General features: G+C 40.5%; 6 protein-coding genes, 1 long non-coding RNA gene and 1 other non-coding gene across 13 annotated transcripts in view; 2 read left to right on the forward strand and 6 right to left on the reverse strand.

Moving 5' to 3' along the window:
* KIF26B (kinesin family member 26B) overlaps positions 1 to 3,576 on the reverse strand; it is a 506,655-nt gene extending 503,079 nt beyond the window's left edge. The window contains exons 1-2 of the mRNA XM_019920589.3: positions 2,439 to 3,576; positions 1,217 to 1,618 (exon numbers count right to left, since the gene is read on the reverse strand). Coding sequence (XP_019776148.1) covers positions 1,217 to 1,618; positions 2,439 to 2,501 — 465 coding nt within the window. The 5' untranslated portion in view covers positions 2,502 to 3,576. The remainder of the gene's footprint in view (positions 1 to 1,216; positions 1,619 to 2,438) is intronic.
* A 29,372-nt stretch (positions 3,577 to 32,948) lies between these two features.
* On the reverse strand, positions 32,949 to 40,132 carry LOC141278049 (uncharacterized). The gene is made up of 2 exons (XR_012330243.1): positions 37,170 to 40,132; positions 32,949 to 33,375 (listed from the first exon to the last, which is right to left on the reverse strand). It is a non-coding gene; the product is annotated as an uncharacterized lncRNA (long non-coding RNA).
* A 10,471-nt stretch (positions 40,133 to 50,603) lies between these two features.
* DRC8 (dynein regulatory complex subunit 8) lies at positions 50,604 to 180,028 on the reverse strand. Of its 5 annotated transcripts, none has more exons than XM_019920560.3 (7): positions 179,211 to 180,028; positions 110,781 to 110,865; positions 75,079 to 75,151; positions 58,454 to 58,533; positions 57,582 to 57,624; positions 57,406 to 57,472; positions 50,604 to 52,906 (listed from the first exon to the last, which is right to left on the reverse strand). In XM_019920560.3, exons 1-7 carry the CDS (start codon positions 179,239 to 179,241, stop codon positions 52,791 to 52,793), a joined length of 495 nt encoding a protein of 164 aa, XP_019776119.1. In that variant the 5' UTR covers positions 179,242 to 180,028; the 3' UTR covers positions 50,604 to 52,790. The 5 variants fall into 5 exon arrangements, with proteins under 5 accessions (XP_019776119.1, XP_019776120.1, XP_073657425.1 ...); XM_019920561.3 differs by having other exon boundaries at positions 110,786 to 110,865; positions 179,211 to 179,350; XM_073801324.1 differs by lacking the exon at positions 75,079 to 75,151 and having other exon boundaries at positions 110,786 to 110,865.
* LOC117309759 (U6 spliceosomal RNA) lies at positions 84,846 to 84,951 on the reverse strand. Its single transcript, XR_004524060.1, has one exon. It is a non-coding gene; the product is annotated as a U6 spliceosomal RNA (small nuclear RNA).
* Positions 124,727 to 125,185, forward strand: LOC101335676 (small ribosomal subunit protein uS8-like). The gene has a single exon (XM_033851674.2). The coding sequence runs from the start codon at positions 124,757 to 124,759 to the stop codon at positions 125,138 to 125,140; it is 384 nt and encodes a 127-aa protein (XP_033707565.1). The 5' UTR covers positions 124,727 to 124,756; the 3' UTR covers positions 125,141 to 125,185.
* A 71,527-nt stretch (positions 180,029 to 251,555) lies between the features above and the next one.
* LOC109547504 (keratin-associated protein 3-3-like) lies at positions 251,556 to 256,967 on the reverse strand. Its single transcript, XM_019920398.3, is given in 1 exon segment — positions 251,556 to 256,967. A coding segment is annotated over 1 exon segment (336 nt). The 5' UTR covers positions 253,259 to 256,967; the 3' UTR covers positions 251,556 to 252,922.
* Positions 256,968 to 257,064: 97 nt separating this feature from the next.
* Positions 257,065 to 266,109, forward strand: HNRNPU (heterogeneous nuclear ribonucleoprotein U). 2 transcript variants are annotated; one of them, XM_019920394.3, is made up of 14 exons: positions 257,065 to 257,896; positions 258,731 to 258,842; positions 258,931 to 259,004; positions 260,945 to 261,084; positions 261,657 to 261,756; positions 262,101 to 262,213; positions 262,559 to 262,822; positions 263,002 to 263,121; positions 263,456 to 263,584; positions 263,672 to 263,840; positions 264,099 to 264,353; positions 264,662 to 264,846; positions 265,209 to 265,280; positions 265,740 to 266,109. In XM_019920394.3, the coding sequence occupies exons 1-14, from the start codon at positions 257,206 to 257,208 to the stop codon at positions 265,791 to 265,793; spliced, it is 2,478 nt and encodes an 825-aa protein (XP_019775953.1). In that variant the 5' UTR covers positions 257,065 to 257,205; the 3' UTR covers positions 265,794 to 266,109. The 2 variants fall into 2 exon arrangements, with proteins under 2 accessions (XP_019775953.1, XP_019775954.1); XM_019920395.3 differs by having other exon boundaries at positions 257,065 to 257,839.
* A 9,562-nt stretch (positions 266,110 to 275,671) lies between these two features.
* Positions 275,672 to 282,093, reverse strand: COX20 (cytochrome c oxidase assembly factor COX20). The gene is made up of 4 exons (XM_019920396.3): positions 281,726 to 282,093; positions 276,584 to 276,698; positions 276,410 to 276,473; positions 275,672 to 275,950 (listed from the first exon to the last, which is right to left on the reverse strand). Exons 1-4 carry the CDS (start codon positions 281,765 to 281,767, stop codon positions 275,809 to 275,811), a joined length of 363 nt encoding a protein of 120 aa, XP_019775955.1. The 5' UTR covers positions 281,768 to 282,093; the 3' UTR covers positions 275,672 to 275,808.
* Positions 282,094 to 288,358: the final 6,265 nt, after the last annotated feature.

The raw sequence follows: 288,358 nt of genomic DNA on the forward strand, positions 1-288,358 counted from the left end.
TTAGGGGTGTCCTGACAGATTTATTTTGAAACTACGAAAATGGCATACTGACAACAATCTACAAGTTAATTACTCTTGAGATAAATTCGGGATTCATAAAACCAATTCTCTTGGTGGCAACTTTCCACATTTAAAATTTTACAACTCCTGCGGGTATCTGTTTAATTCAACCCTTGCGTATGAAAAGATCAATGTGTGTATATTTGGATAAGCAGAAACGGCAAGCAGATGCAGCTATTCCTAGACTCCACTACTCAAAATCACATTTCACTTCAAAAGTCACAGAAGTACAAACCAGAAAGTCCCACTGAACAGGGTCAGAATTCTCTACAGCAATTCACGCTGTGTTCTTGATATTTCTCTCTAAGCACTGATAAAAAAACTCTTTGAAGTGAAAGAGTAAATATTATCATTTGATAGTACTTAGACCGAACAGTGCAAATACAACTGCATTGTGTTACACTCTGGGGACACACACAACGCTGGCAGGGGTGCCATGGAGGAATCAACGTGCTCAGCACTGGTGCAGGCAGGAGGGAGCCCCGCTCAAAGAACTACTCACCCCTTAATCTTCCTCTGATAGACACACAGAGGTTAGGGGGAAATGCTGACTTTCCAATATGTGTTTCTGTTTTGGTAGCCCTGGGAAGGAAGGCTCACGAATAGGCAATGGGAAATGCCAACTCCTCATTATCAGCCCGCTTTTACTACTCCCTCCGACATTTTTGTAAATGATCACGGATGGGGGTGGGGAGAAAAATCTAAGGAGTCGCCCCGGTAGGGGGGCGTGGAAAGGAAAGAATCCCAGTAGCTGGTGTCAGCGTGTCCCCGGCCTGCGACGCGGCAAAGGCCTGTGGACGCCCGGGAAGAGGGTCTCGGGCGAAGGCAGCGCCGCGCGGGACCAACGGGATGGATGGGCGAGTCCTGGGGGCACAGAAAGGGCACTCTGAGGAGTGGAGGGCAGCAGGAAGAATAACCTGGGCAGCCCCGGTGGGCGGCGAGGCCTGGAACCGCGTACGCACCATCCAAGCACTGCGCCCGGGGAAGTTCTGGCGGGGGAGACGCGCAGGGTCGCCCCCGAGGCCGGGAGCTGACCCGGCTCGGCCAACGCCTTCTCTGGAACCGAGCAGCGCACAGCGCTGCAGGTCCCCCGATCCACGGCCGCGGCGAGGCGCGCAGTTGTTGCCCGCCCAGCCCTGTCCCCGGCGGCGCTCACCTTGCCGGGAAAGGGCCCCGGGAGAAGCAGCTTCAGAGCCTGCCTCTTCAGCTCCACCAGGCGGGCGTTGCAATTCTCGCACCAGACGCCGCGGTCCGATCCGGGGGAGGAGCCGCCGCCGCTGCCCGAGCCCGGGGAGCCCGTGCCGAAACCTGGCGAGCCGCCCAGGGAGCCAGGCGAGCTGGTGCCAATGCCCGGGGAGGCGGGGCCCGGGGAGCCCGTGAAGGAGCTCGGGGACGAGGTGCCCGAGCCGGGGGACGGCGTCCCCGACGAGCCGAGCGCCGAGCCCGCGCCCTCGGGAGTGGGGCGGCTCCCGGCGCGCGACTCTTCGTATGCTTTCCGGTACCAGCTTTCCGGGGAGAAGGGCGCCGCGGGCTTGGTGGGCGAGCAGACTTCATTCACCTGCGGGGGAGACACACGGTGTCAGGGGCCGCAGGGCGGCTGGCTCCCGCGCCTCTGCCAAGGGCCGCCCTCCCGCCTGCCCGGGGACCTGCGCGCCACCAAGGACCCGGCCAAGCGCCCACGGGCGCACGTTAGGGGCCGCTCTGAGCCCTGCGGCCAAATCTGCCTCCCTATGTCTGGTTAATTGTGTTTAAGTGAATCCCCGTCGCCCGGGTGACCCCTGCACCGGTTCCCGGGAGGCGGCGGACTCCTCTGGTTTGGAGGAGAGGGGCTCACTCGCTCAGGGAATTTCGATGGTTTCTGCAAAGGGACCCACGGATTCAGCTCCCCGCGCTTTTGAATCCGGCACCCACCCCAGCAGGAGCTCACTTTTAAGATCCTGGACGACGGGGGGCGGAGGGGGGCTATGACTTTTGGATTTTTATTCATTCAGGGCAAGGCCCTCCGGATCCTGAAGGTAAATGAAAGGTTCTCCCGCCTCCCGGAAAACGGTCCCTTAAGAACAGCAGAGAAATCGTGGGAAACCCTCCCATTCGGCTTAACTCTGCTTGGAACTGCAGGAATGCTGCAAAAGTTAGGGATGCGGGGAAGAGAAGGAACGAGAGGGCTGCAAAAATTCCGAGGGCAAGGCGAGTGCGCTGGCGTCGTTGCTGGCGGACCCGCCTCCGCGCGCGCACGCCGGCTGGCCCAGCCGAGGCGCCTCAGCAGCGGGAGGAGAGCTCGGGGCCACCTTGCCCTGGCTGCACGTTACCCGGAAAGGGGAACCCTGGCCGGGAAGAGTCCGGTAACGCGTCTCCGCATTATACCCATCACAACTTACCCCGTATTTCTTGCCCCTGGTGGAGACTGCAAGCCTCTCTTTATTCCCAGCTACCGAATTCATGGTGGCTTTTCCAGAGGAGAGTGTCTAAATGTTCCACCAACGCTACATCCAAAAGGTCTTCCAACCCAGAAGGGTGTCCAGTTGTAGGGGGCTGTCTCTTGGCCCTCAAGTCAAGGTTTCTTAACTGAAGGGGGCGGGGGGATAAAAGCAGATGGACCTCAGAAGTAACAGCACTAATTTGCAGAAGGGTTGCAATGCCTGGTTTATTCTTCTCTTCAAATAATGCGTTTCCTCCTCTTCTGCCTTCTCCAACCACACGTTCTCTTTTCACGGTCACATCCAGATAATTGGCATTCTCCTCAGCCTAGCGAGTCCGTTTTCCTCCACGAGGGAAAAGACGAGTACAATCGGGGCACACGGCAGCTGCAGACAAGGTGGGCGGGCCCCCCGCCTCGCCTCCGCCGGCGAGCCGGCTCTGGGAACTTGTCTCCTTCGCGGAGCTTGGTAACTGAGTTCAAAGAAATTCTCCCAAAATATAAAGATCCAGATCGGGGAGGAGCCTCGGCGTGTTGGGGAGCCAATATCCGCCGGCCCGCTTTGCCTGACAGTTGCGCGAGGGCAGAGAGGGGCGGCGGCGTGGCCCGGCCGGCGGGGCGCCCCGGCCGGCGTCTGCGGTCAGGGCGCGCTTGTGCGCCGGGGCGCAGCGCGGAGCCTCGCGAACAGCGGCCCCTCCGGGGAGCCCGCCGCCTGGCTGCAGCCGCCGCGTCTGCCGGGATCCATTTTATGTTGCGGCGCTCCTGCCTGACATTGCGAGGCCGAGAGCCGGGGGAGGGGGTCGTAAATCTCGCCTGTTGCGGGGAAGTTGCTGGTGAGTGGCCCGGATCCAGGGCTCTAATGAAACAGCACTGCGCGAGCCTGGAGCTGGGGGCAGCGCCGAGCGAGCGCGACCGGACAGAAATGCGCCCGAGCCTCCCCGCCCCCAAGTTCTTTCTCTTCCTGGCAAGGCTTGCAGTTCTGCCTTTGAAACGCCGTGTAAGAGGGATTGAGTCACAAACAAGTCCACAAATATGCCGGGTCCTCCCCCCGGCCTTTGTTCTCCTAGACCTGCCCTGCAAACCTTTTCTGGAATTGCCCTACCAAGCCCGGCCGGCCTGGGGGCCACCCTCCCGAGCGCAGCGGGAGAACAGGTCCTTCGCCCCCGCCCGCCCGCGACCCAGTGTGTGCTGTGCCTAGCCGCCCAGGGCTGGGCCGCACGAGCCCGGGAAGCAAAGGGCCGCCGCCGGGCAGGGAAACTGAGGGACTTGCCGCGCGGCACACGCTCGGCGCAGACGGCGCGGGCCTGGAAGGGGGTGTGTGCAAGCTGGCCTTGGCCTCGCCTTGGCCGGGGGTCCCCTCGGCATCCCCCTTTCTGCTCTTCAGCGCGCAGGGCCCGCCGTGTCCCGGGAGAACCCAGTCATCGCCCTCTCCAGTCCCCCTCCGCCCCCGGCGCAGCGCCTGGAGCGCAGGAAGCCGGCATTTGCCGGGCTCCACACGTAGCTGCTCCGGGGTGTCATTTTTCATCTCCCGGGAGGACATTTCTTCTGGTGAGCCCGCAGGTCTGTTTTGTTGTGACCTTTAATTAACACCCCGCGAGACGCCTCTGGAAAGGACCAGCCCCGTGCGGTGATCACGTGAGGTGTAATGGCATCTCCGCGCCAGGGAGGGACCTGGCCTGGGGGCATGCGAGGGCGCAAAGGACGCCTGGGGCTTTCCAGCCTCTAGCTTCCCTCTGAGATATGGAGGGGGCAGGAAGACAATATCCTGGGGTGCTGGAGCCCTGTGGCAACGCCGCCCCACACCTGCTTTCCTCAGGGAAAATTCCTTCCGCGCATCCCTCGCACTGCCCTCCGCCCACCCCTTCCCGCCGCAGCCCTTGCGTGGGAATGTTTCACAGGCACTAAAGCGAGGTAAGAAGGTCAAAATGTAGATGTCGAAAACAGTGTGGAAGTTTCCATTACGTTCCTACTTCCCATTTAAAAGTGATCATATCAAGAGAAGACCTTAGGGGTCAGGTACACCTCCGGGCAACACCAGCCAGCTTCCATCCCCATCTGTATTCCGCGGAGATGCTGCGAAAATAGCATAGCCATTAGCTATGCACTGCTCATCTGCCGAAAAGCAGCGTGTGGCCAGGTGAAATGCAGAAGCCAGTGAGCCGAGGGTGGGGAAGGAGTGGTGTCGAGGAAGAGTATTGGGGAGCTGGGAAATTCACCTTGGAGACAGAGGAGACCCGAGGCGGTCTGATTTGCATCCCAAAGTAGATGGGGCTCCAAAGCGTGTTTGGTGAGCTCGGAGCGCCCTCTGTCGATCAAAGTTTACAACCAGAAGCCCCGCAGGAGAGTTTGATTTGATGCTTTAAAAAATTTATGTGAAATTTACATACTGTGAAACGCACAATTTTTTTAAGTGTACAATTCTCTGAATTTTGATAACTGTACACTCCCAGGTAAGCCACCACCACAATCAAGTTATATATTTCCATCGCTCCAGAAAGTTCGTACCTTCCTCTTCCCAGGTGATCCCCATCCCTGGTACACAATCACAGCTCTGATTTCTATCACCATAAATTAGTTTTACCTGACCTTGAACTTTTTATCGGTAAAGTCCATGCAGCGTGTATTCTTTCGTGTTTGGCTTTTGTTGCTTAACGTGAGGTTTTTGAGCTTCATGTTGTTGCTAATATCGATCTGTTTTCTGTGTGTACTCTGTTTTTCATTCCTGTCTCTTCTGCCTTCTTTTTGTTAATTGATTTTTTTTTTTAGTTATTCCGCTTTCATCCTTCTATTGGCCTTTTAGCTGTAAGGATTATAATATGCATCTTTAACTTGGGCTACTTAAGAGTTAACTTTGTGCCACTTCACCTAAAATGTAAGAAACTTGCAACAGTATAATTCCATTTTGCCTCCCTCCTTTGTGCTACTATTTGATGTATTTTATATCTACATACATTGTAAAACCCATAATACAGTCTTCTCAATTTTACTTTAAACAATTTGTTGTCTTTTAATGAAACTAGAACATTTTAAATATGTGGGTTTTTTTATATTTACCCAATTTTATCATTTGGGAAACTCCATTTTTTTCCTATAGAGCCAACTTTCCAGCTGGGTCATTTCCCTTCAGACTAAAGAACTTCCTTTAGCATTTCTTATACTGAGGGTCTCTGGGCAACAAATTCTCTCAGCTTCTGCTTATTTGAAGATGTCTTTGTTTCACTTCGGAGCTTGAAGAATAGTTTAACTGGATGCAGAGTTTTTGGTTGACAGTTATTTTTCTTTCCACCCTTTCAAGATATTCATTGCCCTCAGATTAGAAGCCTTCCTTGCTTCTGATCAGAGGCCAGCATTAATTCTGATGGGAATTCCCCTATGTGTAATGTGTCCTTTTTCTCTGGATGCTTTGAAGATTTTCTCTTTACCATTGGTTTTCAGCAGTTTGGCTACGATGCTCCTGGATGTGGGTCTCTCTGTATTTATCCTGCTTAGGGTTTGCTGAATTTCTAGGACCTATAACTTGACTTGTAAGTTTTTCACCAAGTTTGGGGAAATTTCAGCCATTATTTATGGAATTTTTTCTGTCTTTTCTCTCCTTCTGGGACTCCAATTACATGTATATTATGACACTATTTGAATTGTCCCACCAGTTACTGAGGCTCTGTTAATTATTTCAATCTTTACCCCTTTATTCTTTGGACTGGATACTTTCTATTGACCCTTTATTAAGTTCACTGACCCTTACTTCTGCTATCTCCAATCTCTGTCAAGCCTATCCAATGAATTCTTCATTTCAGATACTGTACTTTTCAATATGTACATACATAGTTTCCCTTTCTCTGCTTCTTTTTCCGTTAAATCTGTGAACATAGTTATAATGAGAGCTTTAAATTTCTTGCCTGCTAATTCCAACATCTGGCTCATTTGGGGGTCCCTTTCTATTAAGTGATTTTTCTCTTGACTCTGAATCACATCTTTCTGTTTCTTTTCATATCCACTAAATTTTAACTGTATGCTGAATATTGTGGATATGACATCATAGAGACGTTAGATTCTATTATCTTCCTTTGAAAAGTACTGATGTTGTTCTAGGAGACAGTTAAGTTAGTGGTGGGTCACCTTAAACTTGTAGAGGCTTGGCTTTATACTTTGTTAGAGCAATTAGTTCCGTTTAGTTTTCGCCCTTAGTCCTGGGACTTGTTCTTTACCCCTAAAGTATGGCCCTTCTAGGGTTTTTGTGGAAAGTCTAAAGTGCTTACCAGGCCCCTCTAACTAGGGACTTCAACTCCAAGCTCTGCTCCCCTGCAGTGATAGCAGCTGAAATCTCTGCTCCACTCTTTCAGCTTCTAGATGCTCTTTCCCCTGGACTTCTTGTAGCTCTTCCACGTAGGCAAAATTCAAAAATATGAGCCAAGGATTTGAGGGAAATGAAATGTGGATTTTAGAGCTGCCTCACTTTGACTCTCTCCTTTCTGGGATTTTTCTCCTTCCTTTCCAGCTACAGCCCTAAACTCCACCACGAAATGCCTCTAACCAATAAGACTGGCTTTCACCTTGAGTTATAGCCACTGTGCCCAGCAGACTGGAAAAACCCATGTAACCCTTCTTTCAAGGATTGAGTCCTTGAATCCCCTCCAGTGCCCGTTTTTGGCCACTCTCCAGTGCCTTTAAATAGGTTTTTGTTGTTGTTGTTATGCAGCTTGTAATTGTTTTCTTTTGGAAATTCAATTGTTCATAAAGCACTCCCTAATTTTAGCTTAATGGTGGCTTTTTCAAATTGACCTTAGGTTTTTAGAATTCTTGTAGTTTTTATTTTGTGAGTTAGCAGCCTAAAGAGTTAGTCTTTAAAGAAACTAGCTATAACTTTATTTTCTATCTAACTGAAGTTTTTTAATGATGCAACCCAAGCCCTCACTGTTAGATAGATAGAAATCTCTAGATCTATGCAGGCATGCGTCAGTTCAGTTCCAGACCACCGCAATAAAGCAAATATTGCAATAAAGTGAGTCACGCGAAGTTTTGGTTTCTTAGTACATATAAAAATTACCTTTACACTATACTGTAGTCTATTAAGTGTGCGATAGCATGTTTAAAAAACGTACATACCTTAATTTATAAAAATACTGCTAAAAATGTATCATCTGACAATGCAGGGTTACAAACCTTCAACTTGTAAAAAAACAAAAAAAACCCAAACAAAAACATTATTTGTGAAGCACAGTAAAATTAGGTGTGCTTGTATATTTGAGGGTATTAATGGAATTACTTCAAGATTTAGGTTAAAAAAAACAACACTCATTTTATGAATGAAAAAATTACATACTGGCTTCCAAAAACCCAGAGCTTCTATTAACACAAATTTATTTACTCCATTGATACCCCTGGGTGAAAAACAGTATCTCCCTGCTATATTCATAAGTACAAAGTGCAAAAAAAAAGTTAAGGTCCATTACCTGGCTAAGAATGAAATTCTTATTCCATATTCCTTGTTGCTTACTTATTAAACAGATGTAACTTCTTTGGGAGTGTTTCGTGGGACTTTTATATTTTCAGAAAATGCAATTTAGCTTTCTCATTATTTATACCTCAGGGGTGAGTAGCTAATAAATTTTATAGCTAAAATATATTATGTCACCATGTTTTTGAAAGCCTAAAAGTATAAATCAGAAATAAAAAACCAAAATCAGGCTGGCAACTTTTAATTGCTAAGCAGAGGGCAGACTATGATAGATTTCACTCCTCTTTAATATTTTTCTTTTGAATAATTTCCATGTTGGTTCAGGCACCAACATGCCAACGGAGCCAGTGGAGTGCATGTGCCAGAGGCGCCTGCATTTCTCCTTGAAAGAGAATCAAAGCAGCTTACACCGTCCATGTGGTATCTTGATGAATATGCAAACAATATTTGCATATGATCTACTGGTGTTCTGGGGAACCATATGACCATGTGTGGGCTGCCAAAGAGTCATCAGCAAGCTGATAACTTTAATTTGTGTACTTGGCCACTGCAAGAGAAGGGTTGTTATCCTGCAAGCTAAGGAAGGCTTTCCACTCTTAGATGATCATTTCAATCATTAATCGTTTTATGCTCATGAATTCCTTTCATGCTAAATTCCAAGTTTGATTCCTGTCCAAAGTTCAGACAGTTCAGAAAATAAAGGTATAGAAAGAGAAAGGGTGTGAACCAAATTTGTGTGGCTAGAGGTTTTTTTTGTTTGGTTTGTGGCGGCGGGGGCGGGGGGGAGAAAAGACTAATTATTAAAAACAGAGAGGAAGCTCAGACAGTGAGTGCTCGCCCACTGACACTGGGCACCAGGTGTGATGACTATGGACTGTGCTGCCACTTACCACAAGAAGCAGCCTGCTTTGGAAAGGGATCACAGCTTTCTATGCATCACTGTTTATAACAGTGAAGGAAGAGAAACAACTTACGTGTGTATCAGTAGGGGATAGGTTTAATAACTTACAGTAGTCAGATGGTGGAATACCATGCAGCCATTAAAAATGTTTTCATAAAAGAATAATTTTTTGGAAAAAATGGAAAGATGTTGATGATATCATAGTTTTAAGTATTTTAAAAAGTTAAGTATGTACATTAAAATGATAATTCAGTGAAACCAAAAGAAAATTATATATGCAACAGAAAAAAGACTAGAATCTAACATCAAAATATTGAGTATAGCAGCCCTTTCTGGGAGTTTCCAATTCTATGTTTTCTGAGAGAAGTTTAACATCATCATTATTATTATTATAAGAAAAGTTACTAAAATATAAAAAGGAAATTAAAGCAAGTTTCAATTTTTTTTTTTTGTTTTTTTTTTTTGCAGTACGCGGGCCTCTCACTGTTGTGGCCCCTCCTGTTAAGGAGCACAGGCTCCGGACGCGCAGGCCCAGCGGCCATGGTTCACGGGCCCAGCCGCTTCACGGCATTTGGGATCCTCCAGGACCGGGGCATGAACCCGTGTCCCCTGCATCGGCAGGTGGACTCCCAACCACTGCGCCATCAGGGAAGCCCAAGTTTCAATTTTTAGTAAAGGGCTCACAGGGAGCTAGAGGGTAAAAGAGGTGGGTGCCCCATGAACATCCATGGCCATAAGTGTTCACACACGCACACACACACACACACACACACACACGTACCTGCATCCCTAGAGAAAGCCAGGATACAAAAACAAACAACAAAAACAAAAAAACCACCATAGCTGGAGAGAGAGATGGGTAGAGAATATTGGTGATTAAAAATAAATATTTTGGGACTTCCCTGGTGGCACGGTGGTTAAGAATCTGCCTGCCAATGCAGGGGACACGGGTTCGAGCCCTGGTCCGGGAAGATCCCACATGCCGCGGAGCAACTAAGCCCGTGCGCCACAACTACTGAGCCTGTGCTCTAGAGCCCGTGAGCCACAACTACTGAGCTCACATGCCACAACTACTGAAGCCCACGTGCCTAGAGCCTGTGCTCCTCAACAAGACAAGCCACCACAATGAGAAGCTCACGCACCACAACAAAGAGTAGCCCCCGCTCGCCACAACTAGATAAAAGCCCGCACACAGCAACGAAGACCCAACGCAGCCAAAAAATAAATAAATAAATAAAATTTTACAAAATAAATATTTTACAACAAAATAAGACTTCAGAGCGCTTTACCAAAAAAAAAGAAAAAAATAATCATACATCATTTATGTTTTACAACTTACTAAATTTGGAGTTAGGAATATAAGAGGGGGACCCCAGAGCCCTTTAGAGGTGAGGTGACTTGCCCAAGACAGAGATCCAGCTGGGGGAGCACCAGGGAAGAAATGCAGGCCCTTCTTTGGTCCCCAACCAGGAGCCACACACAGTTGCAGGATCAGAGGTGCAGCACATGTTGGTGACAGGTGAGACTTTAAAAGGCTGTGAAGGGACTTCCCTGGTGGTGCAGTGGTTAAGAATCCACCTGCCAATGCAAGGGACACAGGTTTGATCCCTGGTCCAGGAAGATCTCACATGCCGTGGAGCTACTAAGCCTGTGCGCCACAACTACTGAGCCTGTGCTCTAAAGCCCATGAGCCACAGCTACTGAGCCCGTGTGCCACAACTACTGGAGCCCGTGTGCCACAACTACTGAAGCCCGTGCGCCTAGAGCCCACACTCCGCAACAAGAAAAGCCACCGCAATGAGAGGCTCGCGCACTGCAACAAAGAGTAGCCCCCACTCACTGCAACTAGAGAAAGCCCATGTGCAGCAATGAAGACCCAATGCAGCCAAAAATAAATGAATAAATAAATAAAAGGCTGTGAAGTCCAGGACATAAAGTAAAACAGAACCACTGCCTATCTATTTGATGACTGTTCTGATGAGCTTGTAACAGAGCTGGAGCAGAATATCATTATGTGTTGGGTGCTGGGAAACATTTTTATTTAAAAGTTCTGAAACAGCACTCAGTTTAGAGGCAGGCCAGGTCAGCAGGTCAGCAGGACAAAGGAAACAAGGAGTCAGGGTAGTCAGAGAAAGGTGGGAGAGTCCCCCAGGAGGAGTCAGTGAGGGGACCCTTGGGAAAGTGGCTTGACTGGGCCTTGCAGGGTGGGTCAGAGACTAGGGAGGGTGGGAAGGACATCAGACACGAGACAAACACCCAGAAGGAAAGGGCAGGGAGGTCACAAGTGAGCTATTTTTCAAGAACTCCAGTGCCTGTGGGAGTATGGAGAGAGGGAATCACATCGTGTAATAGTTTGAATGTCAAGTTTAGGAGTTTGAACTTCAGGCAGTGGAGAACACTGAGGGGTTTCGAGTAAGTGAGGAATGGTGCCTAGGCCACACATAACATTAATCTGGTAGCACTTTGTAAAAAAAAGTACATGGAAGCAGGCATACCAGTTAGGAGGTAAAAGGTGATGGGAGGTGTTAGAATTCGATGATTAGGAAACAAACAACCTAAAGACAAAAGATGTGGACAGTGTTTCATCAAAGCTATATAAATGGCTAATAAACCACATGAAACAATGCTTAACATCCTTAGTCATTATGGAAATGAAAATGAAAAACCACAATGAGACACCACTTCATACTCACTGGAATGAGTATAATCACAAAGGCAGACAATAGCAACTCTTGCTGACGATATGGAGGAATGGGAGCCCTCGTACAACTGCTGGGGGGATGTAAAGTGATGCGGCCACTAATAGCCAAAATGTAGAGACAACCTAAATGTCCATCAGTTGGTGAAGGGATAGACAAAATGTAATATATCCATACAGTGGAATATTATTTAGCAATAAAAGGGAAGGAAGTGTAGATACATGCTACAATGTGGACAGACCTCAAAAGCATTGGGCTAAGTGAAAGAAACCAGACATGAGAAATCATATATCTTATGATTCCATTCATGTGAAATTTTCAGAAAAGGCAAATCTATAGAGACAGAAAGCAGACTAGTGGTTGCCTGGGGCCGGGGTTAGGAACAGGGATTAACTGTGGGCATGAGGGATCTTATTGGAGTGATGAAAATGTTCTGAAACTGATTTATGGGGATAGCTGCGCTACTCAGTAAATTTATCAAAAAAAAGTGCACTTGTGTAAGGTGAATTTTATTATATGTAAAATATATCTCACTAAAGCTGTTTTTAAAAAGTGATGGGAGCGACTTCCTTGGTGGTCCAGTGGTTAAGAATCCGCCTTCCAATGCAGGGAACGCAGGTTTGATCCCCGGTCGGGGAACGAAGATCCCACATGCCACGGGGCTACCGTGTGCTCTAGAGCCCACAGCTAAGACCTGATGCAGCCAAATAAATAAATATTAAGCATTAACTGTTAAACAAAAAGTGATGGGAGAGGTAAAATGGGATGGAAATGAGGGATTCATTTCAGGGCTATCAGCACTCAATCAGCTAGGCTTAGAGACCAAATGAATGGAAGGAGGACACTTGAGGAGTCAAGGGTGATTTTCAGGCATGTGAGCTGAAATAGCATTTTCGACAACAAGGAAAATGGGAGGAATATGTTGTGTTTGATTTAGAAAAGATATAGCCACAATAATCCAATTGCATTTTCCCTCTGAAGCAAAATTCCCAGAGAGAGGGTTGACCTGTGTGCCCACTTCAGGAATTCCGGCAGCTCCAGCTGGAATCCCATAGGGTCTCTCTTCACATTGACCAGCACTGAGAAGAACGTCAAGAGACCCTGGCTGACCGCTGGTGGGAATAGAAGAGCCATGAAAAAAACTGAGAACAGGTGCTTAAGAAGAAGAGTTGTGATATTAGGATCTCTGTAAGGGACTGCCAGATGAGGGTCACTGTGGCCGGGAGGAGGGGGTGAGCGAGCGTCGGCAGGGGCAGCAGTGGCTGGAAGCAAGGCGCTGGGAATGAGCTCCACAGTCAACCACAAGAGGTGATGGGCAGAGAGGCACACGCAATCTAGGGGAGGGCTTCACAGCCCATGGTGGAGGACAGGTAGCCATATGAGGATCCTGCTTGAGGGAGAGAGGCACTTGCAGGAGATGTGGGATTCCACAAGTTCCTCCAGTGAGAGCTTAGAATCAAGACCAATTTTTCTAACCAGTCCTGTTGTTGCCCACACCCTAGATGGTCATCTCCCAGCTATGTGTTGCCTGAGCCCCCAGGCACCAGCCTGAGGAGCCCCTGGTCCTCTGAACTGCTGAAGCCTCCACTTTCACTGCAGCCATGCCCTCGGTTGCCGCCACCCCCCTTGATCTCACCAGCTCTACGAGATCTGCCATCACACATCTGCATCACCAAAGACACCCTCTCTGTTCTATACCTGCTAGAAGATCAATAGTTCTGATCTACTTGCATTTGCCCCATTCAACTCATGAGTTGGAAATGCAGTGTGATGGATGGATGGATGGATAGATGGATGAATGGATAGATGGATGGATGGAGACATGACCTTGAAAAAAAAGAGTGATCAGGTGAGAGTAACTGGACAACAGATGTTCCTTGGTGGGGAAGCAGTGGCAGCCCACACTGTTTCTTATAAAAAGGTAGTGAATGAGATCAAGCTGTGATCCTTCCTGCTACTTTTCTAATATAAAAAAACCACAGGATTTAAATGTAAAGCCTCTTTTAAAAGCAAAACACAGATAAGTGTCAGAGAATTCAGGAATTATGGTTTCCACAGCAACGTTCACGTGGCCATCCAACTACTATTAAATAAATGAAATTAAGCATTTCTATTGCCCTTGACATTCAGCCATATGCTAAGCAATCCCTTTACTGGTTTCTAATTCCTTGCAGCCACCTGTGCGAGAGGCAGCCTTCTCAGTCCCACATTAAGGATGAGGAAACCAAGTCCCATGAGAAGAATAATAACGTGCCCAGAGAATCCGTGGCCGTCTGGCTAACTGGCTAATCTGACTGTCCACAGAACAGCAGGCAGCAGGGTGAAATGTCAGTCCCAGGGCTGCCTGGAGTACACGAGGAAGACCAGTCATCAGTTAATGCCTCCTGCACGCTGGGTCCTGCTAGTGCGCTTTTTCAGGCCCCTGACAATGAGGACAGAGCCACAGGCAACTAAAGAAGCAATAAGAAAACCCAGAGGCCTCAGTGTTCCTAGTGGAGGGGATACGAAGAAATATCGTGTAGCCTCGGTTCAATGGGTCTCTCATATGACCAGCTTCACTCCCTGTCGAGAACTCTGAACGTATACTAAAGAAAGAAAAGTGTTCCTCCAGTGGTTCAGAAGAATGAGAGCCAATAAACACCTAGGTCTTACAGAACAGAAGCCAAGCCTAGCACACAGATTGCCTTTGGAGAGTTCCACTTGCTTGACAGATGAAGAGACCCCACAAGAGGTGACAGGTATTTACCTTGCAAAAGCTTTTACTGAAGCAAATCCTAGCAAATCTCATCTCTCAGACGCACCCTGGCGCATGGATTGAAAGTACAGCCCAGGTTTCTGAGCTGCAAAATGTGATGTGTGGCCCACAGCCCCAAGGCAGGGAGGCCTGAGGCCTTAGGTGTCATCTTAATGAGTGATCTTTAAGGAGGAGTAAACGAGGACTAGTGAAATACAGAGCTGTGCTAAATTGAGAGGTGTCGCCAACAGTCCTGAAAAAAGTGAAATAACGTGTGAAAATGCAGAGTCTCAAAAGTGTGAGAAAATAAAAAGCACAAAGGCAAGCCCAAAACAGCAAACTTCCTACATCAAGGAGATAGATTTTGAATCCAGATTCTGAATGGTAGACAATTAGAAAGAAGTTTTCCCTAAAAAACAAGCAAGAGATAATAGGCTCAGAATTAATATAAACTTTGGCTATATTAAAGCAGACCCACCTCCTGCAGGAAGCTTTTCCCAATTAGTCCAACTTACATTCTCCACAGCCTCTCTGGGACTGCAGTCTTATCCTCCCAATATCCCTAATTACTAAGCATTAAGCAGATAGCTGTATAACAATATAACTACGCATGAGCTGTCCATATATCTGTTTTCAGTTGCCATCCTTTCTCTATTAAATGGATTACTCCTAAAGAGTTCTAAAGCCACAGTGCAGTGCTAAGGTGCAACACGATTGTTAACTACAGAGCGACCACAGAGCTCCAACTCAAGGTGTGAGGCATCCATTTCATATTTCAAAATTGTGTGCACGACGCCTGTTAGATTATGAGCTTCTTAAGACCAGTGGACACATCCTTAATCTTTATGTCCCTAACACTCAGCACAGTGCTGGGTGTGGCTCTTAATACATGTGTATGGTGGAAATGAATGTGTACCACTATTCAAGTGCTGCGCTTTTCAAGGGAAAAAGGTCACTTGAAATTTACCTTGAACATTGCATTCTGTTCTGAACGTCTTATAGCCCAAAAGACAAATGTAGTGAGCAATCCCAAGTAATTATAAAAATAACTATGGTAAAACAAGACCGTTTTCAGTAAGTCCATATACAGGGGTGAGAACAAAGACAGGAATATACCTCGTTCTAGGAGGTTAAGATTTAGGAGTGATGGGTTCAGATTAGAGCTAAGAAAGTGCAGGCTTTCAAGGCCAAAATAATGACTGAAAAATCCAGCAGACTGTGTAATCATCTTCCTTAGCTACTGGAGGCAAGCCCTTCACTGTTGAATTTTCAGTGACACCTAGATGATCCTCTAGTCCAATATTCAGTTCTATGCCAGCACAGAACATTACTCTTTAGCAGCTGGGTTTTCAGAATAATTTATACCAAGTGATTAGTACCCCCCTCACCCCTTATTCTTCTATGAGGAACGCTGGCATAGTTATTTCACTTGCACTGGTGAGATGCCCCAAAACACAGGAAGGCTAAATGATATGCCCAACATCACAAAAGAAGTTAAAGTAGCAAAGAAGGGATTAGCCTTCCAAATCACAAACCATCCTTCTCTACTTACCCCCTCTTTGCTACAGTGAGCAAGTGATGTTGCTGTTCCAGGATTCCCTGACCCAGAGGACGTGCTTCCTGAGACCTGCTCCTAGCTCATGTTTCAAACTCCCAGGCATTACATTCAAATAGTCTTTATTTTTATGTTACTGACAAATCTAGCCAGACTTATAAAACTGTTCCCTCCTCGTGCACCTTCATACAGCTGAGAGCCTCAGAACTAGTGTTCACAATTCTTAGGGCGGGGCACGGGGTGGGCGGGGAGGAGTGATCGAAAGGTTAAAAACTCAGGCTCCAGGGCTTCCCTCGTGGCGCAGTGGTTGAGAATTCGCCTGCCGATGCAGGGGACACGGGTTCATGCCCCGGTCCGGGAAGATCCCACATGCCGCGGAGCGGCTGGGCCCGTGAGCCACGGCCGCTGAGCCTGCGCGTCTGGAGCCTGTGCTCCACAACGGGAGAGGACGCAACAGTGAGAGGCCCGCGTACCGCAACAAAACAAAAACAAACAAAATAATGCTTACCTCATGAGGGCTCAATTAAGTGATGTATATGAGAGGCTTAGTACAGTACCTGATGCAGATAGCTCCACAAATTTCTTTTTAATTTTTATTGACATAGAGTGGATTTACAAGCTACATAAATTTTAGATTATAATCATTACCTTTTGATAATTTGAGGCAGAACATTCCTATCACATGGGACAACAAAGTCTGATAGACCTCAGTCCTTGAAATCACTCAGTCTGCTTCAATGATCTCTTTCTTGGATAAATTCTTCCACTAAAAGAGTGTAACTGGGGGGGGGAAGCAAGAAGAGAAAAGAAGGTGGACATATTCTGCCTTTGATGGAATTTCAGCCGCATTCTCTACCCTTGTAGATTCCCCCTTAGCAGGGGCTAGAAACCTGGGGACTACCTTTTCCACCATAGCAACCAGGAGGATTCCAGGTTAGCTTGTGTGATATTTGGGAGAAGGAAGCAATCTCGTTGCTCTCCCGTCAGGAACAGGCAAACGTGGCCCACACACACGAGCTCTGCCTTCACACATTTCCCCAGTAAAGGCCCGCCTCCATGCTGCAGGCAAATGTGACACTGGCAACTGTTCCTGCAGGTTCTGAAATTCTCTGATTTTCCATAAGCTAGTGGTGGGCCTGAGCGCTCATGATGGTTTTCCCTCACCTTTATACCTCCACTCTTCCAGAGATTTTGCAAGCCCTCTATTCCTTGTATTAAGTCTCTTATTGCTTGAGATACCTAGAGTGGTTTCTGTTTTCCTGATCGGTTCATTGCCTAAGGAGTGAGAGTCTCAACATACTCCATTCATTCAACAGTTATTTACTGAGTACCTAAGACAGTCAAGGCACTATTCCGGGTGTTAGGAAAACTGCAGCAAACCAAACCAAAAAAGACCTGCCCTCCTGGAACTTACATTTTTGTGGGGCAACATACTGGAGATAACTGAGTAAACAAACAAATATGGCAGGGGTTGATAAGTTCAGGGCAAGGAGGACAGACAGTGTGGGATGGGGTAAGGGGCACTATTGTAGGGTAGCCCTGGAAGGCTCCTTGCTAAGGTGAAATTTGAGCTGAGACCTGAAGGAAATAGGGAACAGGGATGCAGCTGTCTGGGGCAGAGTACTTTAGGCAGAGGAGATGGCAGGAGCAAAGGCCCTGAGCTGCTTGGCCTAGTGAGGGAATAGCGGAGTCAAGCCTCACTGTGGCTGCAAAACTAGAGCAAAGGAGAACAGTAAGAAGTGACCGCAGAGGGGTGCAGGGAGCTAGCCCAGCCTCTCTAAGTAACGTGAGGAGCCATTCGGAGGTCTTTAAACAGAGGAGTGACACAATCTGATTGATGTTTCATTCAGATCGCTCTGACTACCACGTTGGGAATAGAGAGTTGGGGGCCAAGGCAGAAGCGGAGACCAGGTAGAACGTTGTTGCCCTAGCCCAGATGAGAGATCAAGGCAGCCTGGACCAGGCTGGTAGCCGTGGAGGTGGTCAGTGCTGACCATGTTTCCTATCTTCTTGGAATCTATGTGTAGGTGCACTTTCTTAAAAAAGTAAAATATACGTAACATAAAATGCGGTAAAATATACATAACATCAAATTTACCACCTTAACCGCTTTGAAGTGTGCGGTTCAGCGGCACTAAAGCGCATTCACAATGTTGAAAACCATCACCACCATCTTCCTCTAGAATTTTTTCGTCTTCCCAAACTGAAACTCTGTACCCACCTAACTCCCTATTCCCCCCAGCTCCTGGCAACCACCATTCTACCTTCTGTCTCTATGATCTGACTACTCTAGATGCCTCATCCACATGAAATCACACAGTCTTTGCCTTTCCGTGACTGTCTTTTTTCACTTAGCATAATGTCCTCAGGGTTCTCCTTGTTGGCTGCCATGTTTTGAAGGTAGGACTTGGCAGACTGAATGAGGAAGAGAGAACAAGAGGAGGCAAGAACGATTCCTAGGGCTTCCCTGGTGGCGCAGTGGTTGAGAATCCACCTGCCAATGCAGGGGACACGGATTCGAGCCCTGGTCTGGGAAGATCCCACATGCCACGGAGCAACTAGGCCCGTGAGCCACAACTACTGAGCCTGCGCGTCTGGAGCCTGTGCTCCGCAACAAGAGAGGCCGCTACAGTGAGAGGCCCGCGCACCGTGATGAAGAGTGGTCCCCGCTCGCCACAACTAGAGAAAGCCCACGCACAGAAACAAAGACCCAACACAGCCAAAAATAAATAAATAAATAAAAAATTTTTTAAAAGGCAACTGTCAGAAGTCAACAATTAAAAAAAAAAAAGAAAAATAAGAACGATTCCTAGATTTTTTGACCTGAGCTGGATGAAGGGAATACTTTGTGGGAAGCTGAGCTAATACATCAACCCACAGCAGTGTCTCCCTTCCAGCATGTTCTCCCATCCCATCCGCCCCTCCCACTCCTGCCCTCAGCACCTCGCAGGCCTCACTACAGCTGGCGTGTCAACAAGGGACTGGTGAAACATTTAAATCTTTCCATCATCCAGATGAAAGAAACAAGGAGGATTTGGACATTCATCCTGCCTTCCCCCAATGTCAGTGAAACAGAAAACAACTCAAGAGTTTAAGAACACCATCAGAGAACAAACGAGCATCTCAGTCACCCATCTACACACCCTCAGAGTCGGCAATTCACCAGCTAAAATGCTACAAGATAAGATGCTGAGAGAATCTTGTACACATTATCTCAACCTAAATAAAGAGTGAATGTCAGCAAGGAAAGCTTTCCCACCGAATCCGGCCCTGGAGCCTGACAGTTCAGTCCCTGTTCACAGAGAAGTTCTCAGAGCCAGTTGCTTTCCTCTTTTCTCTTCCCATGACCATTCCCCTTGGTCAGCACTCATTTCCTCATAACTAGGGTGTTGGTGGTGGTGTCCCCACAGGATTCTGCCTCTGGTCTTGCCCCACCCCAGTAAGTCTTACAAGGAGATGCAGACGGATCACCCCCTGCTCAGAGGTTTAACAGTCCCCTTTTGCTAGGGCATCAGTCCTTGGGTAGGAGGGATGGCTCAGTGGACATATGACACCCTTTGGAGGGGCTATTTCCAACTACCTCCACTCCTGGAGACTCTCAAACCACCCTCCTGGGGCTGTGTGTTCCCTCCTAATCTGGGAACGATGGATCTGCACAACAAACTCCTTTGCGTGACCTTCAAGGCCCTCCCTGAGCCGGCCCCAGCCTAACCTCTCCACACTTAATCTCCACTACTTTCTTCCACACACGCTAACGTCCAACCAAGCTGAGCCCCTCATTATTTCCCCCCACACACGCTGTGCAACCTCTCACCCATGCATCTGTTTTTGCCTTTGCCTAGAATGGCCTTCGTCCTATCACCACATATTCAGTCCTCCCGCCTACAATGTCCAGCTTCAATGCCACTTCCTCCAGGAAGCCCTTCTTTGATGCCTCCACCCGGATGCACTATCTTCTCCAAATCCCCATGACTGTCTGCTGTGGGCTCCTTTCCTGTGAGAAGGTCCTTCTCTCCTATCAGACCATGAACTCTTTAAGGGCACCGTTCAGTCACATTCTTATTGGTTCCTCTCACAGGGCCTGACATGTGTCTTTAGGGTTCGAAGTTTGTTAAATCAATGAACAGATAAGACAATCATTTATGTGAGTCAAATATATAACTAGAAAATCACTCAGCACAGGGACTCCTGGAAATGTCAGTAACATATTCGTTTCCTTGCTCTATGCCTGCTACATATCATTTGTATTATCACACACAAAATCCAATGAGATAACAGAAAAAACACGTCAACTTTTATCATAGGTTTGTATTAACTTTCAGGTTCTCAATTGCCCTGTTTTTTCTCAGTCCTATTCCATAGTTTTAATATCTTATTATTGATCCATTCATTTTACTTCTTTACCAAATAAAACAAAAACAAAAAAAGAACTTTAAAGTTTGCCCAATACTCCTGAGAAATCCTCCCTCCCACTTAAGTCAAAACAAGGGTAACTATAGTCGGTTGAATTTCGGCACCCGACGAGATACTTCCAAGACCTAACGCTCCCCCATCACCTGTGAATGTGACTTAATTTGGAAATAGAGCTTTTGCAAATGTAATTAAGTAAAGGATCTCAAGATGAGATCATCCTGGATGTGGAGTGAGCCCTAAATCCAGTGACTGGTGGGGGATCTGAGACACACAGACACAGAGGAGAAATTGGGGAGAGGGCCATGTGAAGGTGGCGGCAGAGATTGGAGTCATGCTGCCACAAGCCCAGGAACTCCTGGAGCCACCAGAAGCTGGAAGCAGCAAGGAAGGATCCCCACCGCCCAGAACCTTTGGAGGGAGCGTGACTCTGTTAACACCTTGATTTCGGACTAATGGCAGAACTGTGAGAGAATAGATTTCTGCTATTCTTTCTGCTGGAGCCATCGAGCTTGTAATTTATTATGGCAGCCACAGGAAACTAACACTCATTGTATCAGTCCCCAGATGACACCCAAACCCAGTTCTTCAGTCAGTCTCCTCTCTTCTTATTACGTCTTTTTTTTAAAAAAAATCATCTCCCTTTCCCCATCGTACTTGGCTTTCCTCTCTCCCACCTTCTACCTTTCAGTCCCTGTCTCAGTGTGGGCTGCCATAAAAAATGCTACAGACTGGGTGGCTTAAACAATAAACATTTATTTCTCACGTTCTGGAAACTGAAGTCCGAGATCAGGGTGCCGGCATGTCGGGTTCTCGTGATTTCTTCCAGGTTGCAGACTGCCGACTTCTCCTTGTGTCCTCACGTGGTGGAAACAGGGCAAGCTAGCTCTCTGGCCTCATATAAGGGCAGTAATCCGTTCCTGAGGGCTCCACCTTCATGACTAATCATCTCCCAAAGGCCCCACCTGCAAATACCATCACACAGGGGAGAGTGGGTTACATAAACATTCAGTCCATAACAGTCCCCTTTCTGCCTTTCTGTTTTCTTTCTGCTTCTTACTGTTTCTTTCTGGTTTGGGTCCCACTATTCCTAACCTCGCTTCATCATGCCAGTGGCACCTCTGGGCCTCCCCCCTGAAAGTCCCCCGTGATGAATGCCGGGTTTATAATGCACACTTCACCGTGTGGGAGCTGAAACCTCTCATTTGGAGCAAAAGCCACAGGAAATAAGCAAGAAACTACTCATCACGTCAGTAGAGAATCTTAGCCCTCTTCCTGTCCACTCGCCTCCCACATCTTCTTTCTCTTTCAGGTCATCATCTCTCCTGATAACCAGTAATTTCAGTTATTTTCTACATGCGCTTCTGTTGGTCTTCTGAGAATTCTCATTTTCCAGAATAGAAAGGCCTCATCGTCTTTGGTGAGCCTGGGTGGTGCAGGGGGTTGGTGTGCTGGGGGAGATTACAGTGTGACAGGGATGGGGGCAAGATGGCATCACCCCACTTTCTGCCGACCCTCAACAGAAGGGAGAAAACAGAGCAGACAGCACCTGGAAGAAAGGAGAGATTTCTAATTACTTCCTTCCCGGGTTCTTCCCCGGAGCCTGTGTTATTCCTACCCTTCCGGGGCTCTGCATGTCTCTCACTGAGCCAGAAAAGAGCTTAGTGAAGGCAGAGTAAAATGTCCTGGCTGCGTAGGATGGGTGTCGGAAGTCATCACACCAGGGCTGGAGGCCCCCAGCACAGCAGGGCTCACCTGGCGAAACACCACTCAGAAGTCACCTTTCGTGTGTGTGTGTGTGTGTGTGTGAGTGTGCACGCACACGTGCAAAAGTCCTCTTTTTGCGTCCTTTAAATTTTCTCTATCAAAGAAATGTATGTAAAATAGTTTAAAATCAAATATCCAAAGGTACTTTTACACTCCTCCATTCCCCACCTGTGACCCTCTCCCCTGGGGCACCAATTTTGAACTTCTTGAGGCAGTTATCTCCATTTTTTTTTTTTTTTTTGCGGTACGCGGGCCTCTCACTGTTGTGGCCTCTCCTGTTGCGGAGCACAGGCTCCAGACGCGCAGGCTCAGCGGCCATGGCTCACGGGCCCAGCCGCTCCGCGGCATGTGGGATCTTCCCGGACCGGGGCACGAGCGCGTGTCCCCTGCATCGGCAGGCGGACTCTCCACCTCTGCGCCACCAGGGAAGCCCTCCATTTTTTAAATGATGCTTATACTGTTATTCCCTCCACTTCTTGATTTATCCATTTTAGACACTGGCTCTTCACTCTGTGTCGTGATGCATGGAATTTTAGCCCTCTGCTCTCTGCTTCCTCCCACCTACGATGTTAATAAAAACCAGAACAGGCTCCTAATTCTGGGGCCCTTGCTGGGTGCCGGGCACTGTTCTGTTTTGGCACGGCTGGTCACCCTTTCCTCCCGGACACATGGTGGCTCCCAGGACCCCACACTCCCTCTGGCTCCTCCCCGCTTACCAACCACTCCCTTGGTCACTTCTGCCGGCTCCTTCCCTTCTCCCTGCCCTCTTCAGGATGGAGCACACAGGCCTCAACCCGGTCCTCTCTTCTTCACCATCTACTTTCCCCTGCTTGGTGGTCTCATCCAAGCTCATGGCTCTGAGTATCTCCATTTCTTGATGACTCCTGCCCTGACCCCTTCCCTGGCCCCGGACCCTTATGGCCGACTGTCTTCTTGACGTCTCCACTTAGACAGCTAGTAGACGTCCCACACGTAACACATCTCACACCCACTCTGGCTGATAATTCCAAAGGCTGCCCCCCCTGCCAACTTCATCATCTCTGTGATGGCAGATCTATCATCACAGTCGCACAGGTACAAAACCTGGGAGGAGGCTGTGGTACAAAGAGAAGACAGAGCCAGTGAGAAATTCCCCACAGCAGATGTGGTGAAGACATCTTTAAAACAAGCTACTATCACCAACGTTCATAGCAGCATTATTCATAGGAACCAAAAAGTGGGAAATACGTAAGTGTCCATCAACAGATGAATGGATAAACGAGATGCGATATATCCACACAATGGAATATTATTCTGCCATAAAAGGAATGAGGTTGATAAATACTCCAATATGGATGAATCTTGAAAACCTTATGCTAAGTGAAGGAAGCCAGACACAAAAGGCCACATGTTGTATGATTCCATTTGCATAAAATGTCCAGAAGAGGCAAATCCGTAGAGGCGGAAAGCAGACTATTGGTTGCCAGGCGATGGAGGGAGGGGGAAATGAAGGGGAACACTAGCGGGTACAGGGTTTCTTTCTGGGATGATGAAAACGATATGCAATTAGATAGTACTGATGGTTGAACAACGCCATGCATACACTAAAAACCACTGACTTGTACACTTTATAAGGGTGAATTTTATGGTGTATGAACTACATCTATAAAGCTATTTTATGAGCTAATATTCAAATTTAAATTGTTTGCTGTAGTGTGTTACTAAGTCATTCTCATTACTCCAACCTTCAGTTAAGGACTGCTACATACATTGTCTCTGTTAGAACACTCTAAAGCAAATTGAGGGAAAAGAGTGATGTTCTGTGTTTGGGTGAATGTGGAGAAAAGCAGACAGCCACACAAGGTGAGATGCAGAGAGGAGATCAAGAATTAAGGAAGCAAAAAATTAGATCAAGAAGTAACCAGGAGAAGCCTGAGAGCTGTGAGGCTCCTAGAGGTATCTGTGGCAGGGGTGCCAAAAGGCAGGACCTGCTGGTTTTCCTCCCGTTAGAGGCATGGGGACTGTAGAGATATTTGCTCATTTCTTCCCAGGCTCCCCTCCTTAGTTATGTTCAGATGCGTACCTCTCCCTGACCCAGCTCATACACTGCATGGAAAGTCTTCCGTTATAGGGGCAGGGTGTTGCCTCAGAACTAAGCTAATCAGTGATGGTCCCAAGAAGGACTTAGTGTGTCAAGTCAGAATAAAGTCCAAGACTATTGTTCCGTGACTGGGGCTGGAAACAGTGTTTCCTGGTGATACATCTCTGCGAGGGAAAGTCCAGGACCTGCCTTCAGCCATCTTGAGAATATGAGAGAAGAGGTGGTTTGAAAAATGGAACCAACCCAAGATACTAATTCTGACATGAGCCCTGGATCAAGCTGCATCTAAAGCTCTGTCTACTATTGGACTATTCAATTATATGAGCCAATTAATTCCTTTTTATGGGCTGAGCTTTCTGTTACTTGGAGCAGCAAAGATCACATCTATGGTCAGGTGATAATGTTTGAGAGTACACGGACTATGCAAAATACACCTTACTATCCCCCTACTAGGTTACTAGTTTCGTTATCAGAGGTTTATAAAAAGGGGCATAAAACCTCCTAAAAATTCTGCTTATGAAATATTTGTCTGGGTTTCATGATAATTAATACAAATCCATAAAGGTTTCAAAACTGAAGAAAAATGTAACTGACAAAATTAATTCTGATTTGTGTTTGCCTTAAATATTTTGAAAATAGAAGTCTAAGCTTGGCAAACCCAAGTCAGAGCTGGATTAACACCATTCCTGTCAACGTGTCCACCATTTGGTTTCTGTAGGAGGCCAGGTGCCATGTTGTTTTGGAGTTTAGTGGGCTGCAAGTCAAAGTTGGCCATGCCCAGCATCGCTCTTTACCTGTAATCCACCGAGATTGCGTTATTCTACACAGTTCGTGTATCAGCTTCTAGGGGCCTTCCCATCCCAGGAACTAGCCTGGAAGCTTTTCATGCGATGTTCTAAGTGACAGATGTCTCTGTATCTAAAATGGAAAATTATAGCAATTGCTGGAAATGTCACCATTATCGCTTGAGTATGCAAGAGATGCACCCAAAACAAAATGCTTAAGCAATGTTGAAAATAAAGTATGAGCAAAAAACTACCAGGCAAATGAAATAAGGAAATAAGCTGGGGTCCCACGATATTTATGAACTGAACGTAGAGGACCTCTTGCTCAGTGAAAAAAGTGTGATGTGTAAAGATGCATAAAGCACGCTACCTGCCTACACACTTACACAAACTCCCCCAAACTGGTGAACACAGGGGAAAGGGAACTGAGTGGTTGAGGGAAAAGCTTCTAAGAAAGAATTCATTTTTACCCTCTGAGGCTTCACACATTTTGAGTTTTGTACCAAGTGCATTTTTATTCATTCAAAAAATAAATTAGAGGGCTTCCCTGGTGGCGCAGTGTTGAGAGTCCGCCTGCCGTTGCAGGGGACACGGGTTTGTGCCCCGGTCCGGGAAGATCCCACATGCCGCGGAGCGGCTGGGCCCATGAGCCATGGCCGCTGAGCCTGCGCGTCCGGAGCCTGTGCTCCGCAGTGGGAGAGGCCACAACAGTGAGAGGCCCGCGTACCAAACAAAAAAAAAATAAAAAGAAAAATAAATAAAATAAATTAGATAATTTATTATTTTTACCTCCTCAGGTTATGATCATCCATATTTCTTTAATTAAATGGTGAACAGCCTCTCTAAGGCCCCTCTAAGGTCCCAGCATACACACTGGGATCAGTTCCTTACTCATAATGGTCACTTGCAGTACGAAAAAGAAATCAACTCTTCAATTTCCTGTATTTTTCTTTCTAATGGAGGAAATTTGGGTTAATAAGCCCTTAAATGTTACATTTAAGTTTGTGGCTGGTCATCATTATTAAAGTCATCGGAAGTGAGAAATAATTTTACCTGACAATCATGACTATACCTTGGTCAATAATCCACATTATTTATTTACTCATTCATTTATTCCTTCATTCGTTTTTCCTACTTGTTAATTAGAAGCACTTACTATAGCAGACTGTAAACCTACCCATAATTTCTCTTCTTGCTACCAGTAGGTCACTGGAGGGTTAATGGTTTTAGCAAACTCGAATATTCCCATCCCCACACACTAACCAGAGGCATGCATCGGGCTCGGCCAACACCTCATAGCCATCAGTAACCCGAGAGCACCCAGTTCTCTGCCACCTGGGCCCAACTCCTCACTGAGTGAGTGAATCATGCCCCTCTCCCAGCTGAGGAGCTGGTCAGCTGTCCCCGGGTAGACACAATCTTTTCTGTATATAATGTCTGCTACAATCAAAGCTTTCTAAAAAGCCCTGGCGGGGGGGTGGGGGGCTTCCCTGGTGGCGCAGTGGTTGAGAATTCGCCTGCCGATGCAGGGGACACGGGTTCGTGCCCCGGCCCGGGAAGATCCCACATGCCGCGGAGCGGCTGGGCCCGTGAGCCATGGCCGCTGAGCCTGCGCGTCCGGAGCCTGTGCTCCGCAACGGGAGAGGCCACAACAGTGAGAGGCCCGCGTAACGCAAAAAAAAAAAAAAAAAAAAAAAAAAAAAAAAAGCCCTGGGAGCTGGTAAGTAGAGTTTTCCCGGTTCTCCAGAGGAAGCTGGAGGGTGAACTTCAAGGCGAAGCAGGAAACCTCACAACCTTCCTCACCAGCTCTGCCAAGTTCACCTGCCCTCACGTTGTTCTTGGCCCCTTTCCTTCAAGATTTACTAATGGCTTCCTGGAAGAGACTGCTCTGCAATTTCAATCTCAAAAAATGCAGTATAGGTGTCATAGTTTGTTCTAATTCCCTTCTCATCTATGTCTCGTGGTAGATCTTGGATATTTTGGACTGTAGGATCTTTCATTTGCCAATATAATTAAATACGGAGCAGAGCAGCCCACCCCATAGCCTCAAAATTATTCAAATTTTGCTCATCCTCGTGTGCCGTAACTGTGGCATCTGCTTGAGCAACCATCCCCCTGCCTGGCAGTCATTATTTCCCACTTGAGGCATATTTAAAACTAAGTGGATGTGCTTTAGTCTCGCTGTTATCATTTGCCAATAGAAAGAAGCCAGATTCAGTGACAACAAGCTCTCTGCAAATTGCTTAACACTGGGTATCTTTGGGAGCTTCTCAAAACCGGTGAAAAGAATGAAGAAAAACAGCACTTTTCTTTACAGAGTTTAGAGGCTTTTCCATCGATATTTCTGAATGTCAGATAAGATCATTGCTGCCTTTGTAAGTATTAGCCACAAGAAGAGAGAAAAAAACAAAATAGTTTGTACCACACAGCACACAGCTAAAGAGCCAGGATATTATTATACAGTTCGTCCACATATTTAGTTGATAAAATATTTCTACAACACCAGCTTTCATGCTATTTTGACAACATTAATCTTTGTGTCTATAGATTAAGACAAAGAAAGGTTTTAGCCATATACGCAAGGAGTCTTAAAGCTTTCGAAAAATATAAAGATTTTGTACTTACAGTACAAAATAGAAACAAGAAACCTAGGCGCTTTCTTCTGCCCCTAGTAGATTTCTCGTTTTTGACACTTGCACCTGTTTGAGGAGGCCTAAGCTAGCTGGCTCCGGAAGTTTGTGCCCTTGCAAGTGCTATCTCTACCTGAAACAACCTCCCCTCTCCACCACTTGTCTGGAAACTTCCTACTCATCCTTTAAGACACAACTCAGATGTCACCTCCTAATTTTTAGACTCCCCAAGCCAGGGTTGCCGCTCTATCTTCTGTGCTCCAGCCACACTTTGACCATCACTCGACCAGGGTATTGGCCATGAGTGCTGTGATTCACCCATTCACACGTCTGTCTCCCTCACTACACAGCAAGCCCTGTGAGGGCAGGCTCTGTGGATTAATCTTTAAGGCCCACTACACAGTTTGGTGTGCCTCACTCAAGGAAGGAGCTTACTCATGAACGAATAAATGAATGAGTGAGTGAGTGACTGAAAGACGGAATGAGATACACATGTCAAAGGTGGCAAACAGCTGGCTGGGGAAAGATAAATCAGTTGTCACCAGCTGCCAGGTCCTGCCAGCTGCACTGCTCCACTTAAGAGCACACCTCTGGTTCACTTGTGAGAACTGCCTTCCCAGATGTAACAGCCCCTCTTGAGGATCCATGAAGTAACTCTCCTCCTTCCCATTGATAAAGAGTGGGCAATGATGTTTTAAAATAATAATTTAAATTACTTGATTGATAGCATCTCCCTTTAATACACTTTTAAGACATGAAAACTCCACCATATTTTACCATACAATCAGGCATGCTCTTCAGGCATCACTGAATATCCTCTTGAACAAGGATGGCAGAAATGGGCCTCTGGCCAACCACTGAGCTTTGCATGGTGATTTCCACAGGAAAGGTATACATGAAGGGATCTAGAGACAGCCTAGGAAGACAGTTTTAAAGAAAGAAACTTGGCATGGAGACTAATGAGGGACTTGGCAGGTGAGACCAAGGATTATATTATAAAAAACCTTATGTCATCTTTTTGGATGCTCTTTTAATAAATTGCTCCCTTTTCTTTTTCACTTCAATGAAAAATAAAATATAAAGTGCAAAATCAATTCTCTTTTCTTTCCAAACCAGACATCCCATATGATGAAATGGTGTACCAATGGTTGGCCTAACAACAGTGACAGACATAAGCTTGGTCCCTGGAGTCAGATCTGAGTTGGAATCCCCATTTCATCACTTCTTAGTACCATGCCCTTAAGCTCTTTGTGTGTCAGCCTTTTCCACTGTAAAATGGGGATAATAACACTAACCAATTGTGAAGTTTCATGAGTAAAGTGCCTAGTGTGGTATCTGACACGTGGTTAATGCTCAGACTGTTAACACTGCTATTATCGTTAGTTCGCTAATATTTCAGAATTCAGTTCTGTCTTCATATTGGAACATGTTAATGTTCACGTTGTATGTTCATAAGTGGCATATTAATTTTAGACTGGAAATCACCATGTTTTTGGTAGCCAGCTCTAAATGAATGTCCTCCTTCTATTGCATTTTTCCCCAAGTAACTGCATTATTGTACCAAGTGGTAATCACATTTTCGACTTTTATATTTCCCATGGTACCTGGTACACAGCAGAGCAAACAGTGGACCTTATAAAATGGTACTGAACCAAGTATAAGAAAGTGAAAAGAGGGACTTAACCACTGATCCAGTGGTTAAGACTCTGCGCTTCCATCGCAGGGGGCACAGGCTTGATCCCTGGTTGGGAAACTAAGATCCCACATGACATGTGGCCAAAAAAATAGTGAAAAGACAACAGAGTAATGCGAGGATATAGTCCATGCAGCAGACATGACCTGCGATCAACAACCTAGACACTAATTGAGTAAAGATCAATGAAAGTAACTCTAGGTACATTCTTAATAGCTTTCTCAGAAGCTTTATGGAGAAGTACCTGGAAACCTCATAAAACTAGCATTTCAACTGTGTCTCATCTGGCTGACTTGCTTCAACTAAGACACTGTGATGAGCTTTTCAAGGCCGCAGGGGGTGTGGGGAGAGACTTCACAGAAAAAATAATCTTGGAAACACAGCATAATGGGCAAACCTTATTTAAGGAACAAGGTGTTCTGTTTTTCAAAATATAAGCCTTTATTATAAAAATCACACTCAAAGTATAAAGCAGGGACAGGGATTTATTGTTTCATGGGTACAGAGCTTCAGTTTAGAATAATAAACTTCTGGAGATGGGCATGGTGATGGCTACACAACATTGTGAATGTACCTAGTGCCACTGAACTGTATGCATAAACTGGTTAAAGTGGTAAATTTTGTGTTACGTATATTTTACCACAGTAAAAAAAAGAGTATAAAGAAGTCTGAAAATCACATGCTTTCACATATCTCTCTAAACATATGAACACACATGTATAAAATTTGCACTGACCTTGTCTCACTCAGCTACAGATATCTCTTTTAAACTCCACTAATCTTAAGGATGACCTTAAATGAAATAATTAAAGTAATAAGGATCATTCATATAAAACAATCATATAGTCAAATCCTTCAACTCAGCTGGTGGACCAGAGGGCTTTCAGGAAGTCCCCAGGCTTCTTGTTACGTTCCCTTAAATGGGCTCAGGTACAAGAGGTAGCATGTGGTTTATACAGGAAATTTCAAAGTCAGAAGGGAGAAGCTGTCTTTCATGAAAGTGAAAAGAAGAGAGACAAAGAAAGTAGGCACTGGAAATACTTTCAAGAGGTAAGAAAGCCAAAATCCATAGAAATCATGAAACTAAAAGATTCATGTTCCCTTCATTAGTCTTACTTTTTGCAGCCCTAGAAAAGTCCAAGTGCACTGCAAAGAAATTGTTCATAGCTCCTTCTTTTTCTGCAAATGACTCGTGGGAGACCGAGGGGGTGAGAGAGCCATGCTTTTCTTTTACAATCACTCTGCCCTGCAGTCAGCAAGCGTGCAGGGGCTTGGGCACCGCTGGCCTCTGCAGGTCACCCTCAGTTCCTGGCACCAACCCACCCACACGCACTTGGCGCTCTCAGCACAGTGCGCACGCGTGCCAAACACCCACCCAGGAAAGGCTGAAGAAGGAGGGGGAAGGCTGTCTCCCCTCTGTCTTTCTTATGTCTTTTCCGCTCTTTCTCATTATCCCCTATTGCCAGAAAGTAAATTATAAAGTTAATTTTTAGCAGCAAAGTCTGTGTTTTTTGGTCTTTGTTTTCCTAGGATATATTTATTAGCAGGTTCAGTATATGATTGTGTAGTCGGGTTTTTACAAGTTTGCATATGCAGTTCTTTTCTGTTGTTTTTATTAAAGAGAAAAGTATCCTTTTCCTCAACACTCTGTAAGCTAGTCTATTACACTGGACCTGTAAGAAGTGTACTGTTTCTTCCCAGTAAGAAGCTTTCTCCCTCCCATTTTAGGGCGGATAAGTCCACACAAAAACCTTAAACCCCTTTGGCTGTGTCAGTTCAATAGCCTTTTAAGGAGCAAAGATGGCAGGGCTCTGGAGGGGGAGTCGTCCACTGGTGCCTTTCTGTGGCCACAAGCCACTGCCAGCGTGACTCAAACATGTCCTATCAACATGCCCAGGACAGGCGACAAAAGCAAAAACAGACAAGTACAGCTACATCAAATTTTAAAACTTTTGTGCATCAAAATTAACAGAGTGAAAGGCAACCTACAAAATGGGAGAAAATATTTGCAAATCTCATGTGATAAGGGGTTAATATCCAGACTATATAAAGAACTCCTACAACTCAACAACAAAAAAAATCAAATAATCCAATTTTAAAATGAGTAAAGGACTTGAATAGACATTTCTCCAAAAGACAATATACAAGTAGCCAACAAGGATACGGAAAGATGGTCAACACCACTAATCATCAGAGAAATGCAAATCAAAACACTCATTAGAATGGCTACTATCAAAAAACCAGAAAATAACGTGTTGACAAGGATGTGAAAAAAACTGGAAGCCTTGTGCACTATTGGTGGGATTGTAAAATGGTGCAACCACTATGGAAAACAGTATGGCAGTTCCTGAAAAAATTACAGATAGAACTACCATATCATCCAGAGATCCCATTTCTGGGTATATACCTAAAAGGACTGAAAACAGACTTTTTTTTTTCAGGAATTTAAAAGTTTCCTTTTTTTTTTCTTTCACAACTTACACACACACACTGTATTTTATTTTTACAAGAGATAAATAAACTGACACCAAGCATTGTGAATGGATGACCACAACAAAAGCAACAATGATTGCAATTACCAAACACGAAACACACTCATACCATGTCATAATATTGACATTCAGTCCAGGAATCCTCCACTGTAACAGCTCCTTTACTTTACAGTGAAAATTGATTTGTATATTTTTTGCCTCTGAGTCCTTGTGGGATTTTTTTTTTAATTCAAACAGAAAGTCACAAAAATTATAATCATCCTCAGTTCACTCAGTCCCATGTAATTAATTTTTTTTTCATCTTGATCTTTTGTTAGCACTTTTATCAATTCATCAGTTTTCCATTAGAGTTCAGAAAATGCTTATTCATTCAGTTCGGCAGTATAGTCAGTTACCAGAAACCTGTACTTGTCAGAGTCTTTTCCGTGAATTCCTTGAAGATGAAACCCTCTTATAGGAACATTTTTGCGAAAGCATCAGAGTACATCCAGAACTGTCTGAAAACAGACTCTTGAAGAAACATTTGCATGCAAGCATTGTTAGCAGCACGATAAACAAAATATATGTACATACAATGGAGTATTATTCAGCCTGAAAAAGGAAGGAAATTCTGACATATGCTACGAGGATAAAACTTGAGGACATTACGCTAAGTGAAATAATCCAGTCACAAAAAGACAAATACTGTATGATTCTACTCAAGTGAGTTATCTAGAGTAGCCAAATTTATAGACACAAAAGGAGAACGGTGGTTACCAGTGGCTGGAGCAGGGAGAAAGGGGAGTTGTTGTTTAAAGGGTGTATACCATTTCAGATTTGCAAGATTAAAAAGTTTTGGAGATCTGTTTCATAACCATGTGAATATAACAACTGTACACTTAAAAATGGTTAAGATGGTAAATTTTATGTTATGTGATTTTTACCACAATTTTTAAAAACGCGCTCCAAATCACAGAGACTTAAGAGCTTTAAGGAATTTTTTTGGTAACGTTTTGGTCTTCTGTGCATAAACTAAGAAGAAAACAGACTCTCCCTTGATTTGAGTAAGGGTCTTGCCTCTGTCCCTTGGGGGGAACACTGCTTAGATGGAAAGCCACCTAGTATTTCAGGAGACTTTCCAGAGGACGCAAACCATGCACCAGTAGAGTTATTGTACCTCTTTCTTTCCTGCCCAGCAAAGTATGTCTGGAAAAGTCAAAACAGGCCCCTATCTTTTTTAAGAAGATTCATTCCTCAGTGTTTGTGTGCATGATATGAAAACAAAAGTCGAATTTTAATATTAATTCAGCTTAATTTTAATTTTAAAAGTTAATGAAGGCCTTAGTCCAAGGTACACAACAGGCCAGGCATTCAAGATGAAACGTGAGGGACTTACAGTTTAAAAGGGAAGTCAGGTGAATGAATAAATAACTGTGCTACAAAATGACTCCTGCTTAAAAAAAAAAAAAAAACGCACACATATAAAAAGGTACAGCACAGTACGGGAAGACGAGGAGAGAATATCTAGTGGAGATAGAAAGAGTAAGGACAGGTCACCGCTGAGCTGAGTCCAGAAGCATGAGGCAGTTCATCTTCGTGGTTAACCCACAACACAGGCTTTGGAGCAGAGGGATCCTGGATGTCAAAACACGGCCCTGCCGCTGCTAGCTTTGTGCCAGAAGCATATTAGTTAACCTCTCTGAGCCTCAATTTCCTTACCTGTAGAATGGAGACAGTCATTTTTAAAAAGTCAATGTATAAATTTATTATAAGGGTTCCATTAAACTAACATAAATAAATGACCTGCTTGTAGCACATGCTCAATATATGTTAACAGTGTAATCAGTTAACCTAAAAGAGAAAGATGACACAGAGACAAGAACATGTGCAAAGGCATGAAGGTGGAGGCACGAGAGCTCTTGTGTTTGGGAAGAGCCTGAGAGCCCGTGTGCATGGAGGGGAAGGCTTGCAGGGAGGAAGCAGGAGAGGAGGCTGGAAAGGCAGTCTTTGGGCAGTGGGGACCTGTGGAGGGTTTAAGCAGGACGGTGATGAGGAGACATTATCTGTGCCCCTTACATAGTCCCTTGGGCCTTACCATTTTAATAGCTGGTCTGATTTCCCTGTCTGAGGGCTTCACAGGCTCCCTGCCTCCAAGCACTGCAGGAGGGCCACGAACTGCTGCAGAATTGGTACCTCTCCCCCACCTCAACCAATGCCTGATGAGAGCTGGAGTATAAATACCCCAGCTCTCTCACCCCTCAGGTGGGATAAGTCTGAGGCATATATTCCACAGTGACTCCACTGGTTACTCAGCTCCAGTTACTCACATTGGTATCTGGCTTGATAACACATCCCTTACTGGCTGGCTTCCCTTCTCCTATCTCACTTCCCTGCTCCCACAGTATCATTTCCTGGGATCACCTCCCAAATAAATCAAGGACCAGAATCCTTGTCTCAGGGCCACCTTTTTTTTAAATTAATTAATTTTATTTTTGGCTGCGTTGGGTCTTTGTTGCTGTCCGTGGGCTTTCTCTAGTTGCAGCAACCGGGGGCTACTCTTCGTTGTGGTGTGCAGGCTTCTCATTGCAGCAGCTTCTCTTGTTGCAGAGCACGGGCTCTAGAGTGCAGGCTCAGTAGTTGTGGTGCACGGGCTTAGTTACTCCGCGGCATGTGGGATCTTCCCGGACCAGGGCTCGAACCCGTGTCCCGTGCATTGGCAGGCGGATTCTTAACCACTGTGCCACCAGAGAAGCCCTCAGGGCCACTTTTGACGAAACCCATACTAAGACGTGTGCCATGACCTTACCTACTTAGAAAGATACTTCTTGCAGCAGATGAAGAATGGATTGGACTGGGTGGAGCTAGAGGCAGAATTAGGAGACCACTGCAATAATCTAGGAGGGAGATGATGAGGGCTTGAACCATATTGTATTACAGGAGTAGAGCGGAAGGGACACTCCAGAGACAGTGAGGCAGGTCCTGAGTGACTGATGCATGTGGTCTAGGTTGGGCAAACAAGATGGTTGAGGAAGAGCCTCCTCTTGTAGGTTTTGCTGCATATAAAGGACTTGCAGGACATTCACGGGTGAAAACCTCAGCAAAAGGTTGGATCTCGAGGTTTACATATGGAAGTTCTTGGCTTGTAAGTGGTAAATGGGATCATAGGGATGAATGAGGCCATGTGGAGAGAGGATTAAGGAAGAAAAGCTAAGACTCACATCCTGGGAACACTAAATATTTAAGGATAGTAATAAAAAGAGGCATCGGTCAGAGGTAAGAAGTAGTCATCAACAAGAAAGGAGAGAATCTGGAATGAGTATGTCTTTGAATCCCAAAAGCAGGAAATGCTGTAGTGAATTCAAATAGATTAAGGCCTAGAACAAGGTTACTGGCATCGGCAACTGCTATGTCGGGGTTGACCTCCACCGCAGCTTGAGTAGAGTGATGAAGGTTGGAAGGCAGACTGCGGAGCCGGAGAGACAGAGGGAGGTGCGGGTGTGAGCTCAGAGAGGACGGAACTCTCTTTCAAACTGCTGGGCGGTGACCGGAGGGAAACAGAGGGACCATGGCCATGGCAGGGGCGGGGGGAACACATCTAAGGGAAGGGAAGGTGTCTTTTAAAAGATGGCCATGGGGGGGCCATCTTAAAAGGTGTCTTTTAAAAGATGGCCATGGGGGGGCCATGGCAGGGGCGGGGGGAACACATCTAAGGGAAGGGAAGGTGTCTTTTAAAAGATGGCTTATTTCTCTCAGACCATAGTCTTATTGGTCTGAATAAGACTATGGTCTGAGAGAAATAAGCACGTGGATAAAGATAAAGCTAAAAGGACAAAGAGAATATTTGATAGAGGAAGGTCCACACTGATGCAACCGGGGAGCGGGGACAACTGCATAGGAGGAGGCTGGCTTTGAAGAGAGTGTGAGGGCTTCTGAGAATGAGGTTAGGAGGTAGGGATGAGTAAAAACAAAGGTAAATTTAGAGATTAAGAGGACTGCACGCTGCACGATTGCACATAGAGGGAATCTGGGCTGGCACGGGCTGGTAATGGAGAGTGTCAGGAATTAAAGGACTGCTTTGGGAGCTTGGGCAGTGGTGGAGTGGGGGGGCAGTGAGGACTCCGAAGGCCTGTGAACTAAGGGACCTGAGCACCAGGAGAGGGCAACGTGGAGGCAGGTGCTGGCGCCAAATCCGAGGAGCAGAGACACTCCCGGGACGATCCCTGCCTGGCATCTGCACCTTCCGGCCCCAGATCTTACAGGTGCCATTTGGTCTTAGATGAGCGAGACTGGAGAGCATGCAAGCCTAATGGTGTACATTCTCTGTGAAGTAAGAGGCCAGGTCCTGCGATCAGAAGGCCCAGGGGTGGGGGAGGAACTTGGAGAAGAGTTGCAAAGCTCAGGATCAGCCTTTGATTTCGTGTTGATTAAGGAGGTCAATGATGGCATGCAGTGTGCAGTCTCAGAGGGCCTGGGCCAGTGAACAGCGTGATGCCCACTTGGCTCTGTAAAGTCTGTTACCCGAATGCACACACATTTTCTTTCCACATCCTGACTCTTGGCGCCAACCTCCACTTTTTGCAACTTGCAAACACCTAAAGCCAATAAAACTGCCGGTGCCGACCTCCCCCGGCATGGCGCCCTGTAGGTCTCACGGTGTCCATATCCACTTGGTGGAATGACACCCCAATCACCTTCCTGCCAGCACGGTTTTCAACTGTTACTGATTGTGCCTCTTGTCTCCCTTTTAGGCCCATGGTTTCCACTTCTCTCTGTAGGCAGTGCTGACCCCTGCCCACTCACCCCCACCATTGCTTCACTGCTCTCAGGATGCCGAGGCCTGGATCTTAGCCATGTATTTGGATAATGTCCATCAAGGAATTAGAAATGCAATCTTTCTTTGGAGTTAGGTTATTACTGTTTGGAAATAGTTCTATTTCCCATATCATATGAATTCTTAATAGCTAGCTAAAGAGAATTTTAAAATTATCTGGTTAATCCTGATTATTGCAGAAATTAACCCAAATTTCTACCTGGCTTACAACTCCAAATTCAGTGGTAACCAATGTGTGTTGTTGAATGACCAAATTTAAAGTGGAAGAAACAGTAATAACAAGTTGCAAATGAGTTGTGTGAGTGATTTTCTTATTTTTCAGTATATATTATTTTGACATATAACTTAAATATATTAAATATCAAAATACACAAAAATATATGTGTGTGTTAGTTGATTATTTAATGTGTTTAAGTTGGGGAAGAATTATATTCAGAATGATTATGAATTCTTGCTGTGCTATTATTTATATCGTTATTTTAAATCATCTTTTCCCCTATAACTCTATGATCTTTGAAACCTGTTTTATCAAACTGCAGCAGCTTTATTAAAGCAAGTCAAACCCAAACACTTCACTTCCACCTACGTTAAAGAAAAAACAGATTCACCGTGACAGAAACAGCAGTGTAAATGGTAACGCAAACACTGTAAATGCCAGAAAATAATAAGGTAAGAATGTTACCCAATGTAGCCTTGGCTGGCATAGGTGCCAAATGGGGGCTTACACTTCTGGTAAGAACACAGGCAATTTCAAGCCCCACCTGTAACACATACAATTATAAAAATAAAGTGCATGTTTTTAAAAGAAATCAAGAAATATTTCTTTTGAAAAATTAAAACAATGAAGGGAACTGCTGTATCCTTGCTTGTACATACTGCATTTCAAAGAAACCAAATGGCCCTTGAAGGAAAATTATCCTAAATAGAGTAATTCCAGCATATAAATGCAAAAAGAATGATAGAATTTTTTAAAAAATCACCATTTCACAACTCCTACTAAATCATATTTATAGGCAAGCATTAGGGAAAGGTTAATGGGGAATGTTATACTGGCTGGATCACACTGACAGCAACTGAACCTGAGCAAGTGATGAAACATCAGACATTACATGCCACCTGTGGGAAGGCGATGAAAATATGCCACCTCCGATGAAGTTGATTTACAAAAAAGCAAAAACAAAAGCAAAACTGACCCTGAATTTGATCAAGCCTCTAGATATAACAATGGGTCTATAGAAAATACAGGGAAGAGAGGGACATGTCAAATACCACCACAGAAATGCAATCAGATAAACCCAAAATGTGGGAAATCGAACCAATACAGAATGAACAGCCAGGGTTTTCAACAAATAAAGAGCAAGAACAAAAGTGGACAGGAGTGTTAAAGACTAAAAGACACATCAACCAAACTCAATGTATGGATCTTGTTTGGATCCTGATTGGAATAAACCAGTAGTAAAAAGACATTTATGAGACAACTGTGAAAATCTGAACAATGATTGTGCATCAGATGATATTATAGAATCATCGTTAAATTTTTTGTTATGATAATGGTTTCACGGTTGTGTGGAAAAAAGAGGAGGAGATCATTATCTGCTAATGGTAATATCAAAGCCCTTACAGATGTGACGTCTGGAATTTGTTTTGAAATAATCCAGCAGGAGTTAGGGTGGAGGTGAGGGAAACTGTGGAGGGGGAGTAGATAAAGCAAGATTAATGGGTAATAGATACATGGGGGTCCATTTACCCCATTCTTTCTGTGTTGAAATTTCTTAACAGAAAGTCCATTTTTAATCACCTAAACTGCTGATGAGTCTGTTGCAAAGGTAGTTCTAAATCAACTTAAACTTGGTTGTGCTCCATCCATAGACTCTTCCCTCATGTCCCCCCCTTCTCCATCAAAGCAAGCACCCCATCTTATTTCCAATGTCCCATAAAGTCCCTTGAAACCAGTTGGTCATTGTCTCTGGCTCTGTATATTCAGTCTACTGCCCCCTGCCTCTTTTTACTCTGTCCTATCCCCGAACCCACCCTCCCTCCTTAGGTCTATTTTTATGGATTTTAGACGGTGAACGTGACTTCTTTTGCCATCACCCTCCGGCCAGCCTCTAACAGCCCACTCTACACATAGCCACTCTTCCTCTGTCCACATTTCGTTTTTTTTTTTTTTTTTTTTTGCGGTACCCAGGCCTCTCACTGCTGTGGCCTCTCCCGTTGCGGAGTACAGGCTCCGGACGCGCAGGCCCCGCAGCCATGGCTCATGGGCCCAGCCACTCCGCGGCATGTGGGATCCTCCCGGACCGGGGCATGAACCCGCGTCCCCTGCATCGGCAGGCGGACTCTCAACCACTGTGCCACCAGGGAAGCCCTGTCCACATTTCTTCAACGGGTCTTGCTCCTGGTACCAGGGAGTTCTGAGCCAAGTGGTGGTCCACAGACCTCCTCAGTCTGGTCTCACCCTCCTACCTGTGGAGAGGAACACCTGCAATCCTCCTCCTTGTTACAGAGGTCGAGTACTACAGTAACAACCCTGGCTGTCTGCAACTGCTAACGTGGTCCTTCCCTTATGAAGAGGACAAATCTGATTGGTCCCAGACAAGGGTATGTGTTGAGCTTTGCTTTTACTGCTTTTTACCACTTTTTTGAAAAGTCTGTACTGGGTCTGCCTCTCCTGTATTTTTTGTTCTATCAACAAACAGGAAATTAAGGCAACCAATAAATCCCTCTGCCACTGGGATGTAAAAGTCATTTATTACACGGATCATAACAATGGATTCAGAGGTTCTACATGCACTGCTTTCCCCATAGATGAATCCTATCTTGATTTGAGAAAGAGGCCCACACTTTGGCCTCAGGTTCCAGCTACATTTTCCAATCTACCTTCTAGAATCAGAAACTATTAGGCTTCTCATAAACTGTCCTGGAGATGTCTTTGATCCCCATTTACCTGGTGAGTTTTGTGCCTGTGTACTATTATGCAGAACTGTGATGGAAAAGCAGGTAAGGGGACCTGCAAATCTCTAACACAAACCAAACTCTTCTTCCTCTACTTATTGTCTAATAACACATCATTAGAAAAGGCCACTGTTGGCCTTGATTTCAGGTCACTAAAGATTGACAACATGTCATTAAAAACTAAATACTATACAAGATCAACTTAAAACATCATTATATCATACACCTAGGAAGCGCTCAGAAGCCAACCTGAGAGGCTTTCATTAACCAAAGACCATGAGCATCAGTAAGAAAAATAACTATAATGGATTGAAACATACCAATAGACATAAGTTTATAATGATACTAAAAACACTGATCACTGTTAGAGAATGCTAGGAGGCCAAATCATTATTTTGAAAATTGGTAAATAAAGGAAAATATTCAAACATTTATCCTGCCTTTCTTATAGGACTGTACCATAGGGTAACTGAATAGTAGATGAGAAATATCTTTCTTTAAAGAACAATTTCAACTGATAAGTGAAGAAAGAATGACAGAATTAGATTATCACCGTTTCACAGCCCCTGATATATTAATAAACCCAGCATTCATCACTAAGAGCACTGACATCATAGGCAGACAACCAGATACCACATACTTCCTGATGGAAGGACATAACACCTAAAAAGTCATCTTGCCCCGCCCCCGCCCCCCTCATCAAAGCTGAATTTGATCAAGCCTAGATCCAATGGCCAATTTACCAGTTGCAGAAGTCAGAGGAACACGTTCAACTACATGTATACCAGAGGGTGCAACCAGCAAAATCCAGGCTGTGGGAAACTCTACAGGACAGCTTGGTTCCTTCAATAATTAAGTGTCAAGAAAAAAGAAGTCTGGAGGTGAAAACTAAATGTCAAAGGAAACTTTAAAAACATACCAGCCAATCACAATGCAATCAATCTCATTTGACTTCTAATTCAAATAAACTGTTTTTCTAAAAGCCACTCATCACATTTGTGGGAAAACTGATCATTTGAACACTGGATAATTGATAATATTAAGCAATTATAATTCTTGAGGGGTGATAATAGTATTGTGGTTGTGTTTTGTTTTTTTTTTAAGAATCCTTATCTTTTAAATATACATGCTGAAAAATTATGGATGAAATGAAATGATGTCTCGCATTTGTTGCAGAATAATGAGGGGGAGGTTATACCAGCAGATGGAGACAGGATCAGCCCTGAGCCGATGGCTGCCGAGGAAGGAGATCCTACGTGGGGTTCATTGTACCTTTGCCTGCTGACTCTCCAGGATAAAACACCACAAAAACATGCGTATCAGAGTCTTTTTGAAAGTGGGAGGATCCTCTCTGTCTAGCAGGACAATTTACAGAGTTATTATTTTGTTGTTGTTGTTATTACTGCTGTTAAAAAAGAAAAAAAGAAAAAGAATTCGTCCTCTCCTCCACGCCGCCCACTCCCTCAAGGGGGCAAACTGTGCTTTGAGTCCCAGAGAACTGGGCTTCCTTTGCAAACGTGGCAGAATCAAAGCCTTTACACAAACAAACAAACAGCTGACCTGTCTGGAGAATGCAGGTGGTCTCCGGGCCTGGGAAGCGGGAAGCCAGGAGAGGTAGACCTATGGCCCCCGTCAGGTTCTATCGTCAGGAGGTAATGTGCTGCCGGGGCTCTGCGGTTGGCTGGTGGGCAGTTGGGAGGGAAATGAACTTCCCATTCTCCATGGTTTGGCTTTCATACAGCCTTCTCTGCTACAGTTTCACTATAGTCTTAACAACCCTCACGTCAACATATTCCCATGATGGATAAAGAAGATGTGGTACATACATACAGTGGGATAGGGCTCAGCCATAAAAAAGAATGAGCTAAGGCCATGTGCAGCAACACGGATGCAACTAGAGATTATCACACTAAGTGACATAAGTCAGACAGAGAAAGACAAATACCATATGATATCACTTACATGTGGAATCTAAAATATGACACAAATGAACCTATCTACGAAACAGAAACGGACTCACAGACATAGAGAACAGACTTGTGGTTGCCAAGGGGAAGGAGAGATAGGGGAGGGATCGAGTGGGAGGCTGGGATTAGCAGATGTAAGCTATTATATATAGAGTGGATAAACAACAAGGTCCTACTGTATAGCACAGGGAACTTTATTCAATATCCTGGGATAACCCGTGATGGAAAAGAATATAAAAAAAGAATGTGTGTGTGTGTATATATATGTAATTGAATCACTTTGCTGTAGAGAAGAAATTAACACAACATTGTGAATCAACTATACTTCAATAAAAATAAATAATAAATATTCCCTTTAAAAGTCTGTCGAAAAAGCCCTATTTTTTTTTTCCTTCTATTGGCTGTGCCATGCGGCATGCTGGATCTTAGTTCCCTGATCAGGGACCGAACCTGTGCCCACTGCAGTGGAAACTCGGAGTCTTAACCACTAGACCACCAGGGAAGTCTCAAGCCCTATTTTTAAAGAATGTGCTCAGGTGCCCATCAGTTTTTTTCACAAGGGTCATTCTAGTTTTCCTGAGAAAGTGACAGGACTTGTCAGGTGGTGATAGGTGGTGATGACAATGATTGAAGTCAGTTTTGATGTTCAATGATTGTCATGTTCTTGGCAAAAATTGTTAGATTTTAGAGGTACCATGTAAGTGCCCAGATTCTTGTGTGACACGAGGTCAACTGAGGGCTCTTCCTAACATGACTGGCCAGTAGGGGCTTGGGGCCGGATCTGATTTAGAAAAACGAAGTCCTGTTTCAGGCACAAGAGTGTGATGGTTGCCTGTCACACCTGAGAGTCACATATTATCCGTTCCTTCCTTCCTGAATAATTATAAAATGAAGAACCCCCAATCTCTTCCCACTTACCTTTAGACACAAAATTTTTGTTAATGGCTTACTTTTGGTACCACACTGGCTCATTGAGATCTAGCCCCTTTAATTTCTAATGCAGCCCCAAAACAATGCCAATCAGGCCCTGCCTCAACCCACTTCCACTCGGATAAGAATGGTGACTGGAACCGAAGATCAAGAGAGTTTAAAAGAAATTCAGGCAATCACGGGGATCAGGATAGCTCACTTAGAATGAGATAAAAGGAGATTTAACAGATTTCACAAGCAAGTAAAAACACTGGAGCTGTCACTGAGTTGGACATAAAATACTTGTAGTATTTTCTAATCCAGGTAAGTCCAGTTTGTCTCAGGGAATCTGAAGGACCACTGAATAGAAAGAACTGGGTGAGAGTCTAAACAGAGGCCCTCAGTGGCACTGGTGGGTAGGGACACAGTAGGATCTGGGATCGCCTGTCTCTTTTTTTTCTTTTTCTTTTTTTTTTTTTTGCGGTACGCGGCCCTCTCACTGCTGTGGCCTCTCCCGTTGCGGAGCACAGGCTCCAGACGCGCAGGCTCAGCGGCCATGGCTCACGGGCCCAGCCGCTCTGCGGCATGTGGGATCCTCCCGGACCGGGGCACGAACCCGTGTCCCCTGCATCAACAGGCGAACTCTCAACCACTGCGCCACCAGGGAAGCCCCGCCTGTGTCTCTTTTGCCGATCTTGCTTCTCTTCCCTGTCTCTAAACGTGGACTACCCCCAAGTTCAGTCCTCAGAGCCCTCCTCTTCCCTACCCACGCTCCCTCCTTAGGCGATCCCATCCAACCCATGGCTTTAAACATCATCTATCTACTGACTGCTCCAAGCCTAGCCTCTCCCCTGGGCTCCAGGCTTGGACAGTCAACCTGGATGTTTAATTGGCCTCTCAATGTTAACATGACCCCTGCCACACTCTCCATCTTCCCCCTAAACTTTAACTAATGGCATCCAGTCACTTGGGCCAAAACCTTGTAGTCTTCCTTGACACTTCTTTCTCCACTCACATCTAATCCGTCAGGAAATTCTTTTGATTCTGCTTTTCAAATGGATCCCAAATCCAACCACTTCTCACCACATCTACCATTATCACCCAGGTCTGAGACACAGTCTCCCACGTGACAGCCCACTAGCTCATTCCATAGTACTCAATGGCTTCTCTTCACGTTTAGCAAATATCCAGGCCTTTTCCCTGCCCACACAGGGCCTGGGCCCCGCCTACCTCTCCATCCCCAGCTCCTACCCGTCCTTTCACTCAGGCTATCGCAGCCTCGGGGGCCTCCTTGCTGTCCCTTCAGGCTGCCAAACGCTTGGCACTTGATGTCCTCTCTGCAGGGAATGCTCATCCCCAGTACTGCCTCCTGTCTTCCAGGTCTCTGTTCACACGTCACCTCTTTGGACAGCACGTCCACAGCACTCTAGCCAGAACAATACCCCATCACTCTCTTACCCCTTATCTTGCTTTGTTTTTCTCCACTACTGCTTATCCCCACATGACAGATATATCTATTGATTTATTGTTGATCTCCCCAAAGAGAATTTAAGTTCCATAAGGGCAGGGACTTCGTTTTGTTTACTAGAGCAGTTCCTAGCATGGAATATCACTAAATAAATGTTTATGAGATGAATGAAGTTAAAATGACATGAAATCCATGAAATCCATGCAAATCCTTTCCATGAAATCCCTGAGGTCACTAGATTAGGAAAACAGCTTTTCTTATTCCCAGAAATCCTGCAAGTATCTAGACCCAATCTCATTATATAATTTTTAAAGATTTAGAATATAGAGAAAATATTTATATTCATCATTCAACAGATATTTACTGAGTGCTGTAGATACCGTTATCAACTCCTGTGCAGGTAGCCCTTAATGCTCAGAATAACCCTATAAGGTAGATATGGTTACTGGCATTTCATAGCTGGGCAGCAGAGGTACAGACACATCAATGACTTTTCCCAGGTCACATATCCTGTACCTGGCGCAGCTGTGATCCAAAAGCAGGCCCATTTTGCACCCTAAGCCATGCTATAATTCTATTTCAGCAGGAGCCTCAAGCCATCCCATTCCGGAACATTCTCTCCCACCCTGGACTGGCAGCAATACTGCCAATACGAGCACAAAAGCCACTTGTGGTTCATCTTATCACTTCCTCTATGAAGTACCCTGTGAGTGCCACCAGCAGAGCTGGCTGCTCTCTGCGCTGATGCCAAAGCACTTCGCTAGCATTGCTGAACTATTCCTTGCTATAATTACTTGTCTCGCTGTCTCTCCCATAAGACTGGAATCTCTCAAGGACGAGGACTGTGTCTCCTATTCACCTTGGCACCTCTGGTGCCCAGAACAGTGTCTGGCATGTAGTGGGAATTCAATAAATGTTGACTGAATGAGCAAATGAACTACACTGGGAAACACATTCCCATCCCAAGAAGCGGGTAGTGGAGCAGATGGCCAGTCGGGGCCTCGTGTTCTTGCTTTGGTGATCATTCCTCACTTCTCATTTGCATGTTTATTTCCCCAGGTCCTATTTCTTTGCTTGAATATCTGTGACATCTCCTGCTAACTGTTCTGTGCAACAGTGGCTCTTTCTGACTAATCACCTCCTCCAAGTGAAAATCATTCAGAATGAAAGTGTACCTCTTGAATTCAGATTCTGCCTGTAGTGCTGTGCTTTGTGGGATCCACTTCACAGCGACCAAGGGGTTCTTCTTTCTGACACAAAACAATCTGTGAGGTTCAAATTTGCTGCCTCCTTGAGCTAATCCAATTCAATTCTTTAGTATACATGGTCGTGAGACTTTAGAAAGCTCAAGTCATCAACAGAATGCAAATTTCAAAAAATCAATGAGATTATTTTTTGCCTATCAAATTGGCAAAATTAAAAACAAAAAAAAATGCTGATGAGGATTTGGGATATGAGAACAATCTTCCTCTGGGATAGCCTGAAAACACATTAACAATAGGCTTTTAAAAAGGTTCCCAGCTCTTTACAGTTGACCCGACAGTTCCATTTCTAGGAACGTGTTCTAAGCAAATAATTAAATTAAGATTTAACTACCGTGATGTACGTAACAATTTATTATAACAGAGAAAATTTGAAAATTATTTAAATAACCAGGAATAAGGAATTAGTTAAATAAATTAAGGTACATCCCAACAATTAGATACTATTCAGTGATTAAGATTTATATTTTAGGTCAATATACATGAACAGAGAAAGATTGTTCATGAGGTATTAAAGTGTAGATTACATAACAGCATGTATAATATGAACCTATAACAGATATTCATGGTGTTTATTTATTTCTCCGATAGCAACCTGACTTCTTACTGGAGTGTTTTCTCCCCCTCACTGAGTGGAGCTGTGTGTTGGATGATTCTTAGGATGACCCCCGCCGCCTCAGCTCCCTGGGCTGTCTCTCCCAGGACCCTGACCTGAGTCAGTGCAGGGTCACCCCTGTAGCAGCGGCCCCTGACAGGCTGTGCCAGTCATGAGATGGTTGCTATGCATTGCTCCCCACTTCTTTGCCTCCGGAATCTTGCTTGGCTCCTGTCTGCCCTGAGCCTGGCTCCCCTGGCTCCTGTGGGCTCTGTGAACACCCCTTCCTCAGCCAAGGTACCAGCCTGTGAATCCCCTTTTGCTTCAGTTAAGCAGGCTTGTTTCTGTCCTTAGAGTCAAAGAACTCCAACTGATGGCTTCCACGGTGATACTCCGAAGAAGTTATATAGCAATACATATTCTTGGGTTTTCTCTTCTTTTTGCTTACTGGTATTTTCCAATTTGCTTTAAAAATACCATAATAATTTTTAGAGGATTTTACATTTTACATTGAAAGGGAGATAACTGATTAGGGTGCAGCAAGAAAATTAGAATTTCTATTTTAATTTATACACTATCTTCAAAATTAGAATGAGAGCTCACGAACATGTAATACGGATGGACATTAACATCATCACTGGATCTGTGTGTGAGGTAATCACATATCAGGAAGGCCGGCAGGTGTCCCAAGGGCAGCATGTGGGTGCCTTCACTCCCACACACACTTTCACCTTGCTTAGTGCAGTGGTCTTACTAATTTTATGGGTGTCAGGTAAACGGAGGATTCACAGGTGTTATCTAGTTTTAACAAAACTAGCTCTAATAGGGGCTTCCCTGGTGGCGCAGTGGTTGAGAGTCCGCCTGCCGATGCAGGGGACGCGTGTTCGTGCCCTGGTCCGGGAAGATCCCACATGCCGCGGAGCGGCTGGGCCCGTGAGCCATGGCCGCTGAGCCTGTGCGTCCGGAGCCTGTGCTCCGCAACGGGAGAGGCCACAACAGTGAGAGGCCTGTGTACAGCAAAAACAACAACAACAACAACAAAAGAAAACTAGCCCTAATAAACTGATAAGAGGCTAAAATAGTTTCCTACAAAGTAACCTTGAATTGAAAATAATATTAATACTCTAAACAGAAGTGAACTTCAAGAAAATGGCAGAGCTACAATTCTCCTCCAAGGTAAAAACTATGACAGTCTCATCCGATTTGATGAGAAGTAACTAAGAAATATTGTAAATTGTCAAGAAGAATGGTTGTAAAATAGATTTACCTTTACTATCACTAACAATGAACTCTGCCTAAGTAAATAAATATCATGCCTTGAGCAGGTAAACAGGTTCAGAATGGAGCCATCATAATTAGCAAGACATTTAGAAACTAAGCGTTCAGAACACAAAAATAAACCTCGACATTTTTAAAGCTATACTTAAAGTCAGGTGATACTCAATCCATACTTTAATAAATTCCATAATCAGCGATAAATGGTTAGAAGCCTCTTTCAGGATGTCTTACTGAGTAGCTGAAGACTTACTAGGGAAGTACCAAGAGATATTTGGCACTTTGTTCAGTCACTCATAAAACTATGTCCTGAATTTCAGAATGTGCCGCTTTATCTCATCTCTTTCTCCAAAGAACTAGAGTTGGCCCCAAGTTTTCAACTTTGTGAATATTTTTTTCAGAAAAATGAAACACCTTTCCTCAAATGAATAAGAGCATTTTCTCCAGGGGGTGAGATGAATAATTCATGTTGCTCTAAAAGCACTATGACTGATAGCAATTTTTTTTTGGTTTTTAAAGAAGAAAGATCCAGCAATCTCACTTACCGATATATATCCAAAAGAATTGAAAGTAGGGTCTCAAAAAGATACCTGCACACTCATATTCACAGCAGTATTATTCACAATAGGCAAGAGGTGAAAGCAACTCAAGTGTCCACCAACGGATGAATGCATAATCAAAATGTGGTAATAAGGGAATATTATTCAGCTTTTAAAAGGAAGGAGGGGCTTCCCTGGTGGCACAGTGGTTGAGAGTCCGCCTGCCGATGCAGGGGACACGGGTTCGTGCCCCGGTCTGGGAAGATCCCACATGCCGCGGAGTGGCTGGTCCCGTGAGCCATGGCCGCTGAGCCTGCACGTCTGGAGCCTGTGCTCCGCAACGGGAGAGGCCACAACAGTGAGAGGCCCGCGTACAGATAAAAAAAAAAAAAAAAAAAAAAAAGGAAGGAAACTCTGTCACATGCTACATTATGGTTGAACCCTGAGGACATTAAGCTAAGTGAAATAGGCCAGTCACAGAAGGACAAATACTGCATGATTCCACTTATATGAGATACCCAGAGTAGTCCAACTCATAGAAACAAAGTAGAATGGTGTTGCCAGGAGCTGGGGGCAGGGAGAAAGGGGAGCTGGTTGATGGGTATAGTATTTCAGATTGGTAAAGTGAGAAAGTTCTAGAGATCTATTTTACAACAATGTGAATATACTTATTAACGCTACTGAACTGTGCACTGAAGTATGGCTGAGATGGTAAATTTTACGCCAGCTGATTTTTACTACAATTAAAAAAAAAACGACAAACCATCTCCTAAAATCTCCTAATTGCACATTCTAGAAAGAAACGTGACCGCTTATAACTAATAACACCACGACAGCGAATCTCCTGGTATCTCCACCAGTACCTCAGGTGTCTCATCACCTTCACCCCACAGATCATATTATTATCTACCTACAGTTCCACACTCCTGACTCTCTATACCCAGGCAGCAGGTTGGCCTACTTGTCTGTCTCTCCCTTCCTTCCCACACCCTCTCTTTCTCCTTTTGCTCCTTCCCTTCCTCTCTCCCTCCCTTGCTGTTTTTCCTGTAAATAATCATTTCTGTCACACTTTAATCTTTAAAGAATTTTCACTTTCATTATCTCATTTACACACCAGCCCTGTAAGGTAGGTGTTCTTTCCACTTTACGAATAAGACGCAGAGACCCAGCAATATTAAACATGTGCACCAATCACCTATGCACCAAGTGGCAGAGCCCAGTTCCAAATCCCACACTTTCACAATATAACACTGCCCCAGACAGTGGTTCTTACACTGTAGCATGCGTAAGGCTCCCCTGGGAATATCTGTGAAAATGTGGGTTCCTGGGTCTCACCTCCAGAGAGTCTGTTCTAGGGGTCTGGAATGGGACCCAGGAGTCTGAATTTCTAACAAGCACCCCCTCCCAGGTGCATCTAAGCAGGTGATAAGTAACCTACACTTTCACTAGGTGCAGGCCTCGGAGACAGCCACGCCTGGCACAGGCAGGGCACGTTACCATGAGGATCTCTGCTTACTTAACCTGCCCAGAAGGGGCAATGTAGTGACATGGATCTTCTATAGGGAACTGGCTATATAAACAAGGTACTTTCTTAACTGGAAGCAGTTAGAAAAGGGAAAGAAAGGAAAGCAGGAAGGAAGGAGAAAAAGCCCTAAATGCACCTCATTCCACAGAAAATAATCCTGCCAGTGAAAATCCCAACCAGCCTGTCGTCTCAGACATTCTTCTTAATCTCTTACCGTTGGACACTCGGACATTTGGTACATGCAAAGGGGACTACACCTGCCCTGCTTTTGGAAGATGGAAGAAGAACTAGAGTTGGGCTCTTTATTTTCCAGACAGAGATGCACAGGAGGGAAGCACCTGATCCAGAGTGAGTCACAAGCAAAGCCTAGGTCAGGGTGCAAGGATCTCCAGACTGCCAGGCCTGCACCCCGGACCCTGAGTCATGCAGCTTCCCCAGCCCAGACGTGTGAGAACGGACCTGTCTTTCCACAGGGCCTGGTATGGCAGGCTTTGCAGAAGCCCAGAGTCATAAGGACAAGCAAACCATCTACACAGGAGACCAAGCACTCTTCTTGCCAGGAAAATGCCATTGTGATTTAAGTTGGATGTTGAGGGCTAAGATGAGTGAAAAGAGGTAAAATATGGATCAAAATTGTTAGAGTATAAAGAAAAGTGTTCCTTTTTGCGCAGGCCCAGCGGCCATGGCTCACAGGCCCAGCCGCTCTGCGGCATGTAGGATCTTGCCGGACCGGGGCACGAACCCGTGTCCTCGGCATCGGCAGGCGGACTCTCAACCACTGCACCACTAGGGAAGCCCTCAAGAAAAGTGTTCCTTTTGCAAATATGCTACATTTATTCTGCAGCTAGGAGATAAAGATGAGATTTCTGTGGGAAGCCTGTTGTACTTTTTCATGGCCTTATAAAAACAAATTCGTGCTAAAGTGAATCATATTCCATAAAGCTAACTCTTATGACTACTGAAAAGATAGTATTTCCTTGAGATGGGGTGTGAAGTTTGACATCAGTCAGAACTTTTGAAAGAATTCTAGAAGGTGAGACCTGGGGGCACCCAATCCTGAGGCATCCTTCCTGAGAAAAGAATATGATATCACCATTTATGAAGCGACTGGGGCTAATTCACCAGCCTGCATTTCTCTGGTATGACCAGGGTCATGCAGGGTAACGGGCTTAGAGAAGACAAGTCAGAGCTGCCTTGTGGGCTCCGAACAAGTCCGTGCCTGGGCTTATGCGTTGGGCACCAGCACATGCTTTCACGCTACATGTTGGTGCAGGCCGCTGCTGCTAAATGATATGCCCCTGGGTATACTTCCACCTTCAAGGGTGTTCATGTCTCTGGCACCCTCCTTTCCGGCTGCAGTGTGTCGCCTATCATAAGCCACCTGTCTGCTAAAGCTCTGGGGGTCACCACACCCCCTGCCTCATACTTCTCTGCCCTGGCCTAAGGGCATGTGGCTCGTGTTCATCTCTGGGTGGTGATTCTAAACAAGCACGGCGGAGTGAGTGGCACATCAGGCCTCCACTTGGCTCTCACCCCGGCATAATCTCGGGACACCAGTGCAGGAAGAAATGCCTCCCATTACCACACTTCTGTGGTTACTTTTCATAAAACCTTCTGTAAATGATGATTCCTCAGCATCATTTTTATTCACTATTTTTCAAATGGGATGACCACATATTAATCATTTAAACCAGGACACTTCCAAGAGGGAGATCTGTTAACAACTACACTGGGACAACAAACGTAGGCTGCGACCACCCTGGGTAACCCAAGACACACGGTCACCCTGCTTAGGAAGTAGATGAGCTGCACGAAGACGACACATGAAGCAGAGGCCCAGCCGACGCCAGGTGACACAAAACGTGAACAAAAAAGAACTCTTACTGTAGTAAGCCCTGAGCTCTTGAGTTGTTTGGTATCACAGCACAACCTAGCACAAACTGATGAATACAACCCCTTATAGCTGTGACCCATATCGCTGGGTGGCTGGGAGGATTAAATCAGCTAATATATAAAAAGCACTCAGATCAGTGCCCGGCACATAGTGAGCAGTCCCCAGATGTTAGCTATTATTATTAATTATAATAATAACACAGGAGAATGAAGGAACACTCTAAAAACACAGTGAAGTCAAATTTCAAGCAAAGCATGTAATTACTCAGGAATGGCAGGAAAGCCCATCATCTCTCGCTCCCCCTGCACAGCTGTTTGCCCCTTTGGAGGCCATGAGGCCCTGCCTCTGTCTCTCGGTCTGAGAGCCCACTCCTACCTGTATGTATCTCTACTACTCAGACTCAAGAGAGCATTGTTACAACTGCTTTCTTGTGAATTCCTCTACTCCCTTGACCTTTGGTTGCCTCCATCTCACTCAGATGACAAACCTTAACCCTGAATCAATACAACAATCCATCATTTTTGCTCGTGGGCCCAAGTTACTGAACAAAATCCCCCAGGATTTCTTGAAATTTTTACATGGGCTCTTTCTCAACTCTTTCTCCCATTTCCCACAAGAGATATTTCCAAATTTTACCATTCTCCTCAAGCTCTGTAACCTACCACCGTCCTCTTCACTCAGAAAGCAACTAGAGGCCCTGCATCTGCCCTGTCTGAAATGTGGTTGCTGATTGACTTGCAGGTCTCCCTCACTAAACTGTGATCTCGACTAGTTAGGGACTGATTCACCGTGCAACTCCAGCTCCTAGTACATTATCTAATAATTCTCAGTAAATGTTTCATGAATGAATGAATGGACAATGATAGAGTCTCTTAAGTAGCAGCCCCCTGCATGCCTAGGAGGAAGAATCACAAGCAGCATTAAATGTTTATATGTATATATAGACACATGTAGTGGTGAAGCATCTTTAAATAGAGATCACTGTGTGTGTGTGTGTGTGTGTGTGTGTGTGTGTGTGTGTGTATGAAAGAATGATACAGGTTATGGAAGATTATTCATTTTCCTTTATCTTAATTTCCCCTTTGCTTTTCCATTGTGATTCTTTGTGCTCAGATAACTTTATCCCGCTCTTTCAACAGCTGTACCTCCTGCACCCCATAACATTTCTCAATTTTCTTACTCAGTATTCAGGACAATATTCTCATGACAGGTATTCTGAATAGGTTAAGAATTCTAAAGACCACAAGAGAATTGCCACTTCCTTACATTACCAATTTCCAATCAGTCTTCTTTGCTCAAGGTTCAATTATCTCAACTCCTTTAGCTATTCCATAAATGGCAGGTAACATGCAAGATCAGCAAATTTAAATTTTTATGCTAAGTTACTATCATCTCAAATGAGATTTATAATTGGCACTCATAAGAAATTAATTATTAATATCTGCTTCAATGACTTTCCTTCCACATTCTGATTGCTGAAGTGTTCGCTGTTTTAAAAAGAAGCTGTCATCACATTACTACTCATTTTCAATTTACGGTCATTCTGCCCCAACCCAAGATCTTCACATGCAAAACTTTGGGTCATTCTAATCATTCTTCATTTTGTCAGCTTAATTAATTTGAAAGTAACCTGGATTTAATTGTAGAAAATTAGTAACAATCCATGGATTATGTTAAATATTTTAAGAATAGTTTTAAAATAATTAGCAGTTTGTCATTCCATAGGGCTAGACATACTAAATAAATTTGTGTTTTACACTGTTATGATCACCTTTAAAAAACAAAATATCTTGAAATAGTTGTCACAAGGCATTAATTAGCAATATGTAGGAATTATAAAATAAAATGTGAAATTAACAAGGACAAGCAATTCTTAAAATGATCTTTCAATTAGAAATGAAGTCTGTAGAGTGTTTAATTTTCATCTACCACCATCATTGTTATATAGTCCTTGTAATGAATTGAATTCGATTCTGGATCAATTGCAGCAGACAACATTTCTTCCATTTCCTCCTGAGAAAAACGCTCACCTGGGAAGAACAAGAAGGGAAACTCATCATTTACAATCCTCTGATTTTTTTTTTTTTCTCTTTCCACTAGCCCACTTAACTGCCGTGGAGCCCCACCATCCCCCATTGTGTCTCTAGTTACTCTCCCTGGGGCCATAAGGCCAGCACATCGTGACAGTCCAGAGGTTCAAAGAGCATGCTGTGGGACCCCTGGCAAATTCTGGAGTTATTTTACCTTGCAGGTATCGTATCTCAAGCAACCTATAGAATCAATCGTTTCAGCCAAAACAGCAGGAGGACATGAAAACATCATAAATAAGGTTGTTTATTTACTTAAATTAAAACCACTAAAATCGCCAAAGGATTAACCTGAAGTCATAGTTTTACAGGGAGTCTAATCATTATATTTAGTAAGGGTATGAAGAAAGGATTAACTGGTTGCTATGCAGAAATGCTGAAGAAGAGATAACAGAGGTTTAAGCTATGACAATGTCTATGAATATTCTCTAACCAGGGTAGGTCAATTTGGTGATCCAGCTGCACCCAGTGACAGATGCATTCATCAGCCAGTTCAAAACAGTCCTCTTTGCTATAGTTCGGCCCAGTGCTGCTGTCAAATGAAACCACAAGCTGGATAGAAAATCTGTGGGCTTTAGCTGGATTCGGGTAATAGCTGAAGGCCATCTTGGATATTGGTTTCACCAAGATGAAAAGCAAATTCAGGAAGAACACTGGAAACACTGTCATCTATTTAAGATAGAACTTTGTGCTGATATTAAACAAAAATACAGAAACATCCGAATCGCCAGCTCACCCCTAAAGAGTCTTAATCCAAGCAGGTAAATTTCTGAGTTTGTCACCTGCCACTACAAACAACACTTTCTAAGGTGGAATTCAGTTAATAATACAGAAATTATTCAAGTGGGGATTTTTATGACAATGATGATAGTATCACCAAACAATGGGAACGTGCTTGAGTTCTTCTGAAATCATGTTTACGTCCTAAGGAAAGAAAGAATGCCTAAAAAGACAATTTCTCTTTTTTTTAATTTTATTTATTCATTTATTTAATTTTTTAGCTGCATTGGGTCTTCGCTGCTGCACACGGGTTTCCTCTTGTTGCTGAGAGTGGGGGCTACTCTTTGTGGCGGCGCGTGGGCTTCTCATTGCGGTGGCTTCTCTTGTTGCAGAGCACGGGCTCTAGGCACCCAGGCTTCAGCAGTTGTGGCTCGTAGGCTCAGTAGTTGTGGCTCGCGGGCTCTAGATTGCAGGCTCAGTAGTTGTGGCACACAGGCTTAGTTGCTCTGCGGCATGTGGGATCTTCCTGGACCAGGGCTCAAACCCGTGTCCCCTGCATTGGCAGGCAGATTCTTAACCACCGCGCCACCAGGGAAGCCCCAAAAGACAATCTCTGAATCTTTCTTACAACCTGATTGTTAAATACTAAATCCACTGCCAACGAACTTTGCTGGGCATATAAGTCCTTATGAGAATACTGACAATAAACATTTATCGAGAACTACCGTGTGCCAGGCACTGATCTTAGTGTTTCACAGATATTAACTAAGTTAATCTCCCAACCACCTCATGAGAGGTAAGAACTATTATCCCCACTTACAGCTGAGGACACCAGCACACAAAGAAAACAGGCAGGCAGCCCCAGCCAGTGGGTGGTGGAACTGGATCTGCATGCCAGCAGTCCAACTCAAGGTCCAGGAACCACACTTGACTGCTTGGAACAAGGTTTTGCTCACAGTGAAATACGGAAGGTGGGCTTCCCTGGTGGCGCAGTGGTTGAAAGTCCGCCTGCTGATGCAGGGGACACGGGTTCGTGCCCCGGTCCGGGAAGATCCCACATGCTGCGGAGCGGCTGGGCCCATGAGCCATGGCTGCTGAGGCTGCGCATCCGGAGCCTGTGCTCCGCAACGGGAGAGGCCACAACAGTGAGAGGCCTGTGTACCGCAAAAAAAAAAAAAATACGGAAGGTGGTCACTGCTTCCGCAGGCAAGGAAAGAGATACGTAGTATTTGATTAAGGATGGGAGGAAAATAGCTTAAGGATTAAAAGCACAAGCTTGGGAGCCAGACTGCCTGGGTTCAAATGCTCTACTGTCTCATTAGCTTTAAGATCCCAGGCAAGTCACTTAACCTCTCTGTGTCTCAGTTTTCCTGTCTGTAAAACACAGATGATAATAATACTACCTATCTCATAGGCTTGTTATGAGAACTAGGTGTTATTATTTGAACAGCACTTAGAACATTGCCTGGCACATAGGCAGCAATATGTGTTTGTTCAAAAAGTTTTTTTCAAGATCTTCCCTGCTGCTAAACGCTGTCTGACACAATACACATACCTGGACACATGAGGACTTCTATCTTGCAGGAACTTGATTCTATGTGATTTATTATGTTCACCATACAATATCCTGGGCATTTAGAATGTATATTCTCAAAGTGATTAATATTCTGTGGACACTGTGAAAAGTTGCACTGTCTCTGTATCCACTGCAGTCTGTTTCTGATTGCTCTATTTCAGTCAGTAGCATTACCGTAATACCCGTCGTCCAGGCCAAAGCCTTGTTACTTTTGACTCAGCTCCCATCTTTGTCCCCGGCACTCTGTCACTCATCATGACCTGTGGAGCCTTCTGTAGACAGTCCTATTGTATCAATCCCTTCTTTCCATTCCCATTGCCACTGCCAGATACAGCCCTTCAAAATGCTGAACTAGCCTCCTAACTGGTCTCCCCAGTCTCTCCTCTTTCTCGCTCATCTCACAAACCTACCAATACCAGATTAACCTTCCCACAATCTCTCTTGCATTGTGTGATTCACCTGCTCAGAACCCTACAATGCTTCTCCATTGCCCGTAGGATGAATTCTCCTCTTCGGCCTCTGCAATCTAATCCCAGTCAATCGGCCTAGGTTCATTTCCTACCGTTTGCCAACAAGACCCTCTGGGCCCTGTCTTCTCACAGGCTCCCGAAATATCGTGCTCATTCCCACCTCCCAGTTTTTTGTTCATACTTTCTATCAATCTATGTCTCCCCATCATCAGCCCCTTCACCCATCCTACATTCATCTCCTCACTCATTCGTTAATTCAACCAATATTTGCTGAGACTTACTATGCGTGGGAGGTGCTACAATGCGGAAGATTTTACCCCTGCTCTCGATAACCCCCCCAGGTAATTCTACCATCTCAACAAACCTATTTTCTCTTTAAGTCTTCCCAGACCAAGCTTTCCAGGCTGGTCCAGCCCACATTGATCTTCTGATACTCACATTTTTCTACTGTCTTATAGTTTGAATTGTTTTATACGTTGGTTTTATTTCCTCCAATAAGACTATAATTTCCTTGAGAAAGGGAGCCGATTTTAGTATCATTACCTCTCGCTGTGCTTAGTATCCCTCACCTACACAGTGGGCATGTCATACTAATGACATTGAACTGTTTTGGCTGTTTTGACGAAATCCATATTGCCTAATATAACCTAGGATTTACTTCCCTTAAAGTAATTCCTAGGTTGGTGCTTTGAAACATAACACTTCCATCAAAGTTAGCCCCTAAGATAATTTTAACAAGGTCATGAGTTTTTGGATAGCAGTTACGACGATCATGCCACTCTTACTCTCACCCCCTGTATTCTCATCTAATGGTGGATCAGGTCAAAAATGGTCCAATCAGTGGCACGTGGAGATGCAGTCTTAATCTTCCCGACTCAAAATTCCCTGCACTTCTGATTGTCTCAAGTGATTAGCAACTCTGAATCATTCAGGACTCATCTATGAACTAGTGAACTGAACAGAGACGGAGCTCTAACTTTATATAGGAAGAGGGGAAGTGACCAATATGAGAATGGCTTCAAAAGAATGTCCATTAGGCTACTGACATTCAGGGAAAACAAATTTACACATCAGCTTAAGCAGAGAGAATTCCTAAAGGAAATATGTTGGCATATATAGGTGTGCATATATATGTATGTATATGTGTGTGTGCCTGCATGTGTGTACAGTTCAAGTGCAAAGCAAATATATATGGTACCATTAGCATAAAAAACTGAAAAATTTTATGTGAATTCTTATTTATTTGAGGCTGTATTATCCCTAACTTCACCAACTGAAAAGTTTTTATAAAAGGAATTTTTATAGACTCCAACTCAAATCTTCAATCTAGTAACAAGCATTGATTTATAGCGATTGATAGTTCATGTTTTCCTGGTGGCATCCCCTTTATTCTGGAAATACTCTAAGTGAATGGAATGACTTCAATTTATAGAAGTATCATTATACTTTACAAAATCCTATAAGGCAATAATCCATCTCCCCTTAACTTACTCTTTGTTCTCTTACCCCCTACAAAACGGAAACCACACCAAAACCAAAATAATAAGAGTAAATAACTCCTTTTAACTGGAATGACTGATTTTAAAGTATCCCCTAGAATTTTTGCCTAATTGTTTTTAAATTATTAATCACTTAAATAAGTTACTGTTATAAGGTAAGTAATAAATCACTCTCACCTACTTCAGTCATATACTTGATCAATTCTTCCTTAGAAAGAAACCCACGTTTAGCTGGATCTAACACCTAGGGGAAAAGAAAAGATAGATATTATATTTTTTGTTTGGTGAATAAATTCTGCATGATGAATTTTTCATGTAAATATAAATATATATAAAATCTGGAATTTACACACCTCAAAAGCTCGATGAAGGATATCTTCTGGAATTGGTCTATATCTAATTATGCAATAAAAGGAGTAAATGCCACAGTATTTAGCTCAGTCTCTACATAACAAATGATCACATTAAAAAAAAAAAGCTGCTAACATACTAGGATATTTAATAATACTTCCCTCACTGAAATATTTTTGGGTATCTAGATAATAAAGTTGAAAGTACTCCACAGCCAGAAGGAATACTTAGTTAAAAATCACTGGCATGTTTGATGTTATCTATTAGCTTTTTCATTATTGTGGAAAATAATCCGAACAAAACTTGTTCCCATTATTATCTCCTCCCAGGTAGATGAAATTACATGCACTAAGACCCTGTGGGATGCATTGGAGGCCAGGAGGCTGGAGCATAGGGAGAAAGGAGGAGAATGTTTTCAGATGATGCTGGAGAGAAAAACAGGGACCAGAACGTGCAGGGCATTACCATCCATGAAAGTGACTTTGGTTATTTTTGTTTATTTGGGAAGAAAATTTCTACAGTAAACCAACCATGGTAAGCTAATGCTACACTTTCTCTAGAAAAATAATTAGAGTTAATTCTTATTTATCATTGATAATTCAAAACAGAAGATAATAAGAATGTTGTTGATTTATGCTTTTTGCAGCTTATTTGCCCTTTAATTACACTTTGCTTATTAGATTAATACTGAAGTGGTTGATACTTCGGAGCACATACCAACCAGCAGTTCAGAAGTATAGAGAAAAATTAGAAGGAAGCTATCCTATGATAAATATCGATTGAGTATAACATATAAAGTGAAAAAGCCAAGTGTTTTGAAATTAATGCAAGTCCAATCATTACCTTACCTTAACAATTGCACTTATTTTCTTACCTTCTTTCCAGTAGTACTTCAGTCATCACTGGAAGAAATTTTTCAAATCGAATGTATCCAGTGGGTTCTTCTTCCTCCACCTAAACATTCAATAAAAAATAGCCACTTAGGGCTTCCCTGGTGGCGCAGTGGTTGAGAGTCCGCCTGCTGATGCAGGGGACGTGGGTTCATGCCCCGGTCCGGGAAGATCCCACATGCCGCAGAGTGGCTAGGCCCGTGAGCCATGGCCGCTGAGCCTGCACGTCCGGAGCCTGTGCTCCGCAACGGGAGAGGCCACAGCAGTGAGAGGCCCGCATACCGCAAAAAAACACACCAAAAAACCAAAAGCCACTTATTCATTCAACAAATGTATTGAACAACTACTTTTTTCCAAGCACTGTGTCAAGTGCTGGGGATTTGATAGTGAGCATACTTGGGCATGGTCTCCACTGACAGAATTTATATGCTGGTAGTAGAGACATATATCCATCAACAAACAACAAAGCTGAGTGTCTAATTATAAGTTTATGTTAAGTACAATGAAGTAAAGGAGCATAGAATAAAGAAAACTTTTCTGGGCCAAATCATCAGGAAAGGCATTCATGAAGAAATCACACTTGAGGTGATTTATAAAGGAGGGTAGAAGACAATCAGACAAAGACAGCAGGGAAGACAGTCCCAGGTAGATGAAATTACAAGACCCTGTGGGATGCACTGGAGGCCAGGAAGCTTGAGCACAGGGAGAAAGAAGGAGAATGTTTTCGGATGAGGCTGGAGAGAGAAACAGGGACCAGAACGTGCAGGGCGTTACCATCCTTGAAAGTGACTTTGGTTATTATCCTAAGACACTGCTACCCTAAATCACTGAAGGTCTCATAGATGTGTGTCTGAAAGCTCACACTGGTTGTAGGTGAGGCAGCTTCTGCTGTAGTCTAAGCAGATATGACAAGGGCTTGGATTAGAGTGGTGGCCATGGAGAGAGAAGTGGGTGCTTTCAAGAAATATTTAAGAAGTAAAACCAATAAAACCTGGCACAGCATCTATTATGTGCAAGGATAAGAAAAAAAGAGGAGTCAAGGACAACTCCCAGGATTCTGACTTGCACAAACAGGATGGAGTAATGTTCTTCCCTGAGATAAGGAACACTGGGTTAGAGACCAGGTTAGGGGACCAATCTCAATCTCAAGGACTAAAATATCTATCGAATCCTTGTAATATTTATTAAATAACCAGATGGCCTGTGGAACATTGTTATATCACCACTAATTAAGAGAAGACAACACCTAAGAAAGAATTTTTGGTACCCAGCACCATTAGATGAGAATGAGGAAGACTCATGCCCACAAGGTTCAACTTTGATGGTGTGGCTACCAATACGCTATTGATTTTAACTTTCATGTCACGCTATTTATGAGGGGATGTAAATTTTCCACTCCCTTTCAAAAATTCTATTAAAAGGCTCACACATCCCAGTTCAACAGTGGAGATTTTTAAAGATTTATTCTTTGAGCAAAAGATAAGAAATCTATAGGTGCTGCTAAGCGGAACACACTGTCATCAAATGACAACTGTTTTTGAATGTTTATAATAGATTCTTACCTAGTATTAGTGAAGCCCTTGGACTCCACTATCGGCAAAAAATGTCATCCACCTAATGACAGAATGACGTGTTTCAGAACTTCTGAGCCCACCAATACGTGAACAATTATTTTCAGCTGCCTCTAGATCCAAGGCAAGCTTTTTGCAAATTAAGGTTCATATGGCTCCAATGTGCTTGAGTAGCACTCTGTAACTCCCAACCCCACAAGCCTCTTAAAAATAAAATGTCAATCTCATGAGACTGCCTCTGGAGGGATAATTTTTAAATTAAAATGTTGAGTTTCTATTCTAATTAATCCAGAAATCTGTTCCAGAAGCTAGAGCAATGGTTTGTTTCCCTTTCCCTACCCCCAACAAACCACTGCAGAGCAAACAGTCTTGACCTTGAAAGATCAAAGCTCTTCTTTAATTTTGAGCATCTTCATTAATCTACAAACTGTTTTTAGTTTCTCTAAAGGGAGTTCAACTCTATAGCACTCTCTCCATCATATGAGAATTCACAAACACATACTATGTCCCTCATAATGCTTCCCCGCCCCCCATCGCCACACTCCTGCACAACTTCCACAAGCCCTTGGTGCTCTGAACATGGGTGAAAATGTTGCAGGTCATTCTGGCCTGATAGATCTGTGTAGACCCAAAACTCCACAAAAATAATAAGTTAAAGCAAATCTCCAATAAATCAGGATAGCAGATGAGGCATACATTTTCCTTAGCTTTTTTTTTTTTTTTTAAAAAAAGAGGGATAATGAACAAACAGGGACCTTGGGGTTAAAAAAAGGAAGAAGAAAAAATGTGTAAGTCCATCTTCAACTTGGGCAGATTGTGAAAATCTTTCTATGACTCAACACTGTCCTCTAGAGGCCACAACTAATCTGTTCTTTTGTACTAAAAGATGTACAATGGCATAAAAACAATACAATTATATGATATTTCTAAATACAGAATTAATGTACTGTATAATATATACTATATACTACTTTCTAGTATAAAAAGCTTTATATTCTTTAAATAAATTTATTTTTGAATAGTTTTAGATTTACAGAAAACTTGAAAAGATAGTAGAGAGTTCCCATATACCCCACCCCACCCCGCCCCAGTTTCCTCTATTGTTCACCCTTTCCTTACCATGGGACAACTACACTTGGTTCATTGTCACAACTAATGAACCAATACTGACACATTGTTATTTATGCTTTATTTGGATTCCACTGGTTTTCTAAAAGGCATTTTAGGAAATTCCCTGGCGGTCCAGTGGTTAAGACTCTGCTCTCACTGCCGAGGGCCTGGGTCCAATTCCTGGTCAGGGAACTAAGATCTTACAAGCTGTGCAGCATGGCCAAAAAGTAAAAATAAATAAGTTAAGTTTAAAAAAATAAATAAAAAATAAAAGGCATTTTAAAAAAACCTGGTACGTTCCTCTACCATAAAAGAGAAACAAGAAGAGTAGGGTAGAATACCACTCCTGGCAATCTGGAAATGAGTGGGTAGAGGGAGGATAAGAGGTGTTTCTATTATTTCTGGTGTTTCTATTATTTCTGGACAAACTAGTTAACTTTATGAGGCCATGAGTAAGACAGGACAAAAACACTACTTTCTAGAAATGTTATGCAATGATGGCTCAATGATTATTTAAATCCACATATTAAAATGCCTTTAAGATTTAATAGAAATATATCAGATATCGAACCATTCTTTATAGTATATTGTATATAGATAGATAGATAGATAGATAGATAGATAGATAGATAGGTAGAGTTATGGGTTGAGTTGTATCTTCCCAAAATTCTTATGTTGGAGTCCTAACCCCTAGTACCTCGGAATGTGACTTATTTGGAGAGAGGGTACTCCCTGAGGTAATCAAGTTAAAATGAGGTCATTAGGGTGGGCCCTAATCAAATATGACTGACGTCATTATAAAAAGGAGAAATTTGGACACAGAGACATGCACACAGGGAGAACGTCATGTGAACATGAAGACAAGCCATCTACAAGCCAAGGAGAAAGGCCTGGAACAGATCCTTCTCTCATAGCCAACGGAAGGAACCAACCCTGCCAACAACTTAATTCTGTACTTCTAACCTCCAGAACTGTGAGACAATAAACTTCTGTTGTTTAAGCCACTGTTTGTGGTACTTTGTTACAGCAGCTCTAGCAAACTTTATACACACACACACAAACACACACACACGCACATTGTTGTGAACCTTACATGAGATATGACATAAAGGTTCTTTGTGAGCCTTGAATTATTATGATTATCATTATTTTTTTTTGATGTTGGGGGTAGGAGTTTATTAATTTATTTATTTTTGCTGTGTTGGGTCTTCGTTTCTGTGCGAGGGCTTTCTCTAGTTGGGGCAAGCGGGGGGCACTCTTCAGCGCAGTGCACAGGCCTCTCACTATCGCGGCCTCTCTTATTGCGGAGCACAGGCTCCAGACGCGCAGGCTCAGTAGTTGTGGCTCACGGGCCTAGTTGCTCCGCGGCATGTGGGATCCTCCCAGACCAGGGCTCGAACCCGTGTCCCCTGCATTAGCAGGCAGATTCTCAACCACTGTGCCACCAGGGAAGCCCGATTATCATTATTTTAATCAATAGTGTACACACTTCTGATTCTATATCATGCAATGATACCTCCTCCTAAAAGAATCAATCTCTGGTGCTAAAATTTTGGACACATCCTCCATGACCCACCATATGGACCTAACTTTTTACAGAAGTTTGATCTTGCCTCCTATCTGTAAAATGTCACATGGAATGTGACATGAATGTATTAAACTGCTAGGCTAATATCTTGTCCCTTGAGCCCTGGAACCCTGCCTAGAGGACAGGGTATGTGGATTAGCAGCAGTGATGTCTCCACCTTTGCTGTTCCCCTACATGCTTCTTGGACTGATAGGAGAGGGAGAATAATAGACAGCCACCAAACACCTCCCTCCTCTTCAAAAGACAAAAACAAACAAAACAAATATATCTTGTTACTACAAACATGAATGAGGCAAAGTAAGTTATAATCTAGTCTGTTTCATCTAAGAGAAAGGCTTATGAGCTTGAAAGGAGGTAATAATTAGAAAGTAACCTCAGTAGCATTTATGAATGCAAAGGAAATAAAACCTCTTTGCAGGAAGATCCTCAGCTTAGCCTTCAAGTACCATCCTGTGAATTCATCTTAATAGCCTGCCAGCAGGTGTCCGCCCTGATACACCTGGTTTCTCCTCCTCCAAAGAACTATGGTGATAGAGGCGACCTGAAGACACTGCTTCCTTGCCACACAAAGGGGCCACCTGCACAAGGCTAGCACAGTGCCTTCAGACAGTCCATAGTCTCTTTGCATCCTTGTGCCCAATACAGAGAAGTCTCAATAAATATGTAAATACTGTGGGATTTTTTTTTTTAAAAAGCAACATTTATCTAAGTCTCAAAAGCATGAGGCAAATACTGTTTCTCACTCTACTTTGGTAAAAGTCAATTTTCTTAATCTGTTTTGCTTCTGAGGAAATTCGGGCACAGGGAAGTGAAGTGCCTATCTTGGTCCTCAAAGTTGGTCAGGTGTTCTGATGGGATCATAGCCCAGGGTTCTTTCTCCCATTCCCACAGTGAAATCATCAGGCCATCTCTTTTCTCATTAAAGCATTATTTATTTTAATGCTGAACTCACTTTTAGGTATAATAAAACACAGTGAAAATTCATTTCTCCCCAGTGACATACAGTCAGTCAATAAACTGAACTATTTCATGCTTCAAGAAAGCAAGATAATACCAGTAGTTAAGATGGTTTATAAAGCACCTACATTTCATCTAGCTCCAGGTCACCAAATACGATACACATATGATTTTTTAAAACTACTTATAGTAAAAAATATAAAAACAAGGAGATAAGGAGATACTTCAAGTTCGACTTGAATACCACATATACAAATTTGGACATAAATCAGGTTTCAAAACCAAAACACAAATACAATTTAGAAAATATTTCTCTACTTTGGATAGAATAAAATAATAACAAAAATTCATTGGCACTTGCCAATTATATTATCTTTACAAATAAAAAATCTTAAAGCTACCTAATTTAGAAAAATTATTTTCTCCAAACATTCCAGAGGCTGTTGTGTAAAAATTGGGATATGTATTTCTTTTGGGTTATAAGTCTCTTTCTTAGTACTGGAAGTATCAGAAAAGACTGAATCATCTTTTGGCTGGACTATCAGAGTCTAAGAATCAACAGGTGGCTAAACCATGTAATCAATAAGGTCCCTTCCAACTGTAATTTTCTATAATTTGAAGTGATGGGGGGAGTTCAGTGGCTGTCAAGCCATTAATTTCCCCATTTTATCCTCAGGTCAGGGTTGGGGTGGGGAGGGTAAGAGGCTCCAGCTACACTAACTGTTTCACACCCTTCAGTTTCACTTTCTCTCCATGGAGGCATTGAGTGTCCCTCCCTACTCCTAGTAGAGCCCTCTCCTATTTGACGGAGGCAGTAAGTATTGAAGCAATTACCACTAAGTTAATCCCCTACCCATTTATATCAAAAGCAATTGTTTAAAATTGTGTTGCAATAAGACTGGAGGAAAAGCTCTAACCTGGGTTGAGATTTGGTTAGCACAATAAATATGCAAATACTGTATAAACTTTATTAGGTCCACAGATATATTTAAAATCACATTTATAACAACATGTTAATTCAAAAATATCACTGTTTTTATATTTTATGAAGCAATTTTACTCAAACTCTCTATGTATCTTCAACAACAGACCTTCTGGGTTTTTTAAATATTTATTTATTTAATTTATTTATTTATTTGACTGTGCTAGGTCTTCGTTGTGGCATGTGGGATCTTCGTTGCGGCACGCGGGATCTTTAGATGCAGTACGTGAACACTTAGTTGTGGCATGTGGGATCTAGTTCCTTGACCAGGGATCGAACCCAGGCCCCCTGCATTGGGAACATGGAGTCTTAGCCACTGGACCACAGGGAAGTCCCTAGACCTTCTGTTTCTAAGAGTTTGACTACTTTAGATACCTCATGTCAGTGGAATCATGAAGTATTTGTCTTTTTTGTGACTAGCATTTTCACATATAATATCTCCAAGTTTCATTCATGTTATTGTATATGATAGGATTTCCTTCTTGTTACTTTTTAAAAATTAGATAATAGTACGGAAGAATCATCTTGATGTATTATTGAGTAAAAAAGGTAAAATATTCTAGTTGTGTTTGAGTGATGGATACAAGAGAGACTCCCCTACGTTTTTCTTGTCCAATTTTAATCAGCATGTATTTTTTTAAATAATGAAATTTTTGTAATAACATGGAAAATCGTTGTGATATATTAGGGAAAAAAGCAAGGTTCAAAATTATATATACCGAACTGTACTATAAGATTACTGTCATGTTAAAACCATGTACAGGAAATGGGAGGAAGCACACAAATAATATGGGAGGAAGCACACTGAAATACTAACAAGGATTGTATTAAGGTGATGGATTGGGGGTGTGGCCAAGATGGCAGAGTAGGAAGACCCTAAGCTCACACCTTCCCACAGGCACACCAAAATTACAACTACTTACAAAGCAGCTCCCTATGAGAATTATTTGAAGACTATCAGGAAAGACTTTTCACAACTAAAGATATAAAGAAGTAACCATAACAAGACAGGTAGGAGGGCTGGAGACACTGTATTGCCAGAACCCATACCTCTAGGTAGGTAGCCCACAAATAGGAGGATACTCACAATTGCAGAGGTTCCCCCCAAGGAGCAAAAGGTTCAAGCCCCATGTTGGGCTCCCTAGCTCAGCGGTCCTGCACGAGAAGATGAGCCCCCAGAATGTCTGACTTTGTGTATAAGAGAGCTGGAGGGCTGTAGGAGACGGAGACTCCACTCTTAAAGGGCACACATAAAATCTCACACACTCTGAACCCTAGTACAGAGGCAGTAGTTTGAAAGAAGCCTGGGTCAGACCCACTTGCTAATCTTGGAGAGCCTCCCAAAGAGGCAGGAAGCAGCTGGACCTCCAAGGGATGAAGACACTGGCAGCAGCCATTTCTGGGAGCTTCTTCTACCACAATGACACCAGCACTGGCAAGTGCCATTTGGAACCCTCCCTCTAGCATATTCGTGCTGGGGGCTTATCCACCCACCAGTGAGCTGGCAGCAGCCCTTCCCTAACGCCCCTCCCCAGGCCATACAGACAGCCTCGATGGACCAAGCCCTGCCCTCCAGTGGGCCGGCAGTGGTTGCCTCCCCTCACCGGGCTGCTCAGCCAACCACATGGGAAGCCTACCCCACCCTCCAGCAGGACCACAGCCACTGCAGGAGGCAGGGCCTTGTAGCCAACTGGGCTGGGGACCAGCCCCACTTACTAGCATGCCCACAGTAGTCAGCCCTGCCACAACAGAAGGGCACACACAGCCCACAGAGGGGGCACATAGCTCTGGTGACCAGAGGGGAGTGTGCTGCTGGGCCCCATGGGACTCTCCTACATAAGGCCACTACTCCAAGATTGGGAAACAAAACTGGCCTACCTAATACATAGAAATAAACAAAGAGAATTAAGCAAAATGAAGAGACTATAACAAGAGACAAAGAAGGACATTATATAATGATAAAAGGATCAACCCAACAAGAAGATATAACAACTGTAAATATATATTCACCAAACACAAGAGCACCTAAATACATAAAGCAAATATTAACAGACATAAAAAGAGAAATCAACAGTAATACAATAGTAGGGGACATTAACACCCCACTTTCATCAATGGACAGATCATCTAGACAGAAAATCAATAAGGAAATACAGACCTTAAATAACACATAAGACCAAATGGACTTAATTGATATTTATAGAGCTTTCCACCCAAAAGCAGCAGAATACATTCTTTTCAAGGGCACATGGAACATTCTCCAGGATAGAGCACATGCTAGGCTACAAAACAAGCCTTGGTAAATTTACAAAAATTGAAATCATATCAAGCATCTTTTCCAACCACAATGCTATGAGGATAGAAATCAATTACAAGAAAAAATCTGCAAAAAAACACAAACATATGGAGGCTAAACAATATGCTACTAATCAACCAGTGGATCACTGAAGAAATCAAAGAGGAATTAAAAAATACCTAGAGACAAATGAAAGTGAAAACATGATGATCCAAAACCTATGGGCTCAGCAAAAGCAGTTCTAAGAGGTAAGTTTATACTGATACAAGGTTACCTTAGGAAACAAGAAAAATCTCAAATAAGCAACCTAACCTTACACCTAAATCAACTAGAGAAAGAAGAACAAACAAAACCCCAAGTTAGTAAAAGGAAAGAAATCGTAAAGACCAGAGCAGAAATAAATGAAATAGACTTAAAAAAAAAAATCAATGAAACTAAAAGCTGGTTCTTTGAAAAGATAAACAAAATTGATAAACCTTTAGCCAGACTCATCAAGAAAAAACGAGAGGGCTTCCCTGGTGGCGCAGTGGTTGAGAGTCCGCCTGCCGATGCAGGGGACACGGGTTCGTGCCCCGGTCCGGGAAGATCCCCATGCCGCGGAGTGGCTGGGTCCGTGAGCCATGGCTGCTGGGCCTGCGCGTCTGGAGCCTGTGCTCTGCAACGGGAGAGGCCACAACAGTGAGAGGCCCGCGTACTGCAAAAAAACCCAAAAAACCAACAACAAAAAAAACAACAAAAAAGAGAGGGCCCAAATAAATAAAATCAGAAATGAAAGAGAAGTTACAACTGCACACAGAAATACAAATGATCACGAGAGATTAGAGTTTTATACCAATAAAATAAACAATCTAGAAAAAATGGATTAATTCCTAGAAACATACTATCTCCCAAGACTGAATCAGGAAGAAATAGAAAATATGAACAGACCAATTACCAGTAATGAAATCGAATCAGTAATTTAAAAACTCCCAACAAACAAAAGTCCAGGATCAGAAGGTTCACGGGTGAATTCTACAAAACATTTGAAGAGGAGTTAACATTTATCCTTCTCAAACTATTCCAAAAAAATTGAATAGAAAGGAACATTCCATGAGGACAGAATCACCCTAATACCATAACCAGACAAAGACACCACAAAAAGAGAATATCACAGGCCAGTATCACTAATGAACATAGACACAAAAATTCTCAACAAAATGTCAGCAAACCAAATTAACAATACATTAAAAGGATCATACACCATGATCAAATGGGATTTATCCCAGGGATGCAAGGATGGTTCAATATTTGCAAATCAATCAATTTTCAATTTGATACACCACATTAAAAAACTGAAGAATAAAAATCATATCATCATCTCAATAGATGCAGAAAAAGCTTTTGACAAAATTCAACATCCATTTATGATACAAACTTTCAATAAAATGGGTATAGAGGGAATATACCTCAACATAAGAAAGGCCATATATGACAAACCCACAGCTAACATCATACTCAATGGTAGAAAGCTGAAAGTATTTCTTCTAAGATCAGGAACAAGACAAGAATGCTTACCCTTGCCACTTTTATTCAACATAATATTGGAAGTCCTAGCCACAGCAATCAGACCAGTGTACACAATATCACACTGTGCACAATACCACACAATATGTGTACACATAAAATACTGTCTTGATTACTGCAGCTTCATGTAAATCTTGCAATGAGGTAGTGTAAGTCCAACTTTGCCCTTTCTTGTCAAAATTATTTCAGTTGTTCTAGGTCTTTCACTTTTCCATTCAAATTTTAGAGTCAGCTTGTAAATTTCTTCAAAAAAGCTTGCTGTGATTTGGCTGAAAATGTACTGAATCTATAGATCAATCTGAGAAGAACTGCCGTCTTAAAAATATTGAGCTTTCTAATTCACAAACAGGTATATCTATGCATTTATTTAGATCTTAATTTCCCTCTATAATGTTTGCTGTTTTCAGTGTATATGTCTCACCTTTGTTAAATTTCATTATTTCACTTTTTATGCTATTGTAAATGGAACTGCTTGCTTAACTTCATTTTTCTAATTGTTAATTTCTAGTTTATAGAAATATAATTAATTTTGTATGTTGACTTTGTAGCCTGTGACCTGGCTAAATTCATATATTAGTTCTAATGGCTTTTAGTAAATTTCTTAGGATCTTCTAGATGAACAATCATGTTGTTTGAAATAAAGACAGTTTTACTTCTTATTTTCCAAACTGTGTATTTTTTATTGTTTCTTGCCTTGTTGCACTGGCTAAGACTTCAAGTACTATGATGAATAGGAGTAATGAACATAGACATTCCTGATTTTAGGTTAAAAGCATTGAGCTTTCACCACTGAGTAAGATGTTAGCCTTAGGTTTTTTTGTAGATGCCCTCAGCCAGGTTGAGAAGCTTCCTTTTATTCTTAGTTTGCTGGATATTTTTATCTTCAATGGGTGTTGAATTTTTTCAGTGTTTTTTTCTGTATTTATTGAAATGATCATATGGTTTATCTACTTCGTCCTGTTAATGTAGTAAATTACATTGATTGATGTTAAGCCAACCTTAAATTTCTGGGATAAACGCCACCTGCTCAAGATGTATTACCCTTTTTAACATATTGTTGAAATTGATTTGGTAAAATTTTATTAAGGACTTTTTGCATCTATGTTAATAAGGTCTATAGTTTTCTTTTCTTGTAATATGATTGTCTGGTTTTGGTATCAGAGTAATACTAGCCTCAGAAAATGAGTTGGAAAAGTGTTCTTTCATATAATATTTTCAGAAGGATTTTTGTATAGAATTGGTACTACTTCTATAAATGTTTGAGAGAATTCACCAGTGAAGTCATCTGAATCTCTAGCTTTCTTTGTGGGAAATTTTTAATTATAAACTTAATTTTGGTAATTGATATGAGACTATTCAAATTCTCCAGTTTTTCTTGGGTCAGTTTTGGTAATTTTTATCTGTCAGGGAATCGGTCCAGTTATCTAAGTTGCCAGATTTATTGCCATAAAGTTTTTCATAATGTTTCCTTATTATCCTCTTAAAATGTTTGAAAGATAATGATAACCCCTCCTTTATCTTTTTTTTTGTTTTTACACAGAAGTTACTCTTTAATTTTTGCTTCAAGAAGCAGGGATCAGTGACTACAGATCTCATACTATTAAGAATTCGTAGAAGGGAAACTTCATAATTAAATTGAAAGATTATTTTTAAATTTTTATTGAAGTATAGTTGATTTACAATGTTGTGTTAGTTTCAGGTATATAGAAAAGTGATAGATATATATATATATATATATATACTCTTTTTCAGATTCTTCTCCATTATAGGTTATTACAAGATATTGAGTATAGATAGCTCCCTGTGCTTTCCTTTAATCTTGACATTGGTAATTTGTATCTTAATGTCCTTAGCTATAAGTTTATCAGTTGTATTTGAAAAGACCAGTATTTTGCTTTCCGTGATTTTCTCTGTTCATCTTGTATTTCACTGATTTCTGCTCTTTATAATTTTCTTCCTTCTATTTATATTGGGTTTACGTTGCTCTTCTTTTTCTGGTTTCTTAAGATGAGAATTTAGATAATTACTTTTAGATCTTTTTGTCTTTTCTAATATAAACACTTAAAGTGCTAAACTGTCCCCTAAGTGCTGCTTTACCTGCATGACACAAAGTTTGACACACCGTATCTTCATTATTGTTCAGGGAAAAATATTTTCTAATTCCCCTTATGATTTCTTCTTCGATTCGTGAGTTATTTAGAAGTATGCTGCTTAGGGACTTCCCTGGTGGTCCAGTGGTTAAGACTTCACCTACCAATGCCGGGGATGCAGGTTCGATCCCTGGTCGGGGAGCTAGGATCCCACATGCCTCAGGGCCAAAGGACCAAAACATAAAACAGAAGCAATACTGTAGCACAGTATTGCTTTAAAAGTGGTCCACATCAAAAAATCTTAAAAAAAAAAAAGTATGTTGCTTAATTCCAAGTATTTGAGGATTTCCTAGTGATATTATTCTCAGTTGATCTCTATTTAATTTTTTTTTTTGGTATCAGAAAACATATCCTGTATGATTTTAATTTTTAAAATTCTGTTGTGACTTGTTTTATGGCCCAGTACTTAATCTATCTTAATGAACATCGCATGTACACTTGGAAAGAACATGTATTTTGTGGTTGTTGGGGGTAGTGTTCTATAAATATCAATTAGGTCAGAATGGTTGATGGTGTTGTTTGTATCTTCTACATCTTTGCTGATATTTTATGTAGGTGTTCTATCAATTACTTAGAGAGGGTTACTGAAATCTTCATCTGTGATTGTGGAATTGTCTGTTTCTCCCTCTAATCTGTCCATTTCTGCTTTTTAAAAATACATTTATGATTTTTAAAACTTCCTGATGAATTGACCTTTTTTTAAATCACTGTGCAATGTAATAATCTCACCAACATTGGTATTATTTTCCCAACATCCTTTAGTTCTCCTTTATAATTACTTTAAATTCTCCATAATACCACTTAGGTTTGAACTTTAAAGGATGCAGACCTCTAAATATCCTTTCCACTTGTACTGAAATGCCATTATCTCCTCCCAGCTCTTGCACACTGAAGATCCTAGATAGCTCTAAATTAATATTAAAGGAAGAATTGTTTAGTAAACTGTATGTATGTTGGCAAAATTTTTATTAACCTTTCTTACAGTTGCTGGGTTTTGTGATATTCCACACAGGCAGAGATTATTTGGGGCAAGCGGCTAACTACAGAATATTAAGTGGTGGGATCAATGCTGAGTGATTTTTTAAATGATCTATTTCAAGAGATACATCAGATTTCAAGTTGATCTCCAGGAAGTGGAGGGCTGAAAGTTAGTATGCATCGACACTAAAATTCAAGTAAATGACAACTAGAGAACCACACACAGATTTCAATTTTTTACAGAAGAATTTAAAACATAGTCATTATTTCATTTCAGAGCAAATGAGGCAGAAACATTTCAGTTCTGAAACTATGACAGAGCATTTAGCAATATGACATTTACCCCTAGATGTTTACTATTATGTAGATTTGATTTTCTAAATGTATTTGAATCATACAAATATCTACATGCTTTTTTCCTCTCAGTTATTTGGGAAACTTCAAAAAGGGTAGTCACACCCAAAGCTTTTTAAGCATTTGGCTAGAATTAATCTGAATAAACTGTGTTGTGAGCAAGTATAGAAAAACATTTATGGGCTTAAACAGCTCAGTGATCCCTACTGGTCCATAACTGTTCTAAATATCTGTAATTTTCAAAAGTTGTGTCAATGTACCTAAGAAAACTGTAAAGACAAAATAAAACATTGGGACCTGAGCACCTACTGTGGTTAACTACCCAAACCCACGGGGGCATTTTGGTAGAGAGCCACCTACAGAGCAAGCAAACCCAAACATGCACAGAGGGCCCACAAAGTAACAGCTGATTCCTCACAGTTATTAAATTTAATCTTCATAAAAACACTATGGTATTGTTGCATTCCTTTTGCAGATGTAGAACCAGGCTTTGAAAGATTAAGTGGCTCACCAAATGCGACATGGTCATAAGTGGTAGCTATGGGATTTGAACCTAGATCTCCTGACACTAGATGTGGTATTTGCTCTACTTTGCCAGAGAAACCTACAGATCAGGAGTTGGCAACCTTTTTCTGTAAAGGGCCAGATCCTTTAAGCTTTGCAAACTATATGGTCTCTTAACTCCGTTCTTGTAGTAAGTAAACAGTCATAGATAATATGTAAGTAAATGAGTCTAGCTGTGTTCCAATAAAACTTTATTTACAAAAACAGGTGGTGGACTGGTCCAGGGGTTGTGGCCCAGGGGTTTTGGCCCAGGGGTTGTGGTTTTCTGATCCCTGCTACAGATTAAAACATACAAGCAAACCATAAAAGAATTAGGCTCTAAAGTTTCTCATCTACTGACTTTCAGAGACATTTTCATTACTGCTCCCTTACTCTACTCAATGACACACAATAATTATGATTTCACTATAAATTCATCTTCCAGTTCCTAGGTCTTCCACAGTGCCAACTTTCCTCTCTCTAACACAAATTCTAGCTTTGATGATGATCACTTTATGGGAGTGATCAAAACCTTTTTTTTTTAACAGTGAGGACCAATGAAGGAAAACAGATTTTTTCCCCCTCTGCTCAGTAATAATACCTTTACTGGATCCCAAAATGAAAAAACAATTTCCTGCTTTACTGAATACATTTAAATGCTAATGAAAAATTGGTACTTCTTTTCAGTTATCAAAATGCTAACGTGGAGCAACAGAGTCATCTTTCTAATCTTCCATGTGCTTTAGGATTCAAAACATGTCTTTTTTTTTTTTTTTTTTAAGATGTTGGGGGTAGGAGTTTATTAATTTATTTATTTATTTTTGGCTGTGCTGGGTCTTCATTTCTGTGTAAGGGCTTTCTCCATTTGTGGCAAGCAGGGCCACTCTTCATTGCGGTGCACGGGCCTCTCACTATTGTGGCCTCCCTTGTTGCGGAGCACAGGCTCCAGATGCGCAGGCTCAGTAGTTGTGGCTCACAGGCCTAGTTGCTCCGCGGCATGTGGGATCCTCCCAGACCAGGGCTCGAACCCATGTCCCCTGCATTAGCAGGCAGATTCTCAACCACTGCGCCACCAGGGAAGCCCAAAACATGTCTTCTTATACATTATTTCATTTATCTTTGAAGCAAACTCTGAAGTAGGTGTCATTATGGAGAAACTGATATTTACAGAGGTTAAGCGACTCACCCAGAGTCACAACTCCTTCTCTTCTGTGTAACACTAAAGAAGCAAGTACTGTGCTGGGTGCAAGGAAGGAGATAAATAAAATCACACTTCCTTGCCTTTCTCCTTATCCTCTTTGTTGATCCCTGGCCTCCACGAAAACCCACATACCTAGATAAGCAATTTTGAAAAGATTCTTCTCCTGGTGGTTGCCCAGGTAGTTTTTTATTCCCTTCAGGCCTCTGCCTTGTTTTTTTTTTTTTTTTGGCAGTACGCAGGTCTCTCACTGTTGTGGCCTCTCCCGTTGCGGAGCACAGGCTCCGGATGCGCAGGCTCAGCGGCCATGGCTCACGGGCCCAGCTGCTCCGCAGCATGTGGGATCCTCCCAGACCAGGGCTCAAACCCATGTCCTCTGCATTGGCAGATGGATTCTTAACCACTGCACCACTAGGGAAGCCCTGTTCTGTTTGTTTTGATGCTGAAATTATCATAGATTTAACTATGGAGCCCCTTCAAGCTGGCTCCTGTATTTTTTTTTTGGCGGTACACGGGCCTCTCACTGTTGTGGCCTCTCCCATTGCGGAGCACAGGCTCCGGATGCACAGGCTCAGTGGCCATGGCTCACGGGCCCAGCCGCTCTGTGGCATGTGGGACCTTCCCGGACCGGGGCACGAACCCGTGTCCCCTGCATCGGCAGGCGGACTCTCAACCACTGAGCCACCAGGGAAGCCTGTCTCTGCCTTGTTGAACTGAAAGCTGTATTTGAAAACAGATTGGACACTTTTCTGGAAAGCCAAACAGGGCATGAAGCTCTCTGGTCTTGGGCTGTTCATCACCGCTTTATGAGATAATTCCCTCCAGCAACTCATCTACACTATTACAAATAAGCATTTTCAAAATTCAATGTCAAGGTAGTTATTATTTTATTTACTACTGCTTCTGAAAGTTAGTTATATTTCCCCAAATATATTCTGTAGTCTCTACTGCTTCTATCCCCTTTGAACTGACGTTATTTACTATATTCCTTCATCTGTCAATATTCCCTCGCATATAGTCAGTCCCCTGTGTCTACTGGCCTTTCTTCAACTAATTATAAAGTGTGTGATATCTAAAGTGAGGTCCTTACTTGATCCATTGCATTACCTGGTCATAAACATTTCTTCAAGATCTGATATTAATTCTTGCAGATCCTGTTGATTTGCTAATTCATATAGCTGTCCTAATGTCTTCACTACGCACATTTGGTAGTTTAGGGCATTTTTCACTTCAGGTAAGGATTTTTTTTTTTTTTTAATTACAAGAAGATGGAGTCACGCAGAGAGTCTGCTGAATGGAACTTTCTTAGCCCTACTTACCTCTGCAATCAGATCATGTAGCTCTCCTTCACTAGGGCAGCATCCTAATGACCTGATAATTGTTCCGATCTCTCTGGGGAAAAAAGCAGTCAATTGCTTTAGAATATAAACTCTGAAAAGACAAGTGCTATATTTCTCTAAATTATTTCAGAGCAGATGTAGCGTAGCAAACAAAGTCATACAATAAATATTGCCTCAAGAGGATGGAAGGTACTTTCTGAGGAAAGGAAAAGGCAGACAAGTGAACCCAAGAGAGAAGAAAGAAGGATCTGTGTTGACTGGCAAGTGCAAGCCCTGCCTGGGCCCAAATCAAAAAGTTCTCGAAAAGGAAAAGAAAGGAGGGAGAAATAAGAAAAAGAAAGGTCAGCCACTTACTGACTGGCTTTAAGTGTTAGTTAATTCTTTTGAGCCTCAGTTTCCACATCTGTAAAATGAGGATGATAATTTCTAACGTGGTGAAGTCTACATTAGTGGCAGAGAACCTAAAAGCATGAGCTCTAGTGGCAGACTGCTAGGGTTCAAACTCCAGCCCTGCAATTTGCTAGACTGGGCAGGTTAATCCCTGTGCACATAATCCTGCCTGGGAGGTAAAACCCAGTACCTCCCTTGAAATACTCAGAACTGGACTGGGAGGGTCTGAGGGCAAAGAGCCATCGTAACATAAGCACAGCTTTCGGCAGAGCAGCCACCCAGTGAATATCTGCTACTCCCCACCCCGCCCCATGGTAATTTAATTCAATTCAACAAATAGCCTAAGGAAAGTAGAATTATATTCAGCACTCCCTGGGTGCTGAGACAGAGGATTTATAATAGATTGTTAAATATTTCCACTGAAAATGATTAAAAAGTTGTGACATTTTGAATGTTAATTTCACAAATATTCACTTAACTAGAATATTTAGCTTCTTTACCATTCTGGCTAATATTGGTGGTGTTATATTTGCTGACTATTTTACTGAGAAAATATTTTAAATAAGAATTTTTAAGTTCTTCACTTAAGGAAGCTGCAGGATGAGTATCAACTTGAGAAAAACCTAAAGTCAGTAACTGTGGAAGACAGGATTCTCGACGTTCACTGATTGATCTGAAGGCCAGCTAAACATGTACGGTCTTCACACCAACTCTATTTCACATCTCCCTGAGCACCTTAGGCTCAACACCTCTGCACTGCTTTTCCTGCCCACAGCCCTCATTGAGGCAGGATCTGAACATGATGCTACTACTACACACCAAAAATATTTTATGAGATTATACTTTCTCTCTAGAAGCCCCTAAAGATGACCCACGAAACTGGCCAACACCAATGTAGTAATGTTCTTGTAACATCAGATGGGGCTATTGCATACATTAGAACAAATAGTTAATGAGGCAGGGACAAAAAATATAATTTGAGAAGTATTCACAGATTTACCCCCTCTGTAACCTCCTAGGCCTTCTGTTCTTCGAATCAGAGAACTGCTTCAACTCCAGACGCAGAAGGACAAGAATAAAGGCTTCCTTAAACAAAGGGAGGGTAAGGAAGGGAGATGGGAAAGGCCTGAACGCCCTTGCAGGTTAGAAATCTCAGGGAGGTGGGATGGGGAAAAAGAGAAATTTCAGGCCTGAGCCGTGCAGTACCGTAGCTACTACCTCCATCTGGCAATGGGGCACTAGCAATGTGACTAATCCTGACTGAAATGGGCTCTAAGTAAAAAATATACATGGACTTCAAACACTTAGTGTGAAAAAAATGTAAAATATCTCATTAAAAATTTTTTATTGATTACATGTGGAAATCATAGTATTTTAGACATCAGTTAAATAAAACATATTGTTAAAATGCCCTTTCTTTTACTTCTTTAAAATATGGTTACTAGAAAATTTTAAATTATATGTGTAATACTCTTTTGATGGTACTTTTCTAGGCAATAGCGGCCATCATGTTCACACTTTGCAAAGACAAGTACAGCACATAAAGAGAACATTAGAATTACAGTGTACTGGGTCAGCAACATAATCAATCCCCTCCTTATGCTGCTCTGAGAAACTTTCAACCTTATTTCTTTATTTATTGGCCGCACCTCACAGCATGTGGGATTTTAGTTCCCCGACCAGGGGTTGAACCCGTGCCCCCTGCAGTGGAAGCATGGAGTCTTAAACCACAGGACCACCAGGGAAGTCCCTCAACCATACTTAAATGAAGTCCTTTGTCGCTGACCCAGGTCTCATGTCTTCTGCCAACATCTATGAAACAGTAACAGACTAACTTACTAGCTTTCAAGGGGGATAAAAGCAAACCATAGACTTGACATGTATAAGGATGCACAGGAGAAAATCTGGGCTGGAAGCACAGATCTGGTAACAAAGCCACGGGAGTAGAAGAGCTCCTCTAGGAAGAGTATCCCGGCTGGAAGAGATGACAAGCCAGGAAGAGCTCAGAGGAGTACTTACACTGACACAATGGTCTAGTCCCCACACTAGACACAGGGAAGAGGAGCCAGGGGGTAAAAGCAGAAATTCAGGACAGGGTGGTGTCATGGAAGCTAAGGAACGAGATGGAAAAACTGAGTCATCTTTGGCATCAAATGCTGCTGGGAGGTCGAGTAAGACAAGTTCTGAGAAATGTCCACTGGATTTAGTGAAGAAGGAAATCAGTTCTGAATTTTTTGTTTTTGTTTGTTTTGTTTTTGATTTTTTTTTTTTTTTTTTTTTTTGCGGTACGCGGGCCTCTCACTGTCGTGGCCTCCCCCGTTGCGGAGCACAGGCTCTGGACGTGCAGGCTCAGCGGCCATGGCCCACGGGCCCAGCCGCTCCGCAGCATGTAGGATCTTCTCGGACCAGGGCACGAACCCGTGTCCCCTGCATCGGCAGGCAGACTCTCAACCACTGCGCCACCACGGAAGCCCAGTTCTGATTTTTGATCAAGGATGTTTCACTTGAAAGTGGGGGAGAAATCAGATTGCACTGGGTTGAGGTAGATGGATCTATAAAGTGAAGGGGAAGAAGAGATGTCTGGAGGGGGACATGGTGTCAAGGAAGATTTTTTTTTTAAATTTAAGCCCAGAAAAAGGTGAGCATGTTTTAATACCAATGGGAATGAGCCAGTGCAAAGTAGAAGGCTGATGAGGGCACCGTCGACTGAGCAGGTGGGCTTCCAGAGGAGGTGGGAAGGGCTGGGCCAGGTGCTTAGTGCTGTGTCCACACAGCCATCCGATCTGAGGTCCTGCCACCAGCAAGTTGCTACCTGTGAGAGGGTGGCAGGATCCTCCTTGCAGCCTTAGAAAAGTTTATCCCTCTTTCTACTTCCCTTTGAAGAACCTATCACCATCTTCTGTTCTTCTGAGTGCATCTAGCTGGATTGTCACACTCTGCCTATGCAGACCACAGAAAACAAAGCCTAATGATGTCCTCTAAGCATCAAGAAACTTCCTTCTCTCTAGTCCTGAGACACAAAGGCCTGATGATATAAGAGAAAAGGGCAAAGACCCTTCGGCTGATGAGTCCACAGTGGCCTAAAGAACAATACAAAACTCAAGAGCTCACCTGCACACAACAGGTCTGCTAGCTCACCCACCCTGCCTCCTGTGGAAAGCTAACCTCTTCGTCTGTGCTCCGGGGCTCTGGAAGCTGTGGTCAGGATCCCTTCGGCTGAACCTGGCACAGAGGAAGGCGATGCTACCCCCGCCTTCAGGCCTCGGCATCTCAGTAGTACAGTGATCTTCCTTCTCCTTGTTTTTCCTAAAGACTGCATCAGCCTTGGGATCCCAGTACAACATGAGAGAGGAGGAGAAGCCAACGAACGGCTAATGTTGACCTCTTCCTGGTCTTGGCACATGGGAAAATGGAATTTGATTAGATTTAGAAAAATACAGAAATGTGACACATCTTTGTCCTCTATTTCATATCTGTAAGCCTAGTTTGTGGCTGGGAGTGGGATATGACGGCCTGCCTCGCCTCTGTGTGGAAAGGCAAGGTCCTCTGCCAAGAGTGAACGGGGAGGCACGGGCTCTTACCTGCCACTCACCACCACGACCTGCCTCTCTAGGCACCCGTTTTCCAGATGGCGAGCCCGGCCCTCGCTCTCACACTCTAAAGCCTGTGCTTCACTGGCTCTGCTGCATATTCTCTGTGTGCCCCTCCAGAACCCCTCTCCATTCTTCCCCTGCTCCACTCCCTGAGGGCCTAACCTCCTACTGCACTGGCTCCCTTGGCCCCAGGCTTCCGGTTGCAGCTGTCCAACTCAAGGCAGAGCATTGCAGGTTTCCGTGGCTGGGTCACATGCTGCCCAAAACGTAGGGGCTTAAACAACAACGAGTTCTTATTTTTCATAATTCTGTGGGTTGGCTGGACGGTTCCTCCACTGGTTTCCCCTGGGCTCACTCACGCAACTGTGTTTAGCAATTAATTAACCTACACATATGGTTGTTCAATATTCTATAGTAAACCATTCAAAATTGCCATTACCACCACCGTGGATTCTGGGCCCCTTAACTTCCATCCTGCCTGCTCTAATGATCCATAACCCCGAGCATCTCTAACTTTTACTTTCCTGTTCCTGCAAAGCACTGCTGGAAGAAAATAATTAACAAAAAACAAGACAACCATAGCCCACTACAAATTCATGCCAGCCAGCATCGAGTGTCCTGGACGTCGCCTGACAATCCTTTCTTTCATCTCCTTTTGATTCCCTAGAAAATGCCTCCCAAAACAGCTCTTCTGAAGCCCCTCTTGCCTCAAGCTCCAAAGCGCTGACTCCCTTAATCTCAGTAGAAAACCTGTCACCTTCTTCACTGAACAGATGAAAACTGCTAAGGCTGGCACCATCACCAACCCTCCGACCACCTGCTCAGTCAGCTCAGGCTGCTCTAACAACACACCACAGACTGGGTGGCTTAAACCACAAACATTTAGTTCTCATAGTTCTGGAGGCTTGAAGTCTGAGATTGAGGCACCAGCGGATTCGGGGTCTGGTGACCACCCTCTTCCAGGCTTGCAGACAGCCACCTTCTTGCTGTGTCCTCACAGGGTGGGAGGAGAGGAGAGCAGGCTCTGGTCTCCCTCTTCTTCTGGGGGCCCTGATCCCATCATGGGGGCTCCACTCTCATGACCTCACCTAAACCTAATCACCTCCCAAAGGCCCCACCTCCAAATGCCATCACATTGGGGGTTAGGGCCTCGACATAGGAATATGAATTTGAGAAGGACTCAAACATCCAGTTCATACCACCACCTTCCCAGGCACTTCCCTCACACCACTTCAGAAGTATGTACATACCCCCTTCCTTACGCTCTCAGCCTTGAAGGAATACAAAGTGCTCTTCCTAACAAAGCTAACCCCTCAGTTTTTCTTAGTTCCAGTCTTGACTCTTATTCTTGACACACCTGCCTCTCTCACCATCTTCACTCTTTTCCTTTATAAGATGCTTCCTCTTTTGCTGTAAAACGTTCACATATCTTCCTTATCCTGAAAAAATTTCTGATAGGTGCCCTACCACCTCCAACCATTCTATTTCTCAGCTTCCTTTTGCTATCACAATACTTCTTCTAAATTACTTATCTTGCAACTGTCGATTCCATTTCCCACTCATTCACTGCACACCTAACCCCTCTGCAAAATCCTGCCATCACTGGGTCTCAACCCATCAATCAGTCCATGTCTCTCTCTCGCTCCCACGTTCCCTTCCTTATCTTCATCTGACCCTCTCTTCTTCCTATAGCCCCCTTAAGTGCCCCCTGCCCAGTACCCTTATTTGCAAGATGATCTCTACTGTTAAAAACATTACAGAAGGCTAAGAGAATAAGAAGTATCTTAGATTTGGACAAAAAGAAGACCACTGGTATCTTAATAACAGCACTTCCAGAGGAGAGAGGAAGAGAACTGCTCCCCCCACCGCCCCCAAGAGTGCTAGTGGTAAGAAAATCTGGACCACAAGTACAGAATACACAGTTGAGGAGGATGCCTACTGAAGAGAATGCATGTCATACCTAACAGCACAGCTCCACAACACTTACTCTGTGCCAGGCACATTCTAGCACAGTGCATATATCAACTCATTTAATCCTCATCTCACTATGAGGTAGGTACTACTATTATCTCCATTTTACAGATGAAGAAATTAAATCCCAAAGGCGTTAAACAACTTGCCTGAGGTCACATATAGCCAATATGTTCAAGCAACGACCTCCTCAAGACTAGGGAAATCTCGGCAGCTGTGGAGAAGTCTGACAAGAGGGCTAAGTAGAGAATGGGGATGAGAACAGAAACACAATCTCTCATGATGTGAGAAAACTAGATTAATTAGCTTTCTTAGGAATGGACATCTCCTCTAAGACTCCTAGAAAGAACAGACTTCACATCTCACTCACCTCCCTTATACCACGATCATGATTCGTACAGATGTGAGAAAAAATACCTCCTCACAACAGCTCTTTGCGGTAGGTACTGCTGTTTTACAAATGAGGAAAACTGAACCACAGAAACATCAGGTACATTTCCCAAGATCCTAGTAAATAGTGGAAATGGGATTCAGACACACACAAGTTAGAATCTATACTCTTAACCCCTGCACACTGCTCTCTCTCATAAATCTCAACTGAGCATTTAGTTAGGCTTAAAGGAGAACTTCTTGACTATAACAAGGTGCTTCTAAAGAAAGCTGTGGATATGCCACCCTATGAGAGCCTTGAAGATAGATCCAGGGATCACAAACTGATGACACAAAGAACAAATGTGGCCCTCAGATAAGGCTTTGTTTAGCATAGCATTGGTTTGCTTCTTTGTTTAGAGGGGACATACATAAATATCATGAGAACTGCCCTACACTTCTGATTCACACACTTATATTACAGGCCCGCTCTACGTAGGAATCTGCGTTCATCACTCCTGGAAAATATCAACTTTGTACTGTTTAGGAATTTACCTGCAAAAAGCAGGGGAAGGAGCCAAATGGCTTCTTAAAGTTCTCCCCATGTAGTCTGACTCTAAGATTATTTTTAAAAACACAGACACACAAAACCTGTGGCTTATAAAAGAGAATGCTTTTGTTCTCAGAGGATACACACTGGAGTATTTAAGGGAAAAGGTCCCAGTACCTACAACTTACTCTCAAAGAGTCCAGCAAAAGGAAAATAATAATAAAATGCATAAATACATACATATAAATATATACATGTACATACATATTAATATATATGTACATATATATGGAGAAAGTGCACACAATCAAAAGCAAGTGTGGCAAAATGTTAAAAATTGGTGAATCTAAGTGAAAGTACACAAGGGTTCAGTGTACCATTTACTATTCGTCCATAAGCCTGAAGTTTTTTAAACTTCATTTCATTCTCATAATCAAAACCAAAGTAGTAAGAAATTCTGCCTTGTATAAACTATTCATAAAACAATTTGTTCTTTCATGTTATACTATTTTTACCATTTTGGCTTGAAAAGCTGATTATTAAGGATGTCTTCGCCCTCAGTTTCACAATAAAATATATTAGTTACAACATTTTTCCTCAGTATTTTAGAATTTAATGTTGAAAACTTAGCAAGATGATAGATCTAAAATATTCTGTTTCATGAAGTACAAGTAGAGGTGAAGCTGGATACCAGTCTACCATTCTTTCAGGTAAAAGAAAAGCGTATGAAAAGGATGGAGCCCTTTTCATCCCTCGACCAAACAATGAGAAGGCAGCACGGGGAACTGTTCCTGCTGCTGCAGGAAAAGGGCTGGGTTTTTTTTTTTTTTTTTTTTTTAACATCTTTATTGGAGTATAACTGATTTACAATTGTGTGTTAGTTTCTGCTGTACCATGAATAGTTTCTGCTGTACCACTAAGTGAATCAGCTATACGTATACATATATCCCCATATCCCCTCCCTCTTGCGTCTCCCTCCCACCCTCCCTATCCCACCCCTCTAGGTGGACACAAAGCACCAAGCTGATCTCCCTGTGCTATGCGGCTGCTTCCCACTAGCTATCTGTCTTATGTTTGGTAGTGTATATATGTCCATGCCACACTCTCACTTCCCCCTCCCCGTGTCCTCAAGTCCATTCTCTACATCTGTGTCTTTACTCCTGTCCTGCCCCTTGTGAGTGACCCTAACAAGCACTGGGCTCAAGCTCTCTAAAGATAAGTAGCACGTCCCAGCGGAACAGTCAGATCAGCCTCTGACCCATAAGGCAGCTCAACGGGAGGTGGCTTTCTGTGGCCATTGGTTGACTGCACCGCCCTGTAAAGGCCACAGAGAGGGTGACGGAGAAGAAAATAATGCAAAGGCAAGTGAGGTGGAGAAGGGAGGTGATGTTTAAACACTCATAGCCCCTTCCTCTCTTGTGTGCTCTTTCTTCAAATGATACCAGATGAGGTATCATATTTCAAGAGGCCTCCAGGGTTCCTAAATAGAGTCCTCGAGAGGACTGTAAAGGGAAATGACAGCAGAAGCAAAGGTAACTCGGAGCTTCTCTTTTTCTCCCAGGTCCTGAGGCACCAAAGACCAAATGATCCCCTGGGCTCCTCTCACATTATAATCCTAGTGCCAAGAACACGGGACGCAGCAGAAGGGTCAGGTGGGCTCTGAAGGACTCAAGATGGATCTGGGTGGGACTGAGACCCTGGCCATTCTGAAGAAAACCATATTGTGAACATTCAGCCCCATGTGTTGTAAGGCTCCTAAAGGTGAGCTAAGAAAAAAAGAGAAATGCCAGAAAGAACAGAGGCCAGAAAAAGACCAGACCATTAATTTTTTAGGAAGAGAGAGGTCTGAAAAGGAAGAGATCTAAAAAGGAAAACATAAGAAAACACTGAAAGAGGTGAAAATATAGTTTTAGGAGGCAAGAAATAGAAATGTCAACGCTTAATGAAAATAAAAGAAAGAAGTTCAGAAATAAGAGGAAATAAGATAGTTGACAGGAACTAGAAAATGAAACAAAAATATGAAATAAGAAAGTAATTGATAGAATTATATATAATATTAAGGCTGATTAACCTATTTAACTTCTACTGAATAAGATTTTGAATCAAGTGAATTGATTGAAATTTTTTTTTTTCTTTTTTGCGGTATGCGGGCCTCTCACTGTTGTGGCCTCTCCCGCTGCGGAGCACAAGCTCCGGACGTGCAGGCTCAGCGGCCATGGCTCACGGGCCCAGCCGCTCTGTGGCATGTGGGATCTTCCCGGACCGGGACACGAACCCGTGTCCCCTGCATCGGTAGGCGGACTCGCAACCACTGCGCCACTAGGGAAGCCCAAAAATTATTTTAAACTAACCTTTTAAAATAATTTTAATATTATTAAAATTATTAAAGTACTTGAAATTATTAAAGTCACCTTTAAAAAAACTATTTAAAAAACATATTGACGTCAAAGTAGTAAAATAAAATTAAAAGTTTTTAAATTTTAATAATTTCTTCTAAAGTCTTTCTGTTAGGCTTTTGGAAGAGTAGAGAGAGAGAGAAGGCATAAACAAACTCATTTGTGTACAGGAGTGTGCTTGTGGTCAACTGGTTCCTCAGGAGGAAAAGCCCTGATCAGGAGCATTTGCATCTCTATCGGTCAGTTTAAAGATGCCAATCTGATGTCACTCAAGGTGGAGCTGGGAAGAGATGCACAATAGCACACCATCACATGGTACCCTCACCATACAGGAGACATAAGTCATCTCCAGAGCATAAATAAGACAAAAACGTAGTAGAGTAATTAGTAAGTGGTAAGTTTTGAGTATTTGTTACTTTTGTTATTTTTCACTGGTAATAAAAATATTTATTTTACATTTTACATAGAACAACTTGGAAAAGTATAGAATGCTTTATAAGTTTGTGTGTCACCCTCGTGCAGGAGCCACACTAATTTCTCCATACCATTCCAATTTTAGCCTAAGTGCTGCCCATGCGAGCACATTTGCTTTTAGTGTCGTTTACTTGTACATTTATATAACTTATTTTTTATGAGTTAGGTTTTGACAGTGGCTTGCAGGATTCCTGAAAACTTACTCATCAGTTCTTGTGAGCTGGTACAAGTCAACATGATTTCACTCCAGCACACCACTGATCCTGTGAGTCCCAACCACGTCATTCAACAGGTCAAGTGACTTCTGCCCTGCCATTTCTAGACAGATGCATCTCCTGAACAACCAGTGCGGTTAGGACCAACTCACTTGTGTTCGGTTAGGACCAACTCACTTGTGTTCTACCATATACACAAACCAGAAACGAATACAACCTATGTAAAAAAAAAAACAAAAAACTTTTTCTTTTGGAAAAAAATTTTCTTCCTTTTAAATCAATTTCATGGACTTTTTTCAGTGAAGTCCGATTTTAAGGACTTCAAGTGAAACAACTGATTTTCATTTTCTCTGAAAGCCCTACCAAAATTGAGGTGTTGGTAATTTTTTTTTAATTCCATGAGGGCCTTCCCTGGTGGCGCAGAGGTTAAGAATCCACCTGCCAAGGCAGGGGACATGGGTCCGAGCCCTGGTCCTGGAAGATCCCACATGCCGTGGAGCAATTAAGCCCGTGCACCACAACTACTGAGCCTGCACTCTAGATCCTGTGAGCCACAACTACTGAATCCCCAGCCTAGAGCCCGTGCTCCGCAACAAGAGAAGCCACTGCAATGAGAAGCCCGCCCACACAACGAAGAGTAGCCCCCTCTCGCCACAACTAGAGAAAGCCCGTGCACAGCAACGAAGACCCAACGCAGCTGAAAAAATAAATAAATACATTTATAAAAAATAAAGTCCTTATAATCTGCAGAGACATTTCTTTTATCAGAGTAGATTTCTCTTACATTGATAAGAACTGCAAACTAACTCCAAAAGCCTTTTTGGTTAAATACTGGTTTAACTTTGGTTAAGAATTTGTTTCCATAGCTGCACTATATACAGAGTAGTAGATATGGAGGTGAAATCACTTCACAACAAATGAGTCACAATAAGGTTGTCCAATAGTGGCATCATCATTTAATTTACATATGGCAATTGGACCACTTAAAATGTTTGGCCAGGGGCAGGCTGGCTCTTGGTAGGCTGCGTTTTGGTGAGTGCAGTATCATGTTCCTGACACGAGGTGGAGCCAGTGGCATTGAGCTAGGTTGTGAGTCTTCAGCTTAAGGGCAGTCTAAGGTCAAAAAGACCACAAAGTGAAAACCTGATTCAGGATAACTGCAATTCTAAGGGAGAAAAGAATAGGCAAAATATTGTACCTCCTCTATGAAATAGCTGACACTAGGCTAAGTATGAGAAAATGTTTAAAGCAATTCAAAAATGTATAAGAAGGAACAAAGAAGGATTTGAAAATGATTTTTATTTATTCAATAAATATTTTTGAACACTACTATGTGTCAGGTAGACTAGAAAACAAAACAAAGACCTTGGCCTCGTGGAAGGCATTTTTTCACAGACTAAGCTTATTCTGGCAAAGCCATGACATGAAGCTGAAATAATGCCTCATCTCCTTATTTAACAGAACTACTCTGTTCAAAGAAAGGCCTCGGGACTTCCCTGGCAGTCCAGTGGTTAAGACTTCGCGCAGCACTGTTCGCAATAGCCAAGACATGGAAACAACCTAAACGTCCAACGACAGATGAATGGATAAAGAAGATGTGATACATTTATACAATAGAATACTACTCAGTCATAAAAAGAATGAAATAATGCCATTTGCAGCAACACGGATGGACTTAGAGATTATCATAGTAAACAAAGTAAGTCAGAAAGACAAATACCATATGATATCACTTATATGTGGAATCTAAAATATGACACAAATGAAGTTATCTATGAAACAGACTCACAGACATAGAGAAGAGACTTGTGGTTGCCAAGGTGGAGGGGGGTGGAGGAGGAATGGATGGGAGTTTGGGATTAGCGGATGCAAACTATTATATATAGAATGGATAAATGACAAGGTCCTACTACATAGCACAGGGAACTATATCCAGTATCCTATGATAAACCATAATAGAAAAGAATACGAAAAAGAATGTATATATGTATAACTGAACCACTTTACTGTGAATAAAATACTTGAATTAAAAAAAAAAAAAAAGACTCTGTACTTCCACTGCAGGGGGCGCAGGTTCGATCCCTGGTCGGGAACTAAGATCAGGCATGCCGCACAGCACAGCCAAAAAAAAGAGAAAAAAGAAAAGGCCTCTTTCTTCAAAGTTCCCTATAATAAGTGAGGATCATTCTTCCACTGCTAAAATATGCTTTCTGAAAACCTTCTGTTATTTCCTATAGTTTCGTATGAGCTACAGTTCACAGCCTCCAAATGAGGAACTCTGGGTCTACTGTGTATTCATAAAAATAAGGCTCTATAAAATATTGGACATTATAGAGAGAGAAACAATAAATAAATAAGTTAATGACATCTTTACTTTTACATCTGCTATGGCTCAGACACTGCCCTGAGCACTGTGGTTACTGTCATGAATTAAATAGACTAGGTCCCTGCTCTAACCATGGAACTCACAATCCGGTAGGAGAAAGTACACACACACACACACACACACACACACACACACAAATAAGTATGAGATAATTTTAGGCAGTGATAAATACTATCAAGAAATCACAGACTTCCCTGGTGGTGCAGTGGTGAAGAATCCACCTGCCAATGCAGGGGACACAGGTTCAAGCCCTGGTCCGGAAAATTCCCACATGCCATGGAGCAACTAAACGCTTGCGCCACAACTACTGAGGCTGCGCTCTAGAGCCCGCGAGCCACGACTACTGAGCCCATGTGCCACGACTACTGAGCCCATGTGCCACAACTACTGAGGCCCGCACACCCAGAGCCCATGCTCTGCAACAAGAGAAGCCACCGCAATGAGAAGCCCGCGCGCCACAACGAAGACTAGCCCCCGCTCGCCACAAGCCCCCGCTCGCCACAAGCAGAGAAAGCCCGCGTGTGGCAGCGAAGACCCAATGCAGCCATAAATAAATAAATAAATAAATAAATAAATAAATAAATAAATTTATTAAAAGAAAAAAATCACCATCACCACCACCATCATCATCATCATCACCATCATCATTATCATAACTGTATTAGTTTCCTAGGGCTGCCATAACACAATACCATGACTGGGTGGCTTAAAGAACAGAAATTTATTTTCTCATAGTTCTGGAGGTTAGAAGTCCAAGATCAAGGTGCTGGCCGGTTTAGTTTCCTCTGAGGCCTCTCTCCTTGTCTCGCATATACCTGTCCTCTTGCTGCGTCCTCACATGGTCTTTCCTCTGTGTGCCTGCATCCCTGGTATCTCTCTGTGTGTTCAAATTTCTTCTTGTAAGGCCACAAATCAGATTAGATTAGGGCCTGCCCTAATGCACGCATTTCAACTTAATCACTTCTTTAAAGACCTTATCTCCAAATAAGATTATATCCTGAGGTGCTGGGCACTGGAGACATAACTTGTGGGGGAACACAATTCAGCCCATAACAAGAATAGTAATTATTACTATACTCCTACTCTCACCATCATTCTCTGACCACCATTCTTGCCTGGACTGCTGCCATAGGCCTCAGGTAGTCATTCGGCTTCCGCTCTTACCAATCACCTCAACGCGTTCTCCTCACAGCAGCCAGAACAACCTTCTAAAAGTGAAAACCACAGCACGCATCTCCTCTGCTTAAGGCCCTCCAGTGGCTCTCCAATGCACTGATAATCTAAACTCACTTTCATGACCTACAAGGCTCCACTTAATTTGGCCCCTGCTGACCTTTCTGACTTGATCTTATACCACTCTCCTCACAGCTACACTGTTTTTTTTTTTTTTTGGTTTTCTCCAACACACAAACCCCTTCTCTTCATAGGGCCTTCATATTTGCTCTCCCCCAGTTCATCACACGGCTGTCTCCTAATCTTAAAGATCTTAACTCAAAAATTACCTCCAGAGAAACTCTCCCTGACCAGAATGTTTAAACTGTTCCATCTCACCTAAACACCCCTCCTTCTCTAATACATCATACTATTTTTAATTTATAGCACATTTTATTACCTCATCCTGTTATAGCACTTATTACTATGTGAAATTATATCTATTTATCTGTTTGCTTGTATACTGTCTGTCTCTTCTTTCTAAAATACAAGTTCCATAAGGACAGAAGCCTTTCACTGCTGTATTTCAACACTCAGAAGGAGCTCACACCTAATAGGGACTCAGTAAATATATGTTGAATAATAAATGAATACTTTTCTATACATTCACTCATTTAATTCTCACATCAATCCATATTATGATACCCACTTTAAAAATAAGGAAACTGGAACTCAGAGAAGTCACTTGACCCACCCTATAGGAACATGACTAGTATGGAGCAGAACTGGAAGCTGGTCCCCAACCTCTGACTCCTGAGATTCTGTCTCTCAGCATTCTTTGCAATAACACCTTCTTAGAACAAATCATGGTGGTTAGTGTAATTTGGGATGAAAAGTAGTGACAGAGAAAAAGACTCAGATGCAGATCTGAATCACTATGCCTTCTGCATTTTTCTCATGGATGTTTTGGTTATAACAAGGGTTTAATAAATGTTTACTAAATTAATTGACTAAAACATTTTTCATTGTTGTAAAAGGGCTAAATAATTCCAAATTCAACATGACCAAATGGCTGCTCACTGCCCAAACAAAGCAAACAAATAAAAAGCTTAAGAGATAACACTGAAACACCATTGGGCAAACACTACAGTAATCATTGTTATGGATAAGATCAACCAATGGATGCTAAAATTAGTGGGCAAATATTGAGGAGAAATAGGATGTTTGCATGGCCTTGAAATATCTCCCCAGGATATTTACTAATTACAAAGGGGAAAATAACAACCTTATAGTGGGGAAAATCTGGCAGACACTACCTTAACCAAGAGAGCAAGGTTAACATCAGCACTGAGATATATCAACATCAAGTACCCCAGCCATGGTGCTCTGAGAAAAATACAAAATCACTTCTATGGTATTTCTCGCCAAAAACGCATTACTTCAGTCTATGCATGACAAAACATCTGACATACCCAAACTGAGGGACATTCTACAAAATCACTGAGCAATACTTTTCACAAGTATCAAGGTCATGAAAGACAGAAAGATTGAAGAACTGTCACAGAATGGAGGACCTAAAGAGATACAATAACCAAATACAACATAGGATTCTGCACTGGATCCTGGAAGAGAGAAAGGAGATTAGTAGAAAAGCTGGTACAAATCAGTAAGATCTATAGGTGGAGTTCATGGTTTTGAACAAATGTTAATTTCTTGATTTTGATAACTGTGCTATGGTTATATAAGATATGACCATTAGAAGAAGCTGGTTGAAGGATACACAGGAATACTCTGTACTATTTTTGCATTTCTGTAGCTCTAAAATTAATTTCAAAATAAAATGTTTTTAAAAACATCAAAAAGATTAAATTTTAAAATAATGGCATACTAAGTTCCTTTTTTCTCTATGGGCAAAGAATGGAGATTTCTGGTTAATCAGCCATTTTTAAAGAGTTACCTATTAGGGATAGGTAACTTTTACATATTAGGGATATTAGCCATTTGCAATATAACATTCTCTCAAGTTGTCATTTATCTCTTGATTTTTCAATGTGTTTTTAGCTTGGAAAAAAAACTTTTAAGCAGAATGTGTCAATCTTTTTACTTCTGGATTTTATTTTGAGTCATTTTCTCTACACCAAGTTCATAAAGGAATTCATCCACATATTTTTTTAATACTTGTAAGATTTTATGTTTTACACTTAGATTTTTGTTGCATATAGACTTTACCTTGGTATACAATCTGAAGTACAGACCTAATTTTATATGTTTTTAAATGGCTATCTAGTTGTTAAGTCTATCTTTTCCCCACTTACTGGAGATGTCACCTATATCATGTATTACCTTTCCACTGGCACTTGGGACTATTTCTGAATTTTCTGTTCTATTTCATTGGTCTGTTATGCCATACTCTTTTAATTGTAAAGGATTTGTAATATGTTTTAATATCAAATAAAGCTAAATTTACCTCCTTGCTCTCCTTTATCTGCATTTTCTTGGCCATTCTACTTATCCATTTTTTCATACGAACATTAAATTCACTTGTCTAGCTCCAGAAAAGAATTTGTTGGTATTTTAACTGTGTTTATATTAAGTTTATAAGTTGATTTAGGACTACTTGACATCTTTGTGATTTCAAGTATTCCTATCCAAAAACATGGTACGTCTTTCCATTTATTCAAGTCTATTTTTATATATTTTTCAGGTTTTCCTAATGTAGCACTGTATTTTTTTTGCTATATTTATGTCTATACATTTTAACTTTTTTGGTGCTATTGTAAATGGGTCTTACCTTTCATTATATCACCTAACTGGTCATTATTGGTATAAATGAAATCTTTTGCTTTCTGTATATTAAATTCATTTCCTACAACTTCATTAAACTTTCTTTTTCTGTGCAGTAATTTTTCCACTGATTTTTTGGGTTTTCTAGATATTTCATGATTTCATATCTGCAAATAGAGACAGTTCTCTTTCTTCTACCTTTTCTACATTCTACCATTTTGTGTCCAATACTTACGCCTCTATTACTTGTCTAACTGCTAAGATAAAGCTTCTAATACTAAATAATAATGGGGAATATGGATATTCTTATGTTGTTCCTGAATTTAATGGAAATGCTGATTGTGTGTCCTCATTAAGTAAGAAACTGGATTTTAGGCTGAGATATACATATTTCATGTTACAGAACTATTTCCTCAAACTCTATTTCATTGCGTGTGATGGCTAATTTTATGTGTCAACTTGATTGGGCTTAAGGGATGCCCAGTTGGCTGGTAAAACATTATTTCTGAGCGCATCTGTCAGGGTGTCTCCAGAATCTAGCATTTGAGTTTGTAGACCTAGTAAAGAAGATTGCCCTCCCCAACTTAAGTGGGCATCATTCAATCTGTTGAGGTCCTGAATAGAACAAAAAAGCAGAAGAAGGGCAAATTTGTTCTCTTTGCTTGAGCTGAGACATGCATCTTCTCTTGTCCTTGGACAACCATCCCCTGGCCCTCAGGCCTTCAGGCTCAGAATGAATTACACCACTGGCTTTTTGATTCTCCAGCTTGCAGATGGCAGATCATGGGACTTCCTGGCCTACATAATTACATGAGCCAATTCCTAAAATAAATCTCTTCTCTTTCTCTCTCTGTATTTTAAAGATATACATGTCTTTAAAATGATGAATGTGTGCTGAAGTCTGTCAAATGCCTCTTAAGTATCTATAAATATGATCCTACGCTATTTCTTCTCAGGTCTACTAATATGATGAAATACATTAATACACTCCCCAACACAGAACTATTCTTTCATTCCTGATATAAATCCCATTTTGCTTTAATATGCTATTGCATTTTGTTGCAAGTATTTTATTTATAATTCTTGTATAGATGTTCATAAGTAAGATTGTTTTATAGGGTTTTTTTAATGCAATCTTTATTAAGTTTTGGGTATCAATATGATAGTCACTTCAGTAAAAGAATTTGAAAGTTTTTTTCTTTTCTTATTTTCCAGAAGAGATTAAGTACCATTGGGAGTAAAATATTTTTAGGTTTGAAAAAATTATATGAAACCATCTGGATTTAATAAGCCTTTTTGTGAAAGAGGTCTTTTTTTAAAATTTTATTTATTTTTATTTTTGGCTGCATTGTATCTTTGTTGCTGTGCGCAGGCTTTCTCTAGTTGTGGCGAGTGGGGGCTACTCTTGGTTGCGGTGTGCGGGCTTCTCATTGCAGTGGCTTCTTTTATCGCGGAGCACAGGCTCTAGGCATGCGGGCTTCAGTAGTTGTGGCACGCAGGCTCTACAGCGCAGGCTCAGTAGTTGTGGCGCACGGGCTTAGTTGCTCTGCAGCATGTGGGATCTTTCCAGACCAGGGCTTGAACCCGTGTCCCCTGCACTGGCGATTCTTAACCACTGCACCACCAAGGAAGCCCTGAAAGAGCTCTTTGAAAACTTGCCCACTGATTCTATGTAATTTAGTGTGTTTAGATTTTCTACCATTACTGGGACCAGTTCCTCTGTTTGTTTTGTTTCACTTTTTATTTTCGGCAATTGACTTTTTTTAAAGTGTATAATTCAGCGGTTTTCAGTGTATTCACAATGGTGAGCAGCCATTACCACTACTAATCCTAGAACATTTTCATCACCTCCAAAAGTATTCCCATACCCGTTAGCAGTCACTTCTCATTCTCCTCTCCCCATACCTCCTCGCCATCATTAATCTACTGTCTGTCTCTATGGACTTGCCTATCATGGACATTTCATATAAGTGTCATACAACATATGGCCTTTTTTGTCTGGCTTCTTTCACTTAGCATAATGCTTTCAAGGTTCATCCATGCTGTAGCATGTATCAGTACTTCATTCACTTTTTATGGCTGAATAATATCCATTATGTGGATATACCACATTTCCTTATCCATTCATCAGTTGATGGAAATTTGAATTGTTTCTACTTTGAGAGTATTATGAATAAAGCTGTTATGAACATTCATACACAAGTTTTTATGTGGACATATTTTTTCATTTCTCTTGGGTATATACTTAGGAATGAAATTCCTGGGTCATATGGTAGCTCTATGTTTGTATTTTTGAAGAACTACAAATCTGTTTTCTAAAGTGGCGGCACCATTCTAGATTCCCACCAGGAGAGCATGAGGGTTGCAATTTCTCCACATCCTCACCAACATTTGTTACTTTACTTTTTAAAATTATCCTAGTAGATCTGAAGTAGTATTTCATTGTGGTTTTGACTTCCAGTTCCCTAACAACTAATGATGTCTGGCACATATTTATGTGCGTATTAGCCATTAAATGTGTTCTTTGGAGAGATAGCTATTCAAATCTTTTACCAACTTTATAAATGGGTTATTTGTATTTTTATTGCGATATAAGAGTTCTTATATATTCTGGATGCTGGACCCTTATCAGATATATAATTTGCAAATATTTTCTCCCATTCTGTGGTTGTCTTTTTGTTTTCTCTATGGTGTCCACTGAAGCACAGAAGTTTTGAATTCTGATGAAATCCAACTTACCTATTTTTTCTCCCTTGGTTGCTTATGCGTCACGTGTCATATCTAAGAAACCACTGCCTAATCCTTGGTCACAAAGATTTACACCTATGTTTTCTTCCAAGCGTTTATGCTTCTTCCTCTATTTTGAGTTAAGTTTTGTATATGGTATGCTTCATTCATTTGCATGTGGATATCCAGTTGTACCAGCACCATTTGTTGCAAAGCCTATACTTTCTCCACTGAATTGACCTGCCAACTTTGTTGAAGATCAATTGACCATAAATGTAAGGATTTATTTCTAGACTCTCAACTCTGTTCCACTGATCTACATGTCTAGCCTTATGCCATATGCCAGTATCACAGAGTCTTTATTACTGTAGCTTTGAAGTAGATTTTGAAATAAGAAGTGTGAGATCAACTTCTTTTTCAAGATTGTTTTTGGCTATTCTAGGTCCCTTGCAATTCCATATGAATTTTAGGATCAGCCTGTCAATTACTGAAAGAAAAAAAAAGGCAGCTGGGATTTTGATAGGGATTGTGTTGAATCTGGTGATTAATTTGGGGAGTATTGTCATGTTGACAATATTAAGTGTTCCAATCCAGGTACACAAGACTAGCATAAGCTTTGACAAATTATATTTAACTAGAAAGTTGCCTTTTTCAGCTAGATTTTCAAATTTGCTTATAAAGTTGTACAAACCACTCTCTTATGATATTTTAAAACTTCCTCTGTTTTGATGGCTATTTCCACAAAGTCATCTGTGCATTTGTGCCTCCTTTAAAAACAAAATTGCCATTGGTTTATCTTTTTTTTAGCCTTTTACCAAAAAACAGCTTTTCATTTTATTTATTAGTTCCTACTATTTCCCTGATTTCCAGCCCCGTTAATTCTGTTTTTATCTTCTCTCATTCCTCCCTTTTGCTTTCTCTCAGTTTACCCTTTTACCCTAGCTTTTTGAGTTGAATGTCCTATTCATTTTTTTATGCCTTTATTTTTCTTGATATAGGCATTTAATGAGTTTTGATTTGGTTATATCACATAGATTCTGATGTCATTTCCATTTTCATATCTCATTTCCATTATAGTTATTTTCAAGAAGTGTTCTATTTCATGGTCCTAAAATTTCCCCTTTGACCTAAGAATTGTGTATAGACTGTAAATTTTTTCTAGGTTGAGCTCCAAATTTGGGTGTGAATGAGATCTCCCAGGAAAGGGTGTAAAGTAAAAAGATGGACAGAGATGAAACTCTGGTGGACATTAATAAGCCAAATAGAGGGATAGTTGTCCCCAAAAGGATCTAAGAAGAAGAGTCGAGTTGGAGATGTTGGATGAAAACAAAAGGTGATATCATGGAAAACAAGGGACAAGACAATTGGTGACCTCAGGGAACACAGTTAGAATGGGAATGGGGGTGGTAGATAGAAGTCAAATTACAAACTGCATGTTGAAGAATGAACAGAGTGAAGGTTATCACTAAAGCAAACTCCTTTTTTAATTAAGATTCTTAGCTATGAAGAGAAAGAACGAACTTTAGCTGGGGTGGGGGTTACTGGGTAGAAGTTTCAACTGTTGTTTTTATTTATTTTATATGGGAGACATTTGTGCCGTGGGGTAGTTTACAATAATAATGGAGGCTTTTCCATCCATAATTCTTTGTACCCTTCCCCCCAACCTAGGCAGCTAGGGCATTCCAAGTTCACTGCCTCAGGGAGAGGATAACTCAGCAGAATACAGAGTTCAGGGTGAATGCCAAAGAAAGCTTAGTTATGGAAAGTAATCATTACTTGTGAGGGTGTGGCTAAGGCACTTACACTATCCATGCCTGCCCCTGTGGAGGCAACCTTGTTTCTGCCTGGCTTTAGGCTATGTGCTCAAGAGAGCCACCAGGCCTTGTTAGCTTGGAGAGCTCTCAGCGCCAGCCCTAGGCTGCTCTTTCACTTGCAGTCCTAACAATCAGGGCTTATTATGGACGGCTCTGTAAGGCCACCGCACAGACACGGTCATCCGAAAATTTTCCCAAGCTCTAATTAAGATTCCTTTGAGCACAGTGTGGGAATCCCTCTTGCTCCATATACCCTTGTCTATACCTGCTACTGTGAGACTTTGTAGCATTGAAATTTGGTCTTCAAGTCTCTGGTTCAAATCTGCTCAGTTTTCTGTGGGTTTTTAGCGTCCCAGGTTTTTAGCTCCCCAGGTGATTCTAATGTGCACCCCGCACTAGGAACTACTGCTGTAGTCCACATGCCAACCTACCCACCATCCTGTAGCTAATTTCCTTTCTAAAAACCCGAGTCTAGTCTTATCAATTCTCTACATTTATGGATTTATCTTGCCTACATAACTGAATCCAGTCTCCTTAGGGCAGCGAACACTCACTCACTCTCTGGCCCCTAACCCACCTTTACACGTGCATTTCCTAATAACTCCTCACAACTAGTTACATACCTTCTGCTGTATATAGACAGACGAGGCTGTACACGTTACAGAACCCAAATATTAAATAGGTTTGTCTTTAGTAAGTTTATAACTTAGGAGAGACAAGACTATAAGCTTTCAGTTAAAAATATAAATACTTCTAGAGTTAAATTAGCAAAGGAAAGCCTAAAATGAGCTCTCAAGGTTAGAAACTATTACAAAATGCATCAATAGTTTTCAGAAAAAAAGTAGACATTTGAGTGCCACTTCTCAGTAATTCAGAAACTAAAATAGAAGAAGGCAATGGGTTAGGAGCTGGTGTGGCTACCATGCCTTTAAATAAACCAAGAGCTGCCTTGAATTACAGTGCTGACGGCCTGGCTTCTGGCCTGGTTTCATTACTGCATTATACAGTGGCACCTCTAAGCACTTGTTTCTGAATCCTTCAAAGACAAAAATAATGCATTCCCATGCTCCTTGGGACCCTGCTACTGTAACCGAATCTTCTCCCTTTCATAGCCACCTGAATAGAACCCACACCTGTCCAGTCTTTCTCACCTCCCCCCAGGGAAAGAACAGATTTGGACATCTTGCCTTATTATCTCTGTAGATGAAATGGATGCACTCTGTCATTCACTCTATCTAGAATACATAGAACACTCAACTTCACTGCTGCAATTAACTGCAGTTTAGACAAAGTTACTTGCTCTGTGTTCAAGGTGGAACCACTAGTTACGCCTACTGCCCTCCAAATAAATTTGGGGCAATTTCAAACAATGTATCTGTTATCCATAACTTGTGATTTGTGGAAGAAGTCTTAAAGGGAGACATTCTTCATGTCATGCTTGACTGGAGTAGCAAAACAATGCTGGCTCTTCTTCTCTACCCCAGCAGCCCCCTCTGAAGGGGCCACTCCACCAACCAACTTCATTCAGCCTAGGACACAGCTTAGTAAGATACCTAGGGGCCCCAAAGCCTTCCTTGAGTTCCTGTGAAGAAAATTCAGTGAGGACAATCTGTGAGGATATGGTCACTGTTATAACAAACACCAACATCAAGTGGCATAATACTATTGTCACAGAACTGGCTTATATTAAATTCAAAATGAGTTTTCCTGATCAATAGGTGGCTTTCCTCCAAAAAATCATTCAGGGACCCAGCTCCTCCTATCTTCTGGTTCTGTCATTTTCAATACATGACTTCCAACGTCACTCTGCTTGCCTGTATCAAGCTAGAAGGGGGAAAAGCCTGAAAGATCACACGTGGAGGTTTTTATGGATCAGGCCTAGAAGTGGCACACATCACTTCCACCTACATCCCATTGGCCAAAACTCAGTCATAATTCCCAGCCCCCCCTGTATCTGCAAGAGATTCCCGGAATTATAGTTTAGTCCATGTTCAGGAAGAGAGCAAACAGAATTAGACCACCCAATCTCCACCACAGCCGACCAAAATGACATGAACCACTAGTGGCCTAATATTAGGCTTATACAACCTCATCAGGATTTGGGGGTCACCATACCAGACAGGCAATGCGGTACCTGACAGATCCACAGTCTTCCTGAGAGTTTCTTAGTGTATATATTGTTATGTCTTGTACCATTTGATCCGCCTCCTTAGGCACAGCTGCTTTAAGCAGAGATGGCTACTTAACCAAAAAATGATCTCTCTCTCTCTAGGCCTACAAAAGAGAGGCCTATGAAGTTGTCTACTGTAAGAGCACTGCTCAACAAAAGCAATTTCTACTCAATATTGACAAATAGCCAAAGCGGACTTTTCTCTCTTTTCCTTGGGAGTTTTAAAGGAAGAAAAACAGAGAGAGATACAGATGAAAGAGAGATGGAAGAGGAATAACAGAGAGACAGAAAACAGCAGAATGAGAAGGCATCAGAAGCCATGAGTAAGTAGAAGCAAAGGGACAGGAGACACACAGCGGAGGTTAAATTAGTCAGTAGCAAAGTAGGAAGGAGAATCTGGAAGACAGGGAATAGAAGTATATGAGTAAACAAAGGGGAAAGGTGTGGGGGGCACTAAATTAGGAGTTGGGGATTAACATATACACACTACTATATATAAAATAATCAACAAGGACCTACTGCATAGCACAGGGGACTCTACTCGATATTCTGTAATAACTTATATGGGAAAAGAATCTGAAAAAGAATAGATATATGTATATGTATAACTGAATCACTTTGCTGAAACTAGCACCTGAAACTAACACAACATTGTAAATCAACTATACTCCAGTATAAAATAAAAATTTAAAAGAGAAGTGTATGGGTCAAATCACCAGCATGTTAGGCTACCAGAAGTGGCGTTGAAGTGGAGTCACAAAGCGACTGCTGAAACACTAGTGCCCTGTGTTCCTTTAACAGCAACAAATACCGCTCCAGTGAGCTAAGAGGCTTGAATGCACTGCAGTTTTTCGCTTATTCCTTATGATTTAAGAAATAATTACTTCTTATATCACTTATTTCCAAATAGATCCTTAAAATACCCTTCAGTAAGTAAGAAAACTTAAAAGATTATCTGGTCCCATGCAACCTGAAAGAGTGCAACCAACAGAATGATGACAGGGAGCCAGATTTCCAAACATGCCTGTGGCTATCTGAGCAGACAGTAATGCTTCTTGGGTGTGTCCCTTCTAACTTTCAAAGCTAATGAAGATACTACCATGAACTGTCCTTTGTTATGCATTTGCATCAAGTCTTCCACACTTAATAATGCTGACAGTTTTCAAATGGAAACCAACATTTTATTTCGATGTTAAAGAGAACAGGTTGAGGCCACAGAAGTATGAACTTGGAAGCCACAGAGGGTACACACCCAGAGGCCACAGGAATTATATGCCCAGAGGCCCCAGGAAGTACACTCCCTGAGACCACCAATACTCAGAGAGCCTCTGGCTCCCAAGTTTTGTAGACACGCAGCAAACCCTGCACCTGATCTAGATAATAACAATAAGTACAACAGACAGATACCTACAATCCAGAGTCAAGAAAAGCTGACCTCCAAAGATAAAATACAAAGAGTCTTCTTTCTAAAAACAGGCAATTAAGTACCCTGAACAGGACAGCCCGAACCCAAGTGTTATTTTTATGTCACAATCAACTTCCATCTATAAAGCCTGAGACATAGTTTAGTGGGATACCTAGAATCCCACATCCTTTCTGATGCCCTCCAATACATTTATGCACTCAGCCTAAGATTAACTGGAGAACTACATCCATTCCAGACTCCTGAATGCCACTGAGAAGCCATAAAAATAAACTTCAGCATAGGTTTGACCCCATCCCATGAGAACATTATCATACTATGAATGTAACTGTATGAGTTAAAAAAAAAAAATGGGGAGGCAAGAAAATAATATATATGCATTTCCTTGTATATGCATAGCATATTTCTGCGGTGATCCCTAGAAACTAGTACTTTCATTGTTAGTATAGTTTGGAGGGGTTTTGAATGGCTGGTGGAAGGGGCTTAGAGGGACTTTTCTCTGTACTTTGTTCTCTTTGAATTTTTAACCATGTGAATATATTATCTATTCAAAAATATTTTTCAAAACAAATTTTAACTCCCTTTCCTGATTATCCTCTTCATATCCTGTAACTGTTTAAGATCCACTGCTCTCCCTCAAAGCTTACTTTCTCCTTTAACATCTTTAACAAACTCTTCTTTCAATCTCACAGAGTGAGTTTCTGTCTTTGTTCAGACTGCTATAACAACATACCACAAACTGAGTGCTTATAAACAACATATATTTATTTCTCACAGTTGGAGGCTAGGAAGTTCAAGATCATGGCACAGGCAGATTTGGTGTCTGGTGAGAATCTGCTTCCTAGTTAGCCATCTTTTTGCTGTAACCTCACATGGTGGAAGGGATGAACTAGTTCTCTGGTCTCTTTTATATGGCACTAATCCCAATCATGAGGGCACCACCCTCATGACGTAATCACCTCCCAAAGGCCCCACTTCCAAACACTATCACACTATGGCATAAGATTTCAACATATGAAACTTGGGCAAACACAAACATTCAGACCATAGCAGTTTCTTATTTATCCTCTCCACCAACCTACTGTCAAAATTTAATTATGTAGATCAAAATACCCTACCTCCCAGCAACAATAATAAAAATCTTCCTCTTTAGGAAAAGGTAAAAAATAACTTGGGATTACAGGATTTATTTTTTGGCATTCTAGGAAAGGGATAAAATCTTTGAACAATTCCACATGAATAATTTTAGCCTTGATACAATGGTAATATAATATCACAAATAACCCAAATTTCAAAAATTAGGAGATATGTCAAACTATGAAATGCCTTGTAGCCATTAAAAATAATAATATAAATTTATAAAATGTCATTTAGATACAAAGTATAAGCAAATGTTTTAAAGATGAAAGAACTCTTGGGATTAACATATACACACTACTATATATAAAACAGATAATCAACAAGCACCTACTGTATAGCACAGGGAACTCTACTCAATACTCTGTAATTACCTATATGGGAAAAGAATCTGAAAAAGAATAGATATATGTATATGTATAACTGATCACTTTGCTGTACACCTGAAACTAACATAACATTGTAAATCAACTATACTCCAATATAAAATAAAAATTTAAAAAACAAAATAAAGATGAAAGAACTCAGGGAAAAATACCCATGAGCACTTTCTGAAAAAAAAAAAAAAAGAGAGAATCTAGACAACAGAAATAAATCAAAGAATTCAAGGATGGAGGAGGAAACGGTGGTTAGCAGAAATTCCATTGAACTGTGGGAAAAATATGCTAAAAGATGGCATGATACTAAAGTATGAACATTCTACCTTGTCAATGTAAAAATATTAATAATAACATACCTAAGATAAACTGGGGGTGGGGGGGGCCTGAGGGAGAAAAAGTAGAAGGAATTTTGAAAGTACTAACACCCTCATCTTCTACAGCAGGAAGTCAACTGTTAATTTTATATTTGAAATGGGTAGTTCTTTTAAAAAACACAGTGACTACAACCTCTTAAAGTTTTTCTTGTTATCTTTTCTGAATTTAACATAAATAATGTCTCTCATGGCTAACAAACATTTGAGGTTACACAATTTCTTCAATTTAAATTAATTTTTTTCTTGTATTACATTCAAGTAAAATTAAAACTTTTATTTTTAAAGAGCATGATTATTGTGATCTTATTTTTATAGGAATAGTCTCTTCATTTATTTAATGTTTTATTGGTGATCTACTACGTGCCGAACACAGTTCTAGGTGCTGAAATACAGCAGTGAACAAAACGACAGAAACCCCTGTCCTTGTGGAGATTATATGCTAGACTTTTTTCTTCCATAATTTCTTTCTTTTTCCTTCCTTCCCTTTCCTCTTTCCTTCTTTCTTACTAACTCCTCACCCTTTTATCCATTTATCCTATTACACATGGATAAAAAAGATCTAGAATAATAGTTCTCCAACATTAATAACTGTTATTTCAAGAGGTGGAATTCGGGATAATTTTTTTAAACTTTCTTTAAGTGATTCTTTAATCACAGTTCATCAGAAGGACTATTACAAGCAAACCAATTTTTTACAAAGCGACTTCAAAGTGAGATGGTGAAATAAGATATAAACCACTCTTTAAAAATATTTATTGTTATGTATAATTGTGAACTATTTCAGAGAAAAGTACAGAAAAAAATATTACAGGGAATTCCCTGGCGGTGCAGCGGTTAGGACCCCGCACTTTCATTGCCAAGGTCCTGGGTTCAATCCCAGGTTGGAGAACTAAGATTCCACAAGCCACTCGGTGCACCCCCCCCGCAAAAAAAAAGTTACAGACAGCCTTATATCCAATACCAAGATTTAACAGAAGTTAACATTTTGCCACATTTATTTGCTTCAGATTTTGTTCCCTAACAATAAAACATTGCAGAAACAACTAAAATTCCACTCTTCATCCCTCTCCCTCCATCTTCAGGTGCAACCACTATTCTAAGGATAATGTTTATCACTCTCATGCATGTATTTGTCTTCATAAACAATAGACTATCACTTTGTACATTTAAATTTTACATTATGCGGTTATAATAATGTTCACTTCCTTCTCCAATATTTTAAACTCAACATTATTATTTTTATATTTTGCAGTATGCGGGCCTCTCACTGTTGTGGGCTCTCCCGTTGCGGAGCACAGGCTCCGGATGCGCAGGCTCAGCAGCCATGGCTCACGGGCCCAGCCGCTCAGCAGCATGTGGGATCTTCCCCGACCGGGGCACAAACCCGCGTCCCCTGCATCGGCAGGCGGACTCTCAACCACTGCGCCACCAGGGAAGCCCTCTAGTGTACTTTTATTGCTAGAATCAAAGATGAAAAGAACATAGATTATAAAAAACTAGGTATGTTTGTGAACAAGATTAGAGCTACTTTCAAATTAAATTTATCAGCTACATGGAACATCTTCCTTACTCCTTTTTTTTTGGTTGCGCTGTGCAGCTTGAAGGATCTCAGTTCCCCAACCAGGGACTGAACCTGGGCCATGGCAGTGAAAGCACCAAATCCTAACCACTGGACCACCAGGAAACTCTCAAGCTTGCTTACTTTAGGGGTATTCCTTGTGGAGTGGGTTTTATTTTTTTACCAAACTAGCTTTATTCAGGGTAACTTAAATTTATTCTATTAAAACTACTCTAATGACTTTTGTTTCCAAAAATTAAATCCATACTCACAAGGTGTGTCATATGATTAATTTTTCTAAAATTTCTGAATACATGAAAGTAGAAATAGTCAAAAAATAGATGGCATACATTTCACAGCCTAAGGCTAAGATCTTTCATGTATTAAAAGATAAATCACTAAATGGAAAAATGGGGAAAGGTCATGAACTGCCAGTTCAAACAAAGAAAAATACAAATTGTCTTTAGACATGAAAAAAATGTCTACAATTAGGGAAATGAAAATTAACACTGAGCTTCTAATTTTCACATATCAGATTGGCAAAAGTCCTAAAGTTTGATAATTAAGCTTTAAGAGGGAGTGGGGAAATAGGCATGTCTGTATAATGATGTGAGAGAATATAGGGTCAAGACAGCAACACCTACCAAAAATATTCATGCAATTTGACACATTTCCAAGAATTTATCCTAGAGAAAAAGTCTCAATCTTGCAAAATGACATGCATACTCAGATATTCTTTGCAACATGGACTGTTATAGCAAAAGCCTAGAAACAACCTAAATATCCATCAAGGGTAGATTAATTCAATATATTATGGTTCATCCATACAATGAAATGAGGAAGCTCTTTATGTACTAATAAAGAATAGTCACCAAAATATACTTATAGGTGAAAAAAGCAAAGTGCATAGTGATTTATATAATATCTCACCACTTATGGTAAAAATACACACACATCCTGCAACTCAATGTCAAAAAAACAAACAATCCAGTTTAAAAATGGGAAAAGGACTAGAGTAGACATTTCTCCAAAGAAGATGTACAAATGGCCAATAAGTACATGAAAATATGTTCAATATCATAATCATTAGGGAAATGCAAATCAGAACCACAAGATTCCACTTTATACCCATTGAGATGGTTATTTTAAAAAACAAAATGTATTAGCAAGGATGTGGAGAAACTGGAGCCTTGTGCTTCGCTGGTGGGAATGTAAAATGGAACAGCCACTGTGGAAAACAGTACAGTGGTTTCTCAAAAAATTAAACATAGAACTACCACATGATCTAGCAATTCTACATCTGGTTACACATCCAAAGAATTAAAAGCAGGGACTTGAAAAGACAGCTGTACATCAGTGCTCACGGCAACATTATTCAAATAGCCAAAAGGTGGAAACAACCCAAATGTCCATGGACAGATGGATGGATAAACAAAATGTGTTATATACACACAGTGGAATATTATTCAGCTTTAAGGGATGGAATTCTGATACATGCTACGACATGGATGAACCTTGAAGACATTACGCTAAGTCAAATAAGCCAGACACAAAAGGACAAATACTGTATGATTCCACTTACATGAGGTACCTAGTATACTCAAACTCATAAAGATAGAAAGTAGAATGGTGGTTGCCAGGAGCTTAGAAGAGGGGAGAATGGGGAGTTATTGTTTAAAGGGTATGGAGTTTCAGTTTGGGAAAATAATGTTCTGGAGATGGATGGAAATAATGTGAATGTACTCAATACCCTGAACTATACACTTAAAAATGGTTAATTTTATGTTATGTATATTTACCACAATAAAAAATACATACAAACACGTGTACTTGCATGGACTATCTCTGGAAGAATTAGAGAAACATAATAAATCTTGCCTTTAGAAAAGGGAACCAGATAGCTAAGTGAAGAGATTTACCTATCACTATATATTTTTTGTACCTTTAGAATTTTACCCTATGTGTATATATTATCTATTCAAAAATTTAATTTTCAATCACACTTATTGATTGAAGTCTAAACATAGAACAGGAAAATGTATATAAGTATATATAAGTCAAAATGTATTATAGTCTATGTTTTGTATGAGGCAAAATAAAAATGCCCCTAATTAATGCTACTGAAAACTTGCCTCAATGTTTTTCAAGATGCAACCTTCAAAAACTATTTAACAAGGAAAATGGAAGATAAAATGAACTGCTTCAGAACTTAAAAGATCAAAACAGGACACCCAGATATAAGTAAAAAGTTCTTATGCGACTAAAATATAACATTGTTAATCCAGATTAAATAGAGGAAAGTCAGATCTAAATTATGTACTTCAAGAATATAAAGTAGAGGGCTTCCCTGGTGGCGCAGTGGTTGAGAGTCCGTCTGTTGATGCAGGGGACACGGGTTCGTGCCCCGGTCCGGGAAGATCCCACGTGCCGCGGAGCGGCTGGGCCCGTGAACCATGGCCGCTGAGCCTGTGCCCCGCAACGGGAGAGACCACAGCAGTGAGAGGCCCCGTACCGAAAAAAAAAAAAAAAAAGGGCTTCCCTGGTGGCGCAGTGGTTGAGAGTCCTCCTGCTGATGCAGGGGACACAGGTTCGTGCCCCGGTCCGGGAGGATCCCGCATGCCGCAGAGCGGCTGGGCCTGTGGGCCATGGCCGCTGAGCCTGCGTGTCTGGAGCCTGTGCTCCGCAACGGAAGAGGCCACAACAGTGAGAGGCCTGCGTATTTAAAAAAAAAAAAAAAAAAAAAAAAAAGAATATAAAGTAGAATAATAATACTAGCTAATATTGTTCTAAGCTTTAAATCCCAAACTAATTCGTTCCAAGTTAATATTGTTCTAAGAGCTTTAAAAATGTCCACTGACAACAGCTGTTCTCAAACTTTTTGGTCTCAGAACCCCTTTTACATGCTTAAAAATTATTCAGACCCACAAACAGCTTTTGTTTGTGTGAGTTATATTTATCTATATTTACCATACTAAAAAGTACACCTCAAAGTTTAAAAATATTTATTTACTAATTCATTTAGAAATAATGATAAACCCATTATATGCCTACATAAATAAAATTTTTATGAAAAATAACTATATTTTCCAAAACAAAAAATAAATTTAATTAGAAAAATGGCACTGTTTTACATGTTTGCAAATCTCTTTAAGGTCTGGCTTAACAGAAGGCAGCTGGATTCTCATATCTGGTTCTGCATTCAATCTGTTACAATATCACACATGTAGCTTTTGAAAAACTCCAATATAACTTGTGAAAAATGAGAATGAAAATAGCAAATACTGTCTCAGATTTTTATGAAAATAGTTTTGATTTCACAGACCCCTGAAAGAGTCCTGTGGATACACAGGGGTATACAAACCATTTTGAGAACTACTTACTTACATCAATACTATGTGGCAAATGTAAAAACTGAGGCACAGAGAGAATAAATCAATTACAGTCACAAAGCTAGGAATGAACCCAGAAAGTCTGATTCCAATCCCCAGGGTTGCCCCTCAGAGCCAGGAGGAAAGCAGCAGGGGCCCATTTCATAATGTTTTACATAATGATTAAAAAAAAACCCACTGGCTGCCTGGCAGTCACAATACCAGACCTCCACTCCACCTAATGTGCTAAAATTTCAAATTAAATCTTTTAATTCATGCCAAGCAGAGGTAAGGGGTGCTGGTCTGCCCTTCAAGGGAAACAGCATCACTTGAAGGATCAAGCACATTAGGGCAGGAATAGCCAAATGCCCTGGAAGCTTCTCAAGAACAGCTGTCTCTTCCAAACCGAGCTATTATGTCTGTCTCTGGAACTCTTACCCCATTCAGACCCCTCCTTACACCATTCAATCTACACAGAATACTGCCTTCAATTCTTAATTAAAATGTTCAAAAAGAAGACTAATAAAGAGACTAGTTCTATCAGATAGTAAAGCATACTATAGATTGATAGCAATTAATATAGGACTGTCCTAGTATATATGATCAGGAGGTAAGGCAATAGATCAGAACACATAGCCTAAATTAGACTCAATTATAGAAAATGCAGTATATTATAAAGTGGATCTAATAATTCAAGAAGTAAATAAACTGAACTGTTTAGCAATTTGAAAAAAAATCTATTTAGACCTTCACTTTTAATCATATGCCAAAATAAATTCTAGCTAGATGAACTGTTTTTACAAATAGAGGAGCCTGCTGAGGCTGGGCAAGGCAGGACCAGACCTTATTCAGCACTGCATTCCCAGGCCTCTTCCAGGGCTGCGGCACAGCTGCCCCAAAGAGAAGAAACTAATTTGAGTTTCAACTCTGTGGCTAGTCTATTATTCGATCTTGGGCAAGTCATTGTGCTTCTTGGTCCTTAATTTCTGATTTATAAAGAGTGGATAGTAATGATACCTGCAGCATGAGAACACTCACTGTAAACTTTAAAGTGCTATACAAATTAGCAGAAGGAGTATAGAAACTGCATTCATCCATGTTCCTACCACTCAGATACGCTTATCATTAATATTTTAGTGCTAAAAACAATGCCAATTTTCTTAGTAATTTTATTTTATAAAGTAGACATTTTAAGAACATACACTTTTCCTCGGGGCCTCAGTACAATTATTTTAATTCTGAATGGGTAAAAGATGCAACCCCTAAACATGTTTATTTCCCCTGAATTGGCCCTTTTATCAAAAAAAGGCCTGGGGCTTCCCTGGTGGCACAGCGGTTGAGAATTTGCCTGCTAATGCAGGGGACACGGGTTCGAGCCCTGGTCTGGGAGGATCCCACATGCCGCGGAGCAGCTGGGCCCGTGAGCCACAATTACTGAGCCTGAACTTCGCAACGAGAGGCCGCGATAGTAAGAGGCCCGCACACCGCGATGAAGAGTGGCCCCCGCTTGCCACAACTAGAGAAAGCCCTCACACAGAAACGAAGACCCAACACACAAAAAAAAAAAAAAAAAAAAAAGGCCTGGCATCAGGGATTTGGGAAATTTTCTCTTCACTGCTACTTTCAGGAAGCCTCAAAGCAGGAGATGAGCCCATGAAATCCATGAAGGGTGGGGTGGAGGGGAGCAGGGAGGGAAGGGGCGACACAGCCCAGCAAGACACCGAATTAGAGAAACGCTGACATGACCTTAAGCAAACTATTTACCTTCTCCTAGTCTCCAAAAACTGGAGATGCCAACCCTTACTGTACCAATAAAAAGACTAAAATGAGGTAATGTACACAAAAACCCTTAGCACCCAACTATAGGGAGACGTCAGAGAGCAAGGCTTGAGTAAATGCTGGTTTCCCTTCTCTGTTCCCCCTCTCTTTCATAAAGCTATCCTGGTTCTTCTTGCACTTCCCTGACTTCTCTGACAATACCCCTCCTCTCCTTCCCCAGGAGAACCCTTCCGCTCCAGTGAGAGGTCTGAGGTAAAGGCACGTGCCATCCATATATTTATTCAAATTGCAGGCAAGAGTCGCAAGCTCCCCACCCCATCCCAAACCCTATCAACCACCACTACTGTCCCACCGGGTTTCCCGCTAGGATACTCACACTGCGGAGTGTCATTGACAATGCATGCAGTGAGGCTGGCGCCACTTTGAGCTGTGCAGTGCTCAGCCCTGCACTTTACCCTCACACTTCCCTGGCAATGGCTGAGCCAAGCCTCCCACAAGGCCGACTACAGTTGCAGTGCTGGAAGTTAACTCCACTCTCTACCTTATCCACTGCAGTAAAGCCCATGAACATAGTTGAGTACCAAACAAAACTTTGTAAGGTGTTACTATAAAGTAATGAAACTGACTGCACTTATCACTCTCCTTTCCTGTAATCACACCTTGTACCTTCAGGTGTGAGAAACTAAGGAATACATATACAGTCAGCCCTCCGTATCCATGGGTTCCACATCCAAAGATTCAACCATCCACAGATCTAAAATACTGGGAGAAAAAACCCCAGAAAGTTCCAAAAGCAAAATCTGAATTTGCCACATGCCACAGGCAACTATTTACATAGCATTTACACTGTATTAGGTACTATAAGTAATCAGAGATGATTTAAAATATATGGGAGGGACTTCCTGGTGGCGCAGTGGTTAAGAGTCCGCCTGCCACTGCAGGGGACACAGGTTCGCACCCTGGTCCGGGAAGATCCCACATGCTGCGGAGCAACTAAGCCCAAGTGCCACAACTACTGAGCCCGCGCTCTAGAGCCCGTGAGCCACAACTACTGAGCCCACGTGCCACAACTACTGAAGCCCACACACCTACAGCCTGTGCTCTGCAACAAGAGAAGCCACCACAATGAGAAGCTCATGCACCGCAACAAAGAGTAGCCCCCGCTCACCACAACTAGAGAAAGCCCGCGTGCAGCAACGAAGACCCAATGCAGCCATAAACAAACAAATAAATTCATATATAAAAAAATAAAATATACAGAAGGATGTAGGTAGGTAATATGCAAATTCTATGCCACTTTTTATAAGGGGTTTGAGCATCCCTAGATTTTGATATCCTCGAGGGGTGAGGGGTTGGGGGTGAGTCAGGGAGGAGTTGGGGTGTGCCTTGGAACCAATCCTTTGTAGATACCAAGGGACGATCGTAGCTACAATTTGTCATACATAAAACCTCCTATTGTTCATTCAGTTTAGCTCAAATTTAAAGCACTTAGTCCTGGGAGTTCCCTGGCAGTCCAGTGATTATGACTCTGCACTTTCACTGCCGAGGGGCTGGGTTCAATCCCTGGTCGGGCAATTAAGATCCCACAAGCCACGCGGGGGGCAAAAAAAAGCACTTAGTCACTTCCAACTGTTTTCTTGGCCTCTGTACTACTAGTTTCTGACTCTTGAGATTGTGATCCCATCAAATACTCCTCATTCAGCTTGGTCTCCTGGAACAATGGTTTCATTGCCTTTCTTTGATGTACATATGTGGCATAGATTCTACAGCTTCTGTTTTATGCATGTATAATCTCCTCTACCTTTTTGCCTCTTCTTTTTTCACACTATTCTTTGTCTCCTGTCCTCCATTCTAGATCTACCAGTATTCATGTCTTTTTCTCATCTTTTTATGTTCTTTTGTTTTGGTTCTTTTGGTTATTTTACTCAAGGAGTGTATCATGTTTAAGTATTATTAATCCTTCTTTGTAATATCATGTTCATAGCTTCATTATACATAGCTATGTATTTTATTTTTTTAAATTTATTTAATTCATTTATTTTTGGCTGTGTTGGGTCTTCATTGCTGCGCATGGGCTTTCTCTAGTTGCAGTGAGCAGGGGCTAGTCCTCCTTGCAGTGTGTGTGCTTCTCACTGCAGTGGCTTCTCTTGTTGCAGAGCATGGGCTCTAGGCACGTGGGCTTCAGTAATGTGGCTCACAGGGTCTAAGAGCACAGGCTTAGCTGCTCCGCAGCATGTGGGATCTTCCCGGACCAGGGATCAAACCTGCGTCCCTTTCAATGGCAAGTGGATCCTTAACCACTGAGCCACCAGGGAAGTCCCCATACCTATGTACTTTAAAAGCAAATTCTATTCATTCACTCAACAAATATATACTGAGTGCCAACTATGTGTCTAGTACTAAAGCTATAGTAGAGTTAGCCTCATTCACAGAATTTAGTCTGTAGGTTAGAATAGGCAATGTGGATATATATTCTTTCCACCAGATTATGAAGAATAATAAACAGTATAGATCCGAAGCAACAGATAGAAAAGACCTTTTACAGGGTACAGAAAAATAAGTACTTTAAATAGCATAATAAGTCCAAAGAAAGTAAAAAGAAGAGAATGAACCCTCCTCTACTTTACAAGTTGTATCAGCAATTTAGAATTAGAAGAAAACATTTCCAAACCTCACATCCACTGTATTATTTGACTCATGGTCAAATACTTCAAAAGCTTCTTTGATTTTTTTGTGAAATTCTGCTACTGCTATCTCTGCAAAAGAAAAAGTAAATAAAAATTATTTTTTTAACTTTAACTTCAAAACAAAAATTTCAATAACTAGAAATTCTAGGAAGGAAGAACATGGCAGAACTCCTTCCTAATATTTTTTATTGCGGGGGGTGGGGAGAGGCTCTGTAGGAGAATGTCTTTACGCAGAGGAGAGGCATGCTGAACTCTTTAAGAGTGAAATGTTATGATGTTTGCAATTTACCTTTCTCCCCGCTTCCCAATATTCTTTTTTTTTTTTTTTTTTTGCGGTACGCGGGCCTCTCACTGCCGTGGCCTCCCCCGTTGCGGAGCACAGGCTACGGACATGCAGGCTCAGCGGCCATAGCTCAAGGGCCCAGCCGCTCCGCGGCACGTGGGATCTTCCCGGACCGGGGCACGAACCCGTGTCCCCTGCATCAGCAGGCGGACTCTCAACCACTGCGCCACCCAGGAAGCCTCCCAATATTCTTAATGTATCATTTGGCATGTTAACTTCCTCTAGAGATCTCAAAGACGGAGTTTTTAAAACAACTTTTTTACTGAGGCATAATACACAAACAAGAAAGTACCAAAGGTGGACTTATCTCAAGTATACAGCTTACTGAGTTTTTATATATGTATATAGTCACAGAGCTGAACTACCACCCAGATCAAGATATAGAACATTTCCAGCACCAGCCTATCTTCCATCTCAGTTTGGGTAGATCCTAGCCTGAGAAGCAGAAGGAATCCAGTGCCACAGATATTGTGTTTCTCTAGTGTGTCCACCTGTCTTGCTTTACTCTATGCTTGAGGAGGATGGAAATTGGGGAGTGGGAGGCATACAAAAGCAACATGTTACACTCGCTCAAAAAACTTTCAAACTGGGCTTCCCTGGTGGCGCAGTGGTTGAGAGTCCGCCTGCCAATGCAGGGGACGTGGGTTCGTGCCCCGGTCCGGGAGGATCCCACATGCCGCGGAGCGGCTGGGCCCGTGGGCCATGGATGCTGGGCCTGCGCGTCCGGAGCCTGTGCTCCGCAACAGGAGAGGCCACAGCGGTGAGAGGCCAGCGTACCGCAAAAAAAAAAAAAAAAAAAAAACTTTCAAACTAGTTTTGAAACTAAAACTTACTTAGATGAAACAATTAAAACGTCATTTATTCAGTAAATATTGATTGAGTACCTACTATGTACTACACACTATTCTAAGTGCTACAGTTAGAGCAAGGAACAAAATAGACAAAAATTCCTGCCTCCGTGGAGATATTGTGTGCGTGGTGGGGGAGATACATAAGCTTATACACACTTGGTAAAATACACAGTAAGTCAAATGGTGCTAGAAAATATAAAGCAGGGAAGGGACATGGGTGCTGGCAATGTGGGTAGGGGCGAATGGGATGGGATGGTGGTTTGGGAAGGCCTACCTAAGTGATAAGGTGACATCTGCACAGACCAGAAGGAGGAGAAAGAGCCAGCCTTGTGAATATCAGCAGGAAGAGTTTTTAGCCAGAGAGAACAAGAAAGGCAGAATGGTAGGAAATAAGGTCAGAAAGGTATGAGTTTGAGGGTGGGGACAGATTCTATAAGGGCTCTGCAGGCTACTTTAAGGACGGTGTCTTGTACTTTGAAAGAGGTGAGAAACCTCTGGAGGGTTCTAAGCAGCGAAGTGACATGGTCTGGCTTCTATTCACTTTGGCTATTATGTTAAGAATACCCTGGAAAGGAACAAGGGTGGAAGAAGAGAGACCAGTTAGGAGGATATTGCTATATTCTATTTTTTTTGGTACGCGGGCCTCTCACTGTTGTGGCCTCTCCCGTTGCGGAGCACAGGCTCCGAACGCGCAGGCTCTGTGGCCATGGCTCACGGGCCCAGCCGCTCCACGGCATGTGGGATCTTCCCGGACCGGGGCACGAACCCGTGTCCCCTGCATCGGCAGGCGGACTCTCAACCACTGCGCCACCAGGGAAGCCCTGCTATATTCTAGATGAGAGAATATTGTACTTACTATTTGAAAAACAAATAGCTTTTCTAGAAAAAGTGGAAAGAGAGAGATTAAGTATGAGTTTAGATAATTATTTTAATTATAAATATATTCTCTTTACCCTAACATAACCACTAACATAACATTTTGCTGTATTTTCCTTTCTTCGTACACAACCTTTTATAACTACCATTCATTCTCCTAACTACTTCACTGAAATGTTTTATTTTTCCAGGTTGCAACATAACCTTCAATTCTGAACAGTACCAAAGGAATGTAACAATTTATTGATAATGTTAATTTTTCTTTATTATAATAAATAACATGGCAGCAAACTTCTACTAGTTTAATAAGCAAGTAAATGTTATCTCATTATTTAAATTTACAGCTCTTTGCTTACAAGTAAGTCTAAATAATGATCCTTTATGCTTGTTTACCACCTCTATTTTCTGTTATGAATTGTCTGTTCATGTTCTCTGCTCATCCCTACTGCGATCTTCTGTTTTTTCTTAACAATTTGTATGAGCTCTTTAAATAATAAAGACTTAACCCTATGTCATGATTACTGAAAACAATTTTCCAGGTCAGTTGTTTTCATTTGTTTTCCTAAAATGAAAACAGTTCCATCTCCTTTATGATCACCAAAATCACACATGATTCCTGAAGAAAAAAAAAAAGGAAAGAAGTTTAGACTAAGTAAAAACCACTTCAAATCCTACCAAGCAGAGTTAACTACTCTTAATGTTGTCCTCTAATCTAATTTTTCACTCAACAATAAACTGTGAGCATCTTTTTATTCTCAAAAAAAACTTATTACATTATCATTTTTAGTGGCTGATATTCCATTATAGAACTTTATCATAATTTATTAAACCAACTCCCTAATTGTAGACATTTAAGTAGTTCCCAACTTTTTTGTTTTTACAATAATTCTTGAGTGAACCATTCTTCCCAATTCGTCTTTGTGCATTTGTCTTATTATCTCGCTGAAATACAATAAGTTGAATTTGTGTTAGATATTGGGAAGGCTCTTATTAGTCTTAATAGTACCGTGGGAAAATCTCACTGGTTATAATACTGCCATTGCACAAAGCTGACGTTTGCTTTTTAAATTTAAGATTATTTTTTAAGTACATTATCTTTTATTTTTATTTTAGTCACATCTGTTAAGATTTCTTCTCATCCTTTAAAGTTTAGAAACATATCCTTTGAAAGGACCACCAAAAGAGGGAGAAAATCATCCTTTTTCTATAGGTTTGGTGAATACTCAATTCTATTTTCTTCTACAATTTAAAAATACACTTACTCTTAAATCCATCTGAAAGTTATTTTGTCATGATTCAAAGTGAAAGATTAATTTCTAATCTTATTTTAGTAATTTCTAATTTACTAAGCACTTGAGTTCTTTCCTCCTACTTTATAATGTGTTATAATCCTCTATGTGATGGAGACTAGTTCTATTGATTGTCTATTCTATCAATTCCATTCTGAATTGCATTTCTAGTCTTACACCATTACCATCCTATTTTACTTATTACCACTGTTATTGGTCTTCTTTTTAGGAATGTTCTTTAATATTCTCACCCGTGTATTCTTCCTAATGAAATTTAGAAATCCAAATAAAATTTAGAAATTCCAAATAAAACACCATTGGGAGTTTTATTGCGTATTGCAATGAAGCTATATGCCGAGAAAGAATTAACATTTTAAAATAGTTTTCGGACTTCCCTGGTGGCGCAGTGGTTAAGAATCTGCCTGCCAATGCAGGGGACACGGGTTCGAACCCTGGTCCAGGAAGATCTCACATGCCATGGAGCAACTAAGCCTGTGCATCACAACTACTGAGCCTGCGCTCTGAAGCCCACGTGCCACAACTACTGAGCCCGCGTGCCACAACTGCTGAAGCCTGAGCACCTGGAGCCTGTGCTCTGCAGCAGAAGAGGCCACCATGGTGGGAGGCCCGTGCACCACAGCAAAGAGTAGCCCCCGCTCGCCACAACTAGAGAAATCCCGTGCGCAGCAACAACGACCCAACATATCCAAAAATTAAAATAAATAAAAATTTTAAAAGTCTTTGAGACATTCTAAAGAAACTTGTTAACTTTAATGCAGCATTTTCCAAATTTACTGGATCATGGAATCTCCTTTTTCCAATTGTCATCTGTCAGGAATAAATAATGCTTTAATTGACATTTGGAACTTCCCTAACTCAGGAATCCTCACCCACTGGACACAGGTATGATGTGAATGGATTACAGGGGCATCCGAAAATACTGATGCTCTCATTTCTCAGTGTGGCCAGGTCGAGGTTGGGCAGCAAAATGCAACTATTCCAGGGCTTCCTAGCAGGAGGCTCAAAGCAGTACAGGATCTGATGGCAAGCCCCTTGGTCACACAGGTGGCAAGCACAGCAAATGCTATCAGGTACCCACTGCTCCACACTTGCCATGAAGGCGATCTACCACATGGGCTCCTATTTCAGAAGCCAGAAATCAAATGCACCACTGCTTATCACGGACAAGGAATCCATGGAGCCACTGGAATAGTTCGTGTTCCACATGCCCATGGAACATAATATACAATCCAGTGTTGAGACTGAGGAGGCTTGTGGCTCTAAGAAACAGCCCCCAATCCTTATCTTCACATATATTGGCTAATTCTATCCCTGTGCAGCTGATGGGCCCTTTTAGTATCAGCCAAGCCTGCATCATGGCTCTAACAACACATACATGTTATATAAATTAAATCTTCACCATTATTTTTAAATAACTGATATGAGAAAGTTCAACCGGATTAAAAAACCATTTGCATTATATCACAAAATTTTCTAAGTTATATTTATTAATTAAAGGAGGAGTTTTTGACAGAAACAAACTCACAGACATAGAGAACAAACTAGTAACTAGTGGTTATCAGTGGGGAGAGGGAAAAGGTGAAGGGTGAGACAGGGCTATGAGATTGAGAGACACAAACTACTATGTATAAAATAAATAAGCAACAAGGATATATTATACAGCACAGGGAAATATGCCATTATTTTATAATAACTTTAAATGGAGTATAATCCATAAACACTGAATCACTATGTTGTACACCTGAAACTAATGTAATATTTTAAATCAACTACACTTCAATTTAAAAAGGATACATTTTTGAGATTATAAATATAATTTCAACTGTTTTAAATTTTTTAGTGGTTGAGAAAAATACTTTTACATTTTTACATAAAGTTTCCCATTGGTAATAAACTATCAAAAATTGAGGAGCGGGCTTCCCTGGTGGCGCAGTGGTTGAGAATCTGCCTGCTAATGCAGGGGACACGGGTTCGAGCCCTGGTCTGGGAAGATCCCACATGCCGCACAGCAACTAGGCCCGTGAGCCACAACTACTGAGCCTGTGCATCTGGAGCCTGTGCGCCGCAACAAGAGAGGCCGCGATAGTGAGAGGCCCGTGCACCGCGATGAAGAGTGGCCCCCGCTTGCCACAACTAGAGAAAGCCCTCACACAGAAACAAACACCCAACACAGCAAAAATAAATTAATTAATTAATAAACTCCTACCCCCAACATCTTCTTTAAAAAAAAAAAAATTGAGGAGCTTGGGCTTCCTTGGTGGCGCAGTGGTTGAGAGTCCGCCTGCCGATGTAGGGGACACGGGTTCGTGCCCTGGTCCGGGAGGATCCCACATGCCGCGGAGTGGCTGGGCCCGTGAGCCATTGCCGCTGGGCCTGCGTGTCCGGAGCCTGTGCTCCGCAACGGGAGAGGCCACAACAGTGAGAGGCCCGCATACCGAAAAAAAAAAAAAATTGAGGAGCTTATATTTAAAAATCTGATCAGGAATTGAAAACAGTCATCCCTCGAATCCACAGGGAGATTGGTTCCAGGACCCACGATACCAAAATCCGAGGACACTCAAGTTCCTTATATAAAATGGCATAGTATTTGCATATAACCTACACACATCCTCCCATATATGCTAAATCACCTCTAGATTACTTATAATATCTAATACAATGTAAATGCTATATAAGTAGTTGCTGGGCACACTGCAAATTCAAGTTTGAATCTGAAATTGAAAGCTTCGTGTTGTAAACATCTCTATACCCATCACCTGTATCAAACTATGACTAATATTTTGCTGTTTTTTGCTTCTTCCCTATGTCTCTGTCTCTAAGTAAATTGCAGACATTACAATTATTCATCCCTAAATACTTCAACACGCATCTCCTAAAAATAAGGACATCCTCCTACGTAACCCCAATATAATTATGACATCTTTAAAAATTAACAAAAATTCACTAAAATCATCTAATATCTATTCAATATATAAATTTCTAAATTGTACCATAATGTCTTTTTTATAGTTATTTTTTCAACTTACACTCTAATTAAAGTTTCTGTACTACATTTGGTTTTAATATTTTTTGGTCTCTTTTAAACTACCACAGTCCTTCATCCTTCCCTAGTCTCCTATCCCCCTATGAAATTAGCTTGTGGAAGAGACCAGGCTATGCAATGTCTTATAAAATGTCCTACATTCTGGACTTGTCTGATAGCAGTTCTTGTTTCACCTTCATGTTAAAAAACTACTTCTCCATTAAGTTTCATTCCTTCAGGACATATCACCTGCTACGCCTTCTCACTGCTGTCTTTTACTGATTCTCTGATCACTTTCCTCCAAATTTATCACCCCAACTAATTCAGTTTCCAACAACCCATCCTCACAGTTCCATTTGATCATCAACACCTTTTGATTCCACTTATTAAATCTTTTAAAATCTGTCTCCCTCCTTCCATTTTCACTGCCACTGCTTAAGTTTAGACCTTCATCACTTCTGAACTGGATTTTAACACAGTCACTTCCTGTCTTTTTGCCTTTAGTCTCCTTTCCCTCCATTCCCATTCCATCCTTCAAACCATAGTCCACATTTTGATAGAATGATCTTTCTAAAACAAAACTTTGCTCATATGACTTCCTGATTTAAAATCTTTCAATGGTTCCCAAGGTCTTTAAAAAAAAAACATTCAGTCTCCTTAATCAGGTACACAAATCCCTTTACAACCTTGCCCCCTTTTTATCGCAAAAATGCCATTTCTCAGAACGTTCCCATACAGATTCTCCACCTTGAAAATCTTTGTAGTTTTTCAATTAATATGCTTTTTCATTGTCATTGTGATTGATAGTCTGTCTGTATGGAACAGTCCTCTCCTTTTTCTGGGCTAATTCTATTCATCATTCAAGGCAGTTTAAGATTAACACACACCTTTCTGAAGGCTACCCTCATCCTCTTTTTCGACTAGGTACCCTCCTATGTAATCATGTAGCATCCATGGATATCTCTATTATAATATTATATCAAACTATGTTGTAATCAGTGGTTTACTTATTTGTCTCCCCTTCCATACTTGTAAACACCTTGAGAACAACTTTGACACTGCCTGGAACATACTAAAATCTCAATAAATGCTTACTAAATAGTTACTCATTGCATGTGAGATAATCCATATCCCATTTGTTATGACAATTCACAATTTCCCTTTTTGGTGTTTTATTGGGTATTAACAGAATTATATTTATTTCCTTCATATAATGAAACTAGGTAACATTTAAGTTTTTTTCTATGTTATAGAACAATTTGTGTAACAAGAGAATTATCTGTTGGGTAAGAAATTGGCAAGGAAAGAATTAAGGTAGTATAACAAAATGACAGACAGTAAAATGCAGTGGTTGACAAATTCAGCAATATATTAAAAGGATAACACATCATGACCAAGTGGGATTTATTCCAGGGAAACAAGATTGGTTCAACATACAAAAATCAATCAAAGTTACATACCACTTTAATAGAATGAAGGCAGAAAAGCCACATGATTAGGACAATTGATATAGAAAAAGCATTTGACAAAATTCAACACCCTTTCATGATAATATTCAGAAAACTAGGAACAGAAGGAAACTTCCTCAACATGATAAAGGCCTTATATGAAAAACCCACAGCTAATATCATTTTCAATGCTGAAAGACAAAGCTTTTCCTGGAAGATCAGGAATAAGACAAAGATGCTCTCTTTTACCTCTTCTATTCAACATAGTATTGGATGTTCTAGCCAGAGGATTTGGGCAAGAAAAAAAAATAAAAGGCATACAAGTTGGAAAGGAAGAAGTAAAATCATCTCCGTTCACAGATGATATAATCTTATATGTAGAAAACCGTGAGTCTGCCAAAAAATCCAAAAAACAAACAAAACCTGATAGAGCTAATAAACACATTCAGCAAAGTTGCAGGATATAAAATCAACACACAAAAATCAGTCACATTTCAATACAATAAAAATTTCAATACAATAAAAACAAACAATTTGAAAAGGAGTTTTTAAAATTCCATTTGTAATATCACAAAAATATCAACCCCAAAAATACATAAGTTGGACGTCATCAAAATTAAAACTTACGTGAAATCAAAGGACACTACCAAGAGTGAAAAGACAACCCACAGAATGAGAGAAAACATTTGCAAAGCATATATCTGATAAGGAATTAATATCCAGAATATATAAGAACTCCTATAACTAAACAACAGAAAAATCAACCCAATTAAAAAATATGAAAACTTTGAATAGTCATTTCTCAAAAGAAGTTACACAAATGGCTTACTAGTACCTGAAAAAATGCTCAACATCACTAGTCATCAAATGCAAATCAGAACAAGGAGATAATACTTCATGCTCATTAGGATGTCTATTATAAAAACAGAAAATAACAAGTCTTGGTGAGGATGTGGAAAAACTGGAACTGTTGTGTATTGCTGATGGAAGTATAAAATGGTACAGCTAGGGACTTCCCTGGTGGCACAGTGGTTAAGAATCCGCCTGCCAATGCAGGGGACACGGGTTCGATCCCTGGTCCGGGAAGATCCCACATGCCGGAGCAACTAAGCCCGTGCACCACAACTACTGAGCCTACGCTCTAGAGCCCACAAGCCACAACTACTGAAGCCCGCATGCCGCAACTACTGAAGTTCGCATGCCTAGAGCCTGTGCTCTGCAACAAGAGAAGCCACCACAGTGAGAAGCCTATGCACCACAACGAAGAGTAGCCCCCACTCTCCACAACTAGAGAAAGCCCGCGTGCAGCCAAAAAAGAAAAAAAAAGGTACAGTTGCTGTTGTGGAAGACAGTACAGTAGTTCCTCAAAAAATTAAAATCTAATTACCATACAACCCAGCAATTCCACTTCTGGGTATACATCCAAAAGAATTGAAAGCAGTGTCTCAGCAGGTATCTGTACACCAATGTTCATAGCAGCATTATCCACAGTAGCCCAAAGGTGTAAACAACCCAAATATCCATTGACAGATAGATGCATAAGTGAAATGTGGCATATATATACAAGTGGAATATCACTCAGTCTTGAAATGAAACTATGACATATGCTACAACATGGATGAACTTTGAAGATGTGATGCTACGTGATATAAGCCAGATCCAAAAGAACCAATACTGTATGATTCCAATGATATGAGGAACCCAGAATAGTCAACTCATAAAAACAGAAAGTAGAATGGTGGTTGCCAGGAGCTGGGAGGAATGGAGAGTTACTGTCAAATGGGTACAAAGTTTTTGCTTGGAATGATGAAAAGTTCTGGAAATGGAGAGTGGTGATAGTTGCACAGCACTCTGAATGTACTTAATGTCACTGAATTGTGCATTTTTAAATGGTTAGGATGGTTTTTAAAAAATCCTAAAAATCAAAGTTAGAAAGAAAAAAGAAGCAACCATTCTAACGAAATTGTTCTAAAATTGATAGTGGTAACGGGTGCACATATCTGTGAATATATTAAAAACAACTGAATTGTATACTTCGAAAGCATGAACTGCATGGTATGTGAATTATATCTTAATAAAGCTGCTATTAAAAAAGATGGAAGGGATATTATAATTCTTACACTCACAGGGAAGATAATTATGTAAGTAAAAACTTCTCTTATTCTAATAAATAATGTGTGTATTTTTTTAAGTTACTAAAATATTAAAAAATATATATATGCCAATTAATGCAACTTTTAACAATTTTGTGAAGGCAGCCCATTTTATTTCTTCCTTCACAATCTAAACTTTTATTTCCTCTTCTTGTATCATTCCATTAGCTAGCTGTCCGTCTATTTGGGCTGCTGTAACAAAGTATCACAGATTTGGTATTTTATAAATAACAGAAGCTTATTTCTCACAATTCTGGAGGCTGAAAGTCTGAAATCAGGGTGTCAGCATGGTTCAGTGAGGGCTCTCTTTCAGGGTGCAGACTTATCATTGTAGCTTCACACGGTGGAAGGTGCTAGGGAGCTCTGTGGGATCTTTTTTATAAGAGCACTAATCCCATACATGAGTGACCTAATCACTTGCCAAAGGCCCCAACTACTAATACTATCACCTTTGGGAGTTAGGATTTCAACATATGAATCTGGTGGGGGACACAAAAATTCAGACCATAGCACTAGCAGTTACAGTATCTTGTTGAAAAGGTATGGTGAGATGGGACATCCTTGCCTTGTTTCTGATCTTACTGGGAAAGCTTCAAGTTTCTCACCATTAAGTCTGATGTTAGCTGTAGATGTTCTTTATCAAGTGGAGGAAGTTCCCCTCTATTCCTAGTTTACTGAGAGTTTTTAACATGAATGGGTGTAGGATTTTGTCAAATGTTTTTTCTGCATCTATTGATATGAATGTGATTGTTCTTTTTTAGTCTGTTGATGTGATGAATTACATTAATTGACTTTTTGAATGTTGAAGCGCCTTGCATACCTGGGATAAATCCCACTTGGTTGTGGTGTATAATTCTTTTTATATATTGTTGGATTTGATTTGTTAATATTTTGTTGAGGATTTTCCCATCTATGTCCATGAGAGATATTGGTCTGTAGTTTTCTTCCCTTATGATGTCTTTATCTGGTTTTGGTATTAGGGTAATGCTGACCTCATAGAATGAGTTGAGAAGTATTCCCTCTGTTTCTATTCTCTGAAAGAGATTATAGAGAAGTGGTATAATTTCTTCCTTAAATGTTTGGTAGAATTCACCAGTGAACCCATCTGGGCCTAGTGCTTTCTGTTTTGGGAGGTTATTAATTATTGATTCAATTTCTTTAATAGATATAGGCCCATTCAGATTGTCTACTTCTTCTTGTCTAAGAGACAAAAAGTAAAACGGTGGTTGCGGGGGCGGGGAGGATTACGGGAGGGATTGGGGGGTGGGCATTGGAGATGGGGAGATATTGTCTAATGGATAAAAGTTTCTGTTCGGTATGACGAAAAAGTTCTGGGGATGGCCAGTCATGATGGCTGCACAGCAATGTGAATGTACTTAATGTCACTGAACTGTATGTACACTTAAAAATGGCTGTGAAAAATTTCATGTTACATATATTTTTGCCACGATAAAAAAAATAATAGCATCATCTTCATAAGTTTGGTTAATGATTCCATTCATTAAAATGTGTAAAGAATTTAGATTAATGCCTGATCCATATTAAGGGCTATATATGTATTAGATACTAATTGTTGTGGTTGAATCTGGGCTTAAAGAAGTTTCCGCTTCAAAATATTGTATCACAGGATCAAGACTCTTCAAACTGATGAGGCTAACATGAATGAAGTCTTACGGAGGAAAACAATTTATTTAAAACCTTCAAATAGTCTATTATTTAAATAGATTAAAATAAGGCAAGGCTGGCTTTTTTTAATACAATTACTCTGACAGACTCCAACAGTCATATTGGTAGCTGACAATGCTACCTGAAAGAGTAAGCCCAGAGCCCAAGAAGAAAATAGCACCTATGGTATTTCAAAACAAGTAAGAAAAACAGATCTTAAATAGAGTAGACACCACAGTAAATAATACACTTCATTCTAATTTAAATGTCTTTTTGGTTATAAAATTAAAGGGCATACATATTTTAGAGACTAAAATGGGTTTAACAATTCTAATACTCCTTCTGAATACTATTATCCAAGGTTCCAGGTAGTTAAGCCAACCAACAAGCTGAAATGAAAGCATCACTTTCCCTTTCTTGCCCTTTTCTGACTAGTGATCTTTTTTTTTTAAGTATCCCTGACTTCTTTTATTTATTTAGATTCTTCATCTTGAAAATAAAAAAGCCAGACTATGTATATTACTGCCAAAATATAAGATCTGGCCTCATCATTACGGGCTAAAATACCATGGTAACAAGTCAGAAAGCTATTAAACTATTTTCATGTTAACAGCCTAATGGAAGCTTTAAAAAGTTTTACTGTTGTCAGAAAAAATATATTTAAACTATTCAAATTAAATGAAAGTACAACAATGTGTCTTTGCAACAATGGATGTGAATGTTTGCCAAAAATATTTGGCAACTTACATTGTTCAAATCAGTATTTCAAAACAACAATGGAAATAATGTCTCTGATTTTAAAATATTTTATGGAAAAATAACTTTTATCAGGAAAAAATCTTTAGGATTATTAGAATATAACAAATGAGGTACTTAAGGAAATGATTGTTTTAAGGAATAGATTTTTTTACCTATAAGTTTATTAAAATTAAATGTAATGTGATCAAGTGTGTTATCACGAATTTTTAAAAGTATCTTGGTAATCAAAGTACTTCTCTCTAAAATTTGTGTATATGTAACATTATTGTAAGTTGGTACTAATTTAACTTAAGTTGGCCCATCATGTGTTCATTAGTTATTAACACACCAGATTAAGATTTTAGGCAAATTTTTGAGAAACTTCCATGAAGTGTTTGGCTGATGACATATTTAGGTCATTAGAGAAAAAAAAATCAATTAAAAACCTCAGAACGTAGAATGGAAAGAAAATTTAGAAGTCATGCAGCCCTTTCAACTAATGGGAAAATTTCCTCTGAAATGTGTTTATGTTGCCATGGATCAGGGTTTATTGCTCTCTACTGTCGACTAATCACTTATTTTTGGTTTTGTTTTTAAGAAGCATTGCATTGACCAAGGCTACCATTAATGAAAAATGTGTTTATGTAGGTCTTAAAAAAGAAACAAAAAAAAGATCCATACACAGTCCTCCTTCATAAGGCATAAAGTCTCATTTAAACTTAACTCTTTATTAGTCATATCAATAGAAAAGTAAAGTCATAATTCATAAATGTGCTCTGGAAATAACAAATCTCTTGCTATGGAATATGTTTAAACTATAACTTTAACATATGTCAAAAAATGCTTGGGAATTCCCTGGCAGTCCAGTGGTTAGCACTTGGCACTTTCACTGTCGTGGCCCAGGTTTGATCCCTGGTTGAGAACTAAGATCCCCTGTGTGGCACAGCCATGAAAAAAAAAAAAAAAAAAAAGCTTGGTTGATAATCCAAGTAATTCTGTCTATTTAATTCATGGTTACATCTAATTCAATATCATAAATGTTATCTCAAAAATTAAATAAAGCTAAAATATAATATGTAACTTTTCAGTGAGGTATATGCAATTTTGTGAAGCTTGGGGAAAATATTAGCAAGAATATATTTAATTTCACAGAAATGTCATGTTCAGCAGGTGTTCTAAAAAATGTTACTTTTTTATAGAGTGCCCATTTAGCAAAATATGGAATGACCATATGTGGAAATAAGCAGTTTTACAAGACGGTCAGATGATGAAATAATATCAGAAATACTAGTTAACAAGAACATTTTTATAACAGAACAACTGTAATATATGTCAGAGTATCTTATGTATTTTTAAATATATTGTATACTGATGGAAGGTTTATCTATTTTGATAAAATAAGAAGCTTAGCAGTATTTTTAAGAGTGTCAACAAACAGGAATACTTTTTTCAATTGTTGTGTACCCTCCATTTCCCATGAATTCTTAATACTAATTAACGGTGCTTTTAAAAATCATATCCTTGCTCTTCCCACCATCTTTCCATGCCGCCATAATGGTGCGTATGAATGTCCTGACTGATGCTCTCAAGAGTATCGACAATGCCGAAAAGAGAGGCAAACAACAGGTTCTTATTAGGTCATGCTCCAAAGTCATTGTCAGGTTCCTAACTGTGATGATGAAGCATGGTTACATTGGCGAATTTGAAATCATCGATGATCACAGGGCTGGGAAAATTGTTGTGAACCTCACAGGCAGGCTAAGTGTGATCAGCCCCAGGTTTGATGTGCAACTCAAAGATCTAGAAAAATGGCAGAATAACCTGCTCCCATCCCGTCAGTTTGGTTTCAGTGTACTGACAACCTCAGCTGGCATCATGGACCACGAAGAAGCAAGACGAAAACACACAGGAGGGAAAATCCTTGGATTCTTTTTCTAGGGATGTAATACATACATGCAAATAAAATGCCTCAGAGAACAACAACAAAAAATCATATCCTTTATGTTAACTTTGGTCAATTATCTTTCTCTTCCTTAAAAAGTAATTCAAAGTAACAAGAAACAAAATTGTACTACAGTTTCAGAAAAGAAACTGAAAAGCATAAGGAAAAGTTCAAGTTTTTGCTCCTTTACTTCCTTATAATTGGATGTAACTAGAAGAGAGATTGCAAGGTGGGGACAAACTCGACATTATTAAGGGTCGTTTTTACTAAGACGTACTAAAGGAAGTTGGATTTTATTCTAAGGGCAATAGGTATCAAGTTAGGATTTATAAAGTACGGAGTATCAGACTAGATTTATAATCAAGGAAGATCACTCTTGCTGCTAGAAGGAAAACTCAACTGGAAGCAAATAAATGGTTAGAAGATTCATACAGTGATCCAGAGAATAGATGATGAATGTATCCTCACTGCACCCTATGTTTCCCCAAAACTTTGTAATTGTTTGACTGTTCCCCCCCCCACCCCACCGCCCCGGACGCTGACCCCCATTAGACTGTAAATTCAGTAGAGTCAGAGGCTTCAACTGTTCTCATCACGTTTATAACCCCAGGCCATAGTACAAAGCAGACACATAGTGGATACTTAGTGCTCAATAAAAGTTGTTATATGAATGATTAAATGATTAAAAAAAAAAGAATAACCACATAGATGCTAAACTTAATGCAAATACCCAATAAGCATTGCATTCTATAGCTCAGACAAGCTTCTAGCCTTTCTCTCCTAATCACCTGTGACTACAGATATACACCACCATATTTAGCCACATTTGAGAACTTAAATACAGCGATTATATAATTCTTGAAAGAATGAAGAAGATGATGGGAAAGAAACAGCAGTTCAGATAATTTCAGATGGTGCTTCCAGAATAAGTTAGTTACTAACTGGAGGCTTAGAGTGAAAAGGGTAAAGGAGAGCCCATGTTTGTTTCATTCATTAGTTTATTCATTTACTCAACAAGTATTGGTTGGACATCCCTTATATACTAGGCACTGTATTCATATTTATAAATAATATAGTCCATACACTCTGGACGCACTACTCAGATCCCATCTTTGCCAAGGTAGTATGTAACCTTGCACAAGTTACTTAACCTCTCTGTGCCCTAGTCCTCAATCTGTACAATGGAGCTAATGAGAGTTACTTATTCCATAGAGCCACCATGGGCATTAAATGCTTTATGTAAAGTGCTGGGCACATAATAAGCACTCGAAAACATAAGCTATTTTTATTCTGTTACATTGGGAATTTGTAACTTGGGGATTGCCTTTACTTTGTATCCTAAAATGTGAAATATGGAACATTTTAGCTTCATTTGCAGGATGGGTATGGAGAATAGGTTTGAACAAATTTTATACATGTAGTATATATCAGATCCAAGGGTTTTATATACATGATTTTATCTAAAAGCTAGAGCTTTGGAATCAGAGAGAACTGGCTTGAATCCACAAGGTCATACTAGCTACAGCAAAGTACCAGATTTCCCTAAGGCTCAGTTTCCTCATATATAAAGTGGGGGCGATGGTGATGATCAAGATGACGATGACGACAACTACCTTGCAACACTGCTGTGAGGATTAAAGGGAACAATGTATATAGAAACTCTGGCACATGAGAGTGCTTCGTAGGTGTGAGCTGCTATAATTATTTCCCACAAAAATCATCTGAATTAGGCATTAATATCCTTATGTAAACGATGATGTTACTGAGGCTTAAAAAAGTTAAATAAGTGACTTGAGGACAAATATCTAGTAAATGAGAAATTAAAGATTCAAGCCTAAGTCTGTATGGCTTCAAAGATTCTATTCTTTTAGCTACATTACTCTTCTTCTCATTGCTTTTAAAAACTTGCTTAGGTTACAAATAAATATTATCATATACAAGAGTTGGCATTTAAGATTGATATATCTGTAATTCTGCATAATAGGAAGCTTTGAATCTTTGAAATTTTTTATGTGTAAGTTTTATAATGCTTGTAAGAGGTGTAAAAAAAAGACAACAAATTGTATAATTTTACGTTAATATATGGCACAATGAAATAGGACGTAGGGGTCCTAAGTTTTTGTTTCCTACTGAAGATAACTGTTCCAACTGTAACCAGTTTTATAGCCTATTTTTTTAACATCTTTATTAGAGTATAATCGCTTTACAATGGTGTGTTAGTTTCTGCTTTATAACAAAGTGAATCAGCTATACATATACATATATCCCCATATCCCCTTCCTCTTGCGTCTCCTTCCCACCCTCCCTATTCCACCCCTCTAGGTGGTCACAAAGCACCAAGCTGATCTCCCTGTGCTATGTGGCTGCTTCTCGCTATCTATTTTACATCTGGTAGTATATATAAGTCCATGCCACTCTCTCACTTCCTCTCAGCTTACCCTTCCCCCTCCCCATGTCCTCAAGTCCATTCTCTATGTCTGTGTCTTTACTTCTGTCCTGCCCCTACATTCTTCAGAACCTTTTTTATTTTTTTAGATTCCATATATATGTGTTAGCATACGGTATTTGTTTTTCTCTTTCTGACTTACTTCACTCTGTATGACAAACTCTCGGTCCATCCATCTCACTACAAATAACTCAATTACGTTTCCTTTTATTGCTGAGTAACATTCCATTGTATATATGTGGCACATCTTTGTTACCCATTCATCTGTCCATGGAAACTTAGGCTGCTTCCATGTCCTGGCTGTTGTAAGTAGGGCTGCAATGAACATTGTGGTACATGACTCTTTTGGTTTTCTCAGGATATATGCCCAGTAGTGGGATTGCTGGGTCGTATGGTAGTTTTAGCTTCAGTTTTTTAGGAACCTCCATACTGTTCTCCATAGTGGCTGTATCAATTTACATTACCAACAACAGTGCAAGAGGGTTTCCTTTTCTCCACACCCTCTCTAGCTTTATTGTTTTAGATTTTTTGATGATGACCATTCTGACTGGTGTGACACCTCATTGTAGTTTTGATTTGCATTTCTCTAATGATTAGTGATGTTGAGGATCCTTTCATGTGTTTGTTGGCAATCTGTATATCTTCTTTAGAAAATGTCTATTTAGGTCTTCTGCCCATTTTTGGATTGGGTTGGTTGTTTTTTTGATATTGAGCTGCATGAGCTGCTTGTAAATTTTGGAGATTAATCCTTTGTCAGTTGCTTCATTTGCAAATATTTTCTCCCATTCTGAGGGTTGTCTTTTCCTCTTGTTTATGGTTTCCTTTGCTGTGCAAAAGCTTGTAAGTTTCATTAGGTCCCACTGTTTGTTTTTGTTTCCATTTCTCTAGGAGGTGGGTCAAAAAGGATCTTGCTGTGATTTATGTCAGAGAGTGTTCTGCCTATGTTTTCCTCTAAGAGTTTGATAGTGTCTGGCCTTACATTTAGGTCTTTAATCCATTTTGAGTTTATTTTTGTGTATGGTGTTAGGGAGTGTTGTAATTTCATTCTTCTACATGCAGCTGTCCAGTTTTCCCAGCACCACTTAATGAAGAGGCTGTCTTTTCTCCGTTGTATATTCTTGCCACCTTTATCAAAAATAAGGTGACCCTATGTGCATGGGTTGATCTCTGGGCTTTCTATCCTGTTCCACTGATCAATATTTCTGCTTTTATGCAGGTACCTTACTGCCTTGATTACTGTAGCTCTGTAGTATAGTCTGAAGACTGGGAGCCTGATTCTTCCAGCTCCATTTTTTATCTCAAGACTGCTTTGGCTATTCTGGGCCTTTTGTGTTTCCATACAAATTGTGAAATTTTTTGTTCTAGTTCTGTGAAAAATGCCATTGGTAGTTTCATAGGGATTGCATTTAATCTGTAGATTGCTTTGGGTAGTATAGTCATTTTCACAATGTTAATTCTTCCAATCCAAGAACATGGTATATCTCTCCATCTGTTTGTATCATCTTTAATTTCTTTCATCAGTGTCTTATAGTTTTCTGCATACAGGTCTTTTGTCTCCTTAGGTAGGTTTATTCCTAGGTATTTTATTCTTTTTGTTGCAATGGTAAGTGGAAGTGTTTCCTTAATTTCTCTTTCAGATTTTTCATCATTTTTGTATAGGAATGCAAGACATTTCTGTGCATTAATTTTGTTCCTGCTACTTTATCAAATTCATTGATTAGCTCTGGTGGTTTTCTGGTAGCATCTTTAGGAATCTCTATGTATAGTATCATGTCATCTGCAAACAGTGACAGCTTTACTTCTTTTCCGATTTGGATTCATTTTATTACTTTTTCTTCTCTGATTGCTGTGGCTAAAACTTCCAAAACTATGTTGAATAACAGTGGTGAGAGTGGGCAACCTTGTCTTGTTTCTGATCTTAGAGGAAATGGTTTCAGTTTTTCACCATTGAGAATGAAGTTGGCTGTGGGTTTGTCATATATGGTCTTTATTATGTTGAGGTAAGTTTCTTCTATGCCTGCTTTCTGAAGGATTTTTTATCATAAATGGCTGTTGAATTTTGTTGAAAGCTTTTTCTGCATCTGTTGAGATGATCATACGGTTTTTCTCCTTCAATTTGTTAATATGGTTTATCACATTGATTTGTTTGAGTATACTGAAGAATCCTTGCATTCCTGGGATAAACCCCACTTGATTATAGTGTATGATCCCTTTAATATGCTGTTGGATTCTGTGTGCTAGTATTTTGTTGAGGATTTTTGCATTTATGTTCATCAGTGATATTGGCCTGTAGTTTTCTTTCTTTATGACATCTTTGTCTGGTTTTGATATCATGATGATGGTGGCCTTGCAGAATGAGTTTGGGAGTGTTCCTCCCTCTGCTATATTTTGGAAGAGTTTGAGAAGGACAGGTGTTAGTTCTTCTCTAAATGTTTGACAATTCGCCTGTGAAGCCATCTGGTCCTGGGCTTTTGTTTGTTGGAAGATTTTTAATCACAGTCTCAATTTCAGTGCTTGTGATTGGTCTGTTCATATTTTCTATTTCTTCCTGGTTCAGTCTTGGAATGTTGTGCTTTTCTAAGAATTTGTTCATTTCTTCCAGGTTGTCCATTTTATTGGCATATAGTTGCTTGTAGTAATCTCTCATGATCCTTTCTTTTATGCAGTGTCAGTTGTTACTTCTCCTTTTTCATTTCTAATTCTGTTGATTCGAGTCTTCTCCCTTTTTTTCTTGATGAGTTTGCCTAATGGTTTATCAATTTTTTTATCCTCTCAAAGAACCAGCTTTTAGTATTACTGATCTTTGCTATCGTTTCCTTCATTTCTATTTCATTTATTTCTGATCTGATCTTTATGATTTCTTTCCTTCTGCTAATTTTGTTTTTTTTTTTTGTTCTTCTTTCTCTAATTGCTTTAGGTGTAAGGTTAGGTTGTTTATTTGAGATGTTTCTTGTTTCTTGAGGTAGGAGTATATTGTTATAGACTTCCCTCTTAGAACTGCTTTTGCTGCATCCCATAGGTTTTGGGTCATCATGTTTTCACTGTCATTTGATTCTATGTATTTTTTGTTTTCCTCTTTGATTTCTTCAGTGATCTCTTGGTTATTAAGTAGTATATTAAGTAGTATATTGCCATGGAGGTATATAGCCTCCATGTGTTTGTATTTTTTACGGATTTTTTCCTGTAATTGATATCTAGTCTCATAGCATTGTGGTCAGAAAAGATACTTGATATGATATCAATTTTTTTAAACTTACCAAGGCTTCATTTGTGACCCAAGATATGATCTATCCTGGGGAATGTTCCATGGGCACTTGAGAATAAAGTGTATTCTGTCGTTTTTGGATGGAATGTCCTATAAATATCAATTAAGTCCATCTTGTTTAATGTATCATTTAAAGCTTGTGTTTCCTTATTTATTTTCATTTTGGATTATCTGTCCATTGGTGAAAGCAAGATGTTAAAGTCACCTACTATGATTGTGTTACTGTCGATTTCCCCTTTTATGGCTGTTAGCATTTGCCTTATGTATTCAGGTGCTCCTATGTTGGGTGCATAAATATTTACAATTGTTATATCTTCTTCTTCGATTGATCCCTTGATCATTATGTAGTGTCCTTCTTTGCCTCCTGTAACAGTCTTTATTTTAAAGTCTATTTTGTCTGATATGAGAATTGCTACTCCAGCTTTCTTTTGATTTCCATTTGCATGGAATATCTTTTTCCATCCCCTCACTTTCAGTCTGTATGTGTCCCTAGGTCTGAAGTGGGTCTCCTGTAGATAGCATATATACAGGTCTTGTCTTTGTATCCATTCAGCCAGTCGCTGTCTTTTGGTGGGAGCATTTAATCCATTTACATTTAAGGTAATTATCGATATGTATGTTCCTATTACCATTTTCTTAATTGTTTGGGGTTTGTTATTGTAGGTCTTTTCCTTCTCTTGTGTTTCCTGCCTAGAGAAGTTCCTTTAGCATTTGTTGTAAAACTGGTTTTGTGGTGCTGAATTCTCTTAGCTTTTGCTTGTCTGTAAAAGTTTTAATTTCTCTGTCGAATCTGAATTAGATCCTAGCTGGGTAGAGTAATCTTGGTTGTAGGTTTTTCCCTTTCATCACTTTAAATATGTCCTGCCACTCCCTTCTGGCTTGCAGAGTTTCTGCTGAACGATCAGCTGCTAACCTTATGGGGATTCCCTTGTATGTTATTTGTTGTTTTTCCCTTGCTGCTTTTAATATTTTTTCTTCATGTTTAAGTTTTGATAGTTCGATTAATATGTGTTTTGGCTTGTTTCTCCTTGGATTTATCCCGTATGGGACTCTGCACTTTCTGGACTTGATTAACTATTTCCTTTCCCATATTAGGGAAGTTTTCAACCATAATCTCTTCAAATATTTTCTCAGTCCCTTTCTTTTTCTTTTCTTCTTCTGGGACCAGTATAATTCGAATGTTGGTGCATTTAATGTTGTCCCAGAAGTTTCTAAGCCTGTCCTCAGTTCTTTTCATTCTTTTTTTCTTTATTCTGCTCTGAGGTTATTTCTACTATTTTATCTTCCAGATCACTTATCCATTCTTCTACCTCAGTTATTCTGCTATTGATTCCTTTTAGAGAATTTTTCATTTCCTTTTTTGTGTTGTTCATCATTGTTTGTTTGCTCTTTAGTTCTTCTAGGTCCTTGTTAAACGTTTCTTGTATTTTCTCCATTCTATTTCCAAGATTTTGGATCATCTTCACTGTCATTACTCTGAATTCTGCTTCAGGTAGACTGCCTATTTCCTCTTCATTGTTTGGTCTAGTGGGTTTTTACCTTGCTCCTTCATCTGCTGTGTGTTTCTCTGTCTTCTCATTTTGCTTAACTTACTGTGTTTGGGGTCTCCTTTACACAGGCTGCAGGTTCATAGTTCCCTTCGTTTTTGGTGTCTGCCCCCAGGAGCTAAGGTTGGTTTTTGTGGGTTGTATAGGCTTCGTGGTGGAGGGGACTAGTTCCTGTGTTCTGATGGATGAGGCTGGATCTTGTCTTTCTGGTGGGCAGGACTACATCCAGTGGTGTGCTTTGGGGTGTCTGTGACTTTATTATGATTTTAGGCAGCCTCTCTGCTAATGGGTGGGGTTGTGTTCCTGTCTTGCTAGTTGTTTGGCATAGGGTGTCCAGCACTGTAGCTTGCTGGTCGTTGAGTGGAGCTGGGTCTTAGCGTTGAGATGGAGATCTCTGGGAAAGGTTTTGCCATTGGATATTATGTGGAGCCAAGAGGTCTCTGGTGGACCAATGTCCTGAACTTGGCTCTCTCACCTCAGAGGCACAGGCCTGACACCTGGCCTGAACACCAAGACCCTGTCAGCCACACGGCTCAGAAGAAAAGGGAGAAAGGAAGCAAGGGAGGGAGGGAGGGAAGGAGGGAGGGAGAAAATAAAATAAAATAAAGTTATTAAAATAAAATTTTTTTAAAGTATTAATAATAGAAAAATTAAAAAAAAAGAAAGAAGGAAGACAGCAACCAAACCAAAAAACAAATCCACCAATGATAACAAGCACTAAAAACTATACTTAAGGGCTTCTCTAGTGGCGCAGTGGTTGAGAGTCCGCCTGCCGATGCAGGGGACACGGGTTCATGCCCCAGTCTGGGAAGAGCCCACATGCCGCGGAGTGGCTGGGCCCGTGAGCCATGGACACTGAGCCTGCGCGTCTGGAGCCTGTGCTCCGTAACGGGAGAGACCACAACAGTGAGAGGCCCGTGTACCAAAAAAGGAAAAGAAAAAAAAACTATACATAAAAAAACAGACAGTCAGAACCCTAAGACAAATGGTAAAAGCAAAGCTGTACAGACAAAATCACACAAAGAACATACACATACACACTCACAAAAACAGAAAAAGGAAAAAAAAAATATATATATATATAAAAAAGGAAGAGAGCAACCAAATCAATAAACAAATCTGACCATGATAATAAACTCTAAATACTAAACTAAGATAAACATAAAACCAGGAACCAATTACATGCAGAAAGCAAACCCCAAGTCTACAGTTGCTCCCAAAGTCCACCGTCTCAATTCTGGGGTGATTCATTGTCTATTCAGGTATTCCACAGTTGCAGGGTACATCAAGTTGACTGTGGAGATTTAATCTGCTGCTCCTGAGGCTGTTGGGAGAGATCTCCCTTTCTCTTCTTTGTTTGCACAGCTCCTGGCGTTCAGCATTGGATTTGTCCCCGCCTCTGCTTGTAGGTCATCTGAGGGTGTCTGTTCCCGCCCAAACAGGATGGGGTTAAAGGAGCAGCTGATTAGGGGGCTCTGGTTCACTCCGGCCGCGGGGGAGGGAGGGGTACAGAAAGTGGGGCAAGTCTGCGGTGGCAGAGGCCAGCGTTACATTGCAACAGCCTGAGGCACACCGTGTATTCTCCCGGCGAAGTTGTCCCTGGATCACAGGACCCTGGCAGTGGCAGGCTGCACAGGTTCCCAGGAGGGGAGGTGTGGATAGTGACGTGTGCTTGCACAAAGGCTGCTTGGTGGCTGCAGCAGCAGCCTTAGCGTCTCATGCTGGTCTCTGGGGTCCGCGCTGATAGCCGCAGCTCACGCCTGTCTCTGGAGCTCGTTTAGGCGGTGCTCTGAATCCCCTCTCATCGCGCACCCCGAAATAATTGTCTCCTGCCTCTTAGGCAGTTCCAGACTTTTTCCCGGACTCCCTCCTGGCTAGCTGTGGTGCACTAGCCCCCATTCAGGCTGTGCTCACACAGCCAACCCCAGTCCCCTCCCTGGGATCTGACCTCCGAAGCTCAAGCCTCAGCACCCAGCCCCCACCTGCCCCAGCGGATGAGCAGACTAGCCTCTTGGACTGGTGAGTGCTGGTCAGCACCGATCCTCTGTGCAGGAATCTCTCCACTTTGCCCTCTGCACCCCTGTTGCGGCACTCTCCTCCATCGCTCCGAAGCTCCTGCCATCTGCCACCCGCAGTCTCTGCCCACAAAGGGGCTTCCTAGTGTGTGGAAACTTTTCCTCCATAGCTCCCTCCCAGAGGTGCAGGTCCCATCCCTATTCTTTTGTCTCTGTTTTTTCTTTTTTCTTTTGCCCTACCCAGGTAAATGGGGAGTTTCTTGCCTTTTGGTTGGTCTGAGGTCTTCTGCCAGCATTCAGTAGGTGTTCTGTAGGAGTTGTTCCACATGTAGATGTATTTCTGATGTATTTGTGGGGAGGAAGGTGATCTCCACGTCTTACTCTTCTGTCATCTTGAAGGTCTCCTCCCTCTCTACTCCTTTAGATCCCTTTCTTAGATCCCAGGTATTTTTTTCAAATCAAATCTGAGAAAGGATCATACTTCCAAATAACATTCAATGAATACTGAATGAAAGATGACCTTGGAGAAGACGTAGGGTAATGGGGTGAAAGCTGGATTGTTAAGGGTGAGGCAGTAAATGGAGAAAATGAGAAGTGATATTTCTTAAACTGATTGAAAGCTGGCATTAAGTATAGCTGTTTCTTTTACAATTTTAGCAAGGATAAAGAGGAAACACACACAACTGAAAGGTTGGCAGGACTAAGAGAAGAAAATATTTAGAGATTTGAGAATGCTTGTGGGCAAAAAAGGAAGAAACCAGTAAAGACAGAAATCTGAACATATAGGTTCTTATTGCCTGCAATCTCGTACTTTCAACTTCATCCTTCATATGGTTAAAGTGGTGGTGTGCATAATTTGCATATCTGATTACAACACTTCCAGCTTAAGACCCTTCAGAATCTCCCCATCGCCTACAAGATAAAGTCAAAGATCCTTAGCAATACATAGGAAAATCTGTCTGATCTAGTGAGCTATTCCTGTCTTGCTCTTAACGTCATATGCAGTGATTCTCAAGGGTGAGAAAACCAGTACCATGCCAATTATATGAGAACATACACCTAAAAGCTTACTGCAAATATGTCGCTATAAGCTCTGGCCTGGAAATTCTGTTTCAGTATCCTGGGTAGGGCCAGGAATCCGTATTTTTACAAAGTACCGGAAGGGATTCTGATGAGCAGCCAAGTTTGGTTAATATAGCATGGTAATTATAAAAGACATCAGACTTTGCATCCAGAAAGACCCCAAAACAAAGCCTTGCTCTACTCTTTATTGGCTAAATGCCCTTGGGTAACTTATTTAGTGTCCCTAAGGACAGAAGATATTTTTCTTTTCTAAAATGGAAGTAGGGACTTCCTGGTGGCGCACTGATTAAGAAGCTGCCTGCCAATGCAGGGGACACGGGTTTGAGCCCTGGTCTGGAAAGATCCCACATGCCGCGGAGCAACTAAGCCTGTGCGCCACAACTACTTAAGCCAGTGTGCCTAGAGCCCGTGCTCTGCAACAAGATAAGCCACCGCAGTAAGAAGCCTGCGCACTGCAACGAAGAGTAGCTCCCTCCTGCTGCAACTAGAGGAAGCCCACATGCAGCAACAAAGACCCAACGCAGCAACAAAGACCCAACGCAGCCATAAATAAATAAATAAAATTTTATTTTAAAAATAAAATGGAAGTAATACTCTATCCACAGAATACTGTAAATACTTAGAATATGTATGTAAGCATATGCTAAGTATGCATGTAATAGATGTTAACTGTTAATAATTCTGTTTAACACCTAAGTGCTCAAACCATCCACTTACTCCCCATTTCCTACCTTTGTTCATACTCCTCTCTCTGCCTGGTACTCTGCCCTCATTTTCTTTTCTGCTGACTTCTAGACCTTTAATATGCTGCTCCTGCAATCTCCTCCACCAAGCCTCTATGACACACCCCAAATCTTCCTTCCTTCATTCTCTATGTTGAGCCAAGAACACATCCTCAGTGATTCCATGGCATCCTGTACTTACTTCCTTCTCTTCATTCATTGAGTCCTACTATGTACTAGATGCTGAAGACACAGTGTAGAACAAAACAAACATGCTCATACTCTAATAGAAAATTAGTAGTAAACAAACTACACAAACAATTGTGATTAAATCATTCCACTGCAATCAACTGTTTGTGCCTGTCTTTCCCCCACTAAATACTAAGTCTTTCAAAGCTATATCAAATTCATCTTTATATCTTCTGGCATTCAACAATGTCTGGTATAAAAGAGGTATTAATAAATAATCTTAACTAAAGGGGAGGAAGGCTTAATTAATGAAGGAAGGTCCTGGAGTACCTCATTCATGATGAGATCATGAATACAAATGAGAAAATTAGCCTTGAACAAGAGTAGGAACAGCTCTTCTATTAGGATAACTAAAGGAAGGTGGGAAAGGAGAGTGCTGATGAAAGTGTGTTTATAGGTAGAGGCAACAAGTTAAGAGAGTTCAGGTCTGATGGCTACCATTTTTTAAATACAAGCAAGATCATCTACTGAGAATAAAGAGGCTGAAGTTGGATCAGATGGCTTAAATGCAGACTTCCCCAATCCCCAAGCCAGTATTAGGCTAAAGCAGACGTTGTGGATGCTGCCATCTCCTCCTTTTCCTCCTCCTCCTTCCCCTTCCCCCTTCTCCATCTGTTTTTCTCCCTTCTTCCTCTCCATTTCCTCTTCTTCATTTTTTTTCACACCCGGAATGCAAAAATTCTTCCTGCTTGGAAAGAATCCCTTTGTATATGGTATCAGCAGAATACAATGTTCTCTCTCTCACTAAGTATGTCAAAAAGGATAGATCTTCCCTCTCCTAGTCTTCTGGTGACAAAGGAACAGGCACGTGATATAGGCTCAGCCAATCAGATGTTCTTGTGCAGGATTTTTGAATCTTAAGGAAGTAATACAAAAATGTAGAGATAATTTTTAAATTGTTTATGGGAATGGCAGAAGCAATAACAGCAAGAATTTAGTACCAGTGGTCCGGGGCAGTGGCACATTAACCAGATTGTCCTCACAGCATGACTTTAGCTGTGGTATAGGCTCCTTGGTCCTTGCCCTTTTATCCAAGCTGGTTTCCCAGCTTTCCTGTTGATTTTGTGAACTCTTTACTATCTTCTAATAAATTCCTTTTCTACTTACATTAGCCAGAATCAGTTTTGTTTGATTAATAAACTGAGAGGAGGGAAGGGGAGAGAAGAATCAAGAAAACTAGAGGTCTTGATAAGATTCAACAGCAGGTATTTTATATGTAAGGAAGCAGAACACCACTGGAAATCTAGGAGATTGTAGCTGGCCAATATAATGAAACAGTAAAGATTTCAAAGTGTCTCACAGGGTTTAGCCATGAAAATAGGGTGTTGAAAAGGGTAGAAGGTCACTGAAGTTGAAAATAACAAGAAATTATGAAACTAGTGTGTTAGATGAATGAACCTTGGCACAGAAGTTATCCAGAATGATGGTAGAATTTGGAATGGAGAGAAAACTGATAAAGAGTGCCAAAGGCTTTGATCAACAAAGTGTAAACTAGAGGGAAATTGATAAATGACAGTGGCAAAGAAAGAAGATGAATAAGGTGGAACAAATTTCAAAGGAAGAAGAATTTTTATACAACAATAAATGAGAATAATTGGAACTGGAAGTGGGCTGATTCAACTTACTACTTGAAGACAAAAAGACACAGGGGAATGAACAGCCCTTACTCAAGATGGCCCCAAAAGAAGTGGTATTCCAGAAAAAAAAAAAAGCCAGGGTTAATTTAAGTAAGAGATGTGAAAGATGTTTATTTACTTTAGAATAAGTCTGAGGCTCCAAAAAGCCTGCTGTATAGCATAGGGAGCTCAGCTTGGTGCTCTGTGATGACCTAGATGGGTAGGATGGAGGGGGGTGAGAGGGAGGTCCAAATGGGAGGGAATGTATTTATCCATATAGCTGATTCACTTCACTGTACAGCAGAAACTGATACAACACTGTGGAACAACTATACTCCAATAAAAAATAATAATAAAAGTAAAAAGGCAGAAAAAAAAGGAGTAAGTCTGAGGCTTCAAAGGACTCCATGGAATGTGGTGAGAAGAAGTCAGAAGAATAAGGTCAGAGCTATATAGAGAAGGGAATACAAAAAAGGATAATTGATCAGAGATGTCCACATATGAAACAAAAGTCAAATATCAACTGCTGAACATAAGTATACTGAAGAAAATTCATATTTAAATAGAAAGACAATAATCCTATGGGCTATTTATCTACTCTTTTATCTAAAGCCTAGGCTCCCAAGTTTTTTTCCCAAACTTAGGTTCAAAATCTATGTTCTCTATTGAGTTCTTGAACAACTTACTTGATCTCTTTAAGCTTTAATAGGGGGTAGCAGTTCCTTTCAGGACTGTAAATACCAAATGAACATGTGGCTATCTAACACAGTGCTTAGAACCTGTAGGCACTAATAAATACTCACTACACTATGAAATTCTTAAAGGTAGGAACATGGTAAACAACCTCCAGATGGCTCCCAATGATTCCTGCCTCCTGATTTTCACTCATATGTATAGTCCCCTTTCACATTATACCAGCGTTGATTGTGTAACCAATAGAACATGGCAGAAATAGCAGTATGTCACTTCCATTATTAGGCTTTTATTGTAGTCTCTCTCTCCCTCCCTCTCTCTCTCTCTCTCTCTCTCTTTCTCTTTTTTCTCTCTCTTTCTCTCCCACTCTCCCTCTCCCTCTCTCCCTCCCTCCCACTCTCCCCTCCACCCCTGAAGATAAGAAATGGCTTCTGGGCAAAGATCAAATTTGGAGCACTGCCAGGAAAACACAGTCTAAACATAAAACAAACTATGTGGCTGTAAAATCCTTTGTTAAGACCTCAGAATGATCAAATATTTGACCTCAGGGCACCATTCGAACTAGCAAAACAACCTCTAAAGAGTCTGAGGGTGTCACAGACCCTTTCAATCAATCAATAGTGTTCCGAAAGAAGCTTAATGTCTCTCAGCAGAAGCTCAAGGTAAAAAATGGCTTATCTCTGGGCTTCCCTGGTGGCACAGTGGTTAAGAATCTGCCTGCCAATACAGGGGACACGGGTTCGATCCCTGGTCTGGGAAGATCCCATATGCTACAGAGCAACTAAGTCCGTGTGCCACAATTACTGAGCCTGCGCTCTAGAGTCCGCGAGCCACAACTACTGAAGCCCGCATGCCACAACTACTGAAGCCCATGAGCCTAGAGCCCATGCTCCGCAACAAGAGAAGCCACAGCAATGAGAAGCCTGTGCACTGCAACGAAGAGTAGCCCCTGCTCACCACAACTAGAGAAAGCCCGTGCACAGCAACGAAGAGCCAACGCAGCCATAAATAAATAAATAAATAAATAAATGGCTTATCTCAAATTTGTGTATGTGGCTTTTATCTAATGGAAAATAAGATTCACAGGCGGCCCATGAATATTTTAAGAGAATTATATTTGCAGAAACACCTCCATCTTGGAAAGAAAGGGGATAAAGATATTACAAAATGAAAAAAGTCTTTAACTCCCAAAAATTCTATTGACAGAAAACAGGTTTAGAAAACTGACTAGCTGAAAACATTTACCATCTCTCATAAAATTAAAGATGACAAGAGAATATAACCAAGAGCCCAGAGGGCTGAGCTAAAAGCCACCTAGAATCATTTTTGGTCAATAGGGCCAGGTCCTAATCAAGAACCTTCCAAAATTTTCCCTGCTGGATTTTATGGACCAGTAACTCCTATGTGCCTTCTATTTTCACTTTTTTAAAGAGAAGTGTCTATGGAGGTTATCCTTTACCCATTCCACCATTTCATGTCAGGTGGTAAGCGGCAAATAACTTGTTTCTTTAGTTCATCAGTCTACGGATGGACAGAAATTATACTTGAAGAGCTGTACTGTAGAACCTCATCCACACCTGGGCTTGATTTAGATATGACATTTTGGACTTTTACCTAATGCTGTAATGGGATGAGGCTTTGGTGGGTCTTGGAAGAGGGTAAAAATATTCTATATGCGGGAAGAATGTGAATCATTGGGGACCAGAGGGAAGACTATGGTAGTTTCCAAGATGGTTCCCAATTATCCCTGCGTTTTGGCAGTCACACCATTGTGTAGCTGTCTCCACCATTATTCCAGTGATGTCACCAATAGAATATGGCAAAAATAATGGTACGTCATTTCAGAGGTTAGGTTATACAAGCTATTGTGGCTTCTGTCTTGATCTGTCTTTCTATCTGTCTCTTGGATGACTCACTCTGAGGGATGGCAGATGCCAGGTTATAAGGACACTCAGATGGCCTAAGAAGACTCCCATGCATCAAGAAACTGAGGCCTCTGGCCAACAACCAGTAAGGAACTGAGGCCTCCTGCCAAAAGCCATGTAAGTGAGCCCCAGATCTGTGAGACACTCTGAGCCAGAACCCCCCAGTAAAGCTGCATCTGGAAATTGTGTGAGTTGTTTTAAGCTGGTAGTTTGGGGAAGTAATTGGTTGCACAGCAGTAATTAACTAATACTGGGACTATGTTGAATTCATTCCTTTATTTCTGTAATCCTAGTTGCTTCACAAATTTTGCTAAATCTGATTAGTTTTACTTTCCTTTCCCTCTCACATCTGGGTTTGTCATTATCTAAATTTTATAAAGAATTTAAGGTTTGAAAAATTATCTTGGAAGTAGTGTTAAAAAATTTTACTCACTGAACATATACTAAATTGTGCTCCACTGCTGCTGTGGTCTGCATTTTAAGGAAAATATGGTCCAACTTAGCTTTAAAATGAGCTGGATAGGTTTCTATCTTTTCATAGTTTGCTATTTTATTGTAAACAGCTTTTACAAATTTTAAGGAAAGGTTTTCCTTGATGAAAAACTTTTCAAGCCTAAAAACACTGTGCAATCACAGGCATATCTATAAAAAGATGTCTATCAACTGCACCTTATGGTTTAGAAGAAAGCTAATTGCAGTTTTCAGTTCCCATCAGCTATTCCTATCTCTGTTTTTTGGAGTGGTTTAAAACACACAGTCACAAAATGTAAAACGCCTTCTATAAAATTCAGCTGATTTTTTTCTTGAATTAACTGGTCAATTTTAACAGCTTTCTTTACTTTCTGCACTATGAAAACCAGAGTGACCAAAAAAACATAGTTTCCTTATGGATACTCATTTCCTGATTTTAAATAAATGTCAAGATGTTTATTTACATGATTTTCTAAAAATTTGGAGCATTAATATAAAAGTTTAAAATAGCACATAACAGCATAAGCCCTGCCTATTAGTAACTATATATTTGATCAAACAAGCCCTGCCTCCTACTAGCCTATTTCTTTTTTTTTTTTTTTTTTTTTTTTAGTATGAGGGCCTCTCACTGCTGTGGCCTCTCCCATTGCGGAGCACAGGCTCCAGACGCGCAGGCTCAGCGGCCATGGCTCACGGGCCCAGCCGCTCCGCGGCATGTGGGATCTTCCCGGACCGGGGCATGAACCCATGTCCCCTGCATCGGCAGGCGGACTCTCAACCACTGCGCCACCAGGGAAGCCCCTAGCCTATTTCTTTATCTATAAAGTGAGAAAAATACCTCATAGAGTGGTAATGAATATTAAGTATAATAATGTATATAAAGAGATAAGTACTGAAGTTGGCTCACAGTAAACAAGCTCTCAATAATGTACCCAGAATAATAATCAGGAAGACTAATACCAAACAGAAAAATGTCCACTAAATTTATTTTATTAACTAAACAAGAAAAAACTAACCCAAAATGGGCAAAAATGGGCATTTTCATCTCTCTCTCTCTTCCTCTCTCTCTCTCTACATATACATATGTACATATATGTGAAAAGATGCTCAATACCATGTGTCATCAGAGAGTTAAAAATTATAACAATGACAGTACTGCCATTTTAACAGTATTAATTCTTCCAATCCAAGAGCATGGGATATCTTTCCATTTCTTTGAATGCTCTTTTATTTTCTTTATTAATGTTTTATAGTTCTCAGCATATAAGTCTTTCACCTTCTGAGTCAGGTTAATTCCTAGGTGGTTTTTTTTTTTTTTGTGGTGCAATTTTAAAAGGTATTGTTGTTTTACATTCTTTTTCTAATACTTCATTGTTAGTGTAAAGGAATGCAACAGATTTCTGAATGTTAATCTTGTATGTTGCTACTTTGCTGAATTCATTTAGATCTAGTAGTTTTTCTATGGAGTCCTTAGGGAACGTAAGTTGGAACAGCCACTATGGAAAACAGTATGGAGGTTCCTCAGAAAACTAAAATAGAATTACCACATGATCCAGCAATCCCACTCCTGGGAATATACCCGGACAAAACTATAATTCAAAAGGATACATGCACGCTTATGTTCATAGCAGCACTGTTCACAACAGCCAAAGCATGGAAACAATCTAAATGTCCATTGAAAGATGACTGGATAAAAAAGATGTGGTACATATATACAATGGAATACTACTCAGCCATAAAAAAGAATGAAATAATGCCACTTGCAGCAGCATGGATACAACTAGAGATTATCATGCTAAGTGAAGTAAGTCAGAAACAGAAAGGCAAATGCCACGTTATCACTTATATGTAGAATCTAAAATATGGCACAAATGAACCTATCAACAAAACAGAAACAGACTCAGATAGAGAACAGACTTGTAGTTGCCAAAGGGGAGGGGGGAAGGGAGGGGGTGGACTGGGAGTTTGGGGTTGGTAGATGCAAACTATTACATTTAGAATGGATAAACAACAAGGTCCTAATGTATAGCACAAGGAACTATATTCAATATCCTGTGATAAGGCATAAATGGAAAATATTAAAAAAAGAATGCCTCTATGTGTATAACTGAGTCACTTTGCTGTACAGCAGAGATTGGCACAACATTTTATTTTATTGAAGTAAATCAACTCTACTTCAATAAAAATAAATAAATAAATAATAGGAAAAAAATTAAAACAATGAGAATCTGCTTCAAGATGGTGGAGGACTAAGATGTGGAGATCACCTTCCTCCCCACAAATACATCAGAAATACATCTACATGTGGGACAACTCCTACAGAACACCTACTGAATGCTGGCAGAAGACCTCAGACCTCCCAAAAGGCAAGAAAATACCCATGTACCAGGGTAGGGCAAAAGAAAAAAGAAAAAACAGGGACAAAAGAATAGGGACAGGACCTGAACCTCTGGGAGGGAATCCTGTGTGTAAGCGCAGGTCACCACCCACACCCCGCCGGGAGCCTGCACAGCACACCACTGCCAGGGTCACGTGATCCAAGGGCAATTTCCCTGGGCGAACACACAGCACACCTCAGGCTGTTGCAATGTCATGCTGGTCTCTGTTGCCGCAGGATTTCCCTGCATTCCAATTATGACTACATTACCCCTCCCTCTCCCCAGCCTGAGTGAGCAAGATGGCCCTAATCAGATGCTGCTTTAACCCTCTCCTGTCTGGGCGGGGAACAAACACCTCAGGGTGGCCTACACACAAAGGCAGGGCCAAAACCAAAGCTGAACCCCAGGAGCTGTGCAAACAAAGAAGAGAAAGGGAAATTTCTCCATGCAGCCTCAGGAGCAGTGGATTAAATTCCCACAATCAACATGATAAACCCTGCATCTGTGGAATACCTGAATAGACAACGAATGTTCCAAAAATTGAGGCAGTGTACTTTGGGAGCAAATGTAGACTTTGGGTTTGCTTTCTGTGCCTGATTTGGTTTTGGTTTTATATTTACCTTAGTTTAGTTTTTAGTGCTTGTTATCACTGGTGGATTTGTTTATTGGTTTGGTTGCTCTATTCCTTTTTTTTTTTAATTTTCTTTTCCTTTTTTCTCTTTTTGTGAGTATGTGTATGTTTCTTTCTGTGATTTTGTCTGTCTAGGTTTGCTTTTACCATTTGTCCTAGGATTCTGTCTGTTCACTTTTTTAAATTTTCCTTCCTTTTCTTTCGATCTGTGTGGCTGGGAGGGTGTTGGTCCTCTGACTGAATGTCGGCCCTGAGCCTCCAAGGTGGGAGAGCTGATTCAAGGACATTGGACTACCAGAGACCTCCCGGACCCACGTAATATCAATCAGCGAGAGCTCTTCCAGAGATTTCCATCTCAACACTAAGACCCAGCTCCACCCAATGCCCAGCAAGCTCCAGTGCTGGATGCCCTATGCCAAACAACTAGCAAGACAGGAAACCAGCCCCACCCAATAGCACAGAGGCTGCCTAAAGTTATACTAAGTTCATAGACTCCCCAAAACACACCACCACACATGGCCCTGCCCACCAGAAGGACAAGATCCAGCCCCATGCACCAGAGCACAGGCACCAGTCCTCTCCACCAGGAAGCCTACACAAATCACTGAACCAACCTCACCCACTGCGGGCAGACACCAAAAATATCGGGACCTGAAAACCTGCAGCCTGCAAAAAGGAGACAGTAGGTTAAACACAAACACAGTAAGTTAAGAAAAATGAGAAGACAGAGAAATATGTAGCAGATGACGGAGCAAGGTGAAAACCCAGCAGACCAAACAAATGAAGAGAAAATAGGCAGTCTACCTAAAAAAGAATTCAGAGTAATGATAGTAAAGAAGATCCAAAATCTCGGAAACGGGATGGAGAAAATACAAGAAACGTTTAACAAGAACCTAGAAGAACTAAAGAGCAAACAAACAATGATGAACAGCACAATAAATGAAATTAAAAATACTCTCAAAGTAATCAATAGCAGAATAACTGAGGCAGAAGAATGGATAAGTGACTGGAAGATAAAATAGTGGAAATAGCTACCACAGAGCAGGATAAAGAAAAAAGAATGAAAAGTATTGAGGACAGTCTCAGAGACTTCTGGGACAACATTAAACACAACAACATTCGAATTATAGGGGTCCCAGAAGAAGAGAAAAAGAAAGGGTCTGAGAAAATATTTGAAGAAATTATAGTTGAAAACTTCCCTAATATGGGAAAGGAAATAGTCAAATCCAGGAAGCACAGAGAGTCCCATACAGGATAAATCCAAGGAGAAACATGGCAACACACATATTAATCAAACTATCAAAAATTAAATATAAAGAAAAAATATTAAAAGTAGCAAGGGAAAAGCAACAAATAATATACAAGGGAATCTCCATAACGTTAACAGCTGCTCTTTCAGCAGAAACTCTGCAAGCCAGAAGGGAGTGGCAGGACATATTTATAGTGATGAAAGGCAAAAATCTACAACCAAGATTACTCTACCCAGCAAGGATCTCATTCAGATTCGAAGGAGAAAATAAAACCTTTACAGACAAGCAAAGTTAAGAGAATTCAGCACCACCAAACCAGCTTTACAACAAATGCTAAAGGAACTTCTGTAGGCAGGAAACACAAGAAAAGGAAAAGATCTACAATAACAAACCCAAAACAATTAAGAATATGGTACTAGGACCATACATATCAATAATTACCTTAAATGTAAATGGATTAAATGTTCCAACCAAAAGACACAGACTGGCTGAATGGATACAAAAACAGGACCCATATATATGCTGTCTACAAGACACCCACTTCATACCTAGGGACACATACAGCCTGAAAGTGAGAGGATGAAAAAAGATATTCAATGCAAATGGAAATCAAAAGAAAGCTAGAGGGCTTCCCTGGTGGCGCAGTGGTTAAGAATCCACCTACAAATGCAGGGGACACAGGTTCGAGCCCTGGGCCGGGATGATCCCACATGCCGCAGAGCAACTAAGCTCGTGCGCCACAACTACTGAGCCTGCGCTCTAGAGCCCATGTGCCACAACTACTGAGCCAGTGCGCCTAGAGCCCGTGCTCCGCAACAAGAGAAGCCACTGCAATGAGAAGCCTAAGCACTGCAATGAAGAGCAGCCCCCGCTAGCTGCAACTAGAAAAAGCCCACACGCAGCAAGAAAGAACCAAGGCAGCCGAAATAAATAAATAAATTTATTTTTTAAAAAAAAGTTGGAGTAGCACTACTCATATCAGACAAAAGAGACTTTAAAATAAAGACTATTACAATAGGCAAAGAAGAACACTACATAATGATCAAGGGATCAATTCAAGAAGATATAACAATTGTAAATATTTATGAACCCAATATATAAGGCAAATGCTAACAGCCATAAAGGGGGAAACCAACATTAACACAATAATAGTAGGGGATTTTAACACCCCACTTTCACCAATGGACAGATTATCCAACATGAACGTAAATAAGGAAATACAAGCTTTAAATGACACATAAAACTGAAAGGACTTAATTGATATTTATAGGCCATTCCATCCAAAAACAACAGAATACACTTTCTTCTCAAGTGCTCATTCTCCAGCATAGATCTTGGGTCAGAAATGAAGCCTTGGTAAATTCAAGAAAATTGAAATTATATCAAGTATCTGTTTCAACCACAATGCTATGAGACTAGATATCAATTACAGGAGGAAAAAAAACTGTAAAAAATACAAACACATGGCAGATAAACAATACATTACTAAATAACCAAGAGATCCCTTAAGAAATCAAAGAGGAAATCAAAAAATACCTACTAACAAATGACAATGAAAACACGATGACCCAAAACCTATGGCATGCAGCAAAAGCAGTTCTAAGAGGGAAGTTTATAGCAATACAATCCTACCTCAAGAAACAAGAAAAATCTGAAAATAAACAACCTAACCCTACACCTAAAGTAATTAGAGAAAGAACAACAACAACAAAAACCCAAAGTTAGCAGAAGGAAAGATATCAAAGATCAGATCACAAATAAAAGAAAAAGAAATGAAGGAAATAGCAAAGATTAATAAAACTAAAAGCTGGTTCTTTGAGAAGATACACAAAATTGATAAACCATTAGCCATACTCATCAAGAAAAAAAGGGAGAAGACTCAAATTAACAGAATTAGAAATGAAAAAGAAGTAACAACTGACACTGCAGAAATACAAAGGATCATGAGAGATTACTACAAGCAACTATATGCCAATAAAGAGGACAACCTGGAAGAAATGGACAAATTCTTAGCAAAGCACAACCTTCCAAGACTGACCCAGGAAGAAACAGGAAGTATAAACAGACCAATCACAAGCACTGAAATTGAGACTGTGATTGAAAACTTTCCAACAAACAAAAGCCCAGGACCAGATAGCTTCACCGGCGAATTCTATCAAATATTTACAGAAGACCTAACACCTATCCTCAAACTCTTCTAAAATATAGCAGAGGGAGGAACACTTCCAAACTCATTATACAAGGCCACCATCACCCTGATACCAAAACCAGACAAAGATATCACAAAAAAAGAAAACTACAGGCCAATATCACCAATGAACATAGATGCAAAAATTCTCAACAAAATACTAACAAACAGAATCCAACAGCACATTAAAAGGATCATATACCATGATCAAGTGGGATTTATCCCAGGAACTCAAGGATTCTTCAATATTTGCAAATCAATCAATGTGATACACCATATTAACAAACTGAAGGAGAAAAACCATATGATCATCTCAACAGTTGCAGAAAAAACTTTCAACAAAATTCAGCACACATTTAGGAAAAAAATCCTCCAGAAAGTAGGCATAGAACACATTTACCTCAACATAATAAAGGTCATATATGACAAACCCACAGCCAAAATCGTTCTCAATGGTGAAAACTGAAACCATTTCCTCTAAGATCAGGAACAAGACAACTCTCTTGTCTTGAGAGGTGCCACTCTCACCACTATTATTCAACATAGTTTTGGAAGTTTTACCCACAGCAATCAGAGAAGAAAAAGAAATAAAAGGAATCCAAATCGGAAAAGAAGTAAAACTGTCACTGTTTGCAGATGACATGACAGTATACATAGAGAATGCTAAAGATGCTACCAGAAAACTACTAGAGCTAATCAATGAATTTGGTAAAGTAGCAGGATACAAGTTTAATGCACAGAAACCTCTGGTATTCCTATACACTAATGATGAAAAATCTGAAAGAGAAATTAAGGAAACACATTTACCATTGCAATGAAAAGAATAAAATACCTAGGAATAAACCCACCTAAGGAGACAAAAGACCTGTATGCAGAAAACTATAAGACACTGATGAAAGAAATTAAAGATGATACAAACAGATGGAGAGATATACCATGTTCTTGGATTGGAAGAATCAACATTGTAAAAATGACTATACCACCCAAAGCAATCTACAGATTAAATGCAATCCCTATGAAACTACCAATGGCATTTTTCACAGAACTAGAACAAAAAATTTCACCATTTGTATGGAAACACAAAAGGCCCAGAATAGCCAAAGCAGTCTTGAGAAAAAAAATGGAGCTGGAAGAATCAGGCTCCCAGACTTCAGACTATACTACAAAGCTACAGTAATCAAGGCAGTATGGTACCGGCATAAAAGCAGAAATACCGATCAGTAGAACAAGATAGAAAGCCCAGAGATCAACCCATGCACATACGGTCACCTTATCTTTGATAAAGGAGGCAAGAATATACAATGGAGAAAAGACAGCCTCTTCAGTAAGTGGTGCTGGGAAAACTGGACAGCTACATGTAAAAGAATGAAATTAGAACACTCCCTAACACCATACACAAAAATAAACTCAAAATGGATTAAAGAGCTAAATGTAAAGCCAGACACTATAAAACTCTTAGAGAAAAACACAGGAAGAACACTCTCTGACATAAATCACAGCAAGATCCTGTTTGACCCACCTCCTAGAGAAATGGAAATAAAAACAAAAATAAACAAATGGGACCTAATGAAACTGCAAAGCTTTTGCATAGCAAGAAAACCATAAACAAGACGAAAAGACAACCCTCAGAATGGGAGAAAATATTTGCAAATGAAGCAACTGACAAAGGATTAATCTGCAAAATTTACAAGCAGCTCATGCAGCTCAATATTAAAAAAACAAACAACCCAATCCCAAAATGCACAGAAGACCTAAATAGACATTTCTCCAAAGATATACAGATTGCCAACAGACACATGAAAGGATACTCAACATCACTAATCATTAGAGAAATGCAAATCAAAACTACAATGAGGCGTCACCTCACACCAGTCAGAATGGCCATCATCAAAAAATCTACCAACAATAAACACTGGAGAGGGTGTGAAGAAAAGGGAACCCTCTTGCACTGTTGGTGGGAATGTAAATTGATACAGCCACTATGGAGAACGGTACGGAGGTTCCTTAAAAAACTAAAAATAGTACTATCATACGACCCAGCAATCCCACTACTGGGCATACACCCTGAGAAAACCATAATTCAAAAAGAGACATGTACCACGATGTTCACTACAGTGCTATTTACAATAGCCAGGACATGGAAGCAACCTAAGTGTCCACTGACAGATGAATGGATAAAGAAGATGTGACATATATATACCATGGAATATTACTCAGCCATAAAAAGAAACAAAATTGATTTATTTGTAGTGAGGTAGATGGACCAAGAGTTTGTCATACAGAGTGAAGTAAGTCAGAAACAGAAAAACAAATACCGTATGCTAACACATATATATATGGAATCTAAAAAAAAATGATTTTGATGAACCTAGGGGCAGGACAGGAATAAAGACACAGATATAGAGAGTGGACTTGAGGACACGGGGCATGGGACAGGTAAGCTGGGACGAAGTGAGAGAGTAGTTTTGACATATATATACTACCAAATGTAAAATACAAAGCTAGTAGGAAGCAGCTGCACAGCACAGGAAGATCAGCTCTGTGCTGTGTGAACACCTAGAGGGGTGGGATGGAGGGTGGGAGGGAGGCGCAAGAGGGAGGGGATATGGGGATATATGTATACATATAGCTGATTCACTTGGTTATACAGCAGAAACTAACATAACATTGTAAAGCAATTATACTCCAATAAAGATACAAAAAAAAAACCAGTGAGACACCACCACTCACGTATTTGAATGGCTAAAATTCAAATAACTAACAATACCAAATGCTGACAAAGACGTGGAGCAGTAGGAAGTGTCATTCATTGCCAGTTGGAATGCAAAATGGCACACTCACTTTGGAAGACAGTTTGGTAGTTTCTTACAATGGTAAACATAGTCTTACACACATGATCCATCAATTACACACCTTGATATTTACCCAAATGAGTTGAAACCTTATGTCCTCACAAAAACCTGCACTTGAATGTTTACAAAAGCTTTACTCATAATTGCCAAGAATTGGGAGCAACCACGATGTCTTTCAATAGGTGAATGGATAAAATTAACTGTGGTACATACGTATATTGGAATATTATTCAGTGATAAAAAAGAAATAAACTTTCAAGCCATGAAAAGACATGTAGTGATCTTGCATATTACTAAGAAACCAGTCTAAATAGGCTACATACAATATTATTCCAATAATGTGAGATTCTGGAAAATCAAAACTGTAGAGGCAGGAAAAAGATCAGTTGTCGGGGGTTTTAAAGAGAGTGGGTAAAATTTAAAAAGAAAAAATTTTTTTAAAAACACGAAGAAAGAGTGGGGGAGATAGTTGAATAAGTGATGGAATTTTTTAAGGTGGTAAAACTATGCTGTAGCACACTATAAGAATGGATATATGACATTGCATTTGTCAAAAGCCACAGAACTTTATATAACACAAAGTATGAACCTTAATGTATGTCAATTACAAAGAAAAACATTTAGGAGGTGGAGGCAATCCCAGGATGGGATGCAGATTGTGACAAAAGACACTGTACTATAAATGTATGAAACAATCTCACTGAAGGAAACGGGGGAGGAAAGATGCTGACCTAAGTAATTTTAGAAATGAGCAAGATCTGTAAGACTAAAGACAAAAGTAACAAACGGCACATAAGCACTGTCCCCCAGCTGACAAAGTTGTTTCTCATGGGGATATGAGTTAACAATCTGACACTGCTATACATGTATGCTGAAATTGAACAATAAAGTAAATGGATAGTGTATGGTGGGAGCCAGGTTTCTCACTGTCAGAGTGGGAATTTACTGATAAGCAATAATAGGAGGTTAGAATGATCCCATGTAATAATGGATTAGAGTTGGAAATAACAATATGAACTCATGTTCAGCTTAATATTGTTCCTCACACACACACACACACGTTAGTGTAAACACATATATTTCCTTGCTCTGTCAGCCAGGAGCACCTAGAAGCAACAACACCCCAGTAGCAGTGAGCACACCTAGAGCCTAGATCTTGGTTTCTAATACCATTCTCCAATAAAAGGAACCAAGGTTCTTTGGATAAATGGCTGATTCTAGGACTGGGGCAAGAAATATAAAGGATGAGCCCAGAGTATCTTGTTGTCAGAAAGTAAGGATGTGCTTTAATTTTTTTTTAATTAAAAAAAAAAAAAAACCTCACATTGATGGGACTGCATCAAAGGGACACAGGAGTCAATTGAAGAGCTCCCAATGACCAAAGCTGGAAGAATTTGAGCAACAGATAAATATAGTAGTGGATTATAACCCAAAGTATAAAATAAATATCCATGAGGCTATACTGACACAAATGAATGATGGATTAAACAAATAAAAAGGAGAGAAGAGACAAATCCCCTGTGCAGAAGAATTCCAAGTAATTTATGTAGATTTTCTGCCCTTAAGAAGGCAGAGCATTACTCCCCACTCCTTAAGTATGGACTGTGCATAGTGACTTCCTTCCAAGTAGTAGAGTATGGAAAGGGGGAAAAAATGAGTCTTACAGTGGAGAAACCTAACAAATACTACCTTAAGTCAGGTGACTCAGGTAAACTTCAACAGTGATATAAATTATACTGATAGTATGTACCCTCGATATGATGTGAGGAAAATGGCACTTCACCTCTGTAGTCTCCCTCCCCACATTCCATAACCCTTGTTTAATCATGAGAAAAACATCGTACAAATTCCAACAGAGGGGCATTGCACAAAACAGCTGACCATTAATCCTCAAAACTGTCAAAGTGGTCATGAAAAACAAGGAAAGTCTGAGAAACTGCCAGGGCCAAGAGGAGTGTAAGGAGACATGACAACTAAATGTAATGTACTCTCAGCGATGGGATCTTGGAACAGAAAAGGGTATTAGGTAAAAATTAAGAAAATCTGAATAAAGTATGGCTTTAGGTAATAAAAAAAATTACTTTATTAACATCTCACTTTGAAAAAGTTTTGCCACCATTTCTAGGTTGCAGCACAGTATAATGGTTAAGATCACAGATTCTAGTACCGGACTAGCTGGGTTTAAAGATCAGATCCACCAATGATTAACTATGTAAACTTTTGGACAGTTATGCTCAGTTATTCAGTTCCTCTCATCCGTAAAAAGGTATCAATGCTATCTTAACGTCACAAGGTTGTTTTGAAAGCTACTACCTGAACTACGGTAATATTCAATAAAAGTTACCCATTATCAGTCTAATTTTTTCTAATTTGGGGGAAGTTGCTTAGTATCTCAGGAAAGTAAGTTACATAGATTTGATTGAGAGAAATTAAGTTTTCTGTTACCGTTGACCCTTGAACAACAGAAGTTTGAACTGCGCAGGTCCACTTACATGCAAATTTTTTTCAACAGTAAATACTACAGTACTACATGGTCCATGGTTGGTTGAATCTGAGATGCAGAACCGTGGACACAGGGGAACCGCCTATGTAAGGAGGACCAACTATAAATTATATGCAGATATTCAAATATCTAACCCCTAACCCCATATTGTTCAAGGGTAAACTGTACTCATTTACATGAAACATATAAAGAAAGAGAAAAAAGGCAAAAATCTAATTTCACACCCAGGATTATTAGCATTAATTTTCATGAAGTCATAAACCTTACTAGAATCTGTTGGTATTTCACTAATAATATTTTTTGAACTAGTAATTACTATAATTATTATATCAGGTTAGATATGTAAATCATCTTTTTAAAAATACTAAATAAAACTATATATTTCATTCTCTGTTAAAAATATATCTTTACATTATTCTTAGTTGTTCCTACTCTTCTAGGTCACAAAAGCATACAGCAGACTTCTTTATTACAAAGTAAATGTAACTAAATTAATATATCATAATACAATGCTTTTTAATTGGTGAAATCTCAGAGGCAAGTTATGTCATTACACAGTAATTCCTTTTTCCTTCTTCCCATATTAGGCACTACCAAAGCCAACAATTTGACATTGTATTTGTTTTTCAGCAATGGAAACGCTAAGGCTAAAAACTATCTATTATACCAAGTTAAAATCAAACCATAGAAAGAAAAAACCAAAACAATTTAACATTTAATTTCAAAAGAAGCAATTAATGATAATAAATACAGAGGCAGCTGTCTTAACCAAAATATATGTCACACTGCCTAAGAAAATAGAGGTTTTTAAACAGTGCAGCTGGCTTTTTTTCTAAAGCTGTCGGTATACATATTTAAATATTTAACTAGGTACTCAAAACCCCACCTACAGAAATGAAGAGAAAATAATAAGCCCCAGGAGGAATCCTTACCATGAGAACTGTTTAAAACACAGAACAAAGAAGGTAAAGAAATGCATTCCAGGTTAATTAACTAGAAGTACAAATGATGTTGTTGTTCTATTTGACCCAAGTAATGCCAATACCTTTTCCAGAGACATGCTATTTAAAAGAAAAAAAAGTCAAGACCCAATTAAGTTGTTTTTTGGGGGAGGAGAAGGAGTTCTAAATGAATTCTTATTTTATAAACGACTTGATCCAAAAACAATATACCACCAAAACACCTGGCTTAAAAATAAAATACCATATTCACTCATCATCTAGCTTTATGTTAACACACGCTTTCATTTATCAAATATTTATTGATCATCTACCACAAATACATTTTAATTTAAAAGGAAAACAAACCAGCTAGAGTAAACTGTAACAGCAGATGTGCTAAAACTCAGCAAAGTATGCCGACAGTACTATAGGAGCACAGGAGTGGCACCCAACTCAGTTTTGAGGGCGGGACTTAGGTAGAGACCAGAAGATAGTCAGAAATCAAAATGGAGAGGGTGTTAATTCATCCATAACCCTCTCCTCCAAATCTCAACATGCAGTCACAAAGAAATTTAGAATCTCCAGACTCTAAAACCTTCTTGTCTATTTCCTCTGCTGCCAACTGGTCCAAGATACCACCATCATCATCTGCTCTTGCTCTGGTCCAATCTGCCACTGTGCAGGCAAGTGACGTCTTAAAAACATAAACTGAATTGTATTATCTCCGTAATTAAAAGGCTTTAATGAGTTCCTCTTGCTCTTGGATAGAAGTCAGCACCCCTGACCTGGTCATTGAATACGTATGGCCTCTGTCTACTTATAAACCTCATTTCACAGTCTTACAGTCTTACCCACCTTCACCTCTCCACTCCAGCTACACTGGCCCTTATATTCAATGCCTCTAATAAGCCATGCTCCTTTATTTATTTAGGCTTTTAAATTTGCAGTTCCTTTAGGTGAAAACTAGTAGGTTTTTCAGTATAGGGAATGCCACACTCTAAGCCCCTGAAGTAAGAAAAAATTAAGTCAGGAGTCCCTCTTCTAGAACTTTTTGAACTTATCCCAAATATCATTAAATGTTATGTAAGTGTGCTTCTCTCCTCTACAGCATATAATCTCTAAGACGGTAAGGCCCAAATATGTTCAATTCTCCAATGTCCAGCATAGTGCCTGACACAATAAGTAATGAGTGATAACATGTATGGAGCTCTTACTACATGTGAAGCTCTCTGCTACATGCTTTACCACCGTATGAGGTAGGTTCTACTATACTCCTCACGTGACATGTGAGGAAGTTAGAATAGTTATGTACCTAGCCTAAAGTTACCCAGCTCTTAAGTGGCAGAGCTGGAATGTGAACTCATAAAGAGTTACTATAGATTTCATGTTCTTAACCACTAAGCAATACCATTTATTCAATGAAGCCCAGGATGAGAAAACAATATATGCACATTAGTACTTTCATTACAGGAACTTTCAAACTGTTCATTATGGTGAAGTATAGAACGCATGGAGGATGGTACCTACCAGACTTGTGATTACAGAAAAACCTGGAGAAATAAAACATCATAGTCTGCTCTGCTAGAGTTGAGACTGTCCTAAGGCAATGGGAAAACATTAAAAGGTTTTAAACAGAGAATACTTCACCAGATAACCAGATTTTCAACACAGTAAATGAAAATAATTAAAACAATTAAGAGGCTTTTGCAATAATCCAGTAGATGCAGGTAAATGTGTATGTGTCAAGAAATTGAGGGAGTTTCTATTTTATGGCTTGTATTTTCCCTGCCATATCAGTGAAACAGTGAATAGGGTGATGAGAGAATTAGAGATATGAGATCATGAATTGATATAGACGACCCAAACTCTTTTTGAATCAGTGAATGTTTATCAATATCATGATAGATAACAAAGACTAAAGTACTGCTCTAGATTAAAGGGGACTAAAGAGACATGACCCTAAATACAATATGTGATGCTGGGCTGAAACCTGTACTAGAAGGGGAAAATGCTATAATAGGCATTATTGACAACTGGGACAACTGACAAAATTGGAATATGGACCATTGAATTAAATTAAAATGGTGTATCTACACCACATTAACAAAATGAAAGACAAAAATTACATGATCATCTCCATACACACAGAAAAAGCATTTGACAAAATTCAACATCCATACATGATAAAAACTCTCACTGAAGGGGGTATAGAGGTAGCATATCTCAACATAATAAAAACCATTTATGACAAACCCACAGCTAACATCATACTCAATGGCTGAAAGCCTTCCCTCTAAATTCTGGAAAAAGACAAGGGTGCCCACTCTCACCACTTCTATTAAACATAGTACTGGGAATCCTAGCCACAGCAGTCAGACAAGAAGAATAAAAGGTATCCAAGTCGAAAGGGAAGAGGTAAAACTGTCACTATTTGCAGATGACAAGATACTGTACACGCAGACCCTAAAGTCTCCACACAAAAACTATTAGAACTAATAAATGAATTCAGCAAGGAGCAGGATGAAGATTAGTAAACAGAAATTTGTTGCATTTCTTTACACTAACAATGAAATACCAGAAAGAAAAAGTAAAAATATAATCCCGTTTAAAACTGTGCCAAAAAAAAAAAAAACCTGGGGCTTCCCTGGTGGCGCAGTGGTTGAGAGTCCGCCTGCCGATGCAGGGGACACGGGTTCGAGCCCCGGTCCGGGAAGATCCCACATGCTGCGGAGTGGCTGGGCCTGTGAGCCATGGCCGCTGAGCCTGCGCGTCCGGAGCCTGTGCTCCACTACGGGAGAGGCCACAACAGTGAGAGGCCTGCGTACCGCAAAAAACAAACAAACAGACAAACCTAGGAATAAACTTAAACAAGGAGGTGAAAAGACCTATATGCTAAAAACTATAAAACATGGATAAGGGAAACTGAAAATTACTCAAAGAATGGAAAGCTATACCCTGCTCTTGGATTAGAAGAGTTAATATTGTTAAAATGGCCACACTACACAAAGCAATCTTCAGATTTAATACAATCGCTATCAAAATACCCAAGACATTTTTCACAGAACTAGAACAAATAGTCCTAAAATTTATATGGAACCACAAAAGACCCAGAATTGCCACAGCAATCCTGAAGAAAAAGAACAAAGCTGAAAGCATAACCCTTCCAGACCTCAGACAATGCTACAAAGCTACAGTAATCAAAACAGCCTGGTATTGGCACAAAAAGACATATAGATCAATGGAACAGAATAGAGAGCCCAGAAATAAACCCACACACCTACAGTCACTTAATATATGACAAAGAAGGCAATGAAATACAATGGGAAAATACAATCTCTTCAGCAAGTGGTGTTGGGATAGCTGGACAGCTGCCTATATATCAATGAAATTAGAACACTCCCTCACACCATATACAAAAATAAACTCAAAATGGTTTAAAGACATAAATATAAGATATGACACCATAAAACTCCTAGAAGGGAACACAGGCAAAACATTCTTGGACATAAATCTTAGTAATATTTTCTTGTCAGTCTCCCAAGGCAAAAGAAATAGAAGCAAAAATAAACAAATGGGACTTAATCAAACTTAAAAGCTTTTGCACAACGAAGGAAACCATCAACAAAACAAAAAGACAACCTATGGACTGGGAGAAAATATTTGCAAACAATGTGATCGACAAGGGGAATATCCAAAAATACAAACAGTTCATACAACTCACTATCAAAAAAACAAACAACCCAATCAAAAAATGGGCAGAAGATCTAAAAAGACATTTCTCCAAAGAAGACATACAGATGGCCAACAGGCACATGAAAAGATGCTCAACATCACTAATTATTAAAGAAATGCAAATCAAAACCACAATGAGGTATCACCTCACACTGGTCACAATAGCTATCAGCAAAAAGTCTACAGATAATAAATGCTGGAGAGGGTATGAAGGAAAGGGAACCCTCCTACACTGTTGATGAGAATGTAAATTGGTGCAGCCGCTATGGGAAACAGTGTGCAGGTTCCTTAAAACACTAAAAATAGAATCACACACACACAAACACACAGGAATATTACTCAGCCATAAAAAAGAATGCCTAGAGAATATTATACTAAGTGAAGTCAGTCAGACAGAGAAAGATAAATATTATATGATATCACTTATATGTGGAATCTAAAAAGTAATATGAATGAATCTATATATAAAACAGAAACAGACTCACAGACATAGAAAACAAACTAATGGTTACCAAAGGGGAAAGAGAAGGGGGAGGAATAAATTAGGAGTATGGGATTAACAGATACAAACTACTATACATAAAATAGATAAGCAACAAGGATTTACTGTACAGAACAGGGCACTATATTCAATATCTTGTAATAAGCTACAATAGAAAATAATCTGTATATATATATATATATATATATATATATACATATAACTGAATTACTGCTGTACACCTGAAACTAACACAATATTGTAAATACTTCAATTTTTTAAAAAAGTGTATCTAAGTTGAACTTCATAGAGATTTTACATACGAGATTATCTTTTTTCTTATGAAATACATACAAAAGTATTAAGGAATAAAGTGACACAATTGTATGTAACATACTCTCAAATGTTTCAAGCAAAAAAATACATATATTTTAGATACATAATATGTATTTTTAATATATGTATATGATAAAGAGAGTGATAAAAATGTGACAAAATGTTAAAATTAGTTAATTTGGGTAAAGGGAATGTGGGAATATCTATACTATTCTTATAATTTTTCTGTGCATTTGATATTATTTCACAGAATTATTATACAAAATTATTTTTAAAAACAATCAGTGCTGAATAAGAAGGTAGTTCAAGAATAAAGTATCTGAATTTAAGATGTCAGAGGCGGCACAATTCTAGATGATGCAATATACAGTTTGGCCATGAGAGTGGGCAGCTGAAGTACAATGGAGATTAAAAAGTCACTGAAACTGAGGTCACATTTGAAACAGTTTCCCTCTCATTTCATTATTATTGCACAGTTTCTATGAAATTTCATTTACTGATTTCACCTGAAGTTTTTTAATCTCTAAATTCCCTTTCACTCTTCATTTGAAGCTTTTAGTGCTTATACTATTTTATAATGTAGTTACCAATGCAAATCTACCAACCAGTTAAAGAGGTACATAGCTCCTCTTCCTCATTACTAATGAAGATCTTAAAAGAATTTCAAATCCCCATCTCTTTGACATCCTATTAGACATACTACCACTTTTCAGATTTATTGTCTTGGGTCCTACTCAGAAGTACTTATCTATGTGGTAATATTAAATTGAAAACAAATGTTAGTATTTCAGCTACTATATCAAAGTTGGTAAAAATTATGGCACATCACTCCCTACCATCAACTGTGCCAGGTATCCCTCAATCCTAAATCTCTCTGATTTAAAGTAAACTTCCAGTCTTCTGCATGGATGGAAGGGAAGTTATCAGCTGGTTACTCCAAAAGATGACAGATTCAACCATTTGCCTTATGACTTTCATCCAAACCTCCCAAATTTAGCCTTACTCCACACACCAGGCCATCAGAGATGGCTGCTGCCTCCAATCCTAAGCCCTTCCAGGATTTTACAGCTCCACTTGGTTTGTTTCTTTTAGGCTCCCTCCTCTATAGGCTTACATTTGTTTTCTTTGGTTCTGCTAAGTTAGTGGCCACTCATCCATCAATTTAATAATTTATTACCTCTTCTAGTAATGTCTTTTTACAAACCCCATTATCTCCTCTCCTATTCTCTTTATCTTTGTAAGTCTATGCCTTTTTTTTTTATTCCTTTACTGTCATTCTAGTGGGGTTTCAGAAAGGGTAAAAATAAAGGGGTGCTCAATCATGTTGAAGTAGAAGTGCCATTCTAGCTGTTTGAATGATGAGGGTGGATTAAATATGTAATTTCCAATCTGCAAATGTAATGAGGGTAACTGAGCTATTTTCAATATTTTTAGAAGGTTAACAGAAAAATACATTTACCCATAATAAGACCATGCAGGGTGACGTTAAACTTCTTTACTCAATGTGTTACTCCTGGTTTATGCATTCCTTCAACAAATGTTTACAGGCTGACTACTACCTCCTACAATTGTTCTAAACTCCAGGGATTAAACAGTAAGTGAAATAAAGCCTCTGACTTCATGGTGTTTCCACTATAACAGGACAGACAAACAATAAGCAAAAAGATGTATCTTACCCTGATTGATCATAAGCTGACTGATAATTATGTATCTTTGATTAAACATTTTTGAAAGAAAATAATGTAAGTAGTACAAAAGAATCACAACAATTTGTGATTAGATTATCTTCTGTAACTCATAAGTATTATAACTAGTAAGAACCAACAAAGACAAGATTGAATGAAATCATTTTTCCAAAGGGGATAGAGGGTGGGGATCAAAGCTGTGTCAAAAGATTCCTGACACAAGGCATTCATTGAATATTCACTGCAGCATTATTTATAGCACAGAAAATTTGGAAACAGTGTAAACATCCAACAGTCAGGGAAAGCTTAAATATATTTCATAAATATAATGAATGCCAGGTATTAAAAATAATGTTTGAGAAATACTTATGACATGAAAAAGTGCTTATAATAGTAAGTGGAAAAGCTGGATATAAAACCATATACAAGGTAATCTCAAACCTGTAAAACAAAAAAATACAAATCTGCCTAGAAAAAACCTGGAAGGAAATATATTAAATGGCAAATTTTACTCTAGATTCTAGATCAATAGTTTTTTAATAGCATCCTCATCCTAATGTAACTTGTTAGAAATGCAAATTCTCGGGCCCCCAATCCCACCTCAGCCGTCCCAGACTTAACTGGTTCAAAACTCTGGGAATGGCGCCCAGCAGCCTATGGTTTAACTAGTCCAGGTGATGCTGATGTACACTGAAGTTTGAGAACTACTGCTCTAGATAATGAGATCATGGGCCAATTTTTCCTTCCTTTTATATAAAATTCCCCTTGACTTCTCTTTATGGGGTATAGAGGCTAAGAGCACTGGCTTCAGAGTCCTTGCTTCAACACTTAGCTAAGTGGCCTTGGTCACATTGCTTTACCTGTCTTTCAACACTTTAAATATTTGAGTCCACTCTATCCTGCTTTACATGGTTTCTGACAAGAAGCCTAGGTAAGGTGTTTTTTTTTTCTGGCTTCTTTCAGGATTTTCTTGTTATCTTTGGTTTTCTGCAGTTTGAATACAATATACCAAGGCATAGCTTTTCGGTATTTATTCTGATGGTGTTCCCTTAGCTTCCTGGATCTGGTTTGGTGTCTGTCTGTCATTAATTTTGGGAAATTCTTGGCCATTATTACTTCAAATATTTATTGTGCTCCATTCTTTGATTCCTTTCCTTCTGGTAATCCCAATTATGTGTATTTTACACCTTTTTTAATTGTCCTAGTTCTTGGATGCTCTGGATTTTGCTTTGGCTTTTCATTTTCTCTCCCTGCATTTCAGTTTGGGAAGTTTCTATTGACATCATTTTCAAGCTCAATGATTCTTTCCTCAGCCATGTTGAATCTACTGATAGATAGGCCCATCAAAGGCATTCTTCATTTCCATTACACTGCACTTGGTCTCTAACATTTCCTTTTCTTAGAGTTTTCATCTCTCTGCTTACAATACTCATCTGTTCTTGCATTTTTGTCTACTTTTTCCATTACAGTCCTTAACATATTAGTCATAGCTCTTAAATTTTTTATCTGATAATTCCAAAATCTGTATAGTATCTCTGAGTCTGGTTCTGATGCTTGCTTTCTCTTCAGGTTGTTTTTCTTGCCTTTTAGCATGCCTTGTAACTTTTGGTTAAAAACCACACGTCATGAATCAGGTAATAGGAACTGAGACAGAAGATCATTAATGTGAGGCTTTATGTCAATTTGACTAGGAATAGGGTGTGTTTAATGTTTGCTATAGCTGTAGGTGCCAGATTCCTCTGAGAATTCCTCCTTAAACACAGTTTGCATCTCACACATCTTTCAGTTGTATTCCAGTGTTATTGTACTGTAGCCCTGTTGATGTAGTGATAAGCTGTAAGTGAAGAAAAGCATTCTATAGTCTCATGATTAAATTTCAGTTTTTTAATGGACCCAAGTCTCTGAATTGTGACCTTCACAAGTGTTTTTTAGCTTATCCCCATCCTCTTAGATGAGACAGGAAGGCTACAAGGCCCTGGAGTTGGTTAAATAAAGATAGGTAAGACAAAGCTCTGGTAAGGTCTTTTCCTCCTGGAGAGCAGATCTTTGCTATGAAGAATGTTGTGGAGATTTCGGGCTTCCCTGGTGGCGCAGTGGTTGAGAGTCTGCCTGCCGATGCAGGGGACACGGGTTCATGCCCCGGTCCGGGAAGATCCCACATGCCGTGGAGCGACTGGGCCCGTGAGCCACGGCCACTGAGCCTGCGCATCCGGAGCCTGTGCTCCGCACCGGGAGAGGCCACAACAGTGAGAGGCCTGCGTACCGCAAAAAAAAAAAAATGTTCTGGAGATTTCAAAATGGTTACTTTCTCCCTCCTCCAGGCTAGAGCAACAAGGAGGTCTTTCTTGACACTTTACCAGATAGCCTTGTGGGATTCCTGGAAGTAAAACCCAAGGAAGTATGAAGGACCTCCCAAGACTGTAGGCTCCCAGAAGTTTCTCATTTACACAGCCTCCACACAGCCATCAGCTATTCACCAAAATTACCAAGTATTTCTTCCAGTTTATGGCAACAGGGGTGATGACTTCCAAGCTCTTACCTGTTGGAGCTGAAACTGGAGTTCCACTTTACCATCCAAGCCCCTGTCATTTGTAGAGAGGGGATAAAAGAGGTATCTCCCAATAGGTTTGTTGGAAGGATTAAATAACATAATTCATGTAAAATATTTAGCCCAGTGCCTACTTCAAAATGCTCATTAGACTGGGAACTCTTTGAATTGAAGTTTAAAGAAATTAAGTGACGTGCCCAAGTAAAATCTGAAAAAAAGCAGTGTCCAAATTCAAGCCCAGGTCTTAGGCTCCAAATTTATTGCTACATTTTATTTATTTTTTTAAATGAATTTATTTATTTTTGGCTGCGTTGGGTCTTCGTTGCTGCATGCAGGCTTTCTCTAGCTGTGGCGAACAGGGGCTACTCTTTGTTGCAGTGCACGGGCTTCTCATTGCAGTGGATTCTCTTGTTGTGGAGCACGGGCTCTAGGCGCGCAGGCTTCAGTAGTTGTGGCATGCAGGCTCCGTAGTTGTGGCTCACGGGCTCTAGAGCACCGGCTCAGTAGTTGTGGCGCATGGGCTTAGTTGCTCCACAGCATGTGGGACCTTCCTGGACCAGGGCTCGAACCCATGTCCCCTGCATTGGCAGGCAGATTCTTAACCACTGTGCCACCAGAGAAGTCCTAGTGCTACATTTTAAAAATAAGTTATTTTATTACACTCTTAATATCTAAAAAAATCCATACTAGAGGTTTACAAAGCATTGTCAAGTATTGGACTTGGTAAATACGTTTTCACAAATGGGTAAGAATAATTTATAATTAGCATTCAGATTTTAAAATATAAAAATAGTTGCTATGTGAGTCTTAAAATTCTGTAGAAATGACATTAATACGAGACTCTTTAAAAATAAATGCCCCTGGAAAAATCTGACCACCCTGATATCATCTTCTTCTGTTTTCCCCTGTCATTTTTACACATTTACACACATAATTTTTAAATGGTTTTAAATGCCTACAATCCAACAAGTCAATACATACCAATTTACTTTGTATCCCCATTTGTCGGATAAGTAGATTTTATCAATGTCTCCAAATTTATAAAAAACTTTAAATAATACAAATTTCCAAAGTGCCTTCCAAAAACAATGACAATTTTTTTTTTTGGATGAAACATTTCCATTTGACTTTTTTCAAGTATGGTAAAATAGACATAACAAAAAATTAACCATCTTAACCATTTTAACCATCTTAACCATTCAGTAGCATTAAGGATATTCACACTGTTGTGCAAACTATCTCTAGAACTCTTATCTTGCAAAACTGAACACTATACCTGAAACCTAACAGGACCCTGTGGAGCTCCTGGGCATGGAAGCCTTTCTGTGTCCCCCATTTCTTGTTTGTAGGGAATAGACTTCAGCCTCCATGACCTTTCCTGAGTCCCAAATGGCAGATTCGAACAGTTGTTAATCAGGGAAGGGAGGGGATGCAGAGACAAGGGAAGAGCAGTCAAGAAACAATAGTGCAGCCTTGGGACAGGGTCCTGCTTCCCCTTCAAGGGATACACATAACCATACAGTAAGTCCCCTACGTATGAACCTTCAAGTTGCAAACTTTCAAAGATGTGAATGTGCACTCCATCAACATCAGGCATGAGTGAAATTGCAGCTTGCCCTCCGTCTCCTATTGCTGATGATCCTTCAGCTCTACCATCTCCCACCTCCTCTCCCTCCTCCAGTCAGTAACTCTTTTTGTCTTTTCACTCGATGCCAGCGCCTGTATGTCAGCTGTCTTACTGTACTACTGTACTTTTCAATGCACTGTACTGTAAGGTTAAAAATGTCTTATTTTTCATGTTTGTTGGCTTTTTATATATTTGTGTGAAAAGTATTATGAACCTATTACAGTACAGTACTACGTAGCCAATTGTGTTAGTTGGGTACCTAGGTTAACTTTGTTGGACTTACAAACTGGACATACAAACGCTCTCTCAGAATAGAACTTGTTTGTATGTAGGGGACTTATTGTATCTTTAAGCTCTTCTGCAGAACTAAAACCCCCACCAAATGGAAGATGTTCCAGAGAGAAGGTCACAGTTTGATAACCTCGAGAAGCTCATCAGGAGACCACCTGAGGCCAGATTAAAGGAATGCAGGCTCTGCACACACCCTGATCATTATTAGCAACCCACCCTTGAACCACTGCTATAAAACTCCTCACCAAACTCCTCACCAAATCCCACCGGGTTGGGACACACAGTTTTTCAGGGCACAGGCCAGGTGTATCCCCCTTTGCCTGGCAAAGCAATACAGCTATTCTTTGCCAAGACAGAGAACTTTACCCAGTTCTCTGTCTCCAAGATTTGATTCAGCACCAGTGCACAGAGGCCAAGTTTTCACCATTAAATTTGGCACCCAACATGGGGCTGACTTGCGGACAGTCCCACGGGGATCCCCTGGTTGAATTGGACACTCCAAGGTTTTCTCCACCTCAGCCTCTTTCAAGAGAGCAAAGGATTGGAGAATTCCTTTAAAGGCCAGATCACCTGGGACCCTTGCCTAGAAAGGACGAGCCCCAGTCATACCCATTCCACCATCCCGGCAGCTGGAACTCCCAGGCGGGAGCAGATGGAGGAAGAGGGACCATCCTAGCAGCTGTTGGGGCCATCTTCATCTCAAGAACATTCCTCTCTTCTTCCTGCCCATGACGGCCTGAATGTCCTACTCTAAGGAATTATTTTGGGAAAGGAGAAAAGTAGTGTCTGGGACGTCGTGATACCTCAGCCAGCATGTGGTACATCCCCTGGCATGGAGTCCGAGGCCCCTTTGGCCCTGTCCATTGAGAGGAACCCTGGTTCCCATTTGGGGGATTTTCTATTCTGGGAAATCCCATTTGGAAGGCACACTGCTTGAACAGAGGTCACAGGCTAAGTTGGGACTTGGAAGCCAATTTCAGCCTTGTGCTATTTGGTTTTTAGTTTCTGTTTGGTTTTTGGTTTCTTTGGTTCGAAGCTTCTGTTGCTGGAATGGATTTTGGTTTGTTCCTGGTCCACCCATGAGTGTTCTATCAATCAAACATGGGAAGCGCTTCTTCTTAAATTCCATCTGATAGCCCCCTGGGGAAAATCCTGGTAGACTGGTCGACCTATAGTTATAAACCTATGACTAAGAAAAAGGAATGAGATTCTATTGTAATTCTGTTTGGGCAACATACATTCTTGAAAATGAGGAAAAGTGGTCTTTGAATGGTAGCCTAAATTATATACTATCGTCCAGCTAGAGTTGTTTTGTCACAGGAATGAAAAGACAGGAGAAATTTCGTATGTTCAAGCACTCATGCAGCTACATAATAAAGAAAGTGAACAGTAATGTAATAGGAGGATGGTACAAAGAGAAAAGAAAGTCATTTTGTCCTAGAGCTGGTTGTTTCTGAAAGGGGAAAAAAATAAGGGACAAAATAATATGGATGCAGAATGTGATGGAAAGTGTGTGAAAAAGGGACACTGAGAAAAGAGTTGCGCATGATCAGGATTTTCTAACATTGAATTAAATCTATTTGGGTAAATGGATTTTGCTGGGAGTAGGCTGGGGCAAGACCGGATGTGGTTTCTCCCTCCAAAGTTTTCTGGGAATATTTTGATAACAGCTTATGAGTTTCTTTGCCTTTAAGTGATCTGTATTTGCCTTTGAAATCTTTTCACTTTGGTTAAGTAAATAAGTATTGTTTGGCAGATTCTAAAAGTTCTTCTGACCTCCAGCCAACTTAGGTGCTTCAGAGGAACCTTGAGGCATCTCAGAGAAATACTAAATTAACATGTTAAATTACATGGGAAGCATTGTCAAGTCAGTAATTCCTAAAATTCTAGTATGTCCTGGTAAAATTTTATCAGTCATAATCCTAGTTATTTGTAAATGTTGTATGTCACAGCAATAACTAAGTTTCTTTTGTCAACCACTGTGACTAAATGTTTAACCATGACTTTTTAAGTCTTTCTGTGATTTATAGACAGTTATTATTATACTCTGATACTTTTGCAAAGTGCTTCATCTTCAAGAGGATTTATGTGAAGGACCCTTTTGACAAATACAGGTCTCTGATGAATTTCACATCACACTGCTGAACTGGGTCTACTGCTAAAAGCACATGTACAATGCCTGTGTAACAACTGGGTATAAACAATAAAGTGTACGGGGTCTATAAAGTGTTTTCTCATTAACATACCTCTGAGCTTATTCAGATACCTGATCAGTTCTCCCCCAATGTGGACTACCTAGGCAAATATAAAGGAAGCATAGCACCAAGGGACCTCGTCTAGACCCAGAGCAAACAGCTAGCTGAATCACCCCAGCATCGAGGGACAAATATTTCCATCATCAATGTTTTCTACTGAAAGACTTGAAATCAAAAGAGGAAATGATGAAAAGAAAAAAAAATCTGTACGTATTGAGGTATGGGGAAGTCACTCTGGCTTATACATGGTTTAAGTTTAAAAAGTGGCCTATTTTGTGGCCCTTTGGACATGCATTGTAAATCTGCTTTGGCCATTGAGGAGGAGAATACATTTGAAGGTCAAAATGGAATAACTATGGTTCAGATATCCAAGGTAAAACTAAGTGACCATTGTGGAAGTTGTCACTCCTCATACTTATAAATGGGTCTGTTGCACCAGAATGGTGGACCAAGGGATTGAGATCTTAATCATACAAGACTCGGATCCAGGACATGGAACTCAAATATTTTTAATTTGGTAGCCATTCCGCAAAATTTAGGCAGGACTACACCCCATTTCAGCAGTAAGTAGCCAGAGTGGCAGTAACCCCATTCCCTGAAAGATTTGGGGAAAGATAAAACTGAAAAGGGGGATTAAAACTGAATCCCCCTAAAACAAAGTTCGTCTGCCAAGTTTATGACTGTTTCTATCCAAAATGATTATTCCCTTTCTTGTCCAGCATCTGTTCTCAAGACTGAGGAGTATCAAAGAAAAGGGGGGAGAGAAACCGAGCAGGACTCTGTGGGGCTCCTGGGCACAGAAGCCTTTCTGTGTCCCACATTTCTTGTTCATAGGGAATAGGCTCCAGCCTCCACAACCTTCCCAGAGTCCCAAAGGACAGATTTGAACAGTTGCTAATCAGGGAAGGGAGGGGATGCAGAGATAAGGGAGGAGCAGTCAAGAAACAACATGCAGCAGGGTCTTGGTGCCTCCTCAAGGGATACACATAACATCTTAGAGCTCTTTACAGAACTAAAGCCCCCAATAAATGGAAGATGTTAGCATTCTTCATTCTAGATTAAAGGAACCAGAGAAGTTCTTCAAGAGAACACCTGAGGCCAGATTAAAGGGACCACAGAAACTCGTCAGATCACCTAAGGCCAGATTAAAGGAGTGCAGGCCCTGCACACACCCTAATCCTCATCAGCAACCCCACCCTTGAACCACTACTATAAAACTCCTCACCAAATCCTCCTGGGGAAGGACACAGAGTTTTGAGGGGCACAAGCCCGCTGTGTCCCCATTTGCCTTGCAAAGAAACAAAGCTATTCTTTTCTACTTCGTCCAAAACTCTGTCTCCGAGATTCAATTTGGCACTGGTGTACAAAGGCCGAGTTTTTGGCATCATACCCACTAAACAACAACCTCCCTTTTATCCTTCCCCTGGCAACCACCATTCTACTATGAATTTGACTACTCTAGGTACCTCACAGAAGTGGAATCATACAGTATTTGTCTTTTTGTGACTGGATAAGTCCACTCAGCAAAATGTCCTCAAATATGCATGAACATATACATCCATGCAGTGTATATGTCAGAATTTCTTTCCTTTCTAAGGCTGAATAGTATTTAATTTTATGTATATGCCACACTTTGTTTATCCATTCATCCACTGATGGACACTTGAGTTTCTTCCACCTTTCAACTATTGTGAATAATGCTGCTATGAACACAAGTGTACAAATATCTGTCCAAGTTCCTGCTTTCAATTATTTGGGGTATATACCCAGATGTGGATTTGTTGGATCATATGGCAATGCAATTTCTAATTTTTTGAGATACCACCATACTATTTTCCACAGCAGCTGCACCATTTTACTTTTTACATTCCCAGTTAAATGTCCACAAGGGCTTCAATTCCTCTACACCCTCACTAATACATTATTTTGTGTTGCTGTTGCTACTATAAAAAACAATAAGAACGGGTATGAAATGGTATTGCATTGTCCATTTGATTTTTTTAATTATAAATTTTCTTGACAAATTTTTATAGGTTAGTACAAATAAATTTCAGTCCGATTTTTCTCCAAACTTTTCTTTCTTTTTTTTTTTTTTTTTTGGTTGTGCCACACAGCTCATAGGATCTTAATTCCCTGACCAGGGATTGAACCCAGGATGCCAGCAGTGGAAGCACAGAGTCCTAACCACTGGGCCACCAGGGAATTTCCTCTCCAAACTTATTAATTCTGAATTAGAGGAAGCAAATTAGGTTTCTATAAGTTGGTTTTCTTCTTCAGTTAGTCTCTCCCTGAATGCTAATCAGTCTAAAATAAGGAGAAAATGTATTAAATGGCCCCCAAATATGCATGAATGCATCATGTGTGAGCAATAATTGGTAAGACTTAAAGTTTTTCTTAACCCTTAGATTCCATGTCATGCATATAGAATCTACTAATCTAAACAGCTACTAACTCCCTATAATGCACCAACCACTTTCCTTCCTATTTATTCAGCATTCCTTTAATGCCAGGCATTATAGGGTGATGAGGGTAATAAGGATGAATAAGAAAATACTGCCCACATTACAACAATATTATGAAATAGATATAATTATTCCCACTTTATATTTGAGGAACCTGAAGATCCTTAGGTTTAGCATCTTTGCTAAGATCAGATACAGCTTGAGAAAGCTGTAATTCAAATTCAAATCTTACTCCAAAGCTCACGTTTTCTACTATTCCATACTGTGCTCTGTACTATCAACAGTTCACTTTTTAAAAAGTAATATTCACCTGTAATTTCTATTTTTTACTTTAGATTTCCAAATGTTGGGTTTTGAGAGGAATGACACAATATGGGGAAACAAAACACAAAACAAAACAAAAAAAACCTGTAAAACTTTGAAGACATCCAGGAGTTGATAAGGAATTGGAAGCACTTTACCAAGCAATGTTATCAAAGCATGCAAAGTCAAAAGAATATTTTAATACAAACAAAAATAGTAAATCCTAGAAAGAACTTTAAGTATCTGAAGCTTGTTTAAAAAAAAAAAACTGACACACCTTCCAAAGCTCACTAGCCTGCCAAAAATTAGAATGTTATTCCTAAGCAGTCTGTTTCCTAGACATGATTTTAATCACAAGTAGAAGATCCTTCCAGTCCCATATAAAACTCTCTAGGAGACAGAAACATTAAAATAAGATTTAAAGATCCAAAGAATCAACAACTGCATTGATTATCCATTTTAAACAAACAAAAAAGAAGAGAAAAAAACAAAAACCATAATGCTCTGGCTGAGGAAACTTATACAGAAATGACAGAAATTCAAAAATAATTTTTCCTATCCCATTTCAAAAATTCCCCTTTCAGTAAAACAAATAAAATTAAGTCCTTTTTAAAAAAATTAACTTGATTATAAAATTTTTAATTCTTCTATTTGTTAACATAACTATGTTACATTTTTTAATCTAGGAAAAAAGATAAGTTATACTATGTTAAAGTACAAAAATGCTACAAATAAGCATGATTTCAATGTATATAAACTTACAGAAAAAATTTTATAAATAGAGCAAGAAACCCGTCATAGATTTAGTTACTTTTCCTTACCAATATTCTCACTACTTGTATCAAGATTAATCCCTAAATGTTGAAGAAGAGCTAGGTGCAATGGCTATCCAGAAACTTAATCCTCCTTTACAACTTTAAAAAAATTCAAGATTAAATATGAACAATTCAAAATACATGTATGTTTTTATTCTTTAAAGACATGCTAATGAATACCATGGCTCTCAAAAAATGTTTGTTGAGCCAGATGAAATAAAAGCATATAGCTTATCTGAAAGAAAAAGGAAAAAACCCCTAACAATAGTTTTATGTGCTTTTAAGTGTAGATTTTTTGGGAAACAGTAAGTAATGTTTTGATTAAAACATAAACACTTTTAATTAATTCAAATGATCTGAATGCAACAATATTTATTGAATTCCTACCATGTGCTGTACACTCTGCAAGACACTGAATATAAAGAAGTGATCTCCCCACCCTCTTTGAGCTTATAAGGTAATGGATATATCCTTCAAAACTATCCTTTTTCTTTTGCGTGATTCTATGCTCATCAAGAAACTTTAGAAATATAGATTTGCCCTCGCCAAAAGCTTAATACACATAAAACAATATATGATATTGCAGAGGTCAGCTTTCTGATCAATGTATCAACATACCCCTATTTAAATTAATAAATCATTATTCAGGTTTGCACATCACTCTTCACAAGTTTAGTTAGCTTGTGTGAATCCTCAAAGCTAGGTCTATTCTTATTAATTGGTTAGATGTAATTTCTGAAACTTCAGAGTTCAGAATCAAATATAGGAGTCGAATATGTGTAAACAAAGATGATATCAGCATATGAATCTCCAGTTTATCCTCAGACAACATACTTTTATTTCATCATGGCCTTCAAACTGCAGTTACTTAACTCATAAAACTGTTATAAAGAGTAAATGAGACTCCCTCTTTTGAAAGCACCAGAATCACAGCTAACTGCTGAACAACCATCAACAGAAAGACACTGGAACTCACAAAAAAAAATACCCCACAACCAAAGACAAAGCAGAAGCCACAATGAGACAGTAAGAGGGGCACAATCACAATAAAATCAAATCCCATAACTGCTGGATGGGTGACTCATAAACTGGACAACAATTATGCCACAGAAGTCCACCAACTGGAGTTCGCTCCCAACCTGGGGGTCCAGCAACAGGAGGAGGAATTCCCAGAGAATCAGACTTTGAAGGCTAGCGGGATTTGACTGCAGAACTTCAGAGAACTGGGGGAAAGAGCAATGATCCCATAGGAGACTGAATCAGAACTACCTGCTAGTGTTGGAGGGTCCCCTGCAGAGGCAGGGGGATGGCTGTGGCTCACCACAGGGACAAGGACACTGGCAGCAGAAGTTCTGGGAAGTACGCCTTGGCGTGAGCCCTCCCAGAGTCCGCCATTACCCCACCAAAGAGAATGTAGGCTCCAGTGCCGGGTCGCCTCAGGCCAAACAATCAACAGGGAGGGAACCCAGCTCCACCGATCAGCAGACAAGCTGATTAAAGCTTTACTGAGATGTGCCCAACAGAGCAACACCCAGCTCTACCAACCACCAGTCCCTCCCATCAGGAAACTTGCACAAGCCTCTTAGAGAGCCTCATCCACCAGAGGGCAGACAGCAGAAGCAAGAAGATCTACAATCCCACAGGCTGTAGAATGAGAACCACATTCACGAAAAGGAGGACAAAATGAAAAGGCAGAGGACTATGTACCAGATGAAGGAACAAGATAAAACCCCTGAAGAGCAACTAAATGAAGTGGAGATAGGCAACCTTCCAGAAAAAGAATTCAGAATAATGATAGTGAAGATGATCCAGGACCTTGGAAAAAGAATAGACGCAAAGATCGAGAAGATGCAAGAAATGTTTAACAAAGACCTAGAAGAATTAAAGAACAAACAAACAGAGATGAACAATACAATAACTGAAATGAAAAATACACTACAAGGAATCAATAGCAGAATAACTGAGGCAGAAGAACGGATGAGTGACCTGGAAGACAGAATGGTGGAAAGCACTGCCACAGAACACAATAAAGAAAAAAGTATGAAAAGAAATGAAGAAAGCCTAAAAGACCTGTGGGACAACATTAAACGCAACAACATTTGCATTATGGTGGTCTCAGAAGGAGAGGAGAGAGAGAAAGGACCCAAGAAAATATTTGAAGTGATTATAGTCGAAAACTTCCCTAACATAGAAAAGGAAATAGCCACCCAAGTCCAGGAAGTGCAAAGAGTCCCAGGAAGAATAAACCCAAGGAGAAACACTCCAAGGCACACAGTAATCAAATTGACAAAAATTAAAGACAAAGAAAAATTATTAGAAGCAACAAGGGAAAAACAACAAATAACATACAAGAGAACTCCCATAAGGTTAACAGCTGATTTCTCAGCAAAACCTCTACAAACCAGAAGGGAGTGGCATGATATATTTAACATGATGAAAGGGAAGAAACTACAACCAAGGTTTCTCTACCCAGCAAGGATCTCATTCATTTGACAGAGAAATCAAAGATTTACAGACAAACAAAAGCTAAGAGAATTCAGCACCACCAAACCAGCTCTGTGATGAATGCTAAAGAAACTTCTCTAAGTGAGAAACACAAGAGAAAAAAAGGACATACAAAAAAACCCCAAAACAATTAAGAAAATGGTAATAGGAACACACATATCGATTAATTACCTTAAATGTGAATGGCTTAAATGCTCCAACCAAAAGACAGAGGCTCGCTGAATGGATACAGAAACAAGAGCCGTATATATGCTGTCTACAAGAGACCCACTTCAGACCTAGGGACACACAGACTGGAAGTGAGGGGATGGAAAAAATTATTCCATGCAAATGGAAATCAAAGAAAGCTGGAGTAGCAATTCTAATATCAGAAAAATAGATTTTAAAATGAAGAATGTTACAAGAGACAAGGAAGGACACTACATAATGATCAAGGGATCAATCCAAGAAGATATAACAATTATAAAAATATATGCACCCAACATTGGAGCACCTCAATACATAAGGCAACTGCTAACAGCCATAAAAGAGGAAATCAACAGTAACACAGTAATAGTGGGGGACTTTAACACCTCACTTACACCAATGGACAGATCATCCAAACAGAAAATTAATAAGGGAACACAAACTTTAAATGACACAACAAACCAGACAGATTTAATTGATATTCATAGGACATTCCATCTGGAAAGAGCAGATTACACTTTTTTCTCAAGTGCACATGGAACATTATCTAGGATAGATCACATCTGAGGTCACAAATCAACCCTCAGTAAATTTAAGAAAACTGAAATCATAGCAAGCATCTTTTCAGACCACAATGTTATGAGATTAGAAATCAATTACACAGAAAAAAAAAAAACGTAAGAAACACAAGCACATGGAGGCTAAACAATACATTACTAAATAACCAAAAGATCACTGAAGAAATCAAAGAGGAAATCAAAAACTACCTAGAAACAAATGACAATGAGACACTACGATCCAAAACCTATGGGATGCAGCAAAAGCAGTTCTAAGAGGGAAGTTACAGCAATACAAGCCTACCTCAAGAAACAAGAAAAATCTCAAATAAGCCATCTAACCTTATACCTAAAGGAAGTAGAATGAAGAACAAACAAAACCCAAAGTTAGTAGAAGGAAAGAAATCATAAAGATCATTGCAGAAACAAATGAAATAGAAACAAAGAAAACAATAGCAAAGATCAATAAAACTAAAAGCTAGTTCTTTGAGAAGATAAACAAAATTGATAAACCTTTAGCCAGACTCATCAAGAAAAGGAGGGACAGGACTCAAATCAATGAAATTAGAAATGAAAAAGAAGTTACAATGGACACCACAGAAATACAAAGCATCATAAGAAACTACTATAAGCAACTCTATGCCAATAAAATGGAAAACCTGGAAGAAATGGACAAATTCTTAGAAAGGTATAACCATCAAAGCCTGAACCAGGAAGGAACAGAAAATATGAACAGACCAATCACAAGCACTAAAATTGAAACTGTGATTAAAAATCTTCCAACAAACAAAAGTCCAGGACCAGATGGCTTCACAGGTTCTATCAAACATTTAGAGAAGAGCTAACACCACCCTTCTCAAACTCTTCCAAAATATTGCAGAGGAAGGAACACTCCCAAACTCACTCTACGAGGCCACCATCACCCTGATACCAAAACCAGACAAAGATACTACAAAAAAATAAAATTACAGACCAATGTCACTGATAAATATAGATGCAAAAATCCTCAACAAAATACTAGCAAACAGAATCCAATAGCACATTTAAAGGATCATACACCATGATCAAGTGGGATTTATCCCAGGGATGCAAGGATTCTTCAATATACACAAATCAATCTCCGTGAAACAACATATTAACAAATTGAAGAATTAAAAACCATATGATCGTCTCAATAGATGCAGAAAAAGCTTTTGACAATATTCAACACCCATTTATGATAAAAACACTCCAGAAAGTGGACATAGAGGGAACCTACCTCAACATACTAAAGGCCATATACAACAAAACCCACAGCAAACATCATTCTCAGTGGTGAAAAACTGAAAGCATTTCCTCTAAGATCAGGAACAAGACAAGGATGTCCACTCTTGCCACTATTATTCAACATAGTTTTGGAAGTCCCAGCCACGGCAATCAGAGAAAAATAAATAAATAAAAGGAATACAAATTGGAAAAGAAGTAAAACTGTCACTGTTTGCAGATGACATGATACTATACATAGATATTCCTAAAAATGCCACCAGAAAACTTCTAGAGCTAATCAATGAATTTGGTAAAGTTGCAGGATACAAAATTACTGCACAGAAATCTCTTTCATTCCTATACACTAAGAACAAAAAATCTGAAAGAGAAATTAAGCACTCCAATTTACCACTGCAACGAAAAGAGTAAAATACCTAGGAATAAACCTACCTAAGGAGACAAAAGACCTGTATGCAGAAAACTGTAAGACACTGATGAAAGAAATCAAAGACGATACAAACAGATGGAGAGATATACCATGTTCTTGGATTGGAAGAATCAACATTGTGAAAATGACTGTACTACCCAAAGCAATCTACAGACTCAGTGCAATCCCTATCAAATTACCAATGGCATTTTTTACAGAACCAGAACAAAAATTCTTAAAATTTGTATGGAGACACAAAAGCCTCTGAATAGCCAAAGCAGTCTTGAGGGGACAAAACGGGGTGGGAGGAATCAGGCTCCCAGACTTCAGACTATACTACAAAGCTACAATAATCAAGACAATATGGTACTGGCACAAAAACAGAAATATAGATCAATGAAACAGGATAGAAAGCCTGGAGATGAACCCACGCACCTATGGTCAACTAATCTATGACAAAGGAGGCAAGGATATACAATGGAGATAAGACAGTCTCTTCAATAAGTGGTGCTGGGAAAACTGAACAGCTACATGTAAAAGAATGAAATCAGAACACTTCCTAACACCATACACATAAATAAACTCAAAATGGATTAAAGACCTAAATGTAAGACCAGACACTATAAAACTCTTAGAGGAAAACATAGGAAGAACACTCTTTGACATAAATCACAGCAAGATCGTTTTTGACCCACCTCCTAGAGAAATGGAAATAAAGACAAAACTAAACAAATGGGACCTAATGAAATTTACAGGCTTTTGCACAGCAAAGGAAACCACAAACAAGATGAAAAGACAACCCTCAGAATGGGAGAAAATATTTGCAAACGAATCAACGGACAAAGGATTAATCTCCAAAATATATAAACAGCTCATGAAGCTCAACAGTAAAACAACAACCCATTCAAAAAAATGTGCAGAAGACCTAAATAGACATTTTTCCAAAGAACACATACAGATGGCCAAGAGGCACATGAACAGCTGCTCAACATCACTAATTATCAGAGAAATGCAAATCAAAACTACAATGAGGTATCACCTCACACCAGTTAGAATGGGCATCATCAGAATATCTACAAACAACAAATGCTGGAGAGGGTGTGGAGAAAAGGGAACCCTCTTGCTCTGTTGGTGGGAATGTAAATTGATACAGCCACCATGGACAGTATGGAGGCTCCTTAAAAAACTAGAAACAGAATTACCATATGACCCAGCAATCCTACGACTGGGCATATACCCAGAGAAAACAATAATTCAAAAAGACACATGAACCCCAATGTTCATTGCAGCACTATTTACAATAGCCAGGTCATGGAAGCAACCTAAACGCCCATCGACAGACGAATGGATAAAGAAGATGTGGTACATGTATACAACAGAATATTACTCAGCCATAAAAAGGAACGATATTGGGTCATTTGTAGAGACGTGGATGGACCTACTGACTGTCATGCAGAGTTAAGTCAGAAAAAGAAAAACAAGTATCATATATTAATGACTGTATGTGGAATCTAGAAAAGTGGTACAGATGAACTGGTTTGCAAGGCAGAAATAGAGACATGGATGTAAAGAACAAACATATGGACACCAAGGGGGAAAAGCGAGGGTGGGGGGAGGGATGAATTGGGAGATTGGGATTCACATATATATACTAATATGTATAAAATAGATAACTAATAAGAACCTGCTGTATAAAAAAATAAAATAAAATTCAAAGAAAACAAACAAAAAATAAGGAGTAAATGAGATATACAACAGTGCTTCTCAAACTTTAATGTGCATGTGGATGACCTGCAGGTGTGCTTAAATGCAGACTCTGATTCAGTAGGTCAGGGGCAGGGACTGAGCTCCTTCCTTTCTGATAAGCTCCCAGTGATACCAGGCTGCTGCCCACAGCAGGAGGGGACAGACTGCTCAGTCCAGCTGACTGTTCCCTCCCATTTATGGATGTCTCATCTCCCTTACTGATCTCACCTTCCTTGGGAGAAAAAAATATTTTTTTCAGTATTTGTATCCTCCGAAGTTCTAACCTAATCAGAATGCCTTCCATATGGTAGGCATTAAACACATGCCAACTGAATGAATGACATCCAGCTTTTAACAGTCATTACTTCTTCTATGGCTATAGACAGAATTGTTTCTTCTTTGAATTACCTTATTTTAAATAGAAACGTATTTTTGAAAACTGAGAAATCAAAACAGCTTTCAATCTACTTTTTTCAAATGAAGAAAAAAAATTGTATTTGCCTCATAATACAGAGCTTTTTTTCCTCAGGCTGACCTAATCATCTTTTTTAAAAATCCACGATTAACTTGTTAAAATTATCTTCTAATGATTCTTCCCTTTTTTTGTAAATAATAATTTAATAAATCAAAATAAGTCATCTGGTTTTCTGGGGAAGTTTTAAAACTAATACCAAAAAAAAGTAATCATTTTCTTAGAATGTACCTTATACTTTTAAAGCAGCACGATAAAATTATAATGACATCTTAGGAAAGGTAACATTTAAAAAATACGTCTGACTTTTAGATTAACGGCACCATAAAAAAAATCAAATATTATTGCTATCAGCAGGTAGCTCTTTTGCAGTTTCTCCGCTGATTTTCTGTGATCACCGTGACAAGTGACTAAGTATCTAGGGCTGGCTTCTACACTTGTAAATACTGTTAACCTGATTACATCTTTGTTCCATGCTGAGAAAAATGGTATGTTGATGTTTCAAGCACTCAAGAAAAGAACAAAGGTGGAGTATTATTTTCATTTCTAAGATGTTTACCTCTACAGTTTCATGGCCTTTTTGATGTTTTTGCGATGAGTTTGCCAATTACCAAAATAAACAATTATTTTTGAGTAACTAACGTAGGATAGTAACCAAGGATCAAGTTTTTAAGCAAACCGCCGAATTAAAACAACGTAACGGTCTTGCAAGTAAACATGAATAACCGGGTTTTCGCCTCCCCACACATTAAGCACATCAATCCCCCCGATATGGCGACCCGGAGCCCCGAGGCCCAGACCCGCCTCTGACGCCGCGACCGCGCGCGCTGGCCCGGCTGGTACCGCAGCAGAGGCCAGGCCGGCGCACAGGGCTCTACGAGTTCCCTCTGGAGTTTGCTCTTTCGTCTTTATTAAAGTTGTTTTTTGTTTTTTCGTTTAAGACAATACACCAGGCGGGTAGCATAGCGCCGGCCACCGAGCAGGCACTTCGGAACCTGGAGGCTCGGAGAGAGAGGTACTGTCCTCGAGGTTGTCCTCCTGCGTCCCCATTACGGAGTCAAAATGGTGGCCGCGAACGCCAGCCCGCTGGCCCGGGCGGGGTTTCGGCGCGGCAGGGGAGGAGCCCGCCAGACTCTAAAGGCCGGATCGGTCCTCACGCAGGCCCGCCCCGGGGCCCACAGCCCGAGAAGCTGCCGGCGTGGCGCCTGCGGCAACCAGAGCCCGGTCGAGGGATTGGAGGCGACGTCCCCGAGACCGTGAACAAGGACGCCATTATGGCCCTCCCCTGCCAGCGCCTCAGCCACAACCCGCGCTGGAAGCGAGGCTCGGGGCTCGGAAAAAGGGACGAGGAAGGGGGTCGGAACCAGGGCCGGGCGGGAACCGAGAAGCGGGAGGGGCGGAATGACTGCCGGGCGGGAGCGGAGGGGCGGGGCGGGGCGAGGCGGCAGGAACAGGGGAGGGGGCCTCCCCGGCAGGGCGGGCGGCGGGACCTGGCTCGGTCAGCCCTCTCCCTGCGGGTGGGTTCCAGAGGTAGGGTGACCCACCCTGCCCGGAGCTCCCCCGTGCGGCCTGGGATCGCGGCGGGCGGCTAGGGCTGCGCTTCTGCGGCGCCTCTTACCTGTGCCTTCCCTGTCTCTGTCGTCCGCCATCTTGTTGCGGCGCCGTCGCCAGGGAGAGCGCTGTCGCTAAGCTATGTCGCGGCGTCCTGGACCCCTGCAGCCCTGCGGCTAGTCGGCCCTGGAGGATAGGCGGCTCCGAATCCCGAAGGAAGAAGACCCTGGGTGTGGGTGGGGGAGGGAAAGCTTGGAGCGCGCGCCCTCCCCCTTCCCGCCACGACCCTCTGGCGCCCGGGAGACCGGAAGCCCGGACCCGCCGCCCGCGACCACTGAGCCGCGTCCGGGGCTTCAGCCTATCCCTTTAGTACCGAGGCCTGAGCCCTGGTTTTTCTGGCGTGGAGGAAGTATTTAATAATAAAGTTCCGAACCCCTCCTTTCCCTTGTTTATGATCCGTTTGGGGACACAATGCTCTCCCCCTCCCCTCCAGTTTGTAGGATGTGGCGTTGCTCGATTTTTTTTTACTGCATATTTTAAAACGCAATTGGAGAGATGGGTGCAGAACTCGGCTCCGGGGTGACAGAACCAACCGGCAATCCCACCTCCTCTTCTTCCCGTCCACACCCCGCGGAGAGGCCGGACCTGCCCCACCTCTGGCCCCCCGTTTTCTCCCGTCCAGTGCTCGCCGCTCGCTCCCAGAGACGGGGACTGCACGGCGGGCGAGAGCTGGAGCTGGGACGGAAAATTGGGCCGGCGCGGAAGGAAACCAGAGCCATTAAACTGTTATTACTGGAGGAGCGGAATCGCTGTAGAAAAAACGTGTAAAATAGGCGCAAACACTGCGTCGTCAAGGCTGCGATTTCTGATACAAAATAGAAGGTTCTCATAGCAACAGAAACGTGCCCATCTTATGCTCACTGTTACGTACATGAAATTTCTTGTGAAATTTGACAAGACCTCCAGTTAAAATTACTGGGAAGGAAAGTTTTAAATCTCGCTTTTCTAGAACTTCGAAGCCGTGGCATGATGTTAAGTTTTCGTCTCATTTTAAGGAAAAGTTCACTATACTACAATATTTTCTTTTAAAAATGATTTTTGAGTAATATGCCTAATGGTATGGTTCAAACAAATATATATTTTCAAACGAGTTTTAGATGCTATTTAAATGCATGTGTGTACTAATTTAAATTACTTGATTTTATGTAAAACTCGATTATAAACTGTAAATATTAAGAAGGCTTCAAAATAAAAGGTATTTAATGGTTTTACTGAGTTTTTATGTTCATATTATTCTGGTTCTGTAATCCCTCAGTAAACCCTAAAGAAAACTAATATTCTTTATTAAAATATTTTTTCTGTAGGAGATACATGGTGCTGCGATCAGCATTCTCTCTGAAATTGACTATAAACAATTGAATCCACAAAATGGCTCATATTAGAAGATATATACTTACATAAGATGAATACAATCGTGAACAGTAAGGTCTTAATGCCGAAAAATAGGGGAAAGTAGTCATCAGCACTCATGTATATTTAAATTTCATAGTCATCATTGTCTAGCTATTGGTTTTTAAAAGATCCCTCTTTCCATATAGACGATGAAGGCCTTTGAAATAAACGTGGGAAACCCCAGCTTTAGTCTTCAGGCCTGCTACTGTGCCTTTTCATATGCTGCTTTCAGTTCCTTTTTACGGAATGACTTTCCCTCCTCTCTCTCTGCTCTAACATTCACCCTCCCACAGACACACATGTGTCCCCTCCCTGTTGTCAGTGACCTCCTTAAAGGTCATGCACTCCTTGGAGCTTTCCCTAATCAACCCGTTACTCTGAGGTACTATAGCCATACTGTAGACCCAAATCACGTTGATTTTCAGTGACTTGTTTCCCCCTAACAAACGGTAAGCTCTTGAGGACAGGAAGTGCTTTATTTGTCCATATATCCGCAGTGCCTAGAACAGCTTTTCAATGTTTATGTCTAAAATAATGTGCATTTTTAAAATTAGAACAGAATTTAGTATTCTCAATGACTTATTAAGAAACAAAGCTTTTCATTGTCTAGATTATTTCAAGCCACGTTTATCTCTAATATAATATCTCTAGCATATTTAAGGCAACACACTCTAAATTTGGATGAGTAAACAAAATTTATGTTAATTAACTCCTCCCCCCCAATTAGATTTGAAGACTGGATCCTAATATATGCACCTTTTGTATACCCACAGTACCTATCCCAATTTGGGGCACATACTATGAGCTTAGTACGTACTTTTCAATTGACTAATTAGCTGATTAGACATAAAAGTCTGTAATGATTCTGGAAAACTTTCCACAAAGTGAAAAAAAATGGTTATCCAAATGACAATTTAAGCCCACGCTGCCAATCAGTGGGGCCAGAGGGATGTGTACAGGTTATGTCTTTTCGCATGATTGAATTTATAGTGTTAAATCTCTTCTCACAGGCATCAGTTCTGTGCCCACGAGGGACACAGAAATGTTTCTTCTGAATACAGCTGACTCACTTACCTAAGGTGTGGGTAAAGTGGCTAGGGTAAGTGGTGTGAATAACGCAAAATGACAGTAAAAAATCTTCACAGCACCTTTACTGTCCTAGTATGGAGATTGTTGGCATCTCCTTGGACTAGGAATAATTTTTTTTTAAACTGGATTTTCCTCAGCCATTGCCCTGTACTGACCTCATGATCCTAGGCAAGGCGTGTAATCTCTTTAAAACTTAGTTAACTTAGAAAAATGGAGATAGCAATGTCCAAGCTCCTTGCCTTAGAGTTTTCATGAGACTGAATAGATGTAACTGAAAGCTTTGAAAATTTTAGAGAACTTGCGAGGAATCCCCACTTCCACGTAGGAAGGAGTACTTAGAGGTCAAACCCCAACTTCTTTTCTGAGATTCAGCTTCGACTTGGAGAGTTTCCTTTTCCAGTGCTTCAGCTACACGACCGGGAGGTGGTCTGACTCCAGGTCTTACACAGGTTACTACTAGAATCTGCTGCCTGCCTGATGCGATCTAACTTACATGATAGAGCTTCATCTTAAGTTTGTGGCCCCTTCCTGATTTCCACCTTGCCATTTTTAAATCTTACCAAGCATGAGCAGCCTTAAGCATATCTAGCTTCCTTGGGCTCTAGACCCAGGAAAATGAGAGGCATGCTGTTACTTCTCTGGTCTAATTCCAGTTTTCTAATGGAAGCTGCGTCCCTTCCCTGGATGATTAACATCAAGAATGTCCGGCCTTGGGGCTTCCCTGGTGGCGCACTGGTTGAGAGTCCGCCTGCCGATGCAGGGGACGTGGGTTCGTGCCCCAGTCCGGGAAGATCCCATGTGCCGCGGAGCGGCTGGGCCCGTGAGCCATGGCCGCTGAGCCTGCGTGTCCGGAGCCTGTGCGCCGCAACGGGAGATGCCACAACAGTGAGAGGCCCGCGTACCGCAAAAAAAAAAGAATGTCCAGCCTTTCAAGGAAGACACTACTCCTACACTACCCCTACCCATAAGGCAAGTAACCTTACTCTGTGATCTCAAAAGGAGAACCTTATTAGAATACAACAGAATAAGAGTACAGTTTCATTACAGTTACAATAATAAAAATAACTCTTTAAATACTTTGTATATATTATCTCTTTTAATCTTTATGAGGCTGATAGTATCTCCGTTTTACAGGTGAAAAAGCTACATATTCACATTAATGGCCTGTTTAAGGTTTCAAAGCTGGTTGGTAAGAGCTGGCTAGGAATCTAGTTCTGATTCCAGAGCCACTCTGCTATCCTGTTTCTTTATAAATGTAAGATATAATCGTTATATTCTATTTCATAACCTGAATATTTAGAGAAGAATGTTAAGGGCAAAAATTCTGGGCGGAATTTGTCACCTTCCTCCCCCACTTTTTTTTTTTACTGCTTCAAAACATCAACCAAAGCAACTGGCAGAGGCTCTTAGGAAATTTAAAGCAACCAGAGATAATGGCATGTATGTTGTCCTTGTCTGGACAAAGAATTAAGCTAAAGGCCTAGCAGGAGAGGAAGTGAAACCCACTCTTCTACCGGGCCCCAGTGGTCTGTTCACCTTCTTTTCTTTCCTTCCCACCTTCCTGCAAATTGAGGTTTCAGGTCTCTCAGTAATGAGGGAGAATTGTGTTAAATCCTTGGCTCTGGACAAGAGCATATTCAGTGCCAGAGTTCCTTCAGGCTTTTCAGGGAGACCCAGAGCAGGAAGCTGGAACTGCAGCACTTGTGGGCAGCTTGAAAGTAAATCTTACATGAAACCACAACTCTTAAAGCATTTGGAAAAATAACCTCCTGGCCCTACTTCTGGCAGAAATACATGTTTCTTTCTATTTCCCTTAAGAACACACATTGACACAACAAGTTACTGTTTAATTGCTTAAATTGTTCATTGCTTAAGCATTTCCTGTTCTAAGCAGCACTTTTCAGGGACACTCATTGCTAAGCAACTTTTGATGAGTCCCTGTTCTTTATTCATTGAAAATCAAACCTGAAAGGGGAAGGGTGGTAGCTAACCCAGAGATTCAAAAAATGTGCATGATCTCTCGTACAACCTCTTACCCCTTAAGTGTGAAAATAGAGGAAAAGCTAGAATTATACAGGTAATTGACTTTGGAATAATTTTTTTTAGTTCCAGCTTCAAAAATAATTTGAACTTAACTTTCACTTCTTATCATGTTTACATTAGGAGATAGAACTGTATAGAAGAATTAAGCACGTAGCCTTAGGAGATAAATGGACCCAGGATTGAACCTCAGTCATTAGCTATATGACTTTGGACATGTTATCCTCTCCTCTGTAACCTCGGTTTCCACATCTGAGGTTACACGGAGGTAAGGAGATGATTGACCAGGTGGGACATGGAGGCCACCTCTGCTTCTCCCTGGACTTCTGGACTGATTTAATTTCTTGAGACTATGGCCACGCGACTCTCTGCTGACTCTAGGGCCAATACTGATAATATTTGGAGCATTTACTATGTTCTAGGAACGATGCCCGGCATTTTACATCATCACAGTAACCTTATAAGAAGGACACTGATATGGTTCCCTTTTAAAGATGAACAAAACCAGAGTTAAGATCCCAAAATTTCTTCTCTGAGAGGAAAGGTGGCTCTTCTCTGCTGAGCTTCAAAGCCTTTCCTGAGATGCCTTCTCAGAACCTTATTCCAGATGTTCCATTTCCTCCTTATAACAAACCACTGGGACACGACTGCTTTCCTGCCTCTTGAAGGAGGTGTTGTCCAGTCAACGAGGTGAAGAGGGGACCTGTGAGGGGGCCGGAGCATCCCAATCTCTCTAGCTCCACCTTCCCTGCTACCCTTGGTATGACCATGTAGACATTTTTTTTTTTTTAATCTTAAGGATTTCACTACTGGCCTATGGGGAAAGAGATAGGATAATAAAATTAACAAATGCGGATGTTATAAACGTCCTGGAAACTTAAAAATTTTACAGACCTGGTTCCTGATTCATAAAGCCCTTGACTCTCTCTGAGATGGTAAGAGCCTGCGCCTGGCATACCTGGCTCTTCCTTCACTCTGCCATTCCAATACTGCCACTACTGAAATTAATTTTCCTTCCCAGAGTTTATACAGATTAACGATAGTCCATGTGGCTCTTGCAGGACATAAATAAATAAATTTTTTAAAGCCTAGGAGACAGATAGTTTTATATAGACATACGGATTTTTTAAAAATTTTTATTGGATTATAGTTGATTTACAATGTTGTGTTAGTTTCAGGTGTACAGCAAAGTGATTCAGTTATACGTATACCTATGTTCATTCTTTTCCAGATTCTTTTCTCATATAGGTTATCACAGAATATCGAGTAGTGTTCCCTGTGCTACACAGTAGGTCCTTGTTGGTTATCTATCTTACATATAGTAGTTAATCCCAAGCTCCTGATTTATCACTCCCCCACCCCATGTTTCCCCTTTGGTAACCATAAGTTTGTCTTCGATATCTGTAACTCTGTTTTTGTTTTGTAAATAAGCTCATTTGTTTTTTTGTTTTTTTTTAACGGTACGCAGGCCTCTCACTGTTGTGGCCTCTCCCGTTGCGGAGCACAGGCTCCGGACACGCAGGCTCAGCGGCCATGGCTCACGGGCCCAGCCGCTCCGCAGCATGTGGGATCTTCCCGGACCGGGGCACGAACCCATGTCCCCTGCATCGGCAGGCGGACTGTCAACCACTGTGCCACCAGGGAAACCCCTTGTATCATTTTTTAAATTAGATTCCACGTATGAGTGATATCATATGATATTTGTCTTTGAGAGACATGTGGATTTTTTAATTTCAGATACTGAAAAGTAAATTCATACTATTATTTTGTATTATAGATAATTCCAATACTGTCTGCAGCTTTAGAATTGAGCAGAAAATGATCAGTGCTGTGCCTCATCTTGACTTTGTAGGCCTGGCCTGTGATTATGGCCATTTACCCTTAATAAAATGCCTGTGAATAGCAATCAGTTGAAACTGCCCACTCTCCTGCATTGGAGGCTAACTCTTTGAAAAAGTTCCACATTATCTAGTAACTGCCCTAGAACAGATATCTGCAACCCCTTACCCAAGAGAGAATAGCACTAAGCAAAGCAATACAAACATAAAAAGATTTTTAAATCTTCACAGGTTTTGCTGGGTTTTTCTTTGTACTTTTTTTTTTCTTTTTCAAGTCAGCTATATTTTCAAGAAGGGAAGGGAAGGTGTGAGATTGGGAGTGAAGAGCGGTGACAGGAAAGAGAGGTTAGGAAGTTATTTTTAGGAAGGCTTGGAGGGGAAGGGGAAGTCAATTACGTACAGGGAGTGGGGCAGGGAGGCTAAGCCAAAGGAAAGCTGGTTAACTGGGCAAGGGCTTACTTAGTCCTCTGGTCCCTCTTGTTTCTTCCCACACGTTCACAATTCTGACTCACCAAGTAGTGAAAGAAACACAGCTGCGAACTCCTGGGTGGGAGGCGTGACCTTGTTCATTTTAGCCTCCCTCTCCATTCTTGTAGAAGGAAGTTTCATTCAGTTCTCAGAAAATATTTGTGAATATTTTATGTCCTGTGTGCAGGACGGTCTGTTAGGCACAACAGGGAGTACCGAAACATGATAGCTGATAGCTGCTTTGCTTTTGCTGAGATACTTTTAGAGCTGGTAGTGTTAAACTAGCAATCTTTTGGGAATTCCCTGGCGGTCCAGTGGTTAGGACTTGGTGGTGTCACTGCCAGGGCACAAGTTTGATCCCTGGTCAGGGAGCTAAGATCCCGCAAGCCTTGTGGCCAGGCCAAAAAAAACAAAGAAACTAGCAATTTTGGGGGTTTGGGTTTTGGGGTTTTTTGTCATCCAATCTCTTGGTCCCGAAGTTTACTAATTATTGGTCCACAGAACTCAAATACCCACCCACCAAAGCTACTTTCTCCTTCATATGATGTATAGTGTGTACTATACCCTTGCCATAGTCTCAGTGTACCCAACAGTGGTTTGTATCTACAGTATGTGATCAATTATTAGTTATCCAGAACACCATAGAACTGTGTCATTGGATTGAACTAATGGTGTCTTTGCTCCAGGAGATAAGTGGTTGCAAATTTGACTAAGTCTATTTACTAGGTTGTTTTTGTGTGTTTGTTTGTTTAGGCCGCTCTGTGCAGCTTGCGGATCTTAGTTCCCCAACCAGGGATTGAACCTGTGCCCCTGCATTGGGAGCGTGGAGTCCTAACTGCTGGACTGCCAGGGAAATCCCTCACTAGGTTGTTTTATTTCAGTGCCTGGAGTGGGTCCCAAGGCCTTTGAATTCATAGACCTTTAACTAACTAGAATATTAACTAGAAATTTAGTACTAACTATGGCTTACATCTCATAGAGGAGTGTATATTGTAATCATACGATGATGTTTTTCATGGAAAAAAAATATACAACCAAGAATGTAATAAATACTTTTAAAATTGATGTCCACAAACACAAAACCCTCCCTGGATGATCTTAAATGACTATGCCTATACAGAAATAAGACTTAAAGCATATCTTCTTTTTAATGGCCTTCTCTTTAAAATGTTAGTGATATGAGTGTCCAGTATACTGTGTTCTTTCTTTACATTAGTTATTTTTAAAGAATAATCACTTTAAGAAGGAACAGCGTAATGGGATAGCCAGGCACAAGAATCTTGAATTTTATTTCTAGTTTTGCTCTAATGTTATTTAGGAATATCTACTGCTGGAATTTCTGTGGATTTATTAGACTTCTATGCCTCCATTTCTTTAAAATGGGTATAACATTTTTACCACTTATGCTCTGAAGTCTTAGGATGAGAATTATGATCTCTTCCATTAAGTATCACTTGCCTAGTAACACCACGAACAGAATTTGAGGATCAAACATGTTGAATAGGATCACTATCTTATCTTCATAATGTGAAAAGCAAATTTTATATCCAATCCAGGGCGTATACACCTATATGCCTTCCAAATCTATTGTACTCTCATCTCTGTCTGGTCTTGAGCTGTCCTGGCAATGAATACTTCTTTATACCCCATAGCAAAATATCACTATTAAAATAAAATGAATGAGAAAGATATCAGCTCGATATAATCCTAGTTTTAAACAACTGGCCTCAATACCGTTCTTTGTTTTTATCAATAGACTTTATTTTTTAGAGCAGTTTTAGGTTTACAGGAAAATTAAGCAAAAAGTAAGAGCTCCCATATACCTCTTTTTAGCTCCCTCTACACACAGTTTCCCCTACTATTAAAATCATGCACTAATATGTTCTTTTTTATTACATTTAAATAGTTGAAGACAGCTATTGCTTTGGTGAATAAGAAAATAAGTATTCTAGTGATCTTAAGGAGATTGACCTGCTGGCTACTGACAGAATTTCTTTGGCACCGTTTACACACAGACTAAAGTTATTTTATTCGGTAAGAATTCCCATATTTAAATAGCTACTCAGCTAGTTGGGGGCACAGTTTGCAACCAAACATGATAAAGGAAACACTAAACTTGTAACATTAAACTATAGACTGAGGTTCTACCCCTAACTTCCCTTGGTTAGTAGGTTTGGCTGTGTCTCTTAACCTCTGTGAAATTCTGGGATGGATTAGAAAAGCTAAAACAGTCCTTCTCCATTCTTTCATGAATTTCATAATCCCTTGTTCCCAAAGTGAGTAGAAGACTATTTTAAGTGGCTCAACTATGTGTGTGTGTGTATGTGGTTTTTTTTTTTTTACTTAGTTCTGTTTTTGTTTTAGTGTGTATTAAAAAGTCTAGTACCTTGGACCCATGATTTCACAAATGTCATCGCTTAAGATGAGATTGGTTTTGGGGTTTTTAAATTAGTTAATTTATGTCAAATTAAGGGAAATGTTAAGTATCTAATTATAGAAGTAACAGGGATATGACAAAAACCAGAAGTAAAGAGCATGGAATTCCCTGGAAATCCAGTGGTTAGGACTCTGCTGCGCTTTCACTGCCAAAGGCCCAGGGAATTAAGATCCCACAAGCCACTCAGCGGAGGGCTAGGGTGGGGCGGGGTAACTGAATAAGGTTTGGTAAACACTGGATTAATTAATGTACTAACCCATTTGAGAAATTGTTTCAAGTGGGGCTGTGTCCCACAACTCTTTTTTGTAACCTGTACTCTAAATAATTTGGCTCAATTAATGAAACTTAGAATTTACAGGAGGAAGACAATACAAGAAGAAAAGTATTTTATTAGAGAAATGCCAAGAAGTTAGGGAGCGCAGCACAATTAAATCTAATCCCAAAATACCTTCACTATTTCTGGAAATTAGACAAAATCTACAGGGCCGATTTGTGAGTAAAGGGAAGGGCTAATTAAATCTATCTTAAAGTTTTTCAGGCTCTAACAATTTCCTCACATTATATGGCTTGTAACTTGATAAATTAGCCATGAACTTATCCTAGTGTTTGAGTTAATTCACAGCTCTTTCTCAAGTTAAACGCTGTCATGATTCTATCAGTAGGCAACTCCATTCTGCATGGTACCAACTGAACTGGCTTTTTATTTAGGAGGAGAAGAGACGTTTGACTCTCATTTTTATATCAGTATAAGGCTTCCTCTGTCACCTCAAGTATCTAAAGCATGTGACTCTTTCTTTAATCCACATATGGAACGTATAAGGCCAAAAAGAGTAATACATTTTATTCATCTCCGTAACCCATGTATCTTTGCCCAATGCCTGAAACAAATGCTTGTTGAGCCAAAAATTGAAATAAGTTAATTATGAATAAACCATGATCCTGTTCTGATAAAGAGACACTTAAAATATCAGTCATTTGAAATTCTTTCATCTGTCCATTTTTTCTGGATTTTCCATGCCCTACTGGTGTAAATCGGAAGGCAAAGAACTTGGATTGTGTCTCAGTTCCCAACCATAAGTTATAATATAGTACTCTTTTAGAGAGTGGACAGAAGGTGCCTCACTTGAATAATCATTTCTGTGGTGTGCAAAGCTGCTGTTGAAAATATGTGCTATTCCATGCAATGTCCTGTATTTAAAGGTTCATTTAATAACCTCTTATTAAGTTTGGATAGACTTCACTGATGAATGTTTATTGTTTCTTTGCCAGAAAGCAAAATCTGTCTTTTTTTCCCTTAGCTCTTGGGAGCTATCAGTCCTTGATTATAGTAATCCACTTTTTTCAGGTACTTGGTTAATACCTATTGCCTCTGTTACTTTTGCAAATGACAATAGCTAATATTCAGAATCCTATGGTGCTAGGCCCACTGCTAGCATATAGGACTTTAACACTCACAATGATCCTATGAGGTATATGCTATGATTATTCCCACTTGATGTTTTAGAAAACTGTGGCCCAGAGAAGTGAGATTCCTTGTCTTTTGACCAAACTGAGACATGAACTTAGGTAGTCTGACCCTAAAACCTGTGCTATTGCTGCTCTTCTATGGTTGTGTCCTTAATTCTCCTATTTTGCATCATGTTTTACAAATAAAACTTTCAAACTATTTTCCAAAGGAGAAAGGTTAATGTTCCTAAATTTATAAACCAATTTTATGGTGAGTCCTTCTGTGAGTTTTTTTTCAATCCTCTGTATTGTACTCAAAAAATGCATTCCTAAAATGTATCTGTTTTTGTATTCTTTTTTTTTTTTTTTTTTTTTTGCGGTACGCGGGCCTCTCACTGTTGTGGCCTCTCCCGTTGTGGAGCACAGGCTCCGGACGCGCAGGCTCAGCGGCCATGGCTCACGGGTCCAGCCACTCCGTGGCATGTGGGATCTTCCCGGACCGGGACACGAACCCGTGTCCCCTGCATCGGCAGGCAGATGCTCAACCACTGAGCCACCAGGGAAGCCCTATATTTGTATTCTTATGGAAAGATTTGCTTGATGTGATGTGCCATTACTTCAAGTTATAATACAATAACCATCTGTCATTCTCTTCTTATGTTCATGGATTAGATTATATGATTTAAGGACACACATTCATGGTTTCTTCCCTAAATAATCATGCCCACAGCTGGGGCACCCTAGCAACTAATTGTGTGCTCCAGACAAGATTTTAAAAGTAGGGCACTAAAGGAGGCCCTAAGCTGCATCCCTTCTCCTGAAAGCCACTGTGGTCCTGGGGAATGAGTCCTGGGCACAGTGACAAGAGTTTTTATCTGGCACACCAGCTCCCAGGGTTTCAAATGACAGAATGACAGGGTGTTAACCCAAGTTTCTAAGTCTGCCATTGTAAATCTACTGAACACAGAGGGAATAGTTATGAACGTAGCTTCTGTCCCCCATCCTTTCTAGTTATCTACCAGTCTAGCCATGTGCGCATCTGCACCCCCAAACATTTGAAACATTAACTGTCCTCTCTTCTCCACCTAAAGATTTTAAGAAAATGCATATTAGTATGTGTTAAGTACTGAAGCCTCAAAATTAATAGGTTTGTAACTGATGCTATTACAGACAAATAAATAAGAATATATCACCTTAGTTTATTTATTTGCACATGTAGATATATGCGTGTATATATGTATTTTCTGCTGTAGAGAAAGGATATAACGAACCTGAAACAGAGGATAGATAATTTTATACAAATGCATAATCAGTTTATGCATGTTCTTCTTTTTCTTGTTGTTGTTGCAACTGCTGTCACTGCTTTCCATGACTTGGTATCTTAGATTGAATTTCTGCTCTTGCTATGTTTAGAAACTATTTTTATCTTGGCCAACTGACTTAATATGGAACCATGTGAGTGTTGCTATTTTTAAATATATAATAGTCATCCCTAGAACCCATTTAAAGCCCTGTAGAAGACCATTGTGTGCCTATCCCACTCCACTGCACATGTTCAAGGATGTAAGATAATGATTTTTAAAAGATAAACATTTACTGAGTTCCTACTGTATGCCAGGCAGCAGGCTGTGTACTTTCATGATTTTTTACTTACTAACAACAACAAAAAAAGCCTGTGTTGCTAGAGACTTCTTGCCTTACCAAGCATATTGTACTTCTACATGTAATGATAAAGCTGTGTACTGAGTGGAATGAGTGTGAGTATTAACTCCAGTCAGTCCTGAGTTCAAATCCTATCTTTTTTTTTTCTAAGAAGATATCTAGTATCTTCTTATCTTCCCTGGTAGCGCAGTGGTTAAGAATCTGCCTGCCAATGCAGGGGACAAGGGTTCGATCCCTGGTCTGGGAAGATCCCACATGCCGCGGAGCAACTAAGCCCATGTGCCACATCTGCTGAGCCTGCGCTCTGGAGCCCACGAGCCACAACTACTGAAGCCTGCGTGCCTAGAGCCCGTGCTCCGCAACAAGAGAAGCCACCGCAATGAGAAGCCTGCACGCAGCAATGAAGACCCAACACAGCCAAAAATTAATTAATTAATTAATTAATTAACTTTTTTTTTAAAAAAGAAGATATCTAGGATGTAGGGACCCTAATACAATGTTAGCCAATATTTATTTATTTATTTATTTATGGCTGTGTTGGGTCTTCGTTGCTGCTTGCGGGCTTTCTCTAGTTGTGACAAGCGGAGGCTACTCTTCGTTGCAGTGCGCAGTCTTCTCATTGCTGCAGCTTCTTCTGTTGCGAAGCACAGGCTCTAGGCACACAGGCTGTAGGTGCATGGACTTCAGTAGTTGTGGTTCACGAGCTCTAGAGCGCAGGCTCAGTAGTTGTGGCGCACGGACTTAGTTGCTCCGCGGCATGTGGGATCTTCCCGGACCAGGGATCGAACCCGTGTACCCTGCGTTGGCAGGCAGATTCTTAACCACTGCGCCACCAGGGAAGACCTCAAATCCTATCTTTGCCACTTGTTATCTATCTGAAATTGGACAAATTACCTAATCTCTCTGAGCCTCTGCTTTTTCATTTGCAAAATGAAAATAATACTTCCTTATAAGTTGTTGTGAAGAAATATTGGGTTGGTGTAGGATACTAGGCACTTATACAGTGTCTGGCACAAAGCAACACAGTAAAAGGTAGTTATCGTTATTTTTTTATTATTCTGAGTTTCTTTCTGTCCTGAAAAAGAAAAGATCAAAGAGCTTGGAAGACACCTGCTAGTTAAGGATCACTACGCTACTCCTAGAACTGTTTGACCCGAGCAGTTTCAATCTGCATGACTAGAAGGTGCTGCAGTAACCTGATGTGGCATTTGAACAACTGCCATACCTTTTGACTGGGGCCTTTTACCCCTGGGAGTCCTCAGACATCTGCTGGAACCCCATGAGTGAGTCCTGGTAATTGTTTAACAGAATATTAGCTTTGAGGGATGTGTCTTTGTCTGCTTGGTCATGACACAGCTTACTGAAGAGTAGCAATGCATTACACACACCTTCAGGGGAAATCGTTGGCTCTCACATCTACATCCAACTGGGTCTGGGTTGACACCACCAGGTGAAGATTTCAGAACCCCTGAAATGTTCTCTGGGAGATGTATTAGATGCTCTCTGGATCAAGGGCACCTAGAGCTTTTCTGGGTGGTCTGAGCTTACACCTTGTGAATTGGAGTTTTCCCTGAGTGAAAAAGCAGGTTTGGTCCCCCTACTCCTGCTCTAGTGGTCCCTTGGTGTGGTCTTCTCTACTGTCTGCAATTGGACTGTCCTCTTAAGAGGACTTGATATAGTTCCTTTAATTTGGGGGCAGGAGTTGGGAGACCTGGGCTGCTGCAGTTGGTGAGGAAAGAGACAAGAGGTCTTACATTTACTGAATACCTACTATTGTGCCAGAAACTTCACAATGAAGGTAGCATTGCAACAGGTAAATTGGGGGAAGTTTTTCCTCCAACTGTTTGCTTAGCATGAAATTTCACATGTAGTTTAAAAGCAAATTTTATATGACTATTACAAGAAACAAATCATTTTCTTTTGGTTATTTGAACAAAATGAAAAAAAAGAGTCATCTTGCACTGAAAGTTCACTGACGGTCCATGTCTTCTACGACACAATATACTTATAAGAAATATTTGTAGAATGTAATTTCAATAGTCTGATTCCGATACTTCATGGGTTCTTATGGACTTTCTCAAGCGATTATTATACCCTCAGGTATTTACTTACTCCTGAAGTGCAAGAATTTTGACATTTCCCAAATCCCTAAAATAGGTCTCTGTCATAGTGTCTGGTTCATAGCAGTTGCTAGGGCAATGAAAATTTCAATGATGCTGTCTAATACCTCAAGATAAACATTTTTCCAAGCATTTTTGCATGGAATTTTACAAAGTGAAGGGCTCTCACTTTGTTTCATAAAACTAAATGATCTAAGCAGTCCTTGGAGATGGTTGATGTTTTAAATATCTCTCTCTTGTGTACAGTCTTGTTTGGAAAACCGTTGTTTTATTTGCCTTAAACAGGCAGTCAGGATTTATGTAAATGGTTGATTGTTCCTATGATACAATTTTGCCAGCAAAAATCAAGTATATAACCACAAAAAGAATTTTATATGTAAATGTAATACAATTACTCAAAATTTTGAAAAAATAGATTTTAATATTTTCACATCTAAATCAAGCTTACCATTCTGCTCGTTATAGTTTAAAAGTGTCCATGTTTAAAAATTCGATGTTCTCATTAGAGTTTTTGCAATGGATCAGGCGTCTTTGCAGAAATAATGTATTGTTTACTTGAATGCCCAGCAGGCAGAGTTTAGCAGTTGTTATAAAGTAAATTGGCTTTAATGCGGTCATTTAACTGGTTTAACTCATATATATTATCAGGCTTGAATGGGACTTTTCAGGGAATTTAGTTTGGATTTTTTGTTTTCAAAGCTTTGAAAATTTATAAAAAGAAGCTCTCAGTGAAAAGGATAGTATAATTTAAAATTATCTGGAAATTCCCTCGCGGTCCAGTGGTTAGGCCTCGGCGTTTTCACTGCTGTGGCTAGGGGTTCAATCCCTGGTCAGGGAACTAAGATCCCACAAGCGGCATGGTGCGGCCAAAAAAAGAATTCTTTTTTCCAGTGCTTAAAAAGGACTATTTTTTGAAGCAGTAATATATGCGCATGGCACAAAATCAAAAGGTACAAAGGCTTTAATAGTGGAAAATACACTGTCCTCCACCAACCTAATATCTCTCCCTAAATACAGTTACCAGTTTTTTTGTTTCTCTCTATTTTTAAAAAACCAGATGCAAATATATATACATTTTTATTAATGTCTTTTTAACCTTCCTTTTTGAGTAACCCCAAAAATGTCATAGCATATAATCCCTCCAGAATTCTATATAAAGTTCTTATTCTACATATGAAGCGCAGAGAAAATAAAAATTGTTTATTTTCTCTGACCCTTAGGAAAGTCTTCTATTATACATTAATACAATAATGATAATAAAGTAAACTCTGCTACAGATTATGAAGGAAATAACCAAAATGACCATATCGTATATTTTAACTAAATAGAAAACTAGTTACATTGAAGTTAAAAATCATAATAAAATATTTTAGGGAATTCTCTGGCAGTTCAGTGGTTAGGACTCAGCGCTTTCACTGCCAGGGCCAGGGTTTGATCCCTGGTTGGGGAACTCAGATCCCGCAAGCCTCGAGGCCAAAAACAGAAAAAAAAATTTTTTAATTATTTGATAATCATTTTTGTATATACTGTTTAATTTTCTAATTTTCAAATTCCTGAATCAAAGCTTTTCATGAATTTATACAGGATTTGAAAAAATCTAGTTTCCCTTCACTGGGAATCCTGCTCTTCTTACTAGTTTTTTCATATGCCAAGTTCAAAAATTAGAATGTACTGGACATTTTAAATATATTATGTCTAATCCTCATAACAACCTTGCAAGACTGGATTTGTTGTCCTCTTTGGAGATGAAGAAACTGAGGCTTTGAGAACTGAAGTGACTTACCACAGGTTCAAGTAGTAAGTGCAAAGCTGGGGTGCACATCTAGTTCTAAGGACCCAAGACATGACCCACAATGTTATTTGATACACAAATCTCCTGGTCTAGAAAAAAGATGTGATGCTTGACGGTGTGGATCTCATTTCATCAGGCATGCATCAGAAGCCTGAAGACACATTTGTAAACAAAATAGAGTCAGGGAAATTAGGTGAAAATAGATTTAGGTGAGGTGATGATGAATAAAATAACCATATCCTTCAGAGTGTTGATTAGCAGCCCATGTATTTCTGGGAGTCGGGACAACAGGGCTCCATCCTTGGGCCGGTTCTGATCAACATTTTATTAATGCTTAGAACCAGAGCAGTGACTATGGTATGGTAGGACATATAAATACCTATTGAATAAATGAATGAATGATTGTGCTAATCATATATTTAGCTGTCACAAAATTTCAAGTTGTAATAATTATATCAAACAGGAAATTTAGAATTAAAGTATCATAATAGGCAAATGTGATAGGTCAAGGTTAAAACAATGAAATTTAATAAGGATAAATGTTAAATCCTAAACTTAGGCTTCTATAATTGATTTTACAATGAGAAGATATAGGTATTAAGGCTTGCAGTGTGAAAGAAAGGAAGAGTAGAAAAGGAAGGAAGGAAAGAAAGAAGGAAGGAAGGGAAGAAAGAAGGGAAGGAGGGAGGGAGAATTGTACTTTTTGTGAATAAGAACCTTAAAATGAGCTAATAATATGATATAGCTACTGAATGAAATTAACAGACAATTAGGGAACAAAATAAGTAGGGTATTTCTTGTGCTTGCTCTACAATAGTCAAACCCCATCAAGAATGTTGCAAACTCTGGGTCTCTCTTTTAATGGGAAAATAGCCATCTGAAAAGAATCCATAGGAAAGCGACCAGGGTGATGAACAGAATTAAATCTGTGACATAAGAAGAATAGTAATGATATTAAGGACTTTAGAAAAAAATAAGTTGGGAAAGCATGATAGCCATCTTTGAAAACTTGAATGGTATATGGAAAAGAAACTATATTTACAGGATATTACTGGACCATAGACTCACATGTTTGAAGAATCCTCAGAGGTTATCTCACCCACCTATCCATCTATAGCTTGAATCACAGATTATAACTTTTACACATATCTCAACGAGAGCATAACAGAGTTGTTGACCTGGAAGCTAAATTAGTGGTACTCAGAGTGTGGACCCAAGACCAGCAACACCAGCATTATGTGGGTTCTCGTCAGAAATATAAAACTCTTGTACCCCCATCCTAGATCTATGGAATCAGAAACTCTGGAGGTGGGGCCCAGCAGCCTGTATTTTAACAAGCTCTCCAGGTGATTCTGATGCACGATAATATTTGAGAACCATTATAGATCATCAGATGTAGGTGTCTAGCCGAAAACCTTGATTGCAGTTTGTTTTTGAAAACCTACCTTCCCCTCAGTAATTCCTATTCATCTGTCCTTTGACCAGGTCCAACCATTAATCCAATTCATCTTGTGCAATGGATATTTGTCAGGTTTTGGCTACAGAGCTTCCAAACCTCCTTTCCATTAGGATTGGTCTCCCACTTTATGAGTCTTAAGGGTAGAAAAGGTGTCCCACTCTGGATGCCAAAGGGTCCAGATATTCTCTCTTCCAATCCTCTGGGAACAAAGTATAGACATGTGAGGCAAAATGGCAAATTAGTGGCTCCTGCCTGGAACTCTTAACCTTGAGCAAGTAACACAAAGACAAAGGGATGGTTTAGAATTCATTCATTGAGCAGGGTCTAGGGGCAGCAGATGGCAGGAGAGTCTGATGCTGGTGGTGGAAGCAGAGCATTCAGCAGGTTTCTGTGGGGTAACCTTGGTTTTGGGTGTTTCCGCCTAGCTTTCTGGGGTTTCTGTCCCTTTTCTGAGCTTGTCCCTTTTTCAGCCTACCTACTGATTCTATAATCTATCCTATATCCTTTTAATTCAGTACTAAGTGAGGCAGAGGTTGTTTCTGTTGCTTACCAGAACCAGAAGGATACCTACCTACTCTTCCTTAGCACACATTGCATATCAGCTAGGCACTCAGATGAAAATAGGTAATCACTGCCGTCCAACATTAGGAAGGAACAGAAAAAAAGGTTGAAGCTAGTGGCTGGATAGGGCTCTTTATGCCCTACCATAGTGAATCTTTAGGAAAGATTCCAAATGCTTCCTGAAATAATCCAACATTGCTTGATTTTGTAGAAGCATATTAAATTACCAATGGCTGTACCACCTCTGAAATAGTCTCACCAAAGAAATCGAAACTGAATCTAATCAAGCTTCTTGAGCTTTCATTTATAGGAAATGGGGGAGTTAATGGAAGAATGAGTTAAATGACACCAGGAGGAAGCAAACAGGTGAATCCAAAATATGGGACATTGTATAGGACAAGTAATCTAGTCTCTTCCATAAGTCAATGACATTAAAAACATCAGTAGGGAGGAGGGAAGGAGGTCACTCTAGAAGAAAAGAAAATGAGGAGATACAACAACCAAATGTAATGTGTACATCTTGTTTGGATTCTGATTTAAATGAACTAATTGTGACATATGAAGAAGAGTAAATTTACAGATAACAAATAAAAAGAAAACAATTTCTCCAAAACCTGTTATTTATGTAGTGCCATAAAGCATACCTTTGATTTTTTCCATAAATGTTAAATAAGAAGATGATTTGCATTTAATAGTAATAAGAAGATATCTTATGGAATAGAACACCTAATAGTTTCAGACCTGTGAGATCTAATCATGGTTACTGCTCTGTGACCCTGAACAAATTACAGGACACACTCAGCTGTAGAATGGGAAGAACCACAAGAAATGGTCATACCTAACAAAGTACCTAACAAAGGCTATGGTAAAGAACATGACGAGCACAAGGGCTACAGAGCTGTAGCTTTTCTAACTGAGAGGGTTGTGGGTTTTTTTACTATTTTATTTATTTATTTATTTGACTGTGTCAGGTCTTAGTTGTGGCACTTGGGATCTTTCGTTGTGGCGCTCAGGCTTCTCTCTAGTTGTGGCGTGCAGGCTTAATTGCCCGGCGGCACGTAGGATCTTAGTTCCCAGACCAGGGATCAAACCCACGTCCCCTGCTTTGGAAGGTGGACCACCAGGGAAGTTCCTAAAGCTATAGCTTTAAAACAATAGTCCAGGGCTTCCCTGGTGGCACAGTGGTTGAGAATCCGCCTGCCGATGCGGGGTCGCCGGTTCATGCCCGGGTCCGGGTGGAGCCCACGTGCCGCGGAGCGGCTGGGCCCGTGAGCCCTGGCCGCTGAGCCTGCGCGTCCGGAGCCTGTGCTCCGCAACGGGAGAGGCCACAACAGTGAGAGGCCCGCGTACTGGAAAAAAAAAAAAAAAAAGGCACCAGCCTGTCTTCCTACCTATAAACAGATTTTGCCTTAAAATATCTCAGAACATGCCCATGAATTGATAATTACGTGTATCTCCACTGCTTAATAGAAAAGTAACATTGTTCGTGGATGAACCACAGGCACATTAAGAAAGGAAAAGAACCAGACTACCTTTCTTTTTTAAGAAATTTACCATCTTAATCACTTTAAGGATACATTTCAGTAGTGTTACTGTATACTCACATTGTTGTGAAGCAGATACCCAGAAATTTTTCATCTTGCAAAATTGAAACTCTATACCCATTAAACAACAATTCCCCATTGTCCCCTCCCTCCAGTCCCCAGTAACCACCATTCTACTTTATGTTCCTACGAATTTGACTACTTTAGATACCTCATATAAATAGAGTTATACATTGAGACTGGCATATTTTGCTTAGTGTAATAGCCTCAAGATTCATCCATGTTAAAACACGTGACAAGATTTCCTTCCTTTTTAAAGGCTGAATAATCTTCCGTGTGTGCATACCACAAACCGTTTATCCATTCATTCATCAATGGACATTTGGGTTGCTTCTACCTCTTGATTATTGTGAATAATGTTGTTGTCAACATAAATGTGCAAATATCTCTTTGAGACCCTGGTTTCAATTCTTCTGGGTATATACCCAGAAATGAGGTTGCTGGATCATACAGTAGTTTTTTTGTAATTTTTTGAGGAACTGTCATACTATTTTCCACGGTGGTTGCACAATTTTATAATCCTAACACTGCACAAGGATCCAAAATTTCCACATCCTTGCCAAAACTTATAATTTTCAAATTAAAAAAAAATAGTAACCATCAGAGTGAGGGTGAAGTGATATCTCATTGTGGTTTTGATTTGCATTTCTCTGATGATTAGTGATTTTGAGTATCTTTTCATATGCCTGTTGACCATTTGTATATCGTCTTTGGAGAAATGTCTATTCAAGCCCTTTGCCCATTTTTATTTTTTTATTTATTTATTTTTACATCTTTATTAGAGTATAATTGCTTTACAATGGTGTGTTAGTTTCTGCTTTATAACAAAGTGAATCAGTTACCTTTGCCCATTTTTAAATTGGACTATTTGCTTTTCTGTTGTTGAGTTGTACTTCTTTACATATTCTAGACATTAACCCCTTAACTGATATATAATTTACAAATATTTTTCTCCCATTCTGTTAGTTGCCTTTTTACTCTACTGATTGTGTTCTTTAATGCACAAAAGTCTTTAAGTTTGATGTAGTTCCATTTGTCTGTTTTTGCTTTTGCTGCCTGTGCTTTTGTCATACCCAAGAAACGATTGCCAAATCCACTGTCATAAAGTCTTCTCCTATGTTCCTTTGAGGAGTTTAATTGTGGGTCTTTAATCCATTTTGAATTAATTTTTTTTATATAGTGTAAGATAATGGTCCAATTTCATTCTTTGGCAAATGGATATCCAGTTTTCCCAACAGCATTTGTTGAAGAGACTATCCTTTCTCCATGAGTGGTCTTGGCACCCTCATTAAAGATCATTTGACCGTATATATTAAAGTTTATTTCTCTATTCTATTCCATTGGTCTATATGTTTGTCTTTATGTCAGTAACACACTGTTTTAATTTGTAATATGTAGCTTTGTAATATGTTTGAAATCAGGAAGTGTGAGATTTCAAATCTTGTTCTTCTTTTTCAAAACTCTTTTGGCTATTCAGGGTCCCTTGAGATTCCATATGAATTTTAGGATGTTTTTTCTATTTCTGGAAAAAATGCCATTGGGATTTTGATAGGAATTGCATTGAATTTGTAGATTGCTTTGGGTAGTATTGACATCTTAACAATATGAAGTCTTCCAATCTATGAACATGGGATGTCTTTCCATTTATTTGTGTCTTCTTTAATTTCTTTCAGCAATGTTTTGTAGTTTTCAGCGTATAAGTCTTTCACATCCTTGGTTAGGTTTATTTTGATATTTTTCATGCTATTGAAATTGGAATTATTTGCTTACTTTCCTTTTCTGATTGTTCACTGTTAGTGTATAGAAACATCCCATTTTAAAAAACAGGAATATATTCTTTATGTTCAGGACTTTTCATATTTCTGAGATTTTGTTCTTTACCGATGCTCCAGGGGAAATGTTTTACAGGCTTGACATACATTTGGAATGAGTGAAGAATGCTATGGAAGTGAGAATTTTCATAACATACACATTTGTCTAAAAGGCTTGTGAGTACAACAAACTGGTGAGTACCTGTTTACCTACCATTAGAGAAATCTATAGGATAATTGACAATCAGAAAGTAACTTGTTTGCATAGCACCAGCAGCAGAGGGATTTTGACAAGGCCATTTGTGATTGTCCAGCCCCAGATCCATGAAAGGAAATATTAGGCCCTCAGGTATATATGAAAGAAAACCTTCATAATCTGCCTCAAGCAGAAAAGAGGACACACACAACTGCAATGTCCAGAGGCAGAACTGGGTTTTGGCTTGGCTTGACCTCGGAGTTGAAATAATGTTCCCAAGCCAGCCTCCAATACCAGCCTTAGGCCAGAGCAAGAAGGGCCCCTGCCCAGAACCCTGTGCTGAAGGGCCTGGATATCACAAATCTGGAAACGCAAATGCATTTTTTCCCTTTCAATCTTTTAAGAAAGTTTTCAGAGTTTGGCAAATTATGTGAGAGGGATGAAGTGCAGTCCTCAGTATAGAGGATGAGGGACCTCAAGGTACCCTTGTGCAGAAGAGGAAACTCTAGCCTCTGCCCTGGGAAGCGAGAAAAAGTTTCTGGCTGTTTTGCTTGCTGCTCCAAGTGTAGGTGTCCAGACCTGGGGGTGGGGGTGGGGTCCACATCTGGCTACTGAGCATTTAAAATGTGGCTATTCCAAATTGAGATGTGAGTACAAATTACACACTAGAAGTTCAAGACTAGTGCAAAAGAACTAACTGGAATACCTCATTAATAAAACTTTATATTAATTACATGTTGAAATGATAATATTTTCACCTGTTTAACTTTTTATAATGTAGCTGCTAAGTATTGTTTAATGACATGTGTGGCTCAAACTATATTTCAATTAGGCAGCTCTGGGCTAGGCAGACCAAGTTTTCCAGAAAATGCTACACCCTCCCTCTCCTTTGCTCAGGTGGCTTCAGGAAGTGCTTAGAACTGCTTGGAAAATTGAGGTGGGGGGCTGGGGAGATCTGCCTGCCCCAGCTCCCACCCTGCCCTGGTGGTGAATGGCACGTTGCTATCCCTAGAATCTCCGTTAGGATCATGGGGGTAATCCCAGGTCAAGAACATGTTCAGGGTGACACAGAATGATACCATTCCACTGCTCTGTGGGGGTCAGATGGTGGAGGAAGGGCTCCCTAGTTTAACGAGGAACCAGCCATGGCTCATGGGGTGGTGGCCCAGAACTTAATGAATAGAATCATAAAGCTGTAAATATTACACTTCCAAATTCAGAGATTCTTGGTGAGATTGTCTGTCCCCACTCACACCTTTCCTTTCTTTTTTTTTTTTGCAACAGTTTTTGGATTATGAAAATTGAACCAGGGCTTCCCTGGTGGCGCAGTGGTTGAGAGTCCGCCTGCCGATGCAGGGGACACGGGTTCGTGCCCCGGTCCGGGAAGATCCCACATGCCGCGGAGCGGCTGGGCCCGTGAGCCATGGCCGCTGAGCCTGCGTGTCCGGAGCCTGTGCTCCGCAACGGGAGAGACCACAACAGTTAGACGCCCGCGTACCGCAAAAAAAAAAAAAAAAAAAAAAAAAAAAAAAATTGAACCAGAGGCAATTGAGGGAGCTGTCAGCAATCTGCTTCAGCCCCAATCCACTCCTGCAGCAACCTGCCTGGAATACCCAGTGCTTCCACTAAGGCCACTTAAGCCTCCATCCAGCTTAAGCCAACCAGAGTGCATAGCACACCCACACGTGGCAGAGGCACCTGCTTCTCTCCACTCAGTTTGTGCTATGTTGTTCATTTTTTCATTTGATTTTTTTATATGCTATTCAAAGTACTTTTGCAGGTGTTCACTTTCTGACCTCCCAGATGACCAAAGGAGCTTATCTATCTTCTTTCTTAGTTGTTTAGTCTCTACCCTGGTGTTCTGGGCACAAAGATCACTCAATTACTCTTGATTCTCAGTGGAATCTCTTCTTACCAGACCCCTCTGGAAATTGAAGTCTTTGCCACCAATGTAGGCCACTCCACTCCATTACTTCCGGGTCACCTAATAGCCACAAGATCACCATGAACACTCTAGGTAGCTTGTGAACACATAAGGTAATGCATGGTCATGATTAGAGCCTTGTTCTCTGCCTATCAAATTAAGAGCCAAACCAAAACAAAATCAAACAAAAAAGCAATCTCTGTGGGACATCTTGGTGAATCAGCTGGGTTTACCTGGCAATACAGGGATGCCAAATCCCTGCCCTGTTCTCCTGTATTGCCTAGTTTGCCTGCCCTCTGATAATATATATCCATCCCTCCCACAAGCTGTTTAAGGACAAGTAATCTTGTCTTCATCTGGGTTGACTAGGATCTCCATCTAGTCATGTATCTCACCCTGACCCTCTACTCTTCATCTGAACTACTGCAGCCCAAGATTGGGCCTTAATTGCCCGGCCTGTGCAAAAGAGTCAGCCTCCTAACTGGCCTCCCTGTCTTCAGTCCTGCTCTACTAGAGTCCATCTTCCCCACTGCTATTATCTTTCTAAATGACAGATACGACTGAGTCACTCCCCAGCTCAAAACACTTCTCTATAGCCTATAGATAAAAGTCCAAAAGCCAAAATACTCTACTACAATGCACTTTATTATCTGACATATAACTTGCTAGCTTCCTGCCTAGTGGTATTCCAGCCCATACCAACCTCTTCTCTCCCAAAAGCCTTTGGCCAAAAGAAATTCCTGAATGCTTGACTTTCGCTTAACTTTAAAAGATTGTCCCCTTAACCTGAAAAGCCCTCTTCCTTGCAATAAATAATAACTAACATTTGTATAACACATTGTCCTTCACGAAGAGAGGCTTTCTGATAAACACTCATTTGAGAGCTTCATTTCAGTGACTGGGTTTTAGTTCACCACTTATTTGCTCTGTAATCATGCGCAATTTATTTAACCTCTCCAGGTCCATCCGCTTTCAAAAGGAGTTAATAATAACATCTTATCTCCCAGGCTTGTTTCGAGGACGAAATGAGTTAATACACTTAAAGCCTTCAGAACATTGCCAGGCACACAGCACACACTGAATGTGGGTTAGCTGTTATCTGTCATCCTCACAACACTCTCACTGTTAAACAACAAATGGCCCAAATTGTTAGAAGTTAGGACTTGGATTTTCCGACTCTAAAGCTTAGTCAGTGGATTTTGCCATAGCACATTGCTTTTCCACCTAGAGAAAATCCTACTCATTCTTCAGAGACCCAGCTCAAGAATCACCTTCTCTCATCTCTGTGTGACCCTAGGACACAGTGTATTTCATTGAAGGTGCCATTGATTTGTTAAGATGCACCATTGTTTTGTGTGTCATTAAGGAAAAAAAAACCCTGCCAATAATAACTGTAAGGTGCCATCAATTGTAAGATGCGTCTCAATTTCGGAGATGTTAATGCGCACCTTGGAATCGGTGAGATAAGGTAACCTCTCGTTTTCCTGGGTTTAGGTGGCAGGCTGCACATATCTCTAATAAGCACACGTTGCATTGCGTCATAGCTGATTGTTAAAAGGGCTGCTTTCCCTGCTAGATATGAGTAACTTTAGGGTAGGAAATACATCTTACTTACTTTGGCATCCCAGTGCCTAACACTGTGCTTGGTGCAAGATAGATATCGTCAATATCCATTTGCTTAATATAAACTGAAATCCTCATATAAAATCATATTAGAGGGCTTCCCTGGTGGCGCAGTGGTTGAGAGTCCGTCTGCCGATGCAGGGGACACGGGTTCATGCCCCGGTTTGGGAAGATGCCATATGCCGTGGAGCGGCTGGGCCCGTGAGCCATGGCCGCTGAGCCTGCGCATCCGGAGCCTGTGCTCCGCAACGGGAGAGGCCACAATGGTGAGAGGCCCGCGTACCGCAATAAAAAAAAAAAAAAATCATATTAGACACGGTGAGGGGTACACTGAGAATAAAAAATATGTGACAGACTTTGCGTAATAATAAAACTTCATTGACCCAACAGTTCGACCAGATACACCTTGGCGAATTGGTCTTCCTGCTTTGAGGTGTAGAAAAACGAATGACGTCATAGCTTTCCTTCCGTATTGCCCCTACCTTCCACAGGAAATAGGCACGTTACCAGGTTGGAAGTATTGTAAACACATATGCATCTTATATGGGTTTTCAAAGACAGATGACCCTTTTGCCATCAAGAAAAGACTAACAATATTCTTAATGCTCTTAAGCTGTCTATTTTTAAACCGAAGAGGATAAAGAAAATGTTCATCTCTACATTCTTTTGGAATGCACCTATTCTTCTGCTTTCTTTCCCTTACTCTGGAGGGTTTGAATGACCTGCCTTTTAAGGTTTAAAAATAGGTGCCCAGACTGGGCTTTGAAATATTTCAAGAGTACAGAATTACATGAATCCCAGATTCTATAAAGATTTTAGCTGCATTTTCATCCCTACAAACACTGTGCCTTATGTCATGCCTTCAAAACCATTAGCAGTGTTTTTTTGGTTCCCCTCTTCATCAGTCCATTAATCTTTCAATGAAAAGAAAACTTCAAGTGGTGAAAGAAGGTCACTTTTGAAATCTACTCTTTTGATCTTAAGCATGCATGCACGGTGCAAACCAGCAGTCCGGGGAACACAAAATGACCCACCTGGAAATACGGTGTAGGTGAATCTCCTCTCCACTCAGAAGGGTGTCTTTAGAGGGGTTCTTCACTGGCTTTCTTAATGACAGAGCAACAACTATGACTGTTGATTCCACTTAGCCTCTCTCTCTTTAGTTGTATAAAACCAAAGAGAGCATATAGCGGATGGTCCATGTAATGCTACGTTTGTGTCTTGCTCATATACTTCTAAGATGTGGGTGTTCTTTGTGCATGTGACCTTGCTTTGTATCATATAACCCTGTAACTTTGGTCCCACTGCCCATGAGACAACTTTAGCCAAAGCCAGCGAGCCATGAAGGGAGAACATAAGCCCATGAAGTGGCCTGGTATAAGAACCCTACCCAATAGGAGTAATCCAGATTGCATAGTGGTTGGCCAACCTAATCAGATCATTTCTCTCGAGGAACTTTGAATATGAACCAGAGAGAAGGCATTAGAAACTGAATCTGAGAAAATGAGTATGGACGTGCCACTAAAGCAGGGTATGAAAGGCTTCTCCTTCGGAGGAGAGAATAAGATGACCATGTCATTAGAGCTGCCATTGTTTCCTACAAGATATTACTCAGAATTACTGTTCTCTATGAAGCTTGGATTTTCTGCTGCTGAGACATTTTCTTGTTTCTTTATTTTCCTGGTATTCTTATATGTTTAAAAAACCTTTTAAAATTAAAAATATGGTACATTGAACAAACTTCAAACAATAAAGAAATATATGTTGATGTAAATGAAAACTCATGCTTTCCCATTTTAAGATCCCAAAGAAAACCTTGGACATTTATTTTAATAAATCATGTTCTGTAACTTGCTTTCTTTATTCAGCAATAAATCATGAGCACCTTTCCATGTTAAAAAAAATTATCTACCTATCTATCCATCCAGATCTTATTCTTTGCAACAGCTGCCTTGTATTCCATCGTATGCATATACTATATTTTACTTGACTTAGTTTTTTAAATTAATTAATTACTTTATTTATTTATTTTTGTCTGTGTTGGGTCTTCTTTGCTGCGCACGAGCTTTCTCTAGTTGCGACAAGCGGGGGCTACTCTGCGCTGTGGCGCATGGGCTTCTCACTGCGGTGGCTTCTCTTGTTGCAGAGCACGGGCTCTAGGCGCGCGGGCTTCAGTAGTTGTGGCACACGGGCTCAGTAGTTGTGGCGCATGGGCTTAGTTGCTCTGTGGCATGTGGGATCTTCCCGGACCAGGGATCAAACCCATGTCCTCTGCATTGGCAGGTGGATTCTTAACCACTGTGCCACCAGGGAAGTCCCTTTATTTTTTATTATTATTTTTTTGGCTGCGCCTCGTGGCTTGTGGGATCTTAGTTCCCTGACCAGAGATCAAACCCTGGGCCCCCTCAGAGAGAGTGCCAAGTCCTAACCACTGGACAGCCAGGGAATTCCCTTGACTTTTTTATTAACCACAATAATCTGATACCAGTGGCTGTGGGGCTGTTTCAAATTTTCAAAAAACCACAATACAAATACAAAAGCCACCCTTTCCCGCACATGTTTATGTATTCATGTAAATATTTCTGTATCATAAATTCCTAAAAGTAGGATTTGGAGGGTCAAAGAAATGCACACTTAAAATTTTAATAGATGTTGCCAAACTGCCTTCCTACCAGTTGAGGTCATCTAAGGCTCACTCTGTTTCTTGCCATCTAAAACATGGCAATGTGTAACCAATGTGGATTTGGCTGCACTGAAAGTCAGTAACTCCATCACAGTCAAGCTGATTGTGCCCAAGTTAAAAGTACCTAATGGAATCTATCCCTCATCACCTGGGAAGTGAAGGTGTGTCTTGTCATGCTGTCAGTCTGTTTTACAGACCCTTGCTCAAGTAGGTTACACTGAAATGAGTACGTTGTACATTTTGAGAAGTTCTTGCGATTGTCTTTCAAGAACTGTTATAAGCTGGGATTTGTCCTCATAAAAGGCAACAGTCAAAAAGACACACATTCATTTCAAATGTGTTATTTAGTGCAGCAGTGTGAACTGAGGTTAAGTCTAAAAAAGATGAAAGTTTTATACAAAACTGCACCAGGCAGATATTATGCATGGAGGCATAAAGTTAGAAGCCATCCTTGAACTATGCTATTTGGAAAGGACATGTGTCCAATGATATTAAAATAGACAAAGCAAAAATTGAATTAAGGAAGCTGAACATATCTTTTTAAAATGTAGCAGACTAAAGTGCCAATAGAGAAGCAAGGTCTAGGCTAAACTGAAGGTCGTCTTCATTCAATAACCTTTATTAAGAACCTATAAGGTCCTGTGCTATGTACTAGGGATTCAGAGACAATTAGGATCTTTCTCTACCTCAAGCATATTACAGATCTGTGAAAGCGTAAAATAAGATGGGGCAAAAGGCCTGAGAGACCTGGGGTAAATCTCACAGAGATGACCTCTGGATGGAGACTTGAAAGGTAAGTAGGTATTTTTCAGATCAAAAAAGAAGGGGTGGGGCTTTTCCAGGTGGCGCAGTGGTTGAGAGTCCGCCTGCCGATGCAGGGGACACGGGTTCGTGCCCTGGTCCGGGAAGATCCCACATGCTGCTGAGCGGCTGGGCCCGTGAGCCATGGCCGCTGAGCCTGCACGTCCGGAGCCTGTGCTCCGCAGCGGGAGAGGCCACGACAGTGAGAGTCCCGTGTACCGCAAAAAAAAAAAAAAAAAGCGAAGTTGTGTGGGAAGTCCAGGTAAACTCCTGGGCCAGCTCAGCGGGAAAGTGCCCCTTTCTTCCTCCCCATCTTCCTCCTTCCCGACAGAATGCAAATGGCTGGAGCCCCAGCAGCCACTTTTTACCATAACACAATGTAGAAGATGGAGGAAATTCTCTGGCCATCGAGTGGTTAGGACTCGGTGCTCTCACTGCTGGAGCCCGGGTTCAATCCCTTGTCGGGGAACTAGGATCCCACAAGCCGAGCGGCGTGGCCAATATATATAGATATATGATGGAAGCCATGTGTTAAGAATGGTAGAGCATGGATTTCTCTGGTGGCGCAGTAGTTAAGAATCCGCCTGCCAATGCAGCGGACACGAGTTTGAGCCCTGGTCTGGGAAGATCCCACATGCCGTGGAGCCACTAAGCCCGTGTGCCACAAAACTGAGCCCACTGGTCACAACTACTGAAGCCCGCATGCCTAGAGCCTGTGCTCTGCAACAAGAGAAACCACCACAGTGAGAAGCCCGAGCAACTCAACGAAGAGTAGCCCAGCTCGCCACAACTAGAGAAAGCCCACACAAAGCAACGAAGACCCAACTCAGCCAAAAATAAATAAATAAATAAACTAATTAATTAAAAACAAACAAAAAAGAAGGTAGGTTGGGGAACCTACCATTACAGCACATCTCAATCCAGATGCTAAATTTTCATCAGAAGTACTTGGTCTGTGTTCAGACTGCACAAAATTTATAGCTGAAAAAGTACATTCACATACCCAAGTTATCCCAAATATACTTAACAATTTTTCCAATAACTGAACTGAGCATTTGTTTTCACATTTAAGCTAATTAAAATATAAATGAAGTTAAAAATTCAGTTCCCTGGCAGGCCAGTGGTTAAGACTTCGTCTTCCAGTGAAGGGAGTGCATGTTCGATCCCTGGTCGGGGAGCTAACTAAGATCCCACATTCCTGCGGCCTAAAAACCAAAACATTAAACAGAAGCACTATTGTAACAAATTCAATAAAGACTTTAAAAAAAATGGTAGAGCAGAAGGATAAGTGCCTAGGATCCTGCTGACTCTGGAGTTACCACCTTGAGTTTCCCACGATTAGTTTTTCTTTTACATGAGAGAGAAATAAACCTCTGTCTTATTTAAGCCACTAAATTGGGTTTTTGATTCATAGATGGCCAAGCTTAAGTTGGCAGCCACTTTAATTTTTTAAAAAGTACTATGTAGACACAAAGAAACAAAACAAAAACAAAAGCACAAAAAACATGCCCAAGGCTCACTTAAAAGTATTTGGGCCTCAGTTTCCCTATTTGAAAAATCAGTTCATTTAATCAAGTTTTGGAGACCATTTCCATGTCTAAAACTTTGTGTTTACGTTGATTTATTCATCACATATGTGAGTGCCTATTATTTACCAGATACTACTTTAGGCACTGGGGTGCAGCAGTGAACAAGAGTATAAATCAAGCTCTTCCCTGACACTTGTACTATGATACAGTCAGTGCTGAGCTTTAAGCCCAGGTCTGCCCTAACACACTGTGCAAACTATACAAGTCACTTCATTTCATTGTTCTGGTTTGTCTAATCAGCAAATAGGTTAATAATGCTTTACCTCAATAAAAATAGCTAACATATATATTTGGAGATTATCTCATTTAATCCTTACAACTATGCCAATTTAAGAAAAACGAGCAAAGAAATTAGATAACTTGCACACAGCCAGTAAGCACTATAGCCAGGTTTCAAAATCAGTCGAATTCTTTGGACGCTTTGAGGATCAAGTGAAGATAATGAATTTGAAAATATTTGGGTAAATTAGCAATTGCATACAAATTCTTTCCATTACAAAGGTCACTAGAAAACTAGAATGCAAGCAAAGTTTCTAAGTGGATGATGTGTGTTACACATATTCAGAGGTAATATTCACTAGTTTCTCTGTGTCAGGGACACTTCCCAGAGCTCTATATCCATCGCCCATTAGGAATCAAATAGTGATTTGATTTGATTCGATATTGACCACATCAGATAGTGATTTGATCACTATATCCCCACGTGCTGGGGATACGGGGTGAATAAGAACAGGTAAACTGTAGAAATGAATCCACTAAATTAGGGGAACATAATTTCAGGTTAGCATTATTTGGGGGAACTGCCTCAGTAGCCACAGCCTCCTGTCTTCTTTCTATAGGCTCCTTGCACTCACCATCCTAGTTTGTTTACCAACTTGATTAGCTGAGGACTTGCCCTAATCAGTATCCCTTAATGATGGTTCACTCAATCATTTCACCTTTTCGTTATTTTTTCAGTGTTGGAGGAAGACAACCTAGAGAAAATACTATGATAAAAATGACAAAATATTAACTTCTGTGATCTTTGTTCCACATTGCACGTTGAGAAAAATCCAATAGGTTATTTAAGGTATTTGATCAGCTTATATCTTTGCTGAAGTGTTTGGAGTTCAATTAGTGGTAAGTACACAGCAAATTAAGTAAATAAAACAATGAGGCAATAACTAATGCTAGGAAGAACTGTGTAGGAAAGAAAATTTTATTAGTTGTGAACTATATTTATACAGTCATAATAATATAAATTGCAAATATTGATTTAACAAAAAATTATGATGTGACTGTATTGGGAAGGTGGAGAGAAGGTAATGGAACAAGAGTTGGAGATCATCTTGCATAAAAGAAAACAAGTAGATTCAAATAACCAGAAGAAACAGTTAGAGGAATTCAATGTGGTTACCTCTGGGGAGTGGGAACAGGGGATTAGGAAAGGTGAAACAAGAGACTGCTGGGTTTTTTTCTCTATTATTTGCATTGTTTATTTATTTTTTAAAATTAATTTTTATTGGAGTATAGTTGATTTACAACATTGTGTTAGTTTCTGCTGTACAGCAAGGTGAATCAGTTATACATATATCCACTCTTTTTTAGATTCTATTCCCATATTGGTCATTACAGAGTACTGAGTAGAGTTCCCTGTGCTATACAGTAGGTTCTTATTAGTTATCTATTTTATATATAGGAGTGTGGAGACTGCTGTTTTAGTTATAAGTCTAATAGCAGTTTTGACTCTTTGATGTATAAAACTAAATTTAAAAATCATTATAACTTATATAAACAACCCTTTGGCTTTGCCAACTGCCTGATATGTCAAGTCAAATTCTTCAGCCTGACCATGAAGTGTCTCCACAATATGTCTCCACCCTCTCTTATCTCTGAATTTTTTTCCACCTTGTACTCTTGCTTCCCCTCAAGCACTATTCACTTGGCATTCCTGAATCCCTTCAAAAACATCATTCACCCAGCCTGGGATGTCCTCCTCTCCTATCTGATCTAAGATCTTACTGGTGGGTGGAACAAAGAAGCACTGGAGTGAAGGTCATCCTCTGAACAGCATGAAGAAGCACCAAAATGTAATAGATGAGATCAGTCAACAGTAGATTGAAAGCTTGATAAACTGGGAAAGATTGTGTTAACAGAAGAGGGATGGTCTATATGCATTTATAAAAAGTAGGATATTGAGTCATTCAATATAAATTCATTAAGTGCCTAGCATGTACCAAGTGTATACTCCTGGGAGAATATAACAGGAAGTGGTAGAGTTAAATAGCAAGAATTCAGAGGGACAGAAATATTACAGTTATCTAGAGGGCTAGAACTTTCTAGAAAAGAAGGGTCAATAGATGACCACAAATGCCTCGTCTACTAAGCAGACATAATCTCTGCAGAGAGGAACACTACAGGCTTCATGACTTTAAGGGAATGGTTTGTTTAAGATCCATTTTGCGTAAAACTCTGGGCTAGGTGCCTTATATCCATTTTTCTGAACCATACAGCAACCCAGTGGGCTACCAATTATTAATTCCATTTTTCACATGAACAAACTGAGGCTCATAAAAGCCAAAGTTTTACAGCCAGTGTCAGAGGAGAGATTTGATTTCTGGTCCAATTCCACAAAGAATTTAGTGCCCATTCTTCTCTCACTACACTCCACAGCCTCCCCAGGAAACTAAATCATACATACCAAGCAACCTCTGATTTAATGACTTCACATGTAGGAAAAAAATGTTCTTGTTGGTCAATAAAACCTTATTTTGCTAAGCAGTTAGAATAATAGTAAAAATACTAGCTGCTAACATATTAAACGTTTGTTATGTGCCAGACACTGTGCTAAGCACCCTACGCACATGAAGTAGAAACTATTATCTATACCCATTTTACAGAGAGGAAAACTAAGGCAGAAAAGATGTGAATAATTTGCCTTGGGACACAGAACTAGTAAGAGAGAGAGCTTGTGTTCTTGACCATTCTACTTGTATTGCTATCTAACATACACTGTACTGTTGTAAAGATATCCCTCTAAATCATAGTTAGTGAGCACCCACTCCATGGTTTGGGGCTTGTTGGAGGAATATCAGTAAAGTGTAAGACCTACTCTCTGTCTTCCAAATATTTACAACTGAAGCAAAGAGGCAAGATATACACAGTAAAACTGTTAGGTAACAACTGAGGTTTGTACATAATTAAGTACAAAATTGATTAGGGCAACCAGTAAGGGTGTTGAGATTTCAGAGAAGGGAGGTTACCGAGAGCCAAAGCAGAGATGAGGTGAGCTGTGAACAGAACCCAGCAGGAGAGAGAAGACTCTAGGACAGGAGTGAGCATGGTGTCCTGGGAGCCGGGGATCAGCTGCCCCCAGCAGTGGAGGTTCCTAGCGTGAAGCAATAGGATTCACAGGCAACTTTCTTTAGAGCCTCACCTCAGAAATTCTAAGGTTCAGGAGAAGCCTTCTTGGGGCTGCTGGATCAGTCCCCTTTCCAATTCAACTTCAGACAATGAGATGTCAACAAGGTAGCATGAGCTTTTGAGTTGTAGCCCCATCATCTCCTAAGTAGCTCCCCGGAGGCTCAGGAACTAGGAGATTGTAAGCTACTAGAAGGCACACACACAAAAAAGGTTCATCCCCATATCCCAGCACCTCTGACAGAGACAGCCTCATGCAGGCACTCAACAGATGTTTGTTAAACCAGGAAGGAAGGACCCTTGCACAGATAGCTCTTAGTGTAGACGAGCGGCTAAAGGTGTGAGCGGCAGCAGAGTCTCACAGGGTCTGCTGTGTGGCCCTCCAGTTACTTCACCTGTTATAGCTCAATCTTCCCATCTGTGCAAAGGGTCTATTGAAAATATCTTCCTCAGAGGGTTATTGTTGTGAACATTAAATGAATGAATAGATGTGAAGCACTTATTCACTTATGTGAATAGGGATGGTATCTATTAAGAGCTATTTATATTACTCTTATTACTGTGGGCTCTAGAGACAGACCAAGTGGTTTGAAACCTATCTCTGTTTATCAAGTGAGTAGTCTCTCCAAACCTCAGTTTTTCCATTTGTAAAATAGCTATTACAGTAATACCACCAATCTCATGAAGTTTTGTGAGGATGGAGTTAAATGCACACCAAGCACCAAGCACAGGTCCGGGGCATACCTCAGTAACAGAGGAGAGCATCATTCTCCTTGCTTAGTGTCTCCCCTTACTCAGCTACTGTAGCTGGCAGGTGGCTAGCACATCTCTGAATGAGGCAAGACTTTATGGAGTTGGTGTCGTTCTGCAATCATCAGGTCCTCTTCGGCTTCCTTCTAGGGTGGTTTCTAATTTAAAATAAATTTTAAATTTGTTGTTATGCAATTTTCAAACATATATAAAACCAGAGAGAAAAACACAGGGCCTCCCTGTGTATCCATTACCCAGCTTCAATAGTTATCAACACATGGCCAAGATTATTCCACCTACATCACACCTACATTCACTCTCCTCTCTGACTAGATTCTTTTGAAACAAATGTCAGATATTGTAAAATTTTACCCATAAATACTTTTGTATGTATCTCTAAAATATCATCTTTTTTTAACATAATCACAAGCATACTACCACATCTAAAAGTTTTAATGAAGATTCCTTAGTATCACCAAAATGCCAACCAGCATTAAAATTTCCTTGATTTTCTCATACATTATCATTTACAGCTTTTTTTTAATTTAATTTTTATTTTATATTGGAGTATTGTTGAGTTACAATGTTGTGTTAGTTTCAGGTGTACAGCAAAGTGATTCTATTATACATAGACATATATCTATTCTTTTCCAGATTCTTTTCCCATATAGCTTATTACAGAATATTGAGGGGAGCTCCTTGTGCTATCCTTGTCCTTGCTGATTACCTCTTTGGCAGCTTTTTAAAAAAAAAATTGGGATCCAAACAAGGCCCAGACATCGAATTTATCTGGTTTTTCCAGTCTCTTCCCATCTATGGGTTTCACGCCCTCCTTCCTTTCCCTTTTGCAATTTATTGTTGAAGACGCTGAATAGTTTGTCCTGGAGAGTTTCTCATTCTCAGTGTTGCTGACTGCTTCCCCATGATGTCATTTAATATGTTCCTCTGACCCTTGGAATATCTTGTTGTACCGGAAGCAAGGAAGCTGTGAAAGATGTCTAGGGTGGTGTCAGATAGACACGGGAGCACTGGCAGGAAACGGGATATTTGGAGCATCAAATAAATAAGTAAATAAATAACTGCAGCATATTGAGATACATCAAGTATGATAATATCCACAGGTTCATAGTAATGCTCCAAAAATAGACTCACCGGTCACCTTTGAAGCTTGTGGAGGAAGCAACTCTTTATTCCAAAAATGGGTAGATAAAAATAAAGAATCAAGAACTCATTTTGCCTTTCCTGTATGAACTGTATCTTGGGGTAATCAAGTAATTAATGAGAAGAGATCCTGCAGATAAACGAAGAAGGGATGATACAGTTAAAATATTGCCATTTTGCAACCCTTAATGAATAAAATATCTAAGAAATGATTATCAAGGGCTGCTAAAACCATAGGTGAAGAGCTGGTGGGGAACTTTATAACCGACATACCAGGTAAATAGTGTCTGTCAACAAACACTGTCATCACAAAAAGAAAAGCCACCAGGTATGATGTGCCCTTGATATGACATAGTACGAAACGTGCAGCCTGTGAAGTATTCATGCCAAAAATTCGAATCTGATTAAGCCTCTTTTGGCAACTATTACCTTAAATGTAGTTTGTACTCTTAACATTTATTCCTTTTTTCCCCAAGTGAGCAAATACTAAATGAAAACCCAACAAAAATCACAAGGCACATGTCAAACCGGGCACCTCCTAATGTGGGTACCTAAAACAGTTCCAGTAAGTAAATGCAGTCCCCCCAGTTTCAGAACCATTACATTCCTGAGATTAGGATAGCTCTGCGTATGACAAGTGAACGCTGCAGAGTACACAGGGCTTTTAGACTTCAGGATGTGCATGGACGACCTTTTGGCCCCGATATATAAGATGAACTTGTGTTCACACGTGCCATGCCTTTAAAATATATTGTTACCGTGTTCAAGAAAATGATGTTACACTGGCAAGCTGTCATCTGACAGCAGAATCGTCTGTCAGGAATCCCCGTCGGGGCTTCCCTGGTGGCGCAGTGGTTAAGAATCCATCTGCCAATGCAGGGGACGAGGGTTCGAGCCCTGGTCCGGGAAGATCCCACATGCCGCAGAGCAACTAAGCCCACGAGTCACAACTACTGAACCTGTGCTCTAGAGCCCACGAGCCACAACTACTGAGCCCGCGTGCTACAACTACTGAAGCCCGCGTGCCTAGAGCCCGTGCTGCGCAACAAAGAGAAGCCACCGCAATGAGAAGCCTGCACACTGCAACGAAGAGTAGCCCCCGCTCACCACGACTAGAGAAAGCCTGCACGCAGCAACGAACACCCAATGCAGCCAAAAATAAATAAATAATAATTAAAAAAAGAAGAATCCCCGTCGATGTGAAAGGAGAAACGGGACCGTATTTCTGGAAAGCCACAGCACTGGGGCGAGTTCTGCAGCCCCGGGACACGAGAGGGAGGCGGTCGTGGATGCGCTTTGGGATCTGCGGGAGCGGCTTGCGCGCACGCGCGCGCGGAGTGGTCAAGAGGGTGCCTGCCTGTCCCCTGGGTCCAGCGGCGCGGTGCTCAGGGAGGGCAGGGCCCATGGCACGCTGCCTGCCTCATTATTTCCTTGAGCGTGTTTTTGATTCGGGCTGCGAAAACCCAACGGCCATAGGCTTCCTCCTATTCTCCAGTGTCAGATTCTGTATTCCTGAATAAGGGCAGGCAGATTCGGATATCATTTTCACAGATAACTTAATTACATATATTTTGAAAACCACAACTCTTAAACATGACCAGCTGGCCGGCAGTGTCTACCATATTGCACGTTTAACTGGAGTTGTTTAGCACTCCACTTTGTGCTTAAGAACGCTGATACTTTTTTTCTTGAATTTTATTTCAGAGATCACATGAAAAGTACGAGTCCCAAGGAATTAAATTACAATATGAAAATGATCCCTAGATGCTTACATTAGAGAGAGTATAAACAATTTTAATGTATAGGAAAATTTCAAAGTCCACTGGATTCTTCAATTTACTTCCATTTTCAAATGCACAAAAGAAATAACCAAATAATACTTTTAAAATAATTTTGGGGCTTCCCTGGTGGCTCAGTGGTTGAGAGTCCGCCTGCCGATGCAGGGGACACGGGTTCGTGTCCCGGTCCGGGAAGATCCCACATGCCTCGGAGCGGCTGTGCCCGTGAGCCATGGCCGCTGAGTCTGCGTGTCCGGAGCCTGTGCTCCGCAACGGGAGAGGCCACAACAGTGAGAGGCCCGTGTACCGCAAAAAACAAAAACAAAAACAAAAAATAATAATTTTGAAAAAATAATTCATCCTGAAGAGCAGAAGTGACATCTTTTCCTGCTCTCCTAAGTTCTGCCACAACCTGGCATGTCAGTAAGTAAAGATCCAAGATGTATTCTGGCATTTATCTTGGTTCTCTTTGCCATTCTCGTAGAAATGTGAGTGCAATTTCCTCTTAACGGTAGTATTTAGCCTAGGTTCTATGAATTCAATTTTTGGGGAGTGGGGTGCGAGAGGTAGAGTGGGATACACATTGGAGTTGAGTCTGAGCTTTTTTGACTTGTGTGTGTTGAATCTGAAGGGAATTTTCTTGCACAGGATGAAAAGTAAAAGATAAGTTCCCTAGTTTACCATCAGCCCAGGGCAGAATGATTATTCCAAGCCTGACATTTAATACACCAGTGATCACAGATATTGCCACTGAAAGCTTTCCCAACAAAGCAGGAACCAAAGAACCTTGCAGCAGTGTCTAACTTTAATTTGCAAAAGTGAGGGAGCTGAGAGATGAGGATAAACACTGCAGAACACTGTCAAGTATCTCTTTTAACACAAGGGAAAGAACAGCAAAGCAAAGAGAACCACATGTATACATATAAGTATGGGCTTACATAGTGCATTGCACATCCAAATGCAATGTGAAAGTCTGACTGTGAAGAATTGTTTAAAGTATGTTATTTTGCCCAACCCTGTGGGACCCAACCTCCTGGGAACAGTGTCTATGCTACAATCTCTAGGCAAAGAATAAACTGGGATGAAGGGAAAAGTAAGATAAAAATTCTTTTTGTATGTTGTATCTGCATATTTTTTTCCCTTTCTCTAAGATGCCTAACCCCAATAGTTCTCTTTATAAAACAGCAAAATAGGATGGGGGGGAGAGGGAAAATACAGTTATGTATAACAGTTGTCATTTCCATGCTTTTGCCTTTATAGCTTTTTCAGTGGTGCTTATACCAAAATATTATTAATTCTTCAATCCATTCATTATCTTGTCTTTGAACTTGTTTCTACAACCACAAAGAAATGTTACTAAGGCTCTCCTTCAGGCCAGTACCATATTGTTAAATTTTCAAATGTATATTTCACATACAACGGTTGCTAAGGAATTTTTGTTTGAAAAGTAAAAACAATCATTTGTTAAGGATCATCCTTGTCATGACATCAGTATGCTGGATGTGGTTTCTTCTTCATTTAATCAGGAAGGCTGTGAGCTTCTCAAGGCCATGGCCATCCCCTCTCCTTCCTTGCCCCAATGTCCTTTACACTGCTAATACTGCAGGATGTGCTCAGGTGGTATTTGCTAAATAGATGAAAGGTTCATGATTCAGCTTAATTCATTTCTGTTATAAGTAGTGGGCACTGGTGAAATATCATGGAGCACAACTGAAAAGAAAACATTTAAAGATTCAGCTCTGCAGAGGCTGTGGGAGGAGAGGAAAGTGCTACCTGGAAAAATAACTTGTCTTGAAAAATAAATGTAAAGAGAACTTAAGCCTAAAGTGGAGAAATGAGGTACTGGGCTTGATTTAATGTGGCATCCTTGTCATGATGAAATGGTTACCTTAAAGAACATGAGAAGTTAATTTATTGCGCTTTTGTTAAAAAAAACATAAATAATGATTATCTTAGGGTCCCTTAAAATAATTTGCTTTTGATTACATATAAGTATTTATTGTGCTGAATTAATCAATTTTAGAATAAATTAGTCCTAATATATACCAGTATAAGACATTACTCTATGCCTGATAAATAACTAGAAAATTTTTTTGTTTGTGACAGAGAGCCTGCAATACTGCAGTGTGCACTAATCTAAGTATGTTGAATTCTTTGACAGGCAAAGAAGTCATCAACTTTCAGTGCTAGAAGGAATCTTGGAAATCTCATTCCAGCATCTTTAATTTATCGAAGAAGGAACTGAGACCCAGAGGGGTGTGAGGAAATTCACCAAAACCAACAGAAGGTGATCAGAGTGCCCCGGACAGAAACCCCAGCTCCTGTCTTAGTCTTGGGCCCAGTTCCCTGGGGCAAAGCCTACATTAATTATCCCTTATTTATCTTATTGGTTTATTCTCCCTCTCTAAAACCTTTAAAATACAAGTTTTAGAGAATTCCTGATTAATAATAATAATAAACAGCTATTAGAACGTCCTCAGATTTGTAGAAACATTTTACACATTATATCCAAAATCATGGTCCCTGGTATAGAAGAGATTCCATTTTTTGAGACAAATATATAAAGTAAGAAAAAACAGAAAAGGGACTTTGTCAAACTTGCTCAAATAGAGCCTTTCTATTTTAATCAATGTGCACCAACATTAAATGATCAAACTGTAGTAAAATTAAGATGTTGCTAAAGGGTATAAATCAGTCATTTGCAAACTTTTAGTCTTAAAATACTGCTCAGAACTCTAAAACATGTAACAGATAAAAGTGGAGCTGCTCTGCTTGAAGTTGAAAAAGAGAGTTCCAGCAGTTCATCCTCCTCTATGTTTCCATATGGGAATCTCTATGGCACTGTTGGAAAAGTCAGTGATTTAAAGGAAATGGTCAGAATTAAGCCTAGACAAACAGTAACTGGAGTAGGCAGAGGTTGAGCTGTCCCATCAGGCTCACAACCAGTTTATTCACTACAGCATGATGAATTGAGCTATGCCACTCTGTGATGACAAGTTCAAATATACTCATCCTCTTTATTTTTTTCCTGTATGTTTTGCTTGTTCTTTTATTCTCTGTGGCAGGGTTTTAAACAGGAAGATGCGTAAGAATCACCTGGGGATCTCATCGAAAATGCAGCTTCCCAGCCTCCAGTCCCATAAATTCTCTTTCAATGTGTCTGGGGTACAGTTCTTCAATTTGTACTTCAAATAAGTACCACAAGTGAATTTTGGACCCCTCTCTGAGAAACACTGCTCTGAAGCATCTGATAAAATGCCTTACACGTGGCACTTATGTATAATACTTATTTTCCTGAATTTAATTTTCACCATATGAATTTAAAAGGGGCTTCATGTTTTCAGGTCCTAATAATTATGCAAATTATGATTACTAATTAGTAAATTCAGTAATGTATATTAAATAATATATATTAATTCAAAATGAGATATGTGGGGCTTTATGGAAACTACTTTTGGTAAGAGGAGCTGCAATAAGTACAAAACTGGAAAACCATTAGTAAAGAAAAAATAAAAGGAATCTTCTTTCATGTGATACAATTTTTTCTATTTGAAATAAACAACTAACATCGTACTTAGTGATAAACACTACATTCATTAAAAATCTGAAACAAATGTGTAAGGTGTGTACCCTGTCACCACTGTTATTCAAGGTTGTTCTGCCAGTTTTAGTCAATCAAAGAGATAATGGGAAATGAGCTTAATTATTGGAAAGGAAGAGATTATTCTTCTTTTCTCCTCTGTTTTTGTAGTTGCTATGTTTGTGTAGTTAGAAATCCCAGGAGAGTCAACTGAAATACTGCTGGAAAGAATAAAAGAATTCAGTAAAGTGACTGGTTATAAAGTCAGTACTGAAAAAAATAGCTTTCCTATAAGCCAGTTACAAAATATAATGGGAAAATGTTCAATTCAAAATAGCAACCAAAGAGTATAAAATGTCTAGGTATGGAAAGAAACTGAAAATCTCTCCTGGAGCACACAAAAGACTTGAATAAATGGAGAGGCATGTCCTGTTCCCGGTAGGAAAGATTTAATGTTAAAACTCTGTCAATTCTCCCCAAATTAACCTAGACACTTAACTCAAGTTTCAACAACAACAAAAACCAAAAGAATTTCATTGGAAATCAACAAAGTGACACAAATATAAAAATCTTGTCAGGTTTCTTTTTTCTCCTAGAGAACGATCTTTGCAAGTAATTCACAGTGGAGGCCTCTGTTCCAACCTCATGCAAGTGTTGCTTTTCGAAGTCTTTCTGCCCGGCCATGTGATAGAATTTCCACACAGATGCTGCTGCTGTGACTCTTCGCTCTAGCCATCAACCTAGCCGTTTTTCCATTTTCCATTTCTCCATATATTAAATGATATGTGCCTCATATATAGTTGTTGCTCAATAATACTTTCCTGCATGGATGGTTTGAGGGATGGATAGAAAGCTGAACAACCTCATTTTTCGTTGTGTTCCTACTGATCTGAGCAAAGGGTCAATCATCAGAATACACCAGAGGAATGGTCTCTGGGTGCAAAGAAACCGACTTAATTAGGAGACAATGGAAAGTGTAACATTGGAAATGTTGAGCATATTAAGGAAGAGAAAGTACAAGGCAGTATCTGTCCCCATGTACGTGCACCTGTGAATGCTGGTATTCGATTGGCTCCTGTTCCTTCCATTTGCCGGGCTCTCCTGCATCACCCATGCTCAGCTCAGCTGTGGTGAAAAAGCCCTTGACACTCTGGACTTACCGTGCTGTTTCTGATTGATGGTGACCCACTCTCCACTTTTGATATCTAAAAGATCATTTCATTCATAACAGCATAACATAATTCCAAATGGACTGGTATTACAACTTCACAATTTTTCCCACATGTAAGCAAAATTAAGATCCTGGCAATAATCTTTTGTAATATCGTTCTCAGAAAGTTCTTTTTATTTATTTATTTATTTATTTATTTTTGCCGTACGTGGGCCTCTCACCGCTGCGGCCTCTCCCGTTGCGGAGCACAGGCTCCGGACGCGCAGGCTCAGCGGCCATGGCTCACGGGCTCAGCCGCTCTGCAGCATGCGGGATCTTCCCGGACTGGGGTACGAACCCGTGTCCCCTGCATCGGCAGGCGGACTCTCAACCACTGCACAACAGAGAAGCCCAGAAAGTTCTTTTAAAAAGTGAGTGAAATGGCAACGGAAAGGCTGACATTCTTTCCACATGTTACATGTGAGCGTAGTCTTCCCTCATATTCCTTGTAAATGTTTTATTTATTTATTTATTTTTATTATTTTTTAATAAATGTTTTGAATGCTACTGAATTGTACACTTTAAAATGGTGAATTTTATGTTATGTGAATTTCACCTCAATAAAAAATAATTTCTGTAATATAAAACTCATCATTTAAACAATCTTAAAGTGTACAATTTGGTGGTTTTTTAAAGCATATCCACGATGTTGTACAACCATCACCACTTTATTTGCAGAACAATTTCATCACCTTCTGAAAAATGCCTTGCCCATTAGAAATAGTCATTCCCCATTTTCCCCTCCCCCAGCCTGCGGCAACCAATAATCTATTTTCTGTCTTTATGAATTTGCCTCTTCTGAACATTTCATAGAAATGGAATCACAACATGTGGCCTTTTATGTCTAGCTTATTTCACTCTGCATAATGTTTTCAAGGTTTATCTATGTCATAGCATGGGTCAGTGCTTCATTCCTCTTTATGGCTCAATAGTATTCCATTGTATGGATAGACCATATTGCGTTTTCCTATTCATCAGTGGATGGACATTTGAGTTGTTTCTACTTTTTGGCTACTATGAATAATGCTGCTATGAACATTCATGTTCAAGTTTTGTGTGAATATATGTTTTCAGTTCTCTTTGGTATATACCTAGGAGTCGAATACTGAGTCATATGGTAACTCTAGGTTTAACTTTTTGAGGAAATGCCAAACTATTTTCCACAGCAGCTGTACCATTTTGCATTCCCACAAGGAGTGTATGAGGTTTCTGACCTCTCCAGATCCTTGCCAACACTTCTTATCCATCCCCCTTCCCACATTTATTTTTACTGTAGCCATCATAGTGGCTATGAAGTGGTTTCTCATTGTGGTTTTGATTTGCACTTCCCTAATGACCAATGGTGTTGAGCATCTTTTCATGTACTTGTTGGCTACATGGTTACTTGTTGTCCTTCAGGTTTCATCTTCTCAGAAAGGACTTTGCTAACAAGCTATCTAAGGAGAGAAGGTTTATTCTCTTTCTTATTGTTCTAGCATTCTGTTAAAATCCTTCAGAGCACTTACCACTTTCTGTTATTACTTGGTTAGCTGTTTACTTCACTTTGTCAAGGACAGTTTCTGACACGTAGTAGGAGTTCAGTAAATATTTATTCAGTGAACAAATCAATCAAAAGAATAATGAGGGGACTTCCCTGGTGGCACAGTGGTCAAGAATCCGCCTGCTAATGCAGGGACATGGGTTCGAACCCTAGTCCAGGAAGATCCCACATGCCGCGGAGCAACTAAGCCTGTGCACTACAACTACTGAGCCTGCGCTCTAGAGCCCGCAAGCCACAATGGGTGAGCCCGCTTGCTGCAACTACTGAAGCCCGTGCGCCTACAGCCCGTGTTCTGCAACAAGAGAAACCACAGCAATAAGAAGCCTGTGCACCGCAACGAAGAGTAGCCCCCACTCACAGCAACTAGAGAAAGCCTGCGCGCAGCAACGAAGACCCAACGCAGCCAAAAATCAATCAATCAGTAAATAAAATTTAAAAAAAAGAATAATGAGACATGGAAATCAAGCAACGCGGCTGCCAACTGGGAAGTAGTAAAAAATCCAGGAAATTGGGCAGATGAAGGAGCTGCCTAATGAGAAAAAGTAAAGGGTGGGAGAGAGTCAGTAGGATAACTGTCATGAACGCTGAGTGAAGTATGAAAAGCAAGTTTACTATAATGGAATAAAACTGGACAAAATATGCCTTTAGTCTTAAAAAAATTTTCATACCCTTTGACTTAGTTCCATTTCTAGAAATTTATCCTGAGAAAATAATCAGTGATATAGAAAAATTTATGTATGAGGATCTTTATTGTGGCATTTTTCATATGATTAGAAAGTTGGAAACACCACCAGTGCCTCTCAATAAGGAATGGTTACAGAAACCATCCACATGGTGAAATACTATGCTGCCATTGCCAAAGAGAATACAAAAACCAGGTAGGAAATGTTCAGAGGTACTGATTGAAAAAAAATTAAGGGCTGAGGCCAGGGACACAGTCCTCGGTCTGACGGAAGTCTCTTGGCAAAAGTTGAAGGTGAGGAAATAGAGAAAAATTAGGAATCTGGAGTCAGAAGCTAGATAGACACACGTTGAATTAATAAGGGAAAAATCTACTTTTGTAACATTTTTAGCCAAAATCAAAACCAGAAGCCCAAAGAGGAATGGCCTAAGTCATCAGTCAGGTGCTTCATGAACACCTACTATATGCCAGGTACTGTTAGGCACTGGGAACACACTACAACGAATGCACAGAGGTTAAAGTTGGGTGAGGGAGACAAAAAAAGTTAAATAAATTATCACTAAATGATTAGTTAATTCCAAGTACACAAACTACTGTGATGAGGAAGTACAGGTGTTACCAGAATATAACAGATGTACCTAAACATTGGGGGTAAGGAAGTGACCTTTAAACAGAGAGCTAAAGGAGCTGCAGGAATTCTCAAGGCAACAGGAAAGGGACGAGAGGAGGAAAGTGTGTTCCAGGCATTGGGAATAGCATATGCGAAAGCCCTGAGGTGCAGTGAAGTCCAACCTAATTGAAAAACGGGAGTGGGGCTGAGGAGGAGGGATGTGCAAAGAGGCTGGCAAGATGGGCAGGGGTCAGGTCATGCAGGGCCTGGTAGGCCATGTTAAGGGTTAAGGACTTTGGACTTTTTTTTATTTTGCAGTACGCGGGCCCCTCACTGCTGTGGCCTCCCCCATTGCGGAGCACAGGCTCCGGACGCGCAGGCTCAGTGGCCATGGCTCATGGGCCCAGCCGCTCCGCGGCATGTGGGATCTCCCCGGACCGGGGCACGAACCTGTGTCCCCTGCATCGGCAGGCGGACTCTCAACCACTGCACCACCAGGGAAGCCCCAGGATTTTGGACTTTTAGAGCAAGGAGATACCATGAAAAAAAAATATTTTTTTTTTTGATGAGTGGCATAGTGAGAGTCTCCTTGGATGTTTGTGCACTTTTTAGTGTATGCCCTCGGTCCCTTGACTACACTTTATTAGACCAGAGGTATCTCACCCAAAATTTCCAATAGGTTTCTTTTTCTTTTAGTAGACTTCTTTCAGATTAAATTTATAGTCTAACATGGTTATGCCAAGTGTTAGCTTTTAATTCTTTTTTTTTTTTTTTAACTTTTGGCCACACTGTATGGCTTGCAGGACCTTAGTTTCCTGACCAGGGGTCAAACCCCTGCCACTGCAGTGGAAGCATGGAGTCTTAACCACTGGACCACCAGGGAAGTCCCTTTTTTTTTTTTAATTTTTATTGGAGTACGGTTGCTTTGCAATGTTGTGTTAGTTTCTGCTGTGCGGCAAACTGAATCAGTTATATGTATACATATATCCACTCTTTTTGAGATTTGCTTCACATTTCGGTCACCACAGAGTGTTAAGTAGAGTTTCCTGTGCTCTGCAGTAGGTTCTCATTAGTTATCTATTTTATACATAGTAGTGTACATATGTCAATCCCAATCTCTCAATTCATCCCACTCCCCCTTCCGCCCTTGGTAACCATAAGTTTGTTCTCTACATCTGTGACTCTATTCTGCTTTACAGAAAAGTTCATCTGTACCATTTTTCTAGATTCCACATATAAGTGATATTATGCAATATTTGTTTTTCTCTTTCTGACTTACGTTACTCTGTATGACATTCTCTAGGTGCATCCACATCTCTGCAAATGGCACTATTTCATTCCTTTCCATGGCGGAGTAATATTCCATTGTATATATGTACCACATCTTCTTTACCCATTCCTCCGTCAATGGACATTTAGGTTGCTTCCATGCCCTGGCTATGGTAAATAGTGCTGCAATGAACATTGGGGTGCATGAATCCTTTCGAATTCTGGTTTTCTCTGGATATATGCCTGGAAGTGGAATCGTTTTGTCATATGGTAGCTCTGTTTTTAGTTTTTTAAGGAGCCTCCATACTGTTCTCCATAGTGGCTGTATCAATTTACATTCCCACCAACAGTGCAAGAGGGTTCCCTTTTCTCCACACTCTCTTCAGCATTTACTCTTCGTAGAATTTTTGATGATGGCCATTCTGACCAGTGTGAGGTGATACCTCATTGTAGTTTTGATTTCCATTTCTCTAATAATTAGTGATGTTGGGCATCTGTTCACATGTTTGTCGGCCATCTTAATTCTTAAAGAGAGCAAATATTTCCCCTCTATGAACATTTAAAAGAACACTTGAATAGAAACAAACTGTTCTCAAATCAAGAGAAGACGTGTGAACAACCCAAAAATGAGAGTTCAAGTATTTAACAGCTCCAGGGAGAAAACAATCTCTTCTTTCTCCTCTGACCTTATAGTCTGACTTACTAATGTACTGTCCCAGGCAAAGGCTCATACAGTTTGTTATGTGAGTTAAAAAAGCCATGTTCTTGGTCAGGCTGTAGGTTTCTGCAGCAACTCTTTGATCTTTTTTTTTTGAGATATAATTGGTATATAACATTATATGGTATACAACATAATGGTTCAATATTTGTACATATAGCAAAATGATCACCATAATACGTCTAGTTCACATTCATCACCGTACATAGTTACAAAATTTTTTTTCTTGTGTTGAGCACTTTAAAAATCTACTTTCTTAGCAACTTTCAAATATGCAAAGTGTTATTAACTATAGTGACTGTGCTGTACATTACACCCCCATAACTTATTTATTTTATAACTGAAAGTTTGTACCTCTCGACCCCCTTCACTTATTTTGCCCCCATCCCCCAACAACATCTTCCCATCCCTGGCAACCACCAGCCTGTTCTCTGTATCTGTCTATGAGCTTAGTTTTTTGGTTTGTTTGCCTGTGTTCGGTTTGTTTTTTTTAGATTTCACATGTAAGTTAGATCATATGGTATTTGTCTTTGACTTATTTCACTTAACATAATATCCCCAAGGTCCATCCATGTTGCTTCAAATGGAAAGATTTCATTCTTTTTTACAGCTGAATAATATTCGTGTATGTGTGTGTGTGTGTGTGTATGTGTGTGTGTGTGTGTGTGTGTATACCACATCTTCTTTATCCATTCATCCATCAGGAGACACATGTTATTACCATATCTTGGCTATTGTAAATAATGCTACAATGAACATAGGGGTATCTTTTTGAGTTAGTATTCTCATTTTCTTTGGATAAATACCCAGAAGTGGAATTGCTGGGTCATACAGTAGTTCTATTTTTAATTTTTTGAGGAAACTCCATAACTCTTTGGTCTTTATACCTAGTCTTGCTTCTCCTTACCAAGCATTATAGGTGACCAAATGCTTACCAGAGGTAAATAATCAGGTATAAAATACTTTTGAGATTTTCTGGTGAAGTGTAGGTGTCCACTTTAGGCCAGTGGGTCTCAGTTAAGGTGATTTTGCCCACCAGGGGACATTAGGCAACGTCTGAGACAGTTTTGATTGTCACAGCTTGGGAGGGTGATCCTACTGGCTTACAGTGGGTAGAGGCCAGGCATGCTACTAAACATATAACATAAACATATACAAGACAGCCCCCCAAAACAAAGAATTATCTGTCCAAGATCTCAGTTGTGTCAAGATTGTTATAAGGTAAAGAATAAGCCAGTGATCTTCCAGCCATAGAATAAGTTTTATTTCCCCCTTTTAAAAAAAAATGTCCTTTTACTTAGAAATATGATAAGATTTAACAACAACAGAAAATTACAAGGATTCCAACTCTATGACATTCTGGAAAATTCAAAACTATGGAGACAGTAAAAAGATCAGAGGTTGCCAAGGGTTTGCGGGGAGGGAAGGATGAATAGGAGGGGAACCGTGAAACTACTCTGTATGATGCTACAACGATAGATGCATGTCATTTTACATTTGTCCAAAGCCATAGAATGTACAACACTAAGAGTGACCCTAACGTAAACTGTGGACTTTGGGTGCTAATGATGTGTCAATGTTCATTGATTGTAACAAATGTGCCACCCCAGTGCGGGATGTTGATGGTGGGTGAGGCAGAGGGGATGTGGGAACTCTCTGTACTTTCTGCTCAATTTTGTTGTGAACCCAAAACTGCCCTTAAAAACAAAATTTATTTTTTAAAGGAAAAGCCAATTGGAAAAACAAAACAACATTTAAGAAACTTGGTGAATTTCCCACTCTGACATGTTATTTGAGGAAAGGAGATTTAAAACTTGACAGTGTGAATTTTATAACTAAACCCATCTTTCACTATAACATTCTGAAAGGTGTGACAGTACCAAAGGCAAGATTCAAGTGTCAAGGCCTGGGTATAACAGCGGTCTCCTTTCGTGGTTGATGGAGCAGTAGGTCTGCAGGATGTGAATAGGTCTTACTGGAAAGAGAGTGTTTGGGAAACCCTGAGATAAAGAGAGTAAAACATTCTGTTGTTGCTGTTGTTGTTATTTTTCCTTTCAGGAAGAACGCTTCCGGGCCTTGCAGATGCCAATGTTCCTTGTGAATCCCTAAGGGAGTTTCCTGTAGTCTGCATCTCCCAAACTTCGGTGACCACAGGACCCTTTTCTTAAGGGACATCTGAAGGGACTGTTTTGGACACGAATTAGAAGACATGGGAGAGTCATTCAGGGTGCCTAACTACCTGGTCTTCTTTTGCCTCTCTCCCCTTGTTTCCTTATTCATGGCCTCCTTGCTTCTGCCTGCTTTGGTTGCGGCTCTCATCGCCTCCAGTACCATCTTCTCCAAACTTTGGCCTGTTCCCCTAGAACTGAGAGTGCAGTGCTCACCGTGGTGTGTCTGCAAGAGAGGGATAGCAGTTTCATCCCTGTGTGGTGACGACAGCCTCCCTTGGTGGCCTCCTGGCCCGGTGCTTCGTGTGTGGCTGGTCCTAACTGAGCAACTTGCATGCTTATACGCTTCCCGCAAGCTTGCCATACACACTTTGTGAGCCCCGAGCATGCCTCGCTGACTCTGAGAAAGAGACGGGTTGAATTTCATTTTTTCTACATTGTAGAGGAAATTCAAGTCCTTTTAATGGTGTTGGGTAAAATTTTCAAGTCAGCTTCGCGAGACCTCTCTCCTGACATCCCCTCCTTGCCTACAGTACAGGGGAGTTCCTGTGTTTCTTCGAGTGGGTGTGCCTGTGCTATTCTGGGTCTTTCTTTCCCGGTTGCCAGCAGAGCAGGTGTTTTTCATGGAACACGAGAGCTGCCAGGATCCACGCTGCCTCCCCGCTTTGTGCTCAACACTTGTGTCTGGACTGTCTGGTGCTGCCGGGACTGTAGGTTTATTTCCCTACCCTTCTTTTCCCATTGCATGAAGAGATGAAGCAATCTGTTAGACATGCCCACAATTTTCTTTTTGTCTTTATAAGGGAGGAAGAATTTCTGACTTTTGCTTTCTTAATATTTAAAGTGGAATATCTAGTCAAACCCTTGGAACTATTTCCCCGAAGACTAAGTAATATTTGAATGAGTTTGTCTGCAGTGTTTCACTTCATCAAACACTCAGGAACCTCTGTGTGTCAGGCCCTGTGCTGGGTGCTGGGGATAAAGGGATGAATGAGACACATTCCATACCTGGAGGCTGAAACAAACAAGAAAACAAGCAAGCTCAGTAGGGCAGGAAGTGCTGTGAGGGAATCTGTACACAGGGGACCATGAGGTACAGGGAGAAGCAGTCCACTCACCTGAGGGCTTCAGGTGGGCTCCTGGGAGCAGATGCCCTGAGCTGAGTCTATGAGACTTCTGCTGGAACTCCCAGCACGATGCATTTCCTTCAGGTTACAAATGAGTATTGTATTTTCAAGTCGTTTTGTATAACACATATAACTGAGAGCATTTTACTTATTTTCATCTTGATTAAGATTTTTAAGGATTATTGCTAAATGGGTGGCTACCATTACCAAAGTGCTCATTTTGTCAAAGGTAGCGAGAAGAAAGTCACAACAGAAAAATCTATCAAGGCATCTTAGGAACCAAATGATAATAAATCACATTTGTATGACATTTTAAGAGTTTGCGAAGCACTATTGCATATATTGTCCTATTTGGTACCCACGATAAACTTACAAAGTGGGTAGGGAGATTGCTGATTAAACATAGCCCAGTCAGTACAAAGGTTCATCTTCGCTGCCTCCTGAAGCTCTGCTAAAGGACAGAAAAGAAATGAAAATAGCATAAACCTATAGGGTCAAAGAGAACAGAAGAGAGAATAACAGTGAATGAAAGGTGGCAATACATCTCGTGAACATGGATATTGGATGAAGGGAGGTGACTCACATAGAAAGGGAAAAGCAGCACTAGGTCAGAGGAGGGTACTGATAATGCTCTGCAGAATCCAGAAAGGCTCAGGACTGGCAGAGACCAACATCTGCTGAGTGGGGCGGAAAACAGAGGAACTGGTTCAAAATCTGTAAAAGATTTCCTGTCATGTCTCCTCCACTACTCCACATAGCTGGGTGAAAAATCTTACTCCTTACCCTGCCCCAGCCCCTATGCCCAGGAGTCCAGAGATTGATTTCTGGGGAATTGAACTGTAGAGGTCCAGACTCAGGACTAGCTGACATGTTGGAAAGCAGGAGTGGGGCACTGGGCTAAAAGTAAGAGGGGGTTATGTGACAGTGCATCAAGGCCCTGCCCCCACCTGTTCCCACAGTGCTGTCATCCAGGAGTGTAATAGCCTTACCCTCATCCTCAGTAGAAGAATGACTCCTCCTTGGAGAAACTGTTCAGCTAAAGTACTAAATTGCTGGTGGGGGAGGTGGTCCTATCACCCTCTATCAAAGCTCAACATTACGAAGCCTCAGTTGTGTTTCCTTTCAGCTTTTTAGTGTGTCAACGTTTAATGCAAATTAAATGACGTTGGTCATGCAAGAATTCCTGGACATTTGAGTGAAGGCTCCCACATTAAAGACAGGAACTAAAACAAACAAAGAAATAGGGAAAAAAACTTGGAGAAAACAAAGGCAATGTAAGAAACGGGAAACAACCTTCAGAAACTAATTGGTATCCTCAGAGAGATAGGAGAAAATGATAGCAAATTTTTTAAAATAAGGAAATTTCCCATAACATAGAAAGATGGGCCATAAGCGAGAAATGATTTTTTAAACTAGAGGATTAATTCAGATAGTCCAGTAGCTAACTAATGGGGATTTAAGAAAAATAACATAGAGAGGAGAAAATTATTAAAGAAATAAGAGAAAAGGATTTTGCAGAATAAGAGAGCAGGCCTCTAGATTCAAAGGGTCCATCCAGGAAAACGGATGAAAAAAAGATCTACATTAAGTCATATCTTTCAGAACACCAGAGATAAAGACAAATAGTAAAAATCTCTATAGAACAGGAACAACAAAAATAAATCTCAGAATAAAGATTCTGGAATCAGAATGGCAGTGGAATTCTCAAGAACAGCATTGAAAACTGGAATACAACTGAGCAATGCCTTCAAAATGTTGAGGAAAAATGATCTTTCAACCTAGAATTCTCAACTTGGTACAATAGTTAACAAATGCTCTTACCCTACTCTTACACAAGTGAGAGTATAGAATAAGGACATATTCTGACACAAACAGATGGAAAGATATACCATGTTCTTGGATTGGAAGAATCAATATTGTAAAATGACTTTACTACCCAAGGCAGTCTACAGATTCAGGGCAATTCCTATCAAATTACCAATGGCATTTTTTGCAGATCTAGAACAAAAAAATTCTTAAAATTTGCATGGAAACACAAAAGATCATGAGTAACCAAAGCAATCTTGAGAAAGAAAAACAGAGCTGGAGGAATCAGGTTCCTGACTTCAGACTATACTGCAAAGCTACAGCAATCAAAACTGTATGGTACTGGCACAAAAACAGACACATAAATCAATGGAACAGGATAGAAAGCCATGTACATATAGTCAATTAATCTGTGACAAAAGAGACAAGAATAAACAATGGAGAAAAGACAGTCTCTTCAATAAGTGGTGCTGGAAAAACTGGACAGCTACATGTAAAAGAATGAAATTAGAACATTCTCTGACACCATACACAGAAATAAACTTAAAATGGATTAAAGGTCTAAATGTAAGACCTGATACTATAAAACTCTTAGAAGAAAACATAGGCAGAACACTCTTTGACATAAATTGCAGCACTATCTTTTTGGATACTCCTAGAGTAAGGAAAATAAAAACAAAAATAAACAAATGAGACCTAATGAAACTAAAAGCTTTTGCACAGCAAAGGAAACAGTAAACAAAACAAAAAGACAACCGACAGATTGGGAGAATATATTTGCAAATGAAGTGACCGACAAGGGATTAATCTCCAAAAAATACAAACAGCTCATGCAGCTCAATAACAAAACAAACAACCCAATCAAAAATGGACAGAAGATTTGAATAGACATTTCTCCAAGGAAGACATACAGATGGCCAAAAAGCACCTGAAAAGATGCTCAACATCATGAATTATTAGAGAAATGCAAATCAGAACTACAATGAGGTATCACCTCACACAAGTCAGAATGGACATCATCAAAAAGTCTACAAACAATAAATGCTGGAGAGGTTGTGGAGAAAAGGGAACCCTCTTACACCATTGGTGGAAATGTACAGCCACTATGGAGGTTCCTTAAAAAACTAAAAATAGAAGTACCATATGACCCAGCAATCCCACTACTGGGCATATATCCTGAGAAAACCATCATTCAAAAAGAGTCATGTTAAAAAAAAAAAAAAAAGAGTCATGTACCACAATGTTCAATGCAGCACTATTTACAATAGCCAGGACATGGAAGCAACCTAAGTGTCCATCAACAGGTGAATGGATAAAGAAGATGTGGCACATATACACAATGGAATATTACTCAGCCATAAAAAGAAACGAAATTGAGTTATTTGTAGTGAGGTGGATGCACCCAGAGTTTGTCATACAGAGTGAAGTAAGTCAGAAAGAGAAAAACAAATACTGTATGCTAACACATATGTAGGGAATCTAAAGAAAAAAAAAAGGTCCTGAGGAACCTAGGGGCAGGACAGGAATAAAGACGCAGATGTAGAGAATGGACTTGAGGAAGCAGGGAAGGGGAAGCAGAAGTTGGGACAAAGTGAGAGAGTGACATGGACATATATACACTACCAAATGTAAAATAGATAGCTAGTGGGAAGCAGCTGCATAGCACAAGGAGATCAGTTCAGTGCTTGGTGTACACCTAGAGGGGTGGGTTAGGGAGGGTGGGAGGGAGATGCAAGAGGGAGGAGAAATGGGAACATATGTATATGTATAACTGATTCACTTTGTTATAAAGCAGAAACTAACACAACATTGTAAAGCAGTTATACTCCAATAAAGATGTTAAAAAAATGTAATCTGGAAAAAAAAAAAGATACATGCACCCCAGTGTTCATTGCAGCACTATTTACAATAGCCAAGACATGGAAGCAACCTAAATGTCCATCGATGGAGGAATGGATAAAGAAGATGTGGTACATATATACAATGGAGTATTACTCAGCCATAAAAAAGAACAAAATAATGTCATTTGCAGCAAACATGGATGGGCCAAGAGATTATCATACTAAGTGCAGTATGTCAGACAGAGAAAGACAAATATCATATGATATCACTTATATGTGGAATCTAAAAAAATGATGCAGGTGAACTTGTTTACAGAAATGAAACAGACTCAGACTTAGAGAGTGGGCTTGTGGTTACCAAGGGGAAAATGTGGGGGGCAGGGATGAATTGGGAGGTTGGGATTGGCATATGCACACTACTATATGTAAAATAGATAATCAACAAGGACCTACTGTATAACATGGAACTATACTCAATACTTGGTAAAAACCTATATGGGAAAAGAATCTGAAAAAGAATAGATATATGAATATGTATAACTAAATCACTTTGCTGTACATTTGAAACTAACACAGCATTGTGAATCATCTATGCTCCAATATAAAGTTTAAAAAAATTTTCAAAAAGATGTCTTCAGCCAAACAAGATCTCAACACTTTTAGTTCCTTCACATCCTTCCTTAGGAAGCCGCTAGAGGATAAGACCCACCGAAATGAGGGCGTAACACAAGAAAGAGTAGGATACAGAGTCAGGAGAAAAGGAATCCATCACAGGAGAGAGGAGGAAGAAAGCCTCAGGACAGAAGGGAGTCCCAGCCTATGTAGCCCAGGGACAGATGCGCCAGTAGGATGACATCCAGGGGAGAAGGGGCACAAATAGGTAGACTTAACTTGATGCGTTTGACCACGTAGAAAACCTTGTTCTGGGGCTTTTCAATTCAGTTGGAGAACGTGGAAAGAAGTAGTAATAATAATATGGGAAATTGAGCAAATGAGAAATTAAGTAGTATACGAAAGGGAATATAATGTTTATGCATAAGTTGGCTCAACAGTAAATAAGACTTGCACAGTAATAATAAGGCAAAAAATATTGACTTAACGAACATTTATATAATTACGTTTGGGTGATTCCGGAAGTAGAAGAGGGAAGGTGGGATAATGTAAGAGTATGGTACCTTCATCTTCCAAAATCATAAAGTCCAATTGTAATACGTCTGAGATGTGTAGCGGTATAAGCATATTAATTCTTATGGAGTTATAAACAGTGAGAAGAGCCAGCTAAGAGAACGGAAAGAGTTTGCTCTCAGAGGGGTGAAACTGAAAGATTAGAAGGGTTGGGAAGTCTTCTGGTTCCTATTGTGGGTAGCAGATCACCCCCATGTTTGGTGGCTTTAAACAGTAATGACCCTTTTCTGCATTCTCTCTCCCGGTTTCTGTGGGTTGGAGTTTCAGTAAGGGCTCTGTTGGGCAGCTGTGGATGAAGCCTGAGCTGTGCTATCAGAGGCGGGAAATGGAGCTGCAGCTGGGGCAGCGGGGCCTGACCAGGTATCTCTCTCTGCCTTCTCGTCATCTTGGCTTCGCTACAGGATTTCCCCAGGGCAGCTAATTTGGGCTTTTTCATAGCATGGTGACCTCAGGGCACTTGGACGGCTAATATGGCAGCTCAGGATTCCAGAGGTAAGTGTCCCGAGAGAGCTAGATGTCACATGGCACCTATGATAGTTTTCTGAGTCAATCTGACTGGATCACAGAATGTCCAGATACCTAGTTAAACATTATTTCTGTACGTGTCGTTGAGGGGGGTCCTGGAAGAGATTAGCAATCGCTTCAGTAAACTGAGTCATGTCTTATACTCCCCATCGTGGGTGGACATCATCCTATCCGTTTAGGTTCTGGATAGAACAAAAGGTAAAGGAATGAATTTGCTCTCTGCCTGACGGCTTAAACTTCTCTTGCTCTCAGAGCTCCTGGTTCTCTGGCCTTTGAACTACACCTACACCACTGGCCATCCTATGTCTCCATTTTTTGGACAACAGATGAGGGGCTTCCCAGCCTCCATAATTTATAATAAGTCATATACATGACTTATTATAAATACATGACTTATTATAAATATATATATCTCCCCTATTGGTCTGTTTCTCTGGAGAACCCTAATACAGCATCACTTCTGCCGTGCTGCTCTACCAGTCAAAGCAGTCGCAAGGGTGGTCCCAGGTTAGAGGGCAGGAAGCATAGACACCACTCCCTAGGGGGAATGTCATGGTCTCATTGGAAGAAGAGCACTGTGGGATAGGAGATACCGTTGTGACCATCTTTGGAAAATACAATCCATCACAGGTAGGGAATTGCTGTCTTTTGTAATAAGCCTTGTAGTATTACTTGACTATTCAAACAATGTGTGTGTGTTATTTTTATAAAAATCCAAATTAAGTGTCGAGGATACTCTTATCCTCTAGCAAATGAGGGAAATGTTGTCAGAGAGATGAAGAGAATTCCTGAGAGAAGGCTAGGATTTCAACCAGATCCCTCGCTCTTAGTTCAGAGCTCTTTACTGCTAAGCAGATGACCAAGGAGAGTCACTGTCATTTATATTAATGATCACAGTCTACCTCAATTACAATAGTTAACAAGTGCACTGGCTCTCCAACCTCAGCAATTTTAGCCTTACCTGAATATTAGTATGACTCTGAACGCAATTTATCAGATCTCAACTAAGCAAGATCAAAGCAGACACTGATGATGCTTAATATGATGCTTCAGGTACCTGAAAATTGAATTTGGTTTTTCAGGGGATAGACCCTGGAATTGGAGTTACCCTTAGTGTCCTTTAGGGTGATTCTGCCTTAGGCTGGAACTTTTCAGTGCCCACTTAAAACACACACACACACACAAACACAATTGCCAGGCTAGAACACAAAACAAAAACAAAAGTCTTTTAAATAAGGCTCTGCTGTGACTTCCCTGGTGGTCCAGTGGCAAAGAATCCGCCTTCCAATGCAGGGGACACAGGTTAGATCCCTGGCAGGGGAACTAAGATCCCACATGCCGCAGTGCAACTAAGCCCACGCGCCACAACTACTGCGCCCATGCACCTCAACTAGAGAGAGAAAATCCGCACGCCACAGCTAGAGAGAAGTCTGCGCCGCAGTGAAAGATTCCCGCATGCCTCAGTGAAGATCCTGCATGCCACAACTAAGACCCGACGCAGCCAAAAAAAAAAAAAAAGAAAGGAAGAAAGAAAATAAATAAATATTTAAAAAATAATAATAAATAAATAAAGCTCTGCCTAGATTAGTAATGCAACCCTTGTCCATCCTCTAAACATCTACCCGCACAAACCACAAATTTCCCAAGCGAGTACATTGATCTTGGGCCTGTGATGTCCCAAATCTGTTCCCATTGCCAGGATGTCGCACTGCTCTGCCCCAGAGTCACTCCTTCTGAGGAGCTACTGCTACTCCCAGACCACAGCCAAGGGCTAGGACATCACGCCTGGGTAGCCAAGCATACTGCTCAATCTTGAACCTGGTCTATGAAGCAAGAGTGCCACATGCAAAACAAAATAAAGCAACATGAGCTGTAAGTTGAAGCAGGAGGAAAGAGAGGAAGGGTTCCCAAATTATATTCCTGAAATGTTTAATGCAAGTCAGTGCTGCTTGCTTCATTGAAAATCATCTTTATGAGTTTCTGATTAGAAAGAAAATGTTTCTGGGAATCTGGATTCAAGCTGTGTGAAGGTGAGTGGGATTTAAGTGACTGCATGGCAGAGAACGGAGTAATTCTAAAAGCTGCTTTAAAGAAAACAAAGACATAGAGAGAAAAGGCAGGAAAGTGTGGAACACAAATCTCAGAAAGTCCATTGCAAATAAAAGGGCTTAGGATAGCCTTCAAAAGAATCCAGGTCAAAATGACAGAAAGAAGGGAGAGAAAACAGGGTTCCAGGGCAGTGCTAGGCAAGCTGAGTTGATGATGCAGTAGCTGTGACATGTGAAGCAGTTATAACCAAAGAACACGGGTAGGCGTGTGAGGCGCCACACGAAAAGACATGATTCCTCAAGAGACCACTCAGGGCTGTGGCATAGAGCCCAGCCTTGAGACTAGAAAATGGAGATGTACTACGCAAACAGAAGAGCCATAACAGAGGCTTTGAGGTGCACCTAGAGGGAATTTGTTAGAACTCGAGGCAAGGCTGAGTGTCAGGAAATAATACCCACGCTGTTTGTTATGAGCTGAACTGTGTACACCTCCACCAAATCCATATGTTGGAATCCTAACCTCCTAATCCTAATCCTAATGTGACTGTATTTGGAGACAGGGACATTAAAGAGGTGATTAGGTTAAAATAAGTCCATTAGGATGGGCCCTAATCAAATCTCACTGGTGTCCTTATGAGAGGAGGGAGTTCAGACACACAGATAGACACCAGGGTGTACATGTGAGGACACAGGGAGAAGACAGCTGTCTGCAAGATGAGGAGAGAAGCCTCAGAAAAACCTGTTCTGATCTTGGACTTCTACCCTCCAGAACTCTGAGAAAACAAATTTCTGTTGTCTTAGCCACCCAGTCTGTGGTATTTGTTATGGCAGCCCTAGCAGATGAATACACCATTCTACTACGGTGCGTGGTTTGTAATCTGAAATTCTCTCTGGCTGTGGTGAAACTTAACCCTGTACTTGATCTGACTTTGTTGGCTAAACCACAGGGTTGTGTTGGAAAAAGCACAGTAGCAGAGAAACCTTAGGGGCAGGGTCAAGACAGAAGAATTTTGTTTCCATTGGAGAAATGGCTTCCTTCTTACCCATGGGACTGAAAGGAAGTTCTTCACACTCTTGCCCCAGAGGCAGGAGCGGGCAACGTCATGCATTTCTTTATCATTCACATTTTAACTTTAGTTCCAGCAGGACCTTTCTAATGCATAGATGGATACAAATTTTTAATGAGATTTGTTAAAATAAAAGATGCAAATAAAGACTATACTGCTTAGTGAATTTGTTTATTTTTCCCAAGCAAAGACAGTTCCCTGTACCACTAATGCCCTAATTAAAAAAATAAAACATATTGTGGTTAGAGAGCCATAATATAAATGACAAACTCCGAGGTCTTAGCTGGGATGCAGTAGGAGCTGGCTGACTGGGAGGGCTCTTGCTTTTCCCTTCTTTGTTTCCCAAGAAGGAATTTTTTTAAGACAAAAAGAAAAAAAGTTAAACAACCAGCTATAATAAAATGAGATGGAAAATAACTTTATAAATATGATATTCTGAGGAGCCAGAGTAGGGAAAATTGCAATAGGGAAATGTGTCCTTTTAGATCTGTCATCTGAAGAGCTTTGAATATCACTCTAAAGACCTCAGATTTTATTTTGTAGACATGATGAGGCATCAAAAGTGCAAAGAGGTAATCATATCGGTAGTTTAGAAAGTTAGCTATGAGGGGTTCCCTGGTGGCCTAGAGGTTAGGATTCCAGGCTTTCACTGCCATGGCCCGGGTTCAATCCCTGGTCGGGGAACTGAGATGCCACAAGCCATGTAGCGCAGCCAAAAAAAAAAGGAAAAGAAAGTTAACTGTGAACGCCAGAAGGAGGGGATTGTGAGACAGGTTAGGGCCCAGAAGTAGGGAAAATGGTTAGGAGGTTTTACAGCCCCAGAGAGAGATGAATAGGTCCTGAACGAGGGCAATGGCCATGAAAATTGGGAAAGCAGATGGATTATTCCAGAGATATTCAAAGGTAAAAGCAGAAGGAATAGGTGATTTGTTGAAATGAGTGGGGCTAGGAGGAGAGAGTTGTGAAAGGTGAAGTCAAGTTTTCTGGATTAGGTAGTGTTTTAGTTTCCCATGATTGCTCTAAAAAATTATCACAAATCTAGTGTCTTAAACAACACAAATTTATTGTCTTACCGTTCTGGAGGTCAGAAGCCTGACATGGGTCTCATTTGGCTCAAAACAAGGTGTAATAGGGCCGTATTCGTTTCTGGAGGCTCTAAGGAAGAATCTATTTCTTTGCCTTTCCCAGTTTCCAGGATGCCTGCATCCCTAGGCTCACGGCCACCTTTTTCTGTGTTCAAATCCAGCAATGGCACACTGAGTCCTTCTCTCTTTGCATAGCTGACCCTTCCATCGTCACATCTCTCTCTGACCATAGTCAGGAAAGATTCTCCACTTAGGAAAGATTCTCCAGTTTTTTGTTTTTTTTTTTTTTTCTGTTTTTTGCAGTACGCGGGCCTCTCACTGCTGTGGCCTCTCCCGCTGTGGAGCACAGGCTCTGGACACTCAGGCTCAGCGGCCACGGCTCACGGGCCCAGCCGCTCCGCGGCATGTGGGATCTTCCCGGACCGGGGCACGAACCCGTGTCCCCTGCATCAGCAGGCAGACTCTCAACCACTGCGCCATCAGGGAAGCCCAAGATTCTCCACTTTTTAAGGACTCATGAAATTAGACAGGGCCCACCTGGAGAGTCCAATCTTCCCATCTCGAAGTCTGTAACCTTAATCACACTGGCAGAGCTCCCTTTGTCACCTAAAGGAACATATTCACTGGTTCCCAGGATTAGGTTGTAGACATGTGAGGGAGACATTATTCTGCCTATTACAGGTATCAAAGAGCAGAACTTTTCAAACAGACCCATTAGTGGGCTGTGAAATGAATTTCATAGGCTACTACCAGTATTTTTTCTTTAAAGGGGAATAGAAATTAATAGAATACAATGTATACTAAGAGTATTAGTGTTTCGTGAAACTTCAGTTTAGTTTTTTATGTGTGAGTATACTGGATTGTGATATAAAATGTATTTCTTTCTGTTTTTCCCCACATCTTTACTGGAGTAAAAATGCTTTACAATGTTGTGTTAGTTTCTTCTGTACAACAAAATGAATCAGCTATATGTATACATATATCTCCATATCCCCTCCCTCTTGAGCCTCCCTCCTGCCTTCCTTATCCCACCCCTCTAGGTGGTCACAAAGCACCAAGCTGATCTCCCTGTGCTATGCCGTAGCTTCCCACTAGCCATCCATTTTACATTTGGTGGTGTATATACGTCAATGCTACTCTCTTACTTTAAAATGTATTTCTTACTGAGGGTCGTGGGCAAAAGTGAAAGCCATTGACTTAGACAAGAAGATGATGAGAGTGTTAAGCAAAACAGAACATAATGTTAACAGCTAATATTTATTCAATGTTTGCCATGAGTGTGCCTATTCTAAGTCTTAACATTCATTAACTTGTGTAACCTTTCCAACTATCGATACCCTAGATCCTTCCATTATCTCCATGCTGTGAATGAGGTAATGGTGAGAGATTGAGTGTCTTGCCTAAAGTCACACAGCTAGAAAATGGTATTGCTGGGATTTAAAATCAGACAGGTCAGTTCCTAGCTCCTAAGTCTGTATATTTAACACCATTCTGCTGTGTCTAGGGCCACCCAGGGTGTGAGAAGGAAGGCAATCTTGCCCTTCTTCATCCTGAGAACTTTGCCCTGAGAACTTTGCCCATGCATAGTATCCTATTTAAAAGAGTTGATGCTGGGAATTCTCTGGCGGTCCAGTGGTTAGGACTCAGTGTTTTCACTGCCAGGGCCAGGGTTCAATCCCTGGTTGGGGAACTCAGATCCTGCAAGTCCTGCACTGTGTGGCCAAAAAATTTAAAAATTAAAAAAAAAAGGAAATGCTAATAACTGCACCGCAGAAAATAAACTTCTTACATAACACCAGGTATGGGTGTGTACTGGGAAAAGAAGAGGAAGGTTCTCTCAATCCAAAATACAGCGACCTTCTCTCTACAGGCTGCTAGCCTGAACTGTACCTAGGAGCCTAAGTGTAATACGCATCATTAAGACTAATATGCACAAAATTAATATAGTTCCCTTAAGCAACAAAGGGCTTACCAATAGATAATGTTCTTAGACATGCAATACGCCATATATAATGAATACAAACTGTATTTTATTTTGATGATAACTATTCTATTTTTTGTCATAGCAATCAAATAATAAGTTATTAACCACCATTCCCTTTGCTGTGGAATTAGGGAAGAAGAGAGCTGATCCTTTCCCTTGGAGAAAGGGTAGGAAATAAAAGATATGAAATGCTCATTTTTCTTTTTTTTTAATTTTATTTATTTGGCTGTGTCAGGTCTTTTAGCTGTGGCACACAGGCTCTAGAGCCATGGGCTTAGTTGCCCCACGACATGTGGGGTCCCAGTTCCCCGACCAGGGCTCAAACCCATGTCCCCTGCACTGGAAGGCAGATTCTTAGTCACTGGACCACCAGGGAAGTTCCTCGTTTTTCTTTTTGATCAACTTTGTGTCAAAGCCTTTAAGTTAAAGAAAAAAACAAACAAAAAAAAAACACTTAGGGAAACTTATTTCCCCATCCATAAAAAGGAGGCAATAATAACTATCTCAGAATGTGAGCATTTGATGAGATGATGTACATGAAAATTGTTTTGCAAGCTATAAGGTGCTAAGGTGTGAATTAACTATATTTGTGATTTTATTTGTTTATCAAACATTGATATAATACTTAATACAAGCCTACCATTGTTTTAAGTGCTTTGCAAATATTTCTTTATCTAATGCTCATAAAACCTCTATGAGGGGGCTTCCCTGGTGGCGCAGTGGTTGAGAGTCCACCTGCTGATGCAGGGGACACGGGTTCGTGCTCCGGTCCGGGAAGATCCCCCATGCTGCGGAGCAACTAAGCCCGTGCGCCACAACTACTGAGCCTGTGCTCTAGAGACCGCAAGCCACAACTACTGAGCCTGCGTGCTAGAGCCCGTGCTCCGCGACGAGAAGCCACCGCAACGAGAAGCCTTTGCACCTCAAGGAAGAGTAGCCCCCACTCACCACAACTAGAGAAAGCCCACACACAGCAACGAAGACCCGTTGCAGCCAAAAATAAATAAATAAAGTAAATTTATTAAAAAAAAAACAAAAAAAACCTCTATGAGGGAATTCCCTGGAGATCCAGTGGTTAGGGCTCCGCGCTTCCATTGCAGGGTTCACGGGTTTGATCCCTGGTCAGGGAACTAAGATCCCCATATGCCACATGGCGCAGCCAAAGAAAGAAAGAAAGACAACTTTATAAATGCCTCTTATTATTCTCATTTCATAGATGAGGAAACTGGGAGCTCCCTGGTAGCTTAGTGGTTAGGATTCTGGGCTTTCACTCCTGTGGCCCAGGTTCAATCCCTGGTCAGGAAGAGATCCTGCAAGCTGTGAGGCCAAAAAAAAAAGATGAGGAAACAGGCATGGAAAGGTTAAGAAATTTGCTTCCCCGCATAAAGCTAGTAAGAAATGGAAAAGGGTTCGACCTCTAGCAGCCTGGCTCAATTCTGTGCCCTGAACCACTCTGCTATATTGCATCTATTAGGAATATTAGGATGGAAACTTTGCCCACGTGTCAAAGGAATCAGGTAGGTGGAAGTCAAATGAGATCTCTAGCTTCTAATCTAACTATTGTCATCTCTCTATTTCTTTCCATTTTGTTTGTTATCGAAAGCCAGGGTCTATGCAAGACTTTGCTCCTGGTGGTAACACTGACGTTAGACCTTGAAAACCAGATTATTATTTATTACTCTGATTAACCTCATACTTTCGATGTTCCCTTTTCTTTATAATGTTTCCTTTCATTATACAGTATCTTCTCATCTACTTCCTTACATTATAAAAAGACTGACATTTATTCAGTGGAAAACTATGGAGGAAACCAGAAAACATGACCATCATGCAAACTTCAGATTATGTACAAACAATGTGTGATTCCTTTTTGAAGTGAAATATGTAATATTAACTCTCAAGGATGCTCAAAAGATTTTTTAATGGGTAGGGGGTTCTCAGGATTCTAGGGTACAGAGCCCAATCTACCTTCTGGTAAGCTGTCCTTATCCCAGTAATGTGTCTTCTACCCCAGAGTCAAGTGTAACTCTTTCCCAGGACTTGGACTTTGTTGAAGGTATAAAATAGTAAAATTTGTTTGGACATGTGGGAATGAGAGCTAGAGATGAACAGTTGAAAATAGTTGGTAAAACAAGGATAAAGAAACTGCGAAAGCTGTGTTGATTCCGGCAATAAAATTCAGGAAGGGATGGCTGTTAACATGAAGGCTGTGAAGGAAAGCGAAAAGAGAAGAAAAGGTAAGAGTGAAGGAGCCTCTATGATAATATGAGATTCTGTTGGTGGAAGCATTTGGTCCCAGGGAAAACCCTAAACCAACACTATGTTACTGTCAATGTCCTATTTTTGAATTAGGAGACATTAATTGAGCACATATTAAGTGCTGCTAGCTGCTTGGAATACAAAGATAAATATGACCAGTCTATCTAGTGAAAGCATGTTTTACATACAAGGGGTGGCTGGTTTGAATTTTGAGTGTATTTCACAAACTATTAAATAAGTCCAAGAGTGCACATTTATGTTACCTGTAGCAGGCACTCTATGAATATTTATCGAATTGAAATATTAGAGATGGATAGGACCTGCTTCAAAATACTTAACTACTGATGCATTCATTCAACAAAATGTTTTATTGTGGTTGAATATGCACAACATAAAATTTACCAGTTGACCGTTTTTAGGTGTTCAGTGACATTAAACACAATTCACAATGTTGTACAACCATCACCCCCATCCATCTCCAGAAGTTTTTCATCTCAAACGTAAACCCTGTACCCGTTAAACGATAACTCCCCATCCCCCCATTCAACAGATTTTTATGTATTCCTTCATTCAAAAAATATTTATTGAGCACCTATAATTCAGCCCGATTCTCCTCATTGTGGGAGGTCTGTGTTACAGAATGAACAGGACAGATGTGTTCTGCACTCCCGCAGATACAATCGAGGGAAGGAGACTAGCAGGACAGTACCAACAGGTGGGGGGCTAACATCGCTCCCCACTCAGCGGACCTTTTGCATTGGCAGCGCTCCTTTGAGGTAGGTCTGTATTACAAACAAGCGTTAGGACAAGGGAGGTGTGACCGCCATGGGGGATAAAGCTCAGCCTGGAGGATAGAACTTGGCCAGGGCATCAGGATTACGTTGAGACCTGAAACTTGAGTGGGGTTAGCCAGACCAAGAGTTTTCCCAGCACAGGGAAGGACACCGAGGCTGGCCCTGGGAACAGATGGGTCCCGCCGGGCTCATGAAGTACGGAGAAACCCAAGGTAAGACTGCAGAGGCAGCAAGAGCCACCTCCTGTAGGGCCCGGGAGGGTTCCCCGCTCTATCTCCAGGGCAGCGGTAAGCCGCTCAAGTGCTTTAAGCCGAGCCTTAAAAAGATTCACCATCCTTGTGAATTGTAAATGAATGATTCACTCCCTGCAGCTCTGTATTATCATGCTGATGGCAAGTGCTGCTAACTTTGAACACCTGTGATAGAAAAACTACTAGTTTTTACATTGTAGAATCTTTCTGTACTTGTGTTTGAAAGTTCCTGTTCTGGGAATTCACATTTAAGTAAACGATATAACCTGACTCAAGGTCTGATGAAAGATAAAACTAGAAATTAGTTTCATTTTGCACCCCAACAAACCTCCCCTAGGTTGGGAAAAAATCATATCACTTTTCAGATACCCACAAAGTGTGAGCCTAAAACATAACTGGCCGCCATCTCTCAACTTGGGGATTTGTGTCAATTCCCTCAGTTCCTCCTGGACAAATGTAAATTAAGATTCTGTTTACAAAGTGCTTAATTAGCTTGCCTAGGCAAAATTATCCATCGTAATTTGAGAGTGAATTTGCTTCAAACTCATCGGTTGTAGGACTGCTGGCCTGCTCTGCTATTTATGTAATAAAGGCCAGGTTCAGAATTTCAGTTTCTGGAGGGGAAAACATGGACAAGGTAAGCACCTCTGAGGTGAAACTCCGTTCTGCACCGCTAGATTCTGCTGCTCTTAGCCGACAGTGCCTCAATATCTATCCCAGGTGGATGGCAAGCTAATTCGTCACCACTGGATGGGCAGTCGGTGACTTTGTGTTCACATTTGAAAGCACTGCACTCTTTTTTTTAGTGCCTTATCAGTTTTAATATTTTAATTTTTTACAATAATAACAATGCTTCCGCAGAAGTAAGGTGAATAAGGCACCTGGTTATCTTTCTCCTTTAGCAAGAATGGTGCTTGTGAACTTTGTGCACAGATAAGCATTCAAGAGTCAAGAATCTCTCTGGACTATTTGTTTAAATATGACTTTACTCCAGGAGAAAGATGAACTGAGCGTGGTCTCAACACCCAATCAGAAGAGGGGTAGCTTATTAACCCAGCCAATACCATGATCTTATTCCCAGAGCTATCAAACTTAAATCGTAAAGACTCAAGAAACACTATGTTATTACCACTCAATTTCAGATTGAGATAGGTAGATAAAAACTTCCCCCTTCTTTTTTCCCCAAAAGTCTATGTATCATAAGTAAGTAATAATTACATGTATACCATACATTGACATTTTATAGTTTAGTATTTTCATGTACGTGACTTTCACCTCTCAGGGGTAGATAGAACATTATCATTTTATTTTATTTTTAATTGTAGTATAGTTGATTTACAATGTGTTAATTTCTGCTATACAGCAAAGTGACTCAGTTATACACATACATACATTCTTTTTTATATTCTTTTCCATTATGATTTATCACAGGATATTGAATATAGTTCCCTGTGCTATACAGTAGGACCTTGTTGTTTATCCATTCTAAATGTAGTAGTTTGCATCTACCAACCCCAAACTCCCAGTCCACTCCCTCCCTCCCCCACCAACCCTTGGCAATCACAAGTCTGTTCTCTATGTCTGTGAGTCTGTTTCTGTTTTGTAGATAGGTTCATTTGTGCCATATTTTAGATTCCACATATAAGTGATATCATATGGTATTTGTCTTTCTCTTTCTGACTTACTTCACTTAGTATGATAGTCTCTAGTTCCATCCATGTTGCTGCAAATGGCATTATTTCATTCTTTTTATGGCTGAGTAGTATTCCATTGTGTAATATAAATGTACCACATCTTCTTTATCCATTCCTCCATCGATGGACATTTAGGTTGTTTCCATGTTTTGGCTATTGTGAATAGTGCTGCTATGAACATAGGGGTGCATGTATCTTTTTGAATTATAGTTTTGTCTAGGTATACTTCCAGGAGTGGGATTGTTGGATCATATGGTAATTCTATTTTTAGTTTTCTGAGGAACTTCCATACTGTTTTCCATGGTGGCTGTACCAATTTATATTCCCAGCAACAGTGTAGAAGCGTTCCCTTTTCTCCACACCCTCTCGAGCATTTGTTATTTGTAGACTTTTTAATGATGGCCATTCTGACTGGTGTGAGGTGATACCTCACTGTGGTTTTGATTTGCATTTCTCTAATGATTAGTGATGTTGGGCATCTTTTCATGTGTCTACTGGCCATCTGTAAGGACATTATCATTTTATAGGTTAAGAGACTGAAGTTGAAGGAAGGAAGCAACTTTGCCTAAGGTACCTGGCTTGTGAGGGATATAGCCATTTGCTGAGCTATGCATATCTACAAAGGCTCATTTATTCCACATGTCACGTGTCCTGAATGCTTACCTCTCAGGCTAATCTAAGAACATAAAATGAACTAGACATACAGCAGTGTCCCCTTGAGACGGTCAGTCAGTAGGAGACAGACACAGAAACAGATCATCATAAAACCATGGGGCAAGAATAGCACTGGAGATTTTGGAAGCTTCAGGGAGGCATACCTAATACAGTAAAAGGTGAGGGGGGTTGGTGCTGGCAATCAGGAAGGTCTTCTTGGAGGAGGTGATACCTATACTGAATCTTAAACAGATTAGAATAAGCAAGTCCTAGCCTTATACAATCTCATTATCACTGTGAGGATGAGATAATGATATAATATTTATATGTGTAATATATGATAAGTAATTAAGAAATGATGCGATGATGGAGCTAAGGCAGTGACTCAGGGAGATGACCCGTAGGAAATATAGCATTATTACTTTTTGCTAAGAAACAAAAAGTTGTAAAGACTCTCATACATACATTTTCTGTCTCTGTCTCTGTCTGTCCACGTGGTCCTGTAACTGGGCCACCTCTTGACAGTTAAGCTCTACCTATCAAGGCTGCCGGCTTTCCTCCCACACATCACCTCCCCTTGGATTACAAATTTCCTGTTGTGATCCTGTACTCTTCAGAACTCTCCTGGATATTCAGTTTAACCCTGTTTCAGTGGTATAAATAAGTAGAGGGAATTGGAACAAGTTTCCAGGCCTGACATGTTACTAAGGTTTTCTTTGGTTCTATGACTTAATTCATGTGTCTCTTAATCTGTTTGTGGCCATTTTTGGGGTGAGTGGGATGAAAGGAACGGGTTAGAGGTTGAATGCTTTATGTATACTTGTCCCAAAAGCCCCCAAAGCTAGGCATTGCACAACTTCTCCCCCTTAGTAAAGACTGTGCCCCCTCCCACAAAATATTCCATCTCCATTCTCATGTCAGCACTGTTTAGAAAATTAACCCAATATTTACCAAGACTGCATGGTCACGTCAGAGTCCAAAAAAACATCACTGTCATTTAAAAAAACCCTCAGAATCTTAAGTGATCTTTCTTCACAGATCCTTTACCCTTCTCAAGACTATACAAACCCATTTGACCTTGTCAGAGCGACCTTCATCCCTTCTCACTTGAAATAACCTCCTACCTGGTCTTCTCGCCCACGCTCGCTTCAAGACTCTCTAGCCAGGGCTTACAAACAGATGGATGAAGACGTAGTTTTTTTGGCCTGCATAGTGTTGGCCAGCTCCAAAATTCAGGGGATGTCATAGAAAAATGAAGATTTCCCATGTCCTTTAAAAATGGGAAACCTGGCAATCCTGAGTCCTGTTCCCACATGGTCATAGAGTCAAAGGGACCCTTTAAATAGGGTCCTTCGCTCTAGTTCTCTGAAATCTTCATCACTCTCAAGGTGCCCCTGACCTGAGACCAAGTGACACTTACGTGTCTCATCATGACTGCAGTTTTTCTTACACCTGGATCTCTTCATTCATTTATATATCCTGCCTAGAACCTGTAGGCATGTGAGTTTTCCATACTCTTCTGCCTTACATGATCTTTCTAAAATTTGGACCCGATCATGCCACTTCTCATATTAAAATTTTTTAGTGCCCTCATTCCCCACCTCTTTATCAGTGGATGAAGCTACAACTTCTAGCTTGGCTGGGTTCTTTTCAATCTGCCTCTTTGTTCCCTATAACCCTTCCCTACCTTTACCCCTACCCTTGCTCATGCCCGCTTCCCCCAAACTTTATACTCCAGCCATACTGAATTCTAGCTATAGCAATGATTCTCACCTCTGTGCATTTGCAGAGGCTGTTCCTACTGCCTGGAATGTCCTTCCTTCTCTCTCAACCTCCTCAATTTTGAAGAGTCAACCTTTTCAAGTACCTTTTCCCACAAGAAACCCCCTAACACATTTCCCAAACTGAATACACACCACTATTGTAGCACTCTCATAATATACTACTCTTGTAATATAATGGTTGGCTGTCTCTTTCTCCTATACTATACACTATGAAATCTTGCTGGAATTAGAACATGTCAGTTCTGACTTTGAAACTCTACCACTGGTGTAGGAAAGAGTCTGGGCATGGAAGTCAGGCAGCCCTGAATTGATATCTCAGCTTTACCACTTACTAAACTTGACAAGTTCCTTAATCCCTCTGTTTCTCAGTTTCCATATCTATAAATTGAGACTAATAATTCCCACTTTATGAGATTATTATGAGGATTAGAGATATTTTGTATAAAATGCCTAGCACAGTGGCTGGTACATAGCAGGCACTCAATAACTGGCAGTTGCTATCACAAATAAATGAATCAGGACAAAATACAGCAGACTTAAAAGATAGCCCAACTAAAGTGTGCTTGGGGGCTTCCCTGGTGGCACAGTAGTTAAGAATCTGCCTGCCAATGCAAGGGCCACAGGTTCGAGCCCTAGTCCAGGAAGATCCCACATCCTGCGGAGCAACTATGCCTGTGCACTACAACTACTGAGCCCATGAGACACAACTACTGAGCCCATGTGCCACAACTCCTGAAGCTTGAGCGCCTATAACCCATGTTCTGCAGCAAGAGAAGGCGTTGCAATGAGAAGCCCGTGCACTGCAACAAAGAGTAGCCCCTGCTCGCCACAACTAGAGGAAGCCCATGCACAGCAACAAAGACCCAGTGCAGCCAGAAATAAATAAATGCATTAAATAAATTTAAAAAAATAAAATGTGCTTGGGTGGACCAAAGTGAAAGCAGTGAAAAGAAGGAAAGGTTATATAGACACAGAGTATACACATAGTATCTAGGCAATTAAGACAGTGCAGAAGGTGCTTTTAGTTTGATTTTTTTCCCCTAAACACCTGACAGCTTTTTAAAAAATTGAGATATAACTGACATATAACATTATCTTAGTTTCAGATGTACAGCATAATGATAATGATTTGATATTAGTTTATATATTTGATATTTGTATGCAAAATTATCACCACAATAGGTCTAGCTAACATCCATCACCATGCATAGTTAAAAAAAAACGTTTTTCTTGTCATGAGAACTTTTAAGATCTACTCTCTTAGCAACTTTCAAATATATAATACAGTATTATTAACTATAGTAACCATGCTATATATTACATACCCAGGACTTATTTTGACAGCTTTTTAAAAAAAAAGATTTATTTATCATTTATTTATTTATTTTTGGCTGCATAGGGTCTTAGTTGCAGCACGTGGGATCTTCGTTGAGGCCCACGGGCTCTTCTCTAGTTGTGGCACTCAGGATCCAGGGTTCATGGGCTCTGTAGTTGTGGTGCATAGCTTCCAGAGCGCATGGGCTCTGTAGTCTGCAGCACTCGGGCTCTTTAGCTGAGGTGCGCAAGCTCAGTAGTTGTGGCGCCTGGGCTTAGTTGCTCTGCGGCATATGGGATCATATTTCCCTGACCAGGGATCAAACCTGTGCCCCCTGCATTGTAAGGAGGATTCTTTACCACTGGACCACCAGGGAAGTCCCATCTTGACAGCTTTTAATGGAAGACTTATTTAATTATCATCTGGCAGAGGTCTGCAAATGATAGGCAGCTTTGTATATAGAATAATGAATATGATATAAGATAATCTTAGCTAATTACTGCTTACTTGCAAATGTCATACAACTGACTTCTTGAAGGCGTATGTGAGGTTTTGTTTTGTTTTCGCATGTGTGAATGTTTGTGGGTGGGCAAGCATGTGTACAGACCTATACCATGGGAACCCTATAGACAGTGGCTCAGTGAATGGTCAACATGGCTGGATCCCCATGTAGCTGTACCAGTGTCCCATAGCATCCTGGTTATAGCTTGTATTTATGTCCAAACTGCAAGCTCCTTTCCATATAGTCTGGCTGTTGAGCCACATAGAGACCAGGGCTGGTCCCTTGGTGTAAATTGTACTTTCAAAGCAGTCTATAACAGCAGTGTCCAAGAGAACTTTCTGTGATGATGGAAACATTCTATTCTGCATTGTCCAGTATGAGACCAATGGCTATGAAACATTTGGAATGTGGTTGAATTTTTAATTTTATTTAATTTTAACTAATTTTAATTTAAATAGCTACCTGTGGCAACTGTATTGGTTAACGCTGGTAAATAATCTCCTATGTGTCATCTCTATGTGCTTTTCCAGATCATAGTCAACTGATGGATTCTGGATGATACTTTTGCATGGTACTTATATCTGGAGTTGGAAGACTTTCTTAATAGTCTCATATCACCTTCTAAATAAAGTAAAAAAATATTTGTTGAGCATCTGGTGCTTGGCAATATCGCTGGAGTTATGGAGAATATGAAGTCCCTACCTTTGTGTTGTTACTATCTAACAAGGAAATGGATAAGGAAAGATGGAGCATTAAAATAGAGAAATAGACTACACAGCCTTGGGCCTGGCTCCTCTAAACATGAGTATGAAATCCGTTTTTAACACAATCCTGCTTCACTAGATGGAAGCAATTGTACAGTACACTATAAATGTAGAGGGGAGGACTTGGACATGTAATTAAATCTATGGGCCATAAAAAATCTGTTCAGTAGTTCTAAGAGTTTAGTTTAGGATCACTGACGAACCTTGGTGGTGTTCACTGATGGTGTCCACAATAATAATAGCCAAGTGGAAAGCCGAGCTTGCAAAGAAATTTACTTGTTATTTATTTAGTTATTTTGCTGGTGTTATGCCAAGAAGACTCTGCTGAATAAACTTTATTATTACAGCCTCTGCTTGATTTTTTGATAACTCTCTCTTACAATCAAAAATCCTTCAGTTCAAGTCAGGGTTGCAGTATAGTTCACACATTTTTAGAGGATATTTTCATTTCGGAGCCCCCATCTTGTTCCCCAGTGCAGTGCCAGGCTCTCGGTGAATGTTTTGGGATTGTTTGTTGTTTTTTGGCTGCACTGCACAGCTTGCAGGCTTGTGGGATCTTAGTTCCCTGACCAGGGATTGAACCCGGGCCCTTGGCAGTGAGAGCATGGAGTCCTAACTACCGGACCGCCAGGGAATTCCCTCTTGGTGTTGATGGAAGACACGGCGCAGGTGCTGGAAAAGTCAAGTTCCTCTCCTTGCCCTCAAGGAACTTAGACTAACTTCGAGACAGATAATTATGTCGAAAGTAGAAGGTGAGAGTTTATGAGATAATAATCCCTTTAGTCTTTCATCTCATTCTTGGCTGTTAGGCTCAGAATGGTCTAAATATTTTCTTCACCTTTTCTTATTAGGTACTGTGATACTGGCCAGTTACCAGTAGCGTGTGACAGTGGGCACTTTCTATAAACTCCTCATCGCTCAACCTGCCTCGGTATAAGTTTTGGTAAGTGTTAATTAGTCTTAACCTGGTAAATATTTTAGTTATCAGAAAAGCCCTGATATCTTACTATTAACTACATTATTCTAGTTTTCCTGCAGCTTTCTAATGGGCACATCTTATTCTACAGAAGCTATATAATTTATGTGAAGACAGAGATTCATAACATCAAAGATGAGATGATTCAAACAGTAACCATTTACTTTATTTATTGCCACAGAAATAAAGTTTATTGGAAAACCCATCAAGAAATTATTTTTCCTCTATGAAAATACTCAATATAAGGAATGGGATCTAGGAAGCAACATGACCAACAAAATACGGTCTGGGGAATTCCCTGGAGGTCCAGTGGTTATGACTTTACCCTCTCACTGCTGAGGGCCTGGGTTCTATCCCTGGTCGGGAAACTAAAATCCCACAAGCTGTGCAGACAGAAAAAACAAACAAACAAACAGTCTGAGGTCTTATAGATATCAATACTTTTGATAATAGATGACATTCACCTGCCCAAATGAACCAAATGGTTAGCCAAATAACCATTAAAATTTCTTGATTTTCTTTCCATTAAGATGAAAGGTAGGTTGGGCATATCTAGGCCATCTGGTCTGCCTCAATGTCTGATAAACTACTGAGGCAAGTGAATGCTGAATAGATAGCTTCAGTGTTATCTCCAGGCACTGAGCGAGGCAGTCATCGGTCAGCGGCAGCTTGGGATGCAGAGCTCACAGCAGGGCCGAGTGAAGGTTGTGAGGCTGAGGGTCTCCAGGCCTAGGGTAGGCTGGGATGAGTTGAGCACGAAGCAGGCGGGCACACAGGGCCGAGGAATGCGGCACGGTGGGGGACAGCTGTCATAGCAGGTTGGCTCCGGTAACTAAACCGTGTGTGGGCAGATGCTGGGCAGGCAGACTCCACGTCGGCAGCATTTTTCAGATGAGCAGGTGGTGGTGGCAGGGCCGGTGTGGACACTGCGGCAGTAACGGGAGGCACAGCAAGCCATGGCATTGGGACTCTGGTTTGCTTTTGGAGAAATCATTTACTTTAAACCTTTTAGCCTGTTGTGGTATCCAAGTCTAAAGTAAATGGGAGAATTTTGTACCATTTAAAATTCAAAAACTGTAATACACTAGTTCAAATTTCATGTCTACTACTTAATTATAAAATGCTTAGAGACTCTAATGCAAAGTTTTGAATGTAACAAGTAAAAACCTGAATATGAATGGCCAGTATTTCAAAGTTCAACAGTGCTCCTCCATTGACAGTCTGGAGTCAGCAAGGAGGAAACTCATAGAAGGTTTTCCCTGCAGAGGCTCTACAAATCTTCTAGTCTGCTCTGCTTCATTTATAGATGAGAAAACGAACATCCAGAGATGGTGCAATTTGCCAAAGGTCACACAGCTGGTTACGGTGACAGTGCCAGGCCTAGCAGTGAAGCCTGCACTCTCCTATCCAGACTTCATTTCACTTTTTCCCAGACTGACATCTCACCATGAACAATTCACTGACAATTTACAAAGTATATATAGTTATAATTTCCTAAATAAGATTTAACAATCCAACTCTAGATTTTCTTAAGTTCATTAAATTGCTCGACATAGCTAATGAAGACTAATATATACTGAGCTCTTACTGTGCTTCCAGCCCTGTACTCAGAGTTTACATTATCTCGCTGAATTTTCCCAACAACCTCATGAGGCAGGCATCATTTTAGACATGAGTACCCTCAGGTATAGAGAGATAAATAGATTGCGCAAGATCACACAGCCACTATGTGGTCTAGCTGGGACTGCAACCCAGTTCTGTCTGATTTTTAACCTTGTACTTTTAACCAGAATTTGAAACATCCTCCCTTCTGATTGTGCTTTCCTGTTAGTCTATATGAAAGTGTACTTTTAATACTTAATAATTTGGAGGTACTCGTGACTTCTCATATTTTCGTAAGAAGATGGGATAATGTATCTCAGCGTGTTTCATGCTTCCTTTATTAAATTGGGATTGATTGTGACCGCCAGGGAATTCCCTCTTGGTGGGAAAATAATGGAAAATAATGAACCGATGGAATACCATCTTGAGCCCATTGAATTTAGCATTCTTGTCAGTTCCTGTCACTTCACTACTAACAACCCTTCAGTTTCTTCCTTCTCACTGGAGGCAAAAGCCAAAGTCCTTAAAAAAACACTGGCAAGGCTGCTGGCAATCTGTATCTCCCCTCCTCTCCCTAACCTGCCCGATCTCCCTGCCTATCTTTCACCTCAGGCCTACTTTTTGTTCCCTCCACCTCAAATGTTACCTTACTTCTTAGGCTTCCCTGACCACCCCATTTATAACTGAAAATATCCCATGACTGCAGCACACCCTGCCCCTCTCCTGTTTTACATTGCCCTGCAGTACTTGTTACCGTCTCTATTTTATTTATTGGCTAACTCTACGAGAATGAAGGCATAATTACATAGTTCACTGCTGTATTCCTAGCGCTTGTCTTAGAGGTGCTAAAAAATATTTGCTGAGTGAATTATTGTGACAAACTACAGATTCAGGTATGTGCCTTTGCTTCAACCTCAAAATGTGAGCTATATATTCTGAGCACCCTAACTCTCTAATGCCCTGTCATAGGTCTATTACCCATGGGTAATTCACTAATCATTTTTTGATATTGAGAATTAATTTTCCCCCTTTTCCACTCTGTATTCTTGGTAGTCTCCAGGATTTCAAAAAGGGGGGATTTCAAGTTCCTTATAGGTTCCTCAGCAATTTAGAGAGAGTGATCTGTACTTTTACTGGTCTCCGTAGAACAGGACTATCATAACAGCATTAAAAGTATAAGAAGAAAAAACAATTATTAAAATGAAGTCACTATTTGTACTTTCAAGTGGTAAAATAAAATGTTAAATGGTAGATTTCACCTGTTTGTAAAAAGGCCAAACAGTTAAGATGATGGCTGTTTGAGTATTTACAAAAACTGTTTCTCAGTTAAATGTTGTCTAAGAAGGCCCAGTGTAATGAAAGAACCCTGGGGTGGGGGGAGGACCTCAGCTTCCTGGGCCATAAAATGAGCAGACTGAAGATGATCTCCAGGTTACAAAGGTCTTGGAGGCAAAGCCATGGAATTTTCTCATGCCCATCTAAAGTTATATTTCATGTTTATTATTACAACTGATTTAAGAACAATTGTTATAAATCGGTATTTAGATATACATTTTTCATAGGCTTTTTCCAGTTAAATAGAAATTGTTTTCATATCACTAATACTTAAAATTGTAAATCATATCTAAGGGCACATAAACTTAAATGACCATCATAATAACTATATTTAACTCTGATTCATTAGGGGACTAATTATCCAGCTTGTGAACATTTAAGCCCCCTGTAGTTCTCTTCCTATTTTGAACAAGGGCAAAGAATTTGAAAAGCTCAAATTCCAGTTTGTCACCTGTTTATAAGCTCCAAGGACATTACAACCAAGGGCTAAAATGAGTTTTTGGCACCATTCAGAAGTTCCTATTTTGGGTGCTATCCCTTCCACCTTCATTAACTTGAACTGAGAATTACTAGTACCATACATAATTCATTAATTTCAACTCAAATCATTTCACAAATGTTAAACTTTCATCTTTATATATGACTGCATGGTAAAATACATGATTTTTAAAAGCTGTTGAAAAGAACTTTAAAAATAAAATTTATTAATCAGTTAAATCATACTAGCCTATGGGAGAAAGTTCACATGCTTATTTTTCCAAAGTTCTAATTAAAATTGGGGCAGCATTATTGTGACAGCTAAACCACCAAACAGTGATAGACTAGACTGGAACATTGGCAAACCACTGTGCAGATTCTCTGGGGTTTAAGACGTTCACCTCTATCACATGAGCTTTTATGAGGGTTTCAGCATAATTTGGCCTGAAGTATTCCTATAGGAAAAGTAATAGAATCAAAGTGTGTGACCAGGCTGGGTCTCATCCTCATTGTTAACTACGGGGACTTCATAACTGGATGACCAGATCCTAAACTGGACAGAATAAATCTTAAAGGTGATCCGTCTTTCTGGTAGGTAAAGAAAACACAGAATTGCAATTCTGAGGCGTACAAGGCTTCTTTGGCTAGGAGTGCCACGACAAGGCCTGTAAAGTATATGCTTTGCAGTATGCATATTCCAAAAGCAAGCATTTTTATCTCCCAAACCCTGCATCAGGGGTCATGGGAGAGACAAAAGGAAGGCCCTTCCCGAGTTTAAAATTCAATTCGCAAGGCAGGACTTAGGAAAATTAAACCAAATATTAAACGGAAGAAAATCCCCTGCGTAGAGTAATTGCCAACTTGCGTTGTACAAATCAAAATTGAAATAAAATTTTAGGGCGTTCTAAACAAATAGCTGGAGAAATAGATAAGACAAATCTAAAATGGAAGAAAAGGTGGCGGATTCGAGTTGAAAATGCCAAGTTGAGGACCGAAAGCATTTGGGTAGAAGCAGCCTCCGGGCTGGAAGGCAAATAGCAAACGAGTACTGCCACCAAAGAGCTGGAAAGGCCGATAAATGTTGCAGTGGGTCGGTTTAACTGAAGGAAGTTTCCTCCTCCTCCTCCTCCATTAGCTCGGCCCCAGTTGCAAGCGCAGTGCGCGTCGCCGCGCTCCCGGCCCGCGGCTCGGGTGGGAGCGGGGGGAACAGGCGTGGGAGGGGCGGGGCGAGCGCGGGCGCTCAGCCGGCGCAGGGGCGGGGCGGCTATATTACGTGCGCGGCGCCGCCCCTGCGAGAGGACGTTGCGTGCTCGCTCGCGCCAGGCGGGTCTCCGCGTCTCCCTCGCGAACTCGGTGAAAGGAATTGGCGCCGTTCGACACCAGGCGGATCCGCTCTGCAGCAGCAACCCAGCTCCAGCCGCAGCCGCAGCCGCCGCCTGGGCCGAGGAGCAGCCTCAGCCGCCGCCAGTGGCCGAGTGAGCGGAGCCGAGTTTGAGCCAGCGCCTAGCGGTGAATCGGGGCCTCACCATGAGTTCCTCGCCTGTTAATGTGAAAAAGCTGAAGGTGTCGGAGCTGAAGGAGGAGCTCAAGAAGCGGCGCCTGTCCGACAAGGGCCTCAAGGCCGAGCTCATGGAGCGTCTCCAGGCCGCGCTGGACGACGAGGAGGCCGGGGGCCGCCCCGCCATGGAGCCCGGGAACGGCAGCCTAGACCTGGGCGGGGATTCCGCCGGGCGCTCGGGAGCAGGCCTCGAGCAGGAGGCCGCGGCAGGCGGCGATGACGACGAGGAGGAAGAGGAGGAGGAGGAGGAAGGGATAGCCGCCCTGGATGGCGACCAGATGGAGCTCGGGGAGGAGAACGGCGCCGCGGGGGCGGCCGACTCGGGCCCGATGGAGGAGGAGGAAGCCGCCTCGGAGGACGAGAACGGCGACGACCAGGGCTTCCAGGAAGGGGAGGATGAGCTCGGAGACGAGGAGGAAGCCGCGGGCGACGAGAACGGGCACGGGGAGCAGCAGCCTCAACCGCCGGCGGCGCCGCAGCAACAGCCCCAGCAGCAGCGCGGGGCCGCCAAGGAGGCCGCGGGGAAGAGCAGCGGCCCCACGTCGCTGTTCGCGGTGACGGTGGCGCCGCCCGGGGCGAGGCAGGGCCAGCAGCAGGCGGGAGGTAAGAAGAAGGCGGAAGGCGGCGGAGGCGGCGGTCGCCCCGGGGCTCCGGCGGCGGGTGAGTGCTGCGTGGTTGGTTGCGCGCGGCGGGAGGCCCGCGCGGGGTGGGGACCGTGCCCAGGCCTGCCGGAGCCCCGCTGGGGGAGGAGGGAGCCCCGCCGCGGGAGGGAGCCCCCGGGGGGGGGCGGGGGCCCCTGCGAGGGGGTGGGGGGGAATCCCGGATTAGACGTGAGGCCTCTGCTCGGTGTGTGACGGCGGCGGCAGCGCCTCCATTATGTGGCTGGAGAGCCGGGGTGGGGGGGGGGGGGGACTGCAGCTGCCGCTGGAGGGGGAGGAGCCGCGGTGGCGCCGCCGTGCTGCGTGCGCGCAGTGCGGGCACATGTCTCGGGGGGAGGGGAGGCCCGGGGCCCCGGCAGCGCGCTGTGGCGGCTCCGGGCCGCGGTATTGTGCAAGGCGCGCCGGGCTCGGCGTGACGTCACTTCCGGCGGGCGGGGCCGGGTGGGTCCAGCGGCGAGCAGTACAATGCGGCCGCGGGGAGCGCGGGCCCGGGTGGGGGAGGGGAGTGCGGGCGGGGCGCTTCGGCCCCTCCCCCCTTCCTGAACTCTCTCTGGGATACACGTGGGCTTCGGGCCTGGGCCGCGCTGAGTTTTCATTAGCATTTTCGAATATTCGAGTAGGTTGGCGAAATTAGCAATGTCCTTAGACTGCGTCACTAATTCTAGTCCAGTTCCAAGCGGGTTTTTCTTTGAATTCTCATTTGAGTCGTCGATAGAAAACACTTAAAAAAATGAACGGGGAAAGTCGAGCTTTTTTGGGGCGTCAAAACAGAATAGGTTTTTTTGCTTGTTTTGTTGCGGCGTGGTCTCTTATAAAGGGGTGTCGTGTGTTGTAGGAGACGGCAAAACAGAACAGAAAGGCGGAGATAAAAAGAGAGGTGTTAAAAGACCTCGAGAAGATCATGGCCGTGGCTATTTTGAGTACATTGAAGAGAACAAGTATAGCAGGTAGAGGATGTTAACGTAGTGTTACTTGTCACCTGTTCTTTGTGCTTTGGTGGGGAAAGCTGTATCAGGAGACAATTCTGTCTTTCAGAGCCAAATCTCCTCAGCCACCTGTTGAAGAAGAAGATGAGCACTTCGACGACACAGTTGTTTGTCTTGATACTTGTAAGTGAAGCTGTTTCTGCCCCGTTCCTCCCCCAGTTGTCAAATGTGGTTTTTGGTTACAAAATATTAGAAAACTTAACACGTGTAAACAGCTGTTTTAAAAGTAGGAAGATGATGGCTTATATTCAGATTCTGGTCACTTAATATTTAGTACAGTAGTTGTATTGATAATTTTACAGGCGCTAACAATTTGATGTTTTTTGGTAGGGCTTTAAAGTTCTCATTTGTAGGAATGTGAAATTAATGCCAATATTTGACTGTCTAGCTAATGGAAACTTGTAAGACTACTTATAACTTGTCTATTTAGGCTTCTACGATAAATGTCATTTTTTTGTGGGATTATGTTAAGTGAGCTCTTTGGGCTTAGTTAAATATTAATGGCTTTTCCATTAGCACGCCATTATATTCCCTATTCTAAAAGATTGTAATAATACTTTTTCAATAACTGCTCTTTTGTTCTCAATTCCAGTTCAGTAGCTGCTGCTTTAAGCTAAGTTGATTTCTTCCAAAGACCTGGGGCAGCAGCAGTGGGCTATCACTGGGCCACTAGCTTTCTTCAGCAGCGAATGGTATCAATGGCAGCGCTGTAAATACTGCTACTTTACCCAGTTGGGTTGCAATTGAGTATGAGGAAGTATTGCAAACCTCTAAATGGGCCTTGGCTGTCAGATTCCTAATTTTTCTAATACAAAAAAAAAATCGTTTGGTGTAGTGATCAGAAAGTACAATTCTTTCTGTGATAGAACAAAGGGTAGAAATAATTGCTTAGAGGTAAAGTGTCAACTTGTCCTGTAGATTAAGGAGTTGAAGCTTAGAGTCTCATGTTTTGGAATACATATGGTTTTCATTTAGATGTGTAAGGCAGTGTAAATATAAGTCTTGATTTCTTATTGCATACGCTTTACCGCATAGTTGAGATAGTGGAGTGTTTGTGTTTTTTTTTTTTTTTTTAAAGACTTGCCCATGGAAGAGTAGTTGAATGTTTTACGTTAAATTCAGTTGCTTAAATATTGGCGAGATACTGAAGCAATGATTTGGCAAGGTAATACTATTATAAAAGGCTTTTAGCTCCTCACCTAGGGATATCAATTTAAGTGCATTATTGGGTTCAAACACAATTGGTTGAATTGAAAATTCTGTTAGTGATGATCGGGAATAAAAGAACAAAGCTAATTTAAGGAGAATTCCAAACTGTAGATTTAATTTCATATCACCAGTAGCTTTCCAACTTCAGCTCCCTTGACTGAGAACTCAGAAGGTGCATGCTAATGAGCCAGTGACCCAAAGGTAGCTAGGTTAAAGACGTTTTGGATTTGGATTATTCCAAAGTGTGTAATCCCCCATTGTTATTGATTAACAGGCAAGTCTGGGGAAAGGGGACCTAAAATGCTGTAGTAGTAACAGCATTAGATGACCAGGTTTGTATTTTGCAGATTGAAACTGCCTTAACAAGTTTTAGCAAACAATTTAAGATCTAGAGCCCCTGTAAAGTGCAGGATCAACAGCTCATACTCGTATTTTAAAATACGTGATCATGGCCTCCCTTCAGTTTTATTGTGGCACTGGTAAATTCTACCTGGTCTGGCATGCTTCACTTTGATTTCCTGCTATCCTCTACTGCTTGCCTCTAAATCAAGGTAAAGAGCAGAGCAGGTATGTATTAATGTCACATTGTCTTGATTATTTTATATACTTAAAATACACATACTAAACCTCGATATTTGTTAGTTGCACAGGTAGTGTATGCTCTAGTTCATAATTTGGCAAGAATTGACTTGGTGGGAGCGGGGCTTGAACTGAAAATTCGAACAACAGCATGATCTGTAAAAATGTATGCAACATTAAGAAATATGGGAAAATTTAATAAAGTTTTGTCTACATAGCAGATACATTTGTATTGGATATCAAAAGAAATAATATGGTATTTGATATAATTGCAGATAATTGTGATCTACATTTTAAAATATCAAGAGATCGCCTCAGTGCTTCTTCCCTTACTATGGAGAGTTTTGCTTTTCTTTGGGCTGGAGGAAGGGCATCCTATGGTGTGTCAAAAGGCAAAGTCTGTTTTGAGATGAAGGTAAATGCAATTTTGTGATGATGTCTTTTTTTCCTTAAGAACCTTTGTGAGTTTTTCCCTGACACTTAGATGTCATTGGAACTTGTAATTTTTCAAGTTTTTGTGGGACTTGGAATCTATGATTTGTAACAGTTTAGGATGTTTGTTATATTAGAAGTTGCCATATAGAGCCAGCCTAATTTTTATTTAGGGTGTTCATTTTTTATCAGGCACTTGAAAGGCCCACCATGGGTTTGAAAATAAATTTGGTTAGGCTTCTGTTTCTGTTCCAGAGAAAAAGCATGTTAAGTGAATACTTTAGTTGGTTTTGAGTATTGAGAATATGTAATTTCAATGTTTTCTTCTAAACGTGAATTAATCAAGTACTTAACCATTTTCCGTTTCAAGTTAAAAGCCCTTACATCAGTTGTTGAAGTTCTTGCGAATGTTAGGGGGTAGAGTAGAGTTGGTATCTTTCTGTACTTTGTAGCTGGAGAAAAATTAGCCCATTGCCCGAATGAAATAAACCAGCGTTGGTTCAGTGGTTTATTTTCCTTCGTTTACAGTTTAATCATTTATGATTTGACTTCCAGGTTACAGAGAAGATCCCAGTAAGGCATTTATATACAAAAGATATTGACATACACGAAGTTCGGATTGGCTGGTCACTAACCACAAGTGGAATGTTGCTTGGTAAAGTTTCCATTTGAGTATCTATGTACTCATGAGTGTTCAGGGTTTGATTTCAGTAATTAGACTAGAAGGCATTCTAAACTTTTTGCCTGTTTTTAGAGATGAATAATAATAACATGGACACTGGCTAAATTTTAGCTTTTCTTTCTTTGTGGTTACTTGGTTTATGACTGATGGTTGAAATAGAATATTATCCATGGTATGCAATTTGTCAGCTAGTTATATAACCACCTAGCTCTCATTAACTTTATATCTAGTATAAACCCTACATCTGGGATGTTAAAAGTACGTGGGTCATTGGACTTTGGAGAAACTGATTTCATGAAAGTTAATTATTTTCTTAGGTGAAGAAGAATTTTCTTATGGGTATTCTCTAAAAGGAATAAAAACATGCAGCTGTGAGACTGAAGATTATGGAGAGAAGTTTGATGAAAATGATGTGATTACATGTTTTGTTGTAAGTCGTAGCTAAATTTCTACATATAAATAGCAAGTTAGTAGATAAGAGTATTTTAACATTATATTGTTGTCAGTTTTCAATACTAATTCATTTTGACTGAAAACTACTTAATGTGAAGTTGATCCGAAAATCTAGTCTTTTAGGGCAATATTAATTTCTGCTTGTGGATATAGGTGTTCTAGTTGTATATAACGAAATGTTACCAAAGCTCTTTAACATACAACCTAAATATGTTTTCTACAGGATAAAGCTTCACTCCTAACTTGAATTTTGAAGTTTTTTTTAAAAGAAGTATTATAAGAAGTAGATTAAAACCCATTAATTTTTTTCTCCAATTAACAGAACTTTGAAAGTGATGAAGTAGAACTCTCCTATGCAAAGAATGGACAAGATCTTGGCATTGCCTTCAAAATCAGTAAGGAAGTTCTTGCTGGACGACCACTCTTCCCGCATGTTCTGTGCCACAACTGTGCGGTTGAGTTTAATTTTGGTCAGAAGGAAAAGCCATATTTTCCAATACCTGAAGACTATACTTTTATCCAGAATGTCCCCTTGGAGGATCGAGTTAGAGGACCAAAGGGGCCTGAAGAGAAGAAAGATTGTGAAGTAAGTCACTTTAAAAAAAGAATTTTGAAGGTTGCTTTTGCTTGGCAAAAATGACATTTAGAAGAGTTGGATGGTTGCTCTGTTTAATTTACTAACTGCCATACATGTTAAAGTTCAGATATGTAAACTGAGCTTTTGTGCATTAAAAAAAAATATTTAAAGAATTCTTTCCATTGTAGGTGGTTATGATGATTGGCTTGCCAGGAGCTGGAAAAACTACCTGGGTTACTAAACATGCAGCAGAAAATCCTGGTAAATACAACATTCTTGGAACAAACACCATAATGGATAAAATGATGGTAAGTAGATTGGGCATGATTTCAGCATTTTTAAGACTAGAAGGTATGCGGGGTAACGGTTTTGTCTTTATTCATTTTGTGTTAGTATCTTAGAGATAGGAGTTCGGGCAGTTAAACTGGTTATTTAAGCAGGCTCTTTACCTGTAAGGTAAACTGCCTTCCAATGGCTAGCTTAGGCTTCCTTCTCTTTTCTATAGAAGGTTTTGGACTCGGATTATCCAGTAGCTAAAAATGAATTGAAGCCACTGGGTGTTGTTACAGTATAAAATATCCTTTTCTGTAGCAATGAGAAAAGGCAATATTTAAATTTTGAAACTTTAACTTTTAAAAATAGGTGGCAGGTTTTAAGAAGCAAATGGCAGATACTGGGAAACTAAACACGCTGTTGCAGAGAGCTCCACAGTGTCTTGGAAAGTTTATTGAGATTGCTGCCCGTAAGAAGAGAAATTTCATTTTGGATCAGGTGAGCTGCAGCTTTGAGATTGAAAAAAGTAACTGATAATTATAGAATTAATGTTTGGGGTTATAAACTTTTTTTTTTTTTTTAAAGACAAATGTGTCTGCTGCTGCCCAGAGGAGAAAAATGTGCCTGTTTGCAGGCTTCCAACGAAAAGCTGTTGTAGTTTGCCCAAAAGATGAAGACTATAAGCAAAGAACACAGAAGAAAGCAGAAGTAGAGGGAAAAGACCTACCGGAACATGCAGTCCTCAAAATGAAAGGCATGAAATTTATTTCTACTGTTATGTTAAATATCTTTCTGTGATTTATATCTGTGAACTTAAATTTTGTGTCAGTAATACTGTTTCAGGAGTTAACTCTGTAAATGAGCGTACTTCACTTGTTTAAGAAAATGTAATTAAAACATGAATAGATATTGTATGCTTTGCAGGAATTAAGCTGCTTGAGAGTTGTAGGCTCTAGGATTGTGAATGTGTATGTAGTGGATTTGTAGGTTAATACGATTTAATGTTTTGTAGGAAACTTCACTCTGCCAGAAGTAGCTGAGTGCTTTGATGAAATAACGTATGTTGAACTTCAGAAGGAGGAAGCCCAAAAACTTTTGGAGCAATATAAGGAAGAAAGCAAAAAAGCTCTTCCACCGGAAAAGAAGCAGAACACAGGCTCAAAGAAGAGCAATAAAAATAAGAGTGGCAAGAACCAGTTTAACAGAGGTGGTGGCCATAGAGGGCGCGGTGGATTCAATATGCGTGGTGGAAATTTCAGAGGAGGAGGCAAGTTAATTTTGAGTATTATTTATTTGGTTCAATGTTGAAACAAGTGGTAATCTGTAATCTTCTAGTTTGGGTCTGTATGTTTTTCTGCTGAATTTAACATAGGAAGTTTTTGATCCTCATGTCCTAGCTGTCTTAGTAACCATAGTAAAATACTTCATGCGATTTGATGGTAAACACACCTAGGTTATGTTGAATGGTTAAATTAAACATTTTTTTCATAAAATAAAGGAATGGTCCAGAAGAACCCTAAGTCGTGTGTAAAGAAGGTAACAACACACTGTTAAATGAAACGTCTCTTGTTTTAGCTCCTGGGAACCGTGGTGGATATAATAGGAGGGGCAATATGCCACAGAGAGGTGGTGGCGGTGGCGGAAGTGGTGGAATTGGCTATCCATATCCTCGTGGCCCTGTTTTTCCCAGCCGAGGCGGTTATTCAAACAGAGGGAATTACAACAGAGGTGGAATGCCTAACAGAGGGAACTACAACCAGGTAATGATTTAAGATTCCTGTATACACTGTTTCTCTATATAGTTTAGTCTGGAAAGTTAAAGGCATATGTTGCGCAGCCTCAGAAAGAGTTAGGAACACAGCATGTATGCATAGTGATGGTAAAATGAGTCAATTTCATTTATATTGATTTTTCAGGTGCATTAACTATAGCAACAAGTCAGGTGATGTCTCATAGCGAATAAGTTAATCACCTGAGAGCAAACGCAGCAGAGAGTGCTCAGAGGTTAATGGCTGACTGGCAATCTTACCTATTTCTGTGGCTGTGTCTCCTCTTCTCCCCCTGCCCCATATACAAACCTAACAACTTGTGCTCTTTTTAAAGGTTCTTTTCTTTTTTGTAGAACTTCAGAGGACGAGGAAACAATCGTGGCTACAAAAATCAATCTCAGGGCTACAACCAGTGGCAGCAGGGTGTAAGTAATTCCTTATGTGCTTTTTTGTACATTTAATTGTATCTTGAATTCGTAAGAGTCAACCTTGAAAAAAGATCTTGTCCAGGGATTGAAGTGTTTATAAGTGTTACAGGGCAAGGTGTGAATTGTGTTGCAGTTGTAGCCATAATGTCTTTTGAAGACAAAATAGGTTGGAGTTTGCTGTAACTTAATATTTTAAATAAAATAGTATTTAATACATATGGTTCTTTTTACTGCTAGCTTTAATTGTATAAACTAACCAAGTCATAATGTGTTTCCTTTTGTAATGTGTATTGATAATGGGATATTAATACCAACTAAATCTGGCTTGATAAATCAGAGGTATGACAGGTATAAATTTGTCTCCAGCAATTACTCTGAATTAGATTGTCATTTCCTAAAAGCAGTTTGAGTGGCTTATTGATGTTTTTTCTTTAAAAAAAAAATTTTCTCTTACAGCAATTCTGGGGTCAGAAGCCATGGAGTCAGCATTATCACCAAGGATATTATTGAATACCCAAATAAAACGAACTGATACATATTTCTCCAAAACCTTCACAAGAAGTCGACTGTTTTCTTTAGTAGGCTAACTTTTTAAACATTCCACAAGAGGAAGTGCCTGCGGGTTCCTTTTTTAGAAGCTTTGTGGGTTGATTTTTTTTTTTCTTTTCTTTTTTGTACATTTTTAATTGCAGTTTTAAAGTGAATCGTAAGAGAACCTCAGCATTGTGCACGATAAGAGAATGTGTCAGTATTTCAGGGTTCTACATTTTATCTGTAAAATGTGACTTTTTTTTTTATCACAACAAAAGTAAAATGTTGCTTTGTACCTGGTGTCTTTTATTAAGAATTTACTCCCCCCATTTCTCAGAGATAACAGTCGGGAGTTATTGTCACAATATAATAGAAATGTTAGCAACCAGATTCATGTAAGGACTAAGTGGTCCTCATGAATTGCATAAGACTCTGTACTGCTCGTATTACACTCCATCCTCTCTGTAGTTTGCTGAGTAGTGGAGGGGTAAGCTAAATAGTAGTTTTTGACAGTAACTGGGAAGGCTCTTTCTTTTTAAGTAACAATGCAATTGGCATATTTGGGAATGAAGATAAAATTTGGAACTAAGATAGAGAAGATGGAGTGTATGTAGAAGGGCTGTTAAAAATGTAAAACTTGGTTGCATTATTTGTGGAGGCTCAAACTTGTGAAGGTTAAATACCATAATTTTTCCATTTGTTCTGCATTTTGATTCTGAAAAGAAAGCTGGCTTTGCCCATTTCTTATTAAAAAAACTTGTTGTAAATCCAGTTGTCTAATGGGATCTATATGAAGTTAGCTATGTCTGTATGCCCTTCTCCCACAAAATACTGTATAACTAGTGTGCTTGTAGTAGTTAACTCCACCATCTTTGTAAGCTAATGAAATTGTGAGTCACCCATTTATATCTTAATTTTTAATCATGTCAGTTCTTGAATGGGTATCTCCTTAGCCTGCTGATTTCTTTTTCTTTCTAAAGAAAGTGGGTGGAGAAATTAATTTAGACGTTTGTTTGCAATAAAAAGAATTCATTTTACTCTCGTTTTGGGATTCTCGCCATCAAGGTTCAAAATCCCTTTATGAAACTCCCAAGAGGAGAAAATTTAAGTGTGTGCTTTCTGGACAGCTTATTCTCTGTACTTGGAACATTTAGGTTTTAAAAACTTAAATGTGTACTGACAATTGACTTTTTAAATTATGAAGTAAAGTTGAATGCTTCCCTTCCCCTCCCCGCCCAGATGACTTTTAACATTTAATGAGGGGAAAAGGTACTGGCTGGGAGAAGTTAACACTCAGTTTATCATCTTTACAAAATGCTAATGGCTGTCCTCAACTGATAATTATATATACATCTGTATAATACATGAAACTCTGGGAATAGATGCTTTTAGAAGCCATCATGCAAGCCAGTCACTACTACACAACACTGCTAACTTAACTGTAGTTATGTGATAACATTAGATCCCCTAATTGTAATTTTATTGGGTTTGCACAGAACACTTAATCTTCTAAAGGACCCTCACTCATGTGAGGTGAGGAATCAGGAGTCAAACTGTAGAACTAAAACTTGACATCAGTTTAGTGTTTCATTGGTGTTTTAGGTTGCTTCTGGTAAGTATAGGTTTGTTTATATTTGACTGCTTAGATTTTTGTTTTAGCCATTTAAAATCAGATTTTTAACTATTTATACTCCTAGGAATTTTCTTGCTAAAGGATGAGCTGGAGTTGAGTTTCAGATGATGGTGTAGGTTCAGTTGAGAATTTTTTGGCCTATAACCCTACAGTTAACCATAGGAATACTTAACAGTACAAGATAGTGCCTCAGGGGCTTTTGTCTTTCTAGCAATTAACTTAATGCAAGCAACCATTTGCATGAGTCTGCTTTTCAGTATACATCAGTATTACTGGGGTTGTATAGACTTATGTGGGGGGTGGGGGGGAGTAAGGTTTGTTGCTAATCAGTGTTTGTGTCCTAAATGTTTAGGTGCTATTGAAAAATCTTGGATATACCTTCTAGCTTAAAATTGCTTATTAAAGAATTCATATTCTAATCATCGCAGTGGGAGAGTGATGGCCAAGTGACATTTGGTAGGCTGTCATGCCTGTGCAGCACAGAAAATTTTGGGAAGAGATGGGATAGATAAAAATGCCCAGGAAAATGTTAAGTTTGAAGAAGCAGTTTCAAGGTCAGAATTAATAGTAACACCTGCATTTGTATGAAGTGACATAATCCTAGAGAGTATTTAAGAAATTAAGAAGAGGGAGTGCACCATATAGCAAATAAAAAAAGTTGATGCCAAGTTTGGCAGAACGAGATCTGTAAATGAGAAACTTGGTTTATTGTTCACCCCTTCCCTTGCCTACCTCCCCTCAATGGCAAGCAAAACACTGAATAAACAAAAATTATCTGAACAGATGTCCCAATTATACCCTGAGAAAACTCACCTGTGAGATTGCTCTTGGTTTAAGGGGTGCTTTCACTAGAAACTTTTGCATATAGTTACTTAATACCTATCATCCTGAAGCAAGAATTGGATTAGATTGGTTACTAAGACATTAATCAGGAAAGAACAGAAAGTGCTTTAAGTTAGAAATCATAAAGTAACTGGAACTGTAAAAAGTTTTCTTTGTTGCTGGTAGTTTACGCCTTGTTACTCCTATCTAGCCTTTGGTGGCTGGCTCTGGCTCAGACCTAGAAGGCTGAGACCAGCTTCTGGCCCTGATACCCAAACAGCAAGATGAAATCTTAAAAATGAAGTATGAGTCAAATCAATATGACATTGAAGTGACAAGAAGCCATATTAAATCTAGGAAACGATAAGCTGTCATTTGCCTAGGATCCTGTCTGAAAATAAATATGGAACTAGATGTCTTGAACACTCACAAGATTTTAAAGCTTCTTAAAGACAGTTTTCCTTGAAAAAATACTGTTTTCGAGGAAAGGTAACTTGGTAGTATTTCTTTTTCACCTCCTGTGGAGTTTACTTTCATGGATAGACTGTTTTGTATTCGCCTCAGTTGTGGAAATTGACATTTTTCTATGAACTTTTACTTAATATAAATTGGCTTTTATCCTAGGATTGTTTTTTATAACCCATCCCATTGCACAAATGAGGAAACATTTTGATAGCTTATAAGGCAATGGTATAGGCATCTTTCACATGTAAAGATCTGTAAGGGTATTTCTGATGTGCTTTTAAAAGCCTAAACCAGAATAAACTTACTAAGGAAGGCATAAACTTGTATCTTCAGTCCAAGTCGTAGTTGCTGGTATTAGACATAAAACACATCTTAAAATCATTAGTTTCCATAATTTCCTTCTTACACATTGAAATGTTTTGAATCTAGACTTGGTCATTGTTCATATTTCTGGGGCTCTGGACTTTATAAAAATGGGTTTAGGTTTTAACATTTTAGTAATAGTTAATGAAAGTAAGGGTGTATGTTAATGGCAATGGCCTGGCAATAAGTTGCAATGCTTAGTTTATGTATTGGAACTCTTGCTTATGCGTGAGTTTTAAGGGACTGTTAAATTAGTGCTTTGAATTAGAAACTTACCAACTGCCTCATCTCTAAACAGCAATTTGGACTTATTAGGTTAAACCATGGTTTCTTCAAATCATTAATTGCCTTAACTAAAAAATAGGTAAAACTGCAATATCCTTGTGATGTGGAGAGCCTTTATCTTGGGTAATTTTCAGATGTGACTTTTTTTGGCCTTGTCATTGCACAACTTCTGTGCTAAAACATGCAGGTAATAGATCCAGCCAGTTCAGTGCTTAGGCTGCTCTAATCCCCAGTTCTTAACTTAGTACTACAGGTACATGTTTACAAGACATAGTAAAATTACATTGTCCACCTAACTCCTGTTGAAGTGACATTTGTTTTATTAATCCATACTAATCTTGATGTTTGAAAAGTAAATCCTTAAGAATTTGGAAATGACCTACAGTACTGATGGATGTAGTATGTGTCCCCTAGTGTTGAGGTAGGAAAAAAATCAAAACCCAGCATCCCCAAGTACCTTAACGTTAATCTTAAACTATAAACTTGTGAATTTGAACAGGAAATAACCTACCTTAACATATAATTTTTATATATTTTGCTGATTAGGTATGCCATTTTATTTGGTGGTCACATTTAGTAAATTTCAACCATGCAGATAGCTGGATCTCAGAAAATAATAGCTTTAGGTAGGAGGGAAATGGCTAACAAAGATAAGTAGGCATATATACTTTCACATCTTAGCCGATTGACTAAAGATATAGGGTGATAGGATATGTTCAGTTAGTTTGCCCAAGGAATTAGTCCATGAGGAATGGTAGACTGGAAATAGGTGGGAATATTACCCATAATGTTAACCAGAATTACTCAAAAAAATGTAACACCTGTAAATTGTGCAGTTAGGTTGGGAATGTGCTGTCCACCTGGGAAGCTGAATAAGTACAACTTGTTGGCATTATGTAGACAGTTGGTGCTTTCACTGGTGATTGTAGATCCAATATTAGGGGAGTAAATGTTGCAGATAACTGATAGGCCAGGACATCTGTAATCTGTTTGGTTAGGTGAGTTATTGGGACAAGAACTTAATCGTGTGTTTAATGTGTAATCATTTTATCACCTAGGAGTATTACAATTTTTTTTTCCTTTTCATGCCAGGAATCAACATATACTTGCATCTTGACAAGGAACAGGGGTTTTGCTTTTAAACAAAACTGGATCTGTGGGTATGAGAAACTATTATAGTTGAAAGTGATGTGGGAATACCAGTCCAGGCAAATGGAGAAATGTCTTATGGAAAGTTAATTTGTTCTGTTAATTTGTTCAGTTGTTCAAATATTTCAGTTAAAATCACAGCGCAACACCAATGGCACAGCAGTTATTCCTGAGCATGCCCAGCTTGGGTATCTGCACAACTGGATGTTATGAAGGGACTACAGGCCTGGAAAGCTAGCATAGTGTTTAAAACCTGTAAACACTGAACTGTTGTGGCATGTTCTTTTCTGCCAGTCCTCTAATACTCCATTCTGTGATCTTACAAGAAGTAAAATTAGTTTTGCCTAGTAAGATATTTTATACTTGCCAAGCACTTGAGAAGCACTGCCACAAATTAGTATCAGCCAAAATTTTTTTTTTTTTTTAAAAAGCAAAAGCAATGAAGAACTTTGAGATGGCCACTGTAGACATTTAACTTGCGTGGCTTTCATGAGAACGAAAAAAGAGATGCAGAGAAAGTGAGATAAAGTTAATACCTCAGAAGAACAGTTGAAGCTTACTTGAATGACAGGATAACTTTGTACTAAGGATAACTTAGTAATGACATAACTTTGTAATAAGTAGTTGTTAATAAGGTATCCTTTCAGTTGTCTGTAGTTAAGGGAGATGGGAGAGTCACGGTCAAGAACAACAAAAGGTTCCAACTTACTTTTTTTTTTTTTTTGAAAAAATAAAAAATAATGTGCTGATTTAAATTTCATCTCCTTTTCCTTAGTCTGTCCATGTGAATGTGCTGTGTGGAAGAGTAAAAGGGTCCAAGTAAATGTGTTCCAGTGATTCCAATAGGTATTCCAAATTAATTGCTGCTTGTACATTTAACACGTGTTATACTGGGCTTCCAGGATCACCTTAATTAGAACTCCTCTTATTTTAAAAAGGCAGGGGAAAGGGAGAAATTAGTAACTAAGTGCATAGATTTGTTTGTAACAGGAAAGAAAGGTTCTCTAGTATCTCTTTTGCATACCTGAAATGTGAGGTATTTGGTGGTATGTTAGCAATTGGTGGTCCTCTTGCATAGGTTAAAGGCAGTACATGCAAATAGAGCCAAGTCCCTTTAAGGTTAAATCCTTATTCTAATGGTTCAAATTCCTTCTATTTAATGTTATGTAAGACATTGTTTCAATATCCTCCCTACTTGTAGAGTTGAAATACTTCCTTACAATATTCTAATACAAAGATAGCTAGGATACCTATGTCCTTGGGTTCCCAAAATCTTTCTGTATCTGTATTAAATGCACAAATACTTTTTGTTAGCTTATAATAACTTGGAAAATGATCTTTTTGGATAATGAAGTGATGTAAATTTACATCAAAGTACAAAAAGATCAAGAAGTGAAATTTAAGACAAGGACTTTGATTATGTTAGTCCAGAGCATGTACTTTCTTGTTGCCCTGAAATTATTTAAAGACTTAATAAGAAGCTTAGAAGAAATTAGTTTTTCCCACTACATACTTGAGAATAATGTATTTTGGTGAAGTGAGAGGACTTGGCTGCTGTACTGACTGAAAATATAACTACCAGGGTTTCCTCAGTGAAATACAGTTCTACTCTGTCAAATAAAAGCAATCTCTAAAGACTTGAAGAGCAGACAACTTAGAGTAAAAGGTAAAAACTCAAAGCCATTTCTGTTCATTTGAGAGAAAACAAACTAGAAAGATGTTTTTAAAGCAAACTTAGAATTTAGATAGTAGAACACGTTTCATTTCACGTGACTAGTCCTTGTGGTCTAAGGGGGAAGACATTTTTATGAAAACTTAACCCTTTAAGAAAACAGTATATGCAAATTTGAATCCCCTAAGGGTAGGCCATATATAATAGGTGTTTTACAACTTACAGAACTTGGTAAAAGTTATTCCTAGAAAAGAGTAGAAAAGATAGCTGCCTGTTAAGTCCATGTGAACATTTAGTGAACAATAGAAACTTTTAATTTAGTACTTATAGTCACTGGTAGCTTTCTCAAGATAAAAATACTTGGAAAAAGTCATCTTTTAATCTCTAGAAAATAAAGAGTGGTTGAAAAGACTCAAATGTTTGCAACACTGATCAGTAGTGCTCACATTATGAACTTTAAAATGTAATACTTTATTAAAAAACTAAGCTTTTTTGTCCCTAAAGCTTGTCTTAAAAGAAAATTTAAATATGGAACTTAATGCACAAAAACAACGTGTAAGATGCCAGTATTTGGGTGGTAGAGGATATTATATATTATTACTGACCTGATTTGATGACCAATGGACCATATTTTAAGATGCTTCCCAAAGATATTTTATTCTAGAGTACTATTAAAAGCCACAGTTAAAGCAATCAGTAATTTTTCTACTTTCCTCATTAAGGTATTCTGCTTTCCCAAAGTAGTTTACGTTAACATCACTTTTAAAGGGGTGTCTTAATCCCCATCCACCACAGATTTTTACCTAGGAATAGAAGGATTCAAACCCTATTTGATCCCTAGCTTTTTGCTGAAAAGTGCATAAACAGGAATCCTGAATTTATTATATAGACCTCCTCGCATTATAAAATCGAAGCAAAGGGAAACCAGCGATGGAGTAGAGGTACGTAGACTGAAGAGATGCTTGCAAATTAAATAATGGTATTAGGGATAGTCAGATTTCTTGTTGGCAAACTTGGTCAATAGAAATCACAGGTCCAGAGAAAAGCTAGTTAATTTTAAATTCCCTGAGGTTCTTTTACTGAGATGTAAAGCAAGTAGTCAAGGAAAAACAAAGAGGGAGGGGTGAGGGAAGGGGGGGAACTGCATAAAGCACTTAGAGGTAGTTAATTAAAGTAGGTATGATAAGCTGCAAAGTTTTAAACCTACTAATTGCCACAATTCTATTTTAATCAGCTATTTAGCTGGTACCTACCGCTATATCACCTAGTGTGAAATTTCGGATTTAATGGAATAATGAAGGAAGCAGTGCAGCTGGAGGCTTCAAGTGGGCTCGGAAGGTAGGTTACTCTTTCAGCTTAAGTTTGGAAAGTGTAAGCTTTTGGGTGAGAGGTACTAGTGAACATTTAGTAATTAAACTAACATGTGTTGACTGCTTTATACCAGACACTTGGTTGGGAATGTAAAGATAGGGTTCTTGTAGCACAAGTCAGTGACCAATGGAAGTGCCAACTACTGTTAGTGGAACATGAAACAAAGTAGTGTGAGAGCCTAAAAGGTGGTGATGATCCTAATTCTAGAAGTTAGCAAGAGAGTGGAAGGTTATAGAGAAGGAGGTAGGAGAAGGGCACTGTAAGTGAAGTGAAAAAGTTTGAGCAGAGGTATGAGTTCAGTTCATGGTGGCCAGAGGTACACTGGAGGTGGGACTGGCAAAACTTCGCAGTTTGAACTTGAAGTTGGATGGCAGAGTGGAAGAAGATTGGACTGGAGGGACCAGAAGTGGAAGTGTCAAGATCAACTTGGAGGCCTTGGAGGTCTGGTAGCAATGTTTTAAGGGCCTAGAGCATGTTGAATGGTCCAATAATTCATTAATGCATTTTGCATCATTTTAATAGGTAAAGAAGAAAAAGTGCTAATGATTTTAAGTTTATGAAATGATATTTGAAAAGTAATCCAAATAAGTAATTATATTTAAACTTCTGTTTTTATCCAGGTCTCCAATTTATGCAGTCATTCTGCTGTGAAAATGAACTAACCTTGTTATTATTGAAGGCCTTGGAAATTTTTACCAGCTGAGAGATTTTTCTCTTACTCAGGGTAAGACGTAATCATAGTGTGCTAGAGCTGGAAGGGACTTGACTTACATAATCCATTTGCCTGATTTCATATGTTACATGTTATCAAACTGAAGCTGAGAACATAAGTGGCCTGCACAGCTTGTTAAATATCAAATTTGATTAGTACTCATCAATTCCTCCACCCCACCCCAACTCATGCCTTTTAAAACATGAGTGACTGTCACATGGAATTTTTAACATAATTGTTTAAGATCAATTTGAATAATACAGACTGCACCTAGCTCTGATTTGTGTCAGTAACGGCAGGCAGATGATCTTGCAAAAACTTCTTTCTCTTTTCTAATAACCTTCCCTTGTTAATGTCCAAGTCTTTCCTTTGGTGGCTGCCAGATGATTAGGATCAATAAAAATCTCTCAGAACATATATGCTTGACAGTGTCACTCATGATAGGGCATTTGGTAAACCATATAGCTTGTGTACCCTAACCCTCATAATGACAGCCATAAGAAGGTGAGCATGGGAGGGAAAATGCTACTGCTCTTATGAAGTGAACTGGAGCAGGCCCCTACCTATCCTGAAAACGGATTAAGAACAAAATAAAGTTTCAAAACATCTCTTCCTTGATCTGTTTAGCTCACCCGTGATAATCAGTAGGACCAGTAATAATGCCATAATCCTATCCACTGGTGTCTTCTTTCATACTTATCATTCCTTAACCAGAAAGGTCTCTAAGCCTGTGTTTTAAGTAATGTTGATATTTATTAAACCAAAAATGATGAATGAATGAATAAATGCTGTGGACTTAGTTGGGTGTTGGGTGCTTTTTTTAAATGGCAGCCAGTTGAATTATAAATGTCTTTACGTTAATGGAACAATATGTAATTCTGCAGTATTTTCCTTTGCACCAAACAAGTTTCTGAAAATATTTTTATGTGTGCCATGTACATATTTAAGTTCTACTTAAAAATAAAAACCCTGCATACATCCCAAAAATATTTAGAGCAGCTAAAAACCACTTTTCCTTTCTGAGAGATGACTCACCTGTTGAAGTGGAAGAATAGGGTCAAGCAATGGGTACATTTTTAAAATAAAAATTGCAGAGTGACGGCCCATTAGTTTTAAGTCTGATATAACATCACTGGCTTTAGAAATCAGAAAGTATCCCCTCATTTTTAACAGGGTACAGTAATACAGTTGTGATTTTTGTTTTTAAGGCAAGTTTTAACATTGAACTGAGATTTTATTTCTTGAAACGTCAGGTGTACTCACTGCTTACCATAAGGGAACACTTTTCTAAGCATGATAAACACGAGGTTTATTTTAAGTATGAGTCCACTATGTGCTATACTGATAGTAGATACAGGGGCAGAATAAGTTTGTACATACACATGTAAAATGACAACAACTTACACATACTTTATTTACTTGGTTGAAAGCCTTCTGGTATATAAAATGCTTTCTATAGTTGATCTCGGCTTGGTTCACACCGAAGTGAGTTGTATCTGGGTTTTCTGTGCTCAAGACTGGCTCAATTGCTGCTGCTGCCGCTGTTGGTTTGTTTTCTTTCAGGATCAAGGTGGGTACTTTCATATAAAATCTTGTTTTTAATTCCTTCTCTGGCACGTCTTTCCTGGATTCTTAGCTTTGCATAATTATACCTACAATGGAACCTAGTAAGGAGAACATGAATAAATTGATATAACATACCTGTAGAAACTAATTTGAAATTTGTAATCAAAATTTTTAAATGCTTACAGATGACTGTCAGTGGTTGTGAACACATTCTTAAGGTAGCATTTTCAGATGTTATGCCATAGGTAGGGATTGAAATGAGCATTAGGATAAGATAAAAGGTTGAGGCCTTCCTAAACGAAGTATAAACCCTGACATGGCATTAATGCAGTGCCTAATGCCATGCATTCATCTGTTCATTTGACAAATGACACAAGATGTGTGTGTATATATACATATTTAAAAGATTAAAGGCAGTCCGGCAATATCATTTTGTAAGATAAATTTCCGTGAGGGTGGGGAATCTTAGTGGGAGATTGCTCTGAGGAGAGCATGTCCTTTGGAACTAGATAAACCTATTAGAATCGTGGATCTTCTTGAATACTTAGCACACATACCAGCACCCTAAAGTCACCAAGATAAATCCTCCTATTCCAACGTCACATGATCTTCTAATTCTACCTGTCAAAAGGAAGCATAAACACTAATACACTGCATGTTATAATACTTCCTCTAGGAAAAAAACTTCAGAGAAACATGTTTTTTATGCATAGAGAAAAGCAGATACTCACTAGTTAACAAAAAGTGTCCGAGGCCAGCCACAACAGATCCTAATGAGCCATACAGTGTCGAATCCCGAGCACAGGGGATGTTTTCAACATCTAAAATTCCTAGGAGCTTAAAGGGCTACGAAAAATAAAAAAAAAGAGAATATTTTATTTTAGGGTGGTTTGGCAAAGACGAAAACCATCTTTAATCATCCTGCTTTGGTATGTAATATGAATCTAAAATGGAAACCCTGAGAATTTGACCAGAAAGTCCTAAGCAGGTAGGGTAAATTAAACCTAAATAGATTATGGTACCATGGTTATGCTATAATTTGTTAATCAGCTGGTTTGGAGATAAGGTAAGGGCATACATTATTTTATGAGCTCTTTAAACATCTGTATGAAATCATTTGGGGGATTTGGCTATCATTGAAATTTAAAAGCAGCATAATTTCCTTCTAATAACCTGAGATGCATAGATGGGAAAAGTGAAATTGTCCTAACCATGTTGCTTATAATATTAGTATACTGCTGTTTTAAATTCCTTTAAGGAGGACTGCAGATTTTCTGTGTTAACTAGTAACAACACATCAGTTGTGTCTGTAAGAATAAATACTTTGTGTTGAGACAAATCTCGTCTGTTTCTTGCCTGTGATATGACTTGCCTGTGATATGAAGTTGCCGTTGATTCTATTTCTTTGTTGATCGTACATGGTAACCATACCTAGGTGTGATGAAAAAAGCTGGAAATCTACAGGGTTGGATTTTATTCTCAGCTCTGCCACTAACTTCTGTAACCTGTAGGACATATTTTTTTATCTGGCCTGCAATCTGTAATGAAGGGGTTCAGCTAGGTGATAATTTAAGTTCCTTCAAGTGCTAAAATGAATGGTTTTAAAATTCTTTATATAGTCTTCATTGGATTTATGGATTTGTTCTCCCTCATTAAAAAATACTGCCACTTTAAGCATAACATTTTCCAACTTGAATGTCTTGTCACTCACTCTGTACTTAGGGGTTTTGGGAGGGCAGGACAGAATTTTTTTTATAAGGCACGCTTATGTTTTGCTACAGCATTCTCCTATTCATAAAAAAAAAAAGAAAACGTAAGTTACTGTTTTCAGTTAATGTAGCTTTTAAAAAGGAAGCCACTTGTCCATTCTTTGGGATGAGATAGATATACCTAGATGGTAATATACTGTAAGGGAAAAAGAGTGGAAGAAATGGGAACAGGACAGTAAAGGGCAAGTCAGATTAAAGGTTGAAACATGAAGGTATTGTGTTTGCCTTGGCTCAGGCTTCTGCAGGAAAGACAATGTGACTCGGTTCCTAATAAAGCAAAAGTTATACACTCTTGGATCATTATGTTCCTTTTTTTTTTTTTGCCTCTGCCTGTTCCCTCCCCCCGCAACATGTTTACTTCATGAACACAGCAGGTGCTCATTGAAGTTGCAGACTTGAATGTTAAAAGGCTCTTTAGTACAAATCTTCATGTACAAAGAGGTTGGGATTTAATTCTGCTTCTAGGCTTTTCATTTAATTTAGCAAAAGATGATTGTTTCTCACCCTCAGGTCAAGAGCCAGGTGGAATTTATGGCCCGGAGGGGAAGGAGGGTGTGATCAGTTCTGCAGCTAGGCCATTGCCCTGGGGGAAGGATGCTAAATAGACTGAGATGGGGTGGTGGTGTTTAATGTCAGATCTTAGAAGCGAGTGAGACCAGCAGCTTCTACCACGGGGTAGAATGTTAAGATGGCTTTCACATTTAAGCAGAGAGAAAGAAAGGAACTATCAAGTGTTGGCCGCAGCATGCCAAACACTGCACATCTCTGCCAAAGACAGCACTTCTTTCAAGGCTTCTGGGCTTTTTCATTTGGATTCCGTTCCAAAATTGAGCCCTAGTGTGACCCCAGGATACACCAGAATCTGCAAACTTTGCGGGGGGGGGGGCATTTGGATAAAATTATCAGCCCCAGTTCTTTGCCAAGTGTGTAAAATAAACTTGCTGAACATCTGAAATGGTGCTATTTGTTTAAATCAGCTAGGTAGGTAGCTTTCTGAGCTTTTTAGAGATTTTCAAATCCCACCCTCAGATTCTGACTCAATAGGCCCCGGGCATTGATGTTTAGGAAACCGCCCACCCCGCAGACTGGGAGAAACACTGCTTTAGAGATTTTAGAAAAGTAAAATTTTGAAATTGCAGATAATGGAGTAATCCAGTTTATTTTGAAAGATAAACATATCCTTTTTAAGGGGTACCTTCTAAAACCAACGATGGGTTAGAGGCCAAGGATGCTACTGCTAAAGGTCCTGCAATGCATGTATCACATACAAGACTGCCTTGGTCAATGTCAGCGCCAAGGTTGAGAAGCCAATGCTTGTCGAATTAATCTCATAATTTAGAGGTGCCAAGGACCTATTAGTGCCCGGCCCTTTATATCCCTTGTTTTTAATTCTCACAACCTCTTTGTGACATTTTCTCTGCAACAGGCTCAGGGTTTAAGTAGAAGGCTAATAAGTGCTGGCAGAGTAGAAGTGGAAGTCAGTCTGACCCTGAAAGCCTGTCATTCCCACTGCAGCATTTAACCCTTTGGTTTTTTAGTAAACACTAAGGTTCACATATAGAGAGTAATAGAACTGTGTACATAACTGTAGATCTGCATGCAGTTTGTATCAAAACTGGGTAAGGATGTACAAAGACTTTTTCCCCTTCACTAGTAGGGAATTTTCAGCCTCCTGGTAAAGTTGGAGTTTAGACTGCTGATGACTTAAAAGCAAGTATGGAATACTGTAATGAAGTCTTGAGCTTAGAGAGTACACTGAACTTTGATTCTCAGAAATGGAAATAAAGGGTCTAAGCCTGAAGTCACTTTGAAGTTATGTTTGTAATGTTCAAGGCATTTAACATTCCTCTTTTATTCTCTAGTTGCCTGCAAATTTAAGGTTCACCTGCTATTAACAAAGCCTTTAAACGTAAACTAAAATTATAGACTTTTTTTTTGGTAAGCGAATGTTTTTAAGCTTAGGTTTAGAAAGGCAGCCTTACCAACACACCTTGATGGAATTAAGGGAAGCTCAAAAAATTTCTAAGCCAGAATGCCAGTTTAATAATTTATAGGAAACAGATCACATCAAATCAGAGCTACTTCATTTCCCACTGTTAAATTTATCTGCATCAGTGCGCATATTCTGCCTTTCCTTTTGTTTCAAAGGAGGAACTGGCCCTACTCCTATTTAAAACTAGTCCTCACTTTGCAGTTGATTACTTTATCCACTCTCAAAAGACTCTGCTTCTGTGGTTATCCCATCTTTCATTTGCATTATTTGTTTTTCCTCCTTTTAATAATCTCCAGTCTAGAAACATACAAAATAAATCCCCCTCTCTTGACACCCTTCCCCCCCAAGCCACCATCCCATTTTTCTGTTCCCTGTCACTGCAAAACTCAAGTTACCTGTGTGTGCTTCTTCACTTACAAACCTACGCTCCCTTTAACTTGCTTCAACCAGACATTTACCAACTGTACTCGACGGAAACAGCACCACTGAGGTTTTCTAAAAGACAGTCGTTTTGCAAAATCCATCACACTTTACATCTCAGCACATGTGGCACAGATAATCATTTGTTTTTGAAACATTTTCTTTGGCTTCAAATACACTATTAATCAAAACAATTTTTCATGTATTTCTTTTCTGGATTCTCAATGGGTTAAACCACCCTCATGACCCTAAAATGACAGCAGTTGTCTCTATCAAAGGTGAACAACCAGATACAAAAAGGATGAAAGCACCATTCAAGATCCCAGTGTTCTCACAAAACAGTCTACAATTTTGTGTTTGTAGTTATGGTGCCCCTTGAAATATGCAAGTTTCAAACAAGGGTACATTTTGTTAAAGTAAGCATATTCCAAATAGTATGTGAGACGTTAAAAACAGAAAAGGCGCCAACAATGTATAAATTGACAAAAAAATTTTTGAAAACAAATATGGAAACAATTTACCCAACATTTATTCATAACCATTTGATGATCTAGGCCAAATTTAGATGGAAAATTCCCCAGAGAAGCAAGAACACTGAATAAGTGATCAAAATTTTCAAGCTGAGTAGACAATAGCCTAAAACTATAGGTGCAGTGTGGCACACAGTGTGGGTCTTAAATATTTGTGAATCTAATTGAGCCAACGTTAATCTCTCTATGGCTTACTATTTAAAATTGTTTTTTTCCATTACCTTTTTAAAACACTTGTTATTTACTCTGCATTGAGGATATAAAAATCGGGTTCCCTGCTCTTAAGACACAAATTAACTTCCAGTATAATGTTGTAATGATCCAGCAATGTACAAGGTGTCCGGGAGATAGGAGCAGAAGCACCTCAGTCTCTTGAGGAGTCGGGAAGCCCTTCAGGGGAGACCAGAGATAACCCTGTTTAATACACCCGGAGAGGAAAGCATGAGAAGAGTCACACGGGTTAGTTAGGTGATGAGCTTTGTTATCACAGGCCGAGAAATTCGGATTTATCCTGAAACCAATGGGCAGCTACGGCTGGTTTTAAGCAGAGAGGTGGAATTATGCATTTTACAGGGTAGCCCACAAGGACGACTGTGGAAGGTGAAGCGAGAAAGGCAGAGCAGGAAGACCTGAATGCCAGCCAGCGAAGCTATTGGTTACATATGATACTGCATACTCCACGTGGTCGAGTGAAAACAAGGTTAACGGGGGAAAAATCTCAATCTTTTCATCACCCTCCTGCTCTGGATATAAATTCAGTCGAATATAACCAAGTTCTCATTCCCCAGCATTTACCGATTCCTGTTAAGTGTTGTGAAGTATACAGCCTTAAAGACAAGGCACCTGTCCTCAGCTTTTAATTCCTCTTTGCTGGTAAATTACAATACGAGGCCCCGTCAACAAAACTTTCTTTCCAAAGGGATCAGTCTTGTGACCTGCAGTAAGCTATCGGTACCGGTCCCCTCATCCTCCCAGTTTGGGTCACTTAAATCGTGGCAATTAAGATAAAAATGTCGGGGGGTGGGAGGAGGGGAGCTGTTCGATTGCAGAGAAGCTAATGACACGTGCTCCCGGCCTGGGTCTCCCAGCTCTAGAGGCCGCATCCTTAGGTGCCGCTCGTGCTCCGCGCGCCCCGCCGCACCCCGCCGCAGCCCGGATTACCTTCCCCTTTCCGGGCTCTCCGGCCTCCGGCGCAGCCGCCATGGGGACAGTCGGCGCCTCCACCCCGCCCCGTCGCCGCCGCTGGCCGCCGTGAGCGGACGCCCCGCCCCGCCCTGGCCAGCCCGGCCCGCGCCTGCGTTCGCGCTGTCCGCCATTTTAGGGAACGTTTCCCAGTCTGCGCGGCGGCAGCACTGGCTGAGCAGGCTGCCTTTGGTGTGGCCGCCATTTCCTTTGTTCAGTTGAACGGATCACGTCTTCTCTATCGGGGCTCTCCGCAGCCCGAGGGCCTGGACCAGGGGAGGAGGAGAAGGACTCGTGAAGCAACCGCGCACCCGGACTCTAGGCACTTCGAGGCTGCGCCTTTTCCCGCCCCCGCCCCTCCTCTCGCCCCAACCGCCATTTCTGTGGTCCGCGCGCGCGCGCGCTCGCTCCCGTGCGTAGGCGCTGGGCGCGCGCGGCGGGGCGGCCGGGGCCGCGCGGAGGGGGCGTGCGCGCCGCCGCCGCTTTGTCCTGGGAACGGGAGCCCCCACCCCCGCAAGCCCACGGCCCGGAAGTCGGCCCGTACTGGCTTGCGGCCCGCGTCCCCTTCGTGTCCTTTGTCTTCCCGCCCGGGACGAGTCCTGGGCGACCCCGTCAGCTCCACCCAGCGCCAGCCACCGTTTCGCCCCGAGCGAAAGTGTGGTCCAGCGCTCACACCGCTTACTCCCTGCTTTGGTTTCGTCAGGGAGGGGCTTGAAAATAGCGCCACTCGGTTTGCCTGAAGGAGACTGGGGACAAAATGGAGGGAGGACTTTGTCAGTGAAGACGCGTTAGGACGTTTGTGCCCGCCGTGCAGGCGGGGAAGGCAGGCGGGGTGAAGTAAAAAAAGGCCTGCGACACGCGTTTTTGAATGTTAGGTAGTGTTCCATGTATACTGCACCCTAGGACTGCGACTTAGCGTGAAATCTGCGTGTTGGAGACAGCAGTCGTCTGGTGTGAGATAGGGCTTGACCGCTTTCTCAGCCCTCTAAGTCAATACAATTCCTTTTCCCGTCTTTTTTTTCTATGCACCGTAAGGAAAATGTCCCTGTCAAAGCCATAATTATGCCTCCTTTGTTTATGTACCTTTATATTTCAAAGTATATTCCTGGGAAAATGTTCAAGCTTTAGAGTGTGTCATTGTGCAGAGTCATGCTGCTGTGCACACAGTAAGGGCTGGATAAGGTTCGCGGTGATTGTTTGCTATCAGCTGTCAGTGACGTGTTTTCTTATTCCTTATGCTTTCATGATCATTTAATACCTTTCTACAGACCCAGTAAAACACAATTTACGACCTACGTGTGATTTTTTTTAAAAAAATAAGTGACTTTGGGGGAGATACTGCTCTAATATTAATTAGGAAGTAGAATAAATGTCACCCCGCCCACGATATCCTGCCAGTTTGGGTTTCTTACCTGGAAATCTTGCGCTAACTATGCTTTGAACTCTTGGTCTGGAAGGTATATTTAAGGCAGTAATATTCCATAAAGGAGTGAGGAATTCTCTTGAAGTAATTCCTAATCATGTTGTAAAGGAAGGAGAACTGGAAAGTACCAGGGCCATCCTACTTTATTTTTTATTGTGACTTTGAAAAATTGCTAGGGTAAACTTAGGGTCCATTTCATTTGTCTTTGAAAACTATTTTCATACATTATTTCTTTATATTAAAATTTTTAATTTCACAAAAATGGCATGTTTGATTATTTTTTATTTTCATATTTTATAGAGTGAAAAGTAAAAATCTTTTTCACTTTAACCCCTTTTTTCTCCCCTATTTAAAGTAAACACAACTAACAGTTTAATACGACGTTTTCCAAACTGTTTTCTTTTTTCTCTTCTTTTTAATTAAAACAACCCTGGAATATAGGCTAAAAAGTAAAAGTCTCTTTATACCATACCTGCCCCCATACGAGTGTGTCTGTATATGACACATATCTAAATGGCTATAGTATGTAATTTGCATTTAACAATTTACTTTTTACCATTTAACACTATGTTATGGAAAAATTTTCATGTAATTATCTAAAGATTTACTCATTCATTTTAATGGCTGCTCAGCAATCCTTTAATCATTTTCCTTCTGATTGACCTAGAAAGTTTCATTTTTTTTCACTAGTCCAAGAAATGCTTCAATGAGCATTTTTATGCATATATCTTTGTGCACAGGTTCAAGTATTTCTGTAGGATAGATTTCTGGAAATGGCCTGATTCAAAGGGGTATGTGCATTAAAAATTTTAATACATACTGCTAAATTGCCTTCCAAAACTACTGCCAATTTACATTCCCCATTATAACAATGTATGAGAATGCCTGTTTCCTCACATTTTTAACACTGCATAATATCATATTTAAAAATTTTTGTGTATCTGATGGGTGAAAAATGGTGTCTTGATTGCTTTTAAACTTTCCTGATTACTAGTATGGCTGAACATTCTTTCAGATGTTTATTAGTCATTCTTTTCCTAAAAATTTCCTAAAACTTTACTTACTTATTAACTTTGTTTATGGAGTCTTTCATTTTACAAACAACTTTCTATTTTGCTTTATTATATTTTTTTATGGAGTCCAATATGTCAGTGTTTTCTTTTATGGCTTTTGATCTTGTGTCTTCCTGAGGCCTTAAGGGCTTCTTGACTCCCATAATAAAAAAAATATTTGAAAGTAATTGTCATATGCTTTCTCATTAATAATTTTGATTATCTCTTTTCCTATTTCTTAAAAGACCAACTTTTGGTATTATTGACCAAGGCTATTTTTTTCTATTTCATTTTATATTTTACATTTATTTCTATTAATGTGGTATCTATTTTGTTGTCTTTTTTCTATCTTTTTGAGTCGACTACTTAAGTTCACATATTCTCCATCTTTCTTGATTTGTAGCAAATGTATTTAAGGCTGTAAAATTTCCTCTGAGAATCATTTTATCATATGTTGTCACAGATTTTTGACAGGTAATATTCCTATCACCATTCTTTTCTAAATTTTCTGTAATTTCAGCTTTTCTTTCTTTTCAAGTAAATAAATTTGGATATGCTTTTGGTATTAATTTTTAGGTGTTCTGTTTTACACTGTGGCCCATGTATTTCTACTCTTGGGGAATTTTTTTATTTGTGTGTGTGTGTGTACTACCTAAGAGATCATTTTGTACATGTTCCATATGCTTTTGAAAAGAATGCATTCTCTATATTAGCATTGTTAAGCTTATTCATTATAGTACTATATTGTATACATTATAAATATATAAAATATATAACTATATGATAATCACATAAATTAAGTTTATTAATTGCCATTCAGCTGTCTTTTTGCATGGTAAGAGTTGTTTCATTGCAAGCAACAGACTGACTGTAGTTAGCTTAAAGAAGAAAGAAATTTATTGGGAAGACGTGGAGAAGCTCAATGAACTGATACAGAGTTTAAGAGTCAGGTCTTTAAAAGGACAACATCCAGGACAGTCCCAGGGGTCTTGATAGCAAGAACTAAAGGAGTGGCTTTCCAGGATGACAGTGATGGCCTGTTCAGTCTTATTTCTACTATCGTGCTTTGCTTTTCAACCATGCTGTCTGCTGCAAGACTCCCTGTTTGTCTGGTATTGGATGCAGATGCCCCGAATGAGTGGGTAGTTTAGCACAGTGGGTTGAGTTGGGGCCAGAAAATCTCTTCTTTAAGAGTTCCTTCTCTCACGGTGGCTGTAAATCCCCTGGCACACGGCCCAGAGTGCCTGCTTTCGTCCTCTCATCTGGGAGAGAGTGTCTGGTGTCAGTAATCCCACACTAGAAAGCTAATAGTTATCTGTAGGCAGCAGGATGGTGAGGGGTGAAATGGTTGTATCGTTCTGGGGATTTGGTGGGGCTGTGCTGGCAAACCCACTTTTCGAGGTTCTCTCTTAAGCTTGTGTGGGGTTGTGTTTTAATCAGGAATATTGTGTTTAATAATCAGTCTGATTGCATCTTCTCTGTATCGTTCAGAAGTTCCTAACTGTCCTGGTCTGCTGCTGGTGCATTATCCTGTCTTTCCAGCAGAAGTATCAATTTATTTTTATTTTTATATTCCTTTTCTCATTTCGATAGGTTTTGGAGGAAAGGGTGATAAAAAATTGGGTTCAATCAGCCCTCTGTAACCAGAAGTCTGAATTTTCCTGCTCTTCTTTCCTATTCGTGTGTGTCCTGTGTCCATGCGGGTGTGCACATGAGCATGTGTTTAAGTCTAATGGTACTATACGACTTGTAAAGAAAACCAGCTGTTTTCCACCACACTTCTCTCCGTTCTGAAGTTCTGCACCCCACAGGCAATGACTTTTATCTCTTTTGGCCCATTCTTCTGGTAGTTTACTTTCATATTTCTAAGTAAAATGCTCATTCTCCTATTTCTTAATTTTTCAATTTTAGGCATTATCTATTGATAATGAAAATTTATCTCTTTTCTACTCCTTTCCATTCCCCTCATCCTCTCAGTATGGTTGTGTCACATTTTAAGAAACTAAATACCCATTCAGCATGTACATTATTATGGCAGTGTAAATGGTCATAGCTGAGCCATGTGGGGTACTATGATTTCATTTCTTTTCTTGTAAAATTTAAAATTTTTCCTGGAGTTAATAATTGCTTTGTTTGCTAAATTTTGTTAAAGCTAGCTCTTATTGACTCTTCCTTCCTTCCTTTTCTTTTCTTTTCCTTTTCCATAAGAGATTATCTAAATTTTAGCATATAATACTCCTTTGGCTCATGGGACATTTGGCTGTTGGGACAAATGAGTATTACATGCTCTTTTTTTCCCCCTTACTAGCTCTAAAGAGCCAACTGTAGACATCTCTTGCCAACTCTGTGTTCAATGACTTTATCCTGGTAACTTAAATTTGGCTATGGTGGAAGTATTTATGCCATACAAGTCAACAAATGCTACAAATCAGTGCTGCTTTCTTTTTTTTTTTTCCTTTTCAAACAGGTGGTTTACCAATATACCACTGAATGCACCTGTCATTGATTTTTCTCTCAAAATTCTCTTACAGAGTCATAAAACTCTCCACAATATAGTAAAAGACATTGTATGATCTGCCTGTCATTTTTTTTTTTTTAAAGACATCTCTCCTGGAGCTTGTCTCCTCTTGGTCCAGTCTGTTATGGTTGCTGTCTAAGACTGATTCCCAGACATCATCCTGGGGTTTCTCATCACCTCATGCCTATGCCAACTCACCTGCTTCCTCAATTCCTCATCTTCCTCTTTCCTGGCTTACTCCCTCATTTCAGAGGAGTACATCCTCCAGTGGCTTCCTGGAAAAAGTTTACATAGAAGGTAAATATTTTGAGATCATCATGCCTAAACATTTTTTTTTTGACAGCTTTGATATTTGGTTAAAGTTGCATTTCTAGAATTATTATTCCTCCTAGAAATAAAGCAATCTCCTATATAATCATAATGCCATTATCACACCTAAGAAAATTAGCAACAATTTCATAATTCATCTAGAATGTACTACATATTCAAAGTTCCCCAATTTTTCAAGAAACTTCCCCAGTTGTACATTGTTTTTATTTTTGTTTTCAAAGAAGGATCCAACACTGCATTTGGTATTATGTCTCTTTAATCTCTCTTAGTCTAGGACTGTCTCCCTATCTTATCTCTTTTATGCCATTGACTTTTTAGAAATTCTGAGACAGTTATTTTGTAGACTGTCCCACGTTCTGGATTGTCTCGGTGTCATTTAACTTGTCTATCCCCTTTGTTTTCTATAAAATAGAAGTTTAGTCTAGGGCTGCACTGTTCAATGTGGTAGCCACTAGCCACATGTGGTTATTGAGCACCCGAAATGTGGCTAATGCAACTGAGGAACTGGATTTTAAAATTTAATTTGAATTAATTTGAATTTAAATTTAAAAGCTCAGGGACTTCCCTGGCAGTCCAGTGGTTGAGACTCTGCACTTCCAATGCAGGGGGCATGGGTTTGATCCCTGGTCGGGGAACTGGGATCCCACATGCCACGTGGCCAAAAACTAAATTAATTAATTAAAAAAAATAAATTTAAAAGCTCATTCAATTTCATTAGTGGAAAAATTTTAAGTAGGTTTGGAAAAACTTGGGTATGCAGATCTACTGCTTCAACTGTAAATTTTATGAAATCTAAATACAGATCAAGTATTTCCAATGAAAATTTAGTATCTGAACTGAAATGTCCTTTAAGTGTAAAAATACACACTGAATTTTGAAGACTCTGTACCAGAAAAGAATGTAAAATGTTAATTTTTTTAATATTGATTACATGTTGAAATACTAATATTTTGGATGTGTTGGGCTAAAGTATATTATTATATTAATTTCACCTGTGGGTTTTGGTGTTGTTTTTACATTTTAAATGTGGCTACTAAAAATTTTAATATTACATATATAGCTCACATTATATTTTTAATGACATGTGCTAGTCTAGAAGCTTGATTAAATTCAGGTTAAACATTCTTTGCAAGAATACTTCTAGATGTTGTTGTATATTTCTTTTTTTTTCTTTTGGCCTCATGACTTGCAGGATCTCAGTTCCCTGACCAGGAATTGAACTTTGGCCATGGCAGTGAAAGCCCGGAATCCTAACCACTAGGCCACCAGGGAGCTCCCTGTTGTTTTGT

The sequence above is a fragment of the Tursiops truncatus genome, chromosome 1, assembly GCF_011762595.2.
Source record: "Tursiops truncatus isolate mTurTru1 chromosome 1, mTurTru1.mat.Y, whole genome shotgun sequence".
NCBI lineage: Eukaryota > Metazoa > Chordata > Mammalia > Artiodactyla > Delphinidae > Tursiops > Tursiops truncatus.

Bases quoted from the DNA above. Each gene is read 5' to 3' on its own strand.
- DRC8 (XM_073801309.1), bottom strand. From the start codon at position 78,833: ATGTTGTACTGGGATCCCAAGGCTGATGCAGTCTTTAGGAAAAACAAG. The intron at 57,625-58,453 runs GTAAGAAAATAA...TTGCATAATTAG, and splicing joins GAAGTACTACTGGAAAGAAG to ATATAGACCAATTCCAGAAG. The intron at 57,473-57,581 runs GTGTGTAAATTC...CTTTTCCCCTAG, and splicing joins TCCTTCATCGAGCTTTTGAG to GTGTTAGATCCAGCTAAACG.
- LOC101335676 (XM_033851674.2), top strand. From the start codon at position 124,757: ATGGTGCGTATGAATGTCCTGACTGATGCTCTCAAGAGTATCGACAAT.
- HNRNPU (XM_019920394.3), top strand. From the start codon at position 257,206: ATGAGTTCCTCGCCTGTTAATGTGAAAAAGCTGAAGGTGTCGGAGCTG. The intron at 258,843-258,930 runs GTAGAGGATGTT...TCTGTCTTTCAG, and splicing joins GAAGAGAACAAGTATAGCAG to AGCCAAATCTCCTCAGCCAC. The intron at 261,085-261,656 runs GTAAATGCAATT...TTTGACTTCCAG, and splicing joins AAGTCTGTTTTGAGATGAAG to GTTACAGAGAAGATCCCAGT.
- COX20 (XM_019920396.3), bottom strand. From the start codon at position 281,767: ATGGCGGCTGCGCCGGAGGCCGGAGAGCCCGGAAAGGGGAAG. The intron at 276,699-281,725 runs GTAATCCGGGCT...TATTTTTCGTAG, and splicing joins GAGAGCCCGGAAAGGGGAAG to CCCTTTAAGCTCCTAGGAAT. The intron at 275,951-276,409 runs GTATGTGTGCTA...TCTCCTTACTAG, and splicing joins TTGGTGACTTTAGGGTGCTG to GTTCCATTGTAGGTATAATT.